At 34.7% G+C, this 243,504-nt stretch overlaps 13 protein-coding genes across 24 annotated transcripts; 7 read left to right on the top strand and 6 right to left on the bottom strand.

Annotated features, from left to right (window-relative positions):
* Positions 1–27,678: 27,678 nt before the first annotated feature.
* LOC123721309 lies at positions 27,679–29,065 on the bottom strand. Its single transcript, XM_045679743.1, has one exon. The coding sequence runs from the start codon at positions 29,012–29,014 to the stop codon at positions 27,782–27,784; it is 1,233 nt and encodes a 410-aa protein (XP_045535699.1). The 5' UTR covers positions 29,015–29,065; the 3' UTR covers positions 27,679–27,781.
* Positions 29,066–70,370: 41,305 nt separating this feature from the next.
* LOC106707986 (protein psiQ) lies at positions 70,371–72,673 on the bottom strand. Its single transcript, XM_014499437.2, has 4 exons — positions 71,530–72,673; positions 71,181–71,299; positions 70,905–71,041; positions 70,371–70,585 (listed from the first exon to the last, which is right to left on the bottom strand). Exons 1-4 carry the CDS (start codon positions 72,271–72,273, stop codon positions 70,371–70,373), a joined length of 1,215 nt encoding a protein of 404 aa, XP_014354923.2. The 5' UTR covers positions 72,274–72,673.
* Positions 72,674–77,946: 5,273 nt separating this feature from the next.
* On the top strand, positions 77,947–82,752 carry LOC106708007 (sulfotransferase 1C4). Of its 3 annotated transcripts, none has more exons than XM_045679747.1 (8): positions 77,947–77,974; positions 79,645–79,731; positions 80,149–80,283; positions 80,544–80,643; positions 80,832–81,130; positions 81,311–81,405; positions 81,588–81,759; positions 82,615–82,752. In XM_045679747.1, the coding sequence occupies exons 2-8, from the start codon at positions 79,650–79,652 to the stop codon at positions 82,728–82,730; spliced, it is 999 nt and encodes a 332-aa protein (XP_045535703.1). In that variant the 5' UTR covers positions 77,947–77,974; positions 79,645–79,649; the 3' UTR covers positions 82,731–82,752. The 3 variants fall into 3 exon arrangements, with proteins under 3 accessions (XP_045535703.1, XP_045535705.1, XP_045535704.1); XM_045679749.1 differs by lacking the exon at positions 77,947–77,974 and adding an exon at positions 78,239–78,245; XM_045679748.1 differs by lacking the exon at positions 77,947–77,974 and adding an exon at positions 78,888–78,909.
* Positions 82,753–86,674: 3,922 nt separating this feature from the next.
* LOC106708002 (sulfotransferase 1C4) lies at positions 86,675–98,503 on the top strand. The gene is made up of 7 exons (XM_014499454.2): positions 86,675–86,902; positions 90,886–91,020; positions 95,150–95,249; positions 95,660–95,982; positions 96,241–96,335; positions 96,941–97,106; positions 97,699–98,503. The coding sequence occupies exons 1-7, from the start codon at positions 86,821–86,823 to the stop codon at positions 97,836–97,838; spliced, it is 1,041 nt and encodes a 346-aa protein (XP_014354940.2). The 5' UTR covers positions 86,675–86,820; the 3' UTR covers positions 97,839–98,503.
* A 9,515-nt stretch (positions 98,504–108,018) lies between these two features.
* LOC106707996 (probable 3-hydroxyisobutyrate dehydrogenase, mitochondrial) lies at positions 108,019–113,847 on the top strand. Its single transcript, XM_014499447.2, has 6 exons — positions 108,019–108,257; positions 109,889–110,071; positions 110,586–110,703; positions 112,170–112,380; positions 113,109–113,265; positions 113,667–113,847. Exons 1-6 carry the CDS (start codon positions 108,123–108,125, stop codon positions 113,826–113,828), a joined length of 966 nt encoding a protein of 321 aa, XP_014354933.2. The 5' UTR covers positions 108,019–108,122; the 3' UTR covers positions 113,829–113,847.
* Positions 113,848–121,646: 7,799 nt separating this feature from the next.
* Positions 121,647–183,807, bottom strand: LOC106707985 (protein tweety). The gene is made up of 15 exons (XM_045679704.1): positions 183,558–183,807; positions 147,628–147,651; positions 130,897–130,970; positions 129,920–130,075; positions 128,201–128,329; positions 125,620–125,763; positions 125,299–125,511; positions 124,665–124,793; positions 123,958–124,095; positions 123,485–123,629; positions 123,062–123,207; positions 122,434–122,531; positions 122,149–122,307; positions 121,817–122,061; positions 121,647–121,727 (listed from the first exon to the last, which is right to left on the bottom strand). Exons 4-14 carry the CDS (start codon positions 130,052–130,054, stop codon positions 121,857–121,859), a joined length of 1,641 nt encoding a protein of 546 aa, XP_045535660.1. The 5' UTR covers positions 130,055–130,075; positions 130,897–130,970; positions 147,628–147,651; positions 183,558–183,807; the 3' UTR covers positions 121,647–121,727; positions 121,817–121,856.
* On the top strand, positions 155,057–156,028 carry LOC123721314. Its single transcript, XM_045679767.1, has one exon. It carries the CDS (start codon positions 155,072–155,074, stop codon positions 156,026–156,028), a length of 957 nt encoding a protein of 318 aa, XP_045535723.1. The 5' UTR covers positions 155,057–155,071.
* A 465-nt stretch (positions 183,808–184,272) lies between the features above and the next one.
* LOC106708009 (cytosolic Fe-S cluster assembly factor NUBP2 homolog) lies at positions 184,273–186,977 on the top strand. The gene is made up of 4 exons (XM_014499460.2): positions 184,273–184,458; positions 184,692–184,962; positions 185,621–185,792; positions 186,614–186,977. The coding sequence occupies exons 1-4, from the start codon at positions 184,348–184,350 to the stop codon at positions 186,846–186,848; spliced, it is 789 nt and encodes a 262-aa protein (XP_014354946.1). The 5' UTR covers positions 184,273–184,347; the 3' UTR covers positions 186,849–186,977.
* A 2,198-nt stretch (positions 186,978–189,175) lies between these two features.
* LOC106708035 (cryptochrome-1) lies at positions 189,176–201,456 on the bottom strand. 5 transcript variants are annotated; one of them, XM_014499499.2, is made up of 13 exons: positions 201,325–201,456; positions 195,506–195,648; positions 195,104–195,250; positions 194,561–194,748; positions 194,095–194,211; positions 193,785–193,918; positions 193,550–193,645; positions 192,934–193,007; positions 192,693–192,819; positions 192,020–192,202; positions 191,742–191,909; positions 189,985–190,108; positions 189,176–189,654 (listed from the first exon to the last, which is right to left on the bottom strand). In XM_014499499.2, exons 2-13 carry the CDS (start codon positions 195,633–195,635, stop codon positions 189,538–189,540), a joined length of 1,605 nt encoding a protein of 534 aa, XP_014354985.2. In that variant the 5' UTR covers positions 195,636–195,648; positions 201,325–201,456; the 3' UTR covers positions 189,176–189,537. The 5 variants fall into 5 exon arrangements, with proteins under 5 accessions (XP_014354985.2, XP_014354986.2, XP_045535573.1 ...); XM_014499500.2 differs by lacking the exon at positions 201,325–201,456 and adding an exon at positions 199,117–199,207; XM_045679617.1 differs by lacking the exon at positions 201,325–201,456 and adding an exon at positions 195,965–196,282.
* A 278-nt stretch (positions 201,457–201,734) lies between these two features.
* Positions 201,735–202,822, top strand: LOC106708013 (39S ribosomal protein L12, mitochondrial). The gene is made up of 3 exons (XM_014499464.2): positions 201,735–201,894; positions 202,061–202,337; positions 202,604–202,822. Exons 1-3 carry the CDS (start codon positions 201,833–201,835, stop codon positions 202,805–202,807), a joined length of 543 nt encoding a protein of 180 aa, XP_014354950.2. The 5' UTR covers positions 201,735–201,832; the 3' UTR covers positions 202,808–202,822.
* Positions 202,823–203,538: 716 nt separating this feature from the next.
* On the bottom strand, positions 203,539–208,827 carry LOC106708041. Its single transcript, XM_014499511.2, has 5 exons — positions 208,526–208,827; positions 206,810–208,248; positions 206,504–206,708; positions 204,694–204,869; positions 203,539–204,430 (listed from the first exon to the last, which is right to left on the bottom strand). Exons 1-5 carry the CDS (start codon positions 208,650–208,652, stop codon positions 203,552–203,554), a joined length of 2,826 nt encoding a protein of 941 aa, XP_014354997.2. The 5' UTR covers positions 208,653–208,827; the 3' UTR covers positions 203,539–203,551.
* A 1,106-nt stretch (positions 208,828–209,933) lies between these two features.
* LOC106708037 lies at positions 209,934–217,120 on the bottom strand. The gene is made up of 5 exons (XM_014499506.2): positions 216,860–217,120; positions 213,228–214,663; positions 211,769–211,973; positions 211,377–211,552; positions 209,934–210,852 (listed from the first exon to the last, which is right to left on the bottom strand). Exons 1-5 carry the CDS (start codon positions 216,981–216,983, stop codon positions 209,971–209,973), a joined length of 2,823 nt encoding a protein of 940 aa, XP_014354992.2. The 5' UTR covers positions 216,984–217,120; the 3' UTR covers positions 209,934–209,970.
* Positions 217,121–218,233: 1,113 nt separating this feature from the next.
* On the top strand, positions 218,234–242,972 carry LOC106708032 (BAG domain-containing protein Samui). 6 transcript variants are annotated; one of them, XM_014499493.2, is made up of 3 exons: positions 218,234–218,370; positions 240,371–240,518; positions 240,739–242,972. In XM_014499493.2, the coding sequence occupies exons 1-3, from the start codon at positions 218,347–218,349 to the stop codon at positions 242,676–242,678; spliced, it is 2,112 nt and encodes a 703-aa protein (XP_014354979.2). In that variant the 5' UTR covers positions 218,234–218,346; the 3' UTR covers positions 242,679–242,972. The 6 variants fall into 6 exon arrangements, with proteins under 6 accessions (XP_014354979.2, XP_045535552.1, XP_014354980.2 ...); XM_045679596.1 differs by having other exon boundaries at positions 218,235–218,370; positions 240,374–240,518; XM_014499494.2 differs by lacking the exon at positions 218,234–218,370 and adding an exon at positions 228,184–228,419.
* Positions 242,973–243,504: the final 532 nt, after the last annotated feature.

The following is a 243,504-nucleotide window of genomic DNA, read 5'->3' on the forward strand; positions in this document are numbered from 1 at the left end:
CTTTTATGTAGTTCGATCAGTAACTCTCATACTAAAACAGCAATGTTTTCTATCTTAGCGAGTTAGTGTGAATATTATTTATCAGTTAGTGTATCTAAATATTAAAAAAAAAATTACCCAGGATATATTTGTGTTGCTGATAATGAAAAGCAAATTTTTAAAATTTTTGTCTGTCTGTCTACCGGGCCAGTTTTGTTCCAGGTAATCTCCGAAACGGCTGGGCCGATATTGACAAGACTATGACGGGAAGGTAGTTGATGTATGCGGGCATTTAAAGGCTACTTTTTTTTTATTCCGACATGACGAAGCCGCAGGCAACAGCTAGGTTTTAATATACTTTGGTAGATTTATTTTATAAATGGATTCTTGCAATATCATAATGCTTTGCATTAGTATAGTTAACTCCGTAGCAGCCATAGATTGCAATTTCTTTAATAATGATAAAAGACATAACATCATTAAATTATAAATAACACTGCCCCTTAAATACCATAATTCTAATATTAGGTAGTTTTTTTATTAAGAAAAAATTACGTAACATATTTTAGTTAAGATTATTTCAAACGTATCTATAAAATTTATTTAATGTTCTGTGAAGAATCTTTTTTTGGTACGTTAGCTTGTTTTTAATAATTTTAGTTATATTAAAGTTGAAACACTCTGTAAGAATTACAATTGTAAAATAGTTTGTAATTGATGAAAATGTTAAAATAAAAATATATTTTGTACAATAATAAGCATTATTTCAACAATTTTCGTCAAATTCCCATTATTCTGCCATTAAGTAAAAAAAAAAAACCGATTAGAAACTGAAATAAAAAAAAATTAATGCAAAAATACGACCATTAATTGAATAAAAAAATGTAGTAGCAAAAAACGCCTAACGCAAATGAATAGCAGTTAGTGGGCACTGAAACATGAGTTTTAATTGCTTACATAAAACTGAAGGCTTTTAAAACTACCGCATAATCCTATTTCACATAAACTGGCCGCAGCGGTCGCGTAGTCGACGTAAATTTAAATACTCAAATTTACATTTCTACTGAAGTCTTCTCATGATATGTATGACGTATTCTTTTTATTATTTTCTATTGCAAATTTCATCTTGTTAAGTGGAATTAAAAAAAGATTTGTTTTAATAAACAAGATATAGTCATTGCTAATTAACTTTTCTTCTAACAATAATGTTCTATGTCTGTTGTCACAATGAAATTCATAGTAAGTTCAAATCTGTAACAATTACACAACGAGGTGTTAATTAAAATTCCGATTCCGTGAGATGTAGCGTTTGAAACGACCTCTTGAATAGACAATAGCGTACACCGTTTCGAATGATTTAATTGCGAATACCTATACAATACATTAGAGAATGGAGCATACTATTGTATGCATTGTTTAGTGTTATATTACATAACAATACTCATCAGTAAATTGAATCATTGGAATTAACGTTTCTCGTAGACCATCTACGAGCCATGTGCTACGAGTTGCTACGAGCGATACGACGTTAAAAGACATATTATGTATCATTTTTATCAATATTTTTTTAAAATATTATATAACGAATTAAAAATACAAAATCTTAAAGCTACATTTGACAATAATAAATATAGTTATTCGTCGACAGCAAAATGACTATGAAGTTAACAAATCACATTCCATTAGGCTCGTAAAGATTTTTATTCGAGTAAACATTTCTAAATAAAATCTTCTGAGAATAAAGTAACAAATAAGAGAGGATAAAAGTAATTAATTGGACTCAATAAATCGAATATCGTCATTAATAACATTCTAGTCTATTTACGAAGATAAGGAAAGTACATTTTCATTATTTTTGGGTCCTTCGCTTTTGTAGAAAATTTGTCATCTTTAATGAATTAATGAATACAGAATAACTTTGTATTAATATGCTTAGTTATATTTTTTGATATAATAAGTAAAGATCTCGCTCTTCTCACGAACAAAATCTTCCCATTAAGCTGGACAATAAAAATAAAAAGTTATTAACTACTAAAATACTATGTACCTACATGGCTATAAAAGCTGTCGTATTTTTACTTCCAATTTTGAGCAAGGTGATAAAGAGAACGAAAGAGAATTTACTACAACAGTAAAAATAATTTCAGCAATCCAGCAGAGCTGTAATGATTGTTTGGAGCTTGGCCCAACTAAAAAGCAGAAGCGATTTACACTTCATGCTAAAATAATAACGCCAACGCCAACCAAAACATGTGATGATTGTTATGAAGTCTACCTCCTTATCATCGTCTTATCTTTTTCTCTCGGGTCTATGCAGTATGTTTAACTTTATACTATTGTAAAAAAAACTAATCTTACTAGCTTTTACCCGCGACTCCGTTCGCGCGGAATAAAAAAATACACATAAGATAAAAAAAAATCCTATGTCCGTCTCCTAGTTCTAACCCATCAATTTTCAGTTAAATTAGTTCGAACGATCTTGAGTTATAACAAGTGTAACTAACACGACTTTCTTTTATATATATATATATATATATATATAAGATAATAAATGTTCTTGGACGCTGCATCTGTTCGAAAATCCACTTGTTGCTTATCTAAATATACATAATTAAATTTTTCTTATATATTTGCATGTCTTCATATAAATATGTTCATATATTATTACTGTATAAAAATCTATCGATCAAATAAGAAATATTTAATATTCGCTTAAGTCGATCATTTAACCCACAAATTCGTTGTAATTCCTGCATCTATAAAAACAAGTTAAACTTCCGTATTGGGTCGTAAACGCTCGAATAAACCGGACTAAACCGGTGTATACCGGTGTAAACTGGACCATCCAATGCCATCTAAGCCATACTCAGGTGTATGTTTTCAACTAAATATTCATAGCGTTAAAATTATATCCCTTCTTTATCTCCTTGCTGTTTATTTTTTAATATGTCTGATATATATATAGAGTTGATAACTTTTGTCAAAATGTGAACTAGAAGAAAGTATTGCGGCATTTTAGAGTGTATTTTAATTACTGTCTAGTTTCCTGTTTATTATAATTACCTGCCTGTATGTCCGTTTCTCTTAATAAAATCGTCATTAGTTGTCACAGACTAGTTGTCGCCCGCAACTCCGACCGTATGGAATTAAAAAGAATCTAACAAGTAGTCTATGTGTTCTTCCAGACTATGATCTACATTTTAATACAAATTTTATCAAGATCCGTTGAACCGTTCCGGAGATACCTTCAAACAAACATCCATCCATCTATCCGTATCAACATTCGCAATTATAATATTAGTTATATTATAATTGCGAATGTTTAATAATAAAAAAAGTACACTAGAGTAATGAAATACTTCACAATTGCTTGTTGCAATTTCTTCTACGTAGCCTTCTGCAATAACTTTTTCATAGAATTCTGAAACAAGTGAACATTGTCCATTTATCGAGAATCGAAGCCATCAACAATATCTCTTATGCCTTCCATGAACAAGTGAGATTGTAATTTATAACAGCCATAAATAATGACGGTCCAATATTGCACGGAAAAAGTAGCCGCCTGTACAGAAATTTTCAAGCGGATAAAATTTAACTTTCCAATATTCAGATAACCTTTTGTTATACTTCTCAGAATCTTATCAAAGGTTAAGTTTAAAATTCAAGCTTGTATTGTTTCATTTTCAAGCCATATAAAATAGTTAAAACCAATTCCTACATTGATTTACATTCAAAAATTATTTTTGTTACTTTTATATCTCCAATAACTTTGTAACAAAGAACACATTTCAATTTTAAATTAAGTTGTAATTTAATAAATGTTTAATCATTTAGAAATACCTATTCATTAAAAATATTATCCGCCATGAATGTTATATCTCGTCGTATTTATAGCTTTGCATTTTGTGTAACTTAATTTCTTTTTTTATATATATTATCTAATCTCTAAATCTTCCCCTCTAAAAAAATATTCTGTTCCTAATATAACTATGTAATAAATTAGTTGGAAACATAATTTAGTTAATGCCATTATAGTTACGGTACCAAACAATATTGTACCGTGCAAGTACCAGGTGGTGCATTATGCGAATTGACAATAACGGTAATGAAGGATCCCTTTTAAAATAACCATCCACGATAATGCTGTGGCCAGCGCAATGGTAGCAACATAAACAAGTAAAAACATTTTCATTTGAATATTTTAATAAGCATTAAACTGATGTTAAATCACTCACTTTTCTACATATTAAAAAAGTAATATTTAGCCTTGATAAGTAAGAATTTTAAAACGAAACGACTAAAAAATTTGATATTAAAACAAACAATATACTTTATCTATACATATAAAAGAAAGTCGTGTTAGTTACACTATTTATAACTCAAGAACGGCTAAATCGATTTGACTGAAAATTGGTGGGCAGGTAGCTTAGAACCAGGAATCGGACATAGGATAATTTTTACCACGTTTTCTATTTTTTATTCCGCGCGGACAGAGTCGCGGGTAAAAGCTAGTTATTAATGTTACACATGACACATAATGTATTTTATTGTATATAACTTAAAGAATATTTAACAAGCATATAATATATAGTCGAAAACCTTTACTGTTTCAATCATTTACTTACGTTAAAATGTTCTAATCTAACTAAAATATTTTAAAGATAAGTGTGTGTGTGTTTATAAAAACATATATATATATATATATATTTGCTGATCGATATATCATTAATTCACGGGCTCCGATATAATAAGTTACAAAAAGCTCTTAGACTAATATCAAAATGTACTTTCAAAGTAATTTGCCGTATAAAGTATGTCACGAAAAGGGATGAGCCCTTTAAGACATGTTTATGTCATAAAAAAGTTTGGAAACCATAAATTTTCTGTGTTTTATATCGCAAAATAAAATATATCTATATGTCGCAATCAGAAGAAGAAATCAACTTTAATAAATCGAAATTAGAACACGAGCTGTGTTCGAAGAGACTTCTTGTACGATGCGCGTCTGACATTAGTCATTCTGGAAATATGGATTGTAGCTAAAGCATTGTTCGTTGTACATGAGCCTGTGAATCAATTATAACGAGTTGAGAAGTGATAAGCAGTGTATTCCTTGAATCCGATATTACCCACAGCCGCCCACAAGTGATCTCAATCAATAATAATTCTGATAGCGAGCCACCCCGGCCGTTATATATATATATCTATATATATAAAAGAAAGTCGTGTTAGTTACACCATTTATAACTCAAGAACGGCTGAATCGATTTGACTGAAAATTGGTGTGCAGGTAGCTTAGAACCAGGAAACGGACATGGGATAATTTTTACTCCGTTTTCTTTTTTTTTTCATTCCGCGCGGACGGAGTCGCGGGTAAAAGCTAGTTTAAAATAAACTGAATTATTTTAGTAAAATTCATTTTTTCTAGAGAATTTTAATATTATGAATAGTGAGGACATATGATAAATGATGTAAACACGTGCTTGACAAATTGCTCACATCTTTTTAGGTTAGTTAAGCCTTCCATTCACGCATTGAGTGGGGACTTTGAAAAATGTTGCTATCATTTAATTTTCACTTTATTTTTTTTTAATCATTAAAGGGGCTTTGTCCAAACCTTCCAATTAATAATACATCTTATATAAAAATCTCATCTATAATCTAGTAAAAAAACGTCTAAGAAATGTTAATGACACTTCTTAAACATATGTCAGTCAACTTAAACATCATCCTGGCCTCGTTAGTAGACGGGAAAGCCAGGATTCATCTGATCGACATTACACCTGAAAAAACTTACTTCATTCATGTTATGAAATTTTAAATTAACAAATTAAGTTCTAATTCGATAACAATGAATCTAAAATAGCTATAAGGAATTCCTATTATCCTAAAATAAAGCTTTATCTTTGTAGACAGAATTTATCTATCTATATATATAAAAGAAAGTCGTGTTAGTTACACCATTTATAACTGAAGAACGGCTGAATCGATTTGACTGAAAATTGGTGGGCAAGTAGCTTAGAACCAGGAAACGGACATAGGATAATTTTTACCCCGTTTTCTATTTTTTATTCCGCGCGGACGGAGTCGCGGGTAAAAGCTAGTATTAGATAAAGAAGTGTTCTAAAACAGTCATTAAAAAAATATTATTTTAGAGCAACTTTTTAGGTAATTAATACTTAAGTTAGCAGACTATTTATTATTAATTTTACTTATAATCTATAAAAGCCTTCCATTATGACGAGACACGCTTGCTTGTTTACATAACGCTAAGCCTAATTAAGCTGTTAAGCTATTACGCTTCGTTAATTAATTCTCTAGTCATTATTAACTTTTACCAATAATCCTACAGTGTTTTGAAATTTAAAAAAGTTTAATCGTACTCGTAAATTCATTATTACCTGAGTTTTCCAGCGTGGTTGACTATACCCTAGTCACACTAACTTAGGTAGGCTCCGAGCCCCTGGGTGGAAGATATATGCGCTGAAAACAATACAACATTTGAAGGTAGTCAATTCAAATGACGTAATAAGCTTACTTACTTAAAAAATATATATTTACAGAAGTGAAAATATTTTCAAAATACTTATTAAAGAAAGATTCAACGAAATTAAAAAGTCAAAGTCCCTTTGACCAAATTACATTTACTAATGAAACCCTTTTAGTGGTAAAAAAACTTAAAAGCCTTGCTCACATAGAGCCTCTTGATTAATTAATAGAACCCTAATATCGTTGCGCGCCATCTGGTGCATTTGTGCTAAGTACTTTACGAAGCCTCTTTTATACATGACTAATGAACGTACTTATCTTACTAATATTATTAATGCGAATGTTTAGATGAATCGATGAATGGATGGATATTTGTTAGAAGGTATCTCCGGAACTGCTCATAGTCTGGAAGAACACATAGGCTACTTAACATAAGTCGCAGGCGACAGCTAGTACTTTCATAAATGAAGACATAAATTAAACAGTATGCATTTAGTTTAATATGTTTAATTGTTTAATAGTAAATGATCGTTAAAGTAATTAATTGAAGAGATTTTACATGACTAAAGGATTTCACAACATTTCAGTTGAATAATAACTAACAAGATTAATTTCCTAACATAAGATTAGAAAATATAAACTGATCACTTCTGCTATAGTTTTAGCGCTAGTCGTAAATCGTGCGTAGATAAATAGAGCATCGTTAATTCGTTGGATCTAACGTCCGAAGTTAGACTGTGAGTGATTCGCCATCATTAGCCGGAAGCGAGCGTTAGAGATAAACACCGCAATAAGTATGAGGATAAACATTTTACCCGTATTAACGGAAATGGTTAATTTGTATTAGATTTAGAATTGATAATGGCTTTACTAATTCTGTAAGGAATCGTAAGATATGTTTAATAACAACCAATTAAAAAACGGCAACTAAACAGGAAGAAGTAGAATGCTTTTAAATAATCTCGTAGACTCTGGCTACGTAGAGATGGATGGGTGAAAGCTTTGTAATTACGATTTTTATATGTGATTACGAGTATACCAGGTAATGATTTTGTGCTAATATTTTACATATTATTTATATGAGAAACTAATTAACATCCTTTATATTTCAAACTTTGTTCAATTAATGAATTATTAGAGGGTTTTCATTAATTAACCCTGTATCTAATTAAGAAGAGGGATAAATGTATTTCGAGCGTGATTGTCCGTTGTGCGGGAGCTACGTAATTTGGACGCGGTCAAATAAAACAATTCGTGAGTCTTTTGCGGACGTTTGTAGTAAATTACGACTCGCTGTAGAATCCGAGCTTAAATTTAAACTTCTAGTTGTTGTTTATTTAACTTATTTGTTATTCTAAGAGTTAACGAATCGTGATAATTCACAAATAGTTAACTTTAAGAATACTGATAACTTTAGCTTATTTATCGCAACGGTTGATTCTCTTTGTCATTAATTTAGAGCGTTTTTTTCTAACTCAATGGAAGTGTTCTACGCCAGATCTTTTATAGGACCAGACAGATATATCTGACCGTCTTATAGACAGAGTTAAAGACAGTTGTTGATAAAGTGTATAGAGGAGAAAGGAGAGACACCAATTTACAAGTTAGTCTAATCTCACTTATATTATAAATGCGAATGTTTAAATGGATGGATGTTTGGTTGAAGGTATCTCCGAAACGACTCAACGGATCTTGATGAAATTTGGCACAGATGTAGAACATAGTCTGGATGTATTCTTCGGCATTCTTCTAAAGGCATTATGTTTTTTTTTAATTCTGCGCGGATGGAGTCGGTGGGGACAGCTAGTAAATTTATAAAAGCTGAAGGGCTTAAGATTGATGTAACTAAGTCTTCTCAGTACACTGCAATGTTAAAGTAATTTTATTTATTTATTTAACTCTTATTACTACAAGTATCTAAAGGAAAAAAAATACTATTATTTATATAGGTAATCGAGCAAGGGCCGCCTTATCGCTCTGAGTGATCTCACTCAGGCAACCCATTGGAACAGGAGAGACGAACATAGAGATAAAGTCAGAAATAAATAAATAAAAGCAATAATTAGGATAAGAATCAGTTATTTTATTACATTTTTAATGATAAAATTTTATATAATTAGATAATGAATGTCTAAATTCATTAGAAAAGATTAAATACTTGTGCCTCACTTGTTTTATACCCTACAACATTTTTAATTAAAATTTACTGCTTCCAACGAACCTTTCCGTTTTAGCATGTTTAACTAACGCTGGAGTTGGTTTTATTTCTCATCCGGTGCGGTGAGTTTAAATGGAATATACAAATATATATGTAATATAGTAATTTATCATTACATTAATACGCGAAGCGAAAACTTTGTACCCCTTTTATAAGGAAACTAGCAACTGCCCGCGACTTTGTCCGCGCGTAATTAAAAATATAAAAAAACTTGAGAGGTGTCAAGGGACACCCAGATGGAACGAAGTTCCTATGAATTTTCGTTATATATTGTCACGTCGTTGCCATGGTTACTAAAGCAAAAAGTGTCGTGACAACTTTTCGTAAGAATTTTTTCCGTCTAGCCCCTTTTCACAACGCGCGATAAGGAACTTCGTTCCAATAATCATAAATATAGCTTATGTCACCCGGGAATAGTGTAGGTTCCCAATAGTGAAAGAATTTATCAAATCGGCTGAGTAGTTTCGGAGCTTATTCAATGCAAACAAACAAACAATCACATCTTATAAGTATATATGAGCGAAAGAATGAATGTGAAATTTCACACAGTAATTAAAGCTATTTTAATTCAAGAATAAAAAAGTCATTTTAATTGAATTACATTTATAAAGGTTAAAGTGTACTTATTAAGTTATCAGTTATAGAATACAGAATGGAAAGTGGGGTTACAAATTGTTTAATAATTTAAAAGTCTTGTTTTTAATATTTTTTAATTACTAAGCTTCAATTTTGTACTAACATTACATTGTTCGATACAAAACATTGCGGTTAATCAGTTTATCGTTTGCACTAAACTACGCTCGTAATTCCGGCAGCTCGTAAAACTCGCAAAACATCCGGCTGCGCTCGTTAACGGTGTCCTAAATACGTCCCGAGTACGTCCCTGTGCAAATGCGACCGTTCAATATTAACGATTCAAGGCTTTGTTTTCTTTACGTGTACAGTTTAATGCTGTTTTTTCATGTAAGGCATAAAAAAAAGATTCTGAGAAAGATTCGCTAACTTTTTTTCTTTTAGTTTGAGTATGGTGACAAAAAAGAAAAGAGCTAAGTAAAACTGCTTGTTTCAAGGGTTGGTCATTGTTTGTAGAAGATATAAATGCTATCTTTTAGTATCGACATATCAAACTATTTCAATGCTATGAAAAGACAAGAATTGTTTTTAGAAAAATCTTCTATTTTATAAACCAAGTAAAATTTAAGGCAAGGTTTCTAGACTATGAATATGAAAGCAGTCGTAAGGAGGCTTAACCGGTATCGGATGTTTCGTACACAGCGTACTTCAGCCGTTTACGAGACACGTTTGTTAAGCGAGGCTTACTGCCAACTGGAGTGGCAAATGTGCTTCCAGTGAAGCATCATAGCATATTGCAAGAACGATACCAACCTTACAAATAAAATAACTGTTCCCGTGTGGCTTTATCCGCATCAAATTCCATTCGTCTTTGTTACACAGAAGAACTTTGTTTTATTGTAAAGATTGCGTAAAACTTTCAATTGATAATGTCAAAAATTCAATTGCTCAAATTAAAACTAAGCCTTTCGCTATTGGCTGAGAATTACCGTTAACATGGCAACCATCCATCTTTGATGCTATTGGCTTTAAATTTTTGTTCTTTTCTCGCATAACAGTTTTATTTAAGTTTACTCACCCCTAAGTTTAATGGCGTGAAAATATATAGCCTAAAGCGTGTCGTCAGTAGGGATTTTTATTACAAAAATAATTATTCAACAAACATGCCGTGATATCTACTAAGATCCTGCGTAATAAAGAAGTGTGTGGCTGGCTTTATTATATTAGTATGGAAAAATATATTAAATGACTTCTTTTTTGTTCTGTAAAGTCAGCTTTTCTGTGAAACGTCGAATTGAATTACAGTTGCGGATTATACTTGATTTGTATTTAATCGATTCCACCGATCGCCAGCTAATAGGAAAACGCCAATCTTTAGTACAACTTTTATTCGTTAAGTCAAAATACCGAATTTTGATTGACATCTTGCGGGAGATGCCACTTTATTCCACTTGGTCTCTCATCAAACAGTTGTCAATTATCTTAATCTAAATTTTAAAAAATATAAATAATATATAAAAATTAAAATAATGAATAATTGGAAAATAAGTATTTTTTAGCATCTAAACTAAAAGTGAAACAAATAAAATTAGTATCAAAATAACAGTAAATAGAATATAAAATGTTTCGTTTATATCATCATCAGCTCACTATACATACATCCCCACTGTGGGGCTCGGAGACTACCCTAAGTTAGGGGTGACTAGGCCATAGTCAACTACGCTGGCCAAGTGCGGGTTAATTGACTTCACACATATCATTTAATTTCTTCGCAGAAATGTGTAGGTTGCATCACGATGTTTTCCTTCACCGTAAGAAAGTCGTATAAATCTACATATATGAATCGAAAGTCGAAAAACACATTGGTACATAGCGGGATACGAACCCAGGACCTGCAGATTACAAGTCAAGAGCTTAACCACTGAGCAACCGATGCTCTATGTTTATATGTCATTTGCAAATGGAAACGTAATCTAAAGCAACTCAAATTGCACGCTTAGTTTAGCGTTAGCTACAAACTGGTTGTACTTATGCAGATCATAAAAGCGTAGCATTCGCACGAATATTGTAAGATGTTATACAATATTAAGTGTATAAAATTAGTGACAAACACTTTCGAATAAACTGACATTTCTAGATCGTTCCAAATAAGGTCTCAAAGCTATAAAATTTATTACTTTAAATGTATACAGCTATTAATAGTACTAGAAAATTATATAGACTTTAGATTGATTCAATAATTCTTATCAGCACTCATCGGTACTAAAAGAAACACTTTGTTATCAACAAAATCATAAACAGAAAAAATAACATAAGAATACTATATAGAGTAATGGAGAATAGCAAATGGCAGTATAATAAACAACCCCACATTTGCCTCATGATTGCAAGCAATAAAATAAAAGTACGAACATGACAATCCTTTTACCGAGTTAGAAACATAACCGTTCCGCTTGATTGGATCGATCAACATTATGTCGACGTTTGCTCTATTGATATACTTAAAGATTTGGATCAGCTTTTTATATATTTATATAGTAATTTAACAATAATGTAACTTAGTTAAGTTACTAGTAACTTAGTAAAGTTAACTACATACAATATAAATTGATAAACGAAGAATTCACTAAACACACTGCGGAGTAGAAAGGTCATTTCATATTTTCAATCGTTAAAAACAATTAGGTTACAAACGGTAATAATGAAACGGATTTGTATATTATATAATACTAGCTGTCGCCCGCGACTCCGTCAGCGCGGAATTACGTAATAAGTAGCCAATGTGTTCTTCCAGATTATGATCTACATATATGCCAAATTTCTTCGACATCCGTTGAGCCGTTCTGGAGATACCTTAAAACAAACATCCATCCGTTCATCCAAACATTCGCATCTTATATATATAAAAGAAAGTCGTGTTAGTTACACTATTTATAACTCAAGATCGGCTGAATCGATTTGACTGAAAATTGGTGGGCAGGTAGCTTAGAACCAGGAGACGGACATAGGATAATTTTTACCCCGTTTTCTATTTTTTATTCCACGCAGACGGAGTCGCGGGTAAAAGCTAGTTTATAGTATTAGTAAGATGGACTTGGTACTAATAAACATACTCAAGAAATACATACCTCATTCTGCAAGTCAGGCAAAAAGGTGCATTTTCTCAGAGCATCTATTATTTTCAACGATTCAGTTTACCTCGTTCCGTTTGTTTCAGTTTGGAGTAACATTTTGTTTAAGTGTTATAGTCCGAGATCGATTCATGTGTATGTCTTTTATACACTCAGATCTCCGTTTGATATGAATAAACAGCAAGGCTATCTAGTTTCCGATTCAAACATCAAAATGTCTGACTCAGTGTAACCGTTCTTGTGACACAACATCTGTTTGCATAATTTTGTTCAAGGGAGTACTTGACCGTGCTGATTCTTGATTTAATTATAAATGACAAAATAACATGAAAATCTTATTAATATTACTAGCTGTCGCCCGCGACTCCGTCCGCGCGCAGTTAAAAAATGGGGGGGGGGGTTATGAAAAATAGATGTTGGCCGATTCTCAGACCTACTGAATATGCTCACAAAATTTCATGAGAATCGGTCAAGCCGTTTCGGAGGAGTACCGGAACGAAAACTGTGACACGAGAATTTTATACGAGTATATTAGATAAATGTGAATGTTTAGATGGATGGATGGATGGACGTTTGTTAGAATGTACCTCCGGATCGCGGCAACGGATGTTGATAAAATTTGGTTTAGATGTAGAACATAATCTGGAAGAACACATAGGCTACTTATTAAACTTTTTTTATTTCCACGCGGATAGAGTCAATTGATCGAAACAAAGAATTTTTATGATTTAAAACATATTCATGTATTTCTTGTCCTCATTAACTTCAACTGTGTCAAATTCCACGTTCATCCGTTAGCGTTATTTCATTAAAAAGGGGTGAAAAGTTTTTGCTACACGTATTAATATAATGATTTTTCATAGCAATGTCACATTCCCACATTAAGCTTCAACAAAGCTACATGTTTATTATTCAAGCAGCTTGTTCTATGTTGAAGTAAACGTGTAATACCGGCAGCTCGTAAAAATCCGTTCAACTTACGCTTTAGCTCATAAACATCTAAATATACGACCGCGTGTAAAGCAGAGCGCTCAACGTTACTTGTAAGCTTTTTATTTCATCTATAATGTAGGTTCTCACTGCCGTTACACATGTTAAAAAACATACAGTCAGCGTTATCATTCACTTTGAAAAAGAAACCGGAGAATATGTTTTTGTTTCTATTTTTATTTTAGTCAAAGAAGCTATGATATTTAACAAGATTGATAAAGCATTATGATTGCTTGATTGCGTGTAAAATGAGATTCAAATTACTTTATAATCTTGTTTATTCCTTCTTGTCCGTCTCTCAGGTGTGAAATATCATCAAACTATAAGTTAAAATCACAGTATAGTTTTATGAATACTCTTGTTACATTGCAACAGATTTCAACAAAAGGGTCCTATGAATGCTTTGGATTAAAATTACAAAGAGGAACGCTTTTATATAAAAGTGATTTTCATCAGAGTGGAATGTCAATTTCGGATATATCTTACTAATATTATAAATGCGAATGTTTGGATGGATGGATGGATGTTTGTTTGAAGATATCTCCGGGACGGCTCAACGGATCTTGATGAAATTTGGCACAGATGTAGAACATAGTCTGAAAAAACACATAGACTACTTATTACGTTGTTTTTTAATTCCGCGCGGACGGAGTCGTGAGCGACAGCTAGTATTGGATAAATGTTATGTAATACATATTCGTCAGGGAAATTAAAATATAAACAAATAAATTTACATTGTAATTAATCCTCACACATATTAACGTGCTTACAATTTCTATTTAAATCGATTTGTTTAGTAGAGATTAATTTTAAAACCTCTAATTGAAGCATCTGAAATTAAATTGTCGTTTAAATAATCAAAATATGTTAAATTAATAACAAATTTGTATTTCAAATATAATACTATTTTTTATATTATTTAAATTTTATGAGCCAATGGTATTTGAAGTAGTTTTATATTAAGAACGTTCCAAACTTCTATATAATCTACTTTGGGGTGAAGTTCAAAAGAGCTTTCATCTTTTAAGATCAGCTAAGTTACTTTAAAGTTGGCAACTTTAAGTTTCCTGTAGTATTTAATACATTTTAATAATTTTATATGAGTATTAAAATTAAATATTAGAAGAGGTGAAAAAGTAAAAGTCCGTTTACTCCATAATTCCAATTGGTTGGCGAATATTTAAGTTTTCTTTGTGCAGTCTTATCTTGTTTTCAACAAGTAATATTATTATTTTTTCAGCAAATTATTTTAGAGTTATAAACTCTATTATGTGTTCTACTCTATGTTATTGTTCTAACTGTATGTTATTGTTTTGAATTGAATTTTACCACTTTGTTCTATTGATCAAATTGTTTCAGTTGATACCCATGATGGTATGATTGTACAAAAATATTCTGTGACGGCGGCCATCTTGAATTTTTCATAGTGTTTATCTGCTCGACAAGCTTTGTAAATCTTTTATAATAATGATATAGAACCTCTCATGGTTGTTGAAAAAAGCAACATGTCTTAACGAGTGTTCAAAGGTCGAACGTTACGATTATTTGCAGACTAAGTTGTGTTATGTTCATCTCTTATCTTTGACAAATTCTCTATTAATTATATAGTACTGTTAACTAAAGGACTAATTTCACTAGACGTATCATTAAATTTAATGAGGCAAGGGTTCACGATATAGTAATCCGATTATCAGCTTACTAAGATACTGGTATCCGCAAAACGCTAACACATCGGGATTAATGAAATGTGCCATTAATGTACTAAGTGGTATCAATCAAATCAAAGTTAATTAGTATTTTGAATCTTATCGCTGAGATGTTAAAGAATACATTGGCATAATTGAAGAACGTATAAGGTTCTCTCCTCACTCTAGAACAGTTATTGCACAAAAAAATGGTAATAAGTATAGTTTCTTATCGTCACAAAAATGTAACAAAATCTTATAGGAACTGTTTTGTGATTTATATAGTTGTGGACGTTTATTTCCTACCCATTTTCATAAGATATAATTTGACCCTCACAATTCTATTAGGTCGAAAACTTGTCATAGTAACATACTAACATATATATTTACATATATGTATTTATATATTAGATCCTTAATGAGAAGCGAATTTAAATCTCCACTGTGGAAGCATAAGTATGACTGGTATACTCGTAGTTAAGCATGACATATGAATACGGAATAGGTTTTTCCTAATCCCTTTTCTGTATGTTTGTGTTCATATAGCGCTCTAATTACACTAAACTTGTATCGTACAGATTACGCTAAGCTGCGCTAATTGGGTCGCCAGAGTTCCCTACCTAAAGAACTAGTCGCATCTGTTTAATTAAAAAATTGCTACTAATAATGAAGTGACCATAATAAGAATCGTCCGAACTCGTAGTAGTGGCATGAAGGATATAGTCGAACCTGGATAAACAAGACATAAGACCACAATATTTTTTTGCTTATCCAGTTTGGGCTGGAGTTAATAATTTATTGGTTATCGGTTTGTTACTTGCCCAGTCAGATTATAAACTGACAAAGTTCGCAATGATTTCGCTCTACTAGCGCTAGCTTAAATTTAATACTATAAACTTTGGTTTTATTTCATTAATAAAATTAAACAACACAAACGAATAAAGAACTGGAAGTTTAAGCTCGGCTCCCACATCGAGTCGTAATTTTCTTCAAACGTCCACAAAAGACCCATGAATTGCTTTATTTGACCGAGCTTAAATTACGTACCCACATTCAAGGGACAATCACGTGCAAAAGTTATTTATCCAAGCTTTTATTGTAAGATAAATTAATTAAATTACATATAATACAATTTCACGACTAACCATTAAAGTATAAGTACTTATATCATACTGCGAGTTATTATTTAAGTAGAAGTAAGCATTTCTGTGACATTTTCCACAGAATACAATAGATTTAAAGCATCGGTGGTACAGTTGTTAAGCGCTTGACCGGACCGGACCGAAATCTACACGTTCAGGTTCAATCCCCGCCATGTAATACTGTGTTTTTTCGAATTTCAATAAATTAATTCCATATTTTTCTGCATCATGGCGATGTTTTTAAGGTTATTTTATGTCGTAAGGTAAGTTCGTGGTAACGCTAAAAGGCGTTATGAACCAGAAGATGCCAATATTAGGGGGCAATTTCAATTATTTATCCAACGTTATTACGGTGAAGGAAAACGTCGTGATGTAACCTGCATATACCTGAGAAGAAATTCAAAAGATACCAAAAAGTGCTTTAATTAGTTATTTTTAATTAATTGGTCATAATATTTTTAATACTGGCAATATATTCGTACATTATTGGCAGTAGCAGTAACTTTAATGGATAATATCACTGTAATCCACATGTGCTGGTAGTTGTTAATGGACAAAATGTTTATCCTCATATTTATTGCGGTGTTTATCTCTAACGCTCGCTTCCGGCTAATGATTGCCGATCACTCACAGTCCAACTTCGGACGTTAGATCCTACGAATTAACGTTACTATATTTATCACGCAATATTTAAGTCATATGTATGTATATTTATATCTTTCAGAGTAACGACTAGTTCGGTTCCATATATTTTTCTAACAAACTGGTTAGAGTGATATTAAGCATTGTACATATGAATTCTTTGTACGTTTAAAACGAATAAATTCATAATCTGCTGGAACGATTTAAAAAAATGCACCACTAGCTGTCGCCCGCGACTCTGTCTGCGCGGAATAAAAAAAAAATCAGTAGCCTTTGCGATCTTTAAGGCTATGTTCTATATTTATGCCAAATTTCATTAAGATCCGTTGTGCTGTTCTTGAGATAGTTTCAAATAAACCTCCATCTAAACATTCGCATTTATATTATTAGCATAAACTATGATTATCCCTGAGTCGCATATTTATATTTAATGTATTACTAAATGTTTAAAAACAAATGTCCACATGTACAAAGATAATATAGACAGCTAGTATAAAATAAAAAACGATCAGGAACGACTAACGATACTTTAATTGGACTTAGAATAATGTTAGCAACAACCAAGCGTGTCATAATGAAAGGCTTTCACACTTAATTGTAACAATTACAAGCATGCCAAATGTCCATTAAAAATAAATAAAGGAAAGGTTATATTATTAGATAATCTTACAGCAGGTGGCGTCGATCCCCACCATCACTGACAAAAATGTCTTTCCCCCACCAACGTCTATATAAGCGAATGCAGAGCCGACCAAGCGCTCTTACGGCTGCTAGGATCGCGGTTGATACGGTGGTTGGTCTCGACGGTACTTGCTGTAGGTCATTTAGGTCATTTTCGCGGAGTGTAAATTAGCGTTTGTTTACTTCATAATTGTTTAAGTTATTTTAAGATCTTTGTAAAGTATTTGACGTGTAAATTAAATTATTTTGTGTTTAGAATAGACCGCTTGTATATTTTTTTATATTTTTACCCTTCTGATTCCTAAAATCAGAAGTGGGATAGGATTTCGCTCACAATTAGCCTTGTCTGCAGTAAACAACCGCTAGTTTAATAAAATGCCTAATTCGTCACGTAAACGGTCAGCTGAGACACCACCTCGCGTAGTTAGCAATAGTCGTTGCTGTGAACGTTCGCGGCGCGGTAGATATCGTGTTGACGAATCGCGATCAAATAGCGACGGGTCGTGTCATGATAGGATGCGGTCACGTACGCGTTCCCGTACGGCTAGGAGCCGTTCGCGTTCTTGTGACACTCGAAGCCGTTCGCGTTCTCGAGACGCTAGGAACCATTCGCAATCACGTTTCAATATCTCGCACTCACGTCGCAAAATTACTCGCTCACGACAAAATCGCCTTCGTACTAATTCACGCGAAAGGTCTAGGTCACGATCGATTACCTCGCATCGTCTTCAGAATGATCACCTATCTTTTTATCGAGATACCTCCGTAAAGGATGCGTTAGGCGCAATAATGTCTCGTTTGACCGCGATAGAGGAGGGTACGTCTAGTGGTTCTCATAATCCAATAACAACTTGCAACAACACACCTCTGTCAGATGCTAACAACGCCAACGCTAAAACGCTAGTTGATGCATTAACTATGTTGACAAGAGACAAGCCCGGTAATTATTACGTTTCGAGCTTCGACCCCGCTATACAAAATTTTGAGGTGTGGTGTAACGAAGTTGAGAGGGCTAAATTAGCGAACCGCTGGGAAGATCTCGAATGTTTTTCGCGAGTTGCTCATTGCTTGAAAGGTGATGCAAAGATTTGGTTAAGTGAGTGGACTACCAATGACCGATCGTGGTCTAACTTTGTTAGGGAGTTTAGATCTTTATGTCCTCAAAGAGTAGACTACGCACAGATTCTTCATAGCGTTATAAACACAACATCTGACAAGTTTTTAACATACGCTGAATACGCACGTCGGTCTTTACTGCGTTTACGAATCGTTAAAGGAATAAGCGACGAACTTATGGTCCAAATAGTTATCCATGGCATAAGTGACGTACAAGTACGAGCAGCAGCCACAAACGCTAACGTAACTACGGATAATCTTATCTCGTTTTTGGCAACTTATGTGAAGCCTACCCGCAAATTCGATAGTCGAAATATTAATAAACCCGTATTGTCCAATTGTGTTGCGGCTCAAAAGCGTAATTTTGACGGCTCTGATAAAAGAGATTACGAAGGCAAATGCTTTATTTGCAATCAAGAAGGTCATTTCAAAGACAGGTGTCCAAAAAATCGACATGTTGTTAACAGGCCGGAAGTTACTAATACTAAGCTTGTTTGTTCTTACTGCAAAAAGTTAGGGCACAAAGATAGTGAATGCTTTTCCAAAGCTCGATCTGAGGCTCAGGGCGGCACTAGCAACCCGCGTAAAAATTAACTTTTGTACAGAGCTCTTGAATAATGAACAACGTTATTGATTTAGGGTATACCGGTCAATATTATTTTCGATAGTAGCGCTCTCAACGTCTCTTCAATATCTTCGGCGATAATCGGTCAATTTTAGGGCCCACGAAAGCATACTAATTGTTACTTGAAAGGAATACGCGATAAAGAATTTGTTGCTCATGAATATGTCACTCTGACAGTAGAATTGCGTAACATCACGCTTGAAGTCTACTTTGTCATCGTACCCGCACAGTACATGAATATTCCTACCATAGTAGGGGCGGACGTGCACCTACCGAAGTAGAATACTTAGGGCGCGTTATAAGTCATGGTCAGGTAAGGCCGAGCCCGAACAAGATTCTTTCGGCGCTATATTAAAGGGTATGCGACGAAAACCGCATGTATCTCGCGACTCACTAAAAAGGATGTAAAATTTGAATAGGGACCTGAACAAGATAAAGTCCCCCAAGATTTAATATGACAACTAATAAGTGCCTAACCTATACTTGCGATTTTCGATCCTACCCTCCCCACCGAGCTCCTTACCAGCCTATTACTTCATGGCAAAAATCTGATACCCCATTTAACACAATCCATGTCGACGTATTAGTCCCCTTACCAGAGTCGAATGGGTATAAGTTCGTACTCGTAGTAGATTCCTTTACCAAATTTTGCCTACTTTACCCGATGTACCGACAGGACACGAACGAACTGAAACGAGTTTTTGGTAGTGCAGTGTCTTTATTTGGAACACCTAAACTAGTAGTTTGTGACCGTAGGCGCATGTTTGAGGCGTCTGCTTTCACTAACTGGGTTTCCGAAATGGGTTGTGCTATCCACTACATAGCGCCCGAAATGCACCACTCCAATGGGCAAGCCGAGCGTTATGTGAGGACAGTATTGAACCTTATCCGTGTAGAGAGTAACAATAAAAAGTCTACTTGGTCTGATGCTTTGTGTAAAATACAAATAATGTTAAATATAACGAAACAAAAGACTACGCAATATTCCGCTCTTTATTTACTAATCGGTACTAATGCGACCACTCCTATTATTCATGCGCTCGTCCGAGATGTTGCCATGGAGAACTCCAGCCCCAATCGTGAAGCCACAAGAGAAATTAGCAGGAGCAACGCTAAAGCGGCGCTGGACAAAAACAGACTTGGTCAAGACGCACGGGTCAATCGTCAAAGGCACACCTCAAAGAAATTCCAGGTCAACGACCAGGTATTTGTGATAAAATACTCTCAATCCGGAGGTAAGCTCGATTCTGGTATGAGAGGTCCATATCGTGTCACTAGAATACTACCAAATGACCGTTATGAGATGAAGCTGCTAAGTGGATCTAGAGGCAAGACCACTCAGGCGGCAGCACAGTATATGGTACTGTGGATTGGCGAATGGTGTCCAGAGAGTTGCTCTGCATTTTTTGACGGTAAGGTTTCAACTGAACGTTTTAATGTTGTTTTGCTTACAGTACATTTGTTGTATGTGCGAGTAAGCGCCGGAATGAAAGGCGAGTGTTTCCCTTGCTGGTCAGAACGAGCTGGCGGTGCGGTCCATGCATCTTCCGAGGCAGTCGTTCTGCAGTATCCAGCATTGGCGGGCGTGGCCCCAACATGCTCAGTGGGCTCAGCCCTTGGAAGTCGCATTCGCTGAATGTGCATCAGGCGCTGTCCTGGAAGGGTGAATCCCTTGGAAGTCGCATTCGTTGAATGTGCATCAGGCGCTGTCCTGGAAGGGTGAATCCCTTGGAAGTCGCATTCGTTGAATGTGCATCAGGCGCTGACCTGGCAGGCAAAGTCCTGGTTCACGCTTATCGTGGGAACTTGCAAGTTCAAGTATGAGTATGACAGAAGTATTACGCATGAAGATGTGTGCATACTTTTGAAAGAGGTGTTCTTGTTTATATCAGAGTGTTTGTGTTTGTATGAGGGCCTTGTATGTGCGATGGACGACAGCATAGGCAACCACACATGTTGTCATGATTAACTAACGACACTCTTTCTCATGCAGATAACCCTGACGATGACAATGTTGGTGAAACTTCAGATAGACCAGCAGACCCCGCTAGTGCAGACACATCACCACAAACGGGCAACGAGCAAGAACTCGCTGCAGTCACCAACACCATCTAAGAGCATAACTTCAGTGTGTCCGAGGACGGCACACGGTCAGGAGAGGCCGTATTAGATAATCTTACAGCAGGTGGCGTCGATCCCCACCATCACTGACAAAAATGTCTTTCCCCCACCAACGTCTATATAAGCGAATGCAGAGCCGACCAAGCGCTCTTACGGCTGCTAGGATCGCGGTTGATACGGTGGTTGGTCTCGACGGTACTTGCTGTAGGTCATTTAGGTCATTTTCGCGGAGTGTAAATTAGCGTTTGTTTACTTCATAATTGTTTAAGTTATTTTAAGATCTTTGTAAAGTATTTGACGTGTAAATTAAATTATTTTGTGTTTAGAATAGACCGCTTGTATATTTTTTTATATTTTTACCCTTCTGATTCCTAAAAATATATTTATAATGATTTAGATAATGTTAAGTTTATTGACTCTATTTGGAACATAGAAACTTTTTGTAACTTATAATTTACTTCTAAATATATGTACTTACGAAAACTAATAAAAAAAATTTATCAAGAAAACTAACTATGGACAAGCTAGTCTTGTTTCTATATGCCCTTAGTGTGTTTTTAAAAACTAACTTTATTTATTAAAACTATTAATTAAAAAAATACATTTAATTAAGACTTATAAACTACTAATTAAAGAAATACATTTAATTAGGACTTAACTAGCGAATACGTCCTGCCGATGCGAAGGCGAGAACAATATTATCTAAACTAGCGAATACGTCCTGCCGATGTGAAGGCACGAACAATATTATCTAAACTAGCGAATACGTCCTGCCGATGTGAAGGCACGAACAATATTAAAGGTTTGCTTACTTCTAATCGTTTAGGAAGTTATTGAGGAAGTTATAATCTAATTTCTTAAAACTAATGTTAGTAAATCTTATACTCTAATTCTTAAAACTATGACGCTGCACCTTTAAGTGCAGAGCCCTAATCTAAGGCTGAGGGGCGAGCGTCCAACATAACTTTTCCCCCCTCAAGAGCGAAATTATCGGATTTGTCGTTTTTACGGCTTTTCCGATAATTTTGCAAACATACAAATTTTGACAAATATTTTCTTAAAATTATTAATGCAGAAATTATAAAGATGCACATTAGAACACAAGTAAGTATAAACCAGCTAGAGCTGTACACATTGGTAACACTTGTAACACTATGCACTAATTCACTGTTTTTCAACGCGTGTGACATGTACTTGATCTCGTCGAGGTTGACGTCCTTTATATCGAGTGCATGTGCACCGGATAATGTATCGATGTCGCTATGTAGTTGTGGCAGGCTCACTATGGGCATTGGCTCAATCTCGGCATTCATGGAGTAGGCGGAGTGATGGTAAATTTTAATATTGTCCACTACGATCTCGCAGGGTTCATTTAGGGTCATCATATATGTTCCAAAAACAGAGAATCTAGTAATATCGTCTTTGCAATTTTGTAACACGGTGGTTTCTGTGCGACTGTACAGGATCCAATTTTCGTCATCTACTTGTTGTACCTTTGGGTTCTCAATTAAAATAGATCGTTGTTGACAGTTAGAGATATTTTTGAATGTTATTAATTGTTCCAAACATGTAGGTTCTGCATATAGAGCTCTATCATTGTCTGTGCAAAGAAACTCTTCTCCAGCGGCTAGGGTGCGACAAGGTTTTACAATCGGAATAGTTTTCGTACCTTTTGCCATGAGGAAGGGGTAATTAGGAAATATGGTAATAGTGAGGTTTATTTTTTCATTATAGATGGGTAAGGAATAGATTTTATAATAATTATAAGTTACATTATGAATAAGAGGAATTTCCAATATGAACGTTATCTGGTTTTTCTTAATATACGATTTTACAATAATGGTTTCTTCAATTTTTACTAAATTCATTTCAGTAGGTGTATACAGTAAATTACCATACAAAGATATAGCTTGTAGATGACCTAATAATTCAGTAGAGTTTACAATACTTTGATGTAAAACTGACAATTTGCTTAGAGCTAAGGCTGTTTCAATTTCACTTAACTTAATGAATATTGTACGATAATTATTGATAAACAAATTAAGTAATCCCATTAAATATGTGCCAAATATCCAATTCTTTTGAGTTCTCAATTCTGTTTCAAAGATTTTAAGTCTCTCTTCTAACTGTCTAATATTAGTATTAACTAGGTCTGTATTATTAATTAAACCATCTATTATTTTAGTGATTAAAGTGAGCCTGTTAGAGATAACAATTTGGTTTTGATTTAATTCTGTGGTAAGCTTATCGTACTTGAGAGCGTCTTCGTGATCAAGGTTGCCGGTAATAATTTTTATTAAAGAACCTAAGGGATCAACTAGGCCTCTTTTCAGACGCTGAGGAACAAGTTGGCTGTACTTTTCAAATGTAATAAAACGATGATATTGAACATGTTTCTCAAGAGAAAGAAATTCTAGAGGTATGGAACGATTATGATTTAACAAGTTTTCTAATATTTGATAGTTTGTATCGATATTAATAAGATCGGTATATAATTGGTCTAAATTTAGAACTTTTAATATTGTCCAATGGTCTTTTTGTAAATACGCACTTCCTTTCTTAACGGGTAAGATTCCAGGATTGCCTTCAAGTGATTTCAGATGAAGGGCCAGCGACGGTGCGCCTATCAACATCAGCCACCACCTGTGAAGGTCGTTTTATATTTTTAATAGGAACTCTCGTTTCTCGTTCTCCTATTTGTACGGGGACTACATTTCTTTCTACGGGACCTATGATTTTTGCTTTTGTGTATTTGGCTTTATCTTTACTATTCCGGGTGTTGACTGCTTTAGCAAAAATGATATCATCTTTATTAAATTGAATTTCGCCTTCTCCTCCTCTCTTTTCTCTAATCTTTTCCTTTTTATCTAACATGCTTTCCGCTAAATGTTTATATAGAAACTTTGTACGTTTAGCATGATCTCGGACGAGTTGTTGTGTGTAACTTTTTTCAAAATGAGTATTGAATGGGCTATCTGAATCAGTGTGACCGAATGTCACTTCAAAAGGCGTAAGGCCGGTTGTCGTGTGAATTGTGTTATTATAAGCGATAATAGAGTACGTCATTACAGAGGCGGCATCGGTGCACTTCCTCTCATATTTCGCAAGTCGGTAAATTTCAATTAATGTTGAATGAAAACGTTCAATAAGTCCCATGGAATTAGGATTTCGGGGAGTGCTAATGTGGAGTTCGATTTTGTGTAAACTAAGGAATTCTTTTAATAAAATATTGTTAAATTCCATTCCTGGATCAGCACTAATTCTTTTGGGAATACCGTAAAATGCAAAGTATTTCATGAGGGCTCTAATTACTTCAGGAGTTGATCTGTTTGTAATTTCAATCGCTTGTCCTAATTTGCTAAATGAATCGACTAATGTGAGATAATACTTGCTTTCAATACTAAATATATCGATAAAAACTTCTTGAAAAGGGGCGTCTTGAGTTTGTGTTAATTGTAAGAATGGCTTTAAGGGTTTGCGATCATATTTCGTTCGTTTACAAAGGGTACATGCATTAATAACGGCTGATACAGTTTCCTGCATTTTCTCCCAAAAGTAAGTTCTACGTAATCTAACTAGTGTTTCCTTAATACCACGGTGGCATTGTTTTCCTTCATGATATTTAAGAATTATCGCACGTTGTTCCTCTTCGTCCTCTATTCTTATTACTCGCTCTGTACATTCGATTAATTTAACCTGATCTTTCTTAAACAACTGTATAACTACTCTGCTAAATTGATGTCTATGTTCTTCTTCCTCAAAGTATATAAAATATTTAACTTTCGGCTTTATGTATTCCTTTAAAAATTGTTTAATTAAATCATCATTACCGATGGGCATAAAAACTTCTAAGATTTTCTGTTGATTATGCGATAAATTTTTAACTTGAAATTCGGATTTAAACCAAGAGTGAACTAAAATTTGATTAGGCTTAGTATCTATTGCTTCTCTTAATATGGGAATTCCTATAGGCTCTAAATCAGGTGCTGAATGAATTGTTTGTGAATTGTTAGAGTTCGAAGGTGACCTAACGGGGTAGCCTAAGGGTGTATTTGTACGATGTTTGTTAGATTTGACAGTGCTTGCTACAGAAAGTGTTTCAGATCTATCAGTGGGGCTAATTGTGGCACTTTTATCAGAAATTGTTATGGTCGAGGAATCATGTCGATTTTGTTTCTTAGCACAATGTTTTTCGAGTTCCTCTACTATTTCGGAAATTTTAGCTTGATAGTTCGGATCTATGTTAACCTTCATAGAGTCGTCGTCAGAGTCAAGGGCGTTAAGTTTTATGCGGGAGAGAGCGTCAGCGTTTGTGTTTTGTTTTCCGTTTTTATATATAATGTCAAAGTCGTAGTCTTGTAGTCGGAGTCTCCATCTGGTTAGTTTACTACTAGGATCTTTTAATGAATTTAACCAAGCAAGGGGTCTGTGATCAGTATAAATTATGAACTTTCTTCCATAGAGATATGGGCGGAAATGCTTTACAGCCCATACAATGGATAATAGCTCTTTTTCTATTGTACTATATCGTGACTCGGTGTCGCTAAGGGTGCGACTCGCGTACGCAATAGGTTTGTCACTGCCTACCTGTCCTTGTGACAATACTGCGCCTAGGGCGACGTTAGACGCGTCAGTTGTTAGAATGAATGGTTTTGAATAATCTGGATATTGCAAAAGTGGGGCGTTAGTTAAAAGTTCTTTACACTTGTTGAATGCGTCAATGTACTTTTGATCTATAACGATTCTATTTCGCTTTTTGAGACACGAGGTTAATGGTTGAGTAATTTTGGAAAAATCTTTGATAAATCGTCGATAGTAGCCTATCAAACCTAGGAAACTTTTAATTTCAGTTGTAGTCTTGGGAAGGGGATAGTCAAGTACTGCTTTTATCTTGTCGTTATTTGGTCGTAGTCCGTCTTTAGTTATAGTATGTCCAAGATACAATACCTCTTTACGTAAGAATTCGGATTTATCGAGTTGAATCTTAAAATTTGTCTGTCGGAATCTGTCAAAAATGGTTCGTAACTTTTGAATGTGTTCATCGAGACTGGATGAGAATACAATTACGTCATCAAGATAGATCATGCAATGGATTCCTTGAAGACCTCTTAGAACACTATCCATGGCTCTTTGGAATGTTGCAGGAGCTGTTTTAAGGCCAAACGGCATTCGGGTAAACTCAAAATGTCCGTGTTGTGTGCTGAAGGCTGTTTTCTGTCTATCCTCTGGCTTAACCTCTAATTGATGATAACCGCTAGCGAGATCTAGCGTGCTGAAATATGTACTTTTACCTAATTTATCGAATAAGTCTGTAATGTTGGGCAAGGGATATTTATCGTCTATGGTTATTTCGTTTAATCGTCTAAAGTCTATCACCATTCGGTACTTCTGTTGTCCTGATGCGTCAGGCTTTTTAGGCACTAAATGGACAGGTGCATTCCACGGTGAATGCGATTCCTGTATGACATTGTCATGTAATAGCTGTTCGACTTGTCTATTTATTTCTTGGTTTTGGAAAGGAGCTAATCTATAAGGTTTCACATATATAGGATCATCGTTACGCGTTCTAATTTCATGTTTGACTTGGCTGGAAAATGATAATGGAATGTCTTCACAATAGAAGATGTCTTTATATTCATTACAAAGGTTCTGTATCTTGTGTCTTTCTTCGTCATTAGTGTGTTCCAGTCTAAGTTTGTTATGTAAGTTTTTATCTAATAAGTCGTCAGTCTGTTTGTTATCGTTGTCCGTCATAAAATTTATATTACATTGTACGTCGTCATATGTCGTCACTTTTAGTGGTCTTGAGAATGTTAAAGTAATTGATTTATTAGAAGTATTTTGGATAACCGTAGTAGCATATCCATTGGTACAATTTACTATTGCTGAAGGCATTCTTACGTTGTGTTGAAATTCACAATAATCAAGTATAGCATGGCCGGAATATTGGTCTGTAGGGACCTTAACTCGCTGTTCACTACGCGGTTGTAATTGTAAGACATAATCTAAGTTGTTGTTGATTATAGTAATAGATGTCGTATTAGTATGTAATTTCAAGTTTTTTAAATCAATGACTGCATCTAGTTGCTTTAACAAATCATTACCTATGAGTCCATCATATCTTTTGTCGACGTCATATAGATAGAATTTGTGTTCGTCGTTACTTTGGAAGGTTGGAAAAAGGGGTATTTGTGCGACCTGGTTATGTTGACTTGAGGAGTGTGTACTTACTACTTTAAAGGGTTCGTAATTAATGTATTCAGGAAAGTACTGGTAAGCTTTTGAAGGGCTAAGAAAGGATCTTGTACTACCGGTATCTATCATCATTTTTGCATTTATTTCTGGTATATATATATATGGGAGTTTTAGACTTGGGTCGCAATTTAACTCTATGTGTTGTTCGGGAGAGAGGCTTGTTTCTCGAAAGGGTGGTTTTGGTCAGTGTTAACTTGATTAGGGTCGTTCATACTTTCGTCGGTATCATTTTCAATGGGGTATTCATCGTAGTTGTCTGTATTGTATTGCTGTTGCTCATAGTAATTGGGGTCGTAATAATAATCTTCGTCTACGTAATCTGATTCCGTAAGTTCGTTGACTTTAAAGGCATTATTATTAAGTGGGGCCGTACGCATTGATACGTCTGTTTGAAACTGTTGTGGGGGCATGGATTTATTAAAGGATGTCTGTCCTATTGGGGGTTTATAACCGAATTGTTGGGTTAACTGAGGACGATAGCCAAACTGTTGTAACTGAGGGCGGTAGCCAAACTGTTGTAACTGAGGGCGGTAGCCAAACTGTTGTAATTGAGGGCGGTAGCCAAACTGCTGACCTTGGGGATGATTACTAAAACCTTTTATTGGAGGCCGGAACCCAGGTTGAGGTAAACGGAAACCGGAATTTTGATTAACGGAGTTACCAAAAATTTGTTGCGTTCTACTTGGCATTTGTTGCAAGTTAGGCTTGTAACGTAATCCAATGGGTGGATGTAATGGCATTAAATGATTCGAATGTTGCGCGGGCTTAGATGAAGATCCATACATTTTATTTCTTAAAGTGTATTGATCATGGAAATTTACTTCTTCAAGGACCACACTTAATGCGGCTTCTAGTGTAGAGGGTGATTTTAAACGCACTATACGTACCATATTTTCTGGCAAATTATATAAAAAGACGTTTAAGGCCGTATTATTATAAATAGCGATTTTAGCAGTTTTTAATTCCTGATTTGTATGGGTATTTACTTTTGAAATTAAATTAGATCGTACTGTCTGAATCCTATTACAAAAAGAAAGGTAAGTTTCTCCGGGATTAATTTTTAAACTCTCAAGTTCGATATTTATACATTCTTCACTTCTAGGATCACCAAAGTGTTGCTCTAGTAAATCTTTTAGTTGTGACCATGTCACTATATCGTCTCTTTCAGATAATAACGCGGCTGCATTACCTGACAAACGGCTAGTAACAACGTGGTATACATATAAATTTTGTTCGTCATTACCGCGATATCTTTCGATTACATATTCACATTTTCTTATGTATAAATTTAAATGTCTATTATCTCCTTCAAAAATAGGGATGATTTTTAACATTGTCTCGGGAACGGGCTTTATTTGAACTTCCATTTTTAAAACACTTAAAATTAATTACACAATTATAAACTAGAAATACACAAATTAAATATAAAATAATCACACATGAAATAATGTTATAACTTAATGCTACAATACCATACAACGATGTGGAGTTGTTATGGCTAAAAACCAGATAACGCGCTACCGAGAAAAGTCTTATCTCAAATAGCACAATCTAATAGACTTAAATTTCTAACGAAGGATTTTAACTTCAAGAATATACATGGAATAGGATGTTAAGGAAGGCAAAAAGTTGTACTCACCAACCGACTGCTAATCCCATGTTGACACCACTAGGTTTTACTCGAAAAAGACAAATTTATTTGATTTAGGAAACGCTCCAGTATTAATCGCGTCGCACTCGCGTAAATTCAGGCAAATTTGGATACCCAAATACGAAAGACAACACTACTGTTGACGAGCGTATCCTGTCCGCAGCGCCAGTCTTGTTTCTATATGCCCTTAGTGTGTTTTTAAAAACTAACTTTATTTATTAAAACTATTAATTAAAAAAATACATTTAATTAAGACTTATAAACTACTAATTAAAGAAATACATTTAATTAGGACTTAACTAGCGAATACGTCCTGCCGATGCGAAGGCGAGAACAATATTATCTAAACTAGCGAATACGTCCTGCCGATGTGAAGGCACGAACAATATTATCTAAACTAGCGAATACGTCCTGCCGATGTGAAGGCACGAACAATATTAAAGGTTTGCTTACTTCTAATCGTTTAGGAAGTTATTGAGGAAGTTATAATCTAATTTCTTAAAACTAATGTTATTTTACATACTAATGTTATGTACATATGTATATTTGTATATTACCCGACATTTTTATGATGAACATGCACATATCTGCGTAGATATATGTGTGAAGTCAACCTTGACTATGGCCTATACGCCCCTAACTTAGGGTAGGGTCCGAGCCCTTCAATGAGCTGGTGATAGTTACTATTATATTACAACAAAGGGATCAAAAAGTAAGGATATAAAAATAATGAAGACAAATTGAACAAACCCTGGTATGAAACATAAAAGCGTACTTTCAAATCTACCATCAGTTAAAAATACTCTCATCTTTGTTACCGTTGATATACTCGTAAAAAGAATGAACGGACTTTAATTTAATATCGCTTTGAAGTTTCCGAAAGCGGTGCAGATTTTAAATCTATTATACGATCTCCGTTACTTACGAGAGCGATAAATCATTCGCTCACCTTGTTCTAAAGAATTGCGATAGAGTTTATTGATGGCGCATACTGTCCACTGAGAATTGCTAAATCACCAACTATCAATACCAAAAATACTTTACCTCCCTTTAATGCTCACTGCTCTATCTCTACTCTTCAACTCACACGTACATTTTTTAACTGGTATTTTTTTTTTATTGAACTTTCATTTATCTGAATGAAATAATTATGAATGTATATTTATGTAATAATTTTATAAAAGTTAGTTTTATTTTTCTTATATGGAAACACTACTCGACCCAATCACTCTTTTGTGTCAACTTCGAAACAGCGTTTTGATTATTGAGTCAGGAGCTCGGCCAGTCGTTGGATAACCGTTGAGGTGATAAGTTGTCTAGTCGAAACTTGCTAGCTGACCGTTAGAAATGTTGAAAATGGAATAAAAGTATTTATTGTGCAATGAATTTGAGTTTTTCTTGACATTTACAAAACACAATGGGATAATTGAGTATTATAGGTTGATTACCATCTAAGTATAATTAATAATGAGTGCAAACGGTACTTCTTTCCAGAGTAGGAATGATTTCATCCGTCCCTGTTTTGTTGAGTTAGCTACATTTTCCCACAACGCTATCAGATAAAAAATAAAAAATAAAAATCATCCTGTACTTTTAATAAAAATCTATAAGTATCGAACTGACCGTAAATAAAAAAAAACATCGTTCTTCATATAGACTTGGAATTGCCCAACATTGCCCAACACCTGAAAAAAAATATCTAATATATAAAATTCTCTTGTCACAGTTTTCGTCACCGTACTCCTCCGAAACGGTTTGACCGATTCTCATGAAATTTTGTGAGCATATTCAGTAGGTCTGAGAATCGGCCAACATCTATTTTTCATACCCCCCCCCCCATTAAGTTTTTTTTTAACTGCGCGCGGACGGAGTCGCGGGCGACAGCTAGTGTAAATATATATGTATCTGACCGTAAAATTAATAACTTAACACTATTATGTAGATTACAATATATTGTTTAATATGAAAGTTAATATTCAATATACAAGCTACATACAACAGTTATGTAACGACCAATAACCGTGAACGAAGCGCTGAAATTGCTGACATAAAGCTGTAACCGATTAAATCGATACATAATACTTGACATGAGCATGTGTTAACTACTATCACAACATATAAGCTTAAGGGAAATATTATTTAAAAGTGCTAATATATCAATGGGTCCTATGTAAAGGTCCTAAGTAACAAATTGATGATTTTTACTTTTTTGTGTTAAAACCTCTTAGCTTAGTCAACAACATGCACTAAGCAAAATATACATTTACAGGTTTTTTGTTTTTCTTTTTATTCCCGGCTTATTTTCCTAAACGGTTGAAGATTTGAGAGCCTCTCCTGAAAAGTTATCACTTTGCACATTGACCCTTATTCGTAGGAGCCATCGATATATTTAAAAAAAATAACACTAAATTAAAAAGAACATATCAATAATGTGCTTATATTTTGAGGGTAAAAATATCGCTAGAAATATTAATTTTATATGACTGAAGAAATGTACCTCTAAACATTCAAATAAGTGATTTAAAAATTGGTCTAAGTGACTCCTTGGAGTCGAGAGTTGATCCGGAAGCGATTTACAATATCGAAAAATAAATTTGGGGTTTTACAAGTTTAATAAATATTTAAGGCCAGTTATATTTTGAATGAGGTCTAAGGCCTAAAAAGTTTAGGAACATCATTATAAATACTGAAGAAAATAACATTTTAAATAGTTACGAATGCTGCAAATATTTTTGGTTATATAAATTTTATGTCACACGAAAGACTATAAAATAGAATATAGAGTTTTGTTGCAAATATCAAGGTGAAATATATTCCGACGTAGCATAGGATTGGATATTCAGTTTTACATCCAGTCGTTTATTTGCACGTTTACGATCCAATACGAAAATTTAACTCGTTTTTACGAGATTCAGGTATTACAAAGATCAACAGTACAAGCGAAAACGGCTTCATACAATTGAAATATCTCTCTTAATATATCCTATGTACTTATGCCTGCGACTTTGTCCGCGTTTTGAAAGGAAGAAAAAAAAACTTAGTAGCTTATGTATTGTCCCAGACAGTTATTCATCTCTGTGCCAAATTTCATCCTGATCCGATAAGCTGTGTTGAAGTTATATTTTATCAAGCAATCCATTTAAACTTTCGCATATTAGAAAGAAAATAAAACGTCACAGAAAAAAAAACACTATCAAAAAAATCCATAACTACTTATTTATCTATTCTTTTATTTAAAAGTTTAAGTAAACCATAGCTACGAAATACGTAAGATAATTTTCCTTCTTTGACTATTGATAAATTCTTCGCTCATGCTTTTAGTGATATTAATGTTTAACAACGGAATACTCCAGTCTTAAGAAAGTGCTCACTACTTATTGAATAAAGTGGGAAAATTGAAAAACATATGTATTATAAATCAAGTATTATGAATACTTACATAAATACTTATAATAAATACTAAAATACTTACAAAATTCAGAGTCATTTAGATGGTTTTAATTAGAGAAATCGACTCTAATGAACTATTTAAGTATCCAATTAATGTCTCCGAGTGTAATAAATATTTATATGGTATATAGTAATTTAACGTGATATACAAAACATGAGTAAGTATCTTAAATAACTCTTTAAGTAGATCGTATACAGAGCTTTAATACCTTTGTACTTCAATCGATAAAGAGAAGCGACTTGTAATGAACGTGTTTGACGCTAATGAAGTCCTATTGATAAGATCGTCTTTGAACACGTGGAACCTGGAAGCGAGGACATTTCTCACGGAAGAGGTAAATGGTATTGAATCAGAAAGTCTTACAAATCTTTTGATTAGGGATTTAAGTGATAATCTATACGTAAAAATAATAGGATAAGTACGAAATTTTCCAAAGATTTTCAATCGAATTAAAATTCGTTATAGAAAATCATTTTGGACTGATTTTAATGGTCAAAGCTTTTATAAAGTCAACCATTATGACAAAAAAGTTTGTACGTTTGTATTGGGTATAAATTTTGAAGGTTAAAATCTTTTCTCTCTATTACATCACTGGAGATGTGTATGATACGTTATACACGCAATCAAACGCTCGTACTAGTTTAAAAAGAGCCTGTTCTCAACTGAAGAAATAAGGTCAACAAGTAAGGGGAGATGAGAGCTGTATTCATCTGCGTGCGGTCGACCGACATTACACTTAAGACGCACAACTAATTATTCATGAGCGCGGTCGCGATATGAATCGCTGCAAATTATCATCAAAAGACGTATAACAGTGAGTAGAGTTACGACTATATTTTAGATCTCGCAACAACAATATTTGGGTGCACGAATTGGCCGGGTCGACCGGTGCAATACCACGACCACACAGAAGACAGGCTTGAAGTGGAAGCAATTCCGCGTTTCGTCTGATGAGTGTGGTACCGGAGGCCTAATTTTAGTGCTCTTTACGCATAGGAGGGAGAAATATTCTCATTCTATGCGTCCCCTTCTCCGTTAATTAAAGGTAGGCAACGCATCTGCATTTGCGAATGTCTATGGGCAACGGTCACCTCGCTATTGCGGCGAATCCAGATGACCGTTTGCTCGTTTGCCACCTTATGACATAAAAAAATATTACAACAATATAACCATCTCTCTCATGATATTAAAAAAGAATGACAATATTCTCTATTAATCAAAAAACAGTGTGTGACATTTGAACGTTACAAACAACCCTTCAGAGTTTGAAGATAGGTTCCTTAGACCAAAATAGTCGTTTAAAATATAATATTATCTCTGTTTTGGCAAAGATAACGACAGGGATGACGATATGTTTTATAAAGAGATTTAGGACTCAGAGAATCATAGTTAGTGCTTAACAAGTTGAATATCAAGTTGAATGTCAATTGAATATATTTAAACTCACGATACAGCGATTAATTATAATCATTATCATTATCATTAATAACGATTTATGAATATCATTATAGTTGGAATTAATGATTCATGGGTCTGAGTACGCCATGTTCAACAATGTGCCTTCATAATTTATTTTAAAAGACAAATAAGTTTTATTTATAATAAATTTTATGAAGCCACATATAGAGTAACTTCAAACGCTTTGTATAATAGTATCCACATTATTGAAAACGTATACAAGGAGAAATCAATGAATAGTCTAATCTAATGATATAATTATGACTAGCTGTCGCCCGCAACTCCGTCCTTGCGGAATTAAAAAAAAAGTAGTTGTTGTGTTCTTCCAGACTATGTTCTACATCTGTGTCAAATTTCATCAAGATCCGTTGAGCCGTTCAGGAGATACCTTCAAACATCCATCCATCCATCCATAAACATTCACATATATAATATCAGTAAGATAAATAATTTTGCATAAACTGAAATAGATAAATACATGTAATATATGTCGCAATCCGAAGAAGAAATCAACTTTAATAAATCGAAACACGAGCTGCGTTCGAAGAGACTTCTTATACGATGCGCGTCTGACATTGGTCATTCTGGAAATATGGATCGTTGCTAAAGCATTGCTTGTTGTACATGAGCCTGTGAATCAATTATAACGAGTTGAGAAGTGATAACCAGTGTATTCCTTGAATCCGATATTACCCACAGCCGCCCACAAGTGATCTCAATCAATAATAATTCTGATAGCGAGCCACCCCGGCCGTTATATATAACTTTAAACCTTGAAACAATTTAACTATAATAATTCAATATATTGTAGTTAGAGAAAAGCCTTATACATTAGTAACTCTTCATTAGTAAATACAATAAAAGTTATCTATACGTCTACATGTATTACATAAAAGACGACATGACACATGACAAAGGACCGACGAAGAGGAAAACTTAATTTTGTCGGTGCTTAAGTTGTCAGACCCAATTAGAACTGCCGACATCTAAATGATACTGTCTGACGTACAGACAATCGAATTAATTAATCACGTAAATATAAAAGTGAGGAGAGATAAACAGAACTTTTAGGCATTTGACAGCATGAACCAGATTATCTTCTATTTTTAAATCTTACTAATACTAAGTAATACATTTAAGGTGGACAATTCATAAAAATATTTGGGTAAAAAATAAAATTAACCAGTTAACCAGCACATTTAATACATGTTTTAAAAACCTCAGCGATAAAATTGAGAATCAATAAAAAAATAAAATTAAATCAACATGTCATCAGTTTCATAAAAATGAATGTTCCTTTACTCGATGGGCTAAAGTAACAAATTGCTGATTTTTAGTTTTTTCTGTTAAAAGCTACCTCTTAGTCTAGTTAACAACATGCACTAAAAACAAATATACATTTAGAGGTGTAAAGGTGTTTTTTTTTTTTAAGTATAAGGGCCAATTCGGCATCTTTTCCTATATGGTTAAAACTTTGAGAGCTTCTCCTGAAAAACTGTCAATTTGCATTGGCCATTATTCGTAGTCCAATCGTACTATCAGTGACACTTCTTTGTCCCTAAAATATTTATAATGTCGATATTTAACTTCTTGAACCTAGCTTTAACACGCGACTTCCTCTGTACGAAATTAAAAAAATCTAATAATAAAAATAGGAAATGTTAGTCAGGTATAGTGTATCTTTCTCATAGAAAACGAATTTTTTAAATCGGTTCTGTAGTTTTAAATCCTCTTTATAATAATTATGTACATGTAGAAATCTAGGATTAGGGTTTCTAAAGAAATAAGAAAAACACATCACAATATCGAACTAAAATGTACTTGCGAAATTAAATTCGTAGTTTAAAAATACTTTTAATTACTTTAATAATATTTTAACATGTTTTAAAGATGAAAACAATAAAAAAAAAAACTCCTGTAAGGTAAGTTATCTTCCGCCGCTTTGCTTACAACTTCAACATGGTAGCTTTTAAACTTTGAACGCGTGAAGCGTAAAATTTTATTCATCCCACGAACACCCATTATTCTCTGACAATGACTGCCAATTCCTAACAATACACGAAAAACTGCCCTATGTCAGACAATCGACACAGAAAATAGTAACCTTACACCATTGTAATAAGGTATAATATCAAAAAATTCTGAAAAAAGCTTTACGTTATTTTAGATAGGTGCTTTGACAGCGTCACGTGAAAATTGCGGTATTTCGTGTGTAAGTGAAATTTTATTGGGGACCTCTACATTTTTAGGTTCCGTTGTAAGTTCTGAAAATAACCTTCTTAAGCGTAATATGAGAAGATAATGTCGAATTTTATTTTATTGAATTTTTCCATTACTTTATAACGTTTTTAGAATTAATTTAAAAAAACAACATCCTGCTTAATATTAGTTACGTCATTGTTAACAGAAACAAAATCATAATGGATTTATAAAGAGTTAAAAGTTTTTACACGATTAATTTATCTTATTTAATTTGTAGTGTTAAAAATATAATAGTACAATTTTCAATTCGAATAATTTTTAAGTTTTGCAATCTTTGTAATTTCGTTTATTTTTCCATTTGAATTCTCCAATAAAGTAATTCCGGCAACGTCAAAACTCTTCTTAATCTACGCCATGTTGCAAAAAATGTGACTCGTTTATTGCCCAATTTAAATCATCTCACGTTCAAAGGGCTCGAATAAATTACACACATTTTTTCCTACCTCCTGTTATTCGACGTTTCATTTGATGTAACCTTTGTGATAGTTCCTTTTTTAAATCGAATGTCATTACCTACAGGATGTGCTTAATCGAAAGAAAATTAAGTTATAACAAGAATGTACGATTTTTGCTTTTAACATAACGAAGTATATTTATTTATCTGTAGTGAATACAGATTAATGTCTAACTGCCGCACTCACAGACGTTTACTGATTACTTACAGTCGCTCTTAGTGGTGTATTATGATCTTGGGAGAAATGTGTACTAAATGTTTAGTTGATCAGATGACCCATACAATCTTTCAAATACAGCGATCAATTTGAAACATGTTGACACTTTCGCCTACTAAATAGGATTAATCTGACGCATTAATCCTTTACATTGAAGCTTACAGAAGCACTTTGTATTTTAGTGAACAGTTATATCGGCAAATTTAATAGAAAAACAACTTAACCAGAAAGCGTTTGCTTATTCACCACATTTGGTTTTATATAAAAAAAACAAAAGATCTTTTAAAATTATCCATTACTGCTTTTAAAATTGTACGGCAATTGCTAAAATTTGGGAAGCAAATGGAAAAAACCGGAATAAAGAACAAAAAAGGCAATGCACCTCATAACCATTTTTCATAAAACATAAAAGGTTCTCATATTAACGAGAGTGGACAATGAAAGTTGGTACTAACTCATGCCTTTTAAACATTTTTGTTGGAACAAATTTTTTCGTTTGTGAATTATTACAAGGGTAAAAATAAGTTAAATACGCCTTTATATTAACCAGTGTATGTTCTTTCTCAATATGTTTGTAGTTTTTATAACTAAACGCAAATGACGAGTGTATTAATGATTTAAGTTTTTGAAATTATATTTATGAACCTATGGCTTTATAAAGATGGTACGAAATATCTGAATGGGAAGGACCACTTCATCGTCATCATCAGAGGCACTACATACATGGGTAAGTCTGGGCCTGGTCCAGAAAAATTGACCCGCCTCTTGACGCCGACATTTTCAACATCTCGTAAGGACCACTTAGTGTAGGCAAACACTGTTTAACTCTTCTCACCACTTAAACAAGCTGTTACTATAAATCTGTTTACACACAAGATCTTTCTTTCTTTTTAATTCATGAAGTATTTTTAAATGAAAATATCAGAGCACAATAGAGGTATTTACTGCGCACCCCTTTATGTGACTCTCGTGTCATCTCGTTTTTAAAGTAAGCAATTACGCGCCATGTGACGCTCAGTTAAGCCTGGCACATCGCCGCCATGTTGAAAAAAATGTCGACACGCTGATTGGCCAATTTAAATAATCTCACGTCTGGACTCGAACTGATTTGATTTTTTAAAGCCATTGATTTTTTTGTTCTTTTTGTTTAGGGTCATTTGATGAATTTAGTCATTGAATGATGAACTTTATATAGTCAACACATTTAACTCTCTCATAAAGTAAACCTTTTTTATCAAAACAGGACAATTAAAACCAGTCAATTGCCTTTTAGTAATCATCACCATCATCATCTGCTCACTATACGTCCCCACAGAGGGGCTCGCATCCTATCTTAACTTTGGGTGACTAGGCCATAGTCAACCACGCTGGCCCAGTGCGGGTTGGTTGACTTCACACATATCTTTGAATGTAAGAACGTCGGGTAAACATACATATTTAAATGAGCCCACAACGCTCTAATCAAATAATTATATAAAAAATCTAATAAGTAATCTTAACTTAAATGGTTAAAGTAAAAAATAAAATATCAATTTCAGTCTAATTTGTCTTTCAATGCATTAAATTTTAATCGTATTTACAATACTTCTGAACGTTTTCATTTCTATTAGAATACCTCATTAAATTCCATGACGAGTCTTTATTCAGTTATATACGCAACGATGCCGACTCGGAGCAAGAGGGGAAGGAGAAATTGAAAATAAATTGATCCCTGCGAGTGGGTAGGTCGGGGCGAAATGACACAGAACGAATGGGATTACACGCGAGACGACTGCCTTATCAAACTGATTACACTAACGATATATTTAAAGGATGACTACGAGAATTACGTAAACCTAGAAAAATATTATATCAGCCATCTTGGTTGTATACTTTCATAAAAAATAATAGTACCTGTAAATAATATATGGGAAGATGGGGTGGATTCGTCTAGTATGGTATAATACAAACTAGAAATTAAATTTGTAAAACCAATAAGCACCACTATTTTGGGGCAAGAGTATCCCATCCGATGAAAAGAGTTACATAAGAGAGATATAACTTTATTCCTCAGCTAAGTCAAAATAAAACGAATAATTCTTCGTTTAAAAAAATCTTAATACTAAATTTCATGTCTGTCAATTTCAGATATATTTGTTTTAAAAACAAACTCCAACGTTGTGAACACAAAAAACAAACCCCCAAAGGATTGGGCGGACGGTTGTTTATATTAATTAAAACTTTTCTCACGTTTTAATAAAACTTTCATCGTAAATATTTCGGGATCATAATATAGTGTTAAAACTACATGAAAATTCTACCGTTTATTACAAAAAGACCACATATTATTTTTAGTGTATTTATCAAACGAATCGTGGGAAACTTTCGTGAATAAAAATTGCATTACATTTTTTTGTTTTTCAAACGGATCTAAAGTCGTAGGATTCTTTTACTTTGATAGTATACTTTCCTTCAAAATTAAGTACCACAACAAATTATACCTTAAAAGACAGCCGATATTATTTGCTACTAAATTATTTACTTTAATAACTTTAAATATACCTTAGGTATTGATATTGCAATTTTTAAACTGTTGTTAGTTTTGATAGAAGTTATATTTATACAGCACTTTAGATTCAGGAGTTAAGAAATAAAAATGACAGACAGACAGTTACTTTCGCATTTATATATATTATAGCTGTCGGCCGCGACTCCATCCGCGCGGAAATAAAAAAAAAATTATTGCGTGAAATGTTAATGATCCTCTCGCGTGCAGAAGCATTATGACAACGCAAAGTTTATGATTAATTTATGTGTTTAGTTTGAACGGAGCTGGGTCGGCGCCTTGTCGGAGGATACATGTTGGTGGGCAAACAATTAATTTCAAACCCTGTATTTATTGTGTTTGTTTTGTTTAACGCTACACTCATATCTAGCTTTGTTAACTATTCACAGCTAATGCGAACTTGTTACATTGTTAATGAAATTTTGTTATATTTATCTAGATATCTCCCGCGAATCCGTCCGCGCCGAATAAAAAAAAAACTTAACAAGCAGCCTATATGTTCTTATAGATTATGTTCTACATCTGTGCCAAATTATTATCATCTAAATTATCATCTAAACATTCGCATTTATAATATTAGTAAGAAAGATTATAAAAATAGCTCTGATTTCTAGAATTTAACTTCTTTTCAAAAAAGTGACGGCAAATGTCAAGACGTTCAACAAACGAGTGACATTTTTCCTTTAAGACAAAGACGTGCTTGTTCCTCTTATGTGCCAACCGTCTAAACAGTTCTATCTCCAAATACATATACCTTTTCGAATTTCCCCCAATTCAATCAAATCTGAAGGAAATTAAATATTGAATTCCACTAAAATCTATTAAATTTAATAAGAGAATTATAAAATAAATAATAAAGTTTTACAAAGTACCTTGGTCAAGGACCCTTCGTGTGTAATAATTCAGTAATTTATTGTTTATAAGCTCTTCGTCTATTTTAATGCCCACGACGCTCGTTAGCATAAATATAATTATATTACTTTCATAATTGCCTCTGAGTTGTTTTCACGACCTTTCGGAAACTAAACCGAATATATTGCTACCAGAATTTATACAAGCTCTAGGAGTTAAATAGTACCTAACTGTACTATTCAAGAATTATTTGTTCCTTGAAATACAACACAGGTATCAGTCCGCTTATGATGAATATAGACTAGGAACATTATATATTAAGTAAAGTAATATAATATGAAATACAAATCCAAAATAAACAGCTGCATTAGTTCTCTATGGTTCATAGAAAAGTCTGTTCTCTACAGATTGGAATGACAACAATACGTGTATACTCGTAGAAGCGTACTGAAGTACAGTTCGCTGACGAAGGGCGTCCGACTGCAAATCTTGCAGCCACAAAGGAACCCCATTGTGGCTCGAGTCTCACTTGACAACGCGATTCTGTCGCCAAGCGAGACGCTGTACGAACTGGTACTTTCTCAACATCTGTACACATTTCTTCCTAAGTTTGTTTTGTGTGTTTTAAACACAATTTCATCCTGGTTATTTTAGTCTTTTGTTGTTCTCGTTGAGATAGTTTCATTTCACTGTGAAATAAATCATGGTAGTTTTATGTATGCAATTTTAATGTAAACACATAACATGAGTAAAGTTTAATAAAAATAAAGAATTAAATAAAATACATAAATATAAAACACTCTAGGAAGATAATACAATGATTTTTATAATATAATAGAAAAAGAACCAAAAAAATCGATTAAATTAAACAATATTTAATATCTTTAAAAAGCTTTATCTGGTTAAGCAGCATTTATATTTTTAAATGTTTTCTATTTTAAATTCTACAAAACCGTTAGAAACATATATGCAATGCACAAAACGATTTTAATATAAAATCTTCCTGTATTTGGTACTTCGTAGTACATTCGTATGGAACTGAAGTTTTCGAGTGAAGACAGAGTGACTAAAGTGTTTGCGCTCTTTAAATTCTAGCTATAGTGTTACTAGAAAACAATTATATCTTACATTATAAAATAATGTAGGCGTATATTTCTTATAAAAAAACCTCAATTTTTTATAAAACACTGCTAGTAAACTTTTTCAACACAAAAAAAAATTTTTAATGCAATTAAAACGGTTGTCCGAATTAGAAAATAATATGAATTTTCACCTGAAACTTGTACAAAAAATTATGTCATTCTTTTTTTCTTTTTAATGAACAGAAATAACAATATCTTTTTGTACAAACTTTTTGTCGGTGGAAAAAGGTAAAAGTCCATCCAAACCAATCAAGCGTTTCTTATTCTATTAACGTTACGTTTATGTTTAGAACGTTGTCTTAACCAGCAGTTCTAAACCACACATTGAGCATCTTGTTGACTATCGCCTGTGTACGTTGTCAACCAAACATTGGACATCTATGATATTGTCAAACTGCCCCTTGGGGGATATTGGTTTCGTGTTTTTGAATACCAAATGCCATGTTCCTCTGCGAATATTAAATCTAGCCCGTAATACAAAGAGCTTATTAAAAAAAGTTGAAAAACATCTGTCTAGCTTAAATCTGAATAGCCGATATTGTTGTGATAATATGTTGTGATCAGAGCTGGGCATTAACTCGTTAATCCGTTAATCGTTAATTAACGAAGTTAACATTTTGCTTAACGGATTAACTTTTAAGTTAACTTCAAAAAGTGTTAACGCTTTTGTTAACTTCCGTTAAACTCAACTTCCGTTAATAAAAGTCCGTTAATCGTTAAATTAGAAACTTGGAGACTTGCTGTCATTTTGGTTAAATTACACGCCACGCCACGCTCGTAAGTTCAACTATGTCGGGCGACTGTCGGCGACTCGAATGGTGAACGAAGGAGTTGATAATTGATATATGTGAAGTTCCCGTGCAACTGTGATGCATCAGAGCGTCCGGGAAAGACGTGACCAACAGGACAAAATAAAAAGAAGGTTCGAAATAGTATATTTCATTACGAGTAAATAAAAGCACGAGTATTTAATAGCCCACATCCCGAACGCTCTTCGTCCCTGCAATACGCCACTTTTTGAACAACGGTATTAAAAACCCCCTTTTTACTGGTGCTTTTTCTTAAGCTTTTCCAATTTCGTGCGTTCTTTTTCCCAACTGTCAAAATAATGTCTATTAAAAAGAAAAAACCAACCACGTAGTTTTTATAAAAAAATCATTGAAGTTTTTATGATTCATGCAAATATTTCTAATAAGAAGCTCCAAATTTTTTACAATATCAGATTTAATGAATTAGGTTAGGTTTCATTTTATTTCATCTCATTAAATTTCATTTTCATTTCATATCAATAAAAAGACTGCATAACCTACTGCACTGCAGATAATCTACTGCAAACTTGGCTGTTTGGGCATAGTTCCCTTTGCCTACCCAGAATGGGTGAAGAAAACAAAAAAAAAACATTTCCCAAACATTTTAGTTAGTTGAGTTTATTGTGTTTTTATTATTCTATTAAATTGTTTCATTTTTTCCCAACTGTATTAAAAATAGTTGTTTAGTACACGTGCGGAATTAGATGTTCCCACTGTCAACCCTCACCTTTGGCTGCGCCTCGGCTCGGTTAGACATTTGTCGGAACTCTTTGCAATGACAGGCTTTCCGCACTCGTAATGAAATATACTATAATGCATTCATACTTGTCTCTAATACTAATGTGTTATATATAGAATGTATAGTCAAATTACTATTTTAAACAAGTGTTGCCACAATAAGTATGAAATTAGTATGTATAATTTTGGTATGGTTAACTGTTAACGATTAACTTTAACTTGCGTTAAATATTCGAGAATTTAACGCTTTAACGATTAACGAAGTTAAATTTTTAATTAACGTATTAACGATTAACGAAGTTAACTTTTCGATTAACTGTGCCCACCTGTGGTTGTGATGCTAGAAACATATTTTAAATATAAAACGAAAATGTTATTTTTCTTTATAATTATCTGGTTATTTATAATTCACATGAAGTATGTATTTATTAATTATATTCGTGTAGAGTGAGGTGGGCTGACATGGAAATCGTGACAACTTTATTTGACAGACAAAATGTTAATCTTGCGCCTTTGCTATTCATAAATTCCTCGCTTATGCTCTTAGTGATATTAATTTTTAAAACCGACTCGAGAAAGTCTTAAGGAAAACTGTGTGGTGTTAATTACTTAGCTTTTGACTTACTTTAGTTATAAAAAGTATTGTCAAAAGCATTCCAAATCATTCCATTCCATTCCCATGACTTAAAAATCTATTTATTTACCTTTATACGTTAAGATGGCAAACGAGTCGCGGGAACACCAAGGTGTTTATAATATTTTATTACTATAATAAATATTTACAATGCATTTTATAAAATAAATACAGCTCATAAACCGTATCGAATAGAACAAATGCAGCCAATCAATTACTTACGAATCAGTGGCGCCCTCTGTAAACCAATCGGTTTAAACATGGATTAGTCCTCGAAGCGTTCATTTCATATCGTTGCGGTTAATCGTATCAACGATTTACTATCGTTGCTCAGATATTTCAATTGCAAATTACAACTATAAAAGGAAATTCCAATAAGTAATTTAAAAAAAATGAACTTGGAATCTTTTTTTTAAATACGTTACGCAACAAAAGTAAATAGATTTTCATGAGCCGTTAAATAAAATAATGAAGTAAAACATTTCTTCTCAGTATTCATTAGTCGATTCTAACAAGTTTAGCTTAATCCACTCAGAAAGCCGAACATTTAATTTTTAAAACGAAGTATTCTCATAAGGAATAGGACCGTCTTTACTGTAATCATATTTTACTCAACACAATGCCGCTTTCTTCTTACTTACAACCGACTAATAAATTAGTTTTATGCTTTTCTCTCGCTCGTTCTTCTTACAATGTCATTTTCGGAAATTTTATATTTAACGGCCATATATTTTTATACTACAGGTTATAAAAAAGGTCTTAAAGAATACTAAATATATTAAAAATCTAAATTATAAAAGTATGAAAACAAGCAATTTTTTTTTAATCGAAAGAAATTTTATGCTTAAAATGAAAAAATGGCAACTTTAATTTTTTTTTTAATTTTTTTATCATCACTCCATCAACAGAACATAATATATGGTGGGAAATAGCAATTTTGTTATGACAAATAAAAATTTGAGTTAAAAAAAAATTAATTTCGCTTCAAAAAAAAAAGGTTATACATCGCTGGAATAAATTGCTTTATCCCGTAATTTCATATTGGATGTTTAATTGTCACTAATGACCAATTTCCCCGCATTTCCTCTCGCGTGACGTGTTTTACAAAGTGCCTTCATTATTTATTACGTAGTTTGTCGCAAATCGTAAAACAAATTGATAACGTTTTCACTCTGTTACCATCTACAAAAGTGGTGGACAGAAGTTAATGGACTTGTAGTTGTAGATAGTAGGAACTTTGATTTTTTATACTTGGTAATATGTACATGCCTGTTGCTTTTTTTGTATAGTTTTTGTGTTTTTTTTTCCCCTCATTTCAGCATGTTTGCTTTTTTTAATTATTATTGCTTACTTTCTAATTATTGTTTGCAAATTAGCGTCTGTTTATAAAACATAGATGGCGTTAGTTCCATCAACTACAAGAATTAACAGAACATTATTTTATACTAGTAATAATTTCACTTTTCTTGATTAAAGGCATTTGAAAATTACAGACTAGTAAAATATAATAACGAAGATACAGCAGTAATAACGAAATATAAAAATCTTAGAAGGCAAAAAGCCCTTTGTTAAGTCCTATATAATTCACGTCACGCGCGAGTCCTTTTGTCTCGGCGAAGTTGCGATGTGTTTATGCTATCGCTAAAGCTGTACGAATATTTTCACAACCTGCTTGTATACGTGGCTGTAATTCAAATGTACTAGGATTTACCTCGACAACGCGTTTGCCATTTGCCGTTGTTAGAATGGAGACGACTCTAGCGAGAAATATCACGAACTCGTATGAAAAGGTGAACTTGTGAAAATAATTTTTTGAGGATGTAAACTAAATATTTTTTAATGAAAATTGACTTAGAAATCTAAAGTATGTTGTAGTAAATTACGTCAGTAATACTTGTGCGTTTAATTTTGATCCCCATCTTTAGATTTCTAGATGACGTTGGATCATGAAGTTTTCCTTCATCGTAAGAACTTCGGGTAATCTTACTTCTCATATTTCTTACCTAATCTTACTAATACTATAAATGCGAATGTTTAGATGGATGGATGCATGTTTGTATGAAGTTATCTCCAGAACGGCTCAACAGATCTTGATGAAATTTGGCACGGTTGTAGAACATAGTCTGGTAGAACACATAAGCTACTTAGAATTATTTTTTAATACCGCGCGGACAGAGTCGCGGGCGACAGCTAGTATATAAATAAATGTACATATGAAAATCGAAAATTAAAAAAACACATTGGTACATCGCAGGTTTGGAACCCAGGATCTGCAGGTTGGAAGTCAAGTGCTTAAACCGTGAGCCACTGATAGTCACATAGTACCAACCCAAAAACCAATTCAAAAATAACTTTGATACCGTAATCTAAGTAATAAGAAAGACGCACTTTAACATCCTCCTATAGATTTGCACGACTTTTTCCATTTATCAAGTAATATATCTTATAATATTGCGTGAATTTTAGGAAAATGAGAAATATACCTTTCATGTTGTATCCTATTAATAGAAAAACATCCCGCTGTTCAATATGATTATTGATGATACTGAAACGTTCCAATTTCCTGTGAAAAATAACAGCCTAAAGTGTGAGTTTACCTCATACTGTGAAAAACATTTGATGGAACCAGTTTCCTTTGGACAATTTTCAAATTTATTATCTACTATATATAGAAACAGTTACAAAAATTGTAAAATATTCCGACTTGTCTTCGCTTAAATATAATAAAAGACAAACTAAAAAAATTATAGCTCTACTTCATGGAAAGAACAGCTTTGTATTGGTGAAAAAATTTATAATCTCTTACGTATTTTTTTTTAGTTTAAATCTATATATGTAAAAGAAAGTCGTGTTAGTTACACTATTTATAACTCAAGATCGGTCGAACTGATTTAGCTGAAAATTGGTGGGCAGGTAGCTTAGAACTAGGAGACGGACATAGGAACTTTTTTATCTTATGTGCATTTTTTTTATTCCGCGCGGACGGAGTCGCGGGTTAAAGGTAGTTTTATATATATAAAAGAAAGTCGTGTTAGTTACACTATTTATAACTCAAGAACGGCTGAATCGATTTGACTGAAAATTGGTGGGCAGGCAGCTTAGAACCAGGAAACGGACATAGGATAATTTTTACCCCGTTTTCTATTTTTTATTCCGCGCGGACGGAGTCGCGGGTAAAAGCTAGTTTGGAATAAACAATATATTCTGATCTTCTCTAGCGGTAATATATAAAATTAAGTTCAATTAATTACATTTCAATATAACTTTATGTGTTGAAGAGAGTTTGAGTAAACCAATTAAGTTTAAACTTTAAAACATGCTTCAAAAGGTTATTAGCCGTATATCCATTGTTATGGAGTTATGTGCATGAAATTGTAACATAATTGAGCGATTCCCTCGAGTGTGTTTCACTGAAGGGTTAACTTGATGCGAGCTTGTTTCCTTGATTAATTTTGTTTTATACTAGGAAAGTTTTATTTATTCCAATTTCGAAATACGTTCATCACAATTTTTTATTTAAAACTAGCTTTTACCCGCGACTTCGTCCGCGCGGAATAAATAAAAATGTACACAAGATAAAAAGTTCCTTTGTCCGTCTCCTAGTTCTAAGATACCTCCAAATCAATTTTCAGCTAAATCAGTTCGAACGATCTTGAGTTATAAATAGTGTAACTAACACGACTTTCTTTTATATATATATAGATTATAGCATTTAACATCAAATAAACTTAACTTCTTTAGTACTGTTGTATTTTATTATTTAAATAATTCAAATAATCATCAGAGAGACTGTTGTTCACTCCGCTCTCTCCAACTTAGGTGTTTTCATTTTACATCCAACTGTCTCTTATTTCCATTGCTTCTGCTTACTGTCAACTGAACTTTCTTGGTAATATAACCAACAATATTTTCCTATTTTCTTTAAGAACTACGTTTTAAAAACATAAGTTAAATTTAATTACAAATAATAAGAAAATTATTATGACAATACTTCATGTTCAAATAGTTTGCGTTACACAGATTATTTGAAGATTAGAAAACGCCAACGAAGACTTTAACAAATATGTTCGAAGCATTTTATTCAGACTTACTTGAACATTGTAAAATATGCCCATTATACTGATAAACTAAATATATTTTAAATCATTTATATTCGTTCCATTTATAAAAAAAGTATTTTCTTATGCAATTCTAAATTCAGTTGCGCGACGAAACAGCTCAAATTCCCTGGTGTGTTACTCGGAATAATCCTTTCGGAGAAACTATCTCGTTACGTTCTGGTATAAAATTATTTTAGATAAGGTTATCTCGTGTTTAATTATATAAAGGATTATTTATCCATAAACTGATTTAAAATAATAATAAAAAGTTAAATAACTAATTTAAAAATAGCAGTACAATAACTTCAACTATGTGAAAAAGGAATTATTTTTTTTAAACACAATATTAGAGCACAAACAACGTTTGGTTTATAACTATCTGTAATATTAAATATTAAGCTTTCGTTAGAGCTAAGTGAATATAATATATTCGTTTCATTTCTTCAAGACTTTCTTCGAAACATTTCATTCGTGTTTATTCCCTAATCTCCTTATTTGTTTATTTATTTTTCCAATCCATTTATAAATTAGATTTTCAGCAAACTTTTTGATTCTGAACTTTCGAGGTAAATTCACAAAAGTTTGTAAGTTCAACGTTAAACTTTCCGAAGATCATCGAAAAGTGGTTATTGTATGTTTTGTCGGAATTCTTCCAAATAATCCATTAGTGGAAAGATCTAATTACTCAATGTTCCGGCAAACATAACGATACAAATATTAAAGTACCTTCATGGTATGGTGTGGTTAAAATTCAGCCTTTTTGAATTTGATTATTAAAAAAAAAATAGGTTGTTTTATGTTAAAATACTGGCTAAAAATAAAAGTTTATTTTTAACATAAATGTTATCAAATAGACGAGGTCAAATAAAAAGAAAATTTAAACCAATAGAAACGGTCTATTACAAATATTATTGCTCGGATATTTACTCTTCCTATTGTGTTACGGCACTCATTTTTCACATTGGCGCGAGTTCAAAATGGCGTCAGATGTCGAACGGCTCAACAGTCCTGTGCTATCTATTTCACTCATAAATATTCTATATTTAGAAATAGAATATAGAGTATATATAATAATGATATATGTAGAATAAAACACCGGAAACCGAAGCACGTTCATGAATGTGTCGATGATAAAGAAGTAAAATAGAAATGTGCAAGGACCGCACCAAATAGAAGTACATGGTCAATGCTTACTCATAATTGTCGTTACTGTAGAAGAATGGATATAAGAATCTCTATATGGGGCACAATCAGTTTTCCTCCGCACAAATCTTGAAGTAAACGTGATTGCAATAAACACAAATATTTCAGAGTTTATCCTAAGCACAGATGAATGGTTTGCTTGAACCATTAAAATTACGGATGATTCCGATTTAAGAGACTGAAACCTATTGCACAGAGAGATGGTGATCAGTTTCAGTGGTAGACGTTAGCAGAACAAAATCTGTTGCTCGAATCGATCGGTTCGCCCGATGCACTACCACGATCGTACAGAAGACAGGCCTGAAGTTGAAGTAAATCCGCGTTTCGTCTGATGCCTAATTTTATTCTTCTTTCCTTACCCATCCTTTTTTTTAAGGGAAGGGGGAGTAGATTTGACGGAGGAGGGGACGCATAGAAAGGGGAAACATACTTTTTCTGTGCTTCTCTTCTTTTAATTAAAAGTGTGTAACGCATCTGCAATATGGATGTATATGGGCAGAGGTCGTTTCGCTATTTTGGCGAATCCAAATGGCCTCTTGCTCATTTTCCGCCTAATAATAATATAGAAAAGTTCATAATAAAAAATGCAATTTAAAAAAAAATCCTCCAGAAAATATTGAATAAAAATGTTCTCATTTAACAGTAATATTTATCAAATAGATTGTGAACTAAACATTTCATTAGTTCTCTTAACATTAACGTAAATTGTTATCCAAAGTTATAGATATAGCGGTTAAACTTATACAAGATAAATACACAGTAATGTTATGTCCTTAATTGAATATTGCAGACAAACATTCCATTTAAATTAAATGCCTTGCTGTCTATGTTATTCATATCTGGAAACATTGTTTTGAATTGAATTAATCTATCTCTCATATTTAGTATATCTCTCATATTATTAATCTATCTATATATATAAAAGAAAGTCGTGTTAGTTGCACTATTTATAACTCAAGAACGGCTGAATCGATTTGACTGAAAATTGACGGCTGAAAATTGATGGGCAGGTAGCTTAGAACCAGGAAACGGACATAGGATAATTTTTACCACGTTTTCTATTTTTTATTCCGCGCGGACGGAGTCGCGGGTAAAAGCTAGTTAATGATAAAGTATTCAACATAATATTTAAGTAGCTGTAGTGATGGATGTCTTTGGGAAAATATTAGCATAAAAATTATATAAAAACGTTAACCATAATTACGTTTTCAATGTAACAGCACTTGAAAAAAAACGAATGAGCCGGGCATAAAACAAATTTCCATCGAGCTGTCATTATGAATATGTCGTGCAAGTGACAAGGGTAAAGCCGACAAAATACCTTCAAAACACACAAAATGACGTCATAAATATAATATAGGCCACTTAAGAAGAAAAAGATCAGTAGAGGGACAAATTAGTTATTTTATAGCCCAGCAAAGAGTTAATGCAAAATGTCAACAAGGATTTCTTTGTTGGTATTATTATTTACTGTGCCATTGTGGCCTATATCCAACTATGGACAAAAAAGGCTGCTGATGTTATCGATTGATTAGTTTTACCTAAAGTTTTCTTTTGTTTTTCTCATATCATAAACACAGACTTTCGTCATACGCAAGCGTACACACAACACATACGCCCACTCACATATGCACACATGCAAGGAAACAAAAAAATTGTTAGTTGAAAGAAACGAATAGAAGAAAATAAATTAAAATTTAAAAAACTATGGAAGTACGGAACATGCAGCCACAAGCATGTACTTACTAAAAAGTACGAGTATGTCCCAAATTAAATATCTGTATGTTATCAAATTTAATTATAAATTAATTTAATTTAATTATTTTTTTGAACCCCACTTAAGCAACATTTTAGTAAGAATTTATTAAACAAATAAACAAAGACATTTGTAAGTTTCTATTGAAACATTCATTCAGAAGCATATTATTTTAGTTTTTTAGAGAATGTGTAACGCACACATATTATGTTTTTGTTTGTTATATGAGCAGTGGAACCCCACTATTAAGGTTGTTAAGATCAAGCTGTGTTGCGTGATGAATGGCATTACAATGGAAATTCATTAGCGTTCAGAGATACTTTAATTAATTGCCCGTCAAGGGAGATGTGCCGGATCTAATATCGCTCATGTTAACATTCCTCTGTTATACAGTTTTTTATTTGAGTTGTTCCAAAAACAATTGTTTACATCTATATATATAAAAGAAAGTCGTGTTAGTTACACTATTTATAACTCAAGAACGGCTGAATCGATTTGACTGAAAAATTGGTGGGCAGGTAGCTTAGAACCAGGAAACGGACATAGGATAATTTTTACCCCGTTTTCTATTTTTTTATTCCGCGCGGACGGAGTCGCGGGTAAAAACTAGTTTAAAATAAAAGAATCAAACTCTAAACTTCTCAGGAATACATTTTATTACAGCTAAGTGATAAGATTATAACATCACTGTGTCTACTAAACAAGAGTGACTTACAACTAAACGAGAGTGACTTACAACTAAACAAGAATGACTTAACAAGTAAGCCAAATCTACCAAAAATAGGAGAGTTGATATTAAAATACTCTTATCTTCATATTCAGCAACCATAATATTATTATTACAGAAGCTCAAAACTTAATTTTAACGTTCAGTACCACGCCATCTGTTGCCTTCACATGAAAAATTAATGAAGATTTTATATTTAATTAAATGCCGCCCTCACTCGCCTTGAAATTGATTAAGGTTTGCTCTAATGACTTTTTCAATATTTTGAAATCTTTTCAATCTTGATAATATGAATGACTAATTGTTATGAAGTCTTATGTACCTAAGGTGGATAAGCAGTGAAAGAATTATTTTCCATGAGAAATAAATGTAAATTTTTCTTAATAGTTACTTATAAACTATACGTTTAGAGTCTTGTTCACTAACAGAATTCCTTAAATTTATTTTTATACAACACTAAAGGAATTTATTAATAACCGTTAAACGACAAACCTTTATTAATATCATAAATGTGTAAACCTTACGGATTTACATTGGCGTCTATCTGTATAGGATTTAATTAAATACTGAAGAATTATTACATAACTAGCTGTCGCCCGCGACTACGTCTGCGCGGCATTAAAAAAACTTAATAAGTATCCTATGTGTTCTTCCAGACTATGTTCTACATCTGCGACAAGTTTCATCAAGATCTGTTCAACCGTTCCAAAATACCTTCAAACAAGCATCCATCCATCCATCTAAACATTCGCATTTATAATATTAGTAAGATAAACTTTGACTATAAGTGAAAGCGGTATTTTTTCCTCGATTGCGTTCGCGGTTCGTCTTTTCCAATTTAAAACGAGATTGAACTTTCAGAAACACTCGCCATCAAAGTGATTTTCATCACTTCAAAAATGTCGTCGGAAATTGCGTTAAAACCTTTAATATCTTTGAAATTAAAATATTGATAACTTAACAATGTTATACCAACTTATGATAGCTTACAAGGCAACATAAATCTTCGAATCCTGGTGATTTTAGTCTAGGTTCAAGATTTAGGTCTAGGATCAAAGTCCTAGAGATACACAAGCGAGCGTCGCTGACATTTTGTTCTTTAGTTGCCAAAATCTAGATCGTCTTGAATAAAGTTACTACGATATTCAAAACGGTGGCACAATGCAATACTAGTGACGCAGGGGTACAAACTAAGGTTTCGACTTACGTTTCCTTGTTTATGAAGGGGCTTAGACGTTCTTTTGATAACTTTCGTAACAAAACTATAGTATTGACGTAAAGGGAAAAGAGACTGAATTCGATAGTGGTTAAAGACAATTTTCAACTCGGTCTTTACATTCTCATGATCGTTTAACTCAGAACGAGGAAACAAAAAACATAATAAGCGGGAATATACAATATGTTTCATGTTATTATCATAAATGTGACAAGGGTGCAAGTAATAGTACCCACATCACAGTATTGTATTGCTATCGTTCTTGTTAAGTCCTATGTCATAAAATGATACAATACGACGGTCTACTCGGCGTAAATTGTCAAATAGGTTATGTAATATACAACTAAAATGAATATGACACTTATCCGAGTCATTCTTTTGACTGTCAAGTGAAACTGACAATTGTTACATAGATATAGTGCGATTAACTTATCTGACCCGGTGTAAGAGGAACTGGCATCGAGGTAAGATCCGTCAAAAAATATGTAAAATCTAACTAGACCTAAAAATGGCAACTAAGACAAGTTATGCTAAGACAGTAATTTAATTACTCCAATAAAAAAGCTAGACATGGTTTAGGTAAACATGTGTTTTAGCCTTATGACAGCCAGTTTGATGTCAATATGCTTATAAAATATTAGGTCCTTACATATGAAATTGGCGTTTTGTATGGGAGGAAAAAAAGTCGAATATTTTTTAATATAATATATTTAATTAATCAAAGTATGAACCATTATTTTCTATGCACTTTTGCCATCTCATAGGTAGTTCATTGATCCCTTTACTAAAAAAACCAGTCGGACGGGAATCAATAAAATCTTTGAAGACGATTTGGACTGCCCCATCGGAGTCGAATTTTTTCCCTTGCAAGAAGTTATCCAAATTTCGAAAAAAATGGTAATCTGTTGGAGCAAGGTCCGGGGAGTACGGAGGATGTCTTAGACTTTCCAATTGAAGCTCTTCTAATTTAGTAGCCGTCTGTTACGCAGTGTGTGGTCTAGCGTTGTCGTGAAGCAGCAGTGGCGTGGAGCGATTGACCAGCCTAGGTTGTTTAGCCGATAGCTTTTCCATCATGGTTTGCAATTGCTGACAATAGACATCAGCCGTAATAGTCTGGCCAGATTTGAGAAAACTGTAATGAAAAATACCGGCACTAGTCCACCAAACGCTTACAAGTAACTTTTTTGGGGTTAATTTTCGCTTGGGGCAGGATTTGGCTGGCTGGCCAGGATCCAACCATTGCGCTGAGCGCTTCCGATTATCGTAAAGAACCCATTTTTCATCACAGGTAATGATTCGGTTTAAAATACCTTCATTATTGTGCCGGTTTAGTAATGTAACGCAACAGTCGACGCGCGTTTGCCGGTTTGCTTCAGTCAATTCGTGAGGTACCCACCTTTCAAGCTTTTTAATCTTCCCAATTTGCTTCAAGTGAATTAAAACAGTTTTATCACTAACATCGCAGCCTGCAGCTAATTCGGACGTGGTTTGCGATGGATCCGCTTCCAAAATAGCCTTCAACTCTTCATTATCAACTTGAGTCTCAGGCCGTCCACGGGGCTTGTTTTGCAGATCGAAATTTCCAGAACGAAAACGTTGAACCAAAAACGAACTGTGTTTTCTTTTGCAACACGACCGCCATACACATCATTCACCCTTCGAGTCGTTTCCGCAGCACTAGTGCCACCGTGGAACTCGTACTCGTAAATAATGCGATATTTTTAGTTTTCCATTTTGTAAAATGAGTGACGCAAACAGAAAAAAACAGAAGAAAAAAAACAAACGAATGACGGTCATCGAACCACAAATACATGAGTCTATAGCTGTAAAAATTTGAATTTGGAATTCCTTACCAAAGAGGAGAAATTCGTTATTAAAGTGGCCAGTACGAAAAACGCCAATTTCATATGTAAGGACCTAATAGTATGTATTACCCTCAACCTTGTATCATCAAAATTGATTCCAATATAAATATTTCGCTATTTATTTGTTAATATCGGTTTTCGGAAGCATACGAATAATCGTATATCAATAATAATGATTTCTGGTTATGTCTAATAGCGTTCGATAAAAGGGTTGACATGTATAAGGTAAAATGTCGTTGTAACAATATCTAAGGTTTGTGGTTAGGCCCAAAAGTCTGATAAAGATTTTGTAGCACTATCTGAACAGAGACAAAAATAAGTTATTGTTATTTAGTTTCACTTCTAATCACCGGGTCAAATAAATTTATCAATTTATAACAGCATAATAATGTAATTTTAAATTACTTATATCTGGATAGCATTTATGTGTCTATGAATTTTCTATTATCAGATTTTTTTATGTCTAACATTTTGGCAACTGATTAAAAGGCTTTATAATTCCGTTACGGAATTTTCTTAATTGATTGTTTTAAGGGTGCGTTAAGATCCCTTTCAGAAAAAAAAACTCAAAACTTTTTCAATTAAGACTGTAAAAGTATGGTCAAGAATCGGTTTCCCGGCTTTTTGTGTGCCCACAATACGCGAATTGAATACTTTAGAAAATAGAAAAAGTTAGCAAAGTGAATTATTACCATAGAAATTTCCATATTATTTAATAATCGGCGCCCAGTTGGCCGTCCCAGGTATCGCTGGATGGATGAGGTGGATAAAGATCTTCGGAACCTGCAGGTCCGGGACTGGGTCGGGACGGCGCGGGATCTGAGAAAGTGGAGACTTTTGTTGTCGGAGGCTAAGGCCCACATCGGGTCACTGCGTCACCCTAGAGAGAGATGTAATAATACGTGCCACGTAGGGTGTATGTTCTTATGGATTTTATAGGATTTTCACAACTTTTTCAATTTAAATGCTAGTACACAAATACTGTCGTCTATCAATTCACAATTACTGTAGTCGTATTCCGATTATCAAGACAGTAAAAATAATCACCCACTATAAAACAATAAAAAAAAATTAGGATCAATACTACTGAAGGTTTAGTATTCACTATGTGAACTAACTTTTAGCACACAATTGTTCTTAGAGTAATGTGGTAAACAAGAACGGCCACCTGAATTCGCCGTAATGGCGAAGCGACCGCTGCCCATAGACATCCGAAATTGCAGTTGAGTTGCCTACCTTTAATCGACGGAGGAAGAGTCGCACAGAAAGAGAATATTTCCCCTTCCTGTGCATCCCACCTCCATCAAATCCCCCTTCATACTCTTTACTTATAAGAAAAGCATGGGAAGGGAAAGAAGACTAAACTAAGTCTAATACGCTAGAATTTCGCTAATATTTACGTAATGTGAGTCATTTCAGTTCTATGAGGAAACTAAAGCTAAATTTGAGTTTTAGTCCCATATTTATAATACAACGAACTTTACACGTATAATTTTATTTTAATTTGTTTTAACTTTTTGTGCCCAGGTGGTCCTTATCGCATTAAACCTAACGCAATAAAAGAAAACGAAGGAACAACGTAATGTCGTTTGTGTTTCAAGAGCTTTAAATTGTCCATAAATTATTATTTCGAGGCGTGCTAAGTCCCCAACGAAAAAAAACATTGTAAAAAGTTTTTCAATTAAGAATTTTTACGTTGACATTCCTTGTCATTTTTCTAAATAAAATGTAATTTTAAATAAGTATTATTTTAGTATTTTCTAAAATCTAAATCTGTTACTGCGTCAACTAAATTATACTACGTAACTTGAGAACGGCTTATCGATGGTTTCTAAGACCAATAATCTCTTTATAAAACATATCGTCGTTCTTCTCATAAACAGAGATAATGATATGTTTTATAGAGGGATTTTGGTCTCAGAAACCAATGATTAGAAAGATAGATAACAGTCTGGAATAGCAAATAGCAAATACTCAGTTTCATTTTATCCCACGTAGACGAAGTCGTGGGCTATAACTAGTATCATATAAAAACAGTAGTTCATAACGATAGACAAACTTTTTCTTATTATCCTCATACGGTGAGGGGAAACTCGAGAAAAGTTTGAAATAAGCTTACGGAAAGTGTAAACTTTCCAGCTAAGTGTGGGAATTTATACTGAGCTTTTAAATTCTCTAGATATGTAAATAAATAAAATAGTTAAGAACTTTGTAGGTTATTTTTTGAAATTATTTTATTATTTACAGTGAGACAATTAATTCGCTTCAGTCATAGCATTAAATATCGTATAATAAAATGTCATCATAAGGCACTTCGTACACAAGACAGTGTAAATTTTTATAACCTGACAATACTAGTTGCTAAGCGACTTACACAATACAATGTCACGGAGGTTCGTACTCAGGCACGCGTCGCCGACATTTTGTTCTTTACCAAAAACAGTTACTTGTTACCAGTTTAACAAGGTAGTCGATTTTCAAGATGGCGGAGAAAATCCTATATATGCTTATCGTATCAGTACGATGCAAGTCGTCTATTTGTTCTTGCGTCGACGATTCAAAGTTGTGCAAGAATACTATATTAGTTTTTTTAACAAAATAATTGCACAAAATGTTTGTTTCGTAAAAGAAAACAAATTTAGTATTAAGTAAACCTTGTAAGTAGCTCAGAATTTTAAGCCCCGATAATTGAGAGAATCCGTATCAAACCACAAATTTACTTAGAGCAATATAATGCTGGGTTTATTACGAAGAAAAACAATGGTTCCAAATTAAATTTTCCTTTCAAAAGGTTTGCTTGCTCTATATCAAGCTTTTATATATCTTGTATCATAAAGCAATATTAATTAATTAATTTAGTTTCTTTCTATGATTTTTATATTCAGTTAATTTAAAAACATTCAGTGCCACACTGAGTTGTTAAATGGTCACTTAACCTTCACTAATGAACTAATCCTTAATGTCTTAAATAATCTACCATACGGCAGCTACTAAACAAGTCTTGTAGAGCTTTTCTTGAAATGCACCTTTATTTAAGTAACTAAAATGATATACGTATAAAAAGTAAAGGCTTTTAAATGTATTATAGCTTGCTATTTAACAAATCTTGACAGAAACAAATGAGCTGACTACAAACACATATTTCCATCGAGCTGTCGTCATGAATATGTCACAGGACTGACAAGGGTTGAATAAAAAATATTGAACATTAACGAAATTTACTATCATGTAGAAACTTTAGTCAATTTTTATTTTTAACTTAATTAAACTATTATAATTATTATTAACTAGCTTTTTCCCGCGACTCCGTCCGCGCGGAATAAAAAATAGAAAACGGGGTAAAAATTATCCTATGTCCTATTCCTGGTTCTAAGCTACCTGCTCACCAATTTTCAGTCAAATCGATTCAGCCGTTCTTGAGTTATAAATAGTGTAACTAACACAACTTTCTTTTATATATATAGATATTATAAGTGCGACAGTTTAGATGGATGGACGTTAGTTAAAAGGCATCTCCAAAACGGCTCTAAGTATCTTGATAAAATTTGACATTGATGTAGAACATTGCGAGAACACATAGGCTTAACTTTTTTATATCCGCGAGGACGGAATCGCGGGCAACACCTAGTTAAAATATAAAACATATTTCAAATTTAATTTAATTTTATCAACTGTTTTCGTGAAAATGACTCTATTATGATGTCACGTTCTCCGTTCTCCTGTAAATGCGCCGGTTTTACATTAGAACTTTTTCTATATATTATTTTTTACGTCTTTAATTCTACAATAACACTTAATTTAATAAAAGAATATTAGAATAGATCGTTAATATAAAAAGAAATTCAAAATCATTTCTTTCATTCTTAGGTTAACATGTAGCACACTTTGATATGTTTTATGTTTGCGAGTGTACATACTTATCAAACTGTAATGTTTTATGTTTGTGAATCTACATACTTAGCAATCAAATAGATTTAACCTTTACACTACACTGAATTAAATTAAATAAGTCAATAAATTCTCGCAAGATAAGCTACGAGTAAGCTCGGTTCAAGTTAAAGCAAATATAACAAGACTAACAATAAAGGCGAAGTACTGGCAACACAAGTGTTTGCTCGAAAGCAAGAACATTATGTTCGCGAATTTAAATTGCTCCCCTAAAATTTTGAAGTTCAAAGTTTTGATTCTTATCTTTCTTTTGTGAAAGATAATATCACCACCATCATGTGAAACTTATTTAGATTTTACTGACTGTTGATCTTTGAAATTATGGCCTAAGAAAAGAGTAAAAAATGTAACGTTAATATTTATTCCACCTTTTTGGAACCAATGACTATAGAACTGAATAATTTAATTCAAATACTGTTTTATTAGGTGTGACAATGACAGATGCGTTTATTAGTTCCCGGCCCAAAACGTGAATAATGTAATTTATCAACCGCTGTTTATTTGATCGACTTCAGCGACCGGATCAATTAGTCAGCTGTATTTTCAGATTATTGCACTCGAACGCCGTCTAGTAATGTTTGATTTTACTAAAAGCTGTTCATCAGCCAGTCATTAATCGGATTTTACGTTCAAATGTGATATTACAGAGTTCTGATTGCTTGTCTCTATTTAAATCCATTCAGTAGATTTTAACTATTTTAAAGTTTATTTCTACTTCAGGAGCTCTTATACAATAACTTTAATTTACTTTTTTTTCAACTATTTTAATTTGACATCTGTTGAGTGCAGAATTAAACATTCTGCCAACGAGGTGGCATACAGGCCACCGAGACCTTTGCCTTTTTTGTTTTAGAAAAGATAGGTGAATATAATCGAAGAGAAGGGTGCGGGAAGTTAATAACGGAATGTAATAATTATAATTTTATTTTTTTGAAAATATGGAATAAAAGTATTTTATTCCATATTTACAAAAAATAACAAAAATAAAACACTTCGAAAATAAATTGGCCTAACCTAACACAAAAATAGAGAGAAATTTCAACTTCGACGGCGTTTATATTACTTTCAATAGTCAATAGTCGTAGCTTTTATAAACAGTTTGCATGGAATGACATCTGCCTCTTTGGCACTGGAACAATACAATGTCACCTATGCCACTGAAATACATCCGAAAGAGCAAATATCCGAACATTTCGACCGGCCATTTGTACTCGCACAAGTTTGAAATGTCATTCGATCTCTGTTCCGGGAACAGCATTCTTACTTTATTTTTACTTCTATTATGTACTTTGTATATACTAGTATTTGTAGATTTACATTTTATTGCTCTAACCATCGGTTTCTGAGACCAAACGGAGATTTTAGCCTCATAACTTATGTTAAAATGAGTTAAACTATACTTTATAGTCCGACTAAATTATAATGAATATAATGTTAAAAACAAACCTTATTTATCTCTACTCTTTCAGAATCGGTCGGTTTATAACATTAGTGGAGAAAATTCATAGGTTTTAACGTTGACACTGATTGATGCCTTCATTACCTTCTGACCTGAAGAGATAAATAATGTAATTAATCAACGGCTGTTTAATCTATCGGGTGCGCGGCGAGAGTTAAACAACTCCAAACAATTAGTCAACGCTATTTAACAGATTATCACAATCAATACAACTCTGTATAATACGAATAAAAGTATACATTTTAATCCATCATTTCAAAATAATAATCAAAATGAAAATTTCTTGTGATCATTTATTAGCGTATGTTATTTAGTAGATGCGGTAACATTTTGGAGTTACATTTCTCTCAACTAAAAATTTAATAAATCTTAACACCATGATCCAAAGGATATATAATGTTATACAGCGCCATCTAGTTATGATAAGTGTAAACTACCTATTTCGAAAAGCATTAATTTTTATATTAGTGTAGCTAGTTTATTTTTATTTCTTGTTAACGCAGTCTTTTCAAGTACTTCGCTTTCAGCCAGCAAATAATATTAGTTTCCCACAAATGGAAGCAAGAGAACTAATTTTTAACTTTACTTAGGAAAAGTTCAAAGGTTTCTGCGTTGGTCGTCGTCAACTTTCTACTTTCTACTTATTTTTATGGTTGCTCAATTTTAAAAAGTTATTTCTCATAACTGTAATCTGTAGTGTTGAGTATTATTTTGTATTTCACCAACAAAATCAAAAAGTATACAGTAATAATAGAAACTGAAAACTAACTGAATAAATTTAGGTAGCTTTAATTTTGTGCATTTTTGGAGTCATAATTATCACCACCCTACTCCTTTTCCTACGAAGAGTCAGCAAAATATGTACTTCTTTCATACATCTCTATCCGTGATATACATAAATTCACTCTCTACATATTTTATTTATTTAATAAAATATTTCATACCATATATCGTGGTACTTAAAAACAAATTCCCCTCGTGTATTTATGTGAACAAAAACCGACTAAACCTAATTCGTATTCATGTAAACAACGTAACTCCTCTTTTAGACCGGGCTCCGCATTTCAGGCTCCAATCTAACTTTATTGCTAGCCTTTTTTGTCCATTTTCCTTTAACTGCACTTTCACGGCTTTAGTTTATTCAACTGGTCCTATCCATAAGAGTTCAGTTTGTTTGTTACTTTGTCTATATTAATTAGCTTACAATTTTTTTTTTACCATGAACAGTTACATACAGTTCACTTTTTATAAGTAAATTTTCATTCATAAAATAGCAACAGCAAGCCAGACTTAATTAGAAGACTAGTTTTTACTAGTTTTCACTAGATGTCACTGGATGACAATCATTAGTTAATAGTTATTCCGTGAGAACTAATGTCAATAATTTTTTTTTTCAATAATTTAAACACATTGTAATAATCGATAAGTAATAAAATAGGAAGGTATTCATCTGATTGGTGACCCAAAGTTTCTGCGTGATCGTAAATTTCGTTAAGGTTCAATATATTTTTGTTCTACCCTTGTCAGTCGCGTGACATATTCATGACGACAGCTAGATGGAAATATGTGTTTGTAGTCAGCTCATTTGTTTCCGAGACTTGTTTAATTGGAATCTTACTCTAATTACAATATCACTTTTGTTAAATCAGCCGTTTTTGTTATATTACTAATATTATAAATGCGACTGTTTAGATGAATGGATGTTTGTTTGAAGGTATCTCCGGAACGGCTTAACGGATCTTGATGAAATTTGGCATAAATGTAGAACATAGTCTGAAAGAGCACATAGGCTACTTATTAAGTTTTTTTTTTAAATTGCGCACAGACGGAGTCTCGGGCGACAGCTAGTTTTACATATAATCCAGGCCATTCAATGAAAAACTAAGGTTTTTCAATGTTGTAAACATTAAATTTCTACTCTAAAATACTCTAAGCACCAAAATTAATTACTTTACATCGAAATATCTAATCATAAGTGTTTAAAACACTTAATAATTAAAAAAAATATGAATATTAATAAACTCTGTAAATAATTTAAATTTCCATATTAACCGTGCGATAGTTTAAAATAATTTCATGGCAGAGCGCAACGGAAAACTTTTCGAAAGGATTATTCAAAGTAAGACTCTAGGGAAGTAGAAGTTGTTTCGTGCACCAGAATTTAAATTGCTTGTATACTTTTTCATAAGAATAATATGCGTTTTATGTTACAAAAACATGGCTTCTCTAAAGAATAGACATAAAACTTACAAACTTATCGACTCTAGTCTATATAGACAGTATCTTACTAATATTATAAATGCGAATGTATAGATGGATGGATGGATGTTTGTTTGAAGGTATCTCCGGAACGGCTCAATGGATCTCGATAAAATTTGGCTCAGATTTAGAACATAGTCTGGAACAACACATAGGCTACTTATTACCTTTTTTTTATAATTCCGCGCGGAAGGAGTCGCGGCCGACAACTAGTATTTTATAATCCTTTATTATAGTAAATTTTAATATGCATTAGCAATTTACAATTTGCTATAAGTAATAAATTAATTATTCCATTCTAAAATCTCTAATTTTATTTGAAATACGATGTAACAGACAGTAAGAAATTGTTAACAATTTTGTACAAGCAAGTTCTTTAAATTAACTTTAAATAAGTCAATATAGAGCTTACATGTATATAGACCTAACTAGGTATATATTGATCCGACGTTCTTACGTTGAAGGAAATCATCGTGATATAATCTGCACATATCTATGAAGAAATTTAAAGATATGTGTGAAGTCAATCAACCAGCACTGGGCCAGTGTGGTTGACTATGACCTAGTTACCAACTTAGGGTAGGATAAGTCAATATTAAACAGATCTTCCAATATTGAATTATTGAGATACTTTGATATTAAATACAGTCACAAAACAAACAAATAATTCATATAGGGATGACCTAGTTCTGATTTAACGATCGATTACGACTACCGTATAAATATTTAACGACCAAAAATATCTGATTCGGGTACAATTTTTTACACCCCTGTCATACTTATCGCTCTGATATTACCAACATTTACATAATGTAATGCTGGGCACACACGTTAGGTTTTGCAGACAGATTTTAACCTTGCAAGCATAACTGAGTACACAGACAGAGTAAGGTTGGACTGGATAATGCATATAAATTTTAAATTGTCTTGAAATGCCGTGTGTGCTTACATAACTCTTTCATATCTTACTCTAATAGCTTTAATACATCTATACTCTAATACAATCTGTTACCAGGAATATAGGTAAATAAAGTGAACTTTAATTAATATTACGTTATTATATTTTAACCTTCGTGTCTAATAATTAAATGAAACCCATCATATTCCTATTATATCAAATATCCCAGAATATTGCTTTATTATATACTTAAATATATTGTTACTCCGATGTTCTTTAAGAATCCATATTTTTTTGCAATCTCGCCCACAAACATAATTTCTAATGTTTCAACTTGTTAAACAAATATATTTCTTTGATGATTTCATCTTGATGTCTAAGTGATAAAAAATATATCTAATTGTATATATTTTACAGATTGAAAAAAAAAACATTTCTGTATTTGCGACGCCATTTTTAAATATTTTATTTTATTGCAAATATCACGTGACATATTTTTTTTTTGATGATTTTTTTATGTAGTAGATCAAGACATGAAGCGTTGATATATTTTCCTTTAATTTAAATTTCTACATTCACATTTGTTCATTCCGTCCATTTGTCGAACACGAAAAAGTTTCGTTTCAATAAAAGCAATGGACAAAGCACTTCAATAAATCAAAATTAACAAAAGCTCGAAAAAAAAACTTTTGCAAAATTAAAATCTTGATTGAAAAAGTTCCGCGTCATATCTTTTTAGGTAAGATTCAGAGTGGCCGGAACAATCAATTACGAAAAGTTACTGTTCCCTTGAATGGCGAATGCAATTGAGACGAATTATGACAAATCTTGTTTTTTCTTCTTTAATGAAAAGAATTATCGGTCTACCTTAAAAAGTTACCAACGTTTTGAGCAATTTTATGAATTTATTAAAACTTTCGGCGAATATTTAATATGTTCATTAAAAAAAACTACTAAAACACTACAACTAAAACTGTCTGAATTCACTACCAATTTCCGATATAAGAAAAAAAAATTTTTGGATAAATTTTGACGATATCAACTTTACAGATAATTTACCTATACGTTGCTACTTCATTTAATTACATTAAAGGTTTTTCTTTAGTGTACACCATTCTCAGTGGCCAGTATTTTGATTAGGTTAGGTGAGTTTGCTCATTGTCTCCCAAAAAGGTTGGATACGTCCGCCTTCACTTAAGAAAGAATTAATCTAAAATACAAGAACCAATGTGAGTAAAATCGCTGGTAAAAGCTAGGAAATAAACAAATTACTATATAATGCAAAACATGAAGAGAGTTTCTGTAAATTCAACGATAATTGGGGAGTTTCCAAGAGATGTAACTGAAAGGAAATAATAGAAATAATCAAATGGTGCTCCTCTGGAGTGGGATCCTTTCTATATGCAAATTAGTGTTCCGTCATGAACGAGAAATGCTTGTTTGTGCCTTCAAATACGTTATTTTACAGTAAAAGTATTATTCTGAAGTAAAATAACGTACTTATTACTACTATTTACTTAATTTATGTTAAACATTTTGGTGACGTTTATTTGGAAAACACAATTTAAATAAGATTTTAAAAAATCTCCGAAAACTTAAAAAGAGCATAATTCAGCGTTTTAAGCCGCTTGTTAAAATTATGACTGCGCTTGGTACGGCAAGCAATTCATAATTACGAGAACAAAAGGAATCGTAAAAATTGTTACCGCGGCGGTGCTTCAAAATTAAGACGAATAAAATTAAACCTGAAGTGCAATTTTTATTTCTTTGCTGCTTGTTCTATTTATTAATGCTTTTTCTATCTATCTATATATATAAAAGAAAGTCGTGTTAGTTACACTATTTATAACTTAAGATCGGTCGAACTGATTTAGCTGAAAATTGATGGGGAGGTAGCTTAGAACTAGGAGACGGACATAGGAACTTTTTTTATCTTATGTGCATTTTTTTTATTCCGCGCGGACGGAGTCGCGGGTAAAAGCTAGTTTCTTATAAACAAACGAATTTTAAACATTGTTTGATTCAAAAACTTCGGCTTAATAATAACTCCTATATTAATCCATATTATTGCAACAGAAGGTAAGCAGCAGTAGACTTCGCTCAGAGTTATTACTAGTAAACCGAAGCTTTGTAGAATACTTATCTAAAAGTGCAGAAAGCTAGAAACATGTACTAAATCTTTAGTTTTCAAATGCAATAAAAAAATTATTTACATTTTCATTCTCAATTCTAACATTAAAAGAAATTTTAACGTAGAATTTAATCATGGTATTTATTTATTTTTTATTCACAAAGGAAGTAATTTGTATGGTAAGACTTCAGTGCACGCAATTCAAAAGACGTGGCGGTTCAGACGGAAGCCCAGGCAAGTGGTGCAAACTGTGAGCTTTGTATTTATAAATACAAAAATTCAACAAAAAAGTTAAATAAATTTTGACTTAAAAAATAATCTTAGTTTATTTTTAAGTCAGAATTTGTTAAAACTCAAAATAAATCCTAGATTAAAAACCCTAACATGCCATAAGTTCTCATCGTCGAAACAGCTGTGCGAGAACACAATGTTAGCTATGTTTTTACTAAGAGAATTGGGGGATGACAATAAGTTTTTACACAAACTTACGAAAGTGGAAGCTCACGGCTAGTGACTTTACTTCCTCGTCGCTTGAGTTGGGTCTTAGTTTCTTTGCTATTGTTTTTTCAAAGATAGAGATGACAGCATGTTTTTGTACAGGAGTTTCATTAGAAGCTTTATTTCGATTAATTTTTTTATTTAGTATATCCGCCCATTTCTTATTACTTGAGAACTATGCGTTGTCAAGTGAGACTGTGAGCACAATAGCGCTCCTTTGTGGCTGTAAAGGATTGCAGTCGGACGCCCTTCGTCAGCGAACTGTTCTTCAGCGCGTTTTATTTTGTCCGGGCATTGTTGTCATGTCTGTTATAAAAGTTTTTCCAGTTCATAAGAAAAATGTAATTTCGTATCTATTTTTGGTACTAGCAGTCGGTGCAATTGTTGTAAATAATTTAAAATATTTGTCATCATTTGAAACTCAAAATGTTGCAAACATAAACCAACATCTATTTGTAATTAGGCCCAATTTCAGTCCACTCTCCCTTCCCACCCTGTTCTTATAAGGAAAGGATGGGAAGGGGAAGTGGATTTGACGGAGAAGAGAAGGCATAGAAAGGAGAAATATTCTCTTTCTGTGCGTACCCTCCTCCGTCGATTAGAGATGGGCAACGTGTCTGAAATTGCAGATGTTTACGGACAGCGGGCGTTTCGCTCTTTCGGCAAATTCAATCCAATTACTCGTTTGCCAACTTATAAAATACAAATTCTACCTTAATTTCTATACAAACAAACCTCAAACATTAGGTATGCTTCTACACAATAATTTACTACAAAATCCTAGCTCTCTTACATTTTTTACAAACGCTTAAAATGTTGTGCTATTCGGACGAGTTCCTTAAAAATGTTGAAAATTTAATGGCAAAATTCTCTTTCTGGGAATTATTAAAATGCACTCTGTTTTAAATGGAATTTAAAAGACTTTATAAATGTATCTTTTCTGTAAAAGAGAATTCAAAATTTGGTAATTTTATCATAGAATTTGATTTAAAGGCTTTTGGGTAAAGAATTTACGCAGAAAATTATTTCAAAGAAATTCAAAAGTTAGTATGAAATCTTTTGCTTTTCAATTCTTTCTCATGTCGCTGTTATTTTTATTTAAGTCGAGAAAATTGATTATAGGAAGTTTTACGTAGAATAAGTTCACACTGGACTTATCAAAAACAACAATCTAATCTCCTAATTTTTATATCTCAATAGACATATTTTATTAACAAATAAGTATCAAATAAGTTTTTATAATAACCTCAAATGCTAAGTTAAAAAGAAAAGGTTTATATCAATTCACGGGTCCAATATTTGTCTATTTATATTTCAGAGACAACTCGACTATTCTTAGAAATGCCTTACCATTGAATCGTTTCCTACAATACATAAATTCGTGAAATATTCAACACAAAACACACATATAAAACCTACATAGTAAGCTTGAATTCCCGTGTTTTATTTTTTGACGTGACAATTCCCATATAGCGTGTTCTTATTTCTGAGCAATTACCCGTCTCGTCACACGTCATTCTCAGAATCTGTTCCCCTAATTTCGTTTCGTTTCGTTTCGTTTCTCTTACCCCTCGCTGGATATCGCGGTTGACGTTCCGACATTTGTATTTCCGTTATATTTTCTTAATACGAAATTTCCTTATTATTTGTGTATATGCACGATTCTATTTTTATTTTTAGAAAATGCCAACAATAATTTGTAATACAAAGTAAATGTATGGCATTTATAAATCGTACATATCATTTGTTTGATTATATTCTATTTACTGCTTATGTATTCATTAAATAACTCTGAGTACAAAAAATATACAAGAACCTTAGTGACCTATGCGAATTTGAGTCTACTTCTTTGACGTTTGTGACCCAATGAACATTTTAATTTATTTATTGTAAGATATTATAATCCGTACCAATAAAGAGGAAAAATTTGTTTTTTTTTTTTGTTAGTTTGTTTACATTGAATAGGCTTCTATATGACTGAACTAATTTGAAAAATTCTTTAACTGTTTTGAAGCTACACTATCCCTGGATGACAAAGCCTGTATTTATTACTAGATTTTTTTAATTCCGCACTCAATTCTCCTAACGAAGTAACAAACAACTGCTAGTCTACTAATAAAAATAACAATAATAAACAAACAAAATAAAGCAAACCTCAAGAGTATTCAAAATACATAAGTTCAGTCGTTTATGTACTCGGAACTCCAACAATAATGTTACAAATGTGCTTAGTTATTGCTTCTTTTATTGTAACTGCAGTTGTTGTGTAATGAAGGCGTCGACTTATCTATAAATTGAACGAAATAATCTCCTTTGCCGACTTTGAGTTTAGATAAAACTTTCAAACTACTAAACAGCATTCCACTTTCACTGTTTCACAAATACAGTCGAACCTACGTAAACGAGAATCCAAGAGACTATGACTCTCGCTCATCCACGTTAAGAATATCATAACAATATTAAGATTATAAATAATTAAAGAGTTTTTATTAGGGTCAAATAAACACCAAACGGTAAGGCTATCTTACTAATATCATAAATGCGAATGTTTGGATGGATGGATGGATGTTTGTTTGAAGGAATTTCCGGATCGGCTGAATGGATTTTGATTAAACTTGGCACTGATGTAGAGCACAGTCTGGAAGAACACGTCGGCTATTTACTAAGTTTTTTTAATTCCGCGCGGACACAGTTACGGGCAAAAGCTTGTAGGACATAAATAACATGATGATAAGAAATAGGAACTAGATATCTAGTCAAATTACTACTATTGCTGACTACTAACTACTAACGATAGTTTAATATAAGGGGCCACACTACATATGTACTTATGTATGTACCTGTATAACGTATACTTCAAAGCCATTAGTAGGACATTCATATTAAAGATCTTCCACAGTAGTAAGTAACTTCGCCCCCTAAAGGAAGCACAAACAATGAAACAAAGAAAAGAAACTAACCTAAACTAAAGTTATGTCGTAAAACATAGATACCTTTAACATTAAAACAAACTTGTGTATATTTTAACTTGAGATTAAATATTGATAGAAGAGAGTAATATTTAGATCCAAAAAAACGATCGAGGTTCAAATTAATTTAACTGCTGGTAAGTTTTGAAGCAGACTAATTGCGAAATTATAATATACTTTATGGAGTGTTCCAATTAGCCCATTTTCATTTTAGTAATATTTGAGCGTAAATATGTATTTTAAGGTAAAGTCATTTCAGTTTATATTTTTTTGAATTATTCAATTAAAGTTGTCCGTTTTCACCAAAAAGCATATTTTTACTCGTAGTAGAGAATTCGTTACTAATTTCAATTAACAAAATTTTTTTCCAACTTTATTTTGTTAATTAATTTTCTTATTTTTTTACAGCTTTATTGTAACACAAAACAAACTGAGTTAAACTTTGCAATACACCTAAACAAAGAAGTGTGGAAAAAGTTAATTCTCCTTAACTTACGACACAAAGAAAAATGTTGCCAAAGAACAAACAAGGAAAATATACGAAGGGAACAAAGCTTGGCTTAAACTTGGGTCGTTAGCTGTTCCTAACTCACGCAATAAATGTACGCACCTGTTTATTAATAACTAAGATTAACTGTCGATACCAAATATAACTTTCTCACTATAATTATAAATAATTTATTATACTATAGTTACATTTTAGACATTATTTTCTATAAAATGACATAATGATATGACATATTCAACGTTAAATAAGTCAAGCACTTGTGAAAAGTTACGATACTAAAAATCATACTAATATTATAAATACCAATGTTTAGATGGATGGGTGTATGGATGGATGGATGTTTGTTTGAAGGTATCTCCAGAACGGTTACATGGATCTCGATGAAATTTGGCATAGATGTTGAACATAGTCTGGAAGAACAGATAGGCTACTAATTAAGTTATTTTTTAATTGCGCGCGGACGAAGTCACAGGGGACAGCTAGTGTTTCATAAAAGTAAAATTTTATAACAAAAATGTCCACCAGTACGCAACCGGGACGTACGGCTGCTTTATTTAAAAATAGAATCTCTGATATCCCTTTCATATTCTGTTTGTGGCATTTCAAAAATGTTGAAAATTTTCAACATGTAAAACAGACATATTTTCCGTTTTTAAGTTGAACCTTGTTTCAAACATGTCTCCGGGTGAGCCTCGAAATACAATGAAGGGTACACAATGGTGGCGCGCCCTTGTGGTTGAGCAAAGGATCGTACACGGATTCCATTCGGCAACGAGCTATATGTACAAAAAATGTTTTGTAAATTTTACGTTACCGTCAAATTCTTCTGTCGAAACGCCATGTAAAAACATCCTTGTTTCTTTCATACTGATTTCATACAGGGTGCCACAAAACTGAGTTTTGACATTGAGCCTGTCGCTTTTTTTACACTCATACTTCGTAAAGAATTACAGAGAAAAGAATAGAAAAAAGTTTACAATATAACCGCTTTATTGCCAATTAAGAATGATGGTCGAATGTCGGTACAGTTATCACCTTGATTTTTGAAGCAGTTTTCTTCAATTAACTGATGATTCTCCTCACATTCGCAGATGTAACATGAATCCATTATATGACCCACTTTGTCACATTGATACTTGGTGTGTTGATGACTTGACTCCATCGTAGTTGTTTCTCCGGTATTGACTTCTAAAAAAAGCGAAACTGCGTGAAAAAATTCGAATACAATTGCTTTTTGCTCTAGTTGCATAAGCTCACTCTTTCGCCACCTCTACCTTGATCACGACTCTAACTGAGGACAATAAGGTCTTCTAAATCGATCAAACACTCATTATTTCAGTTATCACTAATCATGTCACAAGCAGTCCATCCATTTCTTTAAAAACACTACAGAAATATCTTTTTAAATTTCTAATACCCGAAATTCATGACGATTTATGTCCAGCTGTAACCTTTAACAAACTTACTTATATTAAAAGAAATGATAAAAGCTAAAACAAAAGGTAACCTGAACTATCATTAGTATGCCGCCGTCCCATAGGTTCGTAAAACACATTGGGGAATGGCTGTTCGCAGTACATGTTCTTGAGTGGTCGACAAAAATGCATTATACTGCCCATATATGGGCAGATACACATTTGGCATCTGGAATAAACACAGATAATGTTGATCATATCAAAATTGTAAATTAAAGAAATACTTGTGAAAGACCAAACTAAATAAGTGGTGAAAATAACTTGTTACAAAAGTCAGAAGTTTTGGATAAAGAAAAATATTTAATTACTTGATAATATACATGGATCCAGGAGTACACTCTTTCTGAGGCTCCGTTTGGTTGTAATGATGACACGGCATGTCACGACGGATTCGAAAATGTCGACCTCCTCTTTTATGTTGTTGTTCCTATAAATGATTAGTTTATAATATCATACTATCATCAAGACTTCAGAAAATATATTAACCCTTGCGTAAATTAAAATGTTTTATTATAGTTGCGTGAGGAGCCCTAACTGAGATACACTCGTCGCGGTAATAATACGTAGAGACGTCAAGAAACGTAACCATCGCGCATTTAACAAAAGTGTGACTTCCTCAGAAATCTAGTTCGTATGAAATAAAATATTAAAACTTACTGTAACAGATTGCATTTGATTTTTATCAGTACATTGCGAAGCATCACATTCAGCATACATTTTCAATCCCATCTCGGGACATACACATTGCTTACATCCGTCTATATATTGTTCACCAGGAAAACACAAATCGAGACTTCTTTTAGTATCGCTAGTGAATCTGTCCTCTAGAAGATTTTCAGATAATTCAAAACTAGGCCACGATGCTACCTCAGGACATGTGTGGTTTGTACACACTCTATCATTTTTATTTCCATTTGGTGGACAGAGACAAACATTGCACATTTCACTGAAGAGTTGTCCAGAGGAACAGCTGTCTGAACGTAGGTAACTTTTCTCGCATATATTTTTGGTGCATTTCGCTACATTTTTGAGTCCATCGCTTGGACAGTAGCAAACGTTGCAGTCCACTTCATAGTAAGCTAAAGGTTCGCAGGTAAATTTGACATTATTTTGATTATTGGCTGTATCAGAACAATAATTTTTAGTGCAAGCTTTCTCTTTTGATAAACCGCTTTCAGGACAAATGCAGAAGTTGCATTTGTCTTTAGAAATCGATCCTGGTGTGCACGCTTCCGACAAAGTATCGGCCGTGAATAGATTTGGTCGTTTGTGTGATTCTTGAATCGATCTTTTGGCATTGCAATCATCATAAGTGCACCATTTCGGATCAATTTTACCTTTCTTAGAACAATAGCACGAATTACAATCGAAGTCTACAAACGTATTAGGCTGACATGGCATGTTGACATTGTAATTAATTTGATTTTCTGGTAATGTTCTGAATGGTTTCGTATCATTAAATGATTTGCATAGTTTAAGATTTGTAGCAGACGTAGAACAAATACAGTATTTGCCTTCATCAAAATATACAGAATTGGGTTTGCAAGATTGTGATGGTATTATTTTTAAATCCGATTTCTTTATAAGGTTTTGCGTTTGTATACTTTCTGTTAAAACTCTCTCCAAGACTTTAAATTTACTCTGATAATTACAAGCTCTTGAGCAGTATTTTCCATCGGTCGAACCGTTTTGGAGACAAAAGCATTCCACGCAAACCGGTACTACTTCGTCTGGATTACACTGTCCGCTGTAGTTTGCACTTTTTAATTCTAAATTCGTTGAACAGTCTGTTAATAGGCAAGAATCTTCATTGATTGTTTCATTAGAGTTACAATCACAAAACAAACATATGGGTTGAGTAAAAGTATAAGGAACACATTTTTTTCGCATATTCCTTAAAGAAACTAAATTGGAACTAGGTGCATTAATCCCACAAGATATATTAGTACACAACGTATCATCTTGTATTCTATTGTGCGAACATTGACAAACATTACAATTTCTTCTATAATATGAGCCGGGTTTGCAATGCGGACTTAATTTTAATTGAGTCTGAACTTGACATACTTCGAAGCATTTTTCGAGACGAAACTTTCCGTCTTCTGAACAAAGACATTGCAGACATGGGAAGACATACATCACATTTGGTATACAATTTGTATCATCGATAGTATTGAATGATTTGGATTGTTGTTGAGGTCTCGATAGACAAGAAGAATCAACAGTACACCGAGCTTCGGATATTTGTCCCGATGCAGGACAAAAACATATACTGCAGTTAGCTCTGTAGTACTTTAGTGGTATACAACGGTTACCAATTGTTGATAATTCTCGTCTAGCAGTCGATTGCTTATCGGTGCAATAAATATCGGTGCAGTGAAGTTCGCCATTATTATTACATCTACATTGTCGGCAACCTTGCCAGAAAATCTGACCGTATGTACATGTTTGCCGACGGAGACCGTATTGACAGTCTTTCTCTGACCATCGGCCCATTCCGTCGCAAGTACAATGTCTACCGTTGACAAAGAGTTGTGTGTACGGGATGCAAGACTCTGTGGAAGTTCGTACAAGTCAGAAAACAACGAGCAGAGTTAAAAATTGAAAATTAAAAAAAAACTTACGAAATGAGGACTCTTCTGTTAAAGGTGTTAAAATTAATAATGTTATTATTATAAACATGACTTTTACTCTCTTAAACTTTTATTGTTTTAAATTTTAAAATAAGATGACAAATAACAAGCTTAAAATGTATTTGCACAATGTTGTATTCTTATTAAATTTATTTCGTTAATGTTTCTTTTATTTGTATTTATCATTATGTTATGTTAAGTGGCGTAAAATTGCATTAATATTTTATCTTTACAGTCAATGAAAAGTTAAAATTGAATTCAAAAAGCAAAATCGTAAAAACCTTTTCGTATTTAGATAACAACATATTTTTTAATCGTATTCCATTCTATACAATAAGACTTTCCTATTCATACAAAATATTATTAGGCATTCATGTCAAAAAAAACAACCTCAAAACCTTCTAAATTAGGTCTAGATCGAAAATAGTTTCTCAAGAGCTATAGCTGAAGTGAACTATCACTTGCTAAAAAAAGACTAAGTTACATAAAATAGTCATAAACATTCCAAGTTTTGTTTGTTTTTTTTTTCTTAATTTAACAAGCAATATTTTCATATTATCAGAGCAATAATAATTCTTTCTATCGACTGAAGAAAAAACAAGACAAAATTTACGTCATTCTAACGACAGCAGAAAATGTAGTCTAAATTATTATCTTCCAATATGATTTTTCGTGAAATTCGACGAATTAATTGAGTCCCTTCATTTACATACAAATTGATTGGAGGAAATCACGTAGAACGGTCGTTGAAAAGCAATTTTATGGTTGAAGTTTTTTGAAATTAGATTTTTTGTGAAATAAGAAAGAAAAAGTGCAAAAGATTAATTAAATGCTAACAAAAACTATCTTAATCTATTAATAAAGATAATCGAAAGCACCTAGAAAAATATTTCAAATTTATTTTGTATCTTCACTTTTGCTATTAAATAGATTCAGGGACACTATTTTTTATATCAAAGGGTGACCATCGAGCAAATGGCCACCTGGATTTGCCGAAAGTTGCAGACTACGTTTTTAAGATGGAAAATTAGTTAACTTCAATTTCATATACAGTGAAACAATAATTATTTTTTACCCTCCGATTATAGCGTCAATAAGTAAATGAATGAATTACATAAAACATTTTTGTTAAACGATGGTTAACTATAATTGTAGATTAAACATCGTATGACCCATTCAAATCGTATCGTGATCAAATGCTACGTAACGAAGTAATCGCCTAAAGCGCTAATTCAGCTCGAAAATCCTCTTGAATTTGAATACGGTATGTCCCATGCTGATACGATCGAGCTACGTTTGCACGGTTTTGACAGACATACATAACAGATTTTGTATGGATGCATGAATGGGGGATTTAAATTATTTTAGATTACTTTACTTAGGTACTTCAGTAAAAAAAGTACTTAAATATGATAGTAAATAGACTTACGAGGTTCCTTTCTACGGTTTGTTTATATTTTAGATACATATTAATTATCTCTCGAAGTAATTGAACATATCAATTATAAAAAAATACTTTTTTGAAAAGATACATATAACTTTGGAATAACTCCAATACCTAACCTTTATAATGACTTGAAAGTGGAACATATTATGTATTTTAAAACATAACTTTTCTATTTTCGATTACCTATTCGAAATTATTCACTGAATAAAATTCCACATTAAAACTCTGAAACTTTACCAGCGACTACAAGTTGAAAGTGTATTTTGCTGTTCACAGGAAAAGCGGGAAAATCAATAAAAACTATAAATCGGATCAAGCAGACTTCAAGAGAAATGTCTGGAGGTTTAAAAATATTTTAAGTGCAACTCTAAAAATATATTGTTAGTTCTGAATAATATTTAAAGTACAGTACTGTAAAGTTCAAACTATATCAATATTATGTATGTAGAGTGTTTTTATTTAGTTATTTTGTCACTAGATGTGAAAAGTTTTTGGTAATTTTTCAAAACTAGCGATCTTCTTAACCTGGATATTTGTAATAACAACATAGAAAAATATGACAGCAAAAAAAATATTATCTCGAAGTACTTCTCTAACAATTGCAGAGTTTCTAAACGGCTGTTGGAGAGTAAACCGGATGGACGTAGAGCACGAGGTAGCCCGATGTTGAGAGTTAGCGTTAAGAGCTAGACGCAAAATATACAAAGTAGACCGGCGTGGAGAAATTTACTTGACCAAGCCCAAGCCCACCCGCGGCTGTAACGTCTCAGATGATGATGACTTATTTAAAATTATTCGATCCAATTTGGACTGTCATTATTTATACCAAAGTTCAGACAACAACAGTTTTCGTATTTACTTTACAAAGGCGAAACAAACAGTCGATCGATCACTGACTCCCTATTAAATTATAAATCGATTCCCCTAATGCATGTCACTGACGTAAACGGAAAATAATCCCCCTGTACTTTTGGGACATGACAAAGATATGAAGTATAATCGAACGGCTCTGTTCTTGACGTAGAAATATGTGAAAGGTGAAACTTACACTTGGTGGCTGAAAGGTTTATTTTTTTTAATGTAACTTACTATTAACCGCTAGTTAATCTTTATTTACATGATAAATAATAATTTAATTTGTGTTTCTTACTGTGTGTGTTTTCGATTTTTAAAATATTTGCTTAAAAACATTTTTTCTTATTTTATTTTAAAAAAAAAGGTTTTATTAAACAAGTGCTACGCTACGGCTGTGCAATATTACTGTTAAAATGAAAATAATATTCGAAGATTTTATATAGACTTGTTCTTAAGCAGTGTGAATGTACTTTTCATAAGTTGTATTCTTTTCGCAAATCGATAAACATATTTGAGAGGCGCATGAAGTTACAATACGCTATATACGAAATCTCTTTGTGCAACACTCACTCGTATATTCGTTTGAAACTGAAGTTTTAAGAGTAACGTCTGAGGGAATCTTGAGTGCTTGTCGTTGTTTATTAAATGTATGAGAAAGGGGAATACTGAGAATTTTACCGTCGTTATTTTATGAACATCTTTAGTAAGAATTGCAGCTCCTCAGCTACAAAGATCAGACCACTATTCTCCACTCCACTACCGATATCAAGACTAGATTTTTTCATTCTCGTGGGAGCCCGACTCCATTAGGCCTCTGTTCTGCGATCAAGGCCAGTCGATGTCGGAAAGATTTTCAACCACTCTATCAAATCTTTTACAAGAAGCTTTTTACTGTCTTTCCTACTTGTCTCTACTGTGTTTACTTCTGAATACCAATGCTGCCAATTAGCTGAAAATGTACCGACTTCTTATTTATTTACGTTCAATTACCTCACAGTTATTAACCTCCACCGGTCCTCAAAGCGCTTACGGAGACTACTTATTCCCACTGTACTTTGTAAAACTTATTTATTTTTTGCAAGCCTTTATAAGAAATACTGCAAAGATACCAAAATATTTCGTAGTTTTGAATTTCAAATAATGAAAGAATTTATAAAATCTGTTCATAAGTTATCCGAAATAAGAATTCAAACATTTTTTGGTATTCTGTTTTGTTAATTTGTCACAAATATTATTATCTAAAGATAGATAGTATTAATAAATTGCACAAATGTAATACAAAATATATTAAACCTAAAATAATCCACATTGATTTTTATATTCTTAATACTTATGCTTAATAATGTTTTGTTTTAAAAGTAGTCGAAAGTTACAAGGGTCGCATAATTAAGCCTATAATATAGTTTTACTCGTAGTAATTTCCAAAGAGTGAGCCCTTGTAATAAAGGTCCGTAGAAACTATGCAAGTTATTAGTTCAGAGAATTCGAGAACCATTCAATAAGTTCATCGTACAGATATTAGAGCTTCTGGTAATAGAAATATTTCAAATATTTTGTACCAGATATAATAATTTGATATTTAAAGACTAGCTGTGGTATTTTTTGAATACCTCATATTTAGTTGAATTCAATGGAAATGATAAATTTTATTTACAGATATCACTGGATTTAATTTTGAAAATTAAAGTGTTTAAATCTTACTAAAATTATAAATGCGAATGTTTGAAAGGATGGTTACATTGTTTAGGTATCTTCAGAACGGTTTAACGGATCTCGTTGAAGTATGGCATAGATGAACCTAATCTGGAAGAACATATAGGCTACTAAGTTTTTTTTAATTAATTTTTCGCAATCGCCTACGAAAGCTAGTTAATAATACAAGCAATTATTATTGTAACAAGTCTATGATTACAGCTTTATAAAGGTAAAATCCTTGAGATCGGTTTGTTATATTTCTCATTTGTATTTGTGATGATTTATTATAAAATGCTATACTCTAATTATTACTTTAAGTGGACATTGTTTGTGATCAAATGTTTATTTTCGTTATCAATTGCATATAGTAACGAAGTCGTATCATAGATTCAGTTCATTTCGAACAAACTTCGAAGTGCATTGTATTATTTGATAAATCTTGTCTTGAATATTATATTTTCATTTATTACAAGTAAGTACTCACAACACTACTTACTCACAGTTACTTGAACTGGATACAATTTGTAAAATGTTGCATTGAAAACTTTGTAATTTTTAACACTTTAAATTGACTTGGGCTATCTCAATGTTATGAATCATTGTTTGTTGTTAATCTAATCTAACTTTATTTTTTATTATTACTATTATTTTTTATAAAGGTGCCAGCTGAAAACCAGCGCATGGGCAGTTTAGTCTGTCCCTGCTTCGCTGAGCTGGCTCCCTTTTGCCACACTTTGTGCCTTGTATGTGTGTGTGTGTTTTTTTTTTTCTTTTTTTGATTTTTTTTTTTTTTGTGTGTGGGAAGAAATGTTTTTTCTTTCTTTCTTTCTTTCTTACTTTCCCTTTTTACCAATTTGTCTAAAAATTTTTAAATATACGTAATTATGTATGTCAAGTTGTTGATATAACAAACTATATGAAGTTGGTTGGTTTATATAACTTCTGACAAGAACGTAATTAAATATTTTCAATGCCAAATCGTGTATATTTTAGTAAGACATTGGCCTTCAATGATGCTTGGAAAGTGAAAAAAATATTGTGCACCTTCATTTTGCTAATTTGAACCTTAAGTTGCAGTCTTTAAACTTGAAATTGTATAGCACACTCTTAATCTCTAGTATACACCAGCACTCTTATACGACTTCGATATGTAGAAAACAAGTTGTAATTATGTTAATACATTTCAAAGCAGAATATTTGCTACAACACAGAATAACGGACGTAAATTGGAGTAAAAATAACTATAAAAAAAAAAATTATTAATATAATAATAATTTAGGAATCAAAAAATACATATACTCTAGAATTTCATAGAAGTTCCATTAAAGTTTTTTTTAAATAAATAATTTTTGTAATTGTAACTTCAAAAAAAAGTAATTATTTAAACATTGTGAATTTTAGATAAAGGTAAGCAATTTTGTATTATTAAATTGCAAGACTTGGGCATGAAAGTGGGATTTGATATAGTCAACTTTTCTGCTAAAATGAAATGGGTTAGATCTTAAGAATAAGAAATTTCAAAGCTAATAGATATGTCCATAACCCCATAAGACATGCATCATTTGGAACCGGATAATAGACGAATACTTTACAAGTTTTAAAAAACACTAGGTAACAGAGAGCATTATAATATTTCCAGATTTATCTCTGATTTAAAAATGTACATTTTATCGGGTAATTCAATGAACTCATAAGTGTATCTTTGTGATTCACTTTATTTAATCTGTGTCACTTTTATACTTTAGGCACTTCGTACACAAGAATGTAAATCTCCGAAACTAACCTTTCATGGTTGTATCGCAAAAATCGCGTTCCACGCGTTCCGTTCACACAACGTTGAATCCTCGACTTGAGTTGTTTGATCATAACAGGCAAAGCGACTACATGTCAACGTATAAATTTGCTCCGCCATCTTGCAAATTGCAGCGACTTTTCTCATGACGATCTTGACGTACAGGTTGCGAGCTACTGCCTAGCGATGACTGATAGAAATGTCGGCGACGCGCGTTGTGTACTAACCTCTAAGAAAATGTATAGCGTCAATCGTTTAGCGACTAAAATCGCTTGTTTCGGAGATTTACGTTGCCTTGTGTATTAAGCACCTTACAGCACATATTTATAATCGACTATGTTTTTCAACAGATAAAATGGCTAAAGAACAGAAATTTCCTTTCACCATTCAAAACGTCACCGAAGAGGAAGACGCATTATTGAAAAAGTACTACAAAGGTAATATCACCGTATTTTAATTCCGATAAAAAACATTAATTTCACTTTCACACTTGTCACAACTATAATAATATATTTTCGTACGTCTATACGAGTATTAGGAATGAAAACTTTAAGTTAAAGGATATTGCACAATACTCAACTCCTCGTCCACCCGGTACCAACTAAATTGCGATAAGTCTTTCTCAGTCAGGCAGTCAGTTTGATGAAGTTGGCGATGAAGCCTCGTCGACATCTCTCAGACCACACACCTTTATGATATCTTTATCCCGCTACATCGGTGACGTCGAGGTAGCGACGAGTAGATGCCGCGATGATCGCAAGCCGGGGTGGTGCCAAGTTGGCGAGGAGTTGACGAGTCATAAAAAAAAGTTAAATGCAAACTCAACAATTGTCAATATAACGGTAATATTACAGGTTACATTCGTCCTTTCGTGCGGATTGGTCCCCATGGCTACCTCTGGCCGGCAGGCTATGGCGACCATGCAGCTGATATTTACAATCTAGATGTACGACCTGACGACATTTGGGTGACCAGCTATTCTAGATCAGGTATAATTCCAAGTTTATAAAACTCCTTATTAACATTCTGACCGGTTTTAGAAGATCAGTGAACTTATACAAACATATTTTGTGAATGATAGGAATCGTGCGACATCCCAATCTTTAACGCAAAGACATAGTTCATACGTGACGTCATAATAAATCCAATTTTTAATGTTCTTGTTTTGCTAATAATATTAGTTTGTAGTACCACATCGTTATTCCTTTATTTTCCATCAAATCTGATCAATACTGTCTTTTATTTCCAGGCACTACATGGCTTCAAGAACTTGTATGGCTGATCCAAAATAATTTAGATTTTGATACCGCATCAGCAATTCCTGTATCCACACGTTATGCTTTCATTGAGTAAGTCCTAATAATGAAACCGAGAGTTTTAATCTTGTTAGTTGAAGGTGACCCTTTCCTATACCAAATTCAGTTTACTTTCCTTATAAGAAAATTCTGGCACTTACAAGAGCAATTCCACTTCGTGTCTGTCTTCTGTGCGGTTTTTTATTTATTTATTTTTTTATGTTTTATTTTCTATTTTTCAGGTATCCTACACTAGCATCTGAAGTCAGAAAACCTACGCCAAACTCTAGTATTAAAGGTCAAAGAGCCACTGAAGAAGATTATACAACATTCCCAAATTTACCTTCACCACGCTACGTGAAGTCACATTCGCCGCTATCACTTCTGCCACCAAACCTGCTAAATACAGCTAAAGTGTTTCATATAGCCAGAGATCCTCGAGATGTGGTGGTCTCTTATCACTTTATGCACATAATGTTTCGTTACTTTGACCAGAGCGTCCAGTTCAAAGAATTTTGGAATTTATTCAAGAAAAACTTAAGTAAGCAACACTTTTAACATTACTACACTACTAAAAACCAACTCGCTTATTTAAATGCTATGGTTGTTTAATCTTAATCTTAAACCAGTCTTAAATTTTACGTGTTTTTATTTTGAGAGTTTTCAACATTTTAATTTTGTTTAAATTTAAAATTATAATTAGTTTTTTTTTTTAATGCAGTTCTACACGCGCCATTGGAGGAACAAGTGAGGGAAGCATTCGAACAGCGTGATCATCCCAACATGATGTTCCTTTTGTACGAAGAAATGAAAAAAGTAATAGAAGTTTCCGATTTCAATTTTTTTTTGACAGTCTAGTCCTTTGTTTGACATTAATAGCTATCATTTAACAGACATTATTGATTTTTAAGGTATTCTAAATTTAAATTGAATATGAAAAATTGTAACCGACTTAAAAACTACGACATTCTTAATTTGTATGTTTTGTTTTACTTCAGGATCTACCAGATGTTATTAACAGAGTTTGCACATTCCTGGGCAAAGAATATACAAAAGAACAAAAAGACAAACTAAATGACTATCTACAGTTCGATAATATGAAAAATAAATCTCCGTTTGTATCATCTGAAGACGAGAAAAAAGATTCTGAGCTAAAATTTATGCGCAAAGGTACGCTGAGAATTAAATATTTCAATGATAAATTTTATTTTCATAAAATATTAAGCTAAAAGTTCATTGCTTTATTATTAAACTAGCGACCCGCCCCGGCTTCGCACGGGTGCAATGCAAAATATACCTACTACAGAATAAATGCACAATTTATTTAAGGTACTTAAATGGATAAGGATTGATGCTGTATTGTTTAAAATCACTTCGTAAAAGAATAAAAATGGTTATGCTGGGTTATCCCTAAGAGATAGACATATACCATCGCGGACTTTTTTGTTGAACTTTTTAAGGTGAACAATACTGTAGTACATTATTTTGGTCTATCTCGTACGGTTCAGCCAGCGTTTGCAATATAAGCGCAAAAAAACGTGCTTATTTACGACATCACATTAGAAAACTTTAAATTTATCAGTGTTTCTCTACTATATTATGCATTTATTATACATACAAACCTTCCTTAAGAATCACTCTATCTATTAAAAAAAACCGCGTCAAAATCCGTTGCGTAGTTTTAAAGATCTAAGCATACATACGGACATACAGCGAAAGCGACTTTGTTTTATACTATGTATTGATATCCCAAAAAAATCTAAATTTTTTATTACAGTCATTGCGTATCATAAATGTTCAGAAATAAATACATTTTAATGACTGAAAGCCTCGTAAATGAAAAATTTACCCGTTATACTTAGTGACTGTGTATTAAAATTCTTTCTTCTAGATTTTATCTATTAAATCATCTTTAATGTATTCTATCTTCTAAGAGATAGTTTTTAATTAAATAAATTAGTAATATACAATTAAAATTTATTTCAACCAAAATTTACTGCCAAAAATATTTAATTTCATTTGCAGGAAAATCAGGCGGCTGGGTTCAATATTTCGATGATCAGATGAAGAAGGAAGCTGAGGAATATATGAAAAAATATCTCATGTGCACGAAATTACAATTCCCAAATGTGAACACTTGATTAAAATAAATTTGTTTTTATTTTTTACAAACTAAATAAGTCTTTCGTGTACCTATTTTTATATAAGACAATTTGAATCCTTAATTATCCCTTATCGTAGTATTATCATTAAAATGACGTATAAGAATAAATGTCGCACACGACATCGTCCGCGCGGAATTAAAAAAAAAAGTAAAAGTATACTATGTGTTCTTCCAGAGTTTGTTCTACATCTGTGCCAAATTTCATCAAGATCCATTTAGCCGATCCGGAGATACTATCAAACAAACATCCATCCACAGAAACTTTCACATCTATCTATATATTTAAAAGAAAGTCGTATTAGTTACACTATTTATAACTCAAGAACGGCTGAATCGATTTGACCGAAAATTGGTGGGCAGGTAGCTTAGAACCAGGAAACGGACATAGGATAATTATTACCCCGTTTTCTATTTTTTATTCCGCGCAGACGGAGTCGCGGGTAAAAGCTAGTTGATAATATTAGTAACAAAATATTCACGAAGCTCAATGTCTATTAAATGCCAATCTTATCCTCACGTAACACTAATTGCTGCAGAAATCTGAGAACAATATCTTACGTAGAATAAGGTTACGCCTTGACAGGAAATTAATTAACATGTCGTGGAAACTGAAGTCCCATTGTTGCAACGTTATCACGAAATATATTTAATAGCAAAAGGAATTTATAGTACAAGATTTTACATTGAAACAAAACTGAACAGAATTCGTTCCCTTCAACTTCATCATCATTATAAGCCGGGTTCATCCATTGCTGAAAATAGGTAGTAAATACTTAAATAAACCCAAATTTTATTTAGTATCCACAACATTTGGAGGAACTTACGACATAATTTAGCGTTTACTTAGGTCCTAAATGTTATCTTAAAAAAATAGTTTTCTGTAAAATTGGTTTACGGACAATAATTTTACGTGACAGCATCATAAGAGAACACTTTTATGAATTTAATTGAATTCGAAGAGATATAGATGCTTTACAGTGCGATTTTTGTGACTGTGTAGTCACTGTTTGCCATGAAGAGGCATTTACAATTTCACCGTGCTTGAGATGGCCGGGCGCAGATGGCGCTTAGCCTAAACCTCGGTTAGCCTTAACCTCGTACAATGTGAACGGGCCGAACATGCCTTTATCTCTTATCCGCGCTCTCGCTAGCACAATCGGTTTAGGCGAAATGTGACAATGAGTCATACTTTTTCGTGAGTATGACTGATCGAATAATGACTCATTGACATGACACATAACAACTGTGCAGCCGGCATTCTTTTATAAGACGTTATCACGTCAGAAACTATGAAGAACAATTAACTTTTATATATAATTAGCTTTTACCCGCGACTCCGTCCGCGCGGAATAAAAAAAATGCACACAAGATAAAAAAGTTCCTATGTCCGTCTCCTAGTTCTAAGCTACCTCCCCATCAGTTTTCAGCTAAATCAGTTCGACCGATCTTGAGTTATAAATAGTGTAACTAACACGACTTTCTTTTATATATTAGGTCCTTACATATGAAATTGGCGTTTTGTATGGGAGGAACAAAAAGTCGAATATTTTTAATATAATATATTTAATTAATCAAAGTATGAACCATTATTTTCTATGCACTTTTGCCATCTCATAGGTAGTTCATTGATCCCTTTACTAAAAAAACCAGTCGGACGGGAATCAATAAAATCTTTGAAGGCGATTTGGACTGCCCCATCGGAGTTGAATTTTTTCCCTTGCAAGAAGTTATCCAAATTTAAAAAAAAATTGTAATCTGTTGGAGCAAGGTCCGGGGAGTACGGAGGATATCTTAGACTTTCCAATTGAAGCTCTTCTAATTTAGTAGCCGTCTGTTGCGCAGTGTGTGGTCTAGCGTTGTCGTGAAGCAGCAGTGGCGTGGAGCGATTGACCAGCCTAGATTGTTTAGCCGCTAGCTTTTCCATCATGGTTTGCAATTGCTGACAATAGACATCAGCCGTAATAGTCTGGCCAGATTTGAGAAAACTGTAATGAACAATACCGGCACTAGTCCACCAAACGCTTACAAGTAACTTTTTTGGGGTTAATTTTCGCTTGGGGCAGGATTTGGCTGGCTGGCCAGGATCCAACCATTGCGCTGAGCGCTTCCGATTATCGTAAAGAACCCATTTTTCATCACAGGTAATGATTCGGTTTAAAATACCTTCATTATTGTGCCGGTTTAGTAATGTAACGCAACAGTCGACGCGCGTTTGCCGGTTTGCTTCAGTCAATTCGTGAGGTACCCACCTTTCAAGCTTTTTAATCTTCCCAATTTGCTTCAAGTGAATTAAAACAGTTTTATCATTAACATCGCAGCCTGCAGCTAACTCGGACGTGGTTTGCGATGGATCCGCTTCCACAATAGCCTTCAACTCTTCATTATCAACTTGAGTCTCAAGCCGTCCACGGGGCTTGTTCTGCAGATCGAAATTTCCAGAACGAAAACGTTGGAACCAAAAACGAACTGTGTTTTCTTTTGCAACACGACCGCCATACACATCATTCACCCTTCGAGTCGTTTCCGCAGCACTAGTGCCACGGCGGAACTCGTACTCGTAAATAATGCGATATTTTAAGTTTTCCATTTTGTAAAATGAGAGACGCAAACAGAAAAAAACAGAAGAAAAAAAACAAATGAATGACGCTCATCGAACCACAAATACATGAGTCTATAGCTGTACAAATTTGAATTTGGAATTCCTTACCAAAGAGGAGAAATTCGTGATTAAAGTGGCCAGTACGAAAAACGCCAATTTCATATGTAAGGACCTAATATATAGATAAGGTGGCAAACAAGCGTGCGGACATCTCAATTCGCCGAAATAGCAAAGCCATCGCTGCCCATAGACATCTGCAAATACAAATGGGTTGTCTACCTTTAATCAACGGAGAAGGGGACGTATTGGAAGGAAAATATCCTATTTCTGTGCGTCCCTTCCCATGATACATAACTACGAAAAACATAACCCTTCTCTCAGACGGGCATAAATGTCAACTATTGTGCGATGACCCTTTTTAATTGATGTCAATGCACCTTCTATGGTATAATTATCAATCTCACGATCTCTGACTCGACTAAACTAGTGGCACTTTCCCCAACCCGCTCGCCTGAAGCCACTCAAAACTTAGGTCATTGTACCACAAGTTTGTTTCAATTACTTGCACTTAATATATGTCTTAAGTAGTCGGAATAAGGTTTATTGTTTAACGCTACAAAGATAAATGTAATACTGTTTCAACCATCGGATTCCACTTTTCCGCAAGTTTGTCGAGAGGCTTATAAACTAAAATGACTTATTATATTATTTTGGAAAGGAACTATTTCAGATTTAGTCTTTTATGATGGTTAATAAAGTTCTGCCAACATTTACTTTGTTATAAAGCATTATATTTACTTTAAGAGATACAAGTAAGACAGTATTAAGATGAACCACAAACTATGAGAATGCGTAGATAATGGATAGCGAACCTTTACATATCAACCTGCCATTATTCTAATGAAATGTCTAATGAGGTCATAGACGTGCCATCGAATAATTTTGTGATTATTGGGTAGATTCCATTGAGGAGGGACGTTCGTAATTCATACAGATATCGTCATGTACTATTTTATGTAAAGCCATTTTTACATGATATGAATTGCTGCTCTATGACCCTGATAGTCAAAATTATTCCGTGGTAACAACTACAAATATGTGTGTCGATTCCCCAATTATTATTTAATGATTGTTAATTTGCAGCTCAATTATCATTCAGTTAAAATAGAACAATTTTCATTAAACCGACTGATTACGAACTCGCATTATTCACAAGTGATAACACACTAACGGAAATACACGTGTCTTTAACTTTAAAATGTAAAAAAAAATATTCGTATAGTTAAAAGAAAATCCTTCATAAAGGACTTGCAATTCAGAACATCGCGCGCGTTATTTAACACACTAAAATGTTATCAATTACATTAGATCGATAAAATATGATTAGATTATACTTTATTGAAAAAGGTTGGATATCGTGTGAGTGATACAGTGTCACTTTGTTCCTGTTAATGTGTACTAGACAAAGATGGCGCCCTGGATAGACCTGCCTTACGAGATCAGGAACGTCACGCCTGAAGAAGACAAAATTATCAAGAAATGTCTAATCGGTTCGTTCAGTGTTATACAATGAGTGCTTCAGTGTTGTATTTGTTTTGTGTTTTACTAATTAATAATTACTTAATAGAGGTATGTTTTGAAATGGATTTTATGCAATCCATCAAAAAGGAGATGGGATATATGGGTACAAGTCTGGTATTAATCTGGATCCAATTTTAAATACAGTCTGGAATGACGCATAGAGTCTTACTGACAATTTTTTTTTAATTACATGCAGACGGAGTCTCGTGCGACTCATTGTATTCAACAAAATTATCGACTCAAATGTTTATTTTTTATGAATATATCATAATTTACAAAATCTATATTAATTAACTTTTATCGCATTTAAAAAATCGAGATTAAACGATGACTTTGAATTTCATTTACGAGAAGTTATATTTGTAGGCCACAACTCTATATTTTATAGAAAAACCTATTACTCTGGGTTTTGAGTGCAGTGACACATTTTGACACATGTTGTTATATATACCTTACATCTATATATATAAAAGAAAGTCGTGTTAGTTACACTATTTATAACTCAAGAACGGCTGAATCGATTTGACTGAAAATTGGTGGGCAGGTAGCTTAGAACCAGGAAACGGACATAGGATAATTTTTACCCCGTTTTCTATTTTTTATTCCGCGCGGACGGAGTCGCGGGTAAAAGCTAGTACTCTATAAAACTGAAACGACCTACGTTAATGCAAGTGTCACGTCTCTAGTCAATCGAAACCCAGAATTCATAGACACAATTAAACATATAAACTGAACGCTATCTGACCCGGTGAGTATAAGTCAAAATAAATTATGACAGCTCCCTAGCGCCCTCCTATCAATGTCAAAAATGTGACACATTATTTTTTACTGTAGTTGTCTTGTATTTTTCTTTCTTTTATTGCATTTTTTATGTCTAAGTGGATTTTATTTATTTTTTGGCATATCTTACCGTGATAGCAGGCCCTCTATCACCGGGTCAGATATCCTTGTTTGTACTTTACGTTTATAATATACGTTAAGATTATATTCTAATAATTATTTCTATTACTATAACAACCAGATAAGATGTTTAAAATAAAAAAATAAATTCTTCATAATTTGAACAAAATTAGCAAGGAAAGAATAATTCTTTTTAACTGGTGTTAAAAATTGTCAATGCATTTTAAATAATGCGTTCCAAATGGTTTTGGAACGCATTATTTAAAATGCATTGACAATTTTTAAGATTATAAACATTATCGTTGTCCCACAAAGATAAATAAGTAATTTGTGCATTTTCACAATCTATTGCTACTGATAATTAAAAAAGTATTTTTTATACGGATATTTATATATTTTTTTTAATTATATCATAATACACACTTTGCGGGCAGTTTATAATTTACCTAGTTCAATTAAAAGCTTTTAGGTTCGCAGTATACCAATTTATTTTTTAATTTGATACTGATTATCAGTATGGTCTATCTAGTTCATTTTACGTATAATTTAGTTAGTTATATTGTTAACTAAATTAAGAACATTCCGGAACTCCAAGTATTTTTCGTACAAAAGTTTTTATACCAAAAAAAAATTTTTCAAACAATTGTGATGTGGTGGTATTTACAAATGTTACTGCGAAAACAGTCATTTATTATATTAAATCATGATAATTTTAAATTCGTTGCGAGAAGCGTTTAATTCCTGCGGTTTTATTATGGGATTACGGTGGATTTCATGATGTGGTCTATTTGCAACTTTTTTTGACTTAAAAGTTGCAAAGAGATATTCGGTCCATTATATGTACTTTAATATAACATACCTATAGATTATGTATCTGTAGTTATATATTATGTATTAACCTCTTCACTCTCATCGGTCGATTACTAATCTTATAAATAAAAAATGTTTGATAAAGTATCAGATAATAATTGGAACAAAGTTCAAAAAGTAAGTCGTGTTAGAGACTTCGTAATTTTCATATATTTAGATGTAAGATTAAAATCTTTATAAATTAAAACTTATTATGAAAAAAATCACAAGAAATATGATTACAATAATTAAGATTAAAATTACCAAATACAATTAAATATCCTACAAGTAAAATACGAATAATATTCCTTTTTGAAATGGAGAAAACTGTACACATTTCACAGAAATTATGCGCTAAAATACAGAATTAATTACGAGTTTATTAGGACAAATTACATGATTTCTCCAATAATCAGTGAAAGACATAAAAAATTATAATTATCTTTAATATTATTAATTATCGTAAATGACACATACCATAAATGACACCGTAAATGACACGTTAATTTGATTATGAAATGAAAAATTCAAACTTTAGCCACGTTATGGAAAAAGACAGAAGTGACATTGAAATAAATTTAGTAAAGATTAGGATTTAGTTACCTTAATTGTTAATATGTGCTTTGAACATGAACATTTTTATTTTACTACGTGCACATGCTTTTATGTATCGATGGCTCAGTGGTTAACTATTTGACTTGCAATCAGCAGGTCCTAGGTTTGAATCCAGTCATGTACCAATGTGTTTTCGAGTTTTGATTTACATATGTACATTTATACGACGTTCTTACGGTGAAAGAAAACTGCAACCTGCACATATCTGGCTGCGTGATTGACTATGGCCTAGTTACTCTTAACTAAGGGTAGGCTCCGAGCCTCTCGGGGGGGGCATATATTGAGCTGATGATGAAGATGACATGCCTCTGTCGTCTTTTTAACTTTTTCATGTTTCTTTTTGTAAAAACCCTACAAACATATAAATCCATTTAATTATTAATGTTTGAAACATAAAAGCTCGCTATCAATAACAAATTCACTTATCAATGGAGCATTTGAGTAATAAAGTAATGCATAATCATAAAGATATGAGCAGAGATAGAGGCGATCTCACGCCGGCCTTGGAAGGAATCAACTTTATCAAAATACCTGAGAAGGTGCGATCGATAAAACCGACTTTCATACGATTTTTAATGCCATTAATTGACGAATATTAAAATTATGTTATTGCTGCATAATCCTACAGAGCATTTGATCAGTCTACTAGACTACGCCATAGAAAATAATAACGCTAAACTATACAACTTTCTTTCTATTGCATTAAAATGTAACTTAAATTAATTTTGCGTCTAAAAAAATCCTTTAGGTCTTTCCAAAGTTTTATTATGTCTCGAAAATCCTGTCTCGTAGTAAAGAGCGATAATTCTACACTCAAATAGAAGGAAATTTCCGTGCATAGTCGCGGGATATAACTAGTATAAATACCAAAATGCGGAAGCTCAGCCATTCCTAACATATCGGTCAATACCGAGTCTGATATGTTAAGATATAAGAATTGATAGCCTCAATTAAATAACGATTAAGTACAATTGACGTAATATTTTGAGTGCACGCGCACTTGAACTGTGAATCATGTAATCATTGCAATAAATTGATAATTACTAATGTACATACAAATTCTTACCTATTAATATTGTTAAAGATAACTTTGGTATGAAAATTTCATCACCAGCCTTTATCCGTAACCTTGAATGAAAAAAAAAATAACATTTGAAAATTTTATTTAATAAATTAAAATTTTCAAATGTTATTTTTTTTGTCTTGTAATTTTTTGAAAAATCACTTAATAAATTTTGTACTTATAAATTCAGAAGCAGTACTGAATAAATTTCTTTCCCCTTTGATAAAAAAAATTAAAGTAATAAAACTTTTTGTTTTTATAACATACTAGCTTTTACCCGCGACTCCGTCCGCGCGGAATAAAAAATAGAAAACGGGGTAAAAATTATCCTATGTCCGTTTCCTGGTTCTAAGCTACCTGCTCACCAATTTTCAGTCAAATCGATTCAGCCGTTCTTGAGTTATAAATAGTGTAACTAACACGACTTTCTTTTATATATATAGATATTTTTTTTAAGTTACTGGTATCTTCAATTCTTCGTCTGATCGAAGCAAACAATTAAATATTCCTATTTTTAATTTCCAGGATATACGAAACCATTTGTAAAATGCGGTAAGAACGAATACGTGATGGCGGCGTCGTTTAGAAAACACGCGGAGGAAATCTACAACCTGGAAGTGAGGCCTGACGACATCTGGGTCATCACTTTTCCAAGATCAGGTGTGTTATAACAACATTATTATCCAAAATAGGCCATAGGCCTATTCCTATTCCACTTACCAACCTTTGGAAGAGAACGGAAAGGGGAATGAATTCCGCGGGATATAAATATCCTTATCATGTACATTAAAGTTAGGCAACGCATATGCATGTTTTGAATCATCGCAAATATCTATAGAGCGTCGGTGGCTCATGGGTTAAGGACTTGTAATCTGGAGTTCCTGGGTTCGAATCCTACCATGTATCAATGTGTTTTTCGATATTCGATTTACATATATACTTTTATCCGAAGTTCTTACGGTGAACAAAATCGTGATGCAACCTGCACATATCTGTTAAGAAATTTAAAGATATGTGTGAAGTCAACCAAACCACGCTTGATCAACGTGGTTGAATATGGCCTAATCAAACCTAACTTAGTGTAGGCTTTGTGCCCCTCAGTGGAGACGTTATAGTGAGCTGATGATAATGAAATATCTATGGGCAGTGGTCACATTGCTATGATAGCGACATCTGGTGGTGATTATATTTAGATAGAGATTTCTTTTTGGCAAACTGCAAACTGTTACCGCCTCATATTGTACACCCTACATTATAGGTATTTAATCATGTTAAGGATGACTTCTGTGATCTAAAAAGTTCTCCGGACACTTTTTAGCCGACTTCAAAAAGAAGGAGGTTATCATTTTTTTTTTTTATGTGTGTCACCGCGAAACGCCGCCCCTGGTGGTCCGATTTTGATGAAAAATATTTTAATCGAAAGGAAGTGCTTGCAGATGGGTCCCATTTTTTTTTTTTTAGTTAATCGTTTTTTCATAATAAATAAAAGTTACCACGTAACGGTTTCAATACAAACAGTGATAATAAAGCAAAAACTACATGGATTAATCTATAGCGAACCATATCAAACGCCTTTGATAACGAATAGAGTGTTTGCGTGTACATGAGTACAGCACTCGGTTTTGTTTTTACAGTTAAAATACAATGTAAATATAAATACTAGTTCGTTCGATATTCGTCTTTTTTTCGGGATTCAATTCAGCTAACACATTGATTGCCGCCAACTGGCATGAGTAACGTAACGTAAATGTTAAAAGAAATAATGGTAGTGGCACTGAATGTGTTAAATGCAATTCAACATTCGTTTTTAATTAAGTTTAAAGTTGGTAATTCGAATTCATAATATGCTGAACTTCCTTCAATTACTTAAATATTTACAAGCCGACTCGATGTACCAATTTTTTAACCGACTTCAAATATGTTCTTTATTTATTGTTTTTACCTTTTTTTGATAGACTTTAATTTCGGTTCCGATTATCTATACCTGATATTATTCGATTGGCCTAATATTAAGTGTTACATTTTGAAACGGCGTTTCGGTTTCTAATAATACTAAGCTGACACATATCACGATAAAAAAATATTCCTCGAGTGCGTCTGCGATGTCCAAAGATTAACATTAGTCATTTTCGAAATTACAAACCAAATCCACTTGTTTCCACGGAATGCTTCAATACAGAAATATATTAAGGTAAAAATGAGCACATTGTGTGATCCTTCATGTACTTACGAGAGTTCAACAGCTTAAAAAAACTTTTTAAATGTTAGAAACCATGGTTATGTCAAATGCCAGAGTGATTGACGAAGGTCTATCTTATGGTAAGTACCAAGTCCCTAATTGGGGAGTGAATGAGCTGATAAGTTACATTTATTTTTTAAAGAATTACTGCCGCAAATCTCCAAAAATTTTCGCCTTCAATATACATGTTGATAAAATCTAATGCTGATAGCCACTATCAGATAATATCGTAGGCCAGAAATTATCAAAATGGAGCGAATCGTAGAAATAAACGCAGTCGTAAAAATCTAGATGCAAAAAGGTTGTAACTGGATAACGTAATTTGACAAAATAGAACATGATATTTAACCTTTTTTGAATCTAATCAACCATGTGAGTCGGTAAGAGAGGCGCCACTTTCGCGGTTAGTTCTGTCCAAACAAATGTAAAACCTACATATGCATAAGAAATTATGTACGGAAAGGATCTTTTGACACTTACTTGACATTGAAAAGGGGGGCGTTTAGTGAACTATCATAATTTAGTTTGATTTATGCCCACCGGGTAAGATAACTTTATCTGTCTATAAAAAGAGAGAAAATAATATATTTCCATATGTTACAACAGTGAATTTCAGTGGACTTACGCAAGTTATTTATACCGTAGAATATCGAAAATCGTATATCGATCGTTATAATGATTTGCATAATCAATGTAATTTAAAGTACAATCGAACTATATTATCAAAGAAAGATAAACTAATACTGTTGGTTTATAAATTGAATATGACATAATTATTAAATGACAAAATATATTGCATCGATAAAGAAGCAATAAAGTAATATTAACAACGACTAGTTATTAAGCCATTTTTATAAATTCTAGAATTAAAACCAGGTAAAATCAATTTTTACATTGCTCAAGTTGTATTGTATACATATTTGATTTACATAAAATTTCTCTATTCTGAAGTTTCTAATGCTTTCTGAAGTTTTTCTGATAAATGTACCTTTTATCATTTTTAAATGACGAATCGTGTGTTATATTTTCCATAACATAATATAATCTATAATTAGTCATCAATGACCACTTCAAAACAGACAGTTGTTAAATCACTATAATTATTATATTATTCACAAATAACTGAATAGCAATGATTCATAATTAATCTTACAAAGATTATGAGTATAAACGCGAATGTTTACATGGATGGATGGATGTTTATTTGTTTGAAGGTATCTCCAAAACGGCTCAACAGATCTTGATGAAATTTGCCATAGATATAGCATACTCAGGAAGAAGACATAGCCTACTAATTAAGTTTTTTTTTTTTAAATCCAGCTCCGATACCGGACGGAGCTATTAATTTTTAATTAGATGTTCACCAATATGAACATTAATTATATTGTTTAAAAGAAGCATTTTATCGCACTATTTTTAAAAGAACAACGCATTTTATCTTGCCCCAACACTGAACCATGAAATAGCTACAAAGGAGTTCCTATACCTAGTTATGTGTATAAATGTCACTTTTTTATTCTACACAAATTAAGTTCTCCGTTCGTCTTCTAGATTTCCTGCTTACAGCAACTTTTGCACGGAACACAGTGTACTACTGTGGTCTGCATATTTCATTCCTTATTGTGCAATCTTCTAATATTACGCACAAGCTCTGCTACAGTAATGATCATTAGTACAGTCGCTTTAAGATATTTGTAATTTAATAATTAAAAAATTTCGCTTTCGTATCACATACTTTTAATGGATTAAAGTCCAATGATAAACATATGTGGAAAATATGTTTCGTACTGATATCTAAAGTCTTATCATTTCAAGAAATTATCGAAACAAAAGCATAAAAATATTTTTAATGTGTTAATCCGATACAGTTCCAGCATTACGTGCATTTTAAGTGCATTCATATAAATAATAATTTGTTTATCTTCACCTACTTTCTTTTTGCCACACCCTACTTTGACTTTGTACTTAATTATTACTTTATTTACATAGAAAAATAATTATATATTAAAGCTCACATATCTTTTTAAGTACTTATTTAGTGGTCATTGATCCATTACCTTTATAAAAAATGAAAGTTTTCTTCAACACTGAAATATTACAAGCACATGTCAACCTTCAGTCTCTTAAAAAAAGGCGACAGCGGCATTAGCAGTGGAAAGTTAAAAGTGTAACCAACAAACATAATCTATATGTAGATGATCGAATGTAGTAATAAAAAAGTTGTGCTATGAACGTGGCAAATAGCACTTGCCTAGCCCCTCTTCATTACAGTGTCTCAAATATAAAGATCTAATTCATAAAGGTATATACCAGGGACTCCCAATATCGACTCCCTGGGGTCGATATTGAAATTAAAACATTCCTATTTCTCACTCTGTTTTCTTCTATTGATCTAAGTCGCAATGTATAATAATAATAACAACAATTGATCTTAAAAGTAGGTAATTTGACCATGGGGGTCACTTGTCCAAAATAGTTTTGGAATCCTTGGTATATACCATGTAGAATATGATGTGTTTCATAAATTAACAAAGCGACCGTATTTTTCAGGTACGACATGGACGCAGGAAATGGTCTGGCTCATAGAAAACGATTTAGACTTCAAAGTTGCCAAAGCAAAGCCGCTCCATGAACGATTTCCTATGTTGGAGTGAGTATTACATGTTTTGTAGCTATGTAAACTTGCTACCATAAATTGAGATGTACATTAATCGTGGTACAATTTAAAGTCACAACAATTAATTTCAACAATTTAAATTTCAAATTAATAAAAAAGCTCATAATACATACAAAATTTAGTATTGAATTAGAAATTTTAATTACATTTAAAAAATATTAATTTTCCGTTTTACGATATTTACTTTAATAAAGATAATTTAAAAGTATCTATGGTATAAAGATGATAAATAAGTCATAAGAAGAAAAAATGTGCATTATTAGTAAGAATCGAAATTATCTAGTTTCCTAACAATTGTATAAGCACAACTTAAAATAAATAAAATTAATATATACCTTAATCTTATCCGCACTAATAACCAAAATATATTTTTGTGATTTCAGAGTAACAGCACATATACCACAAGTAGCATTTGAGTTAATCAAAGTAAACTTTATGAACTTAGCTTATTTCCAAGGCTTGAACCATGCCGTTAGGAAGCCCAGTTGGAAAGCGATAGCGGAAGCCCCATCACCACGGTTCATCAAGACACATCTGCCACTGTCTATGTTACCACCCAAATTGCTGAGCACAGCTAAAGTCATCTATGTCGCCAGAGATCCGAGAGATGTCGCTGTATCATATTATTACCTTCACAAGATGATCGCCAAAACTCTAATGCGAGCAACCTTTCAGACCTTCTGGGAAGCATTCAGAAGAGACCTGTGTAAGTTCGTTGATATTTTATAAACGAACTCTCTCCTCGCGGCATAAAAAAAACTTAATAAGTATTCCAGTATCCATTAATTCCAGACGATGTTCTACATCTGTGCCAAATTTCATCAAGATCCATTGAACCGTTCCGGAGATACCTTCAAACAAAAATCCATCCATCCATCTAAACATTCGCATTTATCATATTAGTAAGAATAATAAAAATAACATGTATTAGTGCCTTACAATATGTTTTTCTGAATATTTCCAGTGCCATGGACACCGATTGTAGCTCATACAAACGAAGCCTGGGAAAAGAGACACAATCCGAATCTCCATTTCATTTTCTACGAAGATATGATTAAGGTAACAATAACGAAAAGTTTATACCAATGTCTTTGTCGTTCAAAGGGGTCCTTTAAAGTTCTCGGTTAACGCTCATTTAAATTTAATTTCATTAAACTGATTTCAACTAAGTTATAACCACTTCTTATATAATAGAACAGACTGAGTTATTCCTTCCATGTTATGCAATTATTCCGGTGGATGCAAAGGAGCCAACTGAAAACCAGCGCAGGGACTGCTTTAGGCCGTCTCTGCATACACTAAGTTGGCCCCTTTTACCACATTTCTCTTAAATTATTTTCATAAATATGTGCTTTTTTTCTCTTGTACTTGTGTGGTAATAAATGAGTTTCTTTCTTTACTTTTTTCTTTCTTTCTTTCTTTCTTTAATCAATATGATGCATTTATTCGGATTACGTAATATGACTTGTTGTACAAGCATTATTAATAGTAGGTAGTAATAAGATAATAAATTATTATTACTTGTAAATATCATTAAAAGACATTAGTTAAAGATCTCTGTAATTTCTTGGTAATTTTGGGGGCGTTACAAAATAAAAAATAAACTATGAGAATTACTCTTTACATTTTAAAATCCAAATGAATTGTCTTAAATAATTTTTCAGGATCTACCGAAAGAAATTCGTGCGATATGCAAGTTTCTAAACAGAAAATATTCGGCAGACAAAATAGAAACTTTAGCAGAATATCTCAGTTTCGACAGTCTGCGAAAAAACAAAAACGTCAATAACACGGCTGGTGATAATACTGAAGTACAATTTCTTAGAAAAGGTAAATATTTAACCATCTAATATTAATGACAGCACATTTTTTTTATATCATAAGGTGGCAAACGAGCAAACGGCCACCTGGATTCGCCGCAATAGCGAGGCGACCGTTGCCCATAGACATCCGCAAATGCAGATGCGTAACGGAGAAGGGGACGCACAGAAAGAGGATATTTCTCCTTCCTATGCGTCCCCTCTTCCGCCAAATCCATTTCCCCTTCCCATCCTTTCCTATTAAGAAAAGGATGGGAAAGAGGACAAAAAATTAGGCCTCCGGTACCACACTCATCAGACGAAACGCGGAATTGCTTCCACTTCACGCCTGTCTTCTGTGTGGTCGTGGTATTGCACCGACTCGGCCAATTCGTGCACCCAACAAATATTCTTGTTGCGGGATCTACCACTCATTAAAGCACACGAGCACATATTTCAATTTCGGATTATTCTATTATATTTTATTCGTCAAGAAATTTAAAACTTATGATCCCGTATGAGAAAATATTGTTGAGGCGTCATTTAACTCAAACTTGGATAGTGACACATGGGTCTACAGTTGAGGTATTTGCGTGGATAACCTATTTTTTGTCAATTTTCAGGAGAAGCAGGTGGTTGGCGAACTCACTTCGATGCCGAAATGGAGCTGCAAGCTGAGGAATTTATTTCAACGCGTCTGAGAGGCCTAGACCTCTCTTATCCATCCTTCCAATTGAATGAGACCGAATGCTCCCATTTGTAACTGTTACAGTATTAATATTTATTAATAAGACTGATTCTATAGAATGCAGTGAAAACATAAAATGCTATTTCCACTTAGCGATTAACCGCATGATTTTATCGTGCGCGCCATCACTAAAATGGTCGCGTGTCTTAATTCTATGAAAGTGACTGCAAAGCATAGCCACAGTTCAGCGACTAGACGCTAAGTGAAAATAGGCACTAAAGCTTGTCATCATCACGTCTTTAAAATTATACTATTAATGTACCCTTAGCTAATTTTTAGAAACAGAAGAACAGAATTCCTAATTTTTTTGTTGATGGGATTCCTGTAGTTGATGAGAACATCAGAAGACTTCGATCATCGACATGAAAAAGTAGATATAATAGGAGCAAATAGTGTCCTGATTTTAAATGATCATTGTGTTTATACAAGTAATGTTGCCACTTTTAAAATGTGGAAAAGAAATTCTTTTAAAAAAATACAAAAAACTAAATCATTTAGATTGAAGGAGTTCCTAATTCTAAGTCTTTCTTACGTCCACCTCTTAGAAATTTAAAGACATAGCCTATAAGTCTATCCATGTGTTCACAAAAGCTATATAAAATAAGTAAATATTGAAGTTTTCAATTGTGTGTAATTTTCTATAAGAGTAAAAAATAAGTCTCGACGTATTTTCTACCTAAAATTACCTCACAATTACCGTTAACTAAAAACATTTTACTAAAGTTATATTATTTTGTTAAATAAGACAATTTCTAATTATTAGAATAATTTAATATTCGTATAAGTTAATATAAGTTATATAATGTAAATGTTGATAAAAGATACAATTTAAAACGAGATATTTTATTTATTCATCATTTTGTATATTAAAATGAACTGTTATATGAACAAAATTGATCGATCGAAATTCTAGATACGTTGTCAGTTAGCGAGTTATAAAACGGAATACGGCGAAGTCAATTCTTGATACTTGTTCAAAGTTTCTGTATTCCCCGGAACCTGCGGTTGAAGTACGAATGCACTGAACTAGTTTTGAACTTACGACATACCAATGGTTATCATGTGAGTCTATATTAACAATGATTGAACAGTGAACAAGCATATTGAACTGCTAATCAAGCTTTTGTAGTCTGTTTTATAAAATTAAATGTTATTTAATCTATGGTATTGAATTGCTGTCAAAAGCATCAGTCGTCTGTACAAGACCGCAATTTTGGAATCTACAACAGTCACTAAATACAAAAAAAAAATTCAAACATTAAATGGCTATTAAATTGATGTCACTATTATGATAAATTTGACCTTGGTAACCTTGTTTATACATAGTGAATCTTAGTTCCCCTAAATCATCCCTCAAAGTTCCAACAATCTTTAGGAATTGTAAGAGCGCATGACGTCACCAACTCACAGCCCCTTACTCTGCACTTCGTTGTTTGAAACACGCAGTAAATCAAAACGGACTTTGCAATAATCTTGCGCGATAAATCATACAACTCGCAAGTCGGGGTTACATTGGTCCCGTGTTACTAACTTACTCTTGTTTCAGTTTCTTACAGTTGCACTGTATTGGAAATTAGATTTTGTTTTGTTTTACGTTTTCTACATAACGTGTTTTTTTTTTTTAAATTTAGATGCTAGAAGCTAGCAATCAAAAATTTATGTGACAAATATAGAACATAGTCTGGAAGAACACATAGTCTACTCACTAAGATTTTTTTTTAATTCCGTACGGACAAAGTTGCGGGCAAAAGCTAGAGTTAAAATAAAAAAAACACTCAATTTTTTTTCAATTGATAGTACAATAGTTATATTCTATCTTATTTAATATAGAAAAATTATTAATAATTATTCAACATTCTATTAATTAAACTATTTGTATACCAAACAATATAAATAAAGTGTTAGTAACAATACCTACTACAAATTTAAAAACGTTCACACAAGCGCCCCAAGTTTCTAGAACTTTGTTCTAGTGACGGAAGCGAATGTTTTACTGTAACATTTGGAACAGGAACACAACACGTAACTTAACTCGTACTCAAACTATATAATTTCATTGTTAATTCAAAACAATTGTTTTTTCTCATGCAATACTAGAAAACATATTATAATTGATGAATTTATATATCTGACAGAATTTATATAGCTGTCGCCCGGGACTCCATTCGCGAGAAACTAAAATAAATCTTAGTAAGTAGCCTATATCTTCTTCCAGACTATGTTCTATATCTATAACAAAGTTTCAGTGAGGTCCGTTTAGCTGTTCTGGAGATACCTTCTAACAAACATCTATCCAACTATCCAACTTAACATTCGCTTTTATAATTTCAGTAAGATAGTAAGATTTTATCTTAATTCTCATAAAACTATTTCCAGCCTTCCTTTGATACTTGATAAAATTATCACATTATAACCCTTTAAGTAGGGCATTTATTCCAGGGCAGTATTCAGGCATGGCTACCTCGGTAAAGGGTCGATCACGCCACGCGTCGCATCGCTGCGGTCTAATGGGCCTCGTACGCTCTAATTCACAAACAGTTTATGCGTATGCCTAAGTACAAAGGCTATCAGGTTTTCAGTTCAAGGCTTTAACAAAAAAATATATATTTTTAATATATAACTTAGGTGTAGCAGTCGCTTTTTGACAAATGAGTGGTCTTTTTGACTGACTTTAAAAATGAGGTAGCTGTCAAATCATCTCTGTATTTGTGTAAAAAAAAAAAAGAATAAATATTTATCTAGTGTAACAAACAAAAGTGATAAAAAATGTCATAGTATCGTAAAGTTGAACTTAAGACGATACACCAACAGTTGTTGCAGTCCAAGCGATAAATTCCTCCACCTCCCCCTTCAATGTTCTCGCAACTGACCCCCTCAGTTGCTGGAACTTCGTTTTTGTGACGGAAGCAACTGTTTCACTGCAACATTTGGAACGTGGACAAAACTTCACAAACTTCCTTCTATCGACCAAAGGCGAACAAACAATTTTGACATCGATTTAAAACTAAAGCTTGCCTTTGTTATTTAATTCCGATTGTTACAAATACTTATTTTGGAACCTACTAAAAACTAGTTTTATGTATAAATAAGACTAATCAATAAACTCACTAAGATTATTTAATACTAGACGTCGCCCGCGACTCCATCCTCGCGAAATTAAAAAAAACGTGATAAGTAGCCTATGTCTTCCAGGCTATGTTCTATATCTGTGCCAAATTTCATCAAGATCCGTTGAGCCGTTCCGGAGATACCTTCAAACAAACTTCCATCCATCCTTCCATCCAAACATTAGCATTTGTAATATTAGTGAGATTTGAACGGGGATCAATTGCAGTCAAATTTTCAAGTGTAAATTAATTCGAGATAAAGCTTATTACAGACGATCACCGTGCAAGTGTACACACGCAAAACTTACCGTACAGTTCAAATGACAGTTTAAATTTTCACATAAGTTATAACTGTACGTCTGTAGCGGACTTAGACCATATTATATTTGTTTTAAAATTAGCTAGTAGTTCACAATAAACTTAGTCCAATTACAGCGTATTGAAGTTTCCAACATTTCCCCAACTTCAAAATTCTAATTTCGTAAGGAAAATGTAAAGATATAAATTGTTATTCTGTTCAGTTGACAGTTCCACTTGGGTTCACTTTCGCTTATTACACATTTCCCGAGGCCTGAACGAGCACTAAATCAAATCGGACTTTGCAATAATCTTCATAATAAATCACTGTCTTATATAGAAGGGTTGTGTTGGTCTTTACAAGCTTGTCTCATTGTAAAGAAAACTCTTCTGCATGATTTTGGCAATGTCTAACTTATCAAGAGACTTTTTATATTGAAAATTATAGTTAAATATCAATTATTTACATTTAAACAAAAAAAGAAAGTGATCGGCTTGAATAACTAACTTCGTCATAAAATTATCAGAAAGAGTATAACTCCTGTTCGGAAAGTTCATATAGAAAATAATACATTTGTACATGTTCATGTGTCAAAACTTCAATGTGAAATAAATAACACCTATGAATTAAAAACATATAATTTTTAAACTGTAGCAGAAATTATTTGTTCACTACATGTAAATTACATTCAAAATATCAACGAATACGTCCTTCCGACTTCTGACGTTACCCCCCTTCCTTGCCCCCTACTCCTGCCGCGTTGTAAATCAAAACTGGCTTTGTAATAATCTTGACTATAAATCAAGCAAGACCCCGTCGTTTGGTATAAAAAGGCTCAAACCTTATAGAAGCTCGAAGTTAGTTGCTAGTACATGTCTTTGCAGGCAAGAGAGCACTAAGGATTTTTTTTTCTCTTTATTTTTATAGGGACTTTGGTTCATATGAACATGTCAGTCCCATAGGAAACAACTTACAATATCATTACACATACATTTACAAGAAAATAACAACAACAAATAAAAGCAAATAATGATAACAAGAAAAAGTATTTACAATTTTATAAGGCCTTCAACACCATGCTGCGGACTCCGTCTGCTAGGTCCGACAATGGTTGGGCCAAGGCACACAGAAGTTCGCCAACATTGAGTCTCGACAAATTGTGCTTTCTAAATAATTCTTTTCTCTCCTCCTCGTTCACGAAGAGCACTAAGGATGGAAGACTGCGTACTCTGAGTTCTGCTCTGTACAGAGGAACCCGGTGCATTCGTTTGGAGGTCCGGTAATTATTGCAGTTATACTTGTGTCGCACCGAGAGTTCGCAACTTTTTCATAAGTCCTGCAGTTACCTTAAATTTGGTTATAAGCAAAGTCTATCGTTTGCAGTTCCAAGCCGACATAAAGTTGGAATAGCATTATACTGTCGACAACTAAGAGGATATTCCGCGCTGAACTTTCATACTAAGAACTTCACAGTGCCGTCTTTTATAATTTTTAAGTTCATTTCAATGACTTCACATCATGAATAAATAAAACTGCATAAGAACTCGTATGCAATTTGATACGTCGCCAATAGTGGAAGCTATAGATTTTTAAGAAAAAGAGCACTGATTACGTGATTATTATCGTGATAAGAATCCAAAGGAAATAATAAATCTATGGACATCTTGTCCTTAAAAATCATCCTTCCAGAACTCAAACTGAACATGCATGTGTAATGTACTTAAATAGTTTTTGTTTGACTTGGGTTTTAGGTACGAAAACTTGCATTAATATGATGTTTCCAGTCATAAAACAGGCTTACGCAAACTCTTTGAAGGCTTTTCAATAGTGAGTTGTTTGATACAAACCTCTGCGGTTACAACTATCGCCATTCTCAAACTTTATTCCGCAGACAAGTCGTATACAAACAATTGTCTAAACTCACCTCATCCTTTTAGTTTGTTTGATGGTGCTTCGCAAATACTACTTTACTCTTCAGTTAAAGAATCTCCAACTCATTAGAGACACAATTGGAATTAAATTAAATTTCCCACAAAATGTTTTTATAGTATTAGATTGATTTCACTGACTAAAAGACAAAAGACAAACAAAATATACGGCGAGTTTCTATTGTCGATACATCTGGACAAAAACATCTTTTCATCTTTATTTTTTAAAGAGTATGAAATTCGTCTAAGTAACTTTCCATTAGTAAATTTAAAAAAAAACTGAAACAATTTCACATTCAAAGTTGATTGTTAAAATATTTTTCCTGCAAAGAAACAAAAAATTAAGATCGTCAATTATCTTATTTCAAAGGAAGTTCGAATTCGTGACTGAAATAACATCACGACAAACTTTTCTCTAATATTTTAAAAACATACAAATTCAATTTAAAGCAACTTTTATTTGTAACGATGTTGGACTAAGTATTTTTGTGACTTGCCCTACAGAGAAGTCCTGTTTAGTTATTTTTCTTTTTAAATAAATTTATAATTATACATAAATACTATAAATTTATTTATAAATAGCTTTCACCCGCGACTCCGTCCATACGGACTTAAACTGACTTCTTCCAGACTATTTTACATATGTGCCAAATTTCATCAAGATTGAGTCGTTCCGGAGACACCTTCAAACAAATATCCATCCATCTAAACTTTCGAACTTTATAATATTAAGATAAAAATTGCCTAAAGCGCTACTAAACTTCGAACCATGTCATCGAACTAAACAATTGAATAGCTAATTATGATAATTGTGCAAATTAAAATCACTTCAGTCCGACTTAGTGACCATTTACCATCATCCCACAGTGTAACATGAAGTTGAACTGTCAAATACTTGTTTTAAAAGTTTTCTCTACATAACCCTATTACACGATTGTAAAACTACAACAAACAACAAACATCCGTTATTTAAACTTTATTATAATAATTCTTTATTCGACACAACCGACCGACCGACACCGTAGGGAACAACTTTACTCAAAGCAAAAGCTCTACTTAACCTTACGACCGCAAAACATAAAAAGTAACTCGTAACATTTCCAAAGATAAATCCCTCGTGGTTCTTTCAACTGTCTTAAGTTTTATAGAAGTTTATTGCTTACTGCTACCAGCGCGAAATAGACATACTTTCAAAGTGAGAAAATAAAAATGATGTAGGATAACATTTTATTTAGATATTGCAAGATGAAAATAATAAGGTTTTAAACTAAACGTTCGCTTTAAGATTTCTAATCCATGCCTTTTAACTTTAACAAGAGGAGAAGTAAAATTATACATATATATAACATTACGTTTTCGTATACTGGTTTGCAAAAGAAACTACTTGAAATTAGAAACATGAAATTTTACATTATTATAAAAAAATTTCGGTCTCCGACTCTCGAGCAATATAAATTGACTTAAAAATATGCATGGAATTAAAAAGTTAAAACAGTAAAACTTCACTGCCGCATAAAATAAACATTTCATTGAAACGCTACGAGCCACTCTTACAAAAAATCGACTTCAGACGTAATACGAGTATGTATGTTAGAACAGTTTCATATATGTTTTAAAACTGCGAGAACTTAATTATAATTTGTTGCATACTATCGCTTATAATTTGAGAATTGATTTAGGTTAGGAATTAAAAAAATACGATTAATCTTTGTAAGTTGGAATAATAGCTAAGTAAGCAAAATAAAGACAAGTAATAGTTTATTTAAAATCGCTCTAGATGACAATGGTAATAATGATTTTGTCTTAGAAATTTAAATTCAAATCCGAGTGATTATCAACAGAATTATAAAACGATTTGAACGAAGTCCCAAAATTTACAAAGAACATAACGCAAACAAAAGGTTATTACAAAACAATACGTAAAATTATATTTCGGCGGGTCTAATTAGGTGGAGCGGCGAGGAACGTATAGCAGATGCTCTACCATCTATAAAGGTTAACTTGAAACCAGGGCCGGTTCATTGTTAAAACACAATACGGCACACATAAATTAAGATAAACCTACACAAAAGTGCTTTCGGATGTTACGGGATCATCATTAGGTATTCCGTGGTTCTCTGCTAGAATTCAGCTACTTTCTGTTTTATGAAATTAAAATTAAATAATTAAAAACGAACATTTTAATTTCAATTTTTACTTAAAGAACAATTAGCAAAAGTGAAGAAATGAAACAATATAATTTGTGTGAATTTATTATCAGGCGCTTGTGAAAATTGGTAAAGTGCACACTCAATGATTGTTTGTGTATATGATCTTACGAATTTGCCTGGAACCCATTTCTATTTACGTTATCTGTCCGTTCTCCTGCATATTTGTTGTTCTATACCATACTATTTTACACATTATATTATACCAGTCACAAAATTAATATTAAAAAACAAAACCAGAGTTTAACACAGTAATAATAAAATTATTTTCTTTCAGAAGTTTGTGAATTAATTCTTAACTAAGGCCCTTATACTTCGCTTCTGTTTTCACCGAGAATTAGAACTTTTTCAATTGATCTTCACAAGACTTCTAAACTCGCCTCAAGTTGTCTTAGCGTATTTCAGTCACGGATTTACAGCTCCTTTGAAATAAGCAGACCAATACAAAACCCAAGGAATTTAACTAGAAAAACATCTCATTATTTTCTGAAATTGTGCAAAATCTATGGTAAAAATACTTCAAGTTTGGATTAAAACTCAGGATGGTTATTATACTGTGTACATATTCCCGCACTTGGTTTGTTCAATATTTCCTTTCATTACCCACGTCACATTGTTATTTTTGAAGTCTTTCTAACTTACTTAAAGTTACAGGATTAGGATTTTTTTTTCTTCTGTTCACCATTATAAATTCGTTGCCAAAGTTCCGTATCGTTTGTTTCATTTCAAAGGAAACTGTGAATCCGTGACTGAAATAACAGAGACACCGTCTGCCCCACCCCGCGTACCCCCTCCCCAACAAGTTTAGACTCAAACATGGACTGACAACTTTTTATTATTTGGTAATGTTAAACAATGAGCGAAAGAAAGCTTTTGTGAGCGTTACTTTTTTTAACAAAGGAAAGTTCCGATTTGACTTTGTTAAGAAAGATGAAAGACGTGTAGCTAAAATTGATTTTTTATGTATTTGATTTTTATCTAATATATAAAATTCTCGTGTCACAGTTTTCGTTGCCATACTCCTCCGAAACGGCTTGACCGATTTTGATGAAATTTTGTGAGCATATTCAGTAGGTCTGAGAATCGGCCAACATCTATTTTTCATACCCCCCCCATTTAGTTTTTTTTTAACTGCGCGCGGACGGAGTCGCGGGCGACAGCTAGTATACAACTAAATGTTTCCTGTTCCTTTTATTTTCATATATTCATGTAAAATACAATTAATTTTCAAATACGTTTAATAAATTGCGGATTGATTGACTTCTAACAAATCTTAGAATTTCTTTGCAAATATGCATGTTTCTAACAATATTTTCCTTCACCGTAAGAACATCAGTTGATAAGAAATTCGAAAATTGAACAACATATTCCTAGATAACGAGTATCAGACCGTTGACATCTATATTAAAACTTACTACAATAATTAACCAAAATCCAACGACTTAACGATGTACTACGTTCTTTGATAATTAGTTTATTTGAATTAAAGCACAGCATGGTAAATCAACGACGTTTAATACATAGAAATGTGGAGTTAGCTTTTAAAATCACAAATGTACGTGGCGATGCCGAGACAAAGGAATTCGAACGTGATCCGAATAGTGACTACAAAACCTAATAACGATTTCTACTCTTTGCTCTTTACTCTTTGCCAGTCTGTGGCCGCCTTTAATTATAACAGACTCCCTGTTTATCTTGTACGTAGGTCCCTTTATTTTAATACTAGGAGATTCACTTTGATTCGGATACGCGTAAGGGTATCTATCTTGAATTCCAAGTATATCGTAAATACTAAGTATGTTTCTGACCAAGTAAGAAGAATAAGATGCCATCTATAGGCTTAATAGGTATCTAATAAGTTAACGAGTACCATTTTTCAACTACATCATCCCTTAATATTGTTAAGTAACAGAAGTTATATTCAAGCGCTGGTTAATTGATAAAAAATTACATTTAATGTCGTAGTACTTTATTAAAATTAACTCGAGCTAGTTATGAACTCGTTTAGTACAAAGTCTAGAGTTTAAAAGTGTTTAATTTACCGCCTCTTTGATACTAACTCGGCCTTCAAAGGCCAGAATCTATATTTAAACATTGCTAAACAAACATAGCATTATATATTTAACTTCACACAGATTGTATGATTTTTAAGACATGCAATTTTAGCTCTTATGACCAAAGCGTATGGTTGTTATTAATCTTTTATTACTACGATAAGTACGCCCCTGTAATAATATAATAGCTAAGTAACAAATACATAACGCCATAAGAATTTAATATGAAATTATCATAATATGTTTTGAAAAATCTAATATTTTTGTCATCTGAACAAGATTGATGGACTTCGAAAGCTTAGGCCCACAAATCTAGATATATTACGATCTATCAATGTCAGAATTATTTTTAAATTCTATTTCCTATTTCGATTTCGATTAAAAATAATAGTATATATTAAATGTGCCTCTACATTCAGTGGTTACTAAAGCGGCTCCTTAGTGTAGATTTCTCATACTAAAGCTACACTTAAGGACTTAATAACCATTAAACAACTGAGTAAAGCAGAAGCGTTTAATCAGTCACACGTTGCATTACAAGTAATTTTCGCGTTTACTCTTTTCAAGTAAAATTAACGTTATCAGAACAAATATACCGAACAGCATATTATTCTGATTTCTGGTTTTGTAGGCCGGGGCCGGCTGAACCAGTCGTATTGCGTTCGCGCCGGCGTTGCACGCGTTTTAAAAATAAAACAATCCAAGATGGCGACTGGAGTGTCAACCCGGTGTTTGTTAACGTTGTCAAAGCGAGGATTCAGCTCGAAAGCCGATAAAAATGTCGCATTTCTGGGCCTCGGGAATATGGGAGGATATATGGCCGCCAATCTTGTTAAAAAGGTATTATATTCAATTGTTAATATAAAAAATTCATTATATTAATTAATTCCAAATATGTTACATGAGGACGCATAACATTAAAGTACAAAAAACAACCTAGAAACCAATCGCACAATTACTCAATAATTTTAAATGCAAAATGTAAAAAAAACCTAGTAAGAAACAAATTGTACACCATAAATTTAAAGTTATATCACGAATTCCAAAAAAAATTATAACATCGATAGATTTAATTTCATAGATATTAAAAAAAATAACAAACCAAAATAATTACTATGATTAAAATCGTCCAACGATGATTCAGCTTAATTCCACGAATGAATAATTAATAATGTTCCAATTTTATTGATGCTATTTGAAAATATTTTAATCGCAAATTTAAAAAATAATTAAAATCACACAACTTTATAATCATTAAAATACGCCAATTACTAATTACATTAATAATTATCTTAAATTTAAATTCTCATGTTTTTAATGAAATTGAGAACATGGTTAATTATTTAATGATTTTTTTATAATTATTTATGTCCATAAATAACTTAAATATCGACAACAGAACGTGCAAAGGAAGATTAGACAATAATTTATCAGTTTAATTATCACACGACATTGACCGAATGACTTCACATCCTTTGTCCCTTTCCATTTCTACATAGTAAAAAGAGACAGAAAGCTTACTACTCAAACAGAAGTTTGAGGCCGAACAGTCAACCGGCAAGATATTTAAATGATAGCAATTTAATAAATTACGTAATAATCCGGATAATTTTTCATCATTCAATACAATATCTATGTTGAAAAGATAATTTTAATATATATAATTTTACTTAAAACACTTCTAACTATCAAGGTTGCCACAACAATATTAAAAAGACTAACTTTTGAAAAATAAGGTATAACATAAATGGGCACCTTTTTTTACGTTGGGAAATGTGTTAGCTTAGTTAGATAATGTGGTAACATAAATGGGCACCTACAACAATTGTAGTAATTCCAAGATTGACCACTTTTCTGGTTAATGAATATTTAAGAAAAACTGATCAAGGTACCATTAGAGGCGTCTTTAGGTGAAATTTAAAATTAAAATTCTTTCAATTTATGCAAATACCAAATTAAATTGTGCAGATGGGCGGTTTTCGAACGAAACATTTTACGAAAGGTCTGCCCCGGTACTGGCGCTACGAAATAACATTAAATCATTTTTATTTCATTGTATTTAAGTCAGATTACGCGGTAATAAAACACAGCCGGTTTCTACGTGCCGTTTTTTTATTTTTTCAAATAATTCGGTTTCCGTATTGATTTTAAATTAATTAATGATTTTGTGGCAACTTATTTTAGAGATACGATTGTACAAAAACATAATATTGTCATCTTTGACAAGGCTCTTAATAAAGAAGAAGTAATTACTATCTTAAAAATATATCGGTTAGTGTTAAATTAGAATTCTACGTAGAAATATAGATTGATATTCGCTTTTAATGCTTTAAACTTAATTATGTTCAAAATATGCAAAAAAAAAAAACTACAAGGTTTCATAAAACAAAGTAACTTTGCTAAGCGATTTGCCTAATGTCTTTATAAATAACTAGAAACGACGTAACTTTATCACAAACACAACATTAAAGGGTTTCAACGTGCGTGGTTACGATCCTTCAAAAGACGCATTGACAGCTGCTGCTAAGAACGGCATCAGTGGTGCCAACTCCATAGCTGCGGCGGTAGATGGAGTTGACGTGGTGGTTTCCATACTACCGAGCAACAAAGTCGTGTTGGATGCTTACCTTGGCAAAGATGGAGTCGTCAAACACGTAAGTAAAGGAAATAAGTCATCAAAATCTTGCTTATTCCTGTTGAGTAAAGAGTTATATATTCCACCTCTTTGGTAAACAAGGAGTTTACATTCTGCTACAGCGGTGGCATACTGGTCACAAAGACCTTAAAAATAGATGAAAAAACATAGAAGAGAATCGCGCGGGAAGTGTTAGCAAAGAAATGTAGTAGATATTAGAGTTAGATGGAATTATTTGTGTAAATATGTAAATAGTGGTAGTATAAGTGATTTCAACAACGAAATAAAAACATTTTGGCTTCCATGCTGATGTTTTTAATCTATACAGCGTCGAAGTACCAAGTTTTCGTCCTAAAAACCGACATTTCAATCGTTCAAATATTCCGGTTTTGATAATTTCATGAATTATTTCTATAGGAAAATTATTTAAAAGTCGAGCTATCTATTTATATATATCCATTGAATGTGTAACTACGAGAAAAGAAAGCTGTGGTAAAGTAAGAAATTCAAATAAATTACTGGACTATTTCCAGGCAACTAAAGGCGCTCTTCTCATCGACTCAAGTACAGTAGACCCAAATGTACCAAAACAGATCTTCCCCGTAGCAACAGAGAATGGTGTTAACTTCATTGACGCTCCTGTTTCTGGAGGTAAGATGATTAATCAGCAACAACTAACAAATAAAGTACAGATTACGATGAAACTAGACAATCTTGGTCAAATATCGAAAAAGCTACAGTAGTAGACGTAAAGAGTGTGCTGTGTACTGGAAGACATTATAGTCCTCTTTCCCTTACCACCCTTTTCTTTTTAGGAAAAGATTGGAACGGGAAATAAAACACAAAACCTAATACAATTATTAGATCAAGGACATGAGCTAGAGTAAAATGGTAAAGCCAAAAACAAATAAAATAGTTGATAATGTTTGTCGTATAATTAATCTCTTGAACTTGTGCGACGCCCATTTCCTTATCACAATACGTATGTTATCACTAAGGAGATTTTTTTAATTACTTGTGTATTTTTCTGGTATAAAACATATAAATTTCCGTCGTATCCATGCCAGATAATTATACATTTCAATGTAAAATTTTGATATGAATAACGACTTTTACGATATTATATTGGTTTGATATAAAAATATTCATTTTCGATTATAAAAAAAATTATTCAAATGTTTAATGTAAATTTTAAGCTGCGAGGTAATTGAATTTCGTAGGCCTAAAACTTCCACGTTGCCTTCTCACCATTTTCTTATAAGGAAATCATGGAATGGGTAGTGGTTTTGGCGGAGGAAGGGACGCATAAGAAGGGAAAATATCAATTTTCTGTACGTCCTAAGTGAGACTAAAGATAGGCAACTTATCTGCAATTATAGATTTCTATGGGCAGCGCTTCTGTATTTCGGCAAATCCAGGTGGCTGCTCTCTTACCACCTTATTCTAAGTATAAATACCTTATCACAGTAGTAATGTAACTAGTTGTTATTCAATTATTTAGTTAAGCTTCTTATCAAAGATCAACAGAACAAACCTAACATTACGATGACCGTGGCAAGAGAGTACAATTCAACTGATAAGATTACAAACAACTTAATGATGTAATTACTTACGTATAAAAGTAAATTATTTCAATAGAATCTAGAAATGTGACTTTATTTTAAATAGACAACAATAAATGTAAAGTAAAAATTGATCCTTTAACTGAAATAAACCAAAATTGCAATTGGGTTTCTTTACGCAAATCCGTCTTGTCTTTTATAAAAGTAACCTTTTGAATTCAAACAATATTATATTTATTTATTTATTTACAATACAATAAAAACCTAAAATAGAACTATGTACTCGTACATCTAAACAAGAAGTCAGGATTCTTCAAAAAGCGAGCTTACGACGTCCTTAAAGGACGGAAACGCATCTCCAGTTCATCTAGTGTTGCGGTTGTACATAGACGTCGTTCATCATCTTGTTTCCGTCGCTCGTTTTTCTCCTATTCTTATAAAAAAAGACATTATTAAGTCAGATAATATTAACTACGTAAGAATGAGAAAGATATATTTTTTTAATAAAGTTTTAACAATAGGAAATATGAATGTGAAGTTGTAATAAATCTGCAGGTGTGATGGGCGCACAAAATGCGACCCTAGCTTTCATGGCGGGCGGTCGTAAAGACGACTTCACTCGGTCGTTGCCGATGCTGCAGGCGATGGGGGCGAAACATTTCCACTGCGGGGAGGTGGGGTCTGGTCAGGTGGCCAAGTTGACCAACAATATGCTGATGGGTATCACCGGCATGGCCACCGCTGAATGCATGAACATGGGTATCAAGTGAGTTAACTTGAGCAATGAATCCTTAGCAAAAAGTTCTGTAGTACTTTCACCGCTAAGGTACTAAGTCAATAATAAAACTTGGAAACCATCAAGCTTAAGACGTAAAGGAGAAACGAACCGAAACGAAATTGCCAATTCAAATTTTATTTCACCGAGCAGTTGAAAGTATCAATCTGTATGATTTGCTTCAATCATATTTGTATGCAAATTGAAAGATCTTTGGTGTTTTATTAAGGATTTATATTTTCCACGCCATATAAGTAGTTTAATAATCAATTTTTTTCAGAATACTGTGATAGTAAAAAAAGATCGCAAACTACATGCCCTATTCCATCTTTGAGAGCGTCGGTAGCTCAGGGGTTAAGCACTTGACTTGCAATCTGCAGGTACTGGGTTCGAATCCCGCTATGTACCAATGTGTTTTTCAATTAACATAATATGTACATTTTTCCGACGTTCTTCAACGAAGGAAAACATCGTGATACAACCTGCGCATATCTGAGAAGAAATGTGTGAAGTCAACCCGCACTTGGCCAGCGTGGTTGACTATGGCTTAGTCACCCATAACTTAGGGTAGGCTCCGAGCCCCTCAGTGGGGACGTATAGTGAGCTGATGATGATTCCATTCATGTTTTTTGTTAATATTCATCGCATCATAATTAGATGGCGTTAGTCAAAATTATGAATTAATGTATTTTACCATTCAAATTGTGACTTTCAATTAGGATGGGTCTAGACCCTCAAGTATTACTGGACGTGTTGAACAACTCGTCGGCGAGGTCCTGGTCCACAGAAGTGTACTGTCCAGTCCCCGGCCTCGTGCCCACAGCTCCCTCTAGCAGGAACTACGACGGCGGATTCAAGAACGAACTCATGGTTAAGGTAAAGAAGAAAAGAAACTGTCGTATTCACAGATTAACTAAAAGATAAATTCAGTCGTTTAATGTTAAGTAAAACCATACTAAGGATTTAAATCACTTAACGACCCTGAGTAAGGTAGTTAGAGCAACTACGGCACGTGAAGCCTCGCGGCTTGAACTCTGAGATTCAAATTTTAAATTAATAATTATTCTATCAACGTCTATGTTATAGTATCTATCTATTTTTTTTTTTTTTATTAAAGAACTATACCTTCGTAATAAAATGCGGGTTCAAAAACTTTTGAACAATATTTAATATCTTTTATTCTATGTATATGTATTTCCCAGTTTAATAAATTTCAATTAATATGCAAATAACGTGAACAAATATTGAAATATTAGTCCAAATTCCACGTGTTCCAGGACTTGGAGCTGGCGAGTGGCATGGCGCTGGGCATCAGGTCTCCCATACCACTGGGCGCGGTCGCCACACAACTCTACCGCATTATACAGTCGCGAGGTTACGGACAGAAAGACTTCTCTTTCGTATTCCAACTGCTCAAAGAAGAAGCCGGAAAAAAGTGAAATAAAATGAATTGTTAAGTTAATCGTTTTTTATTTAGCGTCAAATAAATTTCAGGCTCGCAAAATATTTATGGGTAATTTAAAAGAAAAGCTTTTTAATAAAAATTATGGAATATTAAATTGTCTTTTTTCTATAAACTGATTTAATTTAAATAGATATTCAAAGTTTAGTTAGGTGGATATTTTCTTTCTAATTCGCGTAAAATGTATTTAAACGAACAAGCAATTTGTATTTTATTAGAGACAGTAGTCCCGGTATCTATCCGGATGATTTAACCCAATCAAATTTATATGCAAATTTAAAGGCTCGAAGCCCCTTTTATTAAAGAAAGGTCTCGTCGTTTTGCATCAGACTGTCTGGACTTTACGACACGTAATCTAAGACTGAATTATCTGGGATAGAATTGAAATCGTCGCTTCAAATGTTAACTATAACATGAAGATGTCTATCGGAAGAATTCTTTTAAATCAATTGAACATCCAGTAATTTTACTGTAAAAAAATTAATAACATTTAAGAAATGATCGATGACCTGTCACTGTTTTAGACAATGATTGATACGTGTACGTAATATACAACATCAGATTAAGAATATTCGGTCCTAGTATAAAACTTAACGAGTTAGAAGCATGTTAAAAATAAAAATACTAAACAAGAAAATTATTTATATGTGCAATTAGCTTACCACGAACCGTTTTTAAATAAATGTTTATCCACAGGTCTCCGTCGTAAATAAATAAAGAGATCATACTGGCGTCGCGAGTCTAATTTATTATTCAGTTATACAGATGAACGAACACTTTTGTGTCGTTGAGAAAAAAAATTATGTCGCGACCGTCCCTCCCATTGTCCCTCATTCGACTTTTATTTCATTAAAATTTCAATATGGATGACATTTTTATGCTTTCAAATTCGCGCGAAAAATAGGAAAAGCCGACGAATTTCTTTAACATTTCATAAATGCTATGAATTTTGCAAATGCTTTGAAAAAAACGGCTTATGTTTAAGAGCAGGTAAAACTGCTATAATTAATAAATTATTAAACTTCTAAAGGTTAGGTTTATGAAACATAAAACAACTTCATTCTACGAAGTATTCGAACTTCTGAGTTTTGTAAATTAAGGGTCTTTGAGTATTAAAGTTTCGTTTAAGTCGTTTTGGATGAAGCAATTATTGTTATATACTTAGTTAACTTCAAGTTATGACAAGCACTTCAAACTAAAACGACTTTGAGCACGTCATCACAAAGCAATCGCGGTTTGTACTTTTATGGAGGGTTAATTAACCCTTAAATACGGCATCTAATTATAACATTAATTAACTAACATTAATTATTTTAGATATATTTTATTTCTCCTTTACTTATTGTTTTATTGAGCATCCTACGACTTATATTTTATGAAGAGTACTCTGTAGTACAACAAAAAATATTTTTGTCAATAAATAGGACATAGGACAAATATCAATTAATAATTCATATAGATGTCTTTTTACGTAAAACATACAAGCAATTAGGTATCAGTCCCCACGTGGTAATGATAGATGTCCTCTCGCCTTCATAAGCGCAGGGATATGATCATTAATCGTCCGTCACGTGCAACAAGATCACCTATTAAACATTTTCCAACAAACTCAGATGTACTGAAAATATCCTTTGGATATAAAAATGTTACTACGAAAGTGATTTCAGTTTATAACTTTTGGGTTTTTTTTCTGTAACGAAACTCTTCTACTATCAGAGTAACTTTAAGAAAATAAGCGTTGCAATAACAATACAAATAGATTTTTCAGCGAAATTACAAACAACTGAATTCAAGTTGAAATGAAAACTGAAAGGATATTGCCTCTTTCAGTTAGTGCTTTGCAAACCGAGCTTAAAATGGTATTGTTCTACCAATATATTTATATAACAATCATTTTTAAATTCAAATGTGATTCATAATATAGAAATGACTTAAATTAAAAAAAACGTTTTTTTTACATAGGACAAAACCAAACAATTTGTGGAACACCATTGTTATATCTACAAAGTTTTGTAACAAAAAATTAAAACACAATACCCAGCTGTAGAAATAACACAATCACTTGTTATAACAAACAAAGCCTTGTATTGTACATTTGATCGTCTATGCTGAACATGGGGAAAGCCGTGAACAGAAGGTAATCGATTCCTTACGAGTCAATGGATCGGACTCGATGCGGTGAGCGCTGAGCTTCACTGAACACACAAACAAGTCGTTATATTGTACAAAGCATCTACTAAACTTTGCATTGTCAATACATTTTGTGTAGATTTGAGGATAACGGAAAACTGTTCTTAAAAACTTCTTTGAATTAATCAGCGTTTAGAAATCGTATTATACGTATTATAGAGTGACGTAAAACGAAACTTGTTAACAGAAGAACTATAATATTTTTCACAATTAAAAGCCGAAAAATGTGAAAAGAAAAAACGTATTTTTATTGTCAACTAGTTTTTACCCGCGACTCCGTCCGCGCGGAATAAAAAAAATGCACACGATAAAAGAGTTCCTATGTCCGTCTCCCAGTTCTAAGCTGCCTCCCCATCAATTTTCAGCTAAATCAGTTCGACTGATCTTGAGTTATAAATAGTGTAACTAACACGACTCTCTTTTATATAGATGAATCGTTCCATAAACAATGTACAGACTATGATTTCCCCAGACAGATCAGCTGAATTACTACAATATTGGTTGAAGCAATCTTTTATCAATAGGTAAATTAAAAAAATAAAACGCAACTCAAATTATTATCCATTTAATATATTCACTGTAAACTCATACTCGATCTATTCATCAACTGTTTATGTTATTTTATGAATGATGTTGAATCACGAAACATTCCTCCTTAAAACCCTATAACATTGTGGGGATCATTCGAGGGAGACAAGTATAAAGCATATACATGAGCGGGAAAGACACAGTACGACTTACTTTCATGTCCCCACAATGTATAGACTCAATCAATATTTCAAAGTAACCGGGTCGCACCATAATTGACTTGAAAAAACTAAAAAAAAAAAAAAGATAAACAAAACCAATAAATCTTAAAAGCAATGATTAAAATTTTTCCAAAAAAATTTATACATTTTAAAAATGCAAGATTTCTAAAAAAAATCGTAAAATATGGCACCGTTCCAAAAAAAAAGCATAAAAATCTAATCTAGTTTTTTGACAAAGATGAAAAAAACCTTTCTAACTGCGAGTACAACCCCTTTAAAATGTTAAATTTATATACAAGGAGTATTATTTCTTGTTTAATTAAAAAGCTGACATAATTCCAACTTTAGTATCAAATGCTAATTACAGTGGTAACTTTTATAGAACCAATTTAATACATCACATTTGACACTACGTCAAAATTCAACGTAACCTTATAACGGCGGGTAAAAAACATTTTTATTATAGTAAAACTGCACAAATGCTTGAATTTTTTCAAATTTCGATTACATATTTATTTAAATAATGATCATCGAACGTCGTTACAATGTCGCTAGGGTTGTTACAAAACAATCAAATTGAAAATATCGATTTTTCGTAATACCTAAGTCAGTATCGATTCATTCACTTTAATCGATGTTTAAAGCAGCTTACACCACTATAAATGTGATCTATTAAATTGGCTATACTTTATATGTATTTTAATTTAATAAAAAAAATTATAAATAAATCGATGATCGGTATATGACAGGATCTAATCATATAAATTTGTACCTAAACGTAGAGCAAATAAGTTTAAAAATCATTCAACCCCCTACAGCATTAATTCAGCCTAATTACATTTTTATAATTACGATTATAAATATTGTGCAGTAATTACATGAAAAATCCGTGTAAATTACTATATATTATGTATAAATCGATAGATAAAAGCCGCCATTTATTGACAGCTAAAAACTTTTTTTTTTATCCAACTCAATCAGGCAAAAACAACATTCTTAAATATGAAACGTACAAATATAAAACAAATCAGGAACTATTGTATCAGGCCATTTATAGTCCTTTACAGATAATAATAAAAATAAATAAGAAATAAAAAATTATTATTTTTCCATTAATAAAGCTAAAACAGTCGAATCAACTGTAAAATACCATAAAAATAAAAACAAAATATCGTGGAAAATAACCTAAAAATGTGAACAAAATGTAGTCATACAACTCTAAATATAAATATACGTAAAAACTGATTGAATTCTTTTTGACTGTACTATTCATAAAAAAACAGCAGTGATTTTTCAATTTGACCTCTACCTCAGTAATAATAAGATTTAAAATCGTCTGCATATTTTTTATAAACAGTAAAATTATCAAAGGATTACAATATTGTTGTTCTCATTGATTTCAAACAAATCAACCGAAACTAAGTTCTGCATTGAAAATCGAACCTTATCTAATTGCAATAAAGTTTATTTTCCATTAAACTTTGTGTCGATCGATCTGCAAGTATCAAGATGTTCCAGTCAATAGATATACTTCCTACAATAACTCCTAAGACTAACTAATCCTTATATTAAATTATGCAATATCTTTGGCGATTACTCTGCTAACGGTACAGATAGATTTGTTCGTAAATAAATCAAACATGCACACAATAAAAAAATTGTACCAACGTCGTTGTAAAATCTCACAAAAATTCACTATTTTTTTTTAATACTGAATAAAAACTGGTACAATTTCGCTTAATAACTATATTATTTTACCTTTAAAAAGATTCTTTTGATATAATCGTGAAAATTACAAAAAAAAATGCCATATTAATATTATATTGTAATTTATTGCCGAAAGTCATATCAAATTGCTTTAACATGCAATAACTAAGATATTAAAGTTTTTAATTTTTTTTAAATTGGAAACTTGTTAATATTATTTTCACGATTATTCTTCAAGTCTGTATTATTAAATACATTTGTGAAATAACAGCGAAAAAAGGACTGTTTTTTTTATTTTTTAAATTAAACACTAAAAATGGCAGTTTCAATTTGAACCTTATCACATTGTGATAGAATCTGTTTTTACATTTCTCACCAATTTCGCTTTACGATACAAATTGGAATGATTTTTATTTTTATCTATACAGTTATATAAATCGTTAGTAAATATCCTAGATATTAGAAAGAAAATTGCAATCAATAACCAATTAGATATATACAATTAGGTCCGCTCCAAACTACACATCAATTTTGAGCTTTAAATATATTATACAATAAAGTTGACATTCCCAAAGCACTAATTCAATAAGAGATTCCGAATCCACGAAAAATCCCCCACTAATTTTAACTACACAATAATAACTATACAATATAAAATAACCTTAAGAAATATTACATCACACGAAAACCGAGCTTAGTTAAAATAAATACAATTGTATTCAAGACATTAAATATTTATATATACAAAATGTATATTAGACCTAAAGACATATCGTACTTCGTATGCATTCCAGTACAAATATCACGAGGCGATAAGATCGAAATTAGCTTGCAGCATTCGACCGACGCAACTTGAAGTACAACTAACGAACCAATCTACTTTGGCATTTCCACTCACGTTCAAATCGTTATATTAAACGTTAACCGTTATCGATAACGGTTATTTATAACGTATTCATCTTAATTCTATATTGAGCTAAGATATACGTAAATTACTGAGACCTGTCAGCACATTCGAGGCTTAATCGATATTAAATCGATTACGAATCGATATAAAATCGATTACGATTCGATATAAAATCGTTTAAGAATCGATAAATACAAATAATAGCAAAGTCATTGTATGATTATTGGTCAGTTGCGATGTTTACACAGCCATTTGTATGGACATTATAGAAAAAGGAGAAATACAAAATCGTTTATTATCTATCTTGCCGTTTGCAATAACTAACGTATTAATACAGTAATACATCGACCTCTTAACATGTTTACAAAAACATATAACTATTTCTTTTATTCTGTATGAAAACAGAAATAGCAACATGTTTTAGTACATTTTCTTCAATGGAATCAATAAAATCCTAATAATTTTAAGATTAAAAATTTTTATCTACCGAAAAAATATGATACGAAATATTTCTAATAAATAGGCCATTAAAATAGATAAAACGAGTTACAAAAAAAATTGATAAAAAAAATGAATCTAGTATTTTTTTAGACCATTTTAGATATTTGAGCAATCGGTAAATGATTTCAAAACATCTTAAAATTTCAGATTATTTTGACGACAGACTTTTTTTTTACTGATTTAGAAATAATCAATAAATTATATTTTCTTCACCTTCAATAGTTACATTTAGTAAACAATATTACCGTTTACACTGCAAAACACTTGTATGAAAACATGTTGTCATACCTCTAATTATATTCTTTAAACAAACGTCTCATTCTCAATCAAGAAAAGATTAAAAACATGTTTTGATACAATTATTCAACAGTGGAAACCCACGAAGTAGACAAACATATGCGTTAATTTTTTTTTTCCGATATGTCCCGTCCAATTAATAATTCAAAATGACTTGTATTCGATTATATCTGTTTATTTTACTCTATTACGTGTAATCCATACACACAGACCTTAGAAGAGAGCAGAGCATATAAAATTGAGCTTTTTACCATTGACACAAGGTTTAAATTTCATTTTTCACGTCTTTACCTTATCCATTGATAAGTAAATACGTGAAAAGTAAAAATAAACCTTGTTTCAATCACATAAAAGCTCAATTTTATTTGTAATTAAACAAATCAGCCGATCTTTGTAAAATGGATTCTTACAAATATCAAGTGTACTTTTTAAATAAATAATTTCCCTATACCTTGAGTAATAAATAATTAAAATTTACTGAAAGAAAAAAATAATTAAATATATTTAATTATATAAAAGTTCGTTTAAATTGTCGTATCATTATTTTTATCCTATTGCATGCGTATCGATATTCGAAATTCGCTTTTACTATATATTACACGAGAATTACAACCTAAATAGGACTCTATTGCCTTATAATAGAGTTGCAAGTAGATAACACTATTCAAATCGTTTAATATACGTAGCTACATATTTCATACGAAAATCTTAACTATATTGCAATATTAGTCTTTAATTGTTTATCAACGACTCAAAAAAACTTATGGTCGATGTATTTTGTTGTTAAATTCGACTTTTATACCTATTTAATAAAGTCGAAAATCAACTCAAAGGTAATGTGGATATGAATCGAAATAAATTATTTATCCCAACAAAGTAAGACCTATTTCAATACCGATTTAATTACATTTATGATGATGTTTACTCAATTTTATCACTCACACAATAAAGTCTTAAAATCTTTGACAGAGTATATAGGAGGTCGATAGTGTCGCAATCAAAAGTCAACTTTATTGGTTTACGAATAAGACTTACAATTCTGTAGTTGCGCTGCCTGTCGAAGCTGCGTCGTAACAATATTCAATTTTTCAATTCGTTCCACTGTAAGTCGTAATGTAAAAGTCACTTTATACGTTTGAGCACAAGGTTTACAATTCAGTGACAGCGTAGAGGTCGCGCTGGTCGCGCGGCTCGTGCGTGTGACGGTCGTTGCGGTCGTTGCGGCGGCGGTGTGCGGCAGCGGCGGGCGGAGCACGACGCGGTCGCTGCAGACTGCGGTACTCCAACGCGGCGGCCGACAGCGGCTGCGGCTCTGTACGACGCGAGGGTCGCACCGTCGCGTACTTGTCGGGGGCGGCGGGGGGTCCTGGGCCGCGCTCGGGGGCGTGACCGGCGGGGGCGGGGGCGGGCGTGAACGTGGCCAGGGGCGGCGCGGGGGCGGCGGGGCGCGGGCGCGGCGCTCGCGGCCCGAAAGATGCGTACTTCGGGTCGAATCGATTCAAGCTCGCCGCACGACCGGACTGACCTACAATATTAAAGAAAATGTAATAACACTCACATTATACGACACTATACTATGACGCTTATCGTGTGTGAGGAGTGCAGGATACTGACCGGCGCCGGGCTCGGGGTGCGCGCCGCCGCCGGGCCGTTCTCAGTAGAAGTCGCTGCTCTCCAGCGTCTTGCACTGCTTGCTGAGGGTGGCGTACTTGCCGTTGTGGGGCGCGCGGCCCAGCGTGTGGGAGCCGCCGGCGCCGCCCAGCGCGCCCAGACCGCCCAGCCCGCCCAGACCTCCGCTCGCGCGCCCCAACGTCGCACTGCCCGACATGCGCGACCTCCGCGCGCACGCCACCTCCGCACTATGTCACAATATCCGATTTAATTCATTCAAAAAAAAAGTCAGTATGCAGTGTGAGATGAGTGAGTCGTGTGTGTGTAGGTTGTACCTGGGACGCTCCCTGTCGGCGAGGTCCATGAGCTGTACTGCGGCGGTGTATGAGGGGGGTTTGCCGTTGGGGAAGGGTGCAGGTCGAGGCAGCGAGCGCGAGCCGGCGCTGCTACCACTTGACAAGAAAGGCGCCTGCTCCTCGCCGCCGCCGCTGCGTCTGTAACGTCAACGTACCAGTTATAATCAATCACCATAAATTATCGTATATCGTATTCTTACTTTTTCTATATTTAAAAACAGCCTTAACGTCTTACTAATTGAAAGAATATTTCAAGACACTTACTTGGTGTTAATATAGATCCAAGCATGAGAGTCGACCAAAACTATAGCCGTGAATAAAAATCCAGCCGCGATCGCCGCCAGCAGCTGCAGAGACAGCGCCTGCAATGAGAACAACATCCTTCATTGACTTATATAAATTACGTACAACATACACTATCGTAACTCGTCACATCTACAGTGAATTCCGTCTACTACCAAAACTCACAGTAGATTAAGGACTTTATTACTTATGAAACTTTTTTATAAGTTTTTTTGTATTATAAGTAGTCAAATGAACACCACTTGAATACGCCGAAATAGCGAAGAGACCGCTGCCTATGAACATCTACAATAACAAATGCGTTGCCTAATTTTTATCAACGGAGAAGAAGGCACAGAAAGAAGTTATTTCCTCTTCTTATGTGTCCCCACCTCCGCCAACTCCACTTCCACTTCCCATCCTTTCTTTAGAAAAAACGACCTTTGACACACACACGCATCGGCCAACGCGGAATTGCTTCCACTTGATGCCTGTTTTCTTTGTGGTCGTGGTATTTCACCAGGCAAGGTCACCCAAAAAATATTGTAATTACGGAATCTACCATTGTTAAAAGTTCAACACTTCTTAATAAAACTGAGCGATATATAACCTGTAGTCCGCCATCGCAGGCAGCGCGCGCGGCCGCCACAAAGTAGGCGCGCGCTGTGCGACATTCCAGCGCACCACTCAGCGAAACCAGTGCGCGCTCTGCCTCTCCAGTGCCAGCACCCAGTGCACCCAGCGCAGGCTGCAGCACTGCAAACATACACAATCAAGTATAAATACATCATCTTAATTAATATCATAAATGCCAATGTATAGATGGATAGATGGATATTTATTTGAAGGTACCTCCCGAACTCCCCAACGGATCTTGATGAGATTTGTCATCAGCCCAAAAATGGCTTATAAGTGAACATTTACTGACCAATAAAATCTGGTCCTTCGAGCAGGATAACAACCATAAGTAGACTCGAAGGATCAAAATGTACCTAAAAAGAAAATCATTGTTGTGTAATGTGAGTGCCTGTACCTGGGTCAGTGAACATCTGCGGAGCGCCGCGGGACAGCACGGCCAGCGCTTGTCTCACAGCCACCACTGCGCGCTGAGCATTGCGCAGCTCAGCCGTCAGTACGTTCTCCCGCGACACCTTGCACGACAGGTAGTAGTACACCATCTGGACATACAGACAGATGACACATTTATATACTGTGTCACTAAATTATGACACCTCACTAACGTCCCCTGTCAATGTCAAAAAATTCACATGATCCTCTTTGTACTGTAACTGTAGTCATTTTTTTTCTAAATCCAAATATATTTTATATGTATAGTGACAGAATCAATCGCGATATCAGCGCCCCCCCTCACCGGTTCAGATATGAAAGATAACAGAAAGAAGAATATTGGAGCTTACATGCTTACTCCATTTGACATCAATCTCAATGGTTTAAAAAGAAATCTAAGTCCGTTTTAATTTCGCTATGTCGTGATTTGTAACTTACATCAACAGGTAGATGGTGCGGGGCGTAGTGTGCGACAGCTCTGGCCGGCTCCTGACAGGCGTCTGCAGCCGCCACCGCGCCCGCAGTCAGCAGCGCGCCCGCAGACCAGCACGCCACCAGCGCACCCAGCGCACACACCTGTTTCATACAGCACAAGTACACGCTTTACATCACATCTAAACAAAACTTTTGCTTTAATCATATGATGGCAAACGAAGGAACGACCATCTTAATTCACTGAAATAGCGAAGAGAATGCTGTCCGAAGACATCAAAAGTTTCAAATGCATTGCCAATCCTTAATCGACAAAGGACAGGATGGATAGAATAAAAGATATTTCATATTCTTTCTTTAAAAGAAAAGATTGAAAAGGAAAAGAAGACTAAGATTATCGTCGCGCACACTCATTGAACGAATCGTGGAATTGTTTCCACTTGATGCTTGTCTTCTGTGTGGTCGTAATATTTCACCGGACGAGCCGACCCATTCATTCAACAGATGTTGTAGTGTCTAGCGTCTACCACTGTTAAAACTAATTTCAATTTATTGTAACAAATCGACGCTTTGAAAAGAGAATCTCTCAACAAACCAGAGGTAAAATACAAATATTTTAAAAGAAACTTTGAAGGCCAAGTTCAGCTGTAGACTGATATTAGGTAACGTTTAAAGGTTTCCTAGGTTATGTTATAGAAGCAGTGTATACTAACACATAGCAGCAGCAGTGCCCGGCGTGAGCGGCGCGCGGCGGCGGCGAGCAGCGCGACACAGACAGCGCCGCCGCAGCACCACCCCGCCATGCCGCCCGCCCACCGCGCTGCCTCCCACACCCACGCGCGCTGCGCACACGCACACGCGGACATCTCTTATTATCATATATATCACTTACATTATCTGACACTAGCTTTAACCCGCGACTCCGTCCGCGCGGAATAAAAAATAGAAAACGGGGTAAAAATTATCCTATGTCCATTTCCTGGTTCTAAGCTACCTGCCCACCAATTTTCAGTCAAATCGATTCAGCCGTTCTTGAGTTATAAATAGTGTAACTAACACAACTTTCTTTTATGTATATAGATGTTTAGTTTTTACCTGATATGGGATTATTCTAACGGCAAAGGGCATCTTACTGTCGTAGTATAATATTTACTTTAGCAATCTTTTACCGTGGATTTGTTTACAAAATCTACACCAAGTAACTTTTTAAATGTTCACTTAACTAATCTCAGTATGTCAGATAAGTCAGGCTCGAAGTAATAACTGCAATTAGACCACGTAGACAACGAGTCGCTAACCAGGTAATGCACCTAGAATGTTCTAGTGTATCAAAGGCTACTAGCGTACCTTCATAACAGCGTCGAGGTTGAGGGCGGCGAGCGGACGGCGCAGGTTGTCGGCGGCGGAGGCAGCAGCGCTGGCGTTGTTGCGCAGCGCGGAGAGAGCCCGCAGCAAGGTACCCAGCGCCGTCTGATTGGCCACCGGCGCGTCCAGAGCGTCCGCCAACCGCGCCAGCGGAGCACGCGCCCGCGAACCCATTGCCTCCTCTAAGATACTTGACTGAAAAACATAACAAAATAAAAGTAGGTTTCTTATCCTAAACTTACACTACGGAAAACTTCGTTATAAAGTACATTTGGGTATCTAATGTTCGATTTGATTTCATACCTGATTCTTGACTGTATTAATGAGGCCAGCGAGCTGGTTGCCGGCCTGTATGCTCTGCAGCACCGCATTGTGCAGATCGTCGTTGCCGAATAAGCCTACCCCGATCGCGCCGCAGCACACCACTGACAGGATCATAAGAGTTATCTGCAAATATTAACACATGGTTATATCGCTTAAGAAAATTCAAAACTTTCCATCAAATTTTGAACGATAAATTACTGAAAAAACTGATAACTTATAGTCGACTTGTAAAGATTTAACTTAAAAAATCAACGTCATAGTAATAACAATAGTGATAATTGAGAAAAAAATCTAATAAGAAAAATCAAAGAATATTTAGAAAACACGATACTAAGATAAGCATAAATATAAAGACGATTATAACAATTACAAGATCAACAATCTTATGAATTATTATTTTGTCTACGTTACAAACAAAGACGAGACAGTATTGTAAAAACAAAAGAACAGAGTAAAACAACAAAAGGTTCACTGACACATTACTTATAGTCCAGTCATTTTAGTAAGTTCACCTCGGAATTCGAGATACCCAGCTGTAAGTTTGTAAATACTTGTATATTGACACCCTAAAAGTTGTCTCAAAACCTACATATGGTAGGGTGTTAGCAACTATTAAATTTCAAGGTCAAAGGTCACAAAAATCGGCTTTTTGCGCTTTTTTTGGAAATATCTCATTTCCTATGGGTTTTTTGCTATTTGTATTTCTTATCAATATTGTAGAATACAAAATTCTCTACAAATTTTGTTGAAGATTTTTTTTTATACGGTGAATCGTTTTCGAGATAGAGGGCGGAGAGCGCGCGGTCACAGCATCACTTCAGCCTCCGGTCGAAAACGCGTCATATAGTTGATGAACTATCAATAAATCATTTTTTATAAATATTTGTAAATTTTTTATTAACTATTTTATTCTACTTTATCATTTTTTCCTAACTTATCCACTTTTTATTCAGTATTAATTTATTTAACAACACTTACCTGCCCATGTAATTGCAGAATTGTTAATGAAAATATAGGAATTATATGTCGCTCTGATATGGTAGAGCATTGAGACAAGCTTGCCCATTACATTGGCCACAAGTTAAAGAGCATTGCAAGCCCGCTTTCCTGCATCGGTATCGCGAACCACAGCCACTCTTGCAGTTGCAGAAAATTGTATTGAGCAAATCTTCTGGAGCAGGTGATAAAATTGTCATGATAGGCTCCAGAAAATCGTTTCGCATTGCCCAACCCCATACCTGGGGTTCCAAATCATGTCCTAACCAAGTTTGAACTTGATAATATATACGGTTGAAATGTTGATGAGCAGTTGCACTTGTTGGTGGAATATTTGAAAGCTGCACAGGTTTATTAAGTTTTGTAGACTTGACGTAATGCATGTAACGAAGATGATCGAGACTTTTCACAGATTTCGTAGCATTATAGACTGCCAATAAGGTTTGAGTTCTACTCTCTAATAATTTCTGGGCCGAACAATTTTCTTCCTCAAATGCTGCAGCTAGTTCATCCAAATTTGTCAGTAATTAATTAATTTGACAAATATTTATAATAATTGATTTATTGATAGTTCATCAACTATATGGCGCGTTTTCGACCGGAGGCTGAAGTGATGCTGTGACCGCGCGCTCTCCGCCCTCTATCTCGAAAACGGTTCACCGTATAAAAAAAAATCTTCAACAAAATTTGTAGAGAATTTTGTATTCTACAATATTGATAAGAAATACAAATAGCAAAAAACCCATAGGAAATGAGATATTTCCAAAAAAAGCGCGAATAACCGATTTTTGTGACCTTTGACCTTGAAATTTAATAGTTGCTTACACCCTACCATATGTAGGTTTTGAGACAACTTTTAGGGTGTCAATATACAAGTATTTACAGACTTACAGCTGGGTATCTCGAATTCCGAGATTCTTACCTAATTTAGGCTTAAATGACTGGACTATTATGTCTGTACACGATATTTTAAACCAAATATGAAACGATCCAAAGTGCCCGCGCTTTATTAGTGCCACCACACGGTACTATATTTATGGATAACAGTACCTTGTCTAACAGAAGTTTACTCTATGCTCTTGAAATCAATACGATATTTAATTTACTTAAATCCATAAGAAAGCTAATAATTTTTACATTATTGAAACAAATTTACAGTGTCGCAAATTCATTTATGCCAAGGCACATTTGCGCCAATACATTTAGGATATCCTGGGAATTTCAAACGCAGAGTCACCTTAGTGGGCACACGTGTCCATTACATCACATAACACATCGTGAGAAACGATTTGATTATGTTTACAGCTTTTAAATAGATGTAGCGGCCTGAAACTTGCTACAACTACAGCCTGTCTTCATTGTAGACACAAAGAAGAAAGAATAAAACCAAATAAATGTCAATTTTCTTAAAGATTTATGAGGAACGCATTTCAAAAATACCTCAAGAGTACTATGACCATATAAAAAAATCAGTGCGAAATAGTAAGAGTCTTCGACGCATCGCCTTGCGTATGTCATGCTTGGTAATGATTTTGTACAGTTTGTTACCTTATAGTTTGTTTACCTTAAGTGCAGTGATACTCCTGGGCGGGCGTTGCTTCCTGTCGCAGCATCTCGTCAGCAGGTATATAAGTAGAACCGTCAGTGTCAGAATAAGCCAAGCACCGGGAATCGAGCCGAGGATACCCAGACTCTGTAATTATAAACCCAAATATAAGTATCAATAGCAACAAACAAGGATAATTAATTGAAGGCCGTTCGTGTGATCACAAGCAGGTGTCACATTGTTAGCGAAGTGAAGGGCAAGGTAGTTAATGGCTTTCACCTGCTACGATTCCCATCTTTGGATTAAGCCCATAACGAAAAACTGAGCGACTTCACTGAAAAATGTCGATAATTTCGAACCTATCAAGATTGTATGGGCAAAGTGGCTATTTTATAAAAGGTCAACCAAAGTCTATCAGAAAACTGACAGAATAGTGAAACGTTTCACCCTTAGCTTTGTTTTTTATTAAAGTTCAAAAGTACGTCATTACAATATCGTCATATTTTAAACGACAGAAAAAATGTTGACGTTAATATTATGTTAGACTTGGCTGGTTAAATCTAACACCGTTAATCTAAACGATATATTACGTCACAAAGTGCATATGTTAGCACGTTGCTAAAAACCACAGGATCAAAGTTAAGAAGTACTACACAACGCCCACTCGAGCAATCAAGTACTTTCTCGAAAGCCGTCTGCAAGGGCTCTGAGCTTTGTCAACATTTCCTTACTCATAATTAAAGAACGCTACACGATCTCATGTTTCGTCATCTTTAAGCTAATTGAATTTAATTTAAAAAGGACTTTACTTTGCCTTTAATATTATCAAAAAATAAATTAAGAATTTCATACCTAAAATCGACATAGACTAAAACAATATGCGTTAAAAATCTTCCGCAACTTCGGGAAACCTCTCTACTTACACGTAATACAAGTTATCAAAATTACTCACTATGTACTACAATAAAACAATCAATAACATGGTCGGCAAAGCGCGACAACTTCAATGAAGTTCTCTTTTAGTTTAATGGAAACACGCGCATCGCCGGAACCAATCAAAACTTTAATTAGTTTTGTGACAGCAAACTGTTATATTTACAGAAAACTAAAACTCATAACATTTTACTAAGAAGAACTATTACTTTCAATCCGACCTTGTTCTCGCTCGTAAAATATATTTTCCTGCTCAATTTTATAAACAATAGTTGCCGCCCGCGACTCCGTCCACGCGGAATTTAAAAAAAAAAGTAATAAGTAGCCTATGTGTTCTTCCAACCTATTTTCTACATCTGTGCCAAATTTCATCAAGATCCATTGAGCCGTTCCAAAGATACCTTCAAACAAACATCCAACTATCCATCCAACCAAACATTCGCATTTATAATATTAGTAAGATATTCCAATTATTAATTCAATTATGTATCCATAAAATTACACTTTATAATCTAATCTAATCTAATATAATCGTTTCATTACAAATTAATTATAGTTTTTCCTAGCGAATATCTTTTTAGTAGAAACTCTAATAGAGACGGTTAATTTGCTAAATAAATTAAAAATATGTGAGAGAAGTAAATGTGAGACAGGTATCAAGATAGTAATTCTACATATTTAGCTCACTTCAAGTCAGGGAATGACTTGAGGGAAGAGATAGTTTAACACATATTGTTATCCCTGTTAGAGGTATACAAGAGACATAATCACAGTTACTAAGGTAACGTGAAATGCGCGACTCACTTCGAGATATATTGGCGAGTTGGGTGCAAAGGTATCATTGACGCGGTGCAGCGTGACGTTGACGTGGGGCAGCGCGTGCAGCAGCCGAGACAGCCGCGGCGGCGAGTACTCGTCCGACACGCCCGCAGAGCCCATCGCCACGCTTCACACCAACACCTGCGACAAGCATTATTTACATTTCAATTACCTACAAAATGTATCTGCCATATCTTTAATTCTTAGTTGCAACGAGGGTCAAAGATTGTAGTCATTCCACAAACTGAATCAATTACACGGCATATAATTCGTAACATTAATGTAAAAAAAAGCGCTCGTGAGATGAAATAAGAAAACGTGCTGTTTGTTTTCGGTAAAAAATAACCTATCAGGAAATAATACCAAACCTTAAAAATACTTAAACTTTATGCATGCGGATATTATTAACATTAGAATAACGCATATGTTAACAATTACGTTAAGAATATTCGCTAATATAATTAAACGTGTCATCAAAAGCAAGGCATTGGTGGGTCAGCGCATTGTGTAACTTGAATCTACGTGTCGTCGACACGACATGTGGCAGTTACTGGACACATGCTGTGAGCAAATGTACACACTACATTATAAATAACTAGCTGTCGCTAGCGAAATTAAAAAATAACTTAATAAGTAGCCTATGTATTTTTCCTGACTATGTTCTACATCTATGCCAAATTTCATCAAGATCCGTTAAGCCGTTCCGGAGATACCTTCTAACAAATCTCCATCCATCCATTCATCAAAACATTCGCATTTATAATATTAGTAAGATTAGAATAATGCAATCTAATATATTACATACTTGAAATTATCAGATAATATTTTTAAATAAAACGAACCTACATTTCGCTAACGACAGCGTATACACATACAACACTCTTTTTTTTGTGACAATATAGCATGCAAGTTGCACTACCACGTGCAGCTGCCTCAAAAATAACGTATAGCAAAACACTCACCGCAACAAGAAAGTTTGTCTGCGCTTACGTCATGCCCGAGTGACTAATGAGGCATACCTTTACCGGGAACACATCTGGAATGAAAAGAAAATTTATATTGTTATTTATACAACAAACTGGTCTGACTGATCTGTATAGATCTGACATTCGCAGCAGTCAATGAATAATTTAATACCAATGGCACACGTATACTAGCAACTGGTACCTACTTGTGATTTATTTATTGCGTTTAATATACTTGCGGACAGGTGGGATACAATAAGGAACAAGAAAAAAACTCAAATTGTAAATAAACATTTATCCATTTCTGTTCGGTAATTCATGTATCGAATAAATATAAATTAAAGTGATTCATTTTCTTTTTTTTTCTTGTTATCATTCTTAAGAACTGGCAACTAAGTCGCGACTTGTACTTCTCACGTAATGGCCTAGCTACGGTTCCTTAATACCAAATGTACTCACTTGCTCAGTTTCTTATTGCCATTAACATTATATTCCATTTTAATGAGTATATTAGAAGCACTTCAAAACTTTTTGAACTTTCCGAGTAAAAGACCAGTAATAAAACGTTTATAAAGTACTTCATAAGGCTTTGAAGCATTTTACGTAAGAGTTTCGCTCGTTAGCATACGTACAGGTCGAAAGTTGCACAAAGAAGCAACTGTACGGTTCAAAACCTCGATGTTGCCGTAATGAACCGGGGAAACGATCTAGACAGGCACTATCTACTCTTATCTAAACCATATTGTGCTTTATGTTATTGTGGTAGAACTCAAAAGGAAATGTTTTACCTTTCAACTGCACAACTAACTTTCCGAACGATATAAAGTACATTTTTAAAATGTTGGGAACGTAAGTTTCAATAAAGTAAATAAAGTTCATAAATGACACTTAGATTACGCTGCATACATAAATTGCTTTAAATTAATTGCAACTGAAAAAGATTGCAACAATTAGTCTCCACACAGGCTCTACAAATGTTTGAAATATCCAAACAATGGCTACATTTATGCGTTACATACAGCGAGAGGAGAGACAACCTAAGTACGCTAATTTGAATACGGAATTTCCAAATTACCCGTACATCAACCATTAAACTGTAAAGCCTTTGCCAAGACGTATCGTGAGGCATTTGCCCTAATAACTGCACTTGGCAGATACCAGCTGGCTTATTAGAACTAACCCCTTCTAATCGCGCTATTAATTTGTAAATAGGTTGACTTAATTTTATCTCGGCTTTAAGGGTAGAAACTAAGGAAAAGGGTAGAAACCAGAACCTAAGGGAAGAAACTGACTTATGAAGGACTGACTGATTAAAATTTTATATCCAGGGTACTGTGCCTGGAGACATAAAATTTTGCACAGAGATTGCTGTTATTACGTATACAAGACTACCAAAAGATTTTCCTTTCAGCAGAATAACTTGAAAATAGACAACAAAGTATCGCGCGGATAAAAACGTACCTCATAGAACCAAATGAAAAAATAATCGTTTTTTTTTTAATCCACAATAAATAACTAAAATGGGCAAGAAACTCACACAGTAGTATATAGTACAGTCAGTGACATTAAAAATTTACCGTGTAAAGTCACCGGACCGGATAAATGCGTGTTGTAATATCAACGTGCCGACGAACTGGACTACTTCACACAACTGCCCTGTTAATATTTAAAAACATTTCAACTCAACTTTGTAGGACTATATGAAAAGATCGAATAATAATTTGATCTGGTGGAAGAAAACCTGGTGAGCCGACCCCACATGGAACGTAAGAAAGACTGAGAGGGATGGTATCCTTCTTCTGTTTTTTGGTCAAGATAATTCTTATAGGCTTCTGTTACCAACATTATTTTCATAGGTTTCTCTTTTCAAAGTAATTAATGCTAACATCAATTGCCAAGATATTTTGGAATTGAAATATAAAACTCGAAAGACCAACATTTTAACACAAAATTATAAACTCATTTAAAAACCACACAATGTTGGGTTATTGTAAAAACACGTGTTTTTCTGTGTGTACTTATTAGCAATATAGTCATCTCTTCAAGAGGTTAAGGCAATTTAGACAAGCGTATGGAATCTGTCACATAGAACACATATGGTCCGCATGTTTTTCAACTGTCAAAAAGAAAAGAAGTCAGTTAATATGAATTCACTATACAGAAACTGATTACTTTGAGCTGCATCATTTGAAGGCCAAAACAATGTAAGCTACAACTACAGATAGTAATCTTGATGCACATGAAATTAGACATAAAAGCACATATACTAGACAGTATAAACGTAGAACCAAATAAGGAAAGCAATGCGTCAGTACCTGTTCCTAAACCCGTTTGAGACTAGACTCTGAGGAAAGTTGTCGTTTTTATCCAAACCAGATTAAGATCGACCCGGTTATCAGTTATTGCATCAACGCCTGAGGAATTCTTAATAGGGTAATGCTCACTTGGAATACGACTGCACTTATGGTTCACTTAGTTCGTAGGAAAAAAACATTGCAAAAAAACTTAAATATCAAATCAAAGTAGTTGTTGAATGAATAAGCTCACATCCTCAGGGGAAATACCATGACCTCACAGAACAAGAAATCCTGGTGTTTATTAATTTTTTTCATATAGTGAGTCAGAAGTCTCTTGACTTAGTGACCTAGTTATTCTGTATAAAACGCCATGGTCCGGTGTCCGGTAAAATGTACAGTACATTTGGATCTTTTTGATTTTGCTAAAATAAAAAGATAACATAAAGAAAGTCATTTACTTTGCCTAAAGTTGAACACTATAGTTGTTTATAGAAAGCTATAAAGTATTTATATTTCCCACGCTATATGTGATGTAATACTGTATTGCGATTTGATTGTTACGTTGTACAGCATTGTGTAGCAAGCGCTGTAACGTGCCAACAATGTTGCAGCAGTGACACACCGATATCATTGATTAGAAGAGTTTAACAAATACAGGATGTTTAAAAATGTCAACCGCCATCCGCCGGTTTATTTTTACAAATTAAATTGGAACTGGCAAGTTTGAAAAAAATACCACCAAAATGAGATATCTACAATCACTCAAATTACGAATAAAAATAAAAATAAAAAAATAGAAACGAAACGTGACTGAATAAGAGGTTAATGTTCTATAACAAATAAAATTTGCAACATTTACCGTACTCATAAAAAATCATCTATCGAAAGAGCACTCGTGCCTTACTTGAGATACGAGTCTCGAAAACCAATTCCTAACCTATACTTACAAGAGATCAATGTAACGCCTACGAGTACATAATTTACAGGATAATAGCAACTAAGCCAAGTTGTTAAGATTTAAATTGGCTTGATTTGGAACGACTACGTGCAGGGTACAAAGTTGCCAATAAATCTCCGATTACATCGCCTGTCTAAATTACACGCCAGCGCTGTATTTACTCGTTGCCAATACGGTGATCTTTAACGGTAATAAGACTACAATACTAGCTTATTATCGCGGCTCCGTCTGCACGGAATTTATGTAAGTAAGAGATAAGTGCCTCGTGATTTTCAACCATTAGTTACAAATAAATGAACATCTAGCAACATAAGTTGATAGCCCAGTAAAGTTAAGCCAAGTTAAGGTATAAAATCTACAATAGTTTTAGCATAGAGCAGAAAATTGGTAGTAATGTTCAGAAGACCATCATATGTGAACCCTTAAAAATCCATCCATCCCGCGCCAGCAAGGTCAAAAGTCTCCAAAATGTTCGGTTTTTCGCAATTTAAGGCGAAATTATAAATCTTATCAAAAATCAAAATACCTTATTATATTTAATATAAAATTATTGTAACTCCAATATCTGAATTTGACTGGAGTACGAAGAAATAACAAAGACTTAGCAAATATTGAGTACTAGAATTCTATAGGACAATGCGATGCCGTAACAAGCACCTCACTATCATTCACTTATTTAAAAATATTACCTATCAGTACCTATTTTTTATAAGAGAAAGAATGACCACCAAGAAAGAACACCAAAGTGATCATCGACGCCCATGGACTTACGCAACACTAGAAGAATTGCAGATGCGTTGCCGGCCTTTAAGATATACGCTCGCTTCTTACCTACCGGTAAAAAATGAGTGATAAAAAGTACTAATAAATAATTGAGTGAAAAATAAATCTTACAAAAATATTCATATGTTTATCAGATTGTATGCATCTTGTAAGACATTCAAGAACAGGTACCACACAAAAAAGCACAATATGTGTGAGCCAACAATATAAGGGAATCCACAATGGACGCGGTACAACCGTTTAGTGCCACGCATTGCTACTTGTAACTGCCAACTCTTTGTTATGGTAAACGAAGCACACAAATATTTCGCAGGTATTCATGTCGAGTCATAGCGTCAAAATTATATCAAGATAGAGGTGTCATATATTTAATATATTAAATTGTATATTGCTTGTTTAAAGAGGAATTTATAACAGATCAAACAACACCCACACATTTTCTTGTTAAGTAAGCTTTAACAGGAAAGCTTTAATTGTACTAAAACTCTATAATTTTGTCTACATTATGGAATTTCGAAATTGTTCAATCATTTACTCAAATAACACAGTTCATTGCTCAAATCACTTCAACAATTCAACATAAAGATGTCCTAAATCCATTACAATAAAGTCCAAAATTGTTTAACTATGACATTCAGATAGGGGACGTTGGTGTTCCAGAATAATTGTACATCTAGTATGTGGATCATTCAATTAGGCTACGCTCTCAGTCTTGGGCAAACACTTGATTGGTCACATCCTAGCCTTGGAATGCACAAATTGCCTGCGATCAGAGCTCACCTGCAACCAAACCGCATGTGCATTGCATCTTCACAATACACCAATAGTTTACATATCACCCCTGTTATCTTTGACAAACAAAAAACTTATTATTTCGATATAAAAAAACGCACATTACACACAAACACATTCTGTTTGTTTTTATAACCCCAAAAGTCTTAACATACATGCTTAATAAAGTACCAATTATGATGTTAAGTAGCGTTAACAGAGAATCAAACATGTAATTATACATTTTGAATGCGTTTGTTTTAGCTCTTTGCAAAGGAAAAATCTCGCATAGTATGTAGTATCTGTATGTTAAGAATACATTTGTAAATATTTATTGCAATACATTTTTAATTTATCACAAGCCATTTATACATTAAAAAAAAGACACCACTTTTTAATGCAACCTTAATTTATTCATCATTTCATTGATAATTCTAAACACGCAGCAACAGAGTACGACATATAAAGTACACTAGTCACGAAACCAATTAATTTTATCGAAACTGCGCAGTTTCCAATAAAGTACTCCGATATCTTTATAACAATCCATACATTATTTACTGGGAAGAAGGTAAGCGTTGGGAACAATACTGTACTTTTATACTTTAAATAGTTATTAATTCGTACATTTATAGATGACTAGTTGTCACCCGCGACTTCTTCCGCGCGAAATAGAAAAAAACATAGAAAGTAGCCTATTTCTTGTTCCAGACTATGTTCTACATTGTGCCAAATTTCATCAACATCCGTTCAACCGTTCCGGATATACCTTCAAACAAACATCCGTCCATCCATACCAATTCATCCACTTGCGCAATTTTTAATGAAAAACCAACTTCTTTGTCTATCTATCTATCCGCAAGACCGCGTTTGTGGTTGGACCAATTTTGACGGGACTATCACTGGTAGCTTATGTGTAAGAAAGTACATATAGGGGATTTTTTTATTAAATTTGACGCTGATGAAGTTACGGGCAATCTCTAGTACAATATAATTACGCATGCGTCACCCCTGGGAAAACCGACCAACACCCGCTAAGTTAATGTTAACTACCTTCCAATGAAATAACGCTTTGTATTTGAATTAGAAACGTTCCGCCTACTAACGAAATGCCTTTCATTTTAACATTGTTAGGAAAAAACACACAATTGTGTCACTAGAATCATGTAAAATAACTCCAGAGGCATTAAACGGTCCTTTAATGCGCAAAGGTTTCAATATCCACAATTAAAAAGGGATTGAAAATACTAAAATAAGTAAATTTAAGTTGATATATATAAGAAAATCTAGATAATGTAGCAGACGAAAATCATTTAAAGGTCTTAACATTATTTTATACTCACTTTACTACGCCACTGAAACAATTTTCTAATACAACTAATTGTTACTAAGGTTTATTTTAAAAAATATCCGCAGCTTTGAGTACGTACGGCCAAGCTACTCATAAATATCATGTCCGTGCGTACATCAAAAAACCTATATGAACAAACTGTAGTGAGTTATCGATGGTCACACTATTCCTTACTACAGTTTATTTTAACTACAATATTGTAAGGCACGTGGTTGTGGCGGATGAATGAAGCACGTGGCTGGCAAGGCGCGGCCGCTCGATACTGCGGAGGCTGCGCCCTGCGCCCCCGCCCGGAACGAGCCCAACCACATCACCATGATCTTTCCTGCCGAACTCTAATACGAAAAACTATAGACGGATATGAGAATCTGAAGCTCAACGTGATCTGGTCATCGATCATATCTACGATGAGCTTACTGTTTCGTAACAGCAAATCTCGATTGGCTGGTTCGTGAATAAATTAGTATCCGATGTATACGGAGTTAATTATTTCGACTCTATCTATTTAAGCTTTATCAAATTAAATTGCTTAACTTTGTCGAGCTTTACCTAATGTAAAAGTTTGTGGCAATCAATAGCTATTTAATGAAGAAACTTAAATCTGAAGATAAATAAATTAAGGCACCTTTAAATTTAAATAACAAATTTTATCTGTTTGTAAAAAACATGAAACTTTTAAATCGAAAAATTTCGACAGAGCTTTTTACGAAAATATATATTGAAAATTAAAAATACAACTTATATATTACAATAATAAATTAATAATGTATAAACATAAATGATAAAATTAAAGCAGCAAATTCTTTACAGACATTTCTTATATCAATGTACTTGAAACACAAGTACCGTTCACTCCGATAACGTTGTTTATTTATTGTACATAAGTTATACATAAATCGGATATTGCTCCTAAAATGCAGACTTATCACTTTGACCCTGAATTAAATATATCCAATATCAATAAAGATACAGTATGTTCACAAATTATGAAGCAGTATTATAAAAAACGCGTGAATAATATTCAATAAAGCCTCTTGCATCACGCGAGAGACACCAACAAAAAACCTCTGTCAACGGCTCGCGAGCCGATCGTAAATATACAAAGTTTATGTTTTTCAAGTTGCAAAGGCTTAAGTAGACTTCAGTTCGTACCCAAATGCGCAGTGGAAATCTTTCTTTTTTTTAACATGTTCACGGAATAAACGACCAGTGTAATCCTTAATAAGTAACCGAAACCCATGGATATCTGCAACTGTAGAATCGTTGCCAACATTAATCGTAGGACTTTAGGAAATAGGTACGCTCGCTCCTTGAAGGCCCCTTCATCACATCGGAATAGAAATACCACCGAGGACAAATCACTTATTAAAATTGACTTGATCAGGATCGTAATGTTCACGTCCGCTCTTTAATTATCTATGTCAACTCAATAACTATTCAATTTTTTTTTTTCCATCCTAACTTTATAAATATGTATGTATCGTCATACTTTTAGATGAACAAGTAATTGAGAACGAACTCTGTACTTGCTTTTAGTAAGAGTTTATTTGCATCTATGAAATAAAATTTATTTAGATAATTATTTTTATTTGGCACAGCTGGCGTGGCTCAAAACATGCTGGTGTTCTGCCAACGACGGATTAAAATATAATTAATCACACAGCTTTCAAATGCCGCCGCGCGAAATGGAACGTCACAATTCTGCGCCACGGTCCTTTTTCAAACATGATGTTAATTAATTAAATTTTAATTATAACGTAATAGGTAAAACAAATATTAGAAAACTTTGAGACCCCTCAGACCTTAAACAACCTAACAACGTGAGTTTTCTTATTCCTTTGCCTAATACTATAGTAGAAAACATGTAATTTGGCATTTAGGATTATCTCAGAAGAAAGTCACAGTCTGTAATAAAACTAAGGTTATCAATGAAGGTTTTCATAGCGTTACTAGTATAAATGAGGGAGAACTGGAAATTGCTCCATCGACAAGGACGCCGATGTTCTTAAGTTTCCAACAACTAGTACAATTTAGTTGGGTACGTTATTAGGTTCAGTAGTTACCAGATGTCATAAACGTCAGGCACATAAAACACGGCGTCCTAAAGTCACTGCTTGTACAAATTAACTTTAACGTAGTCAGTGTTTTCAAAATGTCGTAACTTTAATTAGTACTGTTGCTGACTGCGGAGCTGGTAACCGTAGGTTTACATTGCCGCATCTATAACGTAGTGTCGTGCAACTCATTTTTGTGACAACACGGAGATAATATATATTCAACGTTACAATTTCTTGCTGCTACTGTAATTATGAGGAATAAAACAAATCTGTGGGCCTTTTACAAATAAATATGATAACACAGATACTAAAATAACTATATTCATTTATAATCTACAACCGATCCACGACTCGAATTTCAATCTTACAACCGTCTATTTATAAAAAGATCGAATAAAATAAATCAAAAAAATCAACGATTGCACTGACACTACGGTAGCGTCAGAAGAGCTTAAAAAACGCGACTGAAATTGAACATTGTACCGACTACGGTCGTTGAAGCGATTTTTTTAAAAGCGAGCGAGAAGCAAAAAGTAGACTATAATAATAAAGTATTTCGTTCCCACCACGGCGTTTCGTGTTGACGATAATCGTGCGTATCGCGAAATGCATCTGTTCAAATTTAGAACATCACTATTAAGGGGGACTACACATTATAAAATAAGTGATAAAATATGGAACAATTGACTCGGTTTATATTTAACCGATGTATAGATGATTTTTGCACACGGTTTCATAGAAAGTAATTAAAAAAATTCTCATCGATCTCAAAGATCCAATACTGAATTCGGACGTAAGATAAAAATTAAATAATTACGAACATAATTACACAACCCCAGCACCTTGTTTTTCCCTTTTGTAAATTTAATGTAATTTTAAATAATTGGATGCATTAATTCAATGTCACAGCAGTGATGACATGGTAACAAGTGTGAAAAGACCTTTATTTTCAACCGAGTGCTACAGACTAAAAAATAATGTTACGAAATAATAAACATTGAAATAAAACGTCTCTGCATCGTCTGATCGCAAGTTCTACGGCAGGGACGGAGACGTGACGCGGTTGCACGTGCTTGGCACGTCTACTATTGTGACGAGACCGCATTTTGTGATAAACCGACATTGTATTAGACTAGCTTATGCCCGCGATGTCGTCTGCACGTAAATGTTTGCATACATGACCATTGTTTGTACCTCAAAGTCCCAGCTTTTCTAAAATTACGTTAGTCTGCTGACCACGGGAGATTGTTCTATAATAATAGGGTATTAATAAAACAAACATATGTCAGGATTAAAAAAAAAACTGTACAGAAAATCATTAAGGAGATAAAATTTCAAATAAATAGCTACGTCGTCAAACACAGCCTTACTTGTAACTCTACAACGGCCTGTAGAAACGAGCAAAGTAATTAAATGTGCAATGCACAGCCTGTAGCAGTCATCGTGGACCGGCCGACCTCAATACACAATCATTGTTAGCTTGCCAGTTGCACTGCTTTTAAGCACCAGTGCTATTCAACCTTATTTTTTTAGAACAGCCTGTAGAATTTATTATAAGGCAAGAAATCTTTAAAGTAGGTTACTGCTTTACGTTGTTTCTTTTATAAAAAGTGTAGAAGGCTATAACAATTGCAGCGATAAGGCTTAGACATTACATATTCCAAATGTGAATAAAAATAATTGATTTGAGTATTACTCAACCATTTTGAAGACAGTTTTTTTATTCTTTCTAAATCTTTTTTTTTCTTTTAAAACTTTTATTCTTTTTAAAACAATCCACAAGATCAGTCAGTGTGTGGCTAACTTTACATATTTTCAAGACTTTCTTGAAATGCAAACCGTTAACCTCAGATTAAATGTTGATTTTTATCTGTGGACTGCATAACGTAATAAAATTAAAGTCCCTCGACTTGTGAACGCAACGTGAGGTATGAGTCATTGATTCAGTCGAGGGACCGATGTGGCATTTAAAAAGCTCGTAAAACAGTACGGAAATTATAGCAATCCTTCCAAGTGATAATAAAGTGAAAGCAATTTAATGTTTTTTTTAATTGATTAATATTTTATTGCGTACTTGGTTATTTATAACTTGCATGTTATTAAGCACAATATTGAACAGCTGTGGTCCTATACAATTGATCAACCTTAACAGGAAGATATAAACGTCGTTTAGTGGACATTAAGGGAGTCCCTTAATGTAGGTTTAGGGTGAGAACTCTACACTTAACTCATATAAATATAAAACGTCTTTGGGTGCGGTATTAAGTTATTTGTTTATTTCAGTGAAAGTAAACCATAAATATAGTTCCATATTTTAAAGTAATTAACGTTCAGGCAGCTGAAGTGGTATTATCACATTAAACAAACTTTAAATACTGCTAAAGTGGGTTATCTGACGCCCGCATCGCCAAACATTTTCATTTTACAGGTTACCGTTACACATTCCTATGATAAAGACAGAAGCAAGGGAATTTTTAATATTATAAAATGTTTCAATAAACATAAAGTTCAGACCTAACCTAACCTTCTTAGTAGCAAGAAAGTTAGGACTAATCTGGGATCGCGGCTGTGCCCCCGGCGAGGCTACGACCGAACCATCGTAGCAAAAAATATTTTTGACACCTTCGTAGTTCAATAGATAAATCTGACATTTTAATGCGTCTACTAATAACTATTTAACATTATTACTGTTGTTAGTGTGAATGAACCTCCGGTGGAAAACTCTCTGCATCCGCCCACCAGCACGTGGTAGAATAGCTCGCCTAACGAACCCACTAGAGATAACGAATTCCCGGGCGCGGGCCGCGCGTAATACAAAACGATGCAAATTACACATACTGTTTACGTTTCAATAGAATTTTTTTTCAACATTAACGATGGCACACTGAAGACAAGTGTAACTTAGCGCCACGTTGAATTTTTGACGAGGCTATTTATATGATTTTTTTAACATATTGAGAACGAGATTATCTTTACTAATATTATAAATGCGAACGTTTAGATCTTGATGAAATTTGGCACAGATGTAGAATTCTGAAAGAACACATAGGCTACTTATTACGTTATTTTTTATTCCGCACGGACGGAGTCGCGGGAGACAGCTAGTTATTTACAACTTTAAAACACTAACTGTATTACTCCAAAAAGACTGTTAGACACTGTTTACTTAAACTTGTGTTTTAACCCTTTGACCGCCGCTGATTAATATTATTAAAGTCAATGTGGTCATATGTTCCACCATAAATATGTATAACCACAATGCTTTTGGTACAAGTACATCATTATTTATTGGTAAAGATCGCATTTAGCAACCCTACGCATAATAATGTTTGTCAAAAATCCGCGCCGGACGCTCACACCTCACAGTATAAAAAGGTTGACGTATGTTTAAGATAAAATGTATTTGAAACACTGCCTAATTTACTATGATAAGGCCATCAGTGTTGCAATGTCTCTACATCTAGCATCTGTCTATAATTTAGCTGTATTTTCAAATTTAGTAGAGTTATTGAGAAATGATTTAAGGTCCCGGAATTAGGACATGTGTACGTAATAAAAAAAAACAAAAAAAAAATGACTAAACTCTTAAGCTACAGATTTCTTCAATGGACTGTATTAAACCATTCATTTAACTGTCTATGTATTACTTAACTAACGTGATTTAAGAATTAACTTAGTTGACATTAAGTTTCCGACACACACATACATAGTAGTCGTTAAGTATGCAGGTCAATCCAATATAAACACATACAGACCACACTAAGCGGTCATTAAATCCATTCAAATACGTTTATCTGTACAACATTTTATTTCGTTGCAATTTATTCGGGAAAATAAAACAGTGATATCGTCACTTTTATAGGCAAACATAAACAGTGCAACAATAAAATGGAAATGTAAAGACAACTTTACATTAAGAACTATGTATAACATTATACGTCTTTTATATTTAGTTGGACTAGATAGAGATAGCGTGTCTCTCATTCACTTTATTAAACACTAGCTTTTACCCGCGATTTCGGCCGCGCGGAATAAAAAAAATGCACACAAGATAAAAAAAAGTTCCTATGTCCGACTCCTAGTTCTAAACTACCTCCCTATCAATTTTCAGCTAAATCAGTTCGACCGATCTTGAGTTATAAATGGTGTAACTAACACGACTTTCTTTTTTATATGTAGAAAAATAAAATTGTAACATTATGTCAAACGAACATTAAAATATTTGAAGATAATGTATTCTAATGAAGGATTCTGAATGAGCAAAACAGCTGGAGTTAGCTCATTGGAGCGGGCTGTCATTTTCATCACAAGCTTAGTACGTAAACGACAAATGACGGCCCCATTAGCTGTAATTATCACAGATTAACGATTGATTGACAGGCAGTCTGACAGCTATGACGTCACATGTTAGCAAAGTAAGCTTCTCGTCAACTCGTTTATTTAGGTATAGCTCAATGACAGGTGACAAATGGAGTTGTCAATCTTCACTGTACTGCTCTGTTAAGATTGACAATGCTACAAAGATTAATAGGACTGATGCTTTGTACTTCAACTTTACTTATAATTGATAGAGTTCAAAATTTTCCAGAAATTTTCCTGGTGATATTTTATGGTAATTAAAATTTTCATATTGAAACTGAATAAGGCCTGAAACGAATGAAATTATTAAAACTTCATTCGAGATATAGCAGTTGTAAGCTTTAACATCTAAAGTTTTTTTAGAATATTAAAGCGAACGTTACCAAGAGACCCTCGAATACAAAATTCAATTAAACGCAATTGCTTTTATAATACGGCTACTTAGGGTCCGGGGTCACATTTTAAGATAAAATTAAATTCTAGATTAAGCCAATAAACGAGGATTTAATAAGACCTTAACGAAACTTGACCTTTTCATATTGAATTAATTAAATTAAAATATCCTGTCTATTCTACCTTAAGCTCTATGATAATTTTTAAAAATAGAACTAACCTTAATATCGTTAATTTTTAGCTTTATAACTAACTGTCGCCCGCCACTCTGTCCGCGCGCAGTTTAAAAAAACTTAATAGGGGTATGAAAAATAGATAGTAGTCGATTCTCAGACCTACTCAATACGCATATAAAATTTGGTAAAAATCGGTAAAGCCGTTTCGGAGGAGTACGGTAACTAACATTGTGACATGGAAATTTTATATATAAGATATCAAGCTTTACAATTTCTTCTTGTCAGTGTAATTATAGTCTGTATTCTCTATGAGCAACGCCTTACATTTTAATTCGATCGGGGTTCAGATTCAAGAGTGTAATTACAAATATATTCTGGATAGGTATATCGTATTACAGCCTTATGTATTTAATTGTGTAGTGAATACCACAAACTCGTAACACTTGGATTGACACAAATACTTACACAATAAAGGTATCTAATCCACAATACCGAATAGAAATACTAGTAGATTTTCATACGCAATTAGAGAATTAGGTTAACATAGTGCAGACATTTTAAAATTGTGTCGCTTTAAATTAGGCTATAGGGGGTATAAATTAAATATCCCTTACATATTTTTGTTATCGTTGGTTTCTGAGAACAAAATATCTGTATAAAACATAACGCATATGTTTAAAAAGAAAATTTTTCTCTCAGAAATCCACGATTAGATATTTAAATTTATTGAAAGTATATCTTGTGGCTAGAAAGATACGCAATTTAATCATCTATATATATAAAAGAAAGTTGTGTTAGTTACACTATTTATAACTCAAGAACGGTTGAACTGATTTGGCTGAAAATTGATGGGTATGTAGTTGAAAAACAGGATACGGACATAGGATACTTTTTATCCCGTTTTCTTTTTTTATTCCGCGCGGACGGAGTCGCGGGTAAAAGCTAGTTAATAAAAAAAATATTTCGGTTTAGTAAAAGTTCATTTGATCTTTGCCTGAATAACAAGCCATTAGATAAATTAAGGTAACTAAGTCAAAGCAAAGGTGTAAGTTTTGAATGGCGAGAGCACTTCTTTACGCGACAAGACATTTGCGAGATCATTAGTAAAACAAGGTGTAGCGTAGGCGCGAAAACCCACTTCGTTGCAACGTCGACTGTGATTTTTTTTTTACACGAAAAGGAGGTTAAGTGAGAATGTCATCGCGCTCGGTTTTGCAATAAACATTTCTAAGTTTGCGGCAAAAAAAATATTTCTTACTTGACAGACTTTATTGGAAGACAACCTCTTTTAATTAGAGTTAGCGGTGAATTAGTTACTTTACAGAACATAGTTAAACCATAAGTTTAGTCGTATAACATTCAAGTAATCCCACTCCAACACCATATTTTTTCCTTGTTCAAGCCCTCATCTATCGATTAACACAGCACCTGCCCGGTTATTGAATAATCTTTATGGGTAGAGATATTCTTGTACACATCCGTAAAAGCATAAAAGTTAATTTTCACATGCAGAGTCCGTTACCGTCTAGGTAAGTTAGCGTGGGCGCTCGTGGGCGTATATTTATGTCTGCCATGGCATTCCTGCTGAGAGTCTAGCGAAGACGACAACTATAGATCGATAATATACGATAAACCAACCAACTATCCCATTATGTTATAATAAAGAAAGTATTGAGAAATTACCTTTTAAGTTTTTAGATGTTTGTGTATTGAGTTTTAAGAATGTAATAAAACAGGCTTTGAAAAATTATTTACATAGTAAATTTAGTGCAGAAGGATGCTATAAAGAGCACTCGATTACGAGGTTGTATGCGTAAAAACTCATAGATATAGAGACTTACAAGAGCTCTTAGTATCGCCTTTTTTGTACATGCGAGAAAGATCTCTGGCAACACTTGATAGTTTCCAACGTACATATTATAAATTTTACTTCTTTCTTTTCTTTTCAAAGTTTAACAACAAAAAAAACTTAATGGAAAACTAATTTAAACAATAAGAATTACAACTTAAGAGTTTCTCTTATTTCAATTGCACACCAGTAAAGTTGTACTTAGTTTTCAAGTTTTACAGCTGTAAAGAGGACAAACAATTCAATGACTTACTCCAACTTTGTTCGCTATAGTTGACAACTTAAGACTTAAAATAGTATTATTGTCTCGTATTTTAAAAGTGATTCACACTTAAATTTTACAGGGACCTATTTAAAAACCATTATAAGCTTACACCAAGATATATTTCTTACTGTTATAAAAACCGTTGGTTTCAGAGACAAAAATCTCTGTATTATCTTTTACAAAACAGAGATAGCAACCTCAGAAACCTTCAATAAGTCTTTAGTGATAATAACTAACGTGGCTTCTTAGTGTGGATGTAGTGTGAAATAATACTAAGCAACTGTTTCGGTAACCATTAAAAGACTGTGAGTGCAGCAATCAGTGTGTCTAAAAACTATTTTTATGAATTCGAGTCCAAATCAGATATGTGTATCCTAGTTGCATTGTCAATGCTCGTAAACATAGTTACAACATATAAAGAAGAAACTCCTAGTCCTAGAGAATCTAAGTCTAGACCAAGCCTTACAGTATCGGGGCGCATCAGCTGTGCACGTGTGCCGGGTCTATTTCCGGTGCGGGTGAACGTTCTCCGGCCTTGCCCCGCCGGCCGCCGCGGTCAACAACCGGCCCGCTGCTGCGCGGCCTTGGACTGCATTCGCAAATATCGGGACAAAAATGGCACATCGGGATTAGTCGAAGGGCTAAAAAACGCGGTCACACATCGCATCACTCAGGAGTAAAAGATTCGAACGACATCTGACTTTTCACAATGATAAAGTAAAGCTATAATAGGTACAAACGCAACAGTAATAAATACCCATAAGAACCATCCTAGGCAAATGAGACAGAAAAATCCTTTAGGTTAAATGTTTAACTGAAATATCACAAATACAATCAAAAATCAACTGCCAGATCGAAAAACGACCCACAGCATAACCGCTCGGAATTCCTTTATCCTTTTCATAAAAAAAAATGTCAAAATTTATTATTACATCCGCCGCGGGCTTTACCGTGTATCGTATCAACTTATGATATGTTGACAATAACATGTTAGACAGGATATCCGAACTCCTTGTTTACTCGAGCCAAATAAAACGGATATAAGTTACAACGAAGGGAACATGATAAAGCAATGCTACAAAACCAATAATCTTTTTATTTTATACTAGCTGTCGCTCGCGACTCCGTCCGTACAGAATTAAATAAAACACAAGTATGTGTTCTTCCAGACTATGATCTACATCTATGCCAAATTTCAATGAGATCCGTTGAGCCGTTCCAGAGATACCTTCAAACAAACATCCATCCATCTAAACATTCGCATTTATAATATTAGTAAGACAACTTAAATCAGCGCTTGAAATAGTTACTTGTGCGGTTTTAGTTTAGACAGTCTTTTACATAAGCCAACCATCAATAGGGATCTCTACTAACGTATAGCTCTCACAGTTATATGTTAGTTTAAATTTTTGCTGTAGTAAAACCTGATTACTTATTAACTATTAAATATTTTTTTTTAATTCACTTACCACAAAACAGCTGCCGTACATATCCTGTAACAGGAAAAAAAAGATTAAATTAGGATTAAATATAAACGTCATTAAAAAATTTAAACCTCTATTATGTCTTTAAAAAATAATATTCTGTTATTAACCACTTTAACAGCATAAAATATCTGCACATATCTTAAAAAGTCTGTTCTAAAATTACCTTACACGATATTACAATAAAGTATAACCTAAATATAATTTAATTCCAACAAAAGGGAAACATATTAACGCCATTACAAAAGTAATGAAAACCAGTTAAATGTACAAGGTAATTTCTACAAGCTCTTTGTATCATAAACGAAACGAATTCAAAAAGATAATGGCAGGGTGCCGTTAAATTTTATCTCTTTTCGATACGACTGTAGCGCCATAAAATCTGCAATACGCTCCGATGCGAATTACTAAATGATACCGTGAAAGTTCTCCCAATTTGTTAAATATAATTAACCTACCATATATTTTTATCCAGTTTATTTACGCAGAGAGAGAGGAGAAGATTTTCTGTCTGTCTCTGTCCAACGATTAGGTGTGAAAGAGTATATAAGATTTTTATTCTACTTGGCTTAAACTAGTCAACCTTTAAGTTAATAGGAATTACAGTGGTTTATTATAATACTAAACAGCAATCTAAATTTAGTGTCTAATAAAATTAAATCCAGTTAACAGAACTTTTTTTAGTAAGTATATTCCCTTACACAATGTAACAATTAAGTGTACAGTTTGTAAGGTAGTAAATCTTCCCCGTCGTTGCACAAGAGAGAACGCCGATTGATGGCGCGTGATTCGGACGCGTGACTAGCGGCTTTGAAGTGTTACATGCTTTGATCTTTTACACCACGGAATACGATGAGAACGCTTTACTAATCGTTCAGGACTGAATGACGTCATTAACGCCGCTACTTCTTTATATTTAAAACAGTTGAACATCTAAAACTAATTTAATTATTTAGGTGATTTAATAAAGAAGGAATTTCCATAAAATCCACTCTTAATAACTTACTATGAGAAACCTTTGTAATAGTAATTGGTAAAGTTTAAGAAATGGCGATTTAAAAATTATGCTATTTTGATCTTAAATCTAATATATAAAATTCTCGTGTCACAGTTTTCGTTCCCGTACGCCTCCGAAACGACTTGACCGATTCTCATGAAATTTTGTGAGCATATTCAGTAGGTCTGAGAATCGGTCAACATCTTTCATTTTTTTTTAACTGCTCGCGGACGGAGTCGCGGGCGACAGCTAGTATAAACCTAAAACTTTACAGCGGGAGCCATTACTCAAATTAATAAACTGGGTTTCAATTCAAATTCAGTGATTTCGCGATATTTGTTCTACTTATCGCAAAAACGTCATCATGTTACGACATTTAATCCGGATTCAATATTTCTAATCCAGGCAATCTCCTAATCGGATGTAGTTAAAGACCACAACACCCGAACCGTTACTCAATATTTATTATCCAATTAAATTGCTCTTCTCAGTAACACTACGAAGCTTTCAAAAACAGTTTTAAAGCTATCGTCGGAGAGTTAAAGTATTCTTTCAGTGCCTTCATACTGTATACAAAAGGCAGCGTGTCGGCGCAAGTCGTGATATCCGTGAAATCACGAATAAAAGAAACCATTTCTTTTCATCAAACTAGGTTATGTGCTTTTTACGTTCTCCGGTATCATTAGTCGAGCTGAGGGAACGGCCAGCCTTTGTCAATCGATACTTTGCGCTTGTGTGCGTCGCGGCACTGCGAGGGTTAAATTTTAACTGTTAAATGTAACATTACTTCCATGGTAAACTATTTTTAGAGTAATAGAAATAAAAAAATAATTAGAGAGGTTCAATAAATTATGTTATCACGCCTATTATGGAATGACGAACTATTACAAGAGAGAATATAGATGGTTGTGGCCACGATCCTCAGAAATGAGAAATACGACTTAAGGATTATACAAATAAGGGACACTATTCAATATATGAAAATCACCTTAACCAATATATAAGTTGACGTCTCCAACATACAACGGAGAGCGATTCGAATCGTTAACGACAGAGTTCTTACTGATCAGCTCGACACTATGGCGTTGCGGAGAGACGTTAGTTCTATCTGCATTTTCTACCGTATTTACCTCGGGGAGTGCTCAGAAGAATTGTTTGGAACAATCCCTGCCGCCGAGTTCCGTCATCGGACGACCCGACAGACCGCCAAGTTCCATCCACACCATCTCGATGGCTGGCAATCCACAACCGTGGTGGAATGGTCTGTCCTCGGCGGTATTTCCAAACCGCTACGACTTAGGGTCCTTCAAGAAGCAAGCGTATCACCATCTCAAAGGCCGACAACGCATCTGCGATTCCTCTGGTTTTGCAGATGTCCATGGGCATCGATGAACACCTTGGTGTTCTCGCTGCTTGTTTGCCCCCTTCTCTTATAAAATAAATAAATATTGGATCTGATTACATGACCGCAATTTGTAACCTATTTTAATTGTAAAAATCAACAATAGAAGAATGTCACGTGATAATTTCCGTTCCAAAAACTGCGTGTACCATGTCACCGCTTGCGTGGTTGGCAATGAGCAAACAATGGGTACATTGTCGGCTGATGAAGTGGCGGCAAGCGGAAACTTTGATGTCAGTCGTGTTAGTTAATCTACAGTTATAAATGCCAAGACACTAACGGCCCGTTTTATTAATTGGAATGCAGCCCCACCGGAGTCTTAAACCGTACAGAGTTATCTTATAGTATACTTTTACACTTCCACTCAGATTGGATTGATTCTTCTTTGTAAACCTAACCAGCTGTGTAATGAAAACAATTCGTAGTTGAGTTTTAAAATCTAAAGATACTGCGCATATTTCTGCTGGACAGAATTTATTTAAGTCAAATAAAACCAGACCGTTATCCGCCGCATCTGAGACCTCGCATCTAACCACTACGTATGAGACCAAAACCGCAAGAAATCTCGTTACAAGCAAGCATATTACAAACGGGAAAGCAATTTGTAGCAATAAGTAGTTACATTATACAAAATTATTACTAGTCTAATCCGCTAAAGTATATTATATTAGTAAATAATTCTAGAACAAATTACATGAATGTAATCCAAACGTAATTGAAAAGAGAGGCTTCGTCATTTTTCAGGTTAATCACTTTGAAATTGTATTTTACTAAATGTATGAAATACGAGCTTAGGCCATAAGTCTATACATAACATTAGACTAATGTATTGTCGAGCCCTTAATCCTTACTAATATAAATGCGAAGGTAACTCTGGCAGTCTGTCTCGCTTTCACGTCAGAAGTACTGAAACGATTTAAATGAAATTTGGTATACAGAAAAAAGGCAAAAAAGGCTTGTAAGGGGTTGGAAGTAAGGGTGGAAATTGGTATGGAAGGATCGTCATTTTTACAGTTACAAGCTTGAAACTTTTTAGGCTGTTAATTTAATAAAAATGACATTAAAAATTTAAAAAAATTTACCTCAAGTTTGTAAAATAATTTCAGAATTTGTTTTATTGTAATCTTACTACAGTGAAACCTGGTTAAGTGAGACATCAAGGGACCTGCAATGTCGTTTCACTTATTAGAGGTATTCCACTTACCCAGTGTCTCAGATATTCAGGTATAAATAAATATCTGTCTCATTTACAGAGGGTTCCATTAATAGAGATGAGAATACAGGTTATTTCAGTTATACAGGAGCGATCATTAAACAAAATAACGTGTTATGTATGTAAATGAGTTTTTGAAACTAAAACTGAAGGTAATTGAAGCTCAAAATTCGTACTTACGTACTTGGAATTACTTGTGGAATTTGTGGGTAGAATAAGAATGAGTAAACAAACAATGTTATCTCAGTTACAGAGGTTTATGCATATAAAATTTACTCGCTGTCTCAGTTATAGAGGTAACTATGATGATAAATCGAAAGAACAAATCCCAGATATAGAGGTTTACCTCGTCCCACTAACAGAGGTAATTCAGTGCCAAAGTGTTGGGACCTCAGCATGAGTTCCAGTTATGGAGGTTTCTCACTTATCCAGGTCCCACTTAACCAAGTTTCAGTGTAATATTATAAATGCGAATGCGTGCGTGCGAAAGCTAGTATTTTATAATTTTAAGTAAACTACTACCCGAAGACAGCATTTTACGCGAATGTAATCGCGGGCACAGCTAGTACTACATAAGCCGTAAAATCATATTTAGACGCTTCTGTTTATACAACAAAGGGCTCGTGATTGTAAGTGTATATAATAGTACCGTAAAATGCGTAGTAACCGTGACAAATTTAATCCCAGCTTAAATAGAATCCTCGTATAATGTCAAACTTCTCAGTAACACTTGCTTTAAATGGCTTCTCTTTTAAAAATAATTAACGTTTGCTATAAAATTAATTATATTAAGTGAAATTAAACGACGCTTAACTGTTTAACTGCCATTTTCTTTACTGAGGGTCTGCAGTGTATACGACTCTTCCACACGTCTCTTTTTTTGTAATTATGTACAACGTTTATTAATACAAAAAATGTCTTTCTTTATCCAGAAGCAGGAGTAAATTTGTTGAGCAATTCATCGCTAAGGATAGCAAAACTTCCAGTGGCACTTCACATGAGGCACACAAAGCATATAATAAAACATTACATCAAATACTTCACGTAGCTAGGAGCCCTTGCACGACTCTGCGACAAAAAATCTCTGAAAGGAGCTCACGTCAGCCCAAGACGCATTCGCTTACCGACAAACTACAAATTTTGCCAAGAATTCATAACAAGGGTAAAGCAACCCAATTGTTCACGTGCTAAGGTCGACTTCCGTGCAATCACAGTCAATGCGACCGGCAAAAACGGCATGTCAAAGTTCAAATTCGAGGGTTGTTTTACTGTTTGACATTTTTTTTACTATTATATTCTTTATGTGATGTAAATAGAACTTAGTTTCGCTTGAGGGTGTAGTTTTTTTGTGTACATTGTCGGTCCGATTATAGGTGACTGGGGTTTTGTTCGGCGCGTGTACTGCTTTTCTAGTCTAACAAACTTGACACGTGGCAACATAAAATTAAAGGTACGTGGCTTTTAGAAAAGCATAATGTTAACTTATTATAAAGAAACTTATTTGCCAAAAGTTATATACATCTACTGAAAATCTTCAAGAACTTCAAAGTTAAAAATACAAGACCTTAGTTCGGAAGTTGTAAAAAAGAAATAATTTGCTGTTCGAAGTTCAACCTGGGACAGACTGCAGAACGCGACAAAGCCGACGATCTCCAATTTGCAAATGAAAGCTCAACCCTAGCGCCCTCTTTTAATTATTAAAAGAGGTAGCAGCGGTCCAGTTCCTGTTATACATAATAAATTATATTTCCTCAACGTTACACTATAGCCAACAGTAAAGAAACGTTGGCGAAGCGTTAAAAAGACCCACGGACCTGCTCGGTTGTCCGAGTGGGCGGAGAGGTGAACTCCGACGTGGCGCGTCCCCGGGTGGTGGATAGGGGAATGCCCCGGCCTTATGCCGGGGTAGGGCTTAGGCCCCGCGAACCAAACACTGGGGGGGGAATGGGAGGACGGACCCCGGCGCGCACTAACCTGCCGTCGGGGAGGGGTGGGGGGGGGTATCCGTCCGAAACTAGGGGTGATGCGCCGCACCCCTAGCACACCCGTAACCTATGTGCAACCTCAACGACCCCCATCGTAGCGGCGCTATGGGGTACGAGGCCACTAGGACCGGAGGGCTTGCCTTAATTGGCCGGCCCGCGAGAGGGAAAACTCTATAAAACCCGACAGCGAAGTCGTTTAAAACCTGTAGATACCTGGCGACTTCTACAGTATGTAGCCTTGCTCTCTGGAATGGGCGTCACCCAGGAGCCGACCTTTGTTTCGTCCCACACTCGTGGGAACAGTATGGTAAAAACAAACAAAAACAAAACGTTGAGTGCAAGTGAAGAGGGAATGAGTGACTCGATGGTTAGTATTGAGTCAATATCGGAGAACAGTCGTGGGGCTAGCCCTACTATTAGAAAGAGACGGGGTCGGCCGCCAACTGCAGGCCAGTATATCGGTCTGGCTCAAGCAAAGCTGGCGCTTAAAGAGGCGGAGAGAGAAGAGAAACGACGAACAGATGAGGAGGAAGTGGTTGCCGCTTCCCGAGAGGCCCGGGCACGTGCCAAAAAGCTAAATCTACCGGCCCTGCCCTCCGAAGAAGAAGAGTGTCAGACGACAACCTGTCTGAGTCAGGTAATTGAGGATAACGTTGGCATCATCAGGAGAGTGGCTGCCACGTCTAAAAACTTGAAAGGCGGATATGTGCGAGCTCTGAAAGATGCGGCCTCAGAGATCTCCAAGGTAGTTCTGGCCCTTCAGAATCGTTCCACCTCGGACGAGACGAGAAGTCTACAGGCGGATAACGCCCGCCTCCATGCAGAGGTTGCGCAGCTGCGCAAGGAGATGGCTGAGATGAGAGAGCGCCTCCTTCGGCCGATCCCACAGAGGGAAACAGCCCCGCCGATTCAGCCAGCTCCTCAACCGCAACAGAGGGACACTGAGGAACTAGTGCGCACTATACTCTGTCAGGTGGGCACAATGATGAATGCGAGATTCGAGGCGTTAGAGGAACGGCTATTACCAGAAAAAAGGCTACGCCCCTCATTGGCGGCGGACAGACGGTCAGCGGGGACGGAGGCCTCGAAAACAAAAAGGCCAACGACGAGAGGGCAAGCCTCGGATGAAGCTTGCAATGAGGAGGTGGTTGAACCCCAAACCCTACCAGAAGAAGAGCCCCTGGCGAATCAGCCTGGTCAAAGCCATAATCAGTTGCCTTGGAACGTGGTGGTGAGGAAAGGGTTACAAAAGAAAAAACAAGGCCCATTAAGGACCCCCACTGCTGCAGAGAGAGTAGCTAAACTCAACCCTCCGAAGTCAGCGGCAGTTGTGGTCACACTGACGCCAGAGGCTATTGACAAAGGCATCACTTACAATGCCGTTATTGCGGAGGCTAAGGCCAAAATAAGATTGCAGGACATAGGCATAACAAATGAGTTATGCCTATGACGTCACGTACGTCAGTGGCAGCGGTTTACTGCAAACTATATTGCGTAAAAAAATAGTAAACAAGTAATCTGCTTTCTAAATTATTTCGCGGAGTGAAGTAAAGTGTGTTAACAGCATCCGTGATTATTATCCAATCATAATTCGCTCAATTTCACTAAATAGTTTGTGATATGTGTGAAACAGTTTTTTAGTCTTACCTTACAATATCGGTATAATTTTAATCTCGGCAGCAGTAAATTTAATCTTTAGCAACTATATATATTATTTTTCTAAAACCATTATTAGTGAATTAAAGTTAAAAAGTGATCGCCTAAGCTTTTAGTTAAACTATTAATTAAACTTTTTTGTAAAATATAAAGTGGCGCCATCTGTTGACTGCATCATGCCGAAGTGTCGTGCGTGTGGTAAATATACGGCGAATGCTGACTGTGTGCGTTGTACCAAGTGTGCAAATGTGTACCACCGCGGCTGCAGCGGCCTGCCTGCTGGCCCTATCCCTCTAAGGTTCGCTTGCCCTGGCTGCAAGGCCAAGAACGACGTCTCGTCAGAAAGCTCGAGCCCCGGTGATGACATAATGGCCCCCGGAAAAGGCGAGGCCGAATGTACCCGAATGCTCAGCGAGCTCATCCGGGAGGTCCAGGGACTTCGTAGCGACCTCAAGGAAACACGAGATGAGATAAAACAGTTTAAGGCCGATCTGCAAGCTTGCTGTAGACGTATAACTTCGGTCGAAGAAAGGGTTCTAGAAGTAGAAAAAAAAGTTGCCACTAAAACTATCGACAATGTTGATCACCTCGAGAATACGATAGCGGACCTGAGGATACAGTTGAATGATCGAGACCAAGAGCTGCTGCTGAATGATGTTGAAATAGCTGGACTACCTGAAGAGAGAAACGAGAACGTCCTACATCTCGTCAGCGTTGTAGCTGTAAAACTGGGGCTGACCCTAGAGGATCGCGACATCGTGCACGCGGAGCGGCAGGGCGCCGTGAGACGCAACCGCGGCGACGGTGAAGGCGCGCCGCAGCAACCGCGACCGCTCGTCGTGCGGCTGGCGCGCAGGGCTCAGCGCGACGCCTTGCTCCGCGCCGCGCGCGTCCGTCGCGGCATCACCACGGCCGACATGAACATTGCTGGGACGCCGAGGAAATTCTACGTCAACGAGCGACTCACGCGGAATAATCGGCAGCTGTTCGGTAAGACGCGCGAAGCGGCTTCCCGCTTGCAATGGAAGTACGTGTGGACAAAAGGTGGCCGAATATTCGCTAGGAAGGAAGAAGGTAAGGCTATTGAACGAATCAGTAGTGAAGAAGACATTAAAAAAATTTTTGGATCTTAAATAGTTGGTCAGTAATATGTAGTGATAAACGCTTTTACATCGCAGGGTGTACTTGTCTTGCACTGTTTCGGGTCCAGTACGCTTGCACTTGCCCTTTTTGTTGCCACTGTTGTTTTGTGTTATTGTATTTAAGAAGTACTTATTGTAATATTAAAAAAAAATGCTTGTTAACTTATATTCATTTTGCACAATATTTGACACATTACTTTTGTACAACCGGTGCGCCAACGACTTTTGTACAGTTAATTAATTTCTCGTTGTTTACATGTTTTTATATTTTGAATAAAATTGTACTTTTGTATGTCTTTTTCCCTACTTCTTGTATATCATATGTCTGTTGCAATGCTGTTTGGTTGGGTCTTTGCTATTTTGTTTTTAACTATTTCAAATCTTATTTATTTAGGTGTATATGGAATCTTATAATGTTATTATATTTTTCTGTGTTATATGGGAAGTTTATTGTGTTAGTTAATCTTTTATCGGAAAATATAAATTATGTTTTCATAAATAGACCGGTCAGAACCTTTTTATATATTATAATTAAGTCATCGATAAATCTATTTTATTTAAAGCAAAATTTGAGTACGTTCATTAACCGGCCTTAAGTCATATTTAAAGCTAGGTTATCTTAACGTCGGCTCACTAAACACATATTGTGATGATTTCGTGGCACTTGTCGAGCGCCATGCGTTAGATGTGTTGGCGGTGGGCGAGACGTGGCTACGCGCGGGCGAGGAACAAAGCGCCCCGCGTCCCGCCGGCTACCGGCTACAGCACGCGCCGCGTCCACGTTCCGTGCGTAATGGCAGAGGTGGCGGGGTCGGATTCTACATAAAACGCGGTATAAATGCGCGCATATACGCTCATCCCGTCGACCCATCGCTTATTTATGTCGAGCAAATGTGGTTAACGCTAAAGATTGATAACAAGATGCTCGCTATAGGCACCGCGTACCGTCCACCGTGGCTCGACGCCGACTCATTTTTTGACGCACTAACTGTATCGATTAACTCGTTAGCGGTCTGTGATGACATTATACTTCTCGGTGATTTTAACATTGATATGCTCCGCCCTAATGATGTGAAAGTTGGTAAGTTTAACACATTCTTATATAGCTTGGACTTAGTACAACTGGTGACGTCTCCTACTCACTTTACCGACCACAGCCAAACCCTGATCGATGTTATTTGTACCAATACGAGAACGCGTAGGATTGAGGTTGAACCTGTCGCACCTCTGAGTAATCATTCCTTATTAATTTGTGAATTACTCAGTGAAAGAAGTAAGATACACCCGAAAAAAATTAGATACAGGCCACTCAAAGATATTCCAATAGAAGATTTTAATTTAACATTAAATTCCATTGATTGGAACGAAGTAACTCGTATACAGGATATAGATCGTAAGGTATCATCATTCAATTTCTTTGTTAGTTATTTATTTGACGTATTTGCACCAATAAAAACCAGTGTAATCAAGGCACAAAACCAACCTTGGATAACAGATGTAATTAAATTAATGATGAAGCTTCGGAATGCAGCCCATAAACGGTATTTAAAAACAAAATTAGATTCCCACAAAATGTATTACAAAAATCTGAAAACTTTAGTTATTAATTCTATTCACAATGAAAAGAGGGCATATTTTGATCATAACATAAATAATAATTTACATAAACCTAAAATTTTATGGCATAATTTAAAGTCTACAATATTGCCGCCGAACAAATATACTCCTTTACCTCCCCATCTGGCTGACCCTGACAATATTAATTGTCACTTTCTAAATATACCGGGAATTCCCCGTGCTGACCCGTCTGCTCTGAGTTATTTCGACACACATCTTCATCCGAATAATACCATCTTCTCCCTTCATCCTGTTAGCGAGCTGTTTATTTCCAAAATTATAAATAATCTTAAATCAAATGCAGAGGGCATTGATGGTATTACTCTGAAAATGCTGCTTATGACGCTGCCACAGTCTCTCAGTGCGATAACTTCTATTGTAAATTGTTCAATAACATCATCCACATTTCCGAAAATATGGAAGACCGCTATAATTCGACCTTTGCCAAAAAACCCTAATCCTCAGGAATTGAAAGATCTTCGCCCGATCAGTGTACTCCCATTTCTATCGAAAATCGTTGAGAAAGTCGTTTGGATTCAGCTAACAGAGTACCTAGAAAATAACAGCATACTTCCCGAATTCCAGTCTGGTTTTAGAAAAAGTCACAGTACCACCACAGCACTGTTAGATGTAACAGACAACATTATCTCCGCTCAGGACGAAGGCCTGTGCACATTGCTGGTACTTCTAGATTTTTCAAGGGCTTTTGATTGCATAGACATATCCCTACTTCTTTCTAAAATGTCATATTACGGTTTCAAGTCGGATACAGTGCAGTGGTTTCAGAGCTTCCTCACAAACCGTGGTCAGTGTGTAGAAATAACTCGGGACAGCGGTCAGACACAACGCTCGGCTTACAGATCTCTTGAAAGAGGCACCCCACAAGGAACCATCCTCTCTCCTCTCCTGTTTATTTTATACACAGCGGATATCATTAAATGTATAGAAAATTGCAAATATCACCTCTATGCCGATGACTTACAAATATACGTTTCATTTAGGAGTGACGAATGGGCCTCCGCCGTACGGTCCCTTAACGAGGATCTCAACAGAATACAACGTTGGTCCGAGAATAACTGTCTCGTTCTCAATCCTTCTAAGACGAAATACATGATCTTTGGATCACAATATCAGATCAACAATATTCCGCCAGACTGTCAGGTTACGTTGGGGTCCGAAGTCGTTGAGCGGGTTTACGAAGCCAAAAACTTGGGATTACTACTCGAACCAAGTTTACGCTACGAAAAGCATATTTCGGGAGTCGTACGCAACTGCTTCTACAGATTAAAAGTGTTGTACAAAGTTCGGAGGTATCTAAGTGAACGGCTTCGTATCCAACTAGTGGAGGCGCTGGTGTTATCGAAATTAAATTATTCAGACACAGTGTACGGACCTCGTTTATATGCTAGGACTGAAAAACTCATCCAACGGGTACAAAATGCATGTGCTAGATTTTGCTTCTCGATACCACCGCGAAATCACGTTACGTCATTCCTAAATGAGCATAACATGTTAAAAATCACTTATCGCAGAAAACTTCACTTAGCGTGCTTGCTCTTTGAGATTATAAACACAGAAGCTCCAAAATACCTGAGCAATAAACTGATTTTTACAAGGAGCAGGGGCTCCGAACCGGGGCGACGTTTTCCGCAATTGTGCACCCAACGTCACAAGTCCGCCGCGTTCCGTGGTAGCTTTCGGTATGCGGCAACAAAGTGTTGGAACAACATCCCGCCGCCTATTAAGAGCGCACGCACCAAAATCACATTTAAAAGTAAATTGAGATCGTTTTTGATGAAAATTCAAAAAGAGTTGTGAATGCGTAATCAGACCTACAGACCCCTCATTTGTTTTTCAGCAATGATTGGAAGATTCCCCGATTATTATTTTTTCCCCTTTCCAAATTATACTTTATTTTACTCTCAACCTAACCTAAATTCGTAATTATACACCTTTTTTTTAAGAATCACTTTTTACCTATACATGTATGAAAATTAACAATTATTTACTGCTGTAACTGACGCACTGACGTACAGGCTTTTACAGAATATCAGCGCTTATTTCTGAAAAGTAATAAGCACAATGCTGAGTAAAGGCCTTGTCCATTCAGCATTGCAAACCTAGTAGGAACTTTAATTTTTTATACTTGTTAATATGTACATGCCTGTTGCTTTTTTATATATATAGTTTTGTGTTTTTCCCTCCCTTCTGCATGTTTGTTATTTTTTTTTTTTATATTACATTATTATTGTTTTCTTTCCAATTATTGTTTGCTTTCTGAATGGATTAAATGAGTTTATTATTATTATTATTATTATTATTATTAAATGGGGTTCGCTTCCGCGTCTGTGCTACGGGTGCTCGGCGCTTCGAAATCATGGGAGTAGACAGCGGTACTCAAGCCGATGCACTTGCTGAAAAACTGGCCCAGATTTTCAACCGCGATACAGTCCGCGTATCCAGACCAGTTAAGATGACGGAAGTTAAAATCTCCGGTCTGGACGACTCAATTTCCGTTGATGAAGTACTCGACGCGGTCGCAGAGGCAGGGGGCTGCCCCAAAGACAGCCTGAAAAGCAGTGGTGTGGTCAAGGATACCTTCGGCGTGGGACACTCTTGGGTGGAATGCCCGATAGCAGCCGCAAAACGAGTGGCTGCAGCAGGACGCCTCTCTTTCTCGTGGGTGTCGGCCTCGATAAAGCTTCTGGAGCCTAGACCTCTACGCTGCTATAGATGCTTACAAAAGGGGCACGTCAGAGCACAATGCTGTGCAGACGTCGACAGAAGCCAGGAGTGCTTCCGCTGCGGAACAGTTGGCCATAAGTACAGGGAGTGCTCGGCTAAGCCGCACTGCTCCATCTGTGCTGCAGCCAAGAAACCAGCAGATCATCAACTGGGCGGCAAGGCCTGCTCTACACCAGCCCCCAAAATCATTAGACGAAAGACTGTACCTCCGGTACAGTCAGCTCACCAAGCACCAGCAGAAGTTGCCATGGAGACGGATCAGGCTTCAAACAAATATGGCTCTGCAGGTACTTCAAGCCAATATTAATCACTGTGCACGGGCTCAAGACCTGCTTCTACAGAGCATGGCTGAGTGGTCGTCACACGTGGCCGTGGTGGCGGAACCATATTTAATTCCCAACAGAGACAATTGGACAGGTGACGAGGAAGAGTTGGTGGCCTTGGTATTATCTAGGACCTCCGGATCCTTGACATTCGGAAATGTCAAAAAAGGCCGCGGATGTGTTGTGGCCAGCGTAGGAGGAATTCTGATGGTTGGTGTGTATTGTCCCCCCAGGAAAAGTCTTTCTGACTTCGAGGACCTTCTTAGCCAGATCGGGACCCTAGTCGGTGGCAATTCTCGGTTCGTGTTAATAGCTGGCGACTTCAACGCCAAAAACGTAGCCTGGGGATGCCCAACAACGGATGCACGAGGGGCAGTACTCGAAGAATGGGCCTTAACGGAGGGACTCTGCTTACTAAATCAGGGCTCGCGCCCGACCTGCGTCCGGCCGCAGGGTAGCTCCATCGTGGACCTTTCGTTCGCCAGTCCTGCTATAGCTCGCCGGGTATACGGATGGAAAGTCTTGGAAAATGTGGAGACGATGTCAGATCACCTTTACATCCGTTTCCACATATCGGAGTCATCTGTGGTTCCAGCTCGCCCGGGATCCCGGTTGATGAACGATAGTAGCCCACGGTGGGTGGTAAAGCGCATCAATAAGGACATCCACACCGAGGCCAGTCAGGTTGAAAACTGGATGCCTCTGGATAGCGTAGTAAGCGTTGATGAGGGGGCTTATGCGCTACGCCAATCAATAACCCGCGTCTGTAACGCGTCAATGCCGAGGCAAGGTCCCCAACCGCCGAAAAAGCAAGTATACTGGTGGTCAGTCGAAATCGCGGAACTACGCACTGCGTGCGTCACCGCCAGGCGCCAATATCAAAGAGTACGACGAAGGAGACGACGTGACGAAGCGACGGAGTTACTTCTGAGGAATGCCTATACGGCCACAAGACGCACCTTGTGCCTCGCTATAAGCGAAGCAAAAGAGAGTGCGCGGGAAGAGATGATCGAGTCTCTGAATCGTGACCCATGGGGCCGCCCATATCGAATGGTGAGAGGAAAACTGCGATCACGGACATCCCCCCTGACGCAGTCTCTCCACCCTCAAGTGGTTACAGAAGTTGTGAGAGGTCTCTTCCCCCAAAAGGAACATCACAATCCACCTACCATGTCCACCTCCGCAAGGAGCGAGACGACTGGGGTTGTTGAGGACATTCCGCCGATAACCTCGGGCGAGTTTGGCGCTGCGATCCGTAGGCTAAACGCCAAGAAGACGGCTCCAGGCCCGGATGGCATACCTGGTCGTGCATGGGTATTAGCCGCGGACGCATATGAGGAAAGAGTTCTCGAGCTTATGAATGCCTGCCTTTCCCAAGGACGATTCCCCCAATTGTGGAAAAATGGAACGCTTGTCCTTCTTAGGAAGGAAGGCCGACCCGAGAACGCTCCTTCAGGATACCGCCCGATTGTTTTACTTGATGAGGTGGCGAAGATGTTTGAACACATCGTAGCCAAACGTCTAACCAATCATATGACGGGAAGCGGTCCAGACCTTGATGACAGTCAGTTTGGCTTTAGAGCGGGGAGGTCCACTGTGGACGCTATAGTGAGGGTAAAAAAGATAGCGGAGGAAGCAGCTGCCCAAGGTGAGATCGTCTTGGCGGTATCCTTGGATATCGCCAATGCCTTCAACACCTTGCCCTGGAGTTGCATTAGGGAAGCACTCCGCTATCATCGAGTGCCAGGATACCTCCAACGCATAGTGGCTGACTATCTATCGGGAAGATCGATCTCGTATAGAAGTCGAAACGAGTGGTGCAATTACACGGTGACTTGTGGTGTTCCTCAGGGGTCGGTCCTCGGACCGTTACTATGGAACGTTGGATATGATTGGGTGTTGCGTGGGGATTTCCTTAATGGAATAAACGCCACCTGCTATGCTGATGACACCTTGGTAACGGCGAGGGGGAAAACTCATCGGGAGTGCATAATCTTGGCCACTGCTGGAGTGGCTCAGGTAGTAAACCGAATCCGTAGGCTGGGTCTAGAGGTGGCCCTTAGTAAATCCGAGGCTTTATGGTTCCATGGACCTCGAAAGAGGCCACCTCCTGGGCTAAACATAACAGTCGGCGGAGTATGCATTGGCATTAAACGTCAAATGAAGTATTTGGGACTCACGCTCGACGGACGATGGACCTTTGAGGCACATTTTCAGGAGTTGGTGCCCAAGTTGTTGCGGACGGCGGCTGCTCTTAGCAGCTTACTTTCAAACGTTAATGGCCCTAAGTCAGCCTGTCGACGCCTGTACTTGGGCGTTGTGCGCTCAATGGCTTTATATGGGGCACCGGTGTGGAGCGGCGCCCTGAACGGGCGTACGGTCGCCCTGTTAAAGCGGCCGCAGAGAGTGATGGCCATCAGGGTTATCCGAGGATATCGCACGGTGTCCTATGAGGCGGCCTGCGTCCTGGCGGGATCCCTGCCATGGCTACTAGAAGCAGAGATTATTGCGGCGGTCTTCGTCTGGCGGAGCACTTGGCATGCGGAAAACGGTTCTCCACCCCTAAAGAAAGAAGTTGAAATGGTGAGGGAAGCAAAGCGGGAATCAGCTGTTGCCAAATGGCAACGCCAACTTCTACAGCCGAATTCCGGCATCAGGACCATCGAGGCATTTCGTCCTGTTCTTAGGCAGTGGATGGACAGGATACACGGGGTGCTCACCTTCCGGTTAACACAGGTGCTCTCGGATCATGGATGCTTCGGCAAATACCTGCACCGGATCGGGAGGGAGCCGTCCGCGGAGTGTCACCACTGTGACGGCTGTCTAGTGGACTCCGCCCAGCACACGCTGGAGGAGTGTCCTGCGTGGGCAGTAGAGCGCCAGGATCTTATAGCCAATGTGGGCAATGATTTATCTTTACCGGCTATTGTCAGCAGAATGGTCGAAGCTGACCAAGCATGGCAGGCAGTACAAAAATTTTCTGAAGTGACCATGTCTCGTAAAGAGGAAGCGGAGAGGATAAGGGAAATAAACTCCCGCAATCCCATCCGCAGAAGTCGCATGGGGAGAAGAAGACGGGCGTACGCCCAAAACCTTCCCCCCTAGCATGACTCGAGTGGCGGGTTAGGGGAAGTCCGCCACTCAGAATGAGTAGAAGAGGGCGCGTACGGGTTCCCGCGCGCAAAAAGAGGCTTACAGTAAGAGGAGGCTGAGCCAATCACCACCGGGACGTGTTGAAGAATACATTAGTGTCCCCTCGCCCCGGTGCATGGTGAGGTAGAGGGAACCAGAGGGGTTTAGTGGGTATGCTCCCTTTCTTCCTGTCCCACTCGGGGCCAGGAACGGGGAGGAGTCCCACATACCCACGCGCCTTTCCCCAAGGCTCGTGGTATGCGTAACCGCATTCCCCTCTCAAAAAAAAAAAAAAAAAAAAAAAAAGCGTTAAAAAGACAGACGAACATTCGTCGAAACTTCAAAAATAATCATCTCTTGTTTTGAACTGGAAAAGGTGTTTGTTAATAACTACAATATTTTAGAGTTATTAAATGGTTGGTCTTTTAGAGATCTATATCTACGAGTATATTCAGATAGATCGTACTCCAACCAGATCTTATTCCAGTTAGAGGTATACTGTTTTAAATCAGTTTGGCATTGTTAACCTTTCAATTCCCTTTGATTACTTTTTAAAAATAACGTAATTATAAGAACGCACGATGTTTACTTGAAAGCGGGAAGTCGATACTGCAGTTGGAAATAGTTCTCATGACTCAACCGAAACCAATCAATATATCGTTGGAAATGCACTTCTGAGTATCTTAATATATATATTTCTTGTGTGCGTGTGTATGTGACTGAACTCCTCCTAAACGACTGGACCAATTTTGATGAAATTTTTTGTGTGTGTTCGTGGAGATTCGAGAATGGTTTAGATTTACAGTTTTTTTTTTTTTTTTTTTTAATTCCGCGCGGACGGAGTCGCGACCGACAGCTAGTATTGTATAAATTCCTGTGTAACATTTTAATGCTTCTCAACATTAAACAACTATCTTTTCTAAAACAGACTTGATCTATCAAGATAGCATTTTGTATCAGAAATCCTAGCACGAGAATCGCCTTTGTATTGTCATCAATTATGTCAAAATTACAATGAGATTTGTTGTAGGTACTTAACGACCGATAATGCTGCACAAATTTTTATATAAATTTTGTCGTCGACCAAACGATTGCTATTGTCACAAATATTTGTGCTAGGCCCATCGATGAAATTCATTTTGAAACACTATATTTTTCAAAAAGAGATTTCTAAATGGTCTGTTCATTACGATATCATAGCTCCCCATTTTGAAATCTTACTAATATTATGAATGCGAACATTTAGATGGATGGATGGATGTGTGTTTGGTAGGTATATCCAGAACGTCACAATGGATCTTGATGAAATTTGGCACAGACGTAGAACATAATCTGGAAGAACACAGGCTACTTATTAAGTTTATTTTAAATCCGCGCAGACGGAGACCCGAGCGACAGCTAGTATAAAAATAAACAAAAAAAAACGTCTGCTGGTTTGTCGTCGTGCGTTTTAATTTTACGACCATTACATTCCTCGAGTAAGTTCCGTGGAACTGGTTTGGGTCTGAATATTCATATTTCACTGCGGACTGCAACAGCTTGCGAAAGATTATCCAGGAAATACTACATCGATATTATAAATCACACATAACAAGTACTTGGCATGTTTATTATTAGCTCATTGAATTACTCGTATCGAATCATATCAACAAAGAGTTAAATAACTTATCCTTTATTTCTAATCTAATCTTACTAATATTATAAATGCGAATGTTTAGATGTATGGATAGATGGATGGATGGATGTTTGTTTGAAGATGTCTCCGAAACGGCTCAACGGATCATGTTAAAAATTGGCACAGATGTAGAACATAGTCTGGAAGAACACATAGGCTACTAAGTACGTTTTTTTTAATTCCGCCCGGACGGAGTCGCGGGCGACAACTAGTATTATACATAATCCTCACAATACAAAGCATATTTTACGCTTAAATTCGTAAATGTTTCATGAAAGGTTACATTAGCTATTCGAATTATATTTTTTTTTTATCACAAAATTATATTTCCCGCGAAAATATGAAATAGTATAATGGCCGCCATGTATGAAACCTGTCGTGGCTTTGTTTACAAAATTCAAGCATTAATCGAGCTTGTTACTATCAGCTAATTACTTAATTTCAAATCAAACCTGTTAAAAACGATTTCATTCGAAATTCAAATGAAATAAACATTACTCATATTATTACATTGAAAGCACTTCCGTTCTCATCAAGCTAAAGATATCCCGACATAAATCGCTTCGCCGGACCCTAACATCTTTTATCTAATCTAGACAAATAACGCCGTTGAATTGGCATATCGGAAATTCGCATCCTTATAAAGTTGAACGTAGAATAAAATGAACCTTATTTCATTCATTCAAGGAGCTAGATTCCCTTGATTTGCCTGGTAAGGATTCATTGAGAACAGAATATGCTTTATTCTAACGCTAATAAGGTTGATATTTTTCGTTATGAGCGGATCGATTAGATCCCAAGGCGCAAAGTAGATGGGGACTGTTGATGTAAGAGTTGGGAGGCCGAGATAAGGAAAGGTCATTGAACCCTGGAATCTTTTTATATGCTGATTTCATTTTGATTCAATAAAGTTTTATTGTTCTGGGACATTTTCAGTACAAGCTTCATAACTGCTATGGAGATTTTTTATGAAGCAAGTTTATTCGTCTGTGGAGACGAGCTTGAATAATCTTCCGAAAACTGAATATATTACAGCAAACAATAAAATAGAAGTCTGATAAGATTTTAAGATCAATTTATAAGCAAAGAAAGCTTAATAAAAATACTTTACTAAAACAATACAGCACTAAACAACTCTCTAAAAATTACAATTTTTGTTTAAACTGTCTCTTTGTGGCGCCTTACTTTTTTAGCCTCATGTTTACACATGCCACTTAACTTTTTGACAACACTCAATGCCCCCATGTTAAACAAAGTACCGGCATATTAAAACTGAGCGGTCATTAATAGATCCACCCCTCTACCCATATTACCATATTACTTGTCGATGCAACTACTCTAAATTTTGACTCTTTCTTTCTAATAATATTGTACGTGATGTGAATACATGAAAAACTAGTTCCAAGAATTACGAAGTAATCACTAACGCCTCACAGGATTCGGTGAACACCATATAATATTGTAATCTGTAAAACCTAATTTTATCCATATATCCATCCTAAAAATTATATGTTTTATTTAATAAGGATATACCCACAAACAGTCGAAAACGTAGAAAAAAAATAGAAGTTCATTTGATGATAAACTTGTAGAGGCGGACCCTCGTCTCGTTTGAATCACTTCCCATCTCACGACATGGACCAAAATAGAGCGGAACAGACGCTCCCTACTGATTGTATACAAGCGACCGTCTAACTCACAGCACAATTAGTTTTTTTTTTATATCAAAATATTAGCTAATTTATGTTTATTTACTAATAATTCTTGTAACCATTCCAAGTAAGTTATGTGATAGCATATTTCTCATGACAGTAATCGAATGTTGGGATTCGAACAGTTATTGAAATAGGTAAAACAAATGAGTACTATAAGACCAGTGTAGAAAGAACTCTAGTTGTCGGGTTTCTATTTTCGAGAGCACCGCGCCAACGGGGAGGCGATGCGAGAGGGGTCGCGAGAGGGGGTGCTCTGGTCCAAGAGTGTTCCGGGCGGTGGCGCAGGGCGCAGCCTCCGCAGTATCGAGCGGCCGCGCCCCGCCAGCCACGTGCTCCATTCACCCGCCACAACCACGTTAAATCGATATAATAGTTTCGCTAAGGAAATTCCTATACTAAGGAATGCTACGATTTTAAAAATAGTACTCTGAAGTTATTCATGATAAAACACGAATGAGTTGTGAAGAAGCAAAATCGACTACAAATTGTACCAACCCTATTGAGTTTGTTAGGTATGTTTCAAACCAATAAAGAAACAAGATCATGTATTTTTTGGGAAAAAAAATGTATGCCAACACAACATACTACAATTGTTATCCTATTATATTAAAAGTACGTGCCGGTCGTCTTTATTTTCCGACCGAGGTTCAGCGTAGAGCAACTTCTACATAAAAGAGAAAAACGTTTAGTTTCAAAACGAGACTTTTTTTCTAGTGCGGTTAAATAGATTTTACCTACAGCAAAAAAAAAAAACTGCACTGAATTTATCTTCATTTATTTTTCTTGGCACCGCACCATACACACAACAGATAAAAATTGGCACATGTTTTTACTAGCATTATGACCCATTTATATGCAGTCTAGCAACTCAACGTATTTAGGATATTACTTTATCTACTACTAGCTTTTACCCTCCGTCCGTGCGGAAAAAAATAATAGAAAACGGGGTAAAAATTATCCTATGTCCGTTTCCTGGTTCTAAGCTACCTGCCCACCAATTTTCAGTCAAATCGATTCAGCCGTTCTTGAGTTATAAATAGTGTAACTAACACGACTTTCTTTTATATATATTCTAGCTTTTACCCGCGACTCCGTCCGCGCGAAATAAAAAATAGAAAACGGGGTAAAAATTATCCTATGTCCGTTTCCTGGTTCTTAACTACCTGCCCACCAATTTTCAGTCAAATCGATTCAGCTGTTCTTGAGTTATAAATAGTGTAACTAACACGACTTTCTTTTATATATATAGATATAGATATATATATAGATTTTATTATTTTACTTGATTACCCCTAAATAAACCAAAGATTCTCTGAAAATCAGTTGAAGTTCTATTTCTGTCATTAAATTAAAATACATTTAGAACAGACAGCGTACATATTAACAAACTTTTTCAAATATGAAGAGAACACTCTATATATCATATTCCGTAACATATGAATGCTAAAAAACCTTCATCTCTTACACAAACCTAAACAAACACAACTTTCGAACCCGTTAATACCTAGCATAAGTATTATACGTCGAGGCCCAATCGACACCTCGACATGTAATAACTCTGAAAGGACATTCGTGTAACGAGCCTAGGGGCACGGGGATCATGAACTAGACGGGGAATAGAGACATTTAGATAATTTACTGTTGGAATTATTTCGAGTGCTTCGTGCAAGATATTATGGTGAGCAAATACGTAATCAAAAAAAACATAATTAAGAAACTACTAATTAAATTATACATAGATATTAACAGCTGTTTTTAGTAGTGTTTGAGCAAAAAAAAAGTTTATTTCATCATGTCCTCTCTTTATATTATTGAATGTCTTTATATCCAACATACAAGTATGTTTGCACATTCACATTGCATTGAAGCGTAACATCAAATCTGATAAAGCTATGAGCCGGCGGCCGACACCGTGCGCTATATTGGCCGATAAACAAATTGGAGTAGATTGATGCGCGATGCGCGCCGGACCGTTCGCGTATTGAATTCTATTGGATTTATTGGACGCAGCGCCAGCCAGCGCTACGTGCGGTTAATAAACTGACCTCTATGACGTCAGTGCACACTTCGAATTAACGTAGTCTTAATTTACGTTGATATATTTTATAGAGTTTTGCACTGAATAGGTTACTAGGATATGGTACTAATGTCGGATTATAACTAGGCAACTTTAGTATTTACTATAATTATTAAACAGCAAATTACAAAAGACCTGGAATACAAAATTTTATCCCTTCCGTTTAAATGAAACAAAATCGCCAACCTTCGCTAGTCGAAGAGGCACTTCAAGAAGAAGAAGATCCCCCGAAACATTACAAAAGCCGACGAATAATGGTAGTGTTTCCCCTAAAACTAAACTAAGACTCTACAATGTTTCGATTATATTCAGGTGGACTAAACTTGGCTTGGAGCATTATCTAAAACAAACAACAACCAAAATGTATTATTGTTTGCAAAATAGTTCGCGTATACACGTCTAGTTTGCTATCGTCTTATTTCTAGTTAGTTCCGACAATCAAAATTATAGCGTTGTTAATTTTGTGTTAAAATTTATCTCTACCAAATGAACACCGCTTATTTACAGACTAACTATTAAATTTTCGACATTGTCCAAAGAAACAATGTCAAAGTTTTTTAGACACTCCAATTACATTGCAAAAAAAAGACTAAGACGTAAAACAAAAAGTATGAATCGAAGACGTAATCTGTTCGGTATATTAAAAGAGACTGCAAGTCGCACACCACGACAGACGGCCGAACGAATTGAAATACTTGAAATGTAAAACTTTACACTTGGACTGTACGAGCTACGAAAACTGCGAGTTACGTAACATGATATTCATAGCCTGACGTGACGTAAATTTAGGCTACAATTCATATTGATAACATAATAAGATTTATAGCTATTTTAGAACAACTTCTACTACATATTCCATATGCTAAATTACAATGGTGAATTTCTTATTTATTTAATTTTTAGTTAAGAACCTCATAGAGGCAGGAGATTTGAGTTAAGACCGTTAGGATGCAGGACCTGATGATAACTCTGTAGCACAGAGCTATCCCTAGTATGGATGCCAGTCTCTTGAGTAATAATTTTTAATATAACGGCTTTTAATTATTTACATTCTGAATCATGAATTATAACTGGCAGCAATCAAAATTTATCAATTTATAAATAACATCTAACTCATTTCTAAATCAAGAAGTTTTAAAATTAAATCACTTATGAAGTAAATCACTTCATGTCTTCCTTGTCATAAAATATTATGTAACTTTTTAACAAATGGTAGCAAGAATTAGAATTTCCAAATAGTACCGAACACGATTCTGCCATAGTAGTTGAAAAGTTTCGTAGTTTCGTGGCATATTTATAGGCTACGACCGAACCAAGAATTCGATGCATTTCAAATGTGTATATGAATGATTTATGTTACGCCTTTCTCTACAAAATTGTCTAGGACATTAGAATTTTATAAACTAAATATTTCTTACAAGTGAAAATAAAATGTTTTCCATCGCCATGTGTTTCGGCAGTGGAAACTTACGGTAAGACAACATAGTTTTATTCACAAATTATCAGCATTACTCAATAGGTCGAAAACCAATACACAATTTCTTAGTAAAACAACTTATAGTTACGGGAAGGAAGATGTTTACTCATGATGTCATATTTGGTGGTCAACCGCAGTAAACAATTAATTTAATAAAATATTTAATTCCCAATAAAATAATTAATCATAACGTTTGACGTCCGTATAATTAGGAAAAATATTTATGCAATGATTCAATATAGTGACAAAGAAAAAAACCAGTAACAATAAAATGTCTTTTTAGCCGTCTTCAAAAAGAAGGAGGTTATCAATTCGACTGATTTTTTTTTATGTGTGTTACCGCGAATCCGCCCCTGGTAGTCCGATTTTGATAAAAATTATTTTAATCGAAAGGAAGTGCTTGCAGATGGGTCCCATTTTTTTGTTTTTTTTTTTTTATTGCTTACTTCCTTTACTGATTACTATGTCGGGTTAGGCATAAAAAAAACGGAGACGAAATCAGGCACCCGAGACTTGATTTTGCTGACAAATTTTGAACCCTAGCTCATTCAATCGGCGACAGACAATTGCGGTGGCTTTGTGTAGGGTTAGTAAATGAGCTGTGACCATAATAATAATCTACCGCAATGAATCACAGCGAGAGGACACGGATCAATTAACTCAATTCGGCCGACAGGGCATATCGGTTGAACGGCGAGCGTTGCAATAAAAACGCGTTCCACTACCCGCCGGCCAGCGCCAGATAAACTTGTTAAGCTTCGAACTACACAATGGAAACTATTCAGGCGTAACTGCCGCAATGAATAAAATTTCATGTCGCCAATCGATAGATGCAACTGTTATCCATGTTTTGTCAAGCCTACAATACTTAAACATGACATGGAATGGATTCTTCCTTACCAGCCGATTTCATCGGTCGTCTATCGATCTTTCGTGTGCTAAAATACCTTCTGTCAAAAGTTGTTTTCACAAAAACATGACAAACAGAACTACAGTCGAAATTTAACAGCAGCGGTAACCTACATTTGTAGCTAAAAAACTAAAAAAGCTTACTTCATTTGTGTTTAACGTATATATGCATTGTTACTGCAAAGCGCATGCTGCAATCATTCTCTCAGTTTTCAAAAGCAGAGGAAATTGGGTCGCATAAAACATGGCGACACACTGCCACAATTACGCTATAGCGTTCTAACAAATATAAATGACCGCCTTTTGTTTTGTGTCGTACTATTTAATTAAGTGCTGTAAAATAATAATTAAAAAAAAATTGGAAAAAATGCAACGCTTTTACGAGGTCGATTGCGTAATGTACAATACTCAAAAATATTACATATACTATTAAAAAACAGTTTCACAAATGAGAGCCACTTAATTTAGGAATAACAATTGAAGTGTAACAAGACACATTTTCATGTTACAAATAATATTAATCTAAACAAATGAAGCATTTATATGATGAGTTTTTTTATGAAAGGTTCCCATTACCGATTCAAAATTTTCAAACATTTACATCGGACATCCATTACAGATGTAAAATATCCATAAATTTCTATATTATCTGTGTAAGTAATCTCAGAGGCGAGTAACTATAAACAAACGGAAGTGTCCGTCGTTTTGGAATACACATTTATTATATGTATTACTTCTATTCGAACACATCGCCATGCAACATACAAAATATCATTGATAGTCACCACACCAATTTATATGGTAGGAAAACATTTAACATTATTTTCTGGAATAATAGACTCATTAAGTTTAGTGTCGTTCTCTTATTTTTCGTTTCTACACAAACAATGTGAATATTTAAACTTACAGTAAGGTTATTTTTTATCAGTGACTAGCTTTTAGCCGCGACTCCGTCCGCACGGAATAAAAAAAATTCACACAAGATAAAAAAGTTCCTACGTCCGTCTCCTAGTTATAAGCTACCTCCCCATAAATTTTCAGCTAAATAAGTTTGACCAATCTTGAGTTATAAATAGTGTAACTAACACGACTTTTATATATATATATATATATATAGATAGATGACAATTAGTGATGCAACGGAAGTGTCTCACCGGAACCAGAAACGGAAACAGATGTCAAAAATAAATTTTAGCAGAAACGGAAACGGAAACGGATGCGGAAACAGAAGTGTAAATAATAAAAAAAAAAACATATTTACAAATTTTTTTTTTTGTAAAAACAGTTTGTATTCGTTTTTAATTTATTAAGGCATTGGATATCGGTGTCCTTTAGCCTTCAATGTATGTATTTTTACTGTGCTGCAATAAGTTAAAATACTTTTTTTTTAAATTTATTTTCAGAGAACAAAATTACACTATTTACAAATAAATGTTCGCCAAACCACTCGTGTTGACAAACGACAAATGTATTTTTTTATTAATACATTCACTGCTGACCACTCGGATCCGAGTGAAACTGATTGTTTCAAACAGCAGCAGAAAATATTACGCGCTTAAATTCACGAAAAAGTACGTAAACAAACAAATGCGACAAGTGCCGAAAGGCCGCGCACGGACTGCGCGTCTCGCGCCGCTCATTTGGATCTCTCAGCCGTCGTAAAGTTCCGTTTTATCTCCGTTATAAAAGTTGCGGAAACAGAAGCAGAAACGGATGTTGAAAAGCACGCGGAACTTCCGCACTTGCGGAAACGGAAACAGACATCCGTTGCATCACTAATGACAATGATTGGTGAATGGTAGAAAAATGGTAGGTTATACAACCAAACAAGAATTCATTACTATAAAAATAATACTTTTTCGTAATCCGATGCATAATACTAGTTTTATCTATAAACGTTTTAGAAGTATGCAACCATAGTAATCTGTCAAAAAATAAGAGAAGTAACATGATAGATCTTTACACAATCCCTTCGTTTTTTAATTTGATGGTAGCCCTACTAATACGACACGTGTGGACTTATTTGGCCGGCTCTAAATACGGAAATGCCTCGATTCAATGCAGCCGACGTCCGGGGTTATATTAGGCGTAGACATGAAGTATTGTCTATGATTCGGACAAGATGGCTTCCTGTACTGTTAAGGCGACAGAACTTACAAATGTGTACGACGATAAACGAATCGGTAGGTACGTAACTGGCCACTAAAATATCGTTAATTGCCGGAAGATTTTATTACATGTAGCATTACATTGTAGTTTTATTACTCCCACTTCATTTTAAAATATAATTTACTAGCTTTTACCCGCGACTCCGTCCGCGCGGAATAAAAAAAATAGAAAACGGGGTAAATTATCCTATGTCCGTTTCCTGGTTCTAAGCTACCTGCCCACCAATTTTCAGTCAAATCGATTCAGCCGTTCTTGAGTTATAAATAGTGTAACACGACTTTCTTTTATATATATAGAACTAGCTTTTACCCGCGACTCCGTCCGCGCGGAATAAAAAATAGAAAACGGGGTAAAAATGATCCTATGTCCGTTTCCTGGTTCTAAGCTACCTGCCCACCAATTTTCAGTCAAATCGATTCAGCCGTTCTTGAGTTATAAATAGTGTAACTAACACGACTTTCTTTTACATATATAGATTTTTAAATAGTAAGAAAATAACCGTGATTTTCCACTACCGAAAAACCTGTAGAAAAGCATGTTACCTCTGTCATAAGAGTAAAAGAAGGAAGACAATATATTTAGTACAATTTGTAACACGCGATAAGTACTAGATCAGTTACAATGTAGCTATTATTACATTTGATACAATAAAATAACGGATTATTATTGGTCGACGGATGTTTGGTAACTGTATCACAAACATTGTCAAACAATAACAGCACTTTATATTCTTGTCACGTACCCACTACCGGTGCTTATCGGAAGGAGCAAAAATATACTCAGAAGCAATTTAATTAAACACAACTATAAACTTGGACAGACTGCAAATGAAGATAAGCTGACATTGGCTGTTTTTGTTTTCATTAAAAAATTGAAGTACATTATTTTTTTTATTCTATGTTACTTTTAAATATATTCTGTTTTTTACTCATCAAAAGAAACGGCAGGAAAAAAGTTAATGTATACATATATTAGTGATCAAAACCGCAGTACGTACTTTTTTTTTGCCATGTGCAACTTGTAACCTCTAAAACTATAAAAAAATACTGTAGATGACTATGTACTTAGATCCTATACAAGTTTGGTCATACTGATTTAATGTTATAATACACTAGCTTGTCGCCCGCGACACCGTCTACGCGGAGTTAAAAAACTGAATTAGTAGCCTATTGGCTCTTCCAAGCTATGTTCTACATCAGTGCCAAATTTCATCAAGATCTGTTGGGCTGTTCCGGAGATACCTTTTAACAAAAATCCATCCATCCATCTAAACATTCATCCATTTATAACACATTCAATCAATTATCATCTCAAGCTTATAAGTATATACATGAAATAAAAGCTATAGAAGACATTCCTAATGAAATGATCTCCAGTTACCTAGAAAACGTAGCATCTATTGTGAGATTCATTGTTGAGATTCGAAGCCGCGGCCGCGTCGCTAACGAAGCAACGTAATACCCGTGTAACGTCTGGCGTAATGCGATCACAGCAATTATACGCTCTAAACATTTTATATCTCAATTGTGTCGCGGATTCACCGCTAATTCAATCAGATCAGCAATTAACATGCCACTGAGCAGCTCGTGAAGTACAAACACGTAGAGTTTTGTACAGAATTATAGGCCTAATAAACCTAATATAGTAGTAAACCATTCTAGTAGTAGTAACCAACTAGTAAAACCATTCTAATGAAAAAAATTAAATTAAATTAAATTTGACTTTTATTTTCAAAATTAACATCAAGATCGCTGTAAAATATACTTCATGCACAAAAAGAACTGCGAATTAATTTGTTACAAGGCGTTCGCCGATATGCCTAAACAGCATAACTACAATCGCCTTGACACTTCGTCTACGTCGCTTTTAGAGGCAACGAAACAATAAAGCATTCACTTTAGGTAACTGATCAAAATTTTTAATTGTATTGAGCGGAATCGTTCCAGGCTGCACAGATAATCGAAGCATGAACTGTGTAGCATTTGCTAAATTTATTCATGCTTTGACATCATCTATCTAGCAAGAATTTTTTTGTTGAAATAGGTGACCTAGCTTAACGTAATTCACACCTTAAATTTCACTGATAACTGTACATTTTTTTATTTTACGTGCCAATTACATAATTATGACTAAGTAAAATAATCGGTTCCCAACTTATCAATGCAAGGGTTGGCCGGACGCCCCGCCTACACGACTGATAACCCGATAAGAGACGAATCAACACAGGGCATTGTTACGGTTCACCAGGACATAGACAATAAAATAACTGTCTGCAATTGAGGCTACATACAATTCTCCGTATCATGAAAACAATAAAGACGAAATATTATCTTGATTAATAATTATTACTACAATTGCAGTTAGACGAATACATTGTTGGATATTTATTAGTATTGAACTTTAGTCCAATAAAATCTGATTTCTAGATGGAGCCAGTGCGAATAAAAACAATAAAAATAAAGATTCTTTAATGCATACTTAGATGATTACAGCATCAGTATCGCCTTGGCTCCTTAACTAGGTTCACCTGTATTTAAGGAGCCAATGACTTCCCTTTCTATTGTATTAAACAAAATAGTCAACAAATGTAGCAATTAAAGTGGAAATTAAATTAATTTAAAGTCATAAGTAGAAGAAAAAAAAGAAACAAACAGGATGTGTAGGTATGTATGTATGGTCAGACCCGCGTGTGTGTGCACGTGTGTTTGTGTTGGGGGGAGGGGGGGTGTTTGTGTGAGTGTTTGGGTGTGTGGATTTGTGTATTTGTGGGTGCAAGTCCATCGTGAACCTAAATAATTTCTATCAACTTTTTTCACTTATTTTCTTGTGAATAACAGTTACCATCGAATTCATCTAAACTAATAAACTAAGATCAAATGCGGCGCGACCGCCATTGTTACTTGTCCTGTTTCCACTGCACGACTACTACTGCCATCCAAAATTCAAGCAGCGCTCGGCCTCGCATATTGCCGCAAGGGGAAATAGGCATTAAGATATAAACTAGCTGTCGCCCGAGACTTCGTCCGCGCGCAAATAAAAAACTTAATTGGGGGTATGGAAAATAGATAGTAGTCGATTCTCAGACCTACTTAAGATGCATATAAAATTTCATATGAATCAGTCAAGCCATTGTGACACGAAAATGTTATATATCTTTATATATATAAAAGAAAGTCGTGTTAGTTACACTATTTATAACTCAAGAACGGCTGAATCGATTTGATTGAAAATTGGTGGGCAGGTAGCTTAGAACCAGGAAACGGACATAGGAATTTTTTTATCTTGTGTGCATTTTTCTTATTCCGCGCGGAAGAAGTCGCGGGTAAAAGCTAGTAAATTGATAAAATAAGGAGGTAATTAAAGAATAACAAAGTCTATATACGAATATTGAGAGAGTATTGCACAAAAACAGCATACACATGTCAAGGTCAGTGACCTTATGTTGAATTCCCACAGTCGGTTTACTGATAATGAAACGTGATTAATTACATAATTGTTATTTACAAATGACGCACACGCAGATGTAACTTTTATATACTTGACAATTAACATTTTCCACAGATGATTAAGTCCTAAATATGGTGTTATTGATAAGATTGTCAATAAGTTTAGAACCCAAGAGATATCCTTGAATGAAGATTTTTTTTTATTTTAATCACTAATTAAAAAATAATAACCTTCGTATCAGTCGAGGCATAAGAATTTATTAAGTATTCATTGGTATGAGCAAGACATCGTGTGGATTTATTATAGCATAGCTCGGCATTTCATCGTGCTCTCTGTAGCTCAGAGCAAAGGGGAGCTTGATTGGATTTCCACCCTCGCTTCAAATGTGTATATAAACTAATGTCAAGGTCGCGAGGGGCGTTCCTGTATTGATATAAAGATGATTCAAAAGGAGCATATTTTGGAGAGTACAAGCAACCAAATAACCTTTAATAACTTTGCGCTTCTTAAAAAATAAAAGTTGCATTAAAAAGTTTACACCCCACCCCCCAAATTTTTCTTCTATTCTTTCTTATGAATTACTCAGTTAATATAATATAAACCTTTTCATGATAACAACCAGAAAGTATAAATATTAAAAAAATACCAATAATTTAAAACTCAATATACCTACGAAAATACTAAAATAACTATAAAAAGAACCATAGATCGCATAGCGTAACCATAGAGTCTTGATACTTGATGTATATCCTCGAATGTATCGACCTCATCCGTGGCGCTTGATGGGTATATTAACCCAATTCTTAGGTCGTTAGCTGGTCGTTAGTGCCGGAGCCTGCGCGGCGCTATCTAAAGTCTGGAGTGGTCATGTAGGAACCCGATGAATACAACCCCTCCTCATCCTACCCTCCTCTTAACTAAACTTCGCGCGTGTCAATTGAACGGGAGTTAAAATTTAGGTCGTCGAGTAAGGCATTGACGGTATAAAATTACCACAAGAACAAACTTTATCAATAACTAATAGAAACCACCTAATACGACTTCGGTTAAAATGCCATATTGGTTATAGCAACCAAATCCGTAGATCCCGACTGAAAGTTATATATACCTATCAATAATATATGGGGTACAGGCTATTGGAAATGGCTACTGCAAATTATCGGTCCAAATGTCGTTACATCAAATTTTAACTGTACTATCATTGTACAAGTATTACATTTAATTAAAAGCATTTTAAGACAAGTATAAAAAAACTTATGGGGGGATGCTATTCAGACTGAAAATAAAAACCAATCTGCTACGAGTGACCGTGAACCGGAAAATTGAACAGTGGAGGGAAAAAGTATTAAGAATTCCAGTCGCAGCTGGAAGCGAGCAATAACCGCGGACACGCGAGCTATGGGGTCAGGTGATTTATACGCTACATGCCGCCCTCGCTTTAGAGGGTTCGAATGCAGCGCGTGTCAGAATATTACTAACCTAACCTCGATGTGTTAGGGTGGGTGTGTAATAATTTACTTCGTTTATTGCTAACATTTTGTACGTAACGCACTATACGATAGTTAAGGTATTAATCAAATAATATCAGTTTGTTTTGATACAGAACCAATATCGTTTTGGACAATAGATTTGCTTATTAGTGAAGCAAAAATGTACACGTACTGTGTAATGCTTAATGTGTAATGTGTAATAACTTGTACATTATTTCCATTAACATTAAAAAAATATACACAAACTAAACTTGTCGCATAGTGATTATAATGTAGAGCTCAGTGCTTTGTTACAATAAAAGTAAAGAGCTGCTCCCATAACCCAATTCTTCGTATCGCCACACAATAAACCAACATTAAACGCTCGTAAGATCGTCATACTTTAATTTTATTAAAGGACCCCATATTTTATTTTTGAAACATTTCAAAATTGTCATAGTTCGTTAATCTTAAAGTCCTTTGGCGTTATTATATGCGTTTTAATAACGCGTAAATATTGCCCAAATCTGTTTCCATTGCAGAACTGAGAGGTCAAACTAAACGAAAACATTTCGAATATAATTATAATTGCCACATGGGATTCAATACCACCAGACTGTTCACAAGCAAGTTTTGATGACATATGCTACAATAATTAACCGTTGTATGACGCAATATGTTTTTTTATTGCTCTACCAATTGCATTATAATATACTAACTGTTGCCTACGACTCTGTCTGTTTGTTAAAAAAACTTATTGAGTAGCTTATGTGTTCTTCCAGACTATGTTTTACATCTGTGCTTTTATCAAGATCCGTTGAACCGTTCCTGAAATACCTTCAAACAAACATCCATCTAAACATTCGCATTTATAATATTGGTAAGATTAAGTTACGATCAACAACAGGTTTTCAATTCAGCATTCTTAATTATTTTGTTGTTAAAGCCTTTAATTTATCGTAAGAGTTAACTTCAATAAATCTCACGATTTAATTTTCGTAGAGAATATTTCTTCGTTTGTTATTTTACAAATATCAAAGAAAAGGTTTAAAAAAACTCACAAACCATACATTTATTTCTTCTAAGTTACTATGATAAAAGGTAAGCTCAAGATACTTTAAAAAGATAAACTGATCCTTGAAAGTCCTCCCATCAGAACATAATCCAGTAAAGCCATCCTTATTTCGCTTTTAATTCTATGGATATTTATAATGTAGGCGGCATTCTTTGAAACTACACAGAATCGTAATTAGGTTAATAAAGTACTGCAGATGTTTATGTGAGGCATTTCATTTGTTTAAAAGCTACGTAACCTAAAAAGTTATAATAAATACTCTTAAATATATTATATATTTGCATATTACCTTAGTTACAACAGATACTACAAACAGCTCTTTCTATTTTACACTATACAGTCAAACCTGGATAAGCGTGTGTCCGCGATATGTTTTGTTACTTATAGATATTTGTCTCCATCACGAGTTTCTAGCTTATGGAGGTCTTCCATCGGGATCGGACAATCACTATCGCTTTAAGAGGTTTCTTACTTATCCAGGTTCTACTGTAATAAGTTTTTTTATTCTTATGATAAGGTAACGAGCGAGCGTCCACCTGAGTTCGACGAAATAGCGGGGCGACAGCCGCCAAATCGACAATTTCTGATGCGTTGCCTAAATCTAATCGACAGATGAAGGCCGCACAGAAAGAAAATATTTCTCCTTACTATGCATTCCCTCCTCCCTTATCCCTTCCATTCCCATCCTTTCCTTATAAGTAAAGGGTGGAAAGTGGAAGAGGACTAAAATGAGGCACAACTCTTCCGACGAAACGCGGTATTGCTTCCACTTTACACCTGACTTCTGTGTGGTATTTCACCGGCCAATTCGTGCAACAGATGTTGTTACTGGCGTCTAACTCTACTTATTTTTTTTATTATTTTTATCTAATGTTTATTTTGTTGTCAGATATGACAAGGTCTGGGTGTACTTTTTGTCGGTCGGTGAAACGCGAAACAAATATATCTACATCCGTAACAACGATAATTACTATAAAAGTATCGTAAAAAAAAGTTTCTATTCAATATCATCCGAGACAGGACATTCACCCGATGGTTAGTAATACGAAACGTTGAAAAACAAAGAACTTGGAAACTTTTTAAAATAAAAAAATTATACAACGAAGTTTTTTATTTATTTATTAAATTAATTAATAATATTATCTTTAATGTTCTTATAGCAAAATGAAAGAAAATAACTGATATAAATTGAACTCGACTTCCCTTTGCAATTGTTTCGCCTCGCAAGAGACGGTGTTAAATATGTTAAGCTGATTTCCCCCCTTCGATAGATAGTTGGAAAGACACCTTAAGACAACAATAACAGAGTTATAGTTGCATTACATAAAAAATGTGAGAATAAATTAACAGCTTCTCGTTTTTAAACGAAACGTAACCATTATGCTGTGTAACAATAGTGTTTTCAGTTTAAGCCGTGTATAACAAAATGTATTTGAAATATACTTTATTAAATTATCAGAAAACAAGTGACCTAAAAATGCATCCCGGATATGCAATATCTATTAAATACTAGCTTTTACCCGCGACTCCGTCCGCGCGGCATAAAAACAATGCACACAAAATAAAAAAGTTCCTATGTCCGTCTCCTAGTTCTAAGCTACCTCCCCATCAATTTTCAGCTAAGTCAGTTCGACCGATCTTGAGTTATAAATAGTGTAACTAACACGACTTTCTTTTATATATATAAGACTAGCTTTTACCCGCGACTCCGTCCGCGCGGAATAAAAAATAGAAAACGGGGTAAAAAATTACCCTATGTCCGTTTCTACCTGCCCACCAATTTTCAGTCAAATCGATTCAGTCGTTCTTGAGTTATAAATAGTGTAACTAACACGACTTTCTTTTATATATATAAGATACATACATACATAAGCAAACGTAAATGTCATGTATCTATCGATAGTTTTTTGTTTACTAAAAAGTACATAAAACGTTTCTAATGTAGCTTGAAAGCTTTGTTTGAGTGCGAAATGTAAAGGTTCTATGGTCCTAATATAAATTTCGAACGGCGACTAGCTATATTCAAATTTGAGAATTAAGTTACACATCTATATAACGTAGCAGTGAATGTTCCTTTTATGTTTACGTGAGAATTTAGAAGTTGAACGCTTTAAATCAAAGCTTAAACATTTTTAGTGGCGAAATATTTTCTGAAAATTCGCAAAATTTTAAGTTATCCAACCCTAAGTTAACGATTATGGCTTCTTTGGATATGGTTTACCAAGAAATTTATTCCCCTTCCCGCGGAAGTTTTGTTCCGGCCGCATTTAATTAAAATAATTTAAAAAAACTACGGATCGAAAACGACAACCTTTACTGTAGTTATACAAAATACAAGTCTAAAGGTAGGGGACGGGGGGGGGGATAAAAAAAATCATGACCAATCTAAACTAATCCCATGATCCATTACTAATCTAAATAGTCCCTATAAGAAGCATCCAATATAAAATTACATAGAATGCTCAGCATTAATATTCACCAAACATTATTTAACACTAGCTGTCGCCCGCGAATCCATCCGAAATAAGAAAAAACTTATATAATAGCCTATGTATTCCTCCAGACTATGTTCTACATCTATGCCAAATTTCAGTAAGATACCTTTAGTTATTCTGGAAATATGTTCTAAAAAAAAAACAATCTGTCTATCCATACAACCACCTAAACCAGGGATTTCCAAAGTGGTCGATATAGACCCCTTGGGGAATTTAAAGCATTGCTAATTCTCACTCTGTCTTCTTCTATTGACCTAAGTCAGAATGAAAAATAATAATTTATCTTAAAGTAGGAAATTTAGCCATGGGGTTCTGAGGTAACAGTTCGTTTTGGAAAATTTCCCTTGTCCAAAATAGTTTGGGGATCTCTGATCTTAACATCTGCAATTATAATATTAGTAAGATATAAGGCTTTGAGGTGAAGATGAGACAACTACATCTTTTATACAAGTTACTCTGCAGTTAAATCCATGGCAAATTTACAACATACATTTCCATCAGCCACTTTCGGAAGCTCAATTCATTAACTGACACTAAGATTGTATGTACCAGTGACCCTTTTCTTTCTCAAACTGGATACAAATTATTTTGTATTTGGTTCATAGCATTCCCTTGCCTATATTGTTATAAATGGATATTTCTGATAATTTCATAGATTTTACAAAGGTCTCAGAACTGACTCATACTGCGCTGAATGGGTTCTAAAGAGCTGAAGTATCAAAAAAATCTGTTTTTCTTTAGGAAAGACTGGTTAAGATTTTCCAATAGAAAGTAAAAAAAATAATTAGAGATCACACTACATATTTTTTTAAACCTGAAATATTCTTTTCCATACAAAATGGAGATTTTTTTTTAATAAGGAGTTTTTAATCCTTTTACATGAAAAATAATTCTATTTTACCTATACAAAACATAGGGCTGTTTAAAATTGAGCTTTTGTCAGATTTATAACAAAAATAATACACAGTATATAGTGATTTTGAATGTAATTACAAATCTGGCAATCTACACATCCAATCACCCCTCATTCTCCGTATGTTTTAGGGTCCGAAAATAAACGATCGCGTACATGAACACGCCCGCATAATTCCAATTTTAAGTTCTTTTCTTTAGGTCTAATCTTGAATTAAAATACAATAAGTAAGTCATCCATTAGTTACTTAAGATACAGAAAGTTTCCTACGTGATTACTTACCTTGGAAATACAAGTACGAAGAATAAAGCAACGAAGAAGCGTATACCCGGTACAAATCCTTGCACAACTACAGAACTCAAATTCTATAGCAAAAACAACACAAACACTGGACTTCACATACAAGTAAGTGAAATATAAGGGGAGACTTTATTTCTCAAACAAATTATGTCAGAAAATTGCTTAAAATCTGTCATAAAAAAGAATAAATGTAGCATTTCCCTTTTCAAGTATCTGCACACATTTAACACGACCTCCACTTAAAAAATCTTTATAAAACTGAAAAACATTATAGGCGGCGCCACCATCGTAATTTGGCGCAAGCGCTGTCAGAAATAAATAGAGCTACAAATAGAAAAAAAATTAATCAATTAGAGTTTTTATATTTAAAGAATAAATAAATGTTAACTTGTTATTTTAATATTGTAAATAGTTTAAATTTGTACAACAACAATAACATAACTCATGTCCGTAACCCAGAGTGGTAAGCAGAGATCTCGAACGGATCTCCATTTGCCGCGGTAGGTCTATACCTTTTATGTTCTACATTGATACATTTGAACAAAAATTCACGTTAGTTTGGAATGCTCTTATTACCGCCGTTCTTGTAATTTGTACTGTACAAAAAAAACTTCAATTGTACTTTAAAAAAAAAATCTACAATTTTTGATTTGATTGACTGGGATCCAGCGGAAGACAATGACATTGACATCACATTTCGATTGATTTCTATTTGTTGATATATAATTTCGTATTCTATTTACTTATTGGAAACCGAAATTAAATATACAAAATGTTAGAAAACGTTAAATCAGTAATTCTAGTGTTATCAGGAAAAGGCGGAGTTGGTAAATCAACAGTAAGCACGCAGTTGGCTCTTACTCTTAAGGAAAGAGGGTTTAAGGTTAGAATTTTGTTATGAAATATTTACCGCTGAAGATATTCGCACTATACATTTACTTGTGGATAAAGACGTTTATTCTTGCATTTATAAATATTTAAAATATAATCCAAGGGCAAAAATTGCATCCTATAAATCTTTACTTCATGATATACTAACAAACTAACGATATACATAACAAATAACATAACAAATGAACGATAGATGAATTAGGAATGAAGAAAAATATTTTCCAGGTTGGCCTCCTGGACGTGGATCTGTGCGGTCCAAGTGTACCGTATATATTAAATTTGGAAAATGAAAATATTCATCAAGGCACAGATGGTTGGGTGCCAGTTTATTTGGATAAAGAACAGAGATTGGGTGTTATGTCAATTGGGTTTCTTTTAAAGACTCGCAATGATGCTGTAGTTTGGAGGGGGCCGAAGAAAACGGCAATGATTAAGCAGTTTTTAGAAGATGTATATTGGCAAGATCTAGATTTTCTAGTAATTGACACTCCACCTGGTATGTATAAATAAATTTATATATATGGATATAGTCAAACCTAGATAAGCGTGAAATTTATAAGAGAGAGTATTTATCTGTTCCCGACGTTTTTAGCCCGTAAAACTCTATAAGCAAGAAATAGAAACATCTAGAAGAGAGTCCCGGCCTCCAAATTTTTGTGCCTGAACCTCCATAAGTGAGACTGCTACTTATTTATATCTGACAGTTGAGCATAGAGCATCTGCAGTTGTAGTTTTTTTTATGACATATAAAAATTCTCTGAACTAAAAAGTCATGCCTCTATTAGTGATGATGGTCATTTAGGTTCCTCAATATGCAAGAAATTGGGATATACAGAAAAATCTAAAAGCGAGAAATATGTTATAGTCACTTGATCTTTCACTTATCTGGGTTTAAACAGTATAGTACGGAATGTACTGTAGTCTATGCCTTTTACTAATATTATAAAAATTAAAGATTTGATAGTATGTATTGCCGAACTACTGAACCAATTTCAAAAATTCTCTAAACTAACTCCAGGTGATATGGGCACATAGGCTATATTTATCAATATATTTTTAATATCGCGCGGATGAAGTCGCTGGCACTGCTAGTTAAAGTATAAAATAACAGAATAGATGAGAAAAAAATATTTCTTGTAATTAAATTTTTTCAGGTACCTCTGATGAGCATATAACAGTAATGGAAAATCTCCGACAAATACCTCAATGTTCAGCGATAATAGTAACCACTCCACAGGAAGTAGCCATTGAGGATGTCCGGAAGGAAATCACATTTTGTAGGAAAACTGGAATACCAATTCTTGGAATCATTGAGAATATGAGTGGGTGAGTAGAACACATTTTAAAGAAAACTGTTTGATGTAGATAAAAAAATGTATTGAGATGAAAAAGAAACAAGGAATTTTAAGATTTAAATGTAGGCTTTCACTGCTAATAGGCTACAAAAACATTTATTTGTACCTTTCATTCTCAAACTATTATGATCAATGATCATATATCATATTTCCAAACCATTATGACTTAAGGACCTTCAAGAAGCAATAATAAAATAAATAAATAAAATAAAATAACTTTATTGTTTTCCCTATGGGTAAGGGACTGGTGTCCAAACTAGGGTGATACCCTGTGTGATGGATCACCAGGCGCCCGCCCCACAGACCACAAAATATACTATTGAAATCAAACATACTACAATTAAATTTTACAAAGTGGTTATAATTTTAATTAGTTATGATAACAATGTTTATATTTTCTGCAGAGGTTTGCTATTAAGAGTTAAAGTGTGATGTGTGTATATGTGTGTGTATGTGTAAGGTGTATGTTATGTTCGTATTAAGGTGAATGAGCGTTTGTGTTTGATTATGTATGTATGTTACTTTGTTTAATTATTGTACAGAAGTTTCTCTGTTTGTTCATAATCTAACTCTTCTAACCATTTAGCGTAGCAATGGTACCTCTATCTATAAGACTGGCAACGCATTTACGGTTCCTCTGGTGTTGCGGATGTCCATGGATGTTAATGATCAGCTCGTTTGCCCCTTCTCTTAAAAAAAATAATTAGATGAAGTTATTAAAACCGAAAGTAATTATCTTTTAAATATTTGTGATCTGTTGTGTATGTTGTCTTCAATGAATTTTTATTTCAGGTATCAATGCCCAACCTGTAATGAATGCACGAATATATTTTCAAGTGGTGGTGGTAAATCTTTAGCGGAGATATCCAAACTCCAGTTCCTCGGTTGTTTACCAATTGACGTTCGTGTTGGTAAACTTGCAGGGCAAGGTCTTGCTGCGGTCAAGGAATTACCAGATTCAACAACTAGTAAAGTGTTTAATGATTTAGTTACAGTATTGGCTGAATCTATACAAAATGGCTCATGAGAATATACTAGGTAACAATAACATGATATAAAACATCCGATCATATTTAACCTCCTTCATGCTATATCATTTGTACTGTGTTTATATTATATATACATAGTACTAGCTGTCGCCCGCGACTCCGTCCGCGCGCAGTTAAAAAAAAATAAAAAATGGGGTGGGGTTATGAAAAATAGATGTTGGCCGATTCTCAGACCTACTGAATATGCTCACAAAATTTCATGAGAATCGGTCAAGCCGTTTCGGAGGAGTACGGTGACGAACATTGTGACACGAGAATTTTATATATTAGATGTTGCTTAGTTATATTAACACATTGAATGCCACTAAGACTATGTATAATAGTGAGTCAAGATGAGTTAATTTGTGGCATTAATCATGGGTTTCTGAGACAAAAATCTCCGTTTAAAACATTTTGTTTTCACTATTTTGTCAAAGATAATTACAGGGATGACGATGTGTTTTATACAGAGATTTTGGTCTCAGAAATTTATTGTAAATGTGTTAAATCATGACGTGATATTTATTTTTATATATACCAACATACCCTATGTTGTCAGTGAGCATAAGTTAAATTAAATTATGATAACGCACTAGCGCCCTCCTGTCATTATCAAAATGTCACTACGTCCTTTTTATACTCTAGCTGTCATTTTTTACCTAAAGACACCTGGATTCAGTCAAAACCACAGACCAAGCTCTATGAACTGGATTTTGGCGAAATCAAAAAGGACCGCCATTAAAAAAGAAGTTGAATTGTCATTTTTTCTTTTATGGTCATATATATTTTGCGATGACAATACCTCTTTGATTATGCCTAATATATTTGAATATACTAGACAAGATTATCACTATGTCGTCATTGACGTATTATCTACATGTCATGTTATTGTTAACTGGTAGTATATAACAATGTAAAGTAGAATAAGTAAGTAAACAACAGTGTAAAGTAGAATATATTAATAGTACTTTAGGGGATGGGAAGAAAAAAATTATTGAAGAATGTTGATAAAAATGTAAATAATTTTGAATATATTTTTTAAGAATTATAATCATTCCTATAAATAAAAAAGTAGTTTTGTTTTGTACATATTTATAAAAAAGTCTAAAATTTGGCCTGAATTCGATGAAATAGAGAAGCGACTGCTGCCCATAGACATCTGCAATCGCAAATGCATTGACTACCTTTAACCGATGGAGGAGGGTATACATAGAAAGAGAATATTTCTCCTTCCTATGTGTCTACTTCACCGTCAAATCCACGTCCTCTTCCAATCCTTTCCTTATAAGAAAAAGCTGAGAAGGGAAACACATATAAAATCAATCTTACTAAATTGTTTAGCAATCCAAGGAAGTATTATTTATTTTTCCTATTAGGTTATATAAAAAGAGTGTTATATAATAGACCAATAAATTGTATACTTTAAAAAACAAACAAAAGTTTAAATAAAACGCCAATTTAAGACAAACATTTTATTATTCTTTTACACAACACATAAATCTAAACACACATTACATATAAAAATATTGGGTAAATACTTTGGTGTAATATATAAATATAAATACATTATATATACTTCTTTAAAAATTTGGTAAAGAAAGAAATAAATATAAAAAATGTCAACTTGATAAGTAGTGTATATTGTACCCTGTCATTTATTTGGAATGATGTTAACATTTTAATATGTAAAGAGTTTTTTTAAGTAAGACTATTTTTTTGGCCCAAGTCAATTCATTCTATCTTATTATTTTTCTACTAATTAATGTGTCTCTAAAGAATTTTATTTATAATTGTATGTGTTTAAAATACAGTCGAACCTTAATAAATCAGATTCCAGTATTGATGAATCTTCATAAACGAGAAATTCGAGTAAGAAAGATCGAGATCGAAACCTTTAAACGCGAGAGAAATATCGTTACCTTGGACTCTCGCTGATCAAAGTGCGACTCTATTTAAATGCGGATTTCTTACCGAATAAAACAGAATAATAAACATTATTTAAAAAAAACTTGTTAAAACTGTGTTGAGGCGTTATTTATAATAATTAAAGATCAGGATTTAAACTCAAGTATAATTTCAGTGTAGGTACCGTCTAGTTTCAGACTCGTCAATTTAATTAGTGTTATCAAAAGAAAAAAATCATTAGAATTCGTAATAAATAATTTCACAGCCACATATCAGATATATTTTAGGCATTACTATCCATTAAATTTTTCGAAATATAATGAAAAAATTAATAAAACAAGTTTAATAATAGACCAATATCAGATACAATTAGATAAAATATTTAAAAAGTATAATATTTCAAAAAAAGTATTTTGTTTGGTTTGGTTTTATATTCGAGATATATATTTTACTTACATTTCTACTTTGGATATATCTTAGACAAATACAGTCGAACCTGGATAAGCGAGAGACATTTTCCGGTACGGACGACCTCCATTAGCGAGAAACTCTTAGAGAAAACCATCTAAAAGCGAGATAAACATCGGTTCATTAGACTCTCGCTTATCCAGGTTCGACTGTATAACAAACACATAGGAGAAAATAAAGTATTTCTACACCACTACAATATCAATGAAAGCAATATAGCTTTTAAGCCTTATTAATAATTAAAGAAAATAAAACATACTGTAGCTGCGTGCATATTTTCGACTTTCGTACGCTTGTAATAAAGTCGTATTTGATCTAAGAGGTGCTGACCTCAGACTCGGTGTCGTCATTGAGCCACATGAAGCGACGGATCTCCTCCTCGGACGAGGGGCAGCAGTGCGGTGGAGCCTTCTCCAGAATCCTACGTAACTCCTGGATAGATTTTATGTGGAATTAGACTTTGGTGTTAGAGTAATTTGAAGTAAAATTAAATCCGTGTTTACAATGCCACTAATATAAGCAGAAAAAAATTTAAGAAAAGTAATCGAAAACTGTCAAATTTTATCTCTTGTTCAAATTATTTTTACGGCTTTTTTCATGTTTTTGTTAATATATGAAAAGTTTGATTTCTAATATTTTGTTCAAACAATTTGATAATTAACCGGGCAATAAGTGATAAATCAAAATTAGAATGCGAGCATTATTAAAATTTTAAACACAGTCGACGAGAGTTAACATAAGTAGTACCTATCTTGAGATTACCTTCATATTGTTCTTGTTGCGTGCGGCGGCGTCGAGATGATTGACCATTGGCGCGGGGTAGTCCTTGCCGATGATACAGTTGGCGCGCTCCTGCACGTCGATCGGAGCCTTCCATGGCTCGTATCTAACACAAAATTATACTCGTTCGACAAGAAATATTACTACATAACAACTAGTCCTTAGTAGTAGACCGTGGTTAAAAATATAATGACTACTAGTAGTCCTCATTTAATGGCATCATCACGGGGCAAGCGCACTCGCTCCAGTCCAGCAGCGCTGTCATCTGTTGGGATTCACTCACATGTACTGCACTGGCACGCGCGCCAGCTCGGGCACGTAGCGGCGCACGGGGCAAGCGCACTCGCTCCAGTCCAGCAGCGCTGTCATCTGTTGGGATTCACTCACATGTACTGCACGGGCACGCGCGCCAGCTCGGGCACGTAGCGGCGCACGGGGCAAGCGCACTCGCTCCAGTCCAGCAGCGCTGTCATCTGTTGGGATTCACTCACATGTACTGCACGGGCACACGCGCCAGCTCGGGCACGTAGCGGCGCACGGGGCAAGCGCACTCGCTCCAGTCCAGCAGCGCTGTCATCTGTTGGGATTCACTCACATGTACTGCACTGGCACGCGCGCCAGCTCGGGCACGTAGCGGCGCACGGGGCAAGCGCACTCGCTCCAGTCCAGCAGCGCTGTCATCTGTTGGGATTCACTCACATGTACTGCACTGGCACGCGCGCCAGCTCGGGCACGTAGCGGCGCACGGGGCAAGCGCACTCGCTCCAGTCCAGCAGCGCTGTCATCTGTTGGGATTCACTCACATGTACTGCACGGGCACGCGCGCCAGCTCGGGCACGTAGCGGCGCACGGGGCAAGCGCACTCGCTCCAGTCCAGCAGCGCTGTCATCTGTTGGGATTCACTCACATGTACTGCACTGGCACGCGCGCCAGCTCGGGCACGTAGCGGCGCACGGGGCAAGCGCACTCGCTCCAGTCCAGCAGCGCTGTCATCTGTTGGGATTCACTCACATGTACTGCACTGGCACGCGCGCCAGCTCGGGCACGTAGCGGCGCACGGGGCAAGCGCACTCGCTCCAGTCCAGCAGCGCTGTCATCTGTTGGGATTCACTCACATGTACTGCACTGGCACGCGCGCCAGCTCGGGCACGTAGCGGCGCACGGGGCAAGCGCACTCGCTCCAGTCCAGCAGCGCTGTCATCTGTTGGGATTCACTCACATGTACTGCACTGGCACGCGCGCCAGCTCGGGCACGTAGCGGCGCACGGGGCAAGCGCACTCGCTCCAGTCCAGCAGCGCTGTCATCTGTTGGGATTCACTCACATGTACTGCACTGGCACGCGCGCCAGCTCGGGCACGTAGCGGCGCACGGGGCAAGCGCACTCGCTCCAGTCCAGCAGCGCTGTCATCTGTTGGGATTCACTCACATGTACTGCACTGGCACGCGCGCCAGCTCGGGCACGTAGCGGCGCACGGGGCAAGCGCACTCGCTCCAGTCCAGCAGCGCTGTCATCTGTTGGGATTCACTCACATGTACTGCACTGGCACGCGCGCCAGCTCGGGCACGTAGCGGCGCACGGGGCAAGCGCACTCGCTCCAGTCCAGCAGCGCTGTCATCTGTTGGGATTCACTCACATGTACTGCACGGGCACGCGCGCCAGCTCGGGCACGTAGCGGCGCACGGGGCAAGCGCACTCGCTCCAGTCCAGCAGCGCTGTCATCTGTTGGGATTCACTCACATGTACTGCACTGGCACGCGCGCCAGCTCGGGCACGTAGCGGCGCACGTACTCGCCGTCGGGGTCGAGTCGGCGGCCCAGGCGCACGGGGCAAGCGCACTCGCTCGAGTCCAGAAGCGCCTCGAACGCCGACGACGACACCCACATCCAGTTGCCCGCGCACACTGACCTGCGCAAGCTCACCTGGCTCGTACACACACCACTGTTGCATTTTTAAACGCGAAAAACTTATCTACCGTAGTGAATTCCCCACTACAGCCACTTGTAAAGTGTACAGACCAGTCGGCGTCGAGCAGATACTTGAGGAAGTGGTCGAGGCCGTGTTCCCAGGAGAGCCAGAGCGTGCCGCGTGTGAGGAAGGAGGCCACAGTGTTGCGCAGCACGTGGTGCAGCCAGCCCTCAGACCGCAGCTGCCGCATCGCCGCGTCGATGAAAGGGAACCCAGTGCGACCCTCTGTCCATCTAACATATAAAGGCTTATTTCTTACCCATATCAGACCAGAATGCCACATAAATAAGGATTCTATTTCTAAACCTAACCAAAAAAATCACTTTTATATATAATTTGTCTTATTCCGAAAGAGTGAAGCTTATTTACAGTACAGTACGTACTGCTTAATGTTTCCTATAACGACATAATTTATCACTGTCAAAATCTCTGTATTAAACAATGATAACAATCTTTTTTTAAACGGGGATTATGGTCTCGGAAACCAACGGTTAATTACTTTGCTTAGTTTATAAAACTTAAACAATTTCCACAATGACGATACTCCTAAAATAAATTAAGAACCTCTTGAGAAAAAATTCGCCTCCTTCAATTGCAGAAACTGAAAAAGATTTCAACTAAATAATATCAAAATATTGTAATTCAATTTCAACAACTATTTAAAAAAAAATACCTTGGAGAAAACAAATTTTATTTACACAAATAATATAAAAGTGACAATACTTAGTCAATTCATCTCCTTCAGGATTCTTCCAGGGTATATCAAGACAGATGGAGTTCCCGCTCATTTTCCCGTAATTTGGATTGTTTACACTCATCGTGTAAAAATATTCGCGCCAAATCAGCTGACCTGCAAATAAACAGCACACGGTATTACATGAACTACCTCAAATATATTAATATTATTGTAAATATTTCAAAATATGGTCCTTCGAGTCGGATTTAATATGGAATACATTGATACCTGTAATAAAATGACCACTAGAGAGCCGGCCTTGGTGCACTTGCTGGAACAAATCTTGTAAAGCCCAATAGAATCTGCCAAAATAAGGTGATTTTAATTCAAAATTTATTAACAGTCGACCCACGGGTAGTTCGTCCCCTGGCTAGTTTAGCGCCCCTTGTTATCCGACATGTTTATTTTCATGCTTTATAAATCGAATCGCCTGCGACTCCGTTCGCGCGGAATTAAAAAAACATAATAAGTAGTGTTTGTATTCTTACAGACTATGTTCTACATTTGTGGCAAATTTCATCAAGATCTGTTGAGCCGTTTTGGAGATACCTTTAAACCAACATCCATTCAAACATTTGCATTTATAATATTAGTAAGATAGCAAATTTTATAGCATTAATGGCGCTAAATTTAATTTTTACTTCGGACTATATTCGATCTGTAATTTGTCAGATTACAAGGTACTCTTTTGTAAAATAGTCCGAAATATAGCTTGTCGGATAACCGCGGGTCTACTGTATTTTATATACAAAACAAGAACTGTGTGAATCAATAAATTGTTAAAAACTTGAATACAATTACAATGTTTTCACTAGCCAAATCAAAATAATGAAACACAACTTACCTACGGACAGACAGACATCCGAATCGTAAAGCCGGACTTAGCGATATCGGCGGGCCCAAAAGGTCCGGGTTGCCGTGAGTTGGAAGGTACGAGCCTCTGCAAATTATCATTTTTAATATAACATCATTCGTTGCTAGTAAGGAATGGCAAATATATTCAATCAAGGCGATGTTATTGCTTTCTACAAAAAAAAAAAAAACATTTAAGTAATTATAACGTGTTTATGATGACCGACCTGCAGAATGTCTCGTACTCAACCTGCAGACGCTGCTGCATCTGGTGCAGCGCAGCAGTCTCTCCTCCCACCCAGCGGATCATGCGGATGTCCTCGCGCTCCAGGTGCACGTCCAGCTCCTCCGGCTTCGGTACCTTGAGACACCAGCTCGTCAGACATCACTAGCAATATTTTGTATACGGGAATACAAGGACTTGGATAGTGAGCCGAAGAAATTAACTAGTTTAATGCTAAAATTTAGTACTTTTTGCGCTAGACACTGTACTATATTGTTATCATTTAGTTTAAATATATCGCGAATTATCCTCACTTTATCGAAGACCGTGAACTCCTGGTAGAAGGTGTCGGGCAACACGCCGAAGTTCACCCCGGTGAGGTCCAAATCGCTGACGGGACGCGGCGGGTCCCCGATCGTCGACACCGTATGCTTTAAAACATATTTTTATATATGTTAAAATAACAATAATAAAGTTAAACACGTATTACAAGCTAGGTCTTAGCTGAAACACCTCATAACGCATCTGGTATTGCCATGTTCGTCCATGTTCGTTGATGAACACCCTAGTGTTCCTATTGCTCGTTTGCCCCCTTCACTTATAAAAAAAAACAATAAAAACACATTTACATTTTTCCAAAGAGAATGAACGATCGACCTGGAGGATGAAATCCTGGAGCGCCAATCCTACTTGAATGGGATAAAGACAGGGAAATGATAAATTAAAGGGATGACAATATATTTTTGTATAAGTATTTCGCAAGTAGAAACACAAACTGACCAGAAACATCTGATATGTGAGAGGTGGGATTCCCCCATTGTATCGTATGACGGTGTCGGGCTCCCACAACGTGTGGGACACGTGCTCGCGACACACGACCCCAATCTCGCGACACGTCGACTTCACCGCGTCATCGCGTGCGCGCCACACCGGCTCACAGTCCTGCTCGAAGCACAGCTTACTTATGCCTGCAAATTTCAGACATACCCACCATGACATTAGACCAATCATAGCGCCAATGTTTAAGGTCTTTTTTTAACAAGAAATTCTAAAATGACATTTCCTGGGTTGCCGTTCTTTTTACGCTGCTTAAAAAGTGATGTTTTTATTTAAAACTTAATATGTAATACAAATTAATCAGGTATAAATAACTAAATACTATTGCTAATGTATTTTTTTTTTACTTACAACAGTTAGTACATACTTGGTCAATAAGTACCTTATCGCCATACTCACGAAAATCCCCGTCATCGGCCGGAGACACTGAAGCTGGCAACTTGTGTAGTAAACAGATTATGTAGAACGAATTGATTCGCGTCTTACCGAATTCCTCCCACAGACGCCGGAAGATGACATGCGGCGTGCCCTTCACCATGATGAGCCGGCCGCCATACTTCTTAAACTGATTGTCCAAGTCCTCGAGTGCTTCCAGAAGGTATCGCATACGATTGTACCCCACAACCTTCGTGCCTATGCCATATGTTACAGATAAGAAGAAAACTAGGTAAAGCAATTGTGTTAATCTTTCTTTACATGTTCATTACCATCGATACATCTGACAAATTGTCTTTGGTAAATGTAAAAATTTAAATAGCACTGAACATGATAAATATTGAAGAATTCTAATCTTGACATAAACAATTTTTAATATTTTTTAGCTATAGTAATTATTCAGACTGTCAATGGAGGACGCCATTCGTAAACTATTACTTATAGTTCTTATACCTGCGGTTTCTCCATCGAAAATGAACATGGGAAAGAAGGGCACGGTCTTGTCTTCTAGAGCGCTGTGCAGCGCTGGGTTGTCGTGCAGCCTCAACCCGTGCCGGAACCATAACGCGCTTCCGCCCAACATTGTTCTTCAATATCTGGGTTATATATAAAAATTATATATTTATTTATTGAAATCGAACCGTTTCATAAGATTAAAAATCAAAGTTATATATGTATATATGTTGTTAATTAATTGCTCTTAAGTTTTGAATTTTTCGAATCAAAAGTAAACTTACTTCCAATCAATTGCGTTTCAACTAAGTTCAGACACACTAACGACAGTCTTAATTACCTTAAACGTATCCGAAGAAAATGTTAAACAAACAATTGTAATCCTCATGGAAAGGAGTAAGGAGAAAATATTATTTTCTTTGCAAGCAAAAATTCAATTTAAAATAGAACAAATCTAACCTCCAAGGTGTACAATCGTCTAACCACGACCTGTTACATAACATCTGTTGCGTTAGCACACATAGGTATAGTTAGGTGTATGTTACAGTATATATACATGTTTATACTTTATGTGTGGGTGCACGCTAAGCTTATCGACGTAGATTATAACTTTGCTGAACGCAGTAAGGTATTTGCAATTTATGTCACAGAGCAGGTTACGTAATATCGCAATGAAATATAATAACAACGGATGTTATTGTTCTGTGGCTTGTACTAATTAAAATATAATAAGAGTTCATTGACATCTGCTAGCATGTATATAAAGCAATATATTTTAACCCCTTCCAACATAACTCAAACTTGTTTGCCAAAAGCCAATAGTTGAAATTCACAAAAATAAAGATATCAGTAGATCGAGTTATTTTTGATCCAAACATTGACAACCCCTGATCCAATGCATATCAATCATCTATCGGCGGACTACACACACAAGCGCACTGAGGGGCATAAATTGTTCGTCTGATGACCCCTTTAACTGCTACATCTCGTTTGCGCTCAAGGTGAATATTAGATTCATTCCACTTTGGTCACCGTGAGGAATACGAAAAACATGAGTGTATACAAAGGAATTAAATATTGTGCTTTGAAATATATAGTTAGACTAGCTGTCACCCGCGACTCCGTCTGCACGGAATTAAAAAATAGCCTATGTGTTCTTCCAGACTATGTTCAACATCTATGCCAAATTTCAGCAAGGTGCGTTTAGCTGTTCTGGAGATACCTAATAAACAAAAAACCATCCATCCATCCATCTAAACTTTTACATTTATAACATTAGTAATATATATACTAGCTGTCGCCCGCGACTCCGTCCGCGCGGAGTTAAAAAAAAACTTTATAAGTAGCCTATGTTCTTCCAGACTATGTTCTACAACCATGCCAAATTTCATTAAGATCCGTTGAGCCGTTCTGAAGATACCTTCAAACAAACATCCATTCATCCATCCATCCATCCATTCATCACATCCATATATATAAAAGAAAGTTGTGTTAGTTACACTATTTATAACTCAAGATCGGTCGAACTGATTTAGCTGAAAATTGATGGGGAGGTAGCTTAAAACTAGGAGACGGACATAGGAACTTTTTTATCTTTTGTGCATTTTTTTTTATTCCGCGCGGATGGAGTCACGGGTAAAAGCTAGTTTATAATATTAAGTAAAATAATCTGATAATAAGATGACATGACCCGAATGAAAAAGGTGGAACGTTAAGTTAAGGTGGTAAGTTAAAATGACTAACTCATTAAAAACGTATAAGTCTATTAATCGATTATCGAATTTCAGAGTGAATGTCACATTGACATACATTTTTAACCCAAGCTTTTATTTGGAACAAAGGACAAATTAAACTATAATTCTATTACTAAATGTTTTGTTAAACTTGCTTAAAACACCTGCAGTTGTAGCTTAACATAGTTAGAACAAATGCTGTCAAACACAGTCATGTCACGTGTCTTATTTACACGGGCGATATAGTTTCAATTTCATTGTGCTTTTAAAATTTCTTTACCAACGGTAAGTTTCCACTGTTTAAATTATTTTCCAAAAACATATTGTGATCCTCTTAGTTTTATAAAAACGCGTGCAGTTTAAAAAAACTTGATAGGGGTATGAAAAATAGATAGTAGCCGATTCTCAGACCTACTGAAAACACATATAAAATTTCATAAAAATCGATCAAGCCGTTTCGGAGGAGTATGGTAACTAATATTGTGACACGAGAATTTTATATATAAGAAAAAACAGTGATAACAGCATGTTTTTGTACAAGTTTTTCGACAGTAGGAACTGACGGTAACCACTTATGGTGTGTATTATCTTTCTTTATACAAACTGATACATTAACAATGGCGTTATGATTATTTGGATGTGGTCAATAATTAACCATTCTATGAATTCAAAACACCCGATTACTTTATCTCAACCAGGTAAGAAACTTAATTTTACAGTACAATAGTAATACATCAGAAATAACTTGTTCGTGTTAAAAAGTCTTAAAACAAAATGTTACACTAAATTATTCTGGAAGATAATTGTTAAAAAAATAACACATAGCTTACTAAGGACGAAAATCTAAGAACTTTATCAAAATACTAGCTGTCGCCCGCGACTCCGTCCGCGCGCAGTTGAAAAAAAAAACTAAATGGGGGGGGGGGTTATGAAAAATAGATGTTGGCCGATTCTCAGACCTACTGAATATGCTCACAAAATTTCATGAGAATCGGTCAAGCCGTTTCGGAGGAGTACGGCGACGAACATTGTGACACGAGAATTTTATATATTAGATATACAAAATATTAACGTAACTTCAAACTTTTTAATAAAGTTCGCTCCTTTTAAAATCAAACGAGCATTTCAGTAATTGGTAGCGCGGAAAGTTCATTAAGACCTTACAAGTGTATCGAAATCACATTCCATTAATTTCATAAAAAGAAAAATATTGATCGCGAAATCAACTAAAATATTGTTTTTTAAATTGGGTTAAACAATAATTTAAGATACAATTTACTACCTCACTGAGAATAATTTGTAATCTTTGAGGTACATCCCTAAGTGCAAAACACCCAAATCTCCGCATTCCCGGGGCTACGTTCCTTAAATGTACTGTGAATACCGAAACCGCTAATAAATATTTTAGACTAATACGGAATTCGACTATTTTTTGGTCCGTGAATTTTTAATTGGGGTCGCGAATAAGGAGATTTAGCAGTTAAGGCTCTTTTTGAATTGTAGTTGCCCATTAAACCATTACATAATAAAGTTATTTGTTTAGAAATACTCATACGTATTTTTAACCTAGCTTCAGTCCGCGACTATCCCTCGCGGAGAATTTAAACAAAGTAAGCGGCCTATGTGTTTTCCAATACTTAGTTCTACATGTATTCCAAATTTCATCGAGATACGTTTAGCTGTTCTGGAGTTTTTTGGTCAGATTCCATACCCAGGATCAAACAATCAATTTACACGTTGCAAATGTTCAAAGTTGTATAAAAAGAATTAATAAAAAATATTATATTAATAAAAGAATTAATAACAAAGGCATACTTTTACGTGTAAATAATGTCAAATCAAATTTAAATAATACAAAGATAGTAATAAAAAACTTACTTCTATTAGAAGGCTGTACGGGAACTAATTAACTCAGTTCACAAGTCAGAACGCTACGGCTTCTGAAAGCAAACTGAAAGCTCCTGACGATATTCCGTAGTCCGTACTTACGCTACACGTAACGAACATTCTGGAAACTTTTCCCGAGTATCCAATATCGCACAATAGGCAACCGTAAAACACTAGGTATGTTATATAACTTCCACATATGAACCTCTAATTAAAAATATATATATAAATAAACCATAGAGCAATATAATTTTAATTTTTCTTCTCATAGAATCATTAACTGGTTTTGATGAATCGACTTCTGGTACATTTACACCAGATTATATCCAAAACTCAACTTTATTCCCCGGCAACGTGCACCTCCGCCAAACAGTCTCCAAAAAAAACACTTACGTCAACTTTCCGAAATATATGGCGTTTTTTTTATGCTGGCTATTTCACTTTATAAATAATTCTACATCATCTATCATAGATAACATTCAATTAGCTACTATTATATCTAGCATATTCCCTACTTACAAATTGAACAACCTTTTTAATCCTAGCTCTTAGACTATACCATATAGTTTTCATTAGTTTATACAGAAAATGGGCCAAAATTTAAACATCATAATATGATACAATGAGCGTCGGTGGCTCAGGAGTTAAGAACTTGACTTCAATCTGCAGATCCTAGGTTCGAATCCCGCCATATACCAATGTGTTTTTCGATTTTAGATTTACATATGTACATTTATCCGACGTTCGTACTGTGACGGAAAACATCGTGATGCAATCCGCACATATGTGTGAACTCCCGGGAACAAAGACGGGGTTGCGAGTCGTTTCCCGAAATGGCGAAAAGTGGATTGCAGAGGTTTATTTGATCACACCAAATGGAGGTCCGTGATCTCTGCCCACTCCTCTGGGTTTAAGGCGTGAGTGTGTGTAGTTGTATATTATGATACGATTTTTTTTATAATTATATGTATGTAAGTTGTCTCTCCCAAGTAGGGTTGACGACAGGCAGTCGACAGGCAGTAAAAACTTAAGTCAAAACTTTAAGGTTTATATAATCTTGTGTGCCAACCGAACGTGAGTGGGAAAAGGCCAGGGAGGTGATATATGTCAGTTGTTATCTCTATGGTACACAATCAATACTTATGTATTTATTTGGATCTATCATAAAACATCTAAAGGATGACATTTCATTTTACAATCCTATCTTGGAACCAAAACCAAACTTGGAATTCAGAGGTTACTGACTTTTACAAGGGTTTATAAATTTAATATGGTTGTAACATTAAACTATATGAATTTTGCTTACTCTATATTCCTTCCTTTTTATTCCCAGCTACTTATTTCTACACCTACAAATCTGTTAACGTTTACGTAAAGTCTAGAAAAAATTGGCAAACATTTCATCAACATTGCAAAGTTTTCTTAAGCCATCGATAAATTTAGAAACTCAATTAACGAAAGTTTCGCTTAAGTACGCAAAGAGAACACATACAAATGCAAAGGAATATTTTTTCTTTTAATTAGTTTAGGATCTATTTCTAACTAATTACGCAAAATTTAACATTTCTTAGTAAATATTACTAAAGAATATTTCAGAAATTTAATCTTAGAAAACCATTAAAAATGTCACAACTTTTGTTATGTTTATTTTGTGTGTTAACAAAGGTGCAGGGTCGAATTTTTTTATGCCACCGTCAGGAAAATGAGTCAATATACCGACTGTAAGACATTTTACTTAAAGGAAACATGCTTTTATTTTTAAAAATAAATGTTTTATGTAAAAAACCTAAATCCATATCTATGGTTAACAAATGCACCAAAAACAGATATAGACAAGTTTATTAACAAACCTATTAAATATGAAGGGGATTATATACAGACCAGATCAAATAAAGGATGATACAATAGGATAATATTAACAAGTATACAAATGATATTAAATACAATAGAACAAATACTACTCAATTAAGGACATATTTGTGTGCAGTGGGTTAAGAAATCGACTTCCAATCTAGAGGTCTGGGGTTTTATACCGGGTATTTACTAACGTGTTTTCGCTTTGTATTAACCATTAACTTAAAAATCGAAAATACCACACACAAGTACTAGTTAAAAACAACAAACAAAGATCTAGTTTAGAAATAGGAACTTATTATTCGGTTAAAAAATAAAAAGTTATGATTTGACTTGTTGACTTACCTGCTACCACATAACTATTTAGTGTTTGGCCAATTTTTATACGTCAAATTCTTTGTTGGAACCACTGCTTAGGCAATACTATATTTTAAACATTGTTTCTTACGCTAATAATGCATTTTTTTTTTCAAAAAATAAAATGTAAACTAGTAAATAAATACAAGGTCAGTTGACGTTGACGTTGACAGGTGTCATTATAATGTCAGCTGTTCGACCTGACAGAGCATTGTACAGATAAACCAGGAAATCTCAAGCCTTTGAAATTGAATCTCATGGTCATGTCTAATATAATATTTAGACATGTCGTTAATTTTGCGCATGGGTTTATATCTAATTTTAAAAATATTGTAAAAATTTAATTTTACTCTGCATAATTTATGAAAGACTAATATTTTTTGTCTGTTATTGATAGGTTAACTATTTCCGACGTATAACCTAAAAAAATTATAAATCTGGTAACTGAAACAAAATATTATTAAAACTATTTGTAAATCTAATAAACTATAACGTGATGAATACCGTCAGGATAATTAAAAATATCTCCTTTCGCCAATGGCGAACATTTTCAAGGAGGTAATAAAACTTATACAAATACAAACTTTAAGGTTATGTAAATTAAGATTGCTATTCAAATTCAGTACTTTTTATATAACACTACGATTGAACATATATGTCTTCTATCTAATTACTTCCTTTTGTTCTATATACGTGATGCCAACATTTTGTTATCAATTTTCAGCTCTGTTATAAGACAAGATGTAAGTGAAGCTATCAAACCCCTTACCATCCCACCACCGGAGGGTGTTGACAAGCCAGTATCACCGAAGATAGAGAAGATCGTAGCGGATATAACAAACCTCAACTTATTGGAAGTGTCAGAACTCAGTCAGGTTTTGAAAAAAAGACTTAACCTTCCTGATGCCCCTGCTATGCCTATCGGAGGGTTTGCGATGGCTGCGCCGGCAGCACAAGAGGAAGAGGAAGCTGCGCCTAAAGCTGTTAAGACTAACTTTACAGTGAGTATCATGAAATCCTACAAAGCATAGTGGCTATAGTTGAAAACTAATATTTATTAACTATGCATCTATATCTTGCATTTTCCTTATTACTACTACAATTGAACTGTTGCAATCATAGAAACACAAATAATTATGGCTCACAGGCAACATTTTCTATGAAAAACTTATGGTCAATAATTTAAGTTTCAAATTAGTATTGCAATATCATATTGAATTTGAATTCAATACAAAAAAGTAAAAATATAATCTCATCCATATTTCAGGTTAAAATGACCAAGTTTGATGACAAACAGAAGGTGGCATTAATCAAAGAAGTCAAGAGTCTGCTGGAAGGATTTAACTTGGTACAAGCCAAGAAATTTGTTGAAAGTGTACCCACAGTAGTGAAGGCTGACATTTCTAAAGACGAGGCGGAAAAACTAAAGGAAGCATTGAGCAAAGTTGGAGCTGTTATAGAAATTGAATAGATGTAATTAAGTAGTTTTAGTTTGTTTAATATAAAGATTAATTCTAGAAATTTGTAGTCTTTATTTTCTTAATAACTACCATTATAAATACAAATTGTCTTCTCACAACCTCACACACCTTTTAGATACAAGTTTTTCTGACTTATTTAACTTTTATATGTTTGTGTGTACTTAATATTTTTTTTTTATATCAAAAGGTGGCAAACAACCTAAGGGCCACCAGGTTTCACCAAAATAGCGAGGCAACCGTTGCCCATAAACATCTGCAAATGACGGTGCATTGCCTACCTTTAATCAATGGAGAAGGGGACACAAAACGAGAATATTCCCTCTTCTATGCTCCCCTCTTTCGCCAAATCCACTTCCCCTTCCTATCCTTACCTAATAAGGGAAAAAGGACTAAAATTAGGCCTCCGGCACAACTCTCATTATGTGAAATGCGGAATTGCTTCCTTAACGCCTGTCTTCTGTGTGGTCTTGGTATTTCACGGAGCGAGCCGGCCCATTCCTGCACTCAAAAAATATTGTTACAGGATCTACCTTTGTGAAATTATTCATTATTCCATACATATCACCAATGAAAATTATTATTTTTTACTGCAATAAATTTAACAATCATGAACCATCTAAGCTTTAATAGAGCCTTAAGTTTATTGTTTGAAACAGTTGGATGACATAATCAAACATTTTAACTCAGGTTTACATTAAAAAAAAAACTTAGTTTATGGTATAAAATATTTAATTCTAAACGTCGCACATATCTATGGTGTTCATTTGTAATGCACTTTTATTGCTCAATATTTCATCTATTAAATCGTCTAGATTTGTTTCATCGGGACGCCATCCTTTCTTCATATTTATAATTGCCTGGTAGTCATTCGAACTGACTTTTTGTAAGAATGTATATGGTTGTATCGGGTTTTGTACACTGTCATGTGTTTCTAACAGTTCTTTTTGTTCCTCAGGTCTTTTGTCGAGAATATCCATAATGAGATCGCTTTGAGGAGTGTTAGTTATTTCATCAATAATTAGTTCTTGTAAATCGAACATTGCACCGTGCGAAGTATACATCTCCGTACATCCTTCCATTTCGTAGTCTATATCTATTTGTGTTTTACTTTCGGTCAAATCCTCTTTCGGAGTAGCAGTTTCTGTTGGACTAAACTTATAATTATCCAATACCACTTTCAGTTCGGTTACAATCTTATAAGCCTCTTCTATCACAGCTACATTTTGTTCTATATCTAAACATTTATCTAAAACATTTAAGCAACCGATAGAAGACAGATCATTCATTATATTGTTGAGTTGTTTTTTTATTTCGTTGTCATTGAAGACGACAATCTTTCTTTTTTCTTTTGAAAACGTTACAGTTGGGAAGTTTCCGTCCACCATGCCGCGGTCGAGACACAGTCGCTTTATCGCGTGCCGCCAGAAGTTGAGAGCAGCTGTCTGCACTTCAAAGTGCAAGTCATTCAATGCAACTTTTGCCATAACTCGGAACAAACAGTTTTTGAATTCATATGAAATATTTTGGTGCAAGAAAATTTCAGTCAATACGTTAGTTGCCTCTTTTCTTATTATGTCTTCTAGATTTCTTTGGGCTAAGTTAATCAATTGTACCTGGAAAGATGATTATTGATATTAGTTTATTTAATAAACTACAATACACAAGTGTTCACGTACAAGTATTCAACGATTCGACTCTACAAGAGGATGGGATAAGGGTTTCAATTGCCGAAACAAATGTTCTGAAATATACCTCTGTCTCTGTTGTTTTCAACGGGAATGAGTGGGAGGGCAACGTTTTTAATTGTTTTGGCAGTCAAACCCTACACTAATACGCACTTTAAATATATAATATACCACCATAGAGCAGTACTTACATATAAATTAGGATGCACGTTCTTGACATCGATCCAGATCTTGTCGATCTTGGCGGCGGCAGCCAGGCATTGCAGCGCGGTGGCCTGCGCGTAAGGCTCAGCTTCGCTTAGTGCACTGGTCGCCGCTAACAGCATCAGATGGTTCGACGATATCACTTTTTGTAGCGGTATGTACTCTGAAACAGTCAACCTATTGATGTTCGTGAGCATATTGTACTCTGAAACTGTCAACCTATTGATGTTCGTGAGCATATTGTACTCTGAAACTGTCAACCTATTGATGTTCGTGAGCATATTGTACTCTGAAACTGTCAACCTATTGATGTTCGTGAGCATATTGTACTCTGAAACTGTCAACCTATTGATGTTCGTGAGCATATTGTACTCTGAAACTGTCAACCTATTGATGTTCGTGAGCATATTGTACTCTGAAACTGTCAACCTATTGATGTTCGTGAGCATATTGTACTCTGAAACTGTCAACCTATTGATGTTCGTGAGCATATTGTACTCTGAAACTGTCAACCTATTGATGTTCGTGAGCATATTGTACTCTGAAACTGTCAACCTATTGATGTTCGTGAGCATATTGTACTCTGAAACTGTCAACCTATTGATGTTCGTGAGCATATTGTACTCTGAAACTGTCAACCTATTGATGTTCGTGAGCATATTGTACTCTGAAACTGTCAACCTATTGATGTTCGTGAGCATATTGTACTCTGAAACTGTCAACCTATTGATGTTCGTGAGCATATTGTACTCTGAAACTGTCAACCTATTGATGTTCGTGAGCATATTGTACTCTGAAACAGTCAACCTATTGATGTTCGTGAGCATATTGTACTCTGAAACTGTCAACCTATTGATGTTCGTGAGCATATTGTACTCTGAAACTGTCAACCTATTGATGTTCGTAAGCATATTGTACTCTGAAACTGTCAACCTATTGATGTTCGTGAGCATATTGTACTCTGAAACTGTCAACCTATTGATGTTCGTGAGCATATTGTACTCTGAAACTGTCAACCTATTGATGTTCGTGAGCATATTGTACTCTGAAACTGTCAACCTATTGATGTTCGTGAGCATATTGTACTCTGAAACTGTCAACCTATTGATGTTCGTGAGCATATTGTACTCTGAAACTGTCAACCTATTGATGTTCGTGAGCATATTGTACTCTGAAACTGTCAACCTATTGATGTTCGTGAGCATATTGTACTCTGAAACTGTCAACCTATTGATGTTCGTGAGCATATTGTACTCTGAAACTGTCAACCTATTGATGTTCGTGAGCATATTGTACTCTGAAACTGTCAACCTATTGATGTTCGTGAGCATATTGTACTCTGAAACTGTCAACCTATTGATGTTCGTGAGCATATTGTACTCTGAAACAGTCAACCTATTGATGTTCGTGAGCATATTGTACTCTGAAACTGTCAACCTATTGATGTTCGTGAGCATATTGTACTCTGAAACTGTCAACCTATTGATGTTCGTGAGCATATTGTACTCTGAAACTGTCAACCTATTGATGTTCGTGAGCATATTGTACTCTGAAACTGTCAACCTATTGATGTTCGTGAGCATATTGTACTCTGAAACTGTCAACCTATTGATGTTCGTGAGCATATTGTACTCTGAAACAGTCAACCTATTGATGTTCGTGAGCATATTGTACTCTGAAACTGTCAACCTATTGATTTATTTCAAAATATATTTCAACAAATATGAATTTTAGTATTCTATGTGCTTTTGTAATTAAGTATGTATCTAAAACTGAAATTGTACAAAATTCACATACTGACAAAGGACACATCGGTACAGCTTAGCAGCAGGCTGAGGGCGGATTCGCGAACCTCCCAATCCGGGTGCTGCATGTATTCCTTGGTCATCGCGCCGATCTCGCTCAGTGAGCTGCCACTATGGCTCTCTACTAGGAGCTGCATGTCCGGAGAGAGAAAATTCCGCACACTTAAGTTGATCAAGTCAATTGTCTGTACTAGACCCTGAAAAACACAAAACAATATCACTATCGGCTAAGAGCTAAGACATGTCTAACATATTGTTCTCACACGGACGTAACTCTATAAGAAATTAATCCACTAACCTTTGCACACATAAATTTTTGCTTCATCAAATTTAACAAAGTTACTTGAAGACATATAATCTCTAAGTTTTCGTACCAATTTATGTGATGCTCCTTTAAAAGCATTTTTATTGCATCGAGCACTAGACTCAATAGTCGGACATCATCAGGTGATCGCAGCGGATTTTCGCTTAAAATCAAATGATTACCCACGTCGTCTGACATGATGAATGTTTTCAAAACGTAGTACAATCCTTGATACAGAATACCAGCTGTGGCTTTGGTTAATTGTCCTCGGAACTGAAATAAGTTTTTAACTGTGTATATCGTGACCTGTTTAACATAAGCGGCATTGTTTTGCACGACTTTTTGAAACAATTCCGCAGATTGAGTGATATGTTCCGCCGTTACGTTCGCCAGTTTAAACGAGTAGTTATCTTTTTCGATGAGTTTAGCTTCGCTCCCGCAATTTAATGAATGATACGTCCACATTGGAACTACCAAGTGCAACACGAATTGATTTTGAAATTCGAACTTCTTTCCATCTCTTTCGAAGAATTTTTGTCTTTTCGCGCCCAATTTAGCCAAGAATAAATTGCACTTTACAACGAAATCTGCGACAGCTTCCGACATTTGCTTCATAATTAGTTTTTGCAGCACGTTATTGTATATCGAAGTAACCTCGTTCAAAATCTCGCTGTCGCTTTTCTTCTTCTTATGGTATGCATCCAAAAGTGCATTCAAGTAAAGTTTGAATAGCACCTCGCATAGAATTCTCGCCAAACAGGGGTCTCTGGTAACATCCAATATAACCTGAAGATGTGTATCGAAATTAAACCGTTGCATTAGGATCGGTGCTATCTTGTAGCTTTTCGTTATTTGATCATCGGAACTGCCCAAAACGACTAACATTGCGTTTAAAGACGACATCATGGGCGCGTAAACATTTTTCTCCTCGCCGTCTTTTATGGTATTAGTAATATGATACTGGTTGTGTCTCACCGGTTTTATGATATATTCTATAATTTCAGCTAAGACAACATCATCGTCGAATTCGATTAGTTTCCAGAGGAGTTGTGCGATGAAGTTGTAGGCTGCGCGCGAGACGTGCGGCGGTCGGGTGTGCGTGCAGCAGCACAGCACGTAGTGCCACATCTTATTCTCCACCAACCAGTTGACGCCCGAGTAGTGGGCTATCGGCGATGTTACCATGTTTATGCTCGCGTACAGAAGGTCCGAGTATTTCGCACATCTCGAATTATAATTGCACATGTATTGCAGGAATCGATGGAATCTTAACATGTTTGTTAACTTGCTAAATTGTAGTTCATTCTTGTAAATAACCGAAACAACATTGGCAATGAATATCTTTACAGAGTTTGTTTTCACTTCGCAACCGTTATACGTTTTCATTAAAATGTCTGAGAAAAATGATGATTCTAATAGGTTAGTTTCAAAACCTAGAAAAGAAAAAGATAATATTAAAAGGTCTGGCACACTATAATATAAAAATGTTCACACATTTATTAAAACAGATAGCGAGGCTGCATATGAAAGATTTTCTATGGTTAAAAACCATAAGATTCAATTTTCATAGATCTTGCAATAGTTACGGAAGCGACCTTTAGATCACATGAACAAAAACCGTCAATCGTATTAATAAATGAACATTGTAACAAATAAACTATTAGGAAGTCAAAAATTGAACCACAAATTGTATAATCTGTATTAACATACCGTTCAAAGGGGTTTCTTGGAGATATTTTAAAATCCTTTCCGCGTAATATGTGTTTAATTCGAATTCATCCTCAAATATCTTCGCAAAGAACAGCACAAGTTTCTTCTTCCTATCATTCATCGACATTTTTTCATGTATAATTTACTTCTTGTACGATTACTTACACATTTTTTAAATCACATTCAATGGACGCCGCTTATCATAGTTAGATTAACTGTTATCTCTACAAAGTTCAATAAATAACTACTTCATAGGCTATTTATAATAGTACGTCTTAAATAAAATACTTTAACGGCAATGTAATTTTTATATCATCTATATTTATATAAAATATAATGAATAAAGCTTTAAAGAAGGCACAACCGTTACAAATCACAGTTTGTTTGTCGAAACTCTATTGCGTGCACAAAAGAATGAAACAAATCAAATCATTACAATATAAACACCGAAATATGACGTCACACAGTCTAAAGTACTAATAATAATAATCCATCAAACATTCAACAAATTATCGCTTCAAACACGTATAAAGTTGAAGTGAACGTCGCACGAGTGAATTCAATGCACGGGCCGCGGTCGAAATCTTCAAGGACAGTAAATAATAGATTACCTACTCGTACTTGTTGGTGTTTAATTTACAACTTATCAAACGAGTGACCTATTTATATCTATTCATCAGTGTGTTTCAAAAACTATCTGAACTTTTCATAAAATTTGTTTGATCAAAAGGTTCAAAGCCGCATACTATCAAGTAATTTGACAAACACGTAATTGTTTACCAGGCTTTAGACATAGAAGTATAGGAATTATTGATAGTGAAAAAAGAATTAAAGAAAACAATCATAATTTTCATATACGCTCTACATCCTACATATATTAGAATTTCTCGTCAATTCTAGAATATGATTCAGGTAAATCAAAAGAATTCAAGGGTTATGAACTCTACATCGTCTCTGGCCTTTTCCCACTCACGTGGGGTCAGCACACAAGGTTTTATATACCTTAATGTTTTGGCTTCAGTTATTACGGCTTTCTCAAACTCGTCCTGTTGTCGGCTGAATATAAGTTTAAGTATCTTCAATGGTAAATAATTATCTTAATAATATTATAAATGTGAAATTTTAGATGGATGGATGGATGTTTGTTGTTAAGGTATCTCAGTAGCAACTCAACGGATCTTGATTAAATTTGGCACAGATGTAGAATATAGTTTGATAGAACACATAGGCTACTTACTAAGTTTTTTTATTCCGCGCTGACGGATTCTCGGGCTATAGCCAGCTTTTAAATATGGCTAAAACATCAGGAAACCTGTTAGCTTGCACTAAAAATCATATTTGATTATGTGGTTATAGAAATCAAATACTATTTTATCTTGTTAATATTTAACAATTTATTCTTCATAAAGAAAATTACACAACAATTGTATAAAACTGCCAAAACTTTAATAACAATCTAAAGTGTTGACGTCATCATTGATCTCGTAAATACCTAAAACATCATCTAATAGAGAAGATAAACTCTTAATGCCTTCCCGCCATTTCTTCTTTTGTTCAATGACAGCTTTAAAATCTTTGCTCTTCAAGAATGTTACGAATAAATGTGGTGATGCGAATTTAAGAAGCTTAGGTTTAGGAGGTTGATCGTTGACTGGCATTTCTTCGTTCTGCAACTTCATTTGACGTTCGTACATCATAGCAAGTAAGTTAATATCATCTGCTTTCACAATTCCCTCTATAACGTTGTCTACATTCGATGCATTATTTGCTATTGAATTCACAGCGCTGTAATCGATTAGTTTAATCGGACGATCAGTTTCATCAACGTTCACCATTTCACAATCATCAGCTTGTAGAGTTTCGGGTACTTTGTATTTCTCTAAAACAGAGTAAAGCTCTATAGATATTGAAAGTGCTGCTTCCATAATATCAACTTCGGATTCGTCTTGTAAAAGTTTCACAAGCACAGTCAGACAACCTATTGAAGCGAGTTCTTCAAGTGTTTTCAGTAACCTCTTTTGTATTTCCTTTTCGTTCAAGGTGACAATTTTACGTGAATCCTTTGCGAAAGTAACTGGCGGGAATGTACCATCTAACATGCCTTGAGCATTTAACTGATGCTGTATAACAATCTTCCAAAACCTGAGAGCACTCAGCTGCACCTCCCAATGAAAATCATTGAGCGCTGTGTAAAGCATACATTCGTACAGCACCTGCTTAAAGGCTGGAGTTACTCTTAAATTGTGATAGATTTCACAGAAAACGTTACAAGCTTCCTTCCTCACGATCCCTTCAGGGTTGTCCACCATTATCGTCAGGATCATGTGCTGAAAACAACATAAATACTGGTTTTATTTTGAGCAAAATAAGACTGACTCAAAATTCATCTTACGTCATTAAAGCATTGTAATCTAAGGCTCTTCGTCCACAAGGCGATGTAAATTTTCATAACCTGTCGATTTTAGTCGCTAAGGGACTTACGCAATACAATATCATTGTGGTTCGAACACAGGCACGCGTCGTCGTCATTTCTATTTGAAATTGCCGAAGCAAGTCGCCCTCTACCAGCATGTCCAAGACAAGTGAAAGAAGTCGCTGCGATTTTCAAGATGGCGGAGGAAATCTTTACAGTTGATAATAAATACGCATCAACCGCTATGCCCGTACTAATCGAATAGAAAACGCGTCCACGGTTCGTAGTTGTGATTACGGAGAGCGGGCAACGCGATACTCGCGACGCAAGGATATAATGTTAGTTTCAAAGATTTACGTTGCCTTGGGTACAAAGGGTGTTACGATTTTCTAACATACTGCAAAGAGAGTGGTATTAAATGTGTTTAACAATGTATACCTGAATATTGGGGAAGTTTGTCTTGAGGTCGTCCCAGATGGGAGCGACCTTGGTAGCAGCACCAATGCACTTGAGGGCGGAGGCGCGCACGTAGAACTCGTGGTCGTTGAGCGCTATCGTCACTGTGACCGTCATTAAGTTGTTCGACAAAATTTGATTTTGGATCGGTGGGAATTCTGGAATTTAAAAGTAGGAAAGAAGTTGGTGAAATCTATACATTATGTTTTTTGACATCTGAAATATATACTAAGCACTGTGAACATATGCAGCGTTAGTCCTGGAGCTATTTTTGCAATGGACACTTTATTTATAAAACAATAAAACAGTGTTTTAAAAGATAAAAGCGCAATTCTTAAACTACCCTCAGTAATTATTGTTCAATATTAACATACTTATAAATGATATTTCTGTGCAGACGAGCAGCAACTCGAGGGCGGAGTCCCTCACCTCCCAATGGAAGTCGTGCAACTTCATGTAGATGAGCTTGCCCAGCTCGTGCATCGCGGAACCCGGCTTCGAGTCCATCAACAAGGACAAGTTCGGTGGCAGGAACTTCTTTATCGTTATCGCGATCACGTTCAATGCGGTCACTACGAACTGGAAGGTTTTCATTTCATGTTGCGTTCTCGATGCTAATAATTCAAGTTATACTTTAAGTGTTAAGCGTTTAACTCTTTCTTTTACACATTGATAAACGTGCTCTTTTTACATTGAATCTTTTGATTATAGTTAAAAAAATATATAATCTTACTAATATTATAAATGTGAATCTTAAGGTGGATGGATGTTTGTTTGAAGGTATCTCCAAAACGGGTGCATGGGTCTCGGTGAAATTTGGTATAGAAGTATAACACAGAGAACACATAGACTACTAATTAAGTTTTTTCTTTATTCCGCGCAGAAGGAGCTGCGGGAGTCAGCTAGTATACCATAAAGAAGTTAGTTGTCCAAAGTTAAGTACAGACATATCAAGGTAAAACAACGATAATAACAGATAAGCTGGCAACCAAAGGTGGGCATTAACTCGTTAATCTTTAACTAACGAAGTTAACATTTTGCTCAACGGATTAACTTTTAAGTTAACTTCAAAAAGTGTTAACGCTATTGTTAACTTTCGTCCGTTAATTGTTACATTAGCAACGTTAGATTAAATAATGCGCCACGCCACGTTTGTAAGTTCAGTTATGTTCGGCGACTGTCAGCGAGTTGAATAGTGAACGAACGAGTTGATAATAATGGATATATGTGAAGTTCCCGGGCAAGTGTGATGCACCAGAGCGTCTGAAAAAGACGTGGACAACAGGACAAAATGAAAAGAAGGTTCGCAAACACTTTACTGCATTCATAATTTTACACTTTTTCTTACACTTAAGATGCAAAATCCACTATTTGACTCGATTTTCAATTGCAGTCAAAATAATCAAGTGTGAAAAGATCGATTTAATGTGTTAGAGAATTTACAGTGAAATTAATATGTCAAACAAGTGTCGGCACAATAATTGTGAAATTGTAAATTCAATTTACAAAATTGCGTGCAATTCGTGCATATTTTCAAAAGTCATCAAAAGTTCTTCTTTCCACTTGTTTTACCTTTTTTTCTGTGCCCCAAAACCAGTATAATTTCAGTATGGTTAACTTTCAAAGATTAACTTGCGTTAAATTTTACGGGTATTTAACGCTTTAACGATTACCGAAGTTAATTTTATAATTAACGAATTAACAATTAACGAAGTTAACTTTTCGATTAACTGTGCCCACCTCTGCTAGCAACACATCGTTATCTGGGAATCTAAAACAAATCATAATCTACCATATGTAATATTATGAAATATAAATCTATATTTCTCTTACCTTACATGTTAAATTTGGCCTTTTTAGGATATGATATACAACATTGTACAAACACAGCACTTCGAAACTCTCATGCCAGTTGATGTTGTATGTTTTCACTAAAGACAGTAAACTATCTAGTACATACGTCATGACAAGGACTTTATCCCTACTGTCCTCGTATGTAATCTCGTTTTTCATCTCTCCGTTGTCGTCAACGGGATCGTACTGTTTCAGTACGAAAAACAACGCTTGGAAAACCAAATTCGCCTGCTCATTCGTAAAACGGTTCTTCCAACAACTCAATCTTTTGACGCTTTGCAATGTTATCGACAGGATATCGAGCTGTACCGTAAGGTCTCTCAGTGCGTAGGCGGCTCTGGCGTTATGATAGCACATGGAGTTGAGAAGCTTCACCAAGAACTCGTCCACTCTCTCATCGGTAAAACTCGAGGACATCGACCTACCATGGTTCGCGTACACAAGCGACGGTACAAGGATCATGGCTACTATTTGATTGTGCAGTTCGAACTTCTTGCCGTCCGCTTCGATCATCGCGGGCGCCTTGCCCTCCCACGCCCTCGTCCACATCTCACTACACGCGTTGCAGAAATCGAACACCATCGTCGGAGACCGCCTGTGTATAAGAAACTGAATAATGTTCAAGTACGTAGCTCCTAGCTCTATAAAGTTTTCCTTTTCGTATACATCATTAACCAGCTTCGGTTGCGAGTGCAGAAGTCTCGCCACACCCACTGCGAACAGTATTTTGGTCATTAATAGTGTCATGTCTTCTCTTCGTATCTTGTCCAAAACAACGTAACAGTGTGTTATTAAATTCGATTTTTTTATTATATATTCAATCAACATGCTATTCCCCTTTCTCAATTCATCAGCGTTGGTAATGATAGATAAGAGCATCTGCAGCATCGGCTCCAGCGTCTTGCTGATTTCTTCCTCCATCTCACTAGTCATTAAATTAATTGCCAAATAATCTGTATCCAGTACCGGTTTCATTATGTACTCGAGTACGGTTATGATTTTGTTCATGTCACCCAAATGGTTTAGCTCCCACATTAATTTGGACGCGAATTTGTAAGTCTTCCGAACGACGAAAACTGTTCTTTTATCATTGCACAGAACTAAGATATGCTTCCAGGCATCGCTGTCATACAGCCAAATTACTCCAGAGCTATGGTTGAGGAGAGACAACGCTACATCCATGTAAGCCACCCTTAAACTAGAGTTCATAGAGGGGCCGTCGATCTGATTGAACGCTTGTGCCAGCATGTCGCCTTTCCTACAAAATATCTTTGCGAAGTTGACCTCATTGTCGCACACGACCGCCAGTAGACGTATAAGAAAGACCTTTACTGTATTGTCATATGTCTCAAAGCCATCTAAACTGTCTACAAGCAACTGTGACAAGAAAGGTAGAGATTTGAAGTATGTGACCTCTGTAACAAAGAAAAAGTGATTTTTTTGCCATATTAATGGATAATTCTTCGATCAACCACTACAAGTATTAAGCATCTTAAGAATTAATTAGTAATCTCTCTAATTTTTTACTTCATAATTATAACTAACTAGCTGTTGCCCGCGACACCGTCCGCGCGGATTTAAGACCCAAAATTAGGAGCCTATGTGTTCTTCCAGACTTTGCTCTACCTTCTAACAAACATCCATCCATCCATCCAAACATTTGTAATAGTGATGCAACGGATGTCTGTTTCCGTTTCCGCAAGTGCGGAAGTTCCGCGTGCTTTTCAACATCCGTTTCTGCTTCTGTTTCCGCAACTTTTATAACGGAGATAAAACGGAACTTTACGACGGCTGAGAGATCCAAATGCGCGGCGCGAGACGGACAGTCCGTGCGCGGCCTTTCGGCACTTGTCGCATTTGTTTGTTTACGTACTATTTTGTGAATTTAAGCGCGTAATATTTTCTGCTGCTGTTTGAAACAATCAGTTTCTCTTGCTGGAGTAAACTGTCTAGTTGTTGTCCATATAAAATTTGACAACTGGCAAAATGTGACTATTTCATACTTACGAGTTATTAAATGTACTTTTGAAGAAGTGATAACCATGTAATATATCATCATCATTATATAGTTAGAAATATATTTGTCGTTTGTCAACACGAGTGGTTTGGCGAACTTTAATTTGTAAATAGTGTAATTTTGTTTCCTGAAAATAAATTAAAAAAAAAACGCGTATTTTAACTTATTGCAGCGCAGTAAAAATACATACATTGAAGGCTAAAGGACACCGATATCCAATGCCTTAATAAATTAAAAACGAATACAAACTGTTTTTACCGAAAAAAATATTTTTGTAAATATGTTTTTTATTATTATTTACACTTCTGTTTCCGCATCCGTTTCCGTTTCCGTTTCTGCTAAAATTTATTTTTGACATCTGTTTCCGTTTCTGGTTCCGGTAAGACACTTCCGTTGCAACACTAATTTGTAATAAGGAACAAAATCAAAAAAGCAACATATTATCTTATCGGTATATAAAAAGAGTCCAAACTACAAAAGTTTATTGTAATATAATTTTAAGCTGTACTAATATTATACAAAGGAAAGATTATTTTGGTTTACATTGAACAGGCTCCAAAACTACCGAACCGTTTTGATTTTTTTTTTCAACTTTTTGGTAGCTAAACTATTCCCATATGACATAGATAGCCTATGTTTTTATTACAGTTTTTTTGTTCTGCACAGACATAGTCATGGGCAACTGCTAGTAATGAAATAAAATTATAATTGTGCAAAACAATAATTCAAGTCGGCAAAAAACCAGTCATGTTTTGTTGTAATTGGCAGACAAATATTGCATCATCATTATTAGACATTGGTTTGTTTGTATGGAATGAGTCGGCTAACAACACACTTGTAATCACACAAACATCATTTAATGCCAAGTAATACTTATATTATTATGTTTTAAATTTAAGTAACCATACAATCATTATTATTCTACTGTTGTTTTGTTGATTACTCCAAAGTATTTGACTCTATAGAACATTCAAAAATCTGGGAAGCTCTTAATAACCAATAGAAGAAAAGTATATAAGAATAATTGAAAATATTTATAACAACAGTTTAGCAAAAATAAAATTAGAGAGAAAAGGACAAGACATCGCAATAAAAAGAGTGTGACAGGGACCCCCTAAAAATGGCCTAAACATCAACGGCGAAAATCTAACTCGTTTGAGATACACGGACGATTTAATTGTATTCTCATCTTCTTCTCACATTCTACTTTAAACATGTGAGTCATGAGCTGATCTGCAGGTCATAAAATTTAATTGAGTTACCCATGTCTAATACTGATTAAGTTAGATAAATTAATCGCTATTAGATCTACCTGTCTAGGTACTCCTATACATTAACTGGTCTTAGATATAAACATAAAAATCTTCAAATATATCACAATGCAGTGAACGGAAAAGATTTCTATGACTGAAAGGATTTACAAAGACATAATTTGTCAAATATACGTATATTTGTGATAAAAAATAAAAGTAAGAAAAACTCAAGTTATTTGTAAGATAAGGAAACTGTTATCTCCTAAAAGTTATTCTTTCTGAAATAACCTCAATCTTTATTTCTTACACTGTTCTTTTACTATTTTAAATTTGTTACTAACCTGGATCCGTATTGTTTATTTTGATAAATAAATTGTCAGCATAATAATTATTCATAACATAGTGAGGTTGAAGAATCTTTTCAAATAAAAGTTTAACTTTACTCTGTATTTTAGCATTTTCCATATTTACAGATTAATATTTACGAAACAACTAACACTTAAATTGTAAAAAAATCATAGCATCATGTTTATTAGGTGTCACAAGATTTTTTACTAAGCTGGACTTGTATCGAACTTCGTAATTCGTAACTAAACTCATAGAGTAACTTTGTATACTTGACTAAGCTGGACTCATAGGGACGTTCAAAAAAATAATAGATTTTTTTAAAATCGATTTTAAAATTTATTCGATTTTTCAAACAACGCTATCGATGAGATGTTTCATGCCCTTAAAGTTCGTCGTTTTGTTTTAATACATTTACTTGATTTTATTTTGTTCTATAAAATGTTTTATGCCAATTAGTGTTTAGGAAAAATCTATTGTATTCCTATGTTTTCCCTTAAATTTTAAAGGTTTTATTTCAATAATCGACTAAAATCGATTTTAGACCAATCAATTTTATCATAGACAGTAAAAATCGATTTTAAAACAATCGACTTTTCCACTCAATGTTAACATCCCTAGGACTCATAAATGAAGTATGAACACCACAATCAGTGGTGAGTTTAATAAACAAATTTTTCGATGTCCGACACATCACCCTTCGCAAAATTTCATATTTTTTTTGTTGTAATATGCATTTTCGATTTAATAAAAAAATAATCTCGTTAAGAAAATATTTCGCTAAGAACGGAAAAATGAAAGTTGTAATTAAAGTTACCAACAAGTTTAAATTGACCTTGTACTTAAGATAAGAAAAATCCCTAAATTATGTCTGGACTTCACGAACTAACTTTTAAACAAAATAAATACGTACAACGAAATTATTGTTGTAACTTCAAAACTTTTTTTTCATGATGTCAGTTTTGTTTTTAATTTGACCACTTTCAACATAAATTTATTTCCTTAAACTTGGAAAAAGTTATATCCTGGCAACATTGATAAATGTAAATAAATTCTACCAAAATTCCCCAAAATTCAAATTCCACAGCAAAACTGACAGGACAGGAACTTTGTTGCTAGATATGAAAATGATAGAAGAAATTTTGTGAAATATATTTTTTGAAATTTTTTAATTTTATTACCGAAAATAAACTTAAAAAACGTATATTATGCCACTAAAATGACCAAGATGGATTATAAATTGCAAGAATAACTCTGTAAACAAAATGTATTTTAATCAGGATTTACAGTGTCCCCTTGCGTAAAACGGAGCATCTTTGTGATTGTTCTAGAATTGTAAACTTTTCTGTCAATCTTCTAATCTGCTGAAGTGTGATAGGAGATTTTGTTTGCAAATTGTGCTAGTGGAGTGACAAGTGTTTTTTCTTCTATTTATATAATAAATATTAATATATACTGTGTAATCTTTGTGCTTGTGAGTGAAATGCCCCTCAGAGGAAGAAGTTTCGTAAGTATCATAATATTGTTATGAAATATTCATTACAATTTTTTTACTTTTAATTTTCCACAATCTGTAACAGTTGGTAATACTAATTATACTAAATTCCTATTGTCGGTTCCTTTAAAAGATTTTTATTTACACACTACGCTTTTTGTGGTGTTCGCTAATACGATAATTGCATAGATGATATTCAATTTAGCATGCTTTAGTTGCAGTACATTTTGGCCGATTTCCAAATGGAGTATCCTTGACTGTGTTAACCCAAGGCGATTAATTATTGTATACTAATCCGGGAAATTGTAATGGTATCGCCATGTGGTCTGATTTGGTGGTCTTCCACAGGACAATTGATGCCTGCCTGATTTAACACGCGTCGAGTGCCCTCTAACAGCCTGTTTGTGAGGTTAGTTTGAATCTTGACGTTGTATAAATTGAATGCGGGATTTAAAAATTAATATATGGGAAATTTAATAACAACTCTATGAACGTTAAAAATGTCTCCCAACTGTAGATGACAAATATCTAAATTTAATTTTTAAATCCATTGCATGTTTGTATGTACATGTATGATGATAAGTACTCAAGTAAACTTATTCATTTAATAAATGAAATATTTAAACAATGTCATTGAATTACACTTAATTTTTTTATTAAATATGTTATGAACATTATATTTACAAGATAATATGGTAATTTGGAAAGTGATTTAACTGGATCTGGGTATAATAAATAATGCTAAATCCTAATTATAAATGACATTGGTTTACAGCTGGTTTTATCCTTTGATATTTATCTTATGTAATGGTAATACATTAATGGAAAAGTGCCTATAAAATTTAAAATTTTTGGCAAATCAATATTAAGTAAAATGACCAAAAATGGATGTGATTATTGAACATATTCAGGTAGTTGCATAATTAGCAGCCACCAAATGCTGAGAAAATATTGCTATACATCAGAGTCTCACTTATCCATGTTTGTTATTTAAAAAGTTGTGTTAATTACATATGCTATTGTAGGTTTGTTGTTTTTTAGACTAGTATTTATACTTAACTAGCTTTTTCCCGCGACTCCGTCCGCGCGGAATAAAACAAAACAGAAAACGGGGTAAAAATTATCCTATGTCCGTTTCCTGGTTCTAAGCTACCTGCCCACCAATTTTCAGTCAAATCGATTCAGCCGTTCTTGAGTTATAAATAGTGTAACTAACACAACTTTCTTTTATATATATAGATTCATTCTCTGTGCTAAAGAAAATTATTCACAAAGAAATAGGCAAGAAAATTGTTTCTGGGTATCAATTTATATTGTAATTTTCATTGTTTTGGTGCTTTGTTATTTTATCGCATGTTGATTCACGTCCTTGGCGTTTTTCTGAGAATAATTGCCGCGCAGGTGATTGTGTCACTTGAATTCCAAAGTCTCATTGTTTACATGTAACCAGTTTACATTGTACACTGTACATTGTGGTATGTTGTAACAATTCATTTCAGAAATTTTGAGATCCTTTTTATTCTTGCCGATAAAACAGTGACCACAATATGTATTACTATACTAGCTTTTACCCGCGACTCCGTCCGCGCGGAATAAAAAATAGAAAACGGGGTAAAAATTATCCTATGTCCGTTTCCTGGTTCTAAGCTACCTGCCCACCAATCTTCAGTCAAATCGATTCAGCCGTTCTTGAGTTATAAATAGTGTAACTAACACGACTTTCTTTTATATATATAGATAGAAGTAGTATGGTAGTCAATTTTTATGGTTACTATAAGACAGTGTACACTGCTAATGTAAAGTAATAAAAATTATTTAAAGAAATCATTTAAATAATTGATTGGACAATGTTGTGAATGAATTGAATAAACAATGAAGGCAGTCAAATTGTGTTTAAAAATATGTTGAAATTGAATAAGAATGCTGTCTGTCTAAACTCGGCAAGAGTTGTAATTTTTTTTCTTTTATCATTTTTAATCTTTTACTCAATCTATCTGCTAAAGGATGTTAATTTTTTCTTTGTATTTAAATTCCTTGTAAAAATTCTAGGTTTGTTGCTGTGTCTGTTATAAAAAAGATTGATATAAAAATTAATCTATGACAAATTATTTATCAATTAAAAATATCTGCTGATAAAATATGTGAACATGCGATTTTGATAAAATGTTGTGTTCAATTGAGGGAATCAATAGTCCATGTTGACTATAAAAACCAACTTGATAAATCTTTGTTAGACATCTATATATATATAAAAGAAAGTCGTGTTAGTTACACCATTTATAACTCAAGAACGGCTGAATCGATTTGACTGAAAATTGATGGGGAGGTAGCTTAGAACTAGGAGACAGTCTTATCAGACGAAGTCGCGGGTAAAAGCTAGTTATTAATTAAAAAAATATGCAATTGGCTTGGACGGAACTATAGATATTGGGTGACGAGTAACATAGTTAGATTACTATGGCCTTTTAAAATATTTATTTAATTTTATCCACCGGACCTTGTCTTAAAACAATATATTAAATTAGACGTTATTTATTATCATATCATGAATATACTTTAAAAAAAAAACTTTTAAATAGTACATCTTTAAAGCTTAAGGTCAATAACATTTTCAGCTTAAATTGGATTCACATAAAATTACATATAACAAAAATTCTCCTAATGATGAAAATCATTGAAGTTATTTTTATTTTGTTAGTTTTAATTAGTATGTGTATGCAGTAGATGATAATCATTCAACTGATTGTTATTGTGAAGTAATGCTCACTATTATCGATTAAGAAGTATGTGATCTGATTGTTAATGCATCAATATCTCTCATTCAATAAGACATCAGACCAAGTGAACCGTTAGGTGTTTTTAAATGGATTTAAATAAGTAATGAAAAACAACTAATAGTAAATAATCTTACTAATATTATAAACTAGCTTTTACCCGCGACTCCGTCCGCGCGGAATAAAAAAAATGCACACAAGATAAAAAAGTTCCTATGTTCGTCTCCTAGTTCTAAGCTACCTCCCCATCAATTTTCAGCTAAATCAGTTCGACCGATCTTGAGTTATAAATAGTGTAACTAACACGACTTTCTTTTATATATATAGAAGATACGAAAGTTTAGATGGATGGATGGATGTTTGTTTAAAGGTTTCTCCAGAAAGGCTGCGAGGAGCTGTCTATAATTTGGAATAGATGTGGAGCATAGTTTGGAAGAACTAATTAAGTTTTTTTTAATACCGCTCGAACGGAGTCGCGGGCTACAGCTAGTATATAATATGTTACCGAGTTCTAAATCTTACGCAGAGTAACACAAAAGTTTCCGTGAAAATATTGTGTTAAAGGCATATATAGGCAATGTTACTTAACAAATTGTAAATCCTTGTTAATTTGTTTTTTTTTTATTTGCCATATATCATTGGTAATAAAAGTAGTTTTATGGCACACAGTCGTTAAACATGTTTTATTCGAAACTAAAATATTTATAGGTCCATAGTGTATTGGAATTAATGAATACTATTTCATTACGTGATTGATTGCATTGCAATAAGCCTGGCTGCTGGACTAATTAGGTACTCCCTATAAAAGTGTACTGGTTGAATAATTAAATAATAATTAGTGTTCTATTTGCGGTAGTATTCTTCGAATGCTTTGAGAATGGCATTCGATTTGCATTCATGCCAGCATCGTTTAGAATACATAGTATGTTTCTTTATTATCTCGGAGATTATTAATTCACTGCTAGTCTTAAACCTATATCCCTTGCCCCTACAAATTCCGGTTTTCTCATTAATCCGTCCATATAAGAGGGATATCTATGACGTATTTCTCCACGAAATAGAATGTTCCGTGACGTCATAATTTTTATTTTTTTATGTACTTATTACGAAAGTTGTTACAATTCGTGGAAGCAGTTCCTTTGTCTATATAGCGGACTGTGCCGACGTATCGCATTTGGCACGGCCGTCGACTTACTCACTTGTTTACCTAAAACACGCCGTTTCATTGATATGTCGGTTCTGCCGACACCCCGACAGATTTTTGCGCGTGTCGCTGTAAAAAGTATTTTAGGTCATTTTACGTACACATTTTAATGATACGCTTGAACTTGTCTTTTTTTTTTGTTGTAATTCTTGGAAAACAGCCAGTTGAGAAATTAAAGGCAGATTATAACTAGTTGATATTTAGAACACTTGTGTTTTTTTTCTTGAAATTGGTATTTCATGTAATAGTTTGTCTTGGATTTTTATAGGAGAAAGATAAAGTAGAAATGCCGAAGTATTGTTCTCATACTTTTTATAGTCATATAGGATGAGGTTCTCAATTGGATTGTTAGTTTTTTTTTTGATTCAGATATCGTGTAGATTTATAAAATTCTGTAATATAAATTATCATAATACATATTTACTTGTAACCAATTAATTCAACATTATTTATTAACATTTTTATATTTGGTGTTAATTAAACTTGCTATAAAAGATTTAAATTAACATACAATTGATTCACCTTATATTTATATTGCAGACATTTTTATATCCATTCAGAAATGGATAAACGGGAAGAAAAGATAAACGTACTTTTCCTTGATTACTGTAATAATGTTTCATATAACGCTTTAAAATATTTTAGTGTATATAGAGTTTGAAATTTTATTCAAACGAAAGCCTAAATTTTATAATTGAAATTGATAAATTTCAAAACAGGTTTTCTCACATTACTTTTTTATACATTTTTACTACACGCTGTTTCCAAATATCCTTAAAATTAAAACTTTTTCGAAGATAGAAAATATAAAATAGTGTAATGGCCGCTACCAGCTGTCTTTAGGAAGTGACGTTTGTACATTTACAAGATTTACCGTGGGTTTCTGAGACCAAAAACACTGCTTAAGACATATTGTAATCTCTCTTCTGTCAAAGATAATAACAGGGATAACGATTTTAGACTCAGAAACCCATGCTTAGACGTGCATTTGTTAAGGGATATAGAGTTTCGTGTAGTTATAAGGCATGTGTACACTAGGTTATGTAAATCGTGGACATTTCTGTCATCGTTAAAGCATGAAAAAAGTTGCTGCGATTTCAAGATGGCGCAGCAAATCTATACAGTTGATATAAGCCTATACTATCTGAATAGACGACTCGCGTCCACGATTCTTTGTTGTGTACGTAGCGCGAGCAAAGTGATAATTGCGACGCAAGGATACATTTTTAGTTTTGAAGATTTATGTTACCTCGTGTACGAAGGGCCTAATTGTTTGGTGGTATTTTACAGTTAATTATGGTTTACAGGGGCGCTAAGAAACGGGCAAGACATCGAGGTGGCGGAGAGCATTGTCTAACGATTTGCATATGTAAGAAACGATTTTGTATCGAAACAAATAGGCGGATGTAGATGTTAGTTTGTCATCTAATATAGTATAGTAATACTTGTATGAGCTGATGCAGGAATGTGCTTTTGTCCATAGTTTAGTTTTAATTCCATTACATTATTGTAAATAAAACTCATGGTTTAGTGTCATATGTTCTTTGTATTGTTACTCATATTTAGGAATTAGATTTGAGAGAGACAGAGAGGGAGAGAGAGAGATAAAATAATGGATCGATTAAATTGATACCGTTTCCATCGTAAGCAGCAGTTATCACTTATCATTCGATGAACCAGTTTTTAAACTAGTTAAAATTTGATGCTTAAGTTATAGCTTGAGTCCTTATTTACTAATACGTGTGCATTAAACTCAATCTTACTTCTTACTAATATTATAAATGCGAAAGTTCAGATGGATGGATGTTTGTTTGAAGATATCACCGGAACGGCTGAACAGATCAGATGTGGAACGTAGTTTGAAAGAACACATAGGCTACTTATGAAGTATTTTTTAATTCCGCGTGACGAAGTCGCGGGCGACAGCTAGTTTTTATATAAATCATAACGCGTTAATTGCGCGTGAAAAATCTAGAGCAGCTAGTGTGAAATTTTAGTGACTCACTTTAGCGATAACGTTAGACAATTACTACCAATTATCGTAATTTGGTATTTGGTATTGGTGCCAAATATTTTCATGTTTATACTGGCCTGTTTGGAAAAGATAACAAATTATTTTTTTATGTTACAAGTTCTAAATGTTTATGTACCAGAAATTAGTTGTGCTTCTAATTGATATTATAATTTGGCACTTAATTTTATTGTTTAGGTATCAACGTGAATAATGTATGGGAATCAAATATAATTAACATTTAATCAAGTAATACTCGACCGGCAAGGTTAGAGTTACAAGGACGTTCGTGGCTACAATTATACGAGCCACGTCGTTTACTGGGGCAATCGATTCGTTATGGATCATGCGACAATTCTTCTAATGTTGTTAAATGTAGGAATTATCAAGCCATTTAAGTTTGATCTCTCATGATAAAAGAGCAAAGTTTTTTTAATAACATAAGGTGGCAAAAAAGCGGTCGCCTAAATGCACCGAAAGAACGAAGAAACCTACCTAGAATCGACGGAAGAGGTGACGCACTGAAAAAGTATATATCACTTTCCTATGCGTCCTCTCCTCCGTCAAATCCACTTCCCTGACCCAGCCTTATAAGTAAAAGTGTTGGAAGGGAAAAGGGACTAAAACTAAGACTCCGGCACGCACACTGCTCAGACGAAACTCGGAATTGTTCCCACTTCACGCCTTTCTTCTGTGTGGTTGTTGTATTTCACCGGGCGAGCCGGTCAATTCATGGAAAAATTTTGTTGCTGGCGTCTAACACTGTTAAAAGTCGTACACTAACGGCGTTATATGTTGTGAAATAAAAATAGTAATAAATATTGACTTTGTATTATCTAATATATAAAATTCTCGTGTCACAGTTTTCGTTCCCGTACTCCTCCGAAACGGCTTGACCGATTCTCATGAAATTTTGTGAGCATATTCAGTAGGTCTGAGAATCGGCCAACATCTATTTTTCATTTTTTTTAACTGCGCGCGGACGGAGTCGCGGGCGACAGCTAGTATGCTATAAAATGTTGTAAACATATAAGAGGAAAATACACTTCCAAGACTTTATAATGGTATAGTAATTATTGTTTCTAAAGCACGTACATCAATTATACTATATACGTAATAAGCTATGTATGTATATAAATTAAAATAACACAGTCTCCAACTTCCCTCTGACACCAATATTCAAACGACAGACTAGATAGACTGCGTAATAAAAATTTTCATTATCCTTGCCAAGATTCTACGATACGGCCTAAAATAACAACCGGCATTAGAATAATTTGTAGGAAAAAAAAATGTAAATATGTAAAGTTTCATTATACGCATACATCTGTTGGTGGTAAATTACAATTGTGACAGTGTGGCAAACATTTGACAAATTGTAGACACGATTGTCAATTTTCAACAAACAGCACGAACACTGGCAGCGGATAAAATTTGGACATTTCAAGACATTAACCATGGGTGATGTCTTAAAAAAACCGAAGTTCAAAGACATTTTTTACACCATCCACCATGACTCGAAAACATGTCAAACATGTAGCCCGAGTAGGCAAAATGCAAAACCGGAACAAAAAATCCAATGAAAGATTTCTGGTCAAACCCGTGATAACAGCTCTAATTCTAGGTCACCTTTTTCACGGCATGAAAAAAAGACTTTTTGCTTTGAGTTTGATATAAATCTGTAATAAGCTAATTAAATCAAGGCTTCTGAATTGAAAACTTTCAACAGAATTTTTTCGCGTTTGAAAGTAAGATTCGAAAAACTGAAATAATGTGATGATTTTTTTCGATATTGAATAGATTTTTCCTCAAAGTAAAGTTTGGTGCGGCAAAAGAATATAATATATTGTTTATGTGCGTATTTTAAGAAGACATAAGCTACAAATAAAGTTTTTTTAATGCCGCGCGGACGGAGTCGCGGTCGACAGCTAGTTAAACATAATAGAGGTTTTTCTTTATATGCCATGAGGTAAGAGCTTTTATCTATTTGAAATGATCATTAGGTTGACATCGCGTATTATATGACAGTTCCTGAATGCAATCATCAAATGAATTGACTTTATGAATAATGTGACCGCTTCGTGTTACTTGTATAACTAGTTCTGGTGCAAATTCAATAGGGCTGCCACGTAAATGATAAATTTATATTGCTTATTATACTAATATTATAAATGCGAAAGTTTAGATGGATAGATGTTTGTTAGAAGGTATCTTCATATCGGCTCAACGGATCTCGCTGAAACTTCGCATAGATGTAGATCATAGTCTGGAAGAACACATAGATAGGATACTAATTTAGTTCCTTTTTAGCCGACTTCAAAAAGGAGGTTATCAATTTGACTGTATTTTTTTAAATTCTGCGCTAGTAAGCTAGTAATTCTATAAAATAATATTTTATTCAACAATTTCTTCTCAAAGTTATTCAGTACACGTGTAATGTGACTATTATTTAGATTCAGTGTTAATTTAATTCAATTCTCTACCGTAAGTACTCTATCCAGTTAACGCAGCGTTAGAAAAGCCATTTAAATAATTAATGACATTTAAGTTACATAATTGTTTACAAATTGTTACACGGTCTCACATATCATCCCTGAGCTTACAACACCGCTCAAGTCGAAAATTGGCGGTCTTCACATTTTAATGCTATTAGATGGAGCTGCTCATTCCGTGTCCATTGTTCGCATGATAATTGAAAGGTAAAGAAATATAGTAAAAAAGTTAAAATAGAGTAAATCTACAATAATTACTTCTTAACTGCTAAATAGCGTATTTATTAAAAATTGACGAAAAAAATCCACCGATATTTCTTTAATAGACAGTTTTTTCGTCACCTGTAAAGTAGATAAAAATGACTTATGCTGTGTTGTTAGCTAAGGGACGATATGTTTATATTTTAAAATACATCCCTATATGTTTTACACATTATTATAACACTTGTTAATTAACATAACAAGCAACTTAAGTAGAACTGACAACCCTGAAGGTAACTACGCTGCAATTGCAGTTAGCTGAGTATCGGTATAGGTGAGTAGTGATTTGCCGCGTCGCGTGGGCGATAATGATTCAATACTGAACCGTGGGCCGCCCAAGGACTTCCCTTCTACTCAACTACGAAGAAATGTTTGCGACTGATGTCTACTATTTTTTTCTTTCTTAAACATTTAATTATGTCTGTCAATGAAAATATTGATGAATATTGAAATTAGAATACATTTTGTGTGGCCTAATGCTTACTTTAAATGGTAACATTACGTGAACAATTATAACACTTGGCCTTGGGCAGCTACTTGTAATGCAATGATAAACTGTTCAATAACTCACTGTCGTATTTGTTATACCGTATTGAACTTTTATTATCATATTTGCATCATAAAGTAAGCCCATGTACGGCTCAACTTGCCCACTCACCGGTAGTGGTATTGACAAATGTACGGTTTAAGTACGAAACTGAATGTTAAATTGTTTCCTTTAAGAGATATCGCTACTTCGTTTTTGTACTTTTAAGTATATTATTGTTTTAAATATTTCACTTGTACAACATTATTAAGACGTGAAACTTGGCTTTAATTTTATTTAAATAAAGTCATCGTTAAGATGTTTAAGAGTTTATTGACGAGACATGTAGCATCTATCATGTATTGTTTTAGTCTGATTTACTTTGATATACGCATTTTGCTATCACAAAATACATGTATATTTGAAATAAATTATTTTATCTTATCAAATAATGAGTAAGGCGTTGTTACTGTCCCAATTCGCGTCATACGCTTAATTAAAAAGCAATGGAGAATGAAAAACAACGTAGATTAAAGATGCGAAATGCTGTCGCTTGTCCGCTCTTGATCTTAGCACCGTCGCCGGTGACGCAACAAATATAATTTGTATATAGAGTTATTCCAAAAGTTCTATTTCTGTTATTCGTCTCACCCACATCAGCTATACGCGATACGTGCAAAAGTGAGCACGTAGCCGACTGCGCTGGAGTTTGAACGCAGCAAATTCAATATTCAAATTAATAATTTACACAATACTCGTGGTACGACAATGACAGTTTGAAATGAAGCGTAACGTGAGTAACTTTTTTATTATCTGTGCAGTCAGTGTTGCCAGCTATCTATTTTGTTTACACATTTTACAATTGATGTATAAGTTAACTTTGCTATATCTTGAGTAACCTTTTGTTTCCGTTGTAAATGTTTTGAATGTTGCTCAATGCGCAGTGCAGTTGCCGTATTCGCTCGTGGTATGCCCACCTACGTGTTCTCGCGCCCCAGTTTGCTTGTTTATAGTATAATGAATTAACCCTGAAGTATTTCCAGTGGTTTGTTTGTGAACAGGGCTACTTTCATTTAATTTAAATTTAGTATAATATAAATTATATAAATAAGCCCTTGAGTGCATGACCTAGAAGTTTTGATAGTAATTGCGGAATTTAATTTGGTATTTTCATTACATTCTTTCTTGTTTATCATATAATCATACATTCCTTCGCATGTTTACTTTTACTATTGTTGTTGTTATTTTTATTGCAATTTAAGGATATTTCTGGACTGCTCCATATTTTTCGTCATGCACCTGAAGTAGATCAGACACGAAAATAAACCTATGTGAAATTTAAAAGCTACAAATATTTTGTTCCCACTCAAAATTGACTCAACGATGGCACATACGACATCCATACAAAGTCCTCATATTCTCACATCTCTTAAAATATAAACATTTTAAATTTTACTTCATTAGTGCACGATAAATCTCGTAGATTGACTTATGTTATATATGAAGAATATAGTCAAAATGTCTATTATAAATAGATAAAAAATAACCACTTAGTCACACTCACAATTAAAATATTACTAATTATTAATTACACAATATAAATTTATTAAAAAAATATATTTGTCAGGTAATTTATTTTGAGCATTTTACGTCAGAAGACAGCTAAAAATAGCTAGTCGTTTTTTATAATTACATTCACTTTATCGCACTTTGGCAACGAGAAAAAAAAACATATTTCACGAATGCTTATCAATGAGAATTATCAATGCAATATGTCATTATATAGATTCAGGGATGGTGAACCAATGGCACGCGACAAAATATTTTGGGCACTACAATGATCACAAAATTCATTATGTACTATGAAAATGTACTATGTACTACGTTCACAATAATCAAAGCCTCTGATATCTTAGTAATATTATAAATGCAAATGTTTAGATGGATGGATGTTTGAAGGTATCTCCGGGACGGTTGAACGGATCTTGATGTCATTTGGCTTAGATGTAGAACATAGTCTGGATGAACACATGTTGACTACTTATTACGTTTTTTTTTAATTCCGCGCGGACGGATTCGCGGGCGACAGCTATTAGATTATAACTTTAGATAGAATACTAGCACTTACATTAGAATCTAGCAATTAGATTAAGACCATCCAGCTGTATTGAAATTTGATGTACGTTACTATATATACTGGAGAAGGTCTTCGTCCAGCAACAGATAAATGAATTCTGTAGTACTGTGTTGATAAAGACTTGTATATATAAATATAACCCACTAGCTGTCACCTGTGACTGTCCGCGCGGAATTAAAAAAAAACATGTAGCCTATGTGTTCTTCCAAAATATGTTCTACATCTGTGCCAAATTTCATCAAGTACCGTGGAGCCATTCCGGAGATACCCTCTAACAAACATTCATCAAAACTTTCGCATTTATAATATTAGTAAGAAGTAAAATTAAAGAGTTAAAGGACTAACCGTGGGTTTCTGAGAACAAAATGTCTGCATAAAACAGAGATAACAATATGTTTTAAACGGAGATTTCAATGTCGGAAACCCACGGTAAGGAATCATTAAACTCTATTATCATCAATTTTTTTCCTATTTGGAAAGTAGGCCATAAGAATGCGTACTCTACTCTCTAACTAGGCAGTAGTGATTGTTGTTGCAATTAATTCATTCACAAATTGTTTTGCATAATTCATTTTCATTCAAGTCGTTCGGTTTAATGTAAAACCTTATTGATATTCCTCGTAAGTTCCGCTTCCATTATGTATATAGGGGTCAAAGACCTTTTGTTAGCAATTGTCTCCTAATTTGTTTTCACTGTTCGTAAACTTCCCTTTATAAACTATCGCTTATTTGAAATAACGAGATCGATACTTTCTTTTGAATAACTACCTTCTATCATCATGTTGATGGTTCCTATTTATAACGACCAAAGTAACAAATTGATTATTTTTACTTTTTTGTGCTAAAAACTCTCTTAGTTTAGTTAAGAACATGCACTAAACACAAATACACATTTACATGTGGTGTAAATGTTATTTTAGCTGAAATAAAAGGACCTATGAGGCCTATTTTCTTATATAGTTGAAACTTTAAGAGCCTCTTCTAAAAATTTGTCAATTTGCACATTGACCCTTATTCGTAGGATCCATCGATGTATTGGCAAAAGCCAAAAAGATTGGTTCATAAGACGCTATAATGCTAATGCTAGTTCTTGAACTACTTTCAATGAACAAATTTGTTATTTATCAATTAATATAAAAAATATAATTACTATGTACCTATACTAATCTTATCTTTTTAAACATCTCACGTTGACATTGATTTATCTTTTCCTATTAGCTTCTTTATTAAGTCACTAAAGTATTTTGTTTTTTTACAGCAAGACTTCCTAATCTTATGTTATATTTTCGATTAAGATTCTGAACATAACGTCCACATTATCATCATCATATTAAACTTAAAGTAATACCAGTTTAATTAATCAAGGATTATGGTCTTTGCTGGTATAAATTTTTTTCAGGCGTTGTTAATAATTTGGGGTAAATCTCATTGATTTTGTTGCATGAAACGTGAAATGTTTTTTATGTTAACTCATCTAAGATGTTGGGTAAATTTAAGACTGCTCTCTGTATTTATTGATTGTTTATAAAAATTACTTCAAAAACCACATTCAAGAAATAATAATTGCCGGTAAAGGTTTTTTTTTTTAATAAAAATCAGTGTAGTCAGACATCCTTCTTACATTTGTAAACAGCAGGTTATTTCGATAATCACGTATGAATTTAATATAGTAAGTATATAGACAGGAAGTACGAATATTAAATGAATTTGTAGCAGTTGTAATAAAGTTGGTATACAGTTGCACATGCACATGCGAGATAAACCGGCGCCCCACAGACGCGCCACAACGCCGCCGATCGCCCCTAGATGTAACAAGCTGTACTTTAACATAATTAACATCCTTGTCTTGCTATAATTTTATTTTTATATTTGAATTTTGATTTTTTTTTTAATACCAACGCAACTCTACATATTTGAAATCTATTAAAGTGTATTTTGCGCATGAAACTTTTTCAATATATCACTTTAATTAATGAATATCTTCATATTTATGACCTAACACCAATCACTACCTATGCCTTACAACATTAGTACTACAAAAATTACGATGAATTACAATGAATCTCCTAATCTATCAAATTCTCGTCTTATATATAAAATTCTCGTGTCACAATGTTCGTTCCCGTACTCCTCCGAAACGGATTGACCGATTCTCATGAAATTTTGTGAGCATATTGAGTAGGTCTGAGAAACGGCCAACATCTATTTAGTTTTTTATTAAGTTTTTTTAACTGCGCGCGGTCGAAGTCGCGGGCGACAGCTAGTTCCTTATATACAGTCAAAACCGTTTATAGCGACATCGTTTAGAACAACATACCGGTTAAATTGACCAAAATCAAAGGTCCTGGCTGAATGTTATTACATATCTTTCCTATTAATACCTGTCACCGGTTGTTACAACTATCGGTTTTTACGACTCAATATGAGTAGTCCCTTCGATGTCGTTATAACAGATTTTGACTGTATTTTTACAGCTTCTTCTACATGGTAGCGTAGTGTGCATAAAATACACTTGTATGCACAGTACGCTTTCGCCATATGTATTACTTGAGTACAGAGTTAGTGGGCGGTCAATTATAAGTAATTTCATTATAATGATTAATGCCAGCTAAGAGCTTTGCTCTCGTAAACGAACTCATATGTTTGCAATAGCATTTCCCGATGGTTCCACTTTTGCTTTTTTATTATACACACTGTAACAAGTGTAAATACTTAAACTTAAATTTGAAATAAACATGCAGGCTTCTTTTTAAATACGAAAAAGCCTGTGACTTTGAAATTTTAAAATCCTTAAAATGTCTATGCCTAAAAAATAAGTTATCTCTATCTAGGGGGCAGTAATACATGTACGCATTTTTCTTCATCTTTTTACGGTTTACGATTATCTATGACTAGCTGTCGTCCGAGACTCCGTCTGCGCGCAATTAAAAAAAACATAATAAGTAACGATCATCGAGATCTCTTGAGCCTTTCTTGAGTTACCTTCAAACAAACATCCATCCATCCAAACATTCGCATTTATAATATTAGTAAGATTTATATTAATCCTTGATTTTTGAACAATATCAAATAACCTATGTATATATATGTAATTGGGACGTGACAATCAATAGACCGAAACTGAATATGATACTTAGATATTATTACAATAGGTCTATATAAAAACTACGTTTAACATTTAATATGTATTTTATTACTAGCTATCGTCCGCAACTCCGTTCGCGCGCTATTTAAAAAAAAAAACCTAAGTAGCCTATTTGTTCTTCCAGACTATGTTCTATATTTAAAATAAAAAATAAAATAAAATAACATTTAATCCTTTACACCATTACAACGTAATTAAAAACTAAAATATCACAAAATAAATATAAACACACGGAATTAAATCACAATTACAGAGAAATATTTATAATTAACGCAAAATTATTTATGCCAAATTTCATTGAGATCCATTGAAACGATCTAGAGATACCTTCAATTAAACATCCATCCATCTAAACATTCGCATTTATAATATTAGTAACATATAATGACGTTAGAAATTTTTTAAAGAATTAAATATTTTTACAAGGATGCATCAAGTAAATTGTGTAAAAACTCAACAACAATGAAATTATAAATAGAATTAACATTTAATTAAAACGTGTATGTATTATTATGTAAATCTATTTACTGCTACATTTAACATTGTTTATTTGATTATTTAAATGATCACCAGTAGCTTATGTACTCAGTTGATTAATCGAAATATAAATGTTGTCCCATCGCTTATACGGTACGTTGAAACATTTATTATAAGGAAAGAATTGGTAAATACTTGAATACGATACAATGGCATTGTCTTGTCAACATCAACAATGTAAATAAAGTACAAAATGATTCACACCTGGCCGCTGAAAAATAATTATCTGTAAGGTTTTTGTTTGTAAAAAATCATTGGTGTAATCGATTAATGTCTTGTGTAGCGGTGCAAAAAAAATTGTTCAATCGTTGCATTTTTACAAAAATGCATCGGAATGAGCTTTGTCGACGTGTCTCGAATATCGAATGGACTTTTTGTAATAAGACCATTGAACTCTTTTCCGCATGCACTTATGGAAGCTGTATACCATTTTACTTTTTAAATAGCTACTCGAAAGTTCCAAAAAGGTTTGCGCTGGCATCGTGTATGCGACTTTGCGTTTCGTTATACATTGCTGGCTGTCGTGGTATTTCCTAACAAACTGCGTCTGCATTGTGAACCGCTATCGTACCTGTCACGCAATGTATTGAAAACATTTGTTGTATGAAGTGTGGGACGCGCCCGTAGCCGTAGCCGCGACGATCTCGAATCGTCTGGAATATTCGCGAACATTCTGAATCGCACGTATAAATAAAGTTGCGAGCCGCGGCCGCCTCAGTATTGTTGTAACCTCGCTACAGAACGCTGTATACCACGTTGGTATTGATTACGTATCGAAGTGAAGTGCATCTGTGATAGATATAATTTTGAAATAAATATTGAATGAAATATGGAATCTCCCGTTGTTGTGGATAAACCACCGGAGTATCATGGAAGAGCTGCAAAAAATAACCAGGTATTTTGTCAGTTGTATATTTTCAATAATATATTTTTCCTTAAACATGGGACAAACTTTACGAACCGAAATTAATTTGTTGTTAAATTTATTATCTAGTTTTTTTAATTAAAAGTCATATAAATTTTAGAAATTGTGGACTAAAACTGGAGAAAATAAATAAAGATATTAATAATAATAAGACAAAACTTACTTTGGCCAATAAATGAAAAAGTTTTATATCATTTTGTGAAACATTTGCTTTATTATTGATATAAGTACGTCCATAATACATTATTACTGAAAAAGAACAAGTCGTATATGGCCGTAGTGCATTGTGCGTTTTTTTCTATAAAGTTACTTTAATAAACAGATTTTGCACTATTAGGTATGTGACAGAGTTCAAATTTGGTAAAATTAGAAATTTTAATTATTTATTTAAAACAAAAGAATGGCTGTTTTATACAAAATGTAAAATAAAATTTTGAAATGACTATGTTTTTCTTACATAATATGTACGTATTTGCAAAACAAGTCTTGATAATTTGTTTTCGTGAATCATTTATTAATCAAATGTCCATTTATAGTGTTGCTCTTAACTAAGTCGCGTATTATCTGACGTGGTTTGCGTAGGAGAACTCTGACTTCGGATAAAATATATTAATAATGACTCGATGCAGCAGTTTGCAGATTTCAAATTTAACAAAGGAAAGTTCTAGTACAAAAATTGATGTTTTTGTGAATCCTGAGTATGGGTTGTTTTATTTACATTAAGCCGTTTCGTTGTCATCCAGACAATTGTCTATTTCGTTACTACTTATTAATTGCATGGTAATAAGCAACATTGTTGCAATGCACTTTAATTCTGTACAATCTATGTAATGTTAAAGTTGCAAAAATTAGCTGTCCTTCACAGGACATGTGTAAAATTTCTAAATTTACTGTACTGCCTTCATTGTGTGAAAAGTTGACAGTTGCTTCCATCCTTTATCTTTTTATCGTTTCACAGTAAATTTCGTTGCAACCATGAAGACCACTACCTACAAATTGGTCTTCTGTTCCCAGATTTCTTTATTCATTACAATATTCTGCTTAGTGTTTCTATTTGTGGTTATCTCTGTATTGAGAGTGAGAGATATGAGCAACGTCCGCATGCCTGTAGCGATTTATAGAGCCGTGATATGCGGACAGAGCCCCGCGTCTGCGTTTTATCTGTGGAGTGGTCCAGTCTAAATGTAGTTTGAGAGCCTCCTACTTGCACAACTTGACCAGATCGACACGGAAATGCAGATCTTTCAAGATACGAAGACTCATTTATGTAATTGGCAAAAGTAAAAGGTTAGGATAAACAGACAGCGTCTTTTTCATCCAATCTACGTCCAGAAATGGTAGTTTATGAGTCCGAAGAAATACTTATCTATATATATAAAAGAAAGTCGTGTTAGTTACACTATTTATAACTGATGATCGGTCGAACTGATTTAGCTTAAAAATTCATGGGTATGTATTTTTTTGTTATAGTTGAGAACCAGGATACGGACATAGGATACTTTTTATCCCGTTTTCTTTTTTTAAATTCCACGGGAACGGAGTCGCGGGCAAAGGCTAGTTATCAATAAAATTAATAGATTTAAGTAAGCCTAGGTTCTATTGTTTTCAAATACTTCTATCCTTGTAACAACCGGAAATACTTTTTAAAGTATTTTTATCTTTGGCAGTTTATTCGGAGGCCTTTTTTGTCTAATTTCCTTCCTTTTGGCCTCGAATATGTTAGTCACTTTGTTTTCATTAATTGGTTTGTGCTTCGTCTTTAACATTATCAAGAAAGGTAGCCAGCTTGATTTCTTAGTATTCCGCCAGTGACATGTACTCGTGGGTGTCAGGAAATTGTTTAAATATACCTAAATAATTTTGTAACAAATGTAAGATATTGTTTCCTAAAATGGTATTGGCTAAAATAAAACCGATTTTTACGAGCATTTTAAATACACGGGTTATACAAAATGACTTAAGCCTTGTCATATTGTAGCAATTACTTGATTATTGAAGCAATGGAACACAGAAGACACAATAATAATAAGAAACCTGCAGAAAAGTTTATAAAAGATAGATTTATACACTAGCAGTTGTCCGCGAGTTCACCCGCGTGGAATTATGAAAGGGAAAATCATTCAAAAACGAGCCAAACGTCATTTCAAAGTGTAATCTAACTATGTTTAAAATTTCATCCAGATCTGTTTAACCGTTCTGGAGTTACGCGTTATTAAATTTATTATGATGCTAGCCGTCGCCCGTGATTCGGTCCGCGCGGAATATAAAAAAAAATGCATAAGTAGCTTATGTGTTCTTCCAAGCGGCATGATATCTATGGCAAATTTCATCGAGATCCGTTGAGCCGTTCTGAATATACCTTCAAACAAACATCTATCCATCCATCCAAACATTCGCATTTATAATGTTAGTAAGATTAGATACATAATTCTAGTTGTTGTGTTTGTCGTGCCGTTCAAGTTCACGGCTTTGTGTAATACAAATAATGAACGCTCTCGGACGAATCCTCGACACTGTAAATATGCAATCGAGAGATGATGTCATCTCTGCAAAACTTAGACGACAACGAACGTGGATACAAAAGCGGTCCCAACAAAACAACCTCCAGCGCATGCGTCACGTACCACCTACGAGTATAAGAGTAAACAGAGAAATTTGTACAAAAACTCGTTATTACATCTAAAAGTAGCAATTGAAACTTGAAACAAATGACCTCAGGTGCCTACTCATTCGCAACGTGTGTGCCTATCACAAATATTTGCGAAAAAAAACATTATCGTCAACGACAAAAATTTTATTTGTGCATCGTGCCGTGCAGCGTTATCGTTCGTAAAGTTCACCAAAAATCTCATACAAATTTTGACATAATTGAAGATGGCGATTATCACAAATATTCGTACTAGGCCCACTGTAGTGGCAATAGTATTCTCAAAGGTTCATTTCTAAATAGTCACAAGTATTATATTGATTTAATTTAGAAGCTAGGAAAGGAAAATCAAGCTGATATAAAAAACGACATTAATTTAATTAAATATAAAAAGGTTTCTTGTTGCAATTTGTTAGACACTAATATACCATTTGTCAATCAATGATCACCGGAAGATCGCATTCCAAATAGGGAAAGACTTCTAGTGTGGTGACTCAGAGTAACGTAATGTGGGTCATTGATGCATGGAATGCATTCAGTTTATCGTCGTCCCTTGGCCTTGTCGGGAAGGCGATAACGCGAACCCTCAACATAAACAGCTTTATTTTTATACAGAGATGACTTCATGATGTTATCTTCCTACCTAATGAACTTGTCTGCTTCTGTTTATCGACAATAATGGCTTTATTTCGACAATCTTCTACAATTTAATTTCTTATCTTTTAAGTATCACTTCATAGTTCTTTTATTCAGGTTTCGAAATTTTTTGACGGTTTTTATCATCTTGTACTTAGTTATAATATTTTACCTAAGTTATTTAGTACTGTTATTATTAAATAACCGTTTGGTTAATTATACATATCGTTAAATGTTTACTTCTCTACTGCAATTCTTGCCAGTTGTTGTAAAGTAAATAAGGGGTCATTGACCATATGAAGACATCGGAAACCACAACATATTGTTTTATGAGGCAACAGTTAAATTATTGATCGTTCACATTTTTATTGAGGTTATGTTCATGTTCGATGCAATATTGTTTTAAGACATATGATGAAACATCGAAAGATGCAACAGTTGAAATAAATACAAGAATTTAGTGTTATACGCAATTTTCAGAAGGTTCTTATTAATTGATTTTATTTTATTAAGATGTATCTACAAAATATTTGCCGTTAACAATTTAAAAGTAACGTAGTTTGATAGCTTATATCTTATTGCTATCTTTCTTCATATAGTGATATGAGAGAATTTAGAATGAGGGATTTTAAAGTGACATAGGTAAAGATCAACATAATAAATTTTAGAAAAATTAACATTATTTATAGAGGTGCTGTTAACCAGCAAAATATAAACATATATGTGTAGATACGTTAAATATGACAACCTGTATAGATGTAAACAAAAAAAATCGTTTGCGCAATAAGCTTCATCGATGAGAAGGCATCACTTGTAAAACCGGTGTCAAAATGTTATTTTAATTGTATACAATCATATATAGCTTATAAATCAGTGCTATGATGTCATCGCGGTGTGGGTCGATGTGAGGACATCAGCTGAGGTGGGCTTGCGTCATGACGGCGGAGACGTGTGGCGGGGCGGCCAGCGCGACGGATAATGGCGAGAAAACACGTGCCGTAAAACGTGACAACAATGCACACGATCCTTAGAAAGTTTAGAAGAAAACCATTTAGAAAATTTACTTATTCATATTAGTACTTAATATAAGAGAAATTCTATTCTAAATTCAATCCCTAAAGATCCAAAAAATATTCATCATATTTGTATAATGTTTTAAACATTTGCAATATCATTGCGTTCCTATTTTGCATTTTATAGAAATCTATCCTCCAAGCGAACAAAGTCACGATTGTCGGCTAATATTTTTATATCTGCATAAATTATTTTAAAACGCGAGGGTAAGAGGATTAGTCCTCAATTTTATCAAGATATGGCCTTACTTCACGCCCACTCTGTAACTTCAAGGTGGTTACATTTTACGTTTGCGTTTAATTTTAAGCTTTCAATAGATTATTTCAAAATGCAAGCCTTATCTTAATTATATCTTTAATATGTTTAGTGTCTGCAATTTTCTGCATCATTTACCTTTAATAACTAGGCAACAGAACACAATGTAGAGGCGCGGTTCTGATTGAGATCAAAGTAACGCTCGGCCCCGCCTGTATGTAAATAGAGTGGAGCATTCCATGCCATGCGGAGTCGCAACATCTGCCCGGCATGCAATTCATCTACTTGTTGACATGTATAGCACGTACCACAAGTAACTACCGTACTCAAAGTCCTTAATTAGTCTCGAAGTTTTTTCGAAACAAATAGAAACTTTCGAAATTTGCAAATATTTTTTGAATTGACTGTATTAAATATATAATTTATTACCTGTTAGAAACTTTTACAGTAATAAAGATTTTGCATAAATTTTACGGAATATATATTTAATATAACTTGTATTTGCTAACAAGTGAAAGTCCATCTGAATCTTGAGATCCGGCTCATTGACGCAAGATGCGGTTCAGGATGTACGCGTCAATAGAAAAGACGTTTATTACACAATACTATTTTGTGTTCAAACTTGTTGCTTTCATTTCAAATTTCTTTATCACTAGACCCACTGTTTTTACGTTTGTTTTGTTTTTATTATAAACTGTATCAGTTTCTTGTGAAAATTACAACTCGATTAAAAAATGCTCGATGTAGCAAGCCAGGTCATTCGTAGTGAGATACAATTGACTTTTATATCAGCAGTGATCATAATATACGAAAAATACGAAAGCACTTCTTAAAGGTCATTCCACGACCGTCCTTGCCTTATATGGTCAGATCTTCGCGACGCAAACACGACTCTAGCACTACATCGTAAGTTGTGTATCGTACACAACCGATTATAGATCTTAATCTCTAAGTAATAATGTCTATTTTATTATGGATTATGGATACTTTTCGAATAGTACCGCTGCAGCCCTTCCGGTTAAATAAATTTATTCTTGATGATCAAAAATGTACAGTGCCGAGGAAATGACTGACGATAACTGTTATAGCAATTTCTGTTGAATGTTTCTTTACGAAATGTTAATCGCAGGAGAGTAGTGAATTGGTAAATAATTGCCTATGCAATTACCGTAAATATCTGATTGTAATCGTTGCTACTGGTTAAATAATAAGAAATTTGTTTGTAAGAAAAATGTAATTTATTATTTTATTCGATTTTATAAAAATTAATAATGTTATCAATGTAATTTTTCACAATACGCTTGTTCTCAATTTTGAATCGTTGAATTTTCCTAGAATTAAATTATGGATTTTATAAGTTTATCAATATATTTGACGTTGTGTTCCAGCAGCGCGGCTTTCCGTTTGATGAGGAGGAGGGTTCGGGCGCGTGGAGCGAGCTCGCGGCGCGCCACCCCGATATAGCGGCCCGCCTGCGCCAGCGCCCCGCTACCTGGGCTAGGAAGCGCCGCCCCTCCAGTCAGGACGCCACTGACGGTCAGTCTCCAGTCTTAATACTACGCGGCACTACTGGTGCTTAAATTCATTTTCCATTAAAGTTTTCTGTAGATATTTACACTGAAATAATGTACTCATGTAATTTCTAATTTACTAAAGTCAGCAAATTTAGTACTTTATTATCAAAATATAATAAATAGACACTCATGGTAGTGTTTATCATTTGCAGGTTGTGTAAAAAAACGATTCATTATTGCAGATTTCGAGGACTTCAGCGGCTTCGACAGATTTCCGTTCGACGATATCCCGTCCGAGTTCAGAGAGCATTTCCCGTCACATTGGAACCGCAGGTTCGGTTCGCGCGAGGAGCCGCCGCCCCCGTCGCCTCCTCAGCCCCAGTCCCCACAGCAGCAGAGCGCCGCTACCCAGACTGACTGTCCGCCGGGGCCCTCCGCACACCCCGCTCACACTGCACACATCGCACAAGACGACCAGCACAGCCATCTCCCACAGTACGGACTTAGGAACACAGTAGATCTCGGACAGAAAAGCCCCGCAGATCCCAGTCTAGTTGATGAGGAAGATCGGACCCAGAGGTCGATGTCAGCACCTCCAGATAATCGCAACGCCGGTCTAAATAACGCGAACAAAATGAGTGGACAGAACCACCAGGAGCAGAGCCAAAATCCACACCCGGAGCAGCACTCCAACGTGCGGCACATACCTATTTTCGTCGAAGGTAGAGACGAGCCCGTCATCAATAAGTCCGTAGATCACGCGACGCACTTCGGCGACACGAAGCCCGCGTACGTACCTCCGCCGCAGCCGCACATCGACAGGGACCAATACTTCGCCGACGATGGCCCCGTCAATTTTCATGCTCCGCCAAATTTCTCTAGGGCTTTCGGCACACCATTTAACAAAGGCTTCCGACAGGGACCACAGCCGTTCGTCCAACAAAAAGTATATCCTCAAGCGGCGTTCGCCCGTGGCGCCTCCCCGCAGAGATCTCAGTCTCCTAAACCACAGATGCCCCCGGAAGAACATTACGTCAAGGTGCCGGTTCACCACGAGCAGACTGCGCCCAGAGCTGAAACTCCGTCCAGACCGCAGCAGAAGCAAGCTCCGCGTCAGTCCACGCCGCCTGCGCAGCCGCACACACAGCCGCCGCCGCACCGGCACACCCCGACCCCGCCGCCGCAGCCCAAACCACAGCCTCCCCCAGCCAATGATCCTAAAACACAAATTCTCGCCATACAAACTGATGTACTAAATCTGATGTCTGAAGTTGAAAATTTCACCGGTACGAAGAAAGACAAAAAGTACATTTATTTAGATGAGATGCTCACTAGGAATCTCATAAAATTAGACAATATTGAAACTGAAGGCAAGGAGAACATAAGGCAGGCGAGGAAGGAGGCCATTAGGTGTATTCAAAAGTGCATAGCTGTATTAGAAGCTAAAGCTGAAAAGGGCAGCAAAGCGGCTCAACAACAAGATGTAGAAATGGAGAACTCGGAGAGTCAGAATGCTGCAAACGACAACAAAGCTGTTGAGAATGGTGAAGTTGAAATGAAAGACATGAGCAAGGAACAATCTACTGCCGAAGCACAAATGGTGGATGTTAATTCTGAAAAACCAAATGAAGAAATAAAACTGGAGGAAGTTAAAGATCAACCTAAAGACGAGCAACCAAAAGATGAAAAAATACAAGTAGATGCCAAAACAGAGAAAGCTTCAGAGAGCACGGAAGTTGCCCAGCCACAGATTGCGGATACCCGACCCGAGGAACAAGTCAAGGAAAAAACTCCTGAAATCAAAACCGACGAACAAAAACAAAACGAAAATATAGAAAAAGAAAAGAAAAGCCCCAAGAAAGGCATCAAAAATGTAAAGAAACGGGATAAGAGTAAGGATAAGAAGGATGCAACTAATGATAGTATTAAGGATGTAAATGTTGAAAAGAAGGATAATAAACCTGAAAATAAACAGGAAGATGATAAAAAAGATAGCACGGAACAAAAGGAGATTATAGAAGAAAAGAAAGACGAGAAAGTGGGAGAAGAAAAGAAAGATGTTGCAGATGTGAATGTGGAACAGAAGAAGGACAATAAGTTAGAATCAATGCAGGTGGACGGCAAAGGCGACAAGACGGAGCCGCAAACGATGGAAGTAGACAATGCGGCCGCTAGTCAATAAATATAGTTTGCTTTAGTGAATTGTTTGTTGTAGATACACAGCTAGGAGCTGGCAGAGTCGCACGATGCCTACAATCGCCTTTTCCTTCTTCGTGTTAATTCTTTGTGTCTAATATCGAGGTGTTGACATGTATCACTGTTTATGTTTGTAAATTTTAAGTTTTTAACACCTTACTTTGCGTAAAGTACGCTGTCCTTAGGATTTGAAATGGTCTCCTCTCACCTAAATCCTAATATTTATTAATTTATTGTTGATCAGTACTTGATAACACAAATTTCTCAATAAACATATATCAAACAACTTATGTGTTTTAATTATTAAAACAATCTTTATATATTTCATATTATATATTATCATCACTTATATACTAATAATAATTTCCTTCAAATATAAATAAGCATTTACAATAGATCACATTGATGACATTAAATAATATGCACACTATAAGAGACTATAAACATTGAATTTTTCTCTTTAATAAATTCAATTATATTAAGTATATAAGACGACAGATTATTTATTTTACACAAAACATACAATCAAATTAACTTTACAATTCAAAGTGCAACAAATCAGTCTTAAATTAATCTTATAATTTGTTCAAGAACATATTATATAACCAACCATCTACTGGGCAAGTAATATTTCCAAACCTGTACAACTTAGATCTTTTAAGAAACAAGCACAGATGGGCACAGTTAAACTAAAAGTTAACTTCGTTAATCGTTAATTCGTTAATTAAAAAATTAACTTCGTTAATCGTTAAAGCGTTAAATTCTCGAAAATTTAACGCAAGTTAAAGTTAATCGTTAACAGTTAACCATAC

Source organism: Papilio machaon, chromosome 10, assembly GCF_912999745.1.
Source record: "Papilio machaon chromosome 10, ilPapMach1.1, whole genome shotgun sequence".
Classification (NCBI taxonomy): Eukaryota; Metazoa; Arthropoda; class Insecta; order Lepidoptera; family Papilionidae; genus Papilio; species Papilio machaon.

Coding starts and splice junctions, on each gene's coding strand:
- LOC106708041 (XM_014499511.2), bottom strand. CDS start 208,652: ATGTCGATGAATGATAGGAAGAAGAAACTTGTGCTGTTCTTTGCGAAG. Junction 204,870..206,503: donor TACCGATGTGTCCTTTGTCA/GTATGTGAATTT, acceptor TGACTGTTTCAG/AGTACATACCGCTACAAAAA. Junction 204,431..204,693: donor ACGTGCATCCTAATTTATAT/GTAAGTACTGCT, acceptor TCATCTTTCCAG/GTACAATTGATTAACTTAGC.
- LOC106708002 (XM_014499454.2), top strand. CDS start 86,821: ATGGCGCCCTGGATAGACCTGCCTTACGAGATCAGGAACGTCACGCCT. Junction 96,336..96,940: donor TCTACGAAGATATGATTAAG/GTAACAATAACG, acceptor ATAATTTTTCAG/GATCTACCGAAAGAAATTCG. Junction 97,107..97,698: donor AGTACAATTTCTTAGAAAAG/GTAAATATTTAA, acceptor GTCAATTTTCAG/GAGAAGCAGGTGGTTGGCGA.
- LOC123721314 (XM_045679767.1), top strand. CDS start 155,072: ATGCCGAAGTGTCGTGCGTGTGGTAAATATACGGCGAATGCTGACTGT.
- LOC106708013 (XM_014499464.2), top strand. CDS start 201,833: ATGAATACCGTCAGGATAATTAAAAATATCTCCTTTCGCCAATGGCGA. Junction 201,895..202,060: donor TGGCGAACATTTTCAAGGAG/GTAATAAAACTT, acceptor ATCAATTTTCAG/CTCTGTTATAAGACAAGATG. Junction 202,338..202,603: donor CTGTTAAGACTAACTTTACA/GTGAGTATCATG, acceptor TCCATATTTCAG/GTTAAAATGACCAAGTTTGA.
- LOC106707986 (XM_014499437.2), bottom strand. CDS start 72,273: ATGCCATGTCAGCCTAATACGTTTGTAGACTTCGATTGTAATTCGTGC. Junction 71,300..71,529: donor ATCAAATGCAATCTGTTACA/GTAAGTTTTAAT, acceptor AATCATTTATAG/GAACAACAACATAAAAGAGG. Junction 71,042..71,180: donor GGATCCATGTATATTATCAA/GTAATTAAATAT, acceptor TGTTTATTCCAG/ATGCCAAATGTGTATCTGCC.
- LOC106707996 (XM_014499447.2), top strand. CDS start 108,123: ATGGCGACTGGAGTGTCAACCCGGTGTTTGTTAACGTTGTCAAAGCGA. Junction 110,072..110,585: donor AAGATGGAGTCGTCAAACAC/GTAAGTAAAGGA, acceptor GACTATTTCCAG/GCAACTAAAGGCGCTCTTCT. Junction 112,381..113,108: donor TGCATGAACATGGGTATCAA/GTGAGTTAACTT, acceptor ACTTTCAATTAG/GATGGGTCTAGACCCTCAAG.
- LOC106708009 (XM_014499460.2), top strand. CDS start 184,348: ATGTTAGAAAACGTTAAATCAGTAATTCTAGTGTTATCAGGAAAAGGC. Junction 184,459..184,691: donor TTAAGGAAAGAGGGTTTAAG/GTTAGAATTTTG, acceptor AATATTTTCCAG/GTTGGCCTCCTGGACGTGGA. Junction 185,793..186,613: donor ATCATTGAGAATATGAGTGG/GTGAGTAGAACA, acceptor TTTTTATTTCAG/GTATCAATGCCCAACCTGTA.
- LOC106708037 (XM_014499506.2), bottom strand. CDS start 216,983: ATGGAAAATGCTAAAATACAGAGTAAAGTTAAACTTTTATTTGAAAAG. Junction 214,664..216,859: donor AATAAACAATACGGATCCAG/GTTAGTAACAAA, acceptor TCTTTGTTACAG/AGGTCACATACTTCAAATCT. Junction 210,853..211,376: donor CAAACTTCCCCAATATTCAG/GTATACATTGTT, acceptor TGTTGTTTTCAG/CACATGATCCTGACGATAAT.
- LOC123721309 (XM_045679743.1), bottom strand. CDS start 29,014: ATGGAAGTTCAAATAAAGCCCGTTCCCGAGACAATGTTAAAAATCATC.
- LOC106708035 (XM_014499499.2), bottom strand. CDS start 195,635: ATGTTGGGCGGAAGCGCGTTATGGTTCCGGCACGGGTTGAGGCTGCAC. Junction 195,251..195,505: donor TTTCGATGGAGAAACCGCAG/GTATAAGAACTA, acceptor CATATGGCATAG/GCACGAAGGTTGTGGGGTAC. Junction 190,109..191,741: donor CGCGTGCCAGTGCAGTACAT/GTGAGTGAATCC, acceptor ATTTTGTGTTAG/ATACGAGCCATGGAAGGCTC.
- LOC106708032 (XM_014499491.2), top strand. CDS start 234,275: ATGGAATCTCCCGTTGTTGTGGATAAACCACCGGAGTATCATGGAAGA. Junction 234,341..240,370: donor GAGCTGCAAAAAATAACCAG/GTATTTTGTCAG, acceptor GTTGTGTTCCAG/CAGCGCGGCTTTCCGTTTGA. Junction 240,519..240,738: donor CAGTCAGGACGCCACTGACG/GTCAGTCTCCAG, acceptor TCATTATTGCAG/ATTTCGAGGACTTCAGCGGC.
- LOC106707985 (XM_045679704.1), bottom strand. CDS start 130,054: ATGGGCTCTGCGGGCGTGTCGGACGAGTACTCGCCGCCGCGGCTGTCT. Junction 125,764..128,200: donor GGAGTATCACTGCACTTAAG/GTAAACAAACTA, acceptor TAATATTTGCAG/ATAACTCTTATGATCCTGTC. Junction 122,062..122,148: donor GCCGACAGGGAGCGTCCCAG/GTACAACCTACA, acceptor ATTGTGACATAG/TGCGGAGGTGGCGTGCGCGC.
- LOC106708007 (XM_045679747.1), top strand. CDS start 79,650: ATGGCTAAAGAACAGAAATTTCCTTTCACCATTCAAAACGTCACCGAA. Junction 81,131..81,310: donor TTTATTCAAGAAAAACTTAA/GTAAGCAACACT, acceptor TTTTTAATGCAG/TTCTACACGCGCCATTGGAG. Junction 81,406..81,587: donor TGTACGAAGAAATGAAAAAA/GTAATAGAAGTT, acceptor GTTTTACTTCAG/GATCTACCAGATGTTATTAA.